Source organism: Thermobia domestica, chromosome 2, assembly GCF_964235325.1.
Source record: "Thermobia domestica chromosome 2, izTheDome1.hap1.1, whole genome shotgun sequence".
Lineage (NCBI taxonomy): Eukaryota > Metazoa > Arthropoda > Insecta > Zygentoma > Lepismatidae > Thermobia > Thermobia domestica.
In genome coordinates, this window is record NC_137455.1 from 134223372 (window position 1) to 134450562 (window position 227191).

General features: G+C 35.4%; 3 protein-coding genes and 1 pseudogene across 3 annotated transcripts; 3 read left to right on the forward strand and 1 right to left on the reverse strand.

Moving 5' to 3' along the window:
• The first annotated feature begins 9774 nt into the window (after positions 1-9774).
• On the forward strand, positions 9775-15191 carry LOC145679183 (uncharacterized; annotated as a pseudogene).
• A 238-nt stretch (positions 15192-15429) lies between these two features.
• LOC145675630 (chitinase-3-like protein 1) lies at positions 15430-37523 on the forward strand. The gene is made up of 10 exons (XM_081746180.1): positions 15430-15568; positions 18872-19063; positions 20049-20149; positions 20439-20570; positions 23272-23399; positions 23685-23808; positions 24220-24405; positions 33641-33763; positions 34521-34697; positions 37213-37523. The coding sequence occupies exons 1-10, from the start codon at positions 15505-15507 to the stop codon at positions 37408-37410; spliced, it is 1425 nt and encodes a 474-aa protein (XP_081602306.1). The 5' UTR covers positions 15430-15504; the 3' UTR covers positions 37411-37523.
• Positions 37524-47307: 9784 nt separating this feature from the next.
• Positions 47308-190901, forward strand: LOC145675638 (ras GTPase-activating-like protein IQGAP1). The gene is made up of 32 exons (XM_081746191.1): positions 47308-47531; positions 53180-53279; positions 60325-60559; positions 63306-63450; positions 82782-82939; positions 89333-89467; positions 96122-96206; positions 97886-97974; positions 102181-102337; positions 111481-111638; positions 118567-118701; positions 120190-120346; positions 122232-122371; positions 129585-129678; positions 131978-132135; positions 142008-142151; positions 145222-145386; positions 145740-145904; positions 150670-150783; positions 152121-152467; positions 153759-153888; positions 154514-154608; positions 156658-156883; positions 159416-159580; positions 164213-164392; positions 169758-169884; positions 170910-171024; positions 177539-177715; positions 182160-182316; positions 182929-183053; positions 186640-186880; positions 189025-190901. The coding sequence occupies exons 1-32, from the start codon at positions 47477-47479 to the stop codon at positions 189136-189138; spliced, it is 4788 nt and encodes a 1595-aa protein (XP_081602317.1). The 5' UTR covers positions 47308-47476; the 3' UTR covers positions 189139-190901.
• Positions 72470-81130, reverse strand: LOC145675612 (uncharacterized). The gene is made up of 4 exons (XM_081746153.1): positions 79575-81130; positions 76100-76758; positions 74552-74789; positions 72470-72607 (listed from the first exon to the last, which is right to left on the reverse strand). The coding sequence occupies exons 1-4, from the start codon at positions 79738-79740 to the stop codon at positions 72480-72482; spliced, it is 1191 nt and encodes a 396-aa protein (XP_081602279.1). The 5' UTR covers positions 79741-81130; the 3' UTR covers positions 72470-72479.
• Positions 190902-227191: the final 36290 nt, after the last annotated feature.

The following is a 227191-nucleotide window of genomic DNA, read 5'->3' on the forward strand; positions in this document are numbered from 1 at the left end:
TTCATTTCCTTTCCTTTTCCATTTCTTTCTGTCTACTTACCTGAGGTGAGTATATCTTACCAAGTTTAAAATGAACTTCAGGCACTTTTGGATATTGATATTTTCAATTGTAATAATAGCAATAGGACTTATACTACTACTTGGCTTTCGAGACCTGTCAGTCTTTAGAGGAGCTAACTACTGGAAAATATACATTTTTGAATCACTGTAATATATAAATTATTTATATAAAAAATTGAATGTAACTATGTGTGCCTGATCATCACTGTCAAATTGCGAAATCAAATGAAATTACTTTTGGTATATAGTTAGGCCTTAATCCAAACTGGGATGTTATATTGCTTTCATTATAATGCATAATATCCTAAGGAGGTAGTGAGGATCCGAATTTTTCAGAAAAAAATGAGTATTCAGTAAAAGAAATTCAGTATATTAACTATTTATTGAAAATAAACAGAATGTGTCCTAGCATTTTTTTTAAATTCTCCTTTACGGGGATGGGGCACTTTCTATATATAGAAAATTGGTAGTGAATTGGTTTGTAAAAATGATCGAAAACGATCGATGTTATTTAAGAAAAAAATCAGAAACAAAAAATACACTACTTTGCTTCATATATCCATTGCTTTCTACTATAATAATTGCTGAAGCTTATGTTTATTATATGGAGTGCTTACAGCACAGGGCAATCAACCCGTAAAGTTGTGAGAAAAATAGGCATAAAATTTGTACTGTAAGCTTAATTACACGGAAATTTGAAGTTTGGATTGTACGCATAATTATATGGATATTTTATATTTATTTCCCCTTTACGTTGGTACTTACCTTGATTTGGAACTTTCAAATTTCATCCTTTTTTCCACTGAAAAGTATCGATAATTCAACAAGGAAATAATTATACTATGATAATTTAATTGAAATTCATCGTAATTTGGCACATGGCAAACAGCAGTGTGGTAATTGAAGGGGAAGAAGGAGGGAAATTCCCATTCACCTCTGAACACTTTCCAGGAACCTCGTTCCCTTTCGCTTTCTAGACGGAGTAGGGAAGTTGGTAATGGCATCAAACCTTCATGTGTAAATAAATTTATAAACTAAATTTATAAACAAATAAGAAATCATCAGTTTATCAGGCTTTAATTGATAATTTATTTACAAGATTCCCTATCGAAGGCGTGGTAGATGAGGTTTCTGTTCTCCATGAGTCGACATTGCCAACTGACATGGTCGATATGGAAAAGATGTTGTATGGTGATAGAGAGATGATACTTCTTGCTGAGTATTTCAAAACCGGCCAAGAAAAATCGTTATCAGACTTAAGTCTAAGAAGCAGATTGTCGATGAGGTGTTACAGAATCGGGTAGACGTATTATCAATTTCCACGACAGAGTACGAACGGGCATTTCCCTTTATAAATTTACAGATGACTGATATAGAAATAGACTAAGTGCTCAAACATTGTCTAATTTGTTGTTCATCAATGTTAATGGCCCACCGCTAGACAAGCTCGAAATAGACGAGCTAGTTATTTTTTGGCTGAAGGATGGACATCATTCCGCTGCGGATATTTACGACGAAAAAGTTACTAACAGGAAATAAACCCGATTTCAGATTTGTTTTAAGGTTTAAAATTACTAGTTGCGGAAAATGTATACTTGTATTACTAATGGCTTATTTGTGTTATTCAACTTTGTGCCTAATTTTTAGTAAGTCTCTTCTTTGCTTTAGGTAAACTACTTTGAATAAATATTCCTAATAATTGCAATTATGCATATTTGTAACTTAAATTTAACGTGGTGTTTTAATGATTACACAAATTACAATTATGAGCATACCTTATGGAGATGCTCTCACATAAGGTACCCGAGCACCTTTATACACTATGAAAAACTGATTTTTCAAGTCTTTTGTGAGAAAAATACTGTGAACTGAGAAACCATAACCTTTTCCATATTGTACAGGGGTATTTTCCTGCGAATAGAAGTTTCTTTTGAAATGCGTTCAGAAATTAAAACTTGCAAGAATACTGTCTTAGTACAAGTATATTTTAGGCACACACTAATTCCCCCCCCCACCTCGAACTGTTTCAATTTCCTCACTGACAAACACTTTACCATTTTATATCGTAAATGTCAGAACCACTGTTATTGTAACAGAGTTGTGCTTGAGCGATTGGCTGGAAATTCAAACTCCCATTAGTGACAATTTCACAGTCTTGTTTTATTACAAGTGTAAAATCTTTAGCCAGTACAGAAGAGGCCGTGGATCGTGTTCAGAGTTGATGACGATGGATTTTAGTGAGTCAGAGTAGGTCACAGTGGATAAGAGTGGTTCATGGTGGGTGGTGGGTCAGAGTGGGTCACGGTTGTGGTGGGTCATGGTGAATCACAGTGGGTGGTGGGTCGTGGGTCAGAGTGGGTCATTGTGGGTGGTGGGTCAGTGGGTCGTGGGTCACGGTGGGTGGTGGGTCAGTGGGTCGTGGGTCAAGTTTTAATTGACCCACGCCAACTCTGCACTGGTCAATAAGGAGCAGTGTGCGAATTGTAAAATGAAGCCCAACAGGACAGATGTCTGAATGAAATCTTTGAAAATGGACGATGACACCTCTCCCCTTCCCAAACACACAAACACAAATATGATTATATGACAACAGTAAAACAAGAAATTTATAAAATCAACTTTAACGATAATAGATGAGATTCGTTTCAAATTGTGAAAAACTTCCAATCCAACAAAGAAACAGATCTCTAACTTCCAGTTGCAAACAAGGATATTGAGTGATGAAACATATTAAGTAGTAAATTGCTACCTCTTCCGGTCTTAGTAAAGAGATACAAGGGTAGATATAATTCTTTTTCTAAAGACGCTGAATCGATCGTTTGACGCTACATGTTCTCATTTTTGTTCTATGGCGGTAAGTCTTTGGCGTCCGGAAATGTATGATTTCTACAATTTTCCGTTTGGATAGGGGATTAAAGAAGATGGAACCAATTCTTTGGGTTTCCAATCTATTCCGAGAAACTACTCTCGATATCTGTTACAGTTTCTGCTTTGTGGAGATCAATCTTGACGGAAATACAAGTATACTTTTTTATTACTTCCGGTTTTAGTAGTGTGCTACGGATGAAGATAATAGGGCTTTGCAGACATTGAATTGATTCCAAGAAACCTCTTATTGCTGTCTATTTACTGTTTTTGTTGTATGTCAATCAACGTTGAAACTGGAAGTACTAAACGGCGTGATAAACATCTTGGCATTTGGAGGCGGCGCTCAAGTTCCCTTTAAATTCTGCTAGCAAATGAGAGCCAGCGGTATTGCCACGTTTATTTTGTACACATCCACGTCTATCTCCTGTCATCTGATCGCGTTGTAGTTTGTCTGCTTAGCCAAAGCCACACCCCTTTACCACTTGGCAACGTCGCGTCAAAGCTTGCGTTTTATTAGTTTAGCTGAAATGCAAGATGTTTGTCACTGTCTTTAGTAAATTTTTATTCAATTATAGTACAGGAATATGCGTGGAGATATTATCTTTTTGGGAGGCACTGAATCGATACCGAAAACCATTTATTGATACATCTTACTAATTTTGCTCTATGGAAATTAATATTGAAATCGGAAGTACTCCTATTTCTCTCATTTTCGATTTCAGTAGAATAATACGGGTTGCAAGTGGTATTCTTTCTTGAAATATTGAACCAATTGCTAAAAACGCTTGTCGCTGTTCATTATTGTCTGTAAAGTTATGAAAATTGAAATCAGAAGCAGATGATTTAAATTTTAATAGCTATACAAACAATAATGAGAAGCACGGATTGTATTCTTGGGACGCTGAATTGATTGCAAAAACCGCTTCTCGATATCTCTTACCATTTTTGCTCTGATACTTGTCGACGGATGAATGGATGGACGGATGGACGGACGGTGGAACTTCCGTCTTAACTTCTATAACACTTCTGAAACTTATCATAGTTTGGAAGTCTAACAACTAAATGAATCATATATTGACTGAGATATCTAACTTACACTAAAATACAAATGCTGAGCAAAGCAGCGTTTTATTATAAAATAATAAAATAATAAATGTAACAGTTTCGGATATCTAACATATCCTTCTTCAGACACTATTGAAAATAAATGAGATTGAGATTATATATATATATATATATATATATATATATATATATATATATATATATATATATATATATATATATAGTCATTTATTATTAATCACTGGTACAATATTCAGTATGTTTTTTTTTTTAACAATGCAAGACATTTTAACAATATATGTGTAGAAACATAGAGTATGAGAACAATAATATTGGAAACATTTTACAAGAACGCTTAAACTCTTCTCTGTCTCTTTACTTTCTTATTCGCCTGTTCTACGTGTTCGCTTTGCTGGCTTCAGAAAGCTTCCTAACATACGTGACTCCTCGAATTGCTACCCGTTCAGCATGATCGGAGCATTTTAAAATTCTTTTAACAGACATATATAACAGAAACACGGAAAATTCTGAACTCTGATTGGCTGATCAATAAAAATTATCCAATCATAATAGAAGTTGATCAATAATATATATGTAATCTCATTTATTTTCGATAGTGTCTGAAGAAGGATATGTTAGATATCCGAAACTGTCTCAATTATTATTTTAATATTTTATAATAAAACGTTGCTTTGCTCAGTATTTGTATTTTAGTGTAAGTTATTGAATAAAGGAAAGCTACTATGAATCAGTTAGTTATGGAGTATCTAAGTTTCCTTACATGTTTGAGTAGAGACTTGAAAGTATCTTACCTTGTATATGCACAACTTAAGACGTTTCCAAATCCATTACTTCGTCATCCAGATTGAGCTCCGACGATGAACTGAAGAATATGAGAATACGATTACAAGTAACAACTATAAGCAAATAAATAAATAAGTAAACTGGGAAGCTGCGAAAACACGGAGAAGAAATTTATATTGTGGAAACTATAAAATTAAAAGGTAAATGTGAATTTTTTTCGGAATACAGATATAATTAAAATTACATTAAAAAAAAAAAAACTAGTATAATTTGGCAGTACACTCAAACTATAACCACAAATTGCGGTTAGGAAAGGGAGAAGCACCTCCGGCAGTGATACTTCATTTGGTTTCTTTGGGAGGAGCATCAAAATGTGATGGAGGGTCAAAACTTCCGTCCCTTCCCTTCTAGGTAATTCGTATCTGGTACGTACAAGGGATAATGCAAACTTTTCAGTAATGTTTACATTACTAAACATAATGAATCTATGCATGTATGGATTTCGAACATAATGACTAATGAACACTTTAAATACCATGGTGGCATCTCCTTAAGAGCAACTTAAGATTTTATCTTAGTTCATGATGATCTGTTTACACACTATCGTGAATTTGTAGATTATAAAATTGCACCAGTTATCCTTATCTCTTGATCACTCTTTTTTCATGAAAGACGAAGGCAAAGGCTTACATAAATATCACAATTTTTACTTTAAAAAATCCTAATTTCTGTAATATAATGCTGTAATATAAAGAATTTATTATGTCTTATAGGCCTATATGTTACTAAAACACCTGTCAATGCATTGAAATACCCAAAATAAAACAAAATATTAAATTACACTATCCAGATGATTTTGGAATGGGGGTAACAATAAAACTTCTCTCATATCTACTATTCTCTTTTCAAATAAATACGAACTGTATAGTACCGCTATTATTCCATATTAGTTCTACTGATTACGCCAATAAGACTTTAAAATGCATTTTTATTAATCTCTATCAGTGGTTCTCAACCTAAATCCTATCACGACTCCCATTTTATCACATCCTCTTGCCAGCGACCCCCTTATATTTTCTGGTTTGTAATAAGCTTGTATGGGATTCTTAATATATCTATTGCGGAGATCTCACGATATTTCTATTACAGTAGAATTCATTTTTTTATATAAAAATGTCTAGCTATTTCTATTATAGTAGAATTGATTTTTTATATATAGTGCATGCAGTAACTTTCTTAAAAGGGAATGGATTAGAATCAAATTTACAGTTCATTCATATTGCAAATATCGAATTTGATCCGTCATTCTGTTTCAAAATGGAAGCTGTTTGAAAATTTTAAAACTTTTTATAACTCCCTTAATTTTGAGTCATATGATAAAAAATAATGTGGTTTCTATTTTTGATTAAATAAACTTGGACAGTTGTTTAAAAAAATTATTGAGTGACTTGATATTGTGCGTCGCGAAGATTGAACTGCAAATCGCCGCACTAGTGAAATCACACCATGCTCAGATATCTAATTTGCTTTCAATTTTAATTGTAGCTCTATGCAGGTTTTGTTGCATTTATATTTTTTTGGTATTTCAATATGCAGTTCTCATTAGTTTCATATCCTACCTTTTTCATTTAAATTGATCTTTAAACAACTCTGCAAGTGTTGAGAATGTTTAGTAGATATATTTTTTATCGTTCTTAACAGTATATATAAAAATAAAAATGTGCCTATCAGAACAAAATTCAAAATAATATTTAAAAACATTTTCCGGTATTAGATTCTAATTATATTTTATCTCTTCCGCTTATCTTCGCGACCTTCAGGCTTATGCGTTTGGCTATTTGAAATTAGGGAGAGAAAAAATTTCAAGGTAATTTTTCACTTCGTATATGTGCCATGATAAACTTCGTCCTCCATTCTATTGCTTATATTTGTTGCTGTCTAAAATACTTATTATTATATGTCTTGTGTTTATATATTTCATATTTGTGCTAGTAACACTATGAAAGTGACTTTCGGCAACTTTAAAAAAATTCTTTTGTAATACGTGTTCGAACATGTGCAACTGGGTCGTTAATTCACGTAGACTATAATGGCTGCTAATTGGACTGATGAAAAAGAAAAACTTTAGTAAAGTAAAATTTGAAATTGAACTACAGCAAAAGGAAAATACTTTATGAATATTCTTTATTTAACTTGTTGTTGTTTCATATATATTTTGTTAGTGGTTATAATAAAACGAGGACTAAAATTATAGTATTAATTTACAGCTATTTCCATGCTTTCCGTCATTCAACCACCACTATAGTTTGTATGGGTATATATATATATATATATTTTCCTTTTGAAGTATAAATTTCTAAAACCGCTACAAAAGCCTCTCGCGACTTCTAGGTCGAGAAACTCTGATCTATACAATAGGATACTAATTGAGTCAAAAGAGCTTTAATTGATTAATTCGTTTACAAGTTCCATACTAACATACTATGTTATTTCTTTACTATATACAGGTTAACCAAACCACTGAAGTCAAAAAATGAATGTCCTGTTTTATACAGCAAACTAATGTTAACAAATGTTCTTTCCCTGCATTTTGTGTTCTGTATAAGGTTCGTTGAAGTTTTTTGTTTGTTCTTTTATGTTGAAGTTTAGCGTCCTTTTTCTGCATCGAAGCTATATGTAAGGCTTACCAGATTTCTGAATACAAAAACGGACACTTTCGATTTTTTTTTTTTAAATATTTTATTGTTACTGAACATTGCTGAAGTCATTAAACTAAAGGAAAACTGACCACCACAGTATAGTTATACATAATAAGACTAACACTGCAATTGAAGCTCCCTGTCATAAAATTAATGTTCTGAAAGCTATACTAATCTGTTTGTTATTAAAACGCAGGTCATACTGAAGAACTTTTTTTTAGTAAACTTAATAATAGTTGCTTTATTACATGTAATGTTTTCAAATGTATTAAGCAATGGAACTTTCATTTAGCTAAGAGGCTATATCTGAGAATGACTATTCAAGGCGAAGCTTCTTGTCCGGGGTTCGAAATAGCGATTTCCAATTTAATTAAAAGACTTTTTTCTCCTCCGTCACAACTCTCTGCACCATATGTTAACTTGCTCTACAGGCCGCTGCAGTTCTTTCACATGTATGAGGAAAAGTCAATAAGTATCTGCAATCAATTTGTATGAATTATCACAAGAGTACAATGTTTTCATTCATATCATTTTCCAACATAGTCAACCTGCTTTTCAATGCACCTAGTCCACCGTAGCACAAGCTTTCCGATACCCTCTGCAAAAAACGTTTTTGGTTGCACAGCAAGGCAGGAATGCACCGCTTCCTTTAACTGTTGATCGGAGCTGAATCGAAGACCTCTAAGGAGATATTTCAGTGGACCAAACAAATAGTAATCCGCCGGGACGAAATCGAGACTGAATGCAGAATGCTTCAACACCTCGAAACGCAGCGTCTGAAGAGTTTGAGTTGTGTGGACGGCGGTATGTGGACGCGCATTTTCATGCAACACAAGAAACCCTTCCAACAATCGACCTGCGTTTCGAGGGCGTTTATTACGAATTACAAGCTCCAACTTGCTTACCAGCATAATCACTGTCTGTTTATTGTTGATCACTTTCCCAGGTAAAGGATTGGCCCTTGTGAGTCCCGAACACTGTGAGCATTACTTTCCCTGCAGAAGATTGGCTCTTGAATGTCTTCTTGACGGAAGGTGCAGGAGCTTCCATTCCAAATTCTGGCGTTTGTTCTCTGGTTCAAAAGTGATGAATCTACGTTTCATCTCCAGTGATTATTCGCCTGGAAAACGCTTCACCTTGGTTAGCATAATGATTCAGTAGGTAGGGTTACGCACGAGTCGAGACATGTCTCGAATCTCGACTCGAATTCCAGACGAGTCGAGATAAACGTATTTATCGACTCGAAAATTCGAGTCAAGACACGAGTCAAGTCGAGACTGCTCGTAAAAATCTCGACTCGACTCGAATGTCTCGAAAATCTTTCTATCATTTTTAATATTATTAAAGTATTCGCTCACAAGGAAAGTGCTTGGGCTCGAACGGGTGAATACGCATAAAATGGAAAGCATGCGTAATGTTAGCACACCGGAAACAGTGATGTCCGTTTTTCTGCAAGATGGTATAAACGTCTGCAAGAGCAGGGCAAAGTAGAATACCTTTTGTAACTTTAGGGGGTCTATAAAGTCTGACCCGGGCCATTTTTGCGGAAAAGGGTTATGTGAATGGAAAACTCGGCAAACACGTATCCCATTACTTTTAGGGACACACATTTTGAATGAAAAAGTTGTGTTCCAGAATTCCTGGAGGGTCCCAGACATGGACCACCTTACAATTTTCAAATGTTAAGGTGGTCAAGTAAAATATCGTTTCAAAGGTATTGTGGAAAGAAACAAAATGAAACGTGCCCCAAGTCTCTACGCTCACCCTGTATAAAATGATAGGTAGTCAAAATGTCAACACAGTGGTCATGAAAGAGTCTGTAACTACCATTTTGCATAGGGTGCTCATAAAGAAGTTTCCGAACGTGAGAGCGCAGTGGTGAAGATTGTGAAGAGAATAAAGAGGGAGAAGTGAGAACGTGTAACGACACTGGAAATCCTGCACAAGACAATGAAAGTAGCCAGAGTGAATACAAACCGTCGGCAAAAAGGTGTAATGTTAACATGTGATTACACAGTTTACTGGTGTCACACTAGAGAACACATTCGAGGATTATCATGTTCGCAGATTCAACTCATATAAAAGACTCCTGCAACGATACCCGAAACTGAAGACAAAAAACATTAGATGCATGTTACAATATGTAGCAAAGAAACGGCAAAACACGGCTGTGTTCAAGGGAACTAGTATACTACAGTTAAAGACAATCATGGCAAAGTTTGATGAAACGCGAGATATGGAAGCTAGTGTCCATCATTGACACTTGCAACTTCGAGCCATGGAAATAGCCAGAAATATTGAACTGTCGAATTCCACAGCTTCAGTAGGATTTATTACAAATTTGAAGCAGCAGTATGGAATAACATCTCGTCAAATCACTGTGTTACAATCACGGAAAGAACATGACGAGTCAGAAAAATTAACAAACATTGCGGAAGCATTCGTGACGGAAGTAAATGAGCATATCAGAACAAAAACATCTCAACGGAATTTGTGTGGAACTGTGATCAAAGCCAGTTCATTTACGCACTATTGTCAGACCGTACATTGTAGAAAAAGGAGAGAAAAGAGTATCTCGACATTGCAGTCAATGCATAGTACAATACACAGCTACACTATTGACGTTACAATCTTGTTGAATGGACGACTAACTGACAATCTGTATGTATGCTTTCAAGAATCCAGTGGTAAATTCGGTCCCCGTATTGCACGGAACATGGAAGAACGGTGCCCTCCTAATATAGTACCGGAACCAAGTGTGAGCAGGAAAATGACGATAGAACATTTTACCAAGTTTTCTGTATCTGTATTAAATCCACATTTTCCGCTCTCTCTTCTAAAACCGAAAATAGTATAATTCTGCTATCATTTCCGCTTTTGAATATTAATTGAAAAATAACGATTTCAAACCAAACTCTTTCACGTGGTGTATATATGACACTGCTACTTGTTTTTTAATGATTCACCGTCCCAAGAAAAAAGTTAAATAAAATTTTTGAGTTTTACGTCTCACGATTATGCCGGCTAGGCTAAAGGAGACGGTGATAATGAGAATGAAATGGTGGAATGAAAAAAGTGGGAGGAAACCCCGAAGAAACCCACGCACACAGTGCTTGTCCACCACAAAGTTCACTTGTCGGGAGCAGGGTTTGAACCAGAGATGAACGCTCTAGTATTGAGCCACCGCAGCCCTCACCGTCCCAAAAGTACGTTCCAGCTCCGCCTTTACCCTTCTATTGCAATCTATCACTTTCACTTTTAATATTGGATCCATTTCGTTTTAAAGTCTACCATAGCTTCACAATTTGAGTTGAAACTTATTCTTATCAAATAACTTGACCAAAATAATTACGTAACTATATAGTATCGTATCACATGTGACTCCTCACAGATTTTTTTTTTTAATTCTAAAAATTAATTCTAATACAGATGTTCCTTTCTCGTAGATTAGTTTATTTATTTTACCTTTTAAAGCACTCAACCGACATGTTTATCATGTGAATCAACATCTGGTAAAAAACACTAAATACTATATAAATTGAAATTGAAGCATTGATGATTCAGGCAGTGTTCTGTGGAGTTTTACCGTCTTCAGAAGACTTTCTTCTCTGTCTGGTGAGTACTTCTTCTTACACCTATAATTAGATTAATATTTCACGCAACACTGAGATAATATTATGCAGACAATTGCATCTGTAGGCCTATATGGTTGCATCATATACAGAATAAGAAGCATGAAATAGCCACAGACCTCCAGTATGGCTCATGGAGAAAGGGGTTTCAGTCCCGGTGGAAGTTCATATGTTGGGGATCTTATACTACTTTGATCTTCCCTTTTACTGAAGAAACAATTTAGAGGACAGCATCAGAGACACTATTCTGTTCACGCTCTGTTGTGAACATCAATGAATATCCAGTGTCTTCCTGCACTGTGGCAGCAAATGATAAATATGACTGGAGATTGCGTTGAAGGAATGCACGCTTTTGTACGTTCTACAATAAATGCTGTGTGCCATATAGATGCGTTTCTATGACTTCCTTTTCATCCCTTGCATATAGAATGACGATTTTAATAGACTGAAAATCATCAATGATGTTCTTCGATGTCCAAAACAAGTATTTTGGTTGTGAAATCAGTAGCACAGTTGAACTGTATAAAACCAAGAAATAACTTTTAAAAAAAACGATAGCTTAAATGATAAAAATAAAGAGCTTTTATCTTCTTTTTTCTTTATTTCTACTTTCTTTATTAATTGTCACATGAGTTACACCTCATTTATGATTTCTTAACGTACGTCTATATATATAGAGATGGTGATCAGAAAAATGGAAACACCTGTAGTTGGCAACACGTCAGATGTATGGGTTGGCAGTGGTGTCCTGGCGCCCGCAGCGCCGGACCGCTGGTGGTGGTGTGTTAGGTCGGTCTCCATACTACGTCAGGCGCAGTGGAACAGCAGTGTCCAGTGGCTGCAGCAGACGGAGCTAGTGTAAAATGGGAGACCTCTCAGATTTTCAAAGAGGGCAAATTGTTGGTGCGTGGTTATGTGAAGTGAGTGTGACGGCAGTGGCTACTGTGTTAGGTGTGTCGCGTGGGACAGTGTCGAAAGTGATGACGGCCTACACAACACACGGGAAAACCACATCGGGGAAGCGGAACAGTGGGCGGAAGAAAATCATGAGTGACAGGTCAGGCCGGGTATTAAAGCACATTGTCACGCAGAACTGTCGTGCCACTGCGGAGCAAGTGACGGAGGAACTCAATCAGCACCTCCCCCACCCTGTTTCGACAATCACAGCCCGCCGCGAATTACATGACATGAACTTACGTGGTCGTGTTGCACGAGCCAAACCGCTCATCAAGGACCATAACGCTTTCGCACGCCGCAAATGGTGCCGCGGCCTTGCAACTTGGACCGTTGAGGACTGGAAACGTGTGATATGGTCGGATGAGTTATCCTTCACCCTATTCCCAACCACGGGCCGTGTTTATGTGTGGAGAACGCCCAAAGAAGTTTATGATCTGCAGTGTCTCCGCCCAACTGTGAAACATGGCGGCGGCTCGGTGATGCTGTGGACCGCCATATCATGGTTTTCATTGGGTCCCGTGGTCACACTTAGCGGACGAATCACTGCCAATGATTATATCGCAATTTCAGGAGACCACTTGCATCCTATGGTCCGGATGTTGTTCCCGGACAATGACGCCATCTTCCAGGATGATAATGCACCCATTCACACAGCTGGCGTTGTTGCAGCGTGGTTTGAGGAACATCGGGATGAAGTTCAACACCTCCTCTGGCCCGCCCAATCCCCAGATCTCAACATAATTGAACATCTGTGGTCCGTCTTGGAAACACGACTCCGGCGACGATTTCCACCTCCATCCTCTCTCACAGAACTGGCCGATGCCCTGCACGAGGAATGGTGTCAAATTCCACTTGCTACCATCCACGACCTCTATGCCTCCATTCCACGTCACATCAAGGCTGTTCTGAAGGCGAAAGGTGGCCCGACACCATATTAATCTGGTAAGTTGTAATTTCGTTCAGGTGTTTCCATTTTTCTGATCACTTTTAAGAGAAACTCAACGCATAAATTGTTGATTTTACGCAAGCTAACTTGTTATTGAAGTCAAAATTTTGCTTCCTGTATGTGTGAATGTTTCTACTGTTGTTAGCCAATATTTTTTACAATCGGTTTGAAGTAGAATAGATATCTAAAATTCTGATTATCCATGAAGCTGCTTTACTTGTTTGAATAGTAAAACTTGAAGGACCACAATGGAAGGATTTCCCGGTAGCTAGTAGCGTCTAAACTTTTTGTGTTGTTCAAGTACTCTTCAGGAATTAAACAAAACCAATAATAACAATTCTATTGTGTATATCTTACCCAAACTAATAATAACTCAATTTCAGTGCTTCTTTCTGAAAACAAATGGGTCACTGATTTATATAACTAATTATTATTATTGTTGTTGTTTAAGACAGCATTCATACCTCCTTTGACAATTGGAAAACGAAATATCTTATCTTGAAATAATACTAAGTGAAATTTTAGACATATAGTGAATCTCATTAAAGAAATCTTGATTTTGAAACTTACTTCTCTTTGTTGATGCATCAGACATTATTTTATTTATTTTTAAGATGCAAAAAAAAAAAAAAAAAATACTGTACATTTCTGTATTTGTAGCTAAACATATAACACAAGTAAGTTTTCTAACAAGTTCCTAAGAAGTTTTCTAAGAAGTTCCTAATTTTCGTCGTTTAAATCTATCACAAGAAGTAAAACTGATTACTTCATTAAAAAGGCATTATTTAATATCGAACGATTATCATATTATGCTTGCAATTTAATTAAATCCTGTGCTCTACCTTATATTTTAAAGCTGTATGAAATTGTGTAATTCTTTTCCTATTGTAGGTGAATACATATACGTACATATACAGGGTTCATTATGAAAGTAGTGAGCATGATGCTACCCTGACTCAACAATCCACCACAGCGCGCGCTGCTGGCGCGGAAAAAGTGGTGGGTGGTCTGTCCTTCCAAACGCGCCCGGAGTCAGTCTGCTGCGAGCAGTGACAGCGTGTGGATGTCGATCCGCGTGAAGCACGTTTTACAAGTTGTAACACGGCGCGATGGCGGGTTCGCTCGAACAACGCTACGCCATAAAATTTTGCGTCAAGTTGGGTAAGAATGCTACGGAAACTTACCAGATGCTGAAAGAGGCCTACAAACAGGAGTGTTTGTCAAGATCCCAAGTCGGAAAATGGCACAAGTCGTTCAAGGAGGGTCGGGAGGAGGTCGCCGACGAGCCCCGTTCTGGACGCCCAACAACGGCCAGGACCGACGACAACGTTAACCGTGTGCATGAAGTGTTGCGCTCAGACCGGCGTGTGAGCATTCAACAAATCGCGGACACCCTAAACATGTAAACATTTGCGGTACATGGGATAGTGACCATGGACCTGCAAATGCGAAAGGTGTGTGCGAAGCTTGTGCCGAAGGTGTTGACGAACGAACAAAAAGAACTTCGAGTTTTGCGCTGCAAGGAGTTGTTGGCATTGTGTGAAAGTGATCCGGACTTTTTAGACTCGGTCGTAACTGGAGACGAATCCTGGATGTTCGAATACGATCCAGAATCTAAAAAGCAGAGTGCTGAGTGGCACACCTCATCCTCCCTTCGCCCCAAAAAGGCGTGCATGAGCAAATCTCGAATTAAAACCATGCTCATTGCCTTCTTCGACGTTCGAGGAATCATCCATTTCGAGTTTGTGCCACCAGGAGAACCTGTCAACGCAGGATTTTATCTAGAAGTGCTCAAGAGACTAAAACGCAGGGTCGCCAGCGTTCGAAGTGACATCAAAGACTCAGTGAAACTCCACCACGACAATGCCTTCACCGCCTTCACCGTCGTCGACTTCCTGGCGCGGAGCAGAACCCCAGTGGTCCCCCACCCTTCCTATAGCCCTGACCTGGCTCCTAGTGACTTCTTTTGTTTCCCCGTTTGAAGAGACACCTCAAAGGAAAACATTGGGACTTTGTGCAGAACATTCAAGCCCATGTTACAAGGTTTTTAAAAGCCATTCCAGCCGAGGACTTGAAAGATGCTTTCCAGGCGTGAAAAACGTCTCCAGAAGTGTATCGATGCAGAAGGAGCATATTTTGAGGAATTTTAAAGATTTGTAACAATCGGAACAATAAAACAGTTTTTCTAAAGCAATGCTCATTACTTTCATAATGAACCCTGTATATTTACCTACAATAGGAGAGGAAAAATTTCACAATTTCATACAGCTTTAAAATACAAGATAACGCAAAAGATTATATTTAATTGCAAGCATATTATGCTAATCCCTAATACTAATAAATAATACCTTTCAATGAAATAATCAGCGTTACTTATTGTTGAGAAATACTTTTAGAAATCAACTAAGTCATAACAAATTATATAAAATATGTATATAACATTTCCTGTTTATGTTTGTTTCTTTTAGAAAAGATGCGTGGTCAAGTAATTCTGTGTTTAAGCGTATTTGCTGCGTGTCTGATTCCATCATTTGCACGTAAGTATTTACTAAATTCGGAATGAAATATCAACAATGAATATACTATATCTATTTATTAATAATTGTAATAAAATGGTTAAAATAATTAGGATTTTTTTGAGATTTTGCAAGTTGAGAAATGTGTTCTAAAGAAATATATCTTAAATGTTTGCGAATTTTGTATAATATTATTTATTGATAGTTCACTAGAAAAGGTAAGAATTTTTGAAGGTGAATGTGTATTTTCTAATTCAGAACTCACTAGTATACTTTAGTGAAGAGCATGGGGCCATATACTGAAAGCCAACGTTGATTTTGTTAGTTACCATTGCGTTCCGTCTGACCTCCTAATATGATTGCAAATAATTTACTGCAATATTCAAGTATTATAATAATACTTATTATTATTATTATTAGACTCCCAAATTATCGTAAGCGTAAGTGTTGTAAATCTTATAGAACGGCTACTTTCGTCCGTCTGTCTGTCGACAGGTATCAAAGCAAAAACAAGTACGAGATCTTGAGAAGAGAATTTTCTGCAATCGATTCAGAGTACCAAGAATAGGATCCATCTGACCCGTTAACACTCTATTCAGACTGAAATTAGCTATTTCCGGTTTCAACATTTTTCCGCTTTAGAACAAAACAGTAATAGATAACGACAATATGTTTCTTGCAATTGATGCAGCGTATCGTTATCAATCGCAACATTCTACCAAAATCGTAAGTAATTGAAATTTACTATTACTTCCGGTTTCACTATTGATTTCTATAAATAAAATTGGTAAGTAATATCGAGCAGTTTTTTTTTTATTGCTTCAAAAAAATGAATCAGTGTCTCAACAACAGGTTCCATAATTCATTAACCCTCTATTCAAACCGAAAATAGTAAAAATCAACCATTTTCGATTTCAACATTTTTCGTCACAGAACAAAAGTGGAAATAGAAAGGGACAAGTAGTCTTCTACAATAGGTTCAGTTTATGAGAACATATAGATATTATACCCGCAACATTCTATGTAAACCGAAAGTGGCACTAATACTTCCTGTTTTAATATTAATTTCCATACAGCAAAAACTGTAAGAGATATCTAGAAGCTTTTTTTAAATGTATTCAGCGTCTCAAGAATAGCTTCCATCTCCTCCGTTAACCATTTGTTCAAACCCGAAATGGTAGAAATAAACCCTTTCTAGTTTTAACGTTGATCGTCATAGAAAAAACAGTAATAGATAGCGACAAGTGATTTTCAACAATCAATTCAGCATCTCAAAGAAACATACTATCAACGACACTCTGTCAAACCAGAAGTGGTTGGAATTTACTATTACTTAATGTATTAATTCATATTTGAATACAGCAAAAAGGATAAGAGTTATCCAAAAAACAGTTCTGACACAGATTCAGTTTGAAGAATCAGTTTGGTATTGATTTATATATAAGTTGAAATCAGAAGACGTGAAAATCTCTGATGTTTCGTTTACAACCGTGCTTGCATAATGGATAAAAGAGAAATAGTTTGGAAGAGCAGTTGATATATATATATAGATTCGCTACCAAGAATATGTTTCACCTCTGATTTTATTTCTGTCTACCAACTGCAAGAGATAGATGTTAACCTATATAGAACAAAAGCAGTAAGAGACAATGAGTAATAGGTTTCTGATATGAATTCAGCGTCCGAGGGACTGATTCTATCTTTGATGTTATTCCTGTATTGCAACCAGGAGTTACAGATGTACTACTTGAAGTTTGTGTATTGCATTCGAATAGTTTGGAAGTCTACCGTAGCAGTTTCACACTGTGAAACGAAACTCACTTTATTATTATTATTATTATTATTATTATTATTATTATTATTATTATTATTATTATTATTATTATTATTATTATTATTATTATTATTATTAAATTTGTGTGTTTTTTTTTTCATTTCCCTTATTAACGTTGTTTCGAAATCAACTTGGCAAATGGAACTCTTAAAGTGGTTCTGTACGTATGGTCTAGAACAGTCGTTCTCAAACTTTCCGATAACGCGGACCCCTGTTCATTCGGAAAGTGATCTGCGGACCCCTTTACAATGTTATGTGAAATTTCACATATTAAAAAATATACTAATTAGAATCACCCAGTACAAGAAAGAGAACAAGAAAAATAATACAAGAAGTAATTTATTCTGAAGATACATGATTGTTTCCTACTGAAAATTGAAAACATGATTGATACATGATTGTTTCAATTAAAAATACAGTAACTTTCAAGACTGAAAATCACTTTTTTTAAAAAGGAAATCCACTTGATAAACAGTTCTCAATTAGGGGTCACTAATGTGATGAATGAAATTCTTTGTGTTATCCATAATTGTATTGAAATCTGGAATAAGTTTTTTCTCCATCAATCTTAGTTCCGATTTCACATTAAGAAGATTTCGTTTTAAGGTTTTAATACTACAAAGAGCAGAAACGATCTGCTCACATAAATAATAGGTAGAGAAAGGTATCAAATATTGCAATGTCTTTTTAGACAACTCTTCATACTCACAGCGCACGTACAACCATAAGCTACAAAGTTCATTTTTTTCGAAAACGTTTTTCATGAAGTATCTCAGGATAGTTCCAATAGCTGTTCTCGTTCTGTGTTAGGGAGATTGATACCTTGTATGTCATGGATTTCTACATTAGTGAAAGGATTTTCAATCCAACCTTTACCAGGTTGTGGGACAGGAAAATATTCTCGAAAACTTGCAGCTAATGCTTTCAAATGTCCTACAAGTGTTTTGTACATTTCAGCAGAATTTTTTCACCTGAAGAATCAATACAATCCTTGAACACTGGAAATGATGAATAGTTATTGTTTTGTACTCGTACTGCCCACAGTTGCAGTTTCTTAATCTTAAAAATACTTCTTGCATTACAGTTGTGACTTCCATTTTATTATAACACATTTTAATTTTTATGCGTCGCGAACCCCACTTTGAGAGCCACTGGTCTAGAGCACAATATATAACCAATGGTATGCTGCAAAGTTTTCTTAAGTTCTATTTATTTATTTTTTATTTATAAGTGATCTTCTAGGCAAAAATAATACACCAAAACTTCTTTTGTATGACAACTAATTAATAAGATAATCACTATTGTTACCGCGTGACTTGGATATGGTAGGAACATTGTATATACATATAATGATTATACTTAGGCCTACTAAAAACGAAGAATGACTAAACAAAATTATTATCACGCGTCTACAGAACTCAATATTATGTTAGTAAATCAGAGGAAATGAACGTACGTTGAAGATATATATATAATTATTTGTTTTTCAGTTAAGAACGTGGTGTGTTACTATGGAAGTTGGGCTGTCTACCGACCTGTAGGTGGAAGGTTTGACGTTGGTAACATTGACCCAACACTATGCACACATTTCATCTATGGTTTTGCTGGACTTAGTACCAATGGATCGGGAATTTTAGTTTCGTTGGATCCTTGGAATGACACACCTGAAATGGACGGCAGAGGTAAAAAAGCTAGATATTTAAGGAGAAATGGGAAACTGTGTATTTCAGATCAAGTATATAAAAGTATAGATATAAATGTCTTTTATATATTTCGAGATAGTTGTCATCCGTACTTTCTCATGGCTTGAGATGTATCTTTAAAAATTATAAGATGAAAATAAACTATAATACGAGATAAAGGACATGTCTAATATCAGACAGTATGAACTATATTCCATACTATCTTTTCTCTCTCTTTAGAGTCAGAAGGATATTTTTCTTTTAACACATACTTTAAAAAAAATGAATACAGAGAATTGACGAGCAAGAAAGGCAGTAATAAAATCTCACTTAGATGTAATGATCACTAGAATTATAATTTTTCTACAGCTTGGAGCGAGTTTTGGCGTATGTCTGTTGGCGTTGTCACATCACTAGTTGAAATAAGTCGTATGGTTCCCCTTTGGAGAATGGGTCCTTGGTTCAATCCCAGCTCGCACCCAATGGGCTTTCTAGTGGGCAAATATCGTGCGCATGGATTTTCTCAGGGTTCTCATGTTTCATTCCACTTTCTTCATTCTGCCATTTACTCATCATCACTGTCTCCTTTAGCCTAAAAGGTGTAAGTGTGGGACGTAAAACTGAAAGATTTCATTTCATTTTAAATAAATCGCCAACTCGTTGGCACATACGATTTAACGTTATGTCATGAAGACAATGTAAGTATAGAGTACATTGAAGTCAATAGCATCAGGAAAGACGTACAGTATAAGTGGTGATTTGACCGGTAACACGTCCGCTACAAATGATAATGTGTACCCCATTGAAGAATACTTTTTCCTCTTTTCAGACCATTGAAGATACTTGGATAATTCAGTGTACTAATGTTTAGAGAATTATGAAGAGTATATAAAAAATAATTTATACAAAGACCGTAAAATTTGAATACATTTATACAATGATATACATTTTCCCACCTTCTTATTGAATACAACGTATATTGCAGACGCTTTCACCAGATTCACCAACATGCGATGGGCCAACCCTTCTCTGAAGATTCTTCTGGCTGTCGGTGGTTGGAATGAAGGTTCTCCCAAATATTCTGCAGTAAGTTCGGAATTTGAATATGTTTAGTTGATAAAAATGAAACATTTTTTTTACTGTATATTAGGAGGTCAATAATAATATCTAATCAAACTTCAACATTTATTTGATATTTTACTTTCGTTTGTGTTTAAGATAGAACAAGTATTATTTCATTAAAAAAAATCAAATATTAAATTTTGTTCAGTCATTTGCTTTCCCTTTTTTTCTTTATTCGTTGATGATGTGATTCTTCTATTGTTCTCGTATAATATATTTGATCTTTAATTTTCTTTCTTTCTCGTTAACCCAGATGGTATCCAGCCCTGAGACAAGAAAGAATTTCATCGATAGTGCATTACAAATGTTGAAAACATACAAATTTGACGGATTGGATCTAGATTGGGAATATCCCGTAGGAAGAGGAGGGCACCCCGAGGACAGAGTATGTAATGTGTATTATAGTATATTTTGACTTACATGCATCAAACTCGCGCAAATAATTAATATTTATGGTATCAAGTATGCTTAATTTCAGTACATTCATAAACGCAAATCTTGTCCAAAAATAATTAAATATTTCTAGTACAAGTGGGAAGATGCTGTAGTTTCATAAAGCTTGACGTTCTCTATTAATGTCTAACAACGTTTTCTATAATTAAAACGATTTCTTGAATAACGTTATATATTTCTAGAAATCAAATATCTTTCATGTTACATAGTGTGTAGTTGATACAAAATAGGTATACAATTCATAACATTTTTGTATATGTTGTGCGTGTGCGCGCATAGTTCTCCAACTACAGAATAAAGGGTGTCCCAAAGTTAACGCAAGATTTGAATTTTGCGCCATTTGTGCACTAAGGTGTTGCCAAAAAAAAAAAAAAAAAAAAAAAAAAGACAACGTGACAGCTGACAGTTCAGGGCTATTAAAAATGAAGCATTACACGAAATAACAACGCATTCTCATTTTTAAGCAATATTTTAAATATAATGAAGGTTTAGCAGCTATAGTTCGCAATTTTCGTACAAAACAATGTCGAAATAGTGATCAACTATGATGAGATTAATTAAAAATTTTAGGGAGATTGAATCAATTCTTGATCTTAAACACTCTGGCCGTCCTTCAACAAGTTGTTCAACATAAAATATCGAAGCAGTTTGTCAGAGTGTTGCCGAGAGGCCAAGAACATCAATTCGGCACCGTAGCCAAGAATTGGACATTCAGTTTCCTGATCGTCTAACATCCCATTTTGGTTATCAGAATTGGTCGCCTAGATCATGCAATGTAACGCAGTTGGATTTTTTCTTTGGATTTTTTAAAGCCAACAAGCCCATGACCATCCACGCCATTTGCGCTATATGAACGAAATTCAGCCACATTTATGCAAAACGGTCGTGGAAAATTTCAACAAAAGAGTGAGTACAGTGTCATGTGCCACCAAAGCCGTGAAGGCCATTTACCCAACATGCTATTTCATACATAACCTATGCTGTACACTTTATGAATCAATAAAAGAACATTGCAATGTTGAGTTATAAACATGTGTTTTCTATCAAAATCACTTCTTGCGTGAATTTTGGGACACTCGATATATAATAATAACGTTGATGTTAGGAAGTGTTCAAGAAAATAGTGAGGTTTCGTGGGGTAGCTTTAGGAAGGAGAAGTAATGCACTTGTGTGGTTCAATGATACACCGATTTGTTTATGAACTCAAATAGTTAATTCGGTTCAAAAACAAATGCAGTGCTACTAGAGTCCACTATATTATGACAAGAAACATGCTAAAGTGTGATTGTATGTCAGTATGTTTCTATATGTGCACCATTCATAGCGCCGTACACGTCCAGACGATAATCAGGTTCACATCAGAACCTGTTGAACATGTCTGGTGTAACAGTGTTACTTGCCTCACTTTCTAATAGTTCACATTATCGATTTTAACACAGTATACAATGTGTTTGACAGAAGCACACACCCAATCCATCGTTCCTGCACAATAGCCTCACAAAAAAAAAAAAAAATCCTCGAATAATATTGCAAGATTGTTCAAAGAAATTACAGTTAATCACTGACAAACTACAACTATTGCTATTTCGACTAATTAAAATCCACCGTTACACGAAGAGTACGGTTGATATCCACATGGGCAACTAGTGATCGTTATTTTTGTTAACTTTAATGTCAATGATTGAATACACTTGGATAATATTAACGTGTTCAAAATATTACGCCTTATTGTAATTTAATAATGATATTGCGACAGTATATTTATCGTTCATTCGTAACAGTTCTACTAAATACTTTTGTTAGAAGCTTGTATCAGACTCCTATTAGTAATCACGGGAGGTTCCAGGGGGGCGATCGCGTGTTTTGTAACACAGGAATAGTATACATATGTAGATACGATAGTTAACGTTAGACAATCTCCAAAACGCAATTTTAAACTATGAGTGAAAACCATATACGAAAAACCACAGGTTAAAAAATTGTGTACAGTGTATTTCTATCTTTAATATTTTGCAGTTACGTTTTTGCTCTTCTGTATTACTTAAGGCTCGCTGTACACAATAGATTAAAATCGTGCTCAATTAAAGGCTCTAATTATTTACATTTAGTTATAGAGTTATTTATTCATTTATTTATTTAATTTTAGAGTTAGCACAGCATCCACCCCAAACGCCATACCATTTATTTTTGCAACTATTCAAAAGATTCGTTATAGACAATTCCACATCCACCCACTGATAGTGACTAGCAACAACTATTAGGTAACTGTTTACTATTATGAATTAGCATACACAATGAAAGGTTTTATATTTGTTATAAAGAATTCTCATTGTGTTCATTGTCTTTCTGCAACAAATATTATAAATCTCTTAAGCAAAGTTGTTTAACATTCCAGGATAGTGTGAGTCACAAATTGATATATTTCCCTTTTCAACTTAGGATTATCTGAGATCTCATTAAATTTTATAACGAATAATATGAATTGATTTCTAAGACCATTATTACTTCTAAAATTACTTTAGTAGTGTTTGATCTTCCAATTTTCTTTCAATTGTTACACTTTAAAAAAAATGTACATTAGTTTGTTTCAACGTAAGTTTATTAAACAATAAATTGTTATCCATTTGTAACAGGAAAATTATGTAACCTTGTTGAAAGAGCTAAGAGCAGCGTTTGAACCTGAAGGACTGATCATAACAGCAGCGGTATCAGCAGGAAAGGGCACAGTTGATGTATCATATGATGTTCCAGCCCTTGGAACGTAAGGATCATCCTTTATTAAAATGATCACAACAACAATTACTACAACTATAAATAATAATAATGTGTAATTATAATCAAAAATTGTTTAAAACCTTAGTAATACAATGTTGTTTATTAGCTCGATGTTTCTATTGCAACTTCATGTGAATAATTTAGCATTCTGGGAAAAAATACAAACAACTAAGATAGATACTTGTATGAAGTTTAAATTAATATAAAATGAAACAAGTACTAAATTTTAATACGTGTTAGTATAGTTATCCAAAAACGTCCTATTTTCCAGTTATTTGGACTACATCAATTTGATGAGTTATGATTTTCACGGAGCATTTGATCAAGTGACTGGAATCAACTCCCCTTTGTATGGTCGCCCAGATGAGGAAGGAAATAACACCTATTATAACACGGTATTTTTTTTTACATAATTCTTTGAAATAATAACTAATGTGAAATAGGAATTTGCACTAAATTTAGGATATTGAGTGCAGATTTACAATCATCGTTTTACAAAAATCAGAAAACTTATTTCAACAATTTAAGAATTATTTTTAAAAAAACATAATTCTTCCTAACTGCTTATCAAGAAATCCTTTTGGTTAATTTATACGTTTGGTTAAACGTGTTAAAAAATTGTGGATTTAATTATACTTTCTAAAGAAATAAATCTTCTAGAAATTATTGAATAATCAATTAAAATTCTTTGAATAAAATATAACTCTTTCCTTCGGAAGGGCTTCTGAACTTAATTAAAAGCGTTTTAAATGATTCTGCATTAATCCCTCTATCCACTGTTAGTTCATCTTTTCATTTCTTTTAAGAATTTCAGTGTTAATTACTGGATTAGCCTAGGAGCTCCGAAAGAGAAGATAAATGTGGGAATGCCTTTATATGGACGTACTTTCACTTTGGACAATGCTAATAACAATGGACTTGGTGCGTCTGCCATAAGACCAGGCGTAGCAGGACAATACACCCGAGAAGCAGGATTTCTAGGTTACAACGAGGTACTTATATAAACAGAGGAATACATTTGGTCACTCGTATATCTTTATATTCTAAATATGTATAAGGATCATTGTTTACATGTATTTGAAATGAATACAACGAATACAATGAATACAACGATTCTTTAAAAAATATATTAGGTTGTTCAATACATTCCATTAACGAAACAAAAATTTTAAAATAACTATAATTAATAATAAATACAAAATCAATGTACTGGCAGATATAATTTAATATTTTAAATTATACTTCGATAAATTTGATAAAATATCGAGATATGTTACTAGAAAGTCGGCATCTTTAAAATATTTGTTAGCAAAAATAATTTTATCTTATATATTTGTTTTGTTTATGTATGTATTCGTGTCTACTGTTGTTCTCAGATGTTCGCTTTCTCGGGACCAAGGTGCGTTTGAGTATATCACCAGTTTAACCAGCTACAAGTCTATGTGGCCACCACAGAAGAATAGCTCGCAACCGGGGATACACTCACTCGCTCCATAGTCATGGGAGAAAGGATCGAACTCAGAAGACCTGCCCTACAAGTGTATTATCTAAATGAAGTTTGCGCAACGAAAAAAAAAATATAAATAAACTCGAAAATTTGGAAAAGTAAATAAAAAAAAATAAATCTCAGGATTCGTGACATTCACTGATGGGTTCCCCGTAACGTTTCACTCATATCATTTTCCCCTCGATGATTCATTATCGGATTGATAGGAAGACGCACTATTGATCTCGACTAAATCATGTTTTACTATACAAATTTCTACTCTACTGTATCTCTGTTATATGGAATAAAACATAATTGTTAACCTGAGGCTTTACTTGTTTCACCGAAGCTTTATACAGACTGTTTACATTGAGTTTAGGGGCACAACAATACATCGCCTCACACTTTACAGAATCATTTTACCGTGCGTGTCACAATTCGTGACCAACCATTTTACAATATCACATGCACACATACTCTCATGACTTTCAAATTTTATTTCACATATTCCCAATATTTATTACTTTTATTAAATAGTTACTCATTCTCGACTATCTTAAGGAAAGTGCCTCTCATTGGCATTCATATCTTTCATTAAAAAAAAAATCTTACGTTTTAGCTGTTCACAGCAGCTACAATTACTAGGCACCCTTTTCTATATTTATTCATTTCTTGCCTATACATTTTATTACAAATACACATGAAATCACTAAATCCTTAACCTACACTAACCTAAGACACATTCACACTACACACTCACACCAACAAATTTATTTTATAACGTAAAAACGCTTTGGTTGGCAGTCCAGGCCACATTTCTTTTAATGAAATTCTGTTACTTAAAAAAAAAAGTTATATGAATGTTCGCACGGTGTAGGAAACCAATTGCCCCTATCGGAAATTTATGACAAGACGACCCATCGTGCTTCTTTTATCAAAGTACAGCTTCGGTTTCTTTCTCATACTTCACGGATACGTTAAGGTTAAAAAAAAACTTTAAAAGAATAAAATATGTTGAATATATGTTCTATACTGGAGAACGTCATTCCTATCCTATTTGTTTAGCGTGGTTCTAATGTACAGCCAAATGATGCATAGCCAAATTAAAAAAAAAATCACAACAATAATAAAGAATACTGTATATAGCCTTTCACAAGATTTTTGCTTTCTTTGAATAACAGGAATTTTGATGGTCACTCTAAATGAAAATTTTACACTTGCATGTATATTCCGTCAGTATTTGCTCTACCTTTTATCCCCCCCCCCCTTTATAGATAAGCCTAAGCCGTCACATATTGTCTCAGTAATTGTGTAGATCCTACGGGAAAGGAATTTACGAAGACATAGTTATATTATTATGTTCCACTAAACACCATATTCCAACGGTATAACTTGGTGAATTTCGAGGTTAAAAGAAAATATCCATAAATCCAGGCTACCAAGTTACTTCGCTTGAAACCACTTTAGAAATAAAGAAAACTTACTTACAGTTCGGATGAGTTTGTATGCAAGCAGAATCCAATGTTGTCCTTACAGGTACCCGTTCCGGTTAACCATTCTTATTTATTTTGTGATGGATTTCACAGTTCCAGAATAAACAACTATCACTCACATCTTCCACAACATACAGTCCATTTTGAACCAGTTAAAAGGCCATTAACTATCACGGTTCTTCCAAAAAAATCAGGATCCTATTCTGCAGAAATCAGACCTCGTCCATAATGCATACAGACAACTTACAACATTGGGCTGCTTCGCTTCACTAATTCCCCTCGCTATTCGCTCCGTTCCGTTCAATAAATAGCGCAAAAATTATCGCAAATTTTGCAATCGAACCCTTTTAGATTTTTTAGTAGTAAAAATCCGTTCGGGAGCGGCTTTCTTTATCACTTTATGTCGATAATATCTGACGGGCGATAACAGAGGATTGCTTTCTTAGGCTGACGCCATTACAGTACGACAACAATGTGACGTAACAGTCTGAAGATTGAAGATGAGCTAATTATCATAGAGTTCAAAGGAAAGCGACCAATTATAAATAATTCAGTAAATCTGTGCTACTGACGTCACACAAGACAAGATTGAAGATGATGCACCAAAACCGAGTGAATCTTGACGATTTTCTATCAAAATGGCTGAAAGTCTAAAGAATTTTATGAAGAATAATTTTTGGATAAAATTTTAAAGAAATTTTTGACAGGGTTTTCAGAATGATTGGAGATAGGAAAAGCGTTCTACAGATGAAAATAAAAGAAATAAGCAGAATATTATTTAAAAAAATATAGGAAATTAAGATAGAAATAAACAAAACATAGACATTAAATACGAAATAATATCCTAAACCTATTTTAATGCACGTCCTAACTTAATCCTACCTTTTAATATTACAAGAAAATTAAATGACAACATTACATCCTTACATATCCTATATTATATATTATTTTACATTAGTATACAGGGCGTTCGAAAATTTTCAACATGATAACTCCATGTTGGGAGGTATCATCTTCCGCGGTCCTTGGGAAAAAAATTTTTTTTCTTACATCATGAATACACTAACAACATTTATCTACACTAAAAGAAAAATAAACGACATTTATACTAATCTAAATCTCTTAACCTAATTAAAATCCGAAAAATGTTTTATTTTCGCCTTTGAGCTTTTATGGATTCTCTGCCTCGCCAAGAAGTTGTCGTCGCTTGAGATCTGAACATCGAAAAAGTTTTAGGTTGTCGTAGCTTTGCACTCCAATATTCTCTCCTGATAATGTTTGAAGTTGAGCTGAATTCCTGAAAAGTTTAGTTACCAAATATGGTCCGAGATATGTTAACATGAATTTTGAGAATACCTTCTTTGGTACCGATGATAAGTAATGGGTCTTTAACATTACCAGAGAACCTTCTTTTATCTCATTTTTTCCTTTCTTTTCTTCTTCTTTCTTTTCTCTTTTCGGTTTTATCGCAGGTATGGAAATAACGAATTTCTTATCGTCAGGTACAGATTCAGATTCCTTTGGCCAATGGAAATTTCGTTTGACTTCCGACTGACGTTGGTGCGAACGTCGGGTGAGATGGGTACGATCCCGCCACAGTCGCCTTGTTCACCCCTGGGGAAGGTGTTGTATGGGGTACACTACCCCCTCCAGGTGGTGGTACACCCGATGCATATGGCGGACTGGCACGCATCCCACCAGAAGTTCCATTTCCATTTGGGAAAACCTGGGATCCACTTGGATAATTCCCGTATTCTCCACTATTTCCATAGCCATAGGCTACTCCTGGTCTCTCTCGGTATGGGTCATACCGCGGTCTTCCCGGGCCACGACCTCTCATGTTTCGGTTATAGGAATTTCCATTCCTCCATCGATTCCTGTAAGGATATCGTGATTTCCGCTCTTCCGTACTGGAGGAATCTCGTGAATTACTCATCAGAGTTTTTTCCTTAGTCTCTTCGGTTTGTGAGGACGACTCCTTGGTTTGTTTCCCTCCTTTTCCAAACTTCTTTTGGACCATTACTTGTCGTACGGAAGGTTTCCTCCATTTTCTCTCAGTCACGGCTCCAGTGTGTTCTGGGTAACCCTCTAATTCGGTTAATTTTAAAATTAACTGTTGTGTGGATTTGGGTTCCACAGCTCTTAATATCTTAGACTCATTCGGAGGCAAACAGTCAAGCAGGATTTCGATTAGTTCCCCTTCATCCGGATGATGCACGACCGCATAATATTCCGCTATCACCTTCCAGGCGAAGTCTCTCAAACGAGGGTATTTCGTTCGGTCATATCGCATGTTTTGTACGAATTTCTTCTGTAGGCGCTCCATCCGTAAAGAGAGAAAACTGTCCCTGAATAATCGAACAAAATCATCGTAGGTTCGTATCTGTTCTTCGACCGTTTTATACCAAGCTCTAGCCCCCTCTGTCAAACAACGTGGCAATAATAATAATTTTTCTCGGTCAGAAGCCTCTAATAATTGAAAAGTTTGTTCCAAGTTTTCGAGGAATAAACTAGCTTGTCCGAATTCCCCTGTAAACATGGGTAAGTTCCGAATTTCTGACAATCGGATGCTGATATGTTTGTTGCCGTTTGCTGTGTCCGCACGTCCATTGGTGTTCTGAGGAGTGCCACACTCTAATACGGGGCCCCTTTCCGTCGGTGAATTTTGTCCAAAAGTGACAAGGTTATTTAAATTTTGACCTAATGAAGATTTCTCGGAAATGGTAGTCCCCGCATGATTGTGCCCCTCCTCCAGAACTCCAACGCTCGTACGCACCCCACTCGGAATAACCTGAGCTGACATTAGTGGAACATGCGTGAGTTGGCAACACTGATGAGGCAGACAGGTCACACTTGTCAAAGGAACGCGCCTAATTACCCCTTCATTTCTCTTTCCATCTATTCTTTCATTCATCCGTCTCACCACCTCATTTGGCATGTGACTGGAAAGTTGGGTGACATTTCCACAAATTGCATCCCTGGCCGTTGACAGGCACCCTGACACCGTCACTGTAGTGATGGTTGCAGTTTCCCCAACCGAAGATACTGGAACCTCCACTAAAGCATCAGAATCTGAGCCATCTGAATCAACGGATCCAGTATACAAACGTTTCCTATTTCCCTTAGGTACTCTATTCATGACGCGGTTCGTAAGGGTCTGTACTTTGATCTCAAGTTGCCGATAGTCGTCTTTTTGTTGTGATTCGAGACGTGATATTTCCTTAGCTAGAGAGTCACATCTACGATTCACGGTGCATTCCGACAGACGCAACTCCTTTCCCACATCCGTTACGCGCTCATCCAATGTTTCGCGATAATTGGTGAAAGTGGACTGAAGGTCCTGGACGTCTTGACGTACCTCCTCCACGTCTTTACTTACACGTTCGAACTTCTCTGTGATAGTGGTATTTGTCTCTAACTTAAACTGTTCAAACCGGTTATTGAGATCTTGAATGCTATCACTTACTTTAGAAAATCTGTCATTTATCTGCCCTAACGCAAAGTTTACATTTTCAAATCTAGTGTTTACATTAGCATTAACTTGTTCTAACTGAGTGTTCATATTAGCATTAACTTGTTCTAACTGAGTACTAACATTACCAAATTTCTGATCAAATTTTAGACTTAATGTTTGAGTAAATTGCTGTAAAAGTTCAGCTAAGTTAGACGTGGACTGTGACTCTACCGATTCCTGCACTACAGTATCATTCTCTACCTCGGTCACCTGCGGAAGAACTACCAGTGAACCCCTCTCTGTGTCATTTTCTCCATTGGACGCCGGCAAGTCTACCTGTGCCGCACGTTTTACAGTACAATATTTGCAATACCACGGTTCCACACTTTGTTGCAGTTCGGTGACTTCCGTTTCCGACAATCCCTGGCATTGGGAATGAATCCACAATTGACAATCGTCACAAAAGACGCTTACTCCTTCTATTAGCTCGTCACAACAACTATACTTGTGCACAGACTGATTGGTCTCACTTAACTTTTTACACGACATATTTTCTCTTCCTTTTTACAAACTTTCATAAAATTCCCCGGATCTACCAATTACTCAGACAATATGCAACTATTCCTGCTCATCTATAAAGATTTACCACTTTCTTCAACTCGCTTTTTTTTTTTTTTTTTTTGTGACCATCCTTCCTTGAGAATGATATAATCGAAACATTACAAGTTCCATCACCGAATATCATCCTGGCTGGCGTAGCCAAATTTGTTAGTAAAAATAATTTATTTCTATATATTTGTTTTGTTTATGTATGTATTCGTGTCTACTGTTGTTCTCAGATGTTCGCTTTCTCGGGACCAAGGTGCGTTTGAGTATATCACCAGTTTAACCAGCTACAAGTCTATGTGGCCACCACAGAAGAATAGCTCGCAACCGGGGATACACTCACTCGCTCCATAGTCATGGGAGAAAGGATCGAACTCAGAAGACCTGTCCTACAAGTGTATTATCTAAATGAAGTTTGCGCAACGGAAAAAAAAATATAAATAAACTCGAAAATTTGGAAAAGTAAATAAAAAAAAATAAATCTCAGGATTCGTGACATTCACTGATGGGTTCCCCGTAACGTTTCACTCATATCATTTTCCCCTCGATGATTCATTATCGGATTGATAGGAAGACGCACTATTGATCTCGACTAAATCATGTTTTACTATACAAATTTCTACTCTACTGTATCTCTGTTATATGGAATAAAACATAATTGTTAACCTGAGGCTTTACTTGTTTCACCGAAGCTTTATACAGACTGTTTACATTGAGTTTAGGGGCACAACAATACATCGCCTCACACTTTACAGAATCATTTTACCGTGCGTGTCACAATTCGTGACCAACCATTTTACAATATCACATGCACACATACTCTCATGACTTTCAAATTTTATTTCACATATTCCCAATATTTATTACTTTTATTAAATAGTTACTCATTCTCGACTATCTTAAGGAAAGTGCCTCTCATTGGCATTCATATCTTTCATTTAAAAAAAAAAAATCTTACGTTTTAGCTGTTCACAGCAGCTACAATTACTAGGCACCCTTTTCTATATTTATTCATTTCTTGCCTATACATTTTATTACAAATACACATGAAATCACTAAATCCTTAACCTACACTAACCTAAGACACATTCACACTACACACTCACACCAACAAATTTATTTTATAACGTAAAAACGCTTTGGTTGGCAGTCCAGGCCACATTTCTTTTAATGAAATTCTGTTACTTAAAAAAAAAAAGTTATATGAATGTTCGCACGGTGTAGGAAACCAATTGCCCCTATCGGAAATTTATGACAAGACGACCCATCGTGCTTCTTTTATCAAAGTACAGCTTCGGTTTCTTTCTCATACTTCACGGATACGTTAAGGTTAAAAAAAAACTTTAAAAGAATAAAATATGTTGAATATATGTTCTATACTGGAGAACGTCATTCCTATCCTATTTGTTTAGCGTGGTTCTAATGTACAGCCAAATGATGCATAGCCAAATTAAAAAAAAAATCACAACAATAATAAAGAATACTGTATATAGCCTTTCACAAGATTTTTGCTTTCTTTGAATAACAGGAATTTTGATGGTCACTCTAAATGAAAATTTTACACTTGCATGTATATTCCGTCAGTATTTGCTCTACCTTTTATTCCCCCCCCCCCCCTTTATAGATAAGCCTAAGCCGTCACATATTGTCTCAGTAATTGTGTAGATCCTACGGGAAAGGAATTTACGAAGACATAGTTATATTATTATGTTCCACTAAACACCATATTCCAACGGTATAACTTGGTGAATTTCGAGGTTAAAAGAAAATATCCATAAATCCAGGCTACCAAGTTACTTCGCTTGAAACCACTTTAGAAATAAAGAAAACTTACTTACAGTTCGGATGAGTTTGTATGCAAGCAGAATCCAATGTTGTCCTTACAGGTACCCGTTCCGGTTAACCATTCTTATTTATTTTGTGATGGATTTCACAGTTCCAGAATAAACAACTATCACTCACATCTTCCACAACATACAGTCCATTTTGAACCAGTTAAAAGGCCATTAACTATCACGGTTCTTCCAAAAAAATCAGGATCCTATTCTGCAGAAATCAGACCTCGTCCATAATGCATACAGACAACTTACAACATTGGGCTGCTTCGCTTCACTAATTCCCCTCGCTATTCGCTCCGTTCCGTTCAATAAATAGCGCAAAAATTATCGCAAATTTTGCAATCGAACCCTTTTAGATTTTTTAGTAGTAAAAATCCGTTCGGGAGCGGCTTTCTTTATCACTTTATGTCGATAATATCTGACGGGCGATAACAGAGGATTGCTTTCTTAGGCTGACGCCATTACAGTACGACAACAATGTGACGTAACAGTCTGAAGATTGAAGATGAGCTAATTATCATAGAGTTCAAAGGAAAGCGACCAATTATAAATAATTCAGTAAATCTGTGCTACTGACGTCACACAAGACAAGATTGAAGATGATGCACCAAAACCGAGTGAATCTTGACGATTTTCTATCAAAATGGCTGAAAGTCTAAAGAATTTTATGAAGAATAATTTTTGGATAAAATTTTAAAGAAATTTTTGACAGGGTTTTCAGAATGATTGGAGATAGGAAAAGCGTTCTACAGATGAAAATAAAAGAAATAAGCAGAATATTATTTAAAAAAATATAGGAAATTAAGATAGAAATAAACAAAACATAGACATTAAATACGAAATAATATCCTAAACCTATTTTAATGCACGTCCTAACTTAATCCTACCTTTTAATATTACAAGAAAATTAAATGACAACATTACATCCTTACATATCCTATATTATATATTATTTTACATTAGTATACAGGGCGTTCGAAAATTTTCAACATGATAACTCCATGTTGGGAGGTATCATATTTAGCTATGTTACTTAATATTGTTCACATTTAAAAATGAAAAGAAACATAGAATTAAGGCAAATCAGAGTTGATCAGAACTCTTTCACGTGAATGAAAACACAAACAAATGAAACAAATAGAGAAGTAAATGATAAACCCATCACAACGCACAGAACATTAAACTAGTTTGACTAAACTGCATTCATAATAATCAATAGATTTATTTTTATACTACCTAGATAAAACAGTAAACAGTTATATTTGCATAACACATGAACACTTGTTCAACTTAATATTACATTATCTTATTATTGCTATGTTAGAAAATAATAATTTCATATTATTCTAGATATGTGTCATGTTAGAGCAAGGTGGATGGACCATAGTAAGGGATGAATATTATAAAACTCCTTATGCCTACAAAGGAAACCAGTGGATTAGTTATGACGATATTGAATCATTGAAACTTAAGGTAAGAATTCATCATTTTCCTCATACAATTCATTTGTATAAGAAATTCCTTGGCTTTAAAGTTTTAATTTATAAATTTGTATATAAGTTAATGTTAGTGTTGCTTAGAAAGAAAAGAGTGATAGACATATTCTCAAGTTAAATATATTTCAAACACTTTAAAAGAGCATTTGGTTTCCTTTACTGAAATTGAACAGCGTTTACACGATTCACGATCAAGTTTATATAATTGAATTTTTAAATAAAATTACATATATATATAATATATAATTAAGTACATTTACTTCATTGATTATCATAAATATTACTAAGTATTTAATAATTTTTCAAATAGAACTAAGCTTCAACATAAACTAAAAAATTAACCTGACTTTTATGACACTCAAATAATATTTTCTTGAAATTATTTTGAATATTAATCTTGAAGACAAATGTGTAAAAATATATTACTTAAAATAATTTCAATAAGTTGGTACACAGACCGAGTAAATTATATTTGACACGAAACATATTGTACATTAGTATGTAAAAGTTTGATACACAGATTAAGAAAATTATATTTTAGTATTAAAATAACTTATAGCAAGCTTTTGTACTGAATTCAATGTAGATTTTAACATGCTTCTGTAAAAGATGCTTATTCTTTTGTAAGATTCTTGTACAGATTTTTCATATTGATATATTGTAAGTTTGTTAAATCTTGTTGAGATTAGTATTTTAAAACAAATTAATACATGAACTATGTACAAATCTTGCAGGCCAACTATGTCTTAGATCAAGATCTTGCAGGGGCAATGATATGGTCAATAGAGACGGATGATTTCCATGGTAACTGCAAAGAGGGTGTAAATCCACTTCTCAATGCAATTTACAGAACTCTCAACGGAGACCCACCAGAGGCATTGCCCACTACAACAAGGGATCCTTCCATCACGGTACGTTAATATCTTTTATATATCCTATTATTTTACCTAAAACTACATCTTAAAAGAGCCAATTCCTATTATTCTATCCAAAACTACATCCTAAAAGAGCCAATTCCTAATATTTTACCAAAAACTACTTCCTAAAAGAGTCAATTCCTAATATTGTACCCAAAACTATTTCCTAAAAGAGTCAATTCCTATTATTCTACCGAAAAGAACAGCCTAAAAGAGCCAATTCATATTATTCTACCCAAAACTACATCCTAAAAGAGCCAATTCCTAATATTTTACCCAAAACTACTTCCTAAAAGAGTCAATTCCTAATATTGTACCCAAAACTACTTCCTAAAAGAGTCAATTCCTATCATTCTACCGAAAAGAACAGCCTAAAAGAGCCAATTCATATTATTCTACCCAAAACTACATCCTAAAAGAGCCAATTCCTAATATTTTACCCAAACCTACTTCCTAAAAGAGTAAATTCCTAATATTGTACCCAAAACTACTTCCTAAAAGAGTCAATTCCTATTATTCTACATAAAACTACATCCTAAAAGAGTCAATTCCTATTATTTTACACAGAACTGCATTTTAGAAGGATTAATTCCTTCCAAAAATATTTACGAAAGATAACTGAAGTGATGCATTCACTTTAGCTGACCACTGTACATGTAGACAGAAAACAACATGTACAGTACCATAAAAACTTTTAAGTTTTGATTCATTCAATAACAAGTTTATAGAACAATGAGATCATATGTATTTAATTTTTAAATATTTTTTTTAATGAAAAGTTAAAGTAACTATTGGATTGTTGCAAAATTAGTATGATTTATGGTACCTTCAATTTCACACATGACTGTGGTTATAAACCATTTTACCTGTGTCTTGCTATATTTAACCTAAAAGCTTGAGTTGAGTTGATTTTGAGTTTTACGTCCCGTTCAGCAGCGAGGCTATATGAGACGTAGACCTACTGATTAACGTGGAATCCGAACCACATGAGCTCCCGCCGGGAATCGAACCCGGGCCTCCCACGCCAAAGGCGCGTATGCTAACCGCTTAGCCACGGAGGAGCTCTAACCTAAAAGCTTATATTATGGTCTTGTTATTTATACACCATATGAAATATCATTTGTGTTGTTTCTCCTATTCTCATGCTTGAGAAAATAGGACACCAAAACACAATAAATTGTTTTGAATTTCAAATTATCCGTTTAAATATTATTCATTAGTTATAGTCTACTCCTACACCATATCTTCTGCTGTTTCTTAGAATTCAGTTTCTACTCAAATAACACCCTAACCAGTTCTGCAATAACGTTCGTTCACTGTCTCCTTTTCTAACATTTCTTATTGTTTTTGCGAGTGATTTACCTAACATTCTCCATTCTTCTCCATAGTCACATTTCGAAAATCACTAATCATTTTTAATAATGTCCAAGTTAATGTTCTGCTTGTGCAGTAGACGGTATTTCACATGAAACATTTATTGGGATTTATTCTTCCGCCATCCACCATTCCAATCCTTTTATAATCTGTTTATATATCCCATTTACATTAAAATGTCATGTAAGTATTGAAAACTAATCCCATCTTACTTCTTTTACTTTCTCTCCTTCAATTTTCGGTAGAAAACTTGAATTTTAAAGTTAATTGTAATGAATTAACACTAAATAATTAAAACAAGTAATAATTTTGATATATATTTTTAAAGATGTAATGTAGTACTAGTTTTAATTAAATGTGTTAATGAAATGAAATTATTACGTCTGTAAGATATAACACTTGTGAAAAATAGTTTACATTACAATATACAAGCTTAATGAGGTAATTGGTACAAAGAAAAATTCTATTTCTTGAAATCACTTTTTGTTTAGATCAAAAGAATTTTCATGTGCGCCTTATATTTGGAGAACTACATATAGTGTAGCCAAACCCAAATTATCACTTAATATGATGTGTTTATTCTATAGAAAATACGAAAACTTGATTTAGAGGCCGATCAAAAAATTTGTCCAAGATCCAAGATCCAATATATTTAAATCAAAAATTTTCTTGTAGGCTTTATATCTGGAGAACTACATATAGTGTACCCAAACTATCACTTAACTCAGTATGATGTGCTTATTCAGTAGAAAATTCGAAAACTCGATTTAGGGACTGTTCAAAAATTTAGTGACCCCTGATCCAAAAAATAATTTATTGACCAAGATCGCAATCTTTTGATCCATTTTTTTCCGGATCATTCCTAAAATTATTGTCTAAATCATACTAAAACTGAGAATTTGTCCTTGAGAGGGAGAAGGAGCAGATATAGTTGTAATGTGTTAAGAGGTTTCATTTAACATGGAACATAACATTATCCAATACTTATCTCTGAAATTCTTTTCTAAAATACAGACGGTAGGTACGCTAATGCAGCTATACCGATGAAAGCTTCATGGGAATATTCAAGTTGTAGTTTATTAATCGGAAACTCCATCGTCTTGCTTTATTTTAACAATCACTCTTTGTGTTTCAGCCTACTCCAGCTCCAACCGAACAATGTAAACACGAAGGAAATAATCCGGATCCAAACGACTGTACTAAATACTACTTGTGTATCAATATGGGAAATTACTGGCAATACATAGAAGAAACTTGTACAGCTGGAACGGTTTTCAATCCTGATGCAGGAATTTGTGATTGGCCGGAAAATGTACCAGGTTGTTCGGCTTAATTTAAAATGTAAATATTTTACATACATGAATTGCAGAACTTGGAATTTGCGTTCTAATTTGACCTATATGCATTGCTGTTGTATAAATGTTTAGAAAATACAATTGTGTTCACATGCAGATTAATAATATTTTAATTTATAAATTAAGTCCCCAGAAACCATATGATATCACAATAACTTTTATACGAATCGTGTCTTTTAAGTAAGTACCGTTTTGAAATTCAGCTGCTACAGAGCTACGGTCGGCATCCGGCGCATGCTGAAATGTCGGGCAACAATATAAGACTTTGAGGCAAAAACCCGTTAAGTCCAAAAAGTGAAAGTGTAAAGGAGGTAGCTTCACAAGGGTTTCTCGTTGTTCGATTTTCTTCAAACTTAGCACATATATACTAGACCGAAAATAAATCGACACGTATTTTTTAAAAATTTCTTTCGGAAAATAGGTTATGGGGGCAAAGGGTCCCTTTTCAAAAAAAGGTTCCCTTGACTAAAAGAGCCACATTAAAGAAACGAAACTCTCCCAATGCAAAGATGACTTCAAAGTAGGAAGTACGGGTTCTGTCGTTTTTGCGAGAAAAGAGTTTCAGGGGGCAATGGCTTCCTTCGAAATGACAAAGGACCCATCACAATCCTTACGGAAATTAGATTTCGGTGGAATTACTTGAAATCGTGATATGTTTTAGATATTGTGTACCGAGGAAAAGTCTCAAGGTTACTAGAGAACCTCTCTAGTAACCTTGGAAAAGTCTCAATGGTCACAACCAAAAATCACTGACCATTTGGCCACTACAGGGCCACTTTTTAGAAAACAGCCGAAGATATTCTGGGTTTCAGTAAAAATGGCTGAAACCGTGATATGTTGTAAATAGTTGGATCCTAACGGACATAACCACCAATCACTGACCGTTTGGCCATTACAGGGCCACTTTTTTGAAAGCAGCCGAAGATAGTGATATTCTGGATTTTGATGAAAATGACTGAAACTGTGATATGTTGTGGATATTATGATCCTGAGAAAAAGTCTCGATAGACACAACTACTACTCACTGACCGTTTCGCCACTACAGGGCCATATTTTTGAAAACAGAGAAGGTAACGGTATTCTGAATTTCGGTGGAATTGCTTGAAGCCATAATATGTTGTTAATATTGGATCCTGAGAAAAAGTTTCAATGGGCACAACCATCCATCACTGACCGTTTGACCACTTATGGACCATGTTTTTGACGACAGCATAAGGTATTTCTGGATTTCGATGGAATTGGTTGAAACCGTGATATATATATTGTAGATATTGTGATCCTGAGAAAACGTCTTAATGGAACACAACCACCAATCACTGACCATTTGGCAACTATGGGACCACATTTCTTAAAACAGCAGAAGGTAAGGATATTCTGGAATTTTGATGGAATTGCATGAAGTCACGAAAAGTCCTACCCAACAACCTGGAAAAGGGATGGGAAGAGTAGCGTCTAACATCATTTAAGCATAGACTACATTCCGATGTTCATCTTGAGGGACAAAGGAAAACCCTAGAAAGCACTAAACAATTTTTCTCAGAATCATGACATCAGTAACGTAGTTTCATTCATTTACACTATAATCAAAAATATCGTTATACCCGGCTGTTTCCGAAAATATGGACCTGTAGTGGCCATACGGTCAACAATTGATGGTTGTGTCGATTAAGACTTTCTCTCACGATAAGAAGATCTACAACATATCACAAATTCACTCATTCTTACAGAAATCCAGAACATTGTTAAACTTGGCTGTTTTCAAGAAAGTAACCCTGTTTTGACCAAACGATTAGTAACTTGTGGCTGTGTTCATTAAGACATTTTCTCAGGATGACAATATCTACAACATATCACGGTTTCTGTCATTTTGACCGAAATCCAGTACATCACTATCTTCGGCTCGGCTGCTTTCAAAAAAGTGGCCACGTACTGGCCAAACAGTCAGTAATTGGTGGTTTTGCCCATTAAGACGTTTTCTCAAGATCACAATGTCTACAATATATCGCAGTTTCAAGCAATTCTACCGAAATACAGAATATCATTACCTTCTGCTCTCTCTCTCTCTCTCTCTTTTTTTTTTTTTTTTGTTAAAAAAAAAAGAAAGCTCTGCAGTGGCCAAACGGTCAGTGATGGATGGTTGTACAAATTGAGACTTTTTCTCAGGATCACAATATCTACAACATATCACAGTTTCAGTCATTTTTTACTGAAATCCAGAATATCATTATCTTCGGCTGTTTTAAAAAAAGTGGCCCTGTAGTGGCCAAATGGTCAGTGATTTTTTGTTGTGATCATTGAGACTTTTTCTCAGGTACACAATATCTACAACATATCACGATTTCAAGTAATTCTACCGAAATCTAATTTCCGTAAGGATTGTGAGGGGTCCTTGGAAGCCATTGCCCCCTGAAACTCTTTTCTCGCAAAAGCGACAGAACCCGTATTTCCTACCTTGAAGTCATCTTTGCATTGGGAGAGTTTCGTTTCTTTAATGTGGCCCTTTTAGTCAAGGGGTCCTTTTTTGAAAAGGGGCCCTTTGCCCCTCTTAACCTGTTTTCCGAAATAAAAAAAATACGTGTCGATTTACTTTCGGTCCAGTATATATGTGCTAAGTTTGAAGAAAATCGGACGACGAGAAAGCCTTGTGAAGCTACCTCTTTTACACTTTCACTTTTTGGACTTAACGGGTTTTTGCCCCAAAGTCTTCAATTGGTTATTGCCTGAGTTGGCGTCAGAACACAGTCTGGATCTCATTCTGTCTGCCACGCTTTGGATGAATTGAACATTTAGTGCAATTATCTTCTTGTTGTGTTCCAGAATTACATCCTTGTTGTGTGTACCATCCTTTACAGCCTGCAAGGCTAAGTGCATATATTCACCTGGCTCATCTTTGAAAATTTCGATCACCCGTATGGTTCGTTTCACTAGATGATCAGCTCTTGGCAGTTTTATCTCTTGTGATTGTAAATCTTTTGACAGCATAGCTAACTCTTGCTAAACGTCATACATTAATCCTAAATCCAGAAGAAATTCTGGACTCGCAAGTCTTTTCTTCAAATCTCGAAATGTTGCTTTCATGTTTGGATCTATTGTGCTATCCTGTAATGAGTTAGTGAATTGGAGTGCTCGGAATGATGTCTACATAACCTTTACGGTCCTGAATATACTTGCTACCCATCGCATCCCAACAACTCGTCCTACTTTCAGAAACTCTGCACCGAGATCGTGGCACGCTACTTTCATAGCGCGATAATACTTAGAGAACTGACTGTATAAATTATACAATTTGTCCATGAAAGCTTTGAAGTGACCAGCACCCCGGACATTGTTGACAGCGTAAGACATTGATAGTTCAACTCAATGGTTTAACCACTTCCAGGTTTAACCCGAGTTATTTCGTTTTATTAAATAGGTCACTTCTGGTTGATTTTCTTCTCAAACGTGTCTAAGTTGTACACGAAATATCTCGCAATAATTCATGAATGAAGGTCGACGAAACAAAGTGCGAATTTACTCGTGCTGATCTAAATTGAAACAAGTGCGGAAAAGTTAATAGCTCGCATTAGCCCTAATGAGTTGGTTAATTTGGATAAATTGGACCGGGAAGTGGTAGTGCCATAAAAGCAGGGCATTTCTGTTTCAGTTTTGAGACAACTCCAGAACATTTTTCAAGCATGACTCTAGCAACATCAGTAGCAATCGCAATACAATTTTCTCGCAATCCTTTCCCAATCCAATGATTAAATTTTTTAAACAAAACTGTCAAAGGCGATGAAACATGAGTGGCTTACGTTACACAGGAATCGAGCAACAATCTATAGAATGGTAGCATTAAACATCACCCAAGAAAGTGAAGTTCAAGCAAACAATTCTAGACCGAAAAATCGTATGTACTGTGTTTTGGGACAGGAAGGGGGTGTTGCTTTCGTTTTTATTATTATTATTATTATTATTATTATTATTATTATTATTATTATTATTATTATTATTATTATTATTATTATTATTATTATTTTGCCTCGTGCTGACAATAAATTCTACGACGTAGTGTGAGACCTTACAAAAACAGCTCAGTGCAATCCAAAACAAAAGGTGTAGGATGCTGAGTAAGGAAATCGTTTTGCTTCATGACAATACCCATCCACGCACAGCAACTCAAACCCAAAATTTCATAGCATCTTTTGGCTGGGAACAAATTGATCACCCTCCATACAGTCCCGATCTAGCGCCCAGTGACAACTACATGTTCCTATATTTGAAGAAGCATCTGGGTGGTCAGCGCCACGATGACGATGATAAGATCAAAATGGCCGTTTTGCAGTGATTGTCAAATCAGGCGGCAGACTTCTATGAGGATGGTACTCAAAAACTTGTTGTATACGATACAATAATTTCCTTAATATTGGTGGAAACTATGTAGAAAAGTAGATTAAGATACAGGCTTTCATGTAACAATAACATCGTTACGAAAAGTATACGTTTTTTATTATTTCAAAATGGTATTTACTTTTAAAAAAACACACCTCGTATGTGATATGGTTCTGTATTATTTGAGAAAATATCCTTTTGTATTATGATAAGAAAGATAAAAAGAAGGTTAAGGAGTAAAGAAAGGAGGTATGAATAAGTGTAATCAGTGACGGATCTAGCCCGGGGTCGGGGGACTATCCCCCAGTTTTTTACGTGACAAAGATAATTTAAATTATTCTATATATTTTTGAAAATTTACACAGTAAACTTATGATATAGTTTGGCTTCTGGCTGGCCCACCGAGTTTTTATCTTCTAGATCAGCCCCTGAGTGCAATGCAGCTGATCGGTGATATTAGAAAGAGTAAATGTAGCATCAAATCAAATGAATTAGCGAGATCATAGTGCATTGGAGTTTCACGAATGCGACATTTGTGATTCCAGCTGATAGTTAATGGATGGTGTATGCACAGAAATCAAAATATCAGGGTTGGCAAAAGCCATGGTTTTTATTGAAAAACAAAACAGTTTTTTTTTTATATTTAAACTCTTTTTTTGTTTAAACCAGTTTTTTTTTTTTTTTTTTTTTGTTTAAACAATTTACTCTGTGTATTTGTATCGCATATCGACAAAAATAAGTTTGTTTCGCCTTGGTGTTATTATGCAACACCGGGTTATACTGGAAGGGGTCATATAAGCTTAAAGCGGAATCCAAACCACTTCTCAGTCTACATCCGAGAGAAATTGTCCTCTATTTGAACTCGAAACTGGGACTAATTGGCCACAAATACGATGAGTCTGCCGATTCACTCATGAAGGACTCCTGATAAAAATACGTTGTATTGGTCTTTACATACTTGTTAATATAATTGTCAAAAGTCATTTCAGAAGGACGAAAAGATAAACAGTTGAAACAAGTGAAACCATTATACAGAATTACATACGGACAATTTCAAAATACTGCAGAGTACAGAAGAACTAATTTAGTCCAAGTTAGTTCACTACGACTTTTATTAGTCCAAGTTAAAGAAGTACAACGACTTAATTTGCATATCAGTAAGAAAAAATAATAAAGATTCGAATTATTTGAGTCCACTTTGGCTCTGACCCATTTATACATAAATAGATACCAAAGATACTTCTGATTTCAATAAATGCTTCTCGTAAGGTTTGTATGACTCTCTCGCAAAAAAAAAAAAAAAAAAAAAAAAAACCGTCATTTCAATGTATTTTATCAACAGCAAACATTATTTAAACGAAACAATATTTAGATTTTTTTGATTGCAATTGCATAACAATAATAAACTACGAAACATTCATAAACTTATAAATAAACAATAGTTGCTTTCGTAGTATAATCTATTTGAGTAATGATTGGGGAATTTATATCTGAATATGATACGAATAATATACACGAGTGAAACGTTATAAGCCACAAATGTGTGTTCATCAAGATTTTACGAACACTTACACTTTTACGAACATTTTTCGTTTTTTTTTTTTTGGGGGGGGGTACACTATAATGTGTGCAAGGAAAGGTGTCTTCTGACAGTTGGGTAGAGCACGTGTAGTATTGGAGGCGCTGTTGCCAGAGGCACCGCAACAGAGACAGAAACTCTGACGACAAACTTAAGACGTTTAACAAGTCGTCTTAACTACCGGCAACAGCGCGGTCAGCGACCTTCGTACCCTAGAAACAGCGTGAAAGAATACTGCTGTGATTGGCGAACAATCCTCCTTCTCGTTGTGTTTCCAACATGTGCAGCTATCTATCAGAAGCCACATAGTCGTTGTTGCTAGCGTGCAGGCAATTTCCTGATTTTTTAACTAACGATTTAATTACATCTTAAACCTGTATTGTTTTAATTTAATTACTCTCTTTTTTTAAAAAAAAATGCGTAAATGTAACCAATCAGAACTTTTTTATTAAACACTGTTTTAACCTATAATGTATAGCGCAGGAATGCAAATAAGCAACACAATTTTACTCACCCAAGAGAAAATCTACTAGCCCACATCCCACAATAGAAATGATTTACTTACCTTCGGTATGATATCAAATACTCGCCCGCACCGATGAACCACTCGCTCCGGGCGAGTGCTCATTTTCATCTCTGGTATAGCGGGTTGAAAGTTTGGGAGGAACAACTAATGAATTATGAATAGTATCCTTTTTCACAACGGACAATTACTTTTCTCCAATATATTTTGTAGAACAAATGAGAAAGATATTTCAATGTTTTGTTTACAGAATAATTCTCTTTAAATCTAGTTTTCTATGTGAAGATGTTTTATTGAAGCGGATCTAATGCCTCTGTACCAATATTATTTCGAGAATTGAATAGCGCTTACCAGTAAAGACGAGTGTCGAAGGCTCCCAGATGTCCGGATTTAGCCTGAATAGTCCCAGATTTCCATAAGCTGTACCGGTATTCCCAAATTTGTTCAAAATTTCAAAATTGCTGGTTTTTCAACAAAATATGAATTAATATTATTCGTGATATTTTAAAAAATCCTGCTTTTGTTAGTCATTGATACTCAACTAATAGAAAACATTTACTCTACCATTCCCTTTTAGTATATGTGTTGACTTATTCTTGAATTAACTCTGATCTTTCAGCAAAAAGCAAAAGCTAAACTATAACTAAACTGTAAATTTTCGTAAGTTTTCCCGGTCCTTTAATCTGAAAACCTGGAAGCCCTAAATGAGTGTGAATTTAACTCCAAAAGAGGATAACAGAACTTGCGTGTAACATGCACTCAGAATATGCATGTTACATGATGAAAGCTTACTGCTATCGTTTTGTCTGTATTTACTTTCAGTTTGTTGTATTGGTAGCTACGGTGTTAAATTACTTCTTATATCCTTAATTTTAAAATTCATTTCCGTTATCGTTAGCGAAAAGAGTTGTTTTATTTACGGTAGCACTAGACTTTAATTATTAATAAATATGAAGAAAAGAACTGGTCCTAATATTGAACCTTCTGCTACTGCAGAAGATGTGCTGCCACAGTCCTATCTCTGGAGTGGGCTGAAAAATAATACCAAATTGAAACAAAAAGGACTGCATTCATTATTTTATACCAGTATAACACATGGCTCTATAACACGAAACTAAAAGAGGTGAAGTTCTAGAACACTTCCCCCCCCCCTCTTCCAAGATTGCAAACCAAGAAAGTACTCTTTTTAAAAACATCCAAATAGATGTAACCCGAACAACCATGGAAGTAGATGAAACTTTTATCACACGTAGGAAGTTTAACAGAGGACGCAAATTAACCGGTTAACGTACCAATTATTTCCAAAGGAGCGTTTCAATTTTTACCTATTTTTTTTATTGCTAAATTGTAACATGTAACATATTCTAACATTTTAGGAACAAAACGAATGGCAACAGTGTGATTATTTTTACTGAAGGCAACAATGATTTACGTAAGCCTAAAATGTGCTTTCAATAAAGCCTCGAATATACTCGAGCTTGTAAACTTTGTACCGTTCAATAGTGATCAATTGTAATAATGCCGTATGATGCCCGAATATTCTCGAGGTTTTAAAGTATTTGTAAAATTAAAATCTCGAATATACTCGAGCTTTTCAGTTAACCGGTTAAAAGGGAAAACAGTTATCATTTTCGGTATGTATTGTAAGGAAATCAAACGCGCCTTTATTTCAAAGTGACCAACAAACCAAATAAGTATTACGGCCATATACACTGAGAAAAGTCCATTCTCCGGACAGCGTTATATTGTAAAAAAATATACGGAATCCTCTCGCTTACTACATAAATCAGTATGGAGCATACGTTATCCATATGCTACATACGCACTGCCCTTAGATGTTACATCATGCCGTTGCACGATGCCTGATATCTAACAATTTTCCGTATATCACATGGATATACTTACCGTACGTTACATTCCTCAGCGATATAATATATACGTCCACTTGTATGTGAGATCTTGACCGCCTATTGTTTCGTATGGAAAGTACGTATAGATGGAACACTTATACGGAAAGTATTATAAAACATACGTTTTCAGTTACACGTCTGATGTGCGTTAAGTCTAAAACTACAGGAATTACGCATGTAATCTAGCTTTTGAAGTACGCCACCTACATTTTTTTTCTCAGCGTATGATAAAATATAAAACTAGAAACAAATCAATCATTGAGTTTGTGTGTAAATAGCACGTTATAATAAAATAATAAAATATAAATTATTGTTCCTTATTCTTGCTCATTTCACGACTGAAGGAGAATAATAGAATGTAAGAAGAATATAAGGTAAGTAAGCTGATATTTGAAAAAAAAAAAATGCAAAACCAGTCCATGCATGACGGATGGGAACGGTTGTCCGCGGTCCGTCGTACAGGGTTCTAGAACCTTCCCTGAAAGACGTCAAAAGAAAGAGATGTAGGGAAAGACTTACTGACACTTTTGAAAATGTGACAAGTATTTGTTAAATGGTGCTGAATTGGGTAGAATAGTACCAACTTTTCCACAAAAAGGGCTGAAAATGGCAGCGTGGTACCAACAGGCCTATGAATGACTAAAGGGGCGTTTGCACTTAGTCGATTTAGTCGCACGACTAAATCGACTCGCTGCATTTGACACTAAATCGAAGCAACTAGGCCGAATCAGATTGATGGATGTGTTCAATTATTTCAACCACAGAAAATAGAACGTCTTTTAATTCAATTGCCAGTCGATTAGTCGCCTTCGATCAACAAGCGATTAAGTTGAAGTCCCGTTTACACGGTCGATTAAGTTGAAAGTGACGCCAATTCAACTGAATCGAACGCAAATCGACTAAGTGTAAACGCCCCATAAAAGGGCTGAATTTGGTACAATTGTACCAAGTGTGGCAACGGTGATACATGTTCTTCCTATTCCATTTGAACCTTTAAATCATATATTTCAACTGCTTTTGAGCGATTAATCGAGAGATAAACAGGCACACTCCTTAATGGTTTCGTTAATTCCCCAACGCAAAACTTGTGATTTAGTTTACGATAATCTATATACCAGTTATAATAACTTTTTGCATTCCGTTGTTGTACGCAGAATTTTGCAAAGATTGCTATAGAATGACCCTCAAACCCTCAACGTGTATTTGCTTTTAATAAAGGATTTTAAAACTAGTATCTGCCAACACTGTGAGTGTGTTTGCAAGGGAACTAGTGTTACTAATGTGAGCATTATTACAGAATTTTTTAAAAAAGTAGAAAATAAATTGTGAAGAATTTAAATCATTCAATATAGTATTTTATAAAACAAAATTTTATTGTCTTCTATTGGAACCCATATCTGTAGTATAAAACTATGTATTTTGTGAAAAACATTAATGTAAGCGAGGAATGAGAGAAATAATTATTTCAATTCTTTATATATTTTTCATATTGTAGGATGGTAACACTTCCTGCAACAGGTCCCAGAAAATTCAAAAAGCGAGGGAGGTGTATCAATGAATATTGAATAATATAACAGATGATGGTTAGAATATTAAATAAGCGGCTCATGGGTTAAAGAGTGATCTACAGTGTTTTCAGTTCAGTGACTACAGAAAATCATATAATGGCGCAGAAGCAAGTGCATAACAATTCATCGATTCCATCAGGCAAATCCATAGGTAAGCAATATACTATAACATTTTGAAATTCACTTCTACACGTGATAATGAACATTAAATCAGTTCTTTGAAGTATTAAGAAAAATGCTTCTGTAATTCGAGTTTTCACGCTTTAATTGCAGAAAATAAAACAAGAAAATCTCTTCTATTTCCGCGCAATGTTTATGTGATTACACCGTAGGAAGTGAATGAGTGTATTGTATTAACTCTCTTGAGCGATTACTATTCTAACAGTGATCAAAATTCCGTACAAGTCAAGTTCAACACACCACTCGAAATAATTTTTGAAAACCTGCTGTTTTACCTTTGTCACTCTACTTGAAATAACTCTTGGTAAATTATGATTCTTTCACTGATTTCCTTCTTATTCTCTTCTAAATTATTTGCGCTGGGCAACATATATTTCACTTGGCATAGATAAAAGTCAAGGAGACCATTAGAGGTAATTGTTGAAAAGTTATAATTCTGTTACGATTTGTGTATACATACGGCGTCCGGTTGTGTGGCGTACAAACCTACCTGTGCTAGGTGGCCATTAGAAAGCACGAATGCTAACTTACCAATTCAGGACGGAGCGAAGTGGGTGGGTGGTGCGGTAGCGCGAAGGTGCATCCGAAAGGAACAGGTACGTAAGCGACGGTGGGTATACACGTAATCGAGAGTACTGAAAAGCAGTGAGTTTTGGAAATGATACCTGTTTCAACAGCACTTGGCATGGTTTATACTAGTGGCGCTTCACTTGTAAACATAAAATGCAGCTTCTGTACAGTGTGTAGTAATACACCGCCAGTGGAAAATAGTATCTAATAGAGCCATCTTTCATATGCATTCACTTATTTTATCCGTCATAAAGCACTTGTAATGTTTTTATACCTTGGTAACCCCCACTTGTAAGCCTAAAGTACAACTGTACTAGTTTGTTTTTCATTCTATTGCTTGCAAAAATTTGTTCTTTATAAATATGTCTTTTCATGCACAGTATTGAATTTTACCTGTAGATCTTTCAAAATGTGATGTGCCAAAAGTAAACCAATACTGTTGAAAAATTGTAATTCTTTCATTAATTTCCTTCTTCTTGTCTTCCAGAAGATTTGTACTGGGCAACATGACAATATCGGATTTAATATAGAAAAAGTTAAATAAAGGGTTCCACTGGAAGTAATTGTTGAAAAATTACAATTCTTTCACAATTTGCCTGTAAATACAGTGTCCAGATATTTGCCATAAGAACTGCAGTGCAAAGAACAAACAAACCTGTGCTAAGTGGGCGAAAAGACAACGAGTACTATCAAACCAAGTCAGTACAGGGCATAGATGATGGGCCCGTGTGAGGTGTGTCTGAAGGGAGCAGGTGCGTCAGCGACATTGGGTATACGACTCGTTGAGTACCAAGCAGTAGGAATAATGCTTAAGCCTTCCTAAAAACGCATTCTAAGATTTATTCCTCAAGAGAGGTGTGAAGTTGTTGGAGTTCATTGTTCCGTTTCAGTACCGAGGCAATATGAGATGTGCATCGACAGTTAACATGGGGTTGGACCCACTTGAACTACCACCAGGGGTTGAATCTCTGGTAACCATCTGGCTACGATTGAGCGCAAGGGGGAAAGAACGAATTCATTTACATATTCAGGATGTCCACATTCTGGAAAGTCAGGGAAGTAAAAATGTGTCAGGGAAATGGCGGATTGGTCAGGGAAATATCTATTTAGGTCCATTGTTCGAGTATTGAATTTATGAAATAGTAAGTGGGTCATTCCCTGTGAAATCAACTAAGCCCAAAACGTCAGATTTCGATGAAACTTCGTGTACATGTAGGCCTCTATAAGTGTGGACCATGCACCAAACTGTAGCTCTGTACCCCCTATAGTTTCAGAGTACAGTGTGGTAAAAAATGGACAAATTTGATTTTTTTTTTTTTTTTTTTTTGTGTGTGTGTGTGTGTGTGTGTAGAATCTTGTTAGCTTCGATTAACCATATCTCCCATAAATATTGAGCTAGAGAGAAAAATATATACAATTTTGATGAGAAAAGAATAGGCTACAGGGTAAGTCAGGAACATTTATTTGAAAATCCAGTATCATTTTCCGGGAAAAATTTGGATCAGTGATATCTCAGAAAGTGCGCATTTGATTTCTTTGAAATGGGTACCAATTTAGCCCCATATGTCCGGGATAAGTTTGCCAAATGTCACTTGGGCCAAGAATGGACGTGGAGTCTACAATGATTTTCGTGTGACCATGTCGGGAGAGATACCTGGGGTGCCAATGTTGAAACTTGCCAATTTGTCAATACTGGTGAAGTAAGGTGTAATAAATATTTAGCTATTACTGACCTGCTGGAAGTGATCAATTGTCTGTGGTGTCTGTGTTGAAGCAGTGGACTGGCTTCTTCCATCTCTGTTGCTGAGCTTGTATGTATGGCCAGTTGCAGTTATGAAATCAATAAGAGATAAGATGTCACAAGCAGGCATTGAGACCACATCTGGTATATCTGAATATACAAAGGAAGGTACTGTCCGAATCACCTATGCAGCAATGCAGCTTTTAAATGCACACAGTTACAGGTAATGCTACACCTGGATCACGGGACTATCCGCTACTGACACTCGGAAATAGCTGTATAGTCACTGTGATTTCACTAACTGTGCTTGAACACTATATAGACACTTACAGAGACTTGTACTGGCATGCAGTGTCAATGTCCTTTGCTTTTATAAGGGAACGAACCTTCCAGAATATTTACATATTTAGGTCAATGCATTGTACTACGATTGATAATGGAATGTTCCAAAGATCCCCACACAATTGCTGAACCACAGATTGCATCAGAAAAAGTTTACTGCTAGGTCAGTTACACTTTACTTCACCAGTAATGTCAAGTTGGCAAGTTGCCACATTGGCACCCAGATGCCTCTCCCGACATGTCCACACAAAAATCATTGTAGAGTCCAGGCCTATTCTTGGCCCAAATTGGCATTTGGCACACTTACGCCGAACATATGGGGCTACCTTGGTACCCAATTTCAAGAAAATCAAATGGGCACTTTCTAATATATCACTGATCCAAATATTTACGGGAGATATGACGAATTGAAGCTAACAAGGTTCTGCAAAAAGCATCAAATTTGTCAACTTTTTTACCACCCTGTACTGTGAAAATACAGGGGGTACAGGGCTAAAACTCAGTGCATAATCATCTCTCATAGGGGCCTACATGTACACCAAGATTCATCAAAATTCTGAGACGACGAGTTTTTTTTTTTCCCTGAAAATTTGGTTGATTTCACATGTAATGGCTCAAGTGTAATATCGGCCTAATGCACATGTTTACAAATTTGTATTCTTTTCGATTAAAGAACGTTTTAAAAAGAAAGAAACAAGTGGAGAGAGCACAAGTGCAGCTATGGGAAAGGTGGAGACTGGAGTTTCTTTCCATTTTTATTTTTTTTTTTTATTTTTAAATTATTCAATGGTCAGGGAAATCTGGAACTTTGGTCATGGGAAGAATTTTTTGAGCCAAATTTGCGTGGACACTCTGATATTTGTCGATTTGGAACGCGGAAAGATAAGAATGTTTTCTGGTAACCCTCGAAGAAAAAATTGCGTTTCATTCAAGTTTGGTAATTATTACGAAAGTTACCGTTGAAGAGTGCCTCCAAGTGGGGAGGTTCATGCCTCAAATACAAACTCTAGTAGTAGTTCTTGATTGCCTCTCTACTGTTAATTTCAAATCAATCAATTACTGTGGGTAGTCCTACATCATATTACGTACGATGGATAAACTATACCTAAATATTTGTTGAATTTACCTTTCTTTTATTCCTCACCGATTTCAACCCCAAACACGAGGCATAACTATTCCCGGCGGGAGCTCATGTGGTTCGGATTCCACGTTAATCAGTAGGTCCACGTCTCATATAGCCTCGCTGCTGAACGGGACGCTAAACTAAAATCACCTCACCTCACGAGGCATAACTAAGAAGCTTCAAGGAAGCTTAATCTTCATTGAGTCATGCCGCGGTGGCTCAGCGGTAGAGCGTTCACTTCTGGTGCATGGGGTTCCTTGTTCGATCCCAGCTCGGACCAAGTAGTGACAAACTTTGTGTGCATGGGTTTTCTCGGGGTTCTCCCGTTTCCTCTCACTTCCTTCATTCCACCATTTCCATTTATTTCTCATCATCACCGTCTTTAGCCTAGCTGGCATAATTGTGAGACGTAAAACTTAACGATTTCATTTTTTTTTTTTTTTCATTGGCTAATATTTATATACACATACAAGCGTGTTGTGTCGAATGATAGAACTTCACATCTAGATTAAGAGTGAAATTCAGATTGTTTCCACAGTGAAACTCGTGCAAACAGTATCCTCATGCTGTCTACCCTTTTGTTGATGCATGCAGATACCCTCATGGAACAGGTAAAATTGAAGAAACACATTCAGAAATACATGTTTAAAAGGTACAGTTATTTCACTGATTACCTCTTAATGTCTTGTAGTGTTTTTAGCTTATTGAGTGTGTACAGATTTATAATATGGCTGTAAGCTTATTTGTGAAGAAAACCAGTACTAGCCTATGCTAGGTGATTACTACAAGCAAAATTTTTCTATTCTGGTTCTGGATCAGGCGAAACCGATGACCCTGTCTGTATGGTTAGGGGGAGGGGGGATTGAGTCCAAAGGGAGCAGGCGTAAAGCGACGGTGTGTATACGCCTAAAAGAAATGTGAAAAGCATGTACCAACCTCATCTTGGTGGTCTGCGTAGTAAGGAACCACATTGTTTGTGTTCACTGATGACGTGCATGTTTTTGGCCTCCGTAAATGTATTCCTTTAACGTTACTCTTTCTTTCAGAGTTATCAGGTTTTATCTTTAAAGTTTAATAAAAATGGTCCCTTCTCTTAATCTGCACCGAAGCTCACTCTCATTTACTTCAGATGCAGTTAATTTTTGGCGCCAAGTCAAATATATAACTAATTCCCTTTGAGTGAAAGATATTGGCAAGGGTTATATTTCAAATACGATCATCCAGTTAACTATATTGAAAACATCACGCTGCATAGATAAATTACTGAAATTAACCTGACAGGTATGGATCTAAAGGCATAGCGTATAATAGATAAATTATGAATATTTGATCGAACTCCGTGGGTATATGGTTAGCATACGTGCTTTTGTTGCGACAGACCCAGGTTCGATTCCCGGTGGGAGTTCATATGGTTCGAATCCCACGTTAAGCTGTAGATCCACTTCTCATATCACCTTGCTGCTGAAAGGGACTCAATTCTCAACCAACCAACAAACAATTTATTATAATATATCGCCATTCGAGGAAATTTCTGAATGAAATGTCATTGTAATATTGTACAATATAAGAAGCAGAAGATAAAGAGAAATGTGTGACATTAATATATAGTGAATCTACATATTTTGCTGTATTCCTTTCCAAAATTATACAACTATATTAGAATTGAAGGATAAAATAACGGATCAGTTACTGTCGATTCACACCTAATTAAATACATTCCTTCATATATGCGCAATTTACTTTACTTTGTATAAAATGGGAAAACTGGAAAGTGTTTAGAACTAAACGTCTATGCCTATTTTTCCTTTCAGAAAATAAAACTACCTTTTCTGTTATTTTTTAGACATGGATGGAGAGTGCAGAATGTCGGCCGTGGAAATGGATGAAATCCGACAGAAGAATATTGCCTATGAATACCTGTGTCATTTAGAAGAAACCAAAAAGTAAGTGTTTTCTTAAGGTGCTAAATATGAATTTTATGAACAAATAAAAAATATATTTGCCAACTCGGTTTGCGAAGATTTCATATTATGAATTCGAATAATTCCATAAAAGTATAATAAAGATGTAATAGTAGAAAAGCTAAGTGATTCCTGTTAAGAACTCAGTAACTTTAAGAAGTATCCATGACACTGTCACAGTGCTACAATTTCAGTCATAGAATTTTCAAGACGTGACCTACTAATACTGAATTTCCATCGCAATAATTTTCTAATACTGAGTTACCAATGCTATTGTGGTTGGTTTATATCCTTTACGACCGATCAGTTACAGTATTTCATTGCTGATAATTTAATGAAGTATATAACTAGCAAAGAAAATTAATAACTTAGTTGATTATAGTGTACAGTACTTACAGTTCACTTAACACTATCAGATATTTTTCTCATGTTAATATACAAAATGTACGCATGATAAATCATCTTCACATTACCATAACTTCAGTGTTGAAACTTCAATTTAAAGGATTAATAATTAGATTTCTGGGCTTTCGGCATCTATGGTCATGTTAGGCCGTCACATATAAGGGATGGCGTCCTTTCGCAATCACCCTACCGGGAAAGTGGGGAGGAAGAAAGTAAGCGGCCATTATGTTAAGTACTATCCTGACATTTGCCTGGTGTGAATAAAGGAAATCTTACTCAGTACTGCTGGCCTAAAAAAGTTTTTACACATTTCGACCGAGTATCTTCACCGAGAATTGAACCCGAGACCACTCGCACCAAAGGCCAGAGCGCTAGTGACTGCGCTACATGGGGCCACAAAGGGGCGATAAACTTTAATCGATACTACCTTGTGGACGATTAATGGTTCCTGTGTGTTTTACCATTATGCATGTATAGAAATGACGAAGAAACATTAGGGAACTCAAATTAAGCGACAGCGATATTTTTTCTCTGGTAAGTTGTTAGAGTTATGATTTTATTATGTAGTTCTATTCAAACATACACCTTACTATAGGATTTCACGTACTATAATTTTGTGTTTTAGAGAGTGCTATTTAGTAAATTCTTTCTAGATGCTCTTCATTGTTGGGAGTATCTTGCCGCCTAATCATAATTGATTTTAAAGATGTGTTACTTGACAATGAGAACATGTCTAACTCCCTCGTGGCCATAAGCCTAGTGTGCGCGTATTCGATGCGGGATACCCGGGTTTGATTGCCAATGGGAGTTCATATGATTTTAATCCCACGTTAAGCTGTGGGTCCATGTCTCATATAGCCTCGGTGCTGAAAGAACGCTGAACTCCAATCTAATCAACAACTGGAAGTGTCTACAATACTGATTTTGTGAAATAAGAATTTTGTATACAACTAGATTTATTACTCTTATCTTTGTAGTATTTTTCAAAAGTACTTAAGAGGAGCCTAGTGAATTGCCTTAATATATTGATTCTTTGTGAAACAGGCAGAGAATCAATATGATATAATATTACTAGATACCTTTGTAAACTCCAGCTTCGAAAACTTGTTGTGGCTAAAATACTTTTATCTGCTTATCATTCAGAGTTGTTGATATCTTCCTCATTCCAGAATACCCACTGAGCTTTTTTGGATAAAAGAAAAATTTTAAAACATCCACCTCCAAAGATATACTTTTAAACTTGGGTTGAAATGATAATTTTATTGTTGTTATAATTACTTTTTCCAGCCATGTTTCGCAGTACATATCTAGTTTGAGAATTGGCTTAAAACATGTATTTATCAAAAAATCTTCAGAACAGAGTATCATTGAGAAAGAATATGTTTAGGAGTCATGCATAAGAATTTTGTTCACACTTGATCAAATTCGCTGTAAAGGTGTTCAACTGTAATCAGGAATAAGAAGCAACGCCACTACATTCCATTTGTTTCAATAGTACCTACTCGCGTATTAGTACAAATGTCAAGTAGTCTAAAAAAGTATTGAGCCTTTGGAGGTCAAAATTGAGAAGACATTTATTGTTATTTCAAAATAAAATTATGAAACATCGTGTGCACCATTTTGACCTTCTGCAATTTTCTCGCAATAACATAATCCCATCGCTATAGAGCTCCCGTGATTTCTGGTCAAAAAATTGTGACTTATGATTTTCACAGGGATCTTTTCACGGAGTTCTGCAGAGACCGGAATTAATTATATTGACGGTGCCAGGTTTGGGGTATACGGTGGATGTATGGAAATTTACCAGCCAAGTTCTTTTGATTTCTGGCGGGTCGTAACAGATGTATGCAGTCTGGCATCGACAGATTGCTTTACGACACACTTTCTGTTCACTAATTCCTGCCATTTCTTTTGATTTCTACGCGCACTCGCGCTAAATGTTTGCAGTACAGTTCTATTGTTATGCCCGGCGGCAGCAGCTCATGATGCACGATCCCTTTTCCTACCAAACGCACAACAGCTTAACTTCCCTAAGCGATAGTGTGATCTGTGTCACAGGCTGTGGAGCTTATCGCTTCGACAGTGATCTTTTTTGCACATTATTGTCGTAGGTTATACATACACTCTTCAGTCACTCATGATCAACCACTTCAGAAATGGCTGGAGTTCGTTTCAATAGAGATTCATAGATGGAAATTCCATCGAGTAAGTATTTTGATTCAGATTACGTGGCACCCAGGCTTCGAGCTGCTTCTTGTAACCAGTTTTCTCCAAATGGTTTACAACTGTTTGAGATATTGGATTTTAGGTTCTTGGAGATGTCATGATTGTTTATAAGCTGGCCTTGTCTGACTCTTGTCAGAGTTTTTTGCTGTGGTTACTCTTTCACAGCAAGGAGCGTTTTGGACATCGAAATTTCAAGAACCAAAGCAACTGAGCTATTTTTTGACTGTTCATTTTAATAGCGTATTTTGCCCATAAACAAAATTTTTTTTCTTTCATGGGCCTGCGCAAAATATGCGACTTTATCCAAATAAAATTGTAAAATGTAGCGCATTTTGCGGAGATTTCACTCACCTCACGATTGATTAAAAGAATTATACCACATTTCTTCACGTCTACTAGTTTCAACTGTCAGCAATGATACTCGGATGATTAGTACTGATAAAGCTGTTGCTACTTAACAGAAAGTCAATATTTTCCTCAAAAAAATGCAAGACTCTAAAAGAGTTAGCTTGGATATAAACATACAAGTAGTTTTCGGGGTGAGGGAGAACTGAAATCTTGGATTTTTTTTTTTCTAATCTCATTTTCAGTTGGCAATTTGCTTCCGTACAGTATATATTACGATCAAAGGACCTTTGTATCGTGCGATAATCATATTATACGTCATATATTCCACCAGATATGCAAGAATATGATTAGATTGGTTTTTATATATATAGTTAATCCAGATGTAGTGTTGGGGGCCGCGGTGGCTCAGTGGTAGAGCGTTCACCTGTGGTGCATGGGGTCCCGGGTTCGATTCCAGCCCCCGCCAAGTGAACTTTGTGGTGGACAAACACCGCGTGCGTGGGTTTTCTCGGGGTTCTCCCGTTTCCTCCCACTTTCTTCATTCCACCATTTCATTCATTACTCATCATCACCGTCTCCTTTAGCCTAACCGGCATAATCGTGGGACGTAAAACTCAAAGATTTCATTTCATTTCCAGATGTAGTGTTGAAAAACATAGAGATTCTTTAATAATTTCCTTTTTTAAGTGAACCGTTTCTAGTGTCTTTGATTCAAATTATGGTATTACACAAAATAAAAGTAGAATTTTGATTTGTGCATTTGTAATTATCATAAGAGAAGCGTTTGTTTCCTCTTTTTAATGCAACACTTTTTCGTTTGTATGTGTGTAATTATCTAGATGTAGTGTTGAGAAATTCTTTTTTAAATGAAGCATTTTCGATTTGTAATTGACTCGTGGGTAAAGGCCAGGGTTTGAAAAAACCCGGGGTTTTTTGTAAAAGCCCAAACCACCTGGGCCCATATGGGTTTTTTCGAAATATTTCAGTGTCTTTGGGGTAAAAGTGTTAAAATGTGATTTATTTTTCAAGATTGTCATTGTCAAACTTGCTACAATTTCCTACTCACTGCTGTTTTGAAAAAATGGCCACCATTTTGAAATTTTACATTCGATCGCTGAGAAAATCTATACAGCAAATTTAGCATATCTCGTGCTTCCACCGTCAAAATTTCAACTGAAAAGACTGAAAATTGCGCTTCGTAGCGTGTATGCTCGCTGTTTTAATAAATGGCCGCCATTTTGACATTTTACGTTGGTATGCCGCCAAAATCTATACAGGAAATTTAGACTGTCTCGCGCTTATATTCTGAAAATTTTAACTTAAAAGGCCGAAAGTTTTACCTTGTGTGTGTGTGGTAGAGGCAGACAAACGAGTTGAGTTGATTTTGTGTTTAACGTCCCTTTCAGCAGCGAGGCTATATGAGACGAGATCTATTGATTAACATGGAATCCGAACCACATGAGCTCCCACCGGGAAGCAAACCCGGGTCTCCCACGCCTAAGACGCGTACACTAACCGCTTAGTCATGAAAGAGCTTCGGAAGACAAACGAACAAATATAGATCAAGTCATCCAGAAACCTGACTGACGATCGCCAAATATGAATACCAAAATTATCTATTAATTTAAAACAAAGATACAATTCATGTTATATGAAATAAATGTTTCAAAATGTCTTATATGAAATTAACATCTTCCAGCCTAAATAAACCTTCCATATTTTCTCCATGAGAATACGGACACCTCAGATCCCCCCCTCAACTTTCCAACACAATGCAATGAACTGTAGTGTGGTTATGAACAAAAGTATAATAGGCCGTGATGGCTCAGTGGTAGAGCGTTCACCTCTGGGGCATGGGGTCCCTAGTTCGATCCCAGCTCGCGCCAAGTGAGCTTTGTGGTGTACAAACACCTTGTGCGTAGGTTTTCTCGGGATTCTTACGTTTCCTCCCACTTTCTTCAATCCGTCATTTCATTCATTTCTCATAATCGCCGTCACTTTGAGCATACCAGACACAACCGTGAGACTAAAACTAAGAGATTTCATTTTATTTAATTTTAATTTTTTTCAAGAATATAATAGGTGAAAATTAACTAAGCAGCAGCTGCTTTTCTCTCTTCGTACCCTGCAATTAATTGTACAGACTGAAGATGCCTAAAAAGTTAAAATGTGCTATAAAAATGCTTTACAGGAAACTAATATGCAAATTATTTAAATCAGTGGTACAATCTACCTTCAATATTCTTCGCGAGTTCAGCAATATTTATTTACATGGCTGTATTAGCCAAAATTACGTTCGTCAGTTTAATCTAATGAAAAGCTGATTTTTCTCGTTGTGTCGTGTGTAACTGTCAGGACCAGATTTACATTTTTCTAAGTCCTGGACCAAAGCACAATTCTGTGCCCTAGCCTCTGAAAAAGATTATGATTCTTGTTAACTTATCTAGTGTGTTGCTGGAGGAAAGGTCAGTCATCCCCCCTGTGTTTGTAAATGTAGAAACACTCAAAACCATCTTTTTATATATATATATGTTCCGGAGAGTATCCGAGTTTCCATCAAGTCCAATGGAAAAAGTAGCATTGCAAATTTTGCTCGCTATCAAGTCGAACAGAGTGGTTATAACTTCCTCGAATGTTCATTCACTAATTACAGGATTTCCAGCCAATGTCAGAATTTTTTTCACTTTTCAAACAAGTTGATATTGATAGCAGAAATGGAACGGAGTTAAAATACGGGACATTTCCCTGTCCCGACTACATTTACGGGGAAGCGGGATACTTGAACCCAAAAACGGGACGTATGGCAAGCTTAAGCGTAAAATAAATAGTTTTATTGTTGAAGTATTCATTTCCGATTCTTCTGCGTTTAATTTGCGAATTTCCCGAGCACTTCTTTCACGGCGTGTACATCAAAACTTCCACTAGTACGGAAATTTGAACTCAGCACTTGAAATAGTAAGCGTTACATAGTCTTCGGAACCCCGAGCATTAAGCTTCTTAAATTTGACAAGAATTTTTACGCTATTGCTGGTGTTGATTCTACAGAATACTTATTTGAAGGGTAGTAACAAATGACTGAACGAAACTGTTATTGTTGGAAAACCAAATTTTAGTTGAAGGAACTTGTGTTTTAAATCAAAGGTAAGAAATAATACTAATAGTTTTACTAATGCATTTACATATGTACTATTAGTACCGGCACCTATGACGTTAAACCCGTCAAACGTATGACTGATAACGTCCCCTGGTATCGCCGAGTCGACGAGCACACTATTCACGGAAAATATTTTCTAAAGTACAAAATTGCTTATTTTACTTCAAATAGGCTATAAGCATAATCCATACATTAATTTGTTCTATAACTATCTCAAGCTAAGGTAAGTTTTTTTTTATTTTTTATTTTTTAAATTCATTTAGTGCATTCAGAACTTTATAAAGGTCTTATATTGAACGTTGTTGTCTACCTTAACGTGAAAGCCTCTAATTCGTCCAAGGAAAGTCTAAAATCTGACGAAAATCACTTACAATGTGATCACCTTAGTTGTACCAATAATATACTAACAAATACGTCAAAAACCCAGGTGGGTTTTAAAGTGTTTTTTTTTCAGATGGGTCCAACCCTGGTAAAGGCATTTTATTATTGGTTTATAATGATACGCGAGTATAAACTACAAACATAGGAAATGTAGTCGCATTGCTTTTTGCCCCAGATTACAGCCGAACACCGTTACAATGAAGTTGATCGAGCGCGAGCAAAATTTGTTATACATGATTCCCAAACATATTTTTTTTCAATGGTATTCTGATCTGGAAATCTGACAAATACATTTTTGAAGCCAATTCTCATACTAAGTGTATACTGAGAAACATGATTGAAGAAACTAATTATGATCTATTAAGGTTATCATTTCAATCCAAGTTTTGAAGTATATTTTTTGAGATGGATTTTTTTTTTCTGCGGAAAATTTCCAACAGCCCTGTCTTGCACAGAAAATTGTATAATAATTGTTTTCACATCTCAACAAAAATTTAATTGTTCTTTATTTAGGTGGCTGGAAGCATGTCTAAAAGAGGAACTACCAGCGACAACTGAACTTGAAGATTATCTCAGAAATGGCGTTTACCTGGCGAAGCTTGGTCATTTTATTGCACCCGATGTAGTGCCACTAAATAAGATCTTTGATGTTAATCAGCAGAAATACAAAGCGGTTGGATTGCAATTCCGTCACACGGATAATGTCAATTATTGGTTGAAATCACTTCATGCAATTGGATTGCCTTTGGTGAGAAATTATTTTGTACATCCTTTCTTGTCTGTTTTAGAACTTTTTTAAATGCATTATATACCTCTGTAACATTAAATAGCTTCATGAAATATTCCGAATGCGCAAATTAGGTTACCACGATTTAACGGAATACTCCAAATTTTCGCGGGTTAATCAAGTTTCAGACAGTTCTATGAAATTTAAAGAATGATGTTCTCAATTTAATCAAGTGATCTATAATTTGTTTGGACAGCTGTTTCTGATCTATTTGGTCATCAAATGATACCTGGTTAAAGAAAAAGTCAGAACAGAACAACCACTAGCTGATTTCTAGTGTCATGTAATGCCGCCTATACTTCAACCCAATCCTCCACATATTTCTTCTTCTAACATCCATCTGTCTTTTCTCTGTGAGCTGAGCTGAGTTGAGTTGATTTTAACGTACCTTTCAGCAGCGAGGCTATATGAGACGGAACCTACTGATTAACGTGGAATCCGAACCATGTGATCTCCCACCGGGAATCGAACTCGTCTCCGACGCTGGGGGGTGCGGTGGCTCAGTGGTAGAGCGTTCACCTCCGGTGCTTGGGGTCCCTGATTCGATCCCAGCTCGCGCCATGTAGACTTTGTGGTGGACAAACACCGTGCTCGTGGGTTTTCTCGGAGTTCTCCCGTTTCCTCCCACTTTCTTCATTCGACCATATCACTCATTTCTCATTATCACCGTCTCCTTTAACCTAACAGGCATAACCGTGGGACGTAAAACTTAAAAGATTTCATTTCATTTCATTTTCGTCTTCGACGCCAAAGGCGCGTACGCTAACCACTTAGCCAAGAAGGAGCGCATCTTCTCTGCTCCTTCAGAGCGTCTTCTTCAGTAGACTAAAGATATAAAGTCTATCTGCGAATTATGGGTGAACCCAAGTGATTTAATTTCCCAGCGGTAAGCTTCAACGCATCCTCTTCTGCATATGCCGTGAGAATGCATACATTTTTTAGAGTGCGAATCACAGTTTAGATCAGCAACCCTGCTCACTTCAGTATTGCATGATGGAGGCTCAACCGGTTTTGGAGTATTCATCCGCATTAATTGTTATTGCATTCTTTCTTTCCTGATACGCGCTCTTCTGTGAAAATACTACTAAAGTCGGAGATAAGTTTGATTTATTTCTTTTATATATTTTTTAAAGACTGAAATAAGAGTGCAAGTAAGTGATAGTTGTATTATGCATCAAGAACGAACATCGTAACTAATGATTTTAGTCTTTAATTTATGGTTATATTTGATTGCTTTCTGTGGACGAAAGAAACGTTCCTCCCAATAATTTCAACAGAGTTCTGCAATAGTCATTATATAGGATAAAAATCATATCTCTGCAGTGCAATGAAGTAGATCACAGCTCGCGTATATGTATGATTTTGTGCACAAGCCTGCATTGAGGAATTTTGTTTTGTTTGTTATATCTTTCACTGTGCCTGTAATTTCATTATCATTCCCTTTGCATTTGTCATTTTTCTTTGCCTAAGGGCTTACAAAAAGTATTATATAAAAATTAGTATTATATAAAAACATTAGTGTGATATTGATACATAAATATCTTGTGTGTGTACTCCTGTATAACCTATCTATATATATAAAAGAGAACGCACAAAATCCTTTGTCCGCTCATCACGCTAATACGGCTGAACCGATTTCTTTCATTTTTGGGGGGTTGTTAGGATTTGGACCCTAGATGGTTTTTATCATATCACTTTAATTTTCAATTACCAGTGTCTTGAGATAATTGACCAATCAGGTGTCAATACGTACAAAAAATCCTTTGTCCGCTCATCACGCTAATACGGCTGAACCGATTTCTTTCATTTTTGGGGGGTTGTTAGGATGTGGACCCTAGATGGTTTTTATCATATCACTTTAATTTTCAATTACCAGTGTCTTGAGATAATTGACCATTCAGGTGTCCATACGTACAAATCCTTTGTTATTAGTTCATCATAGGTATAAAAATAAACGTATTTATATGCAACCCGCATGACCCTGTGACTCGGCGGGTTAACATAACTGACAGGCGCTATAAATCACTTGAAAGCGAAAAAGTAAAAATTATCTAAGTAACAAAGTTTATTGCGTTCCGGGATGACCGCAGCGAAGCGGGGCGGGTTGGGGTGACCGCAGCGAAGCGGGGCGGGTTAACATAAATGACAGGCGATATAATGTTAACATTAGTGCAATCTTCTATGGTTTTTATCATATCACTTGAAAGCGAAAAAGTAAAAATTATCTAAGTAACAAAGTTTATTGCGTTCCGGGGTGACCGCAGCGAAGCGGGGTGAACGCTGCTAGTATATCATAAGAAGCATAAAATTTTGATCTTTGATTATAAGTACTGTTCAGTTGTCAAGTTTGGTGGTGTTATAAAATTACAAAAATAGTAATATGTATTTTTCATATTTCCCAGTATATTTTCTCTGGCTAATGTGCCATTATTTCAAAACCTTATTTTGTAAATGATACATTTGGAAATATAAGAGGATCACAGGCCATAAGAATTCATGATGAACATCATGTTCATGGGTTCTCTCTGAGTTCTGTTCTCTTCCACTTGAACACAGTTTGCGTCCATTCTTCAATTATAAATCATTTGCAGTTATTATTCATTTTCTTTAGCTTAGAAGATGTAAACCTGAGATGCTAAACTGTAAATTTTATTTTCATGTCGAAATAAAATTGCTTTTCTTATACTTAGTGATTTTTTTTTTTCAGACGTTTCATCCGGAGACTACTGATGTGTATGACAAGAAAAATATGCCACGAACAATTTACTGTTTACATGCTCTAAGTACACACCTTTTTAAGTTAGGAAAAGCTCCTAAAATACAAGATCTGTACGGCAAAGTACAATTCACAGGTACAGTATTTGATTCATATTTATACATTAATAACTGAATACTTAATATAGTGATATCAAACTTAAATTGAAATCTATTACTTGCTAAGTTATTTTAAACTCCATTTCTTTCTAGTATACATTGTAAAATTAACTGTGTAAAGAATACTGAGAGAAAATCTGTTGATAAAATTATGTATGTATTGAAATCTATGTTGGCCACTGTCAGTTTTATTAAAATAGGACCAACTTATGTGCACTGCGAAGCAGAAATTATTATTTGTAAATATATATTTCAAATCCGACTCTAATTATTATCTAGGTAGTAGTTTGGACATTGCTGTTTATGAAAATTGCAAAACCGAGTGGATTGGAGTGCGTCCGAACTCACAATATTTTTACGGCATTGTGCAACGTACAAACGAGTGCAATTTCCCTCGGTTCTCTGCGCAGAATACCGTGAGAGGACGGTTTACATAGCAGTCAGGTAGTGGAATATGGAAAGACAAACAGGAAATGTGTGAGAAAACGTTACTATGTTTGGCCGACATCAAAGTAGAATACAAAGAAACGTCATCTGCATTTGAATGCGGCCGTATGGCTGGCATTTTAAATGTAGCTTCTCGTACCGCAAAATTGGTACTGCTGAGCATGCGAATAAGTGTGTGAACAGAGCAGAGCTATAAGCTGTGACAGTCGGCTAGTGGATCTTGTAGTGTGACCATACCACGGGATGACAGACGGATATTTGTCGTATTTCTATGACGGACTGTACAGCGTCGTCCTGTTAACTCAATATTGGAGCACAGTGACGTATGTGAACTTGTCTGCGTCTACTATTCGGCGTCGTCTGCTGAATGCTAAACTGGCACTCATACCTTTGCGTCGGCTTCTGTTAATCCTGAACCACAAATGTTTTAGGCTTCAATGGATACGTACACACCGCTGGGGTGCTGAGTGGAGAATGGTAGTGTTTTTGGATTAGAGCGCATCAAGCTGTCCTGTTGGCGTTGGACATTATCATTGCTTGCTTGCATGGTAGTCATACTCGAATCTCCCGCACCGAAGGCACGTACTGTAACCATAGAACTACGAAGAAACTCGACGTTATTGTGGTAAATACAATTTGCCAGCCTGTATTGTTAATGCATAGCGGCCGATTGGGATGTATAGTGGTGTGGAGGATCATTGGGTACAACATAGTCACATCTGCTATGTACTGAGAACATTCTTTACTTTCTTACTGCTCAGATAAACGCTTATTCCACATATTTTTGTTCTGAATAGGAACTAGAGAATTTTTTTTACGAAAATTTGACTAAGCCCCAAATCCCTTATTTTTATTTTTATATATATGTCCTTGTTATTTTATTTAAAAAATTAAATAAATGGTAAAAATACATAATGAACTTAATCGCGCGAAGGATGAATTCACTGCCTTATCATTGACCTGTTTTACCTCCCCATATGAAAAAAACAGGCACATGTACAGGCGCATGTAACACAGGCCCTTTATCCACCTGTGGGACAGGCACATGTGCAGGTGCCTGAAAATGACCCCAGTTTGAACGCCCTACACATGCATGTTGAGCAAACATGTACAGGGCATGAACAGGTATTACTGCACAGGTGTTTGTATGGTAGATACCCTAGTAGATCTACCATAAAAACGTATGTAAAGTGCCTGTCAGCGAAGAAGACGTGCAAGTACAGCCGCTGTACCAGTATAGAACATGTGATGTACATGTCATGTATAATGTCTGTAACATGCATGCTGAACACAAGTTATACGCGTGTATGATAAATAGCTTTTGCCTGGTACATGTGAAAAGTACTTACGAAACATGCATGTAATGTATGTATACATGTAAAAACCATACATGTGACATGCATGTTGCGGGTATGGAAAACATCTGCTGCTTGCATGTAACAGGTGGAGAACATGGAAAAACCATACATGTGAAATGCATGTTGCGGGTATGGAAAACATCTGCTGCTTGCATGTAACAGGTGGAGAACATGGAAAAATCATACATGTGAAATGCATGTTACAGGTGGAGAACATGGAAAAATCATACATGTGAAATGCATGTTACAGGTGGAGAATTTATAAAAATTGTACATGTGACAGGTACATGCCACATACATGTTACAGGTTTGGAAAGCCTCTGCTGCTTGCATGTAGCAGATGTAAAACATGTAAGAAACATGTGCTGTACATGTATTATACATGCGCGAAACAGGCCTGTTGCTTAGATGCTTCATTGCATGGAAATAGAATGTTAAGGTATGTAACATACATGTTACAGGTGCATGCCCCATGTATTGTACAAGTATATAAAACCTGTTGCCAGCAAGGAAACAGGTGAAGTACATGCGTTGTTACATGTACGAAACATGTTATGTACATGCATTGTCTCGGCATTATACAGGCATGCTATCAACACATGCACCGGAAGTGCACTTAACAAGCATTGTGTATATAGATTACATGCACGTTGTGTTAACTAAAGCAGATAAAATGATAGCCATGCATGTAAAAGTAGAAAAATAGATTTCTGAGAATTAATTTGCACAAGTACTGCATGTGATGTACACCCATGTCCAAAATTATTGTCGCATGTCTATAAATATGTTTTTGTAGAAATATAATTTTATAACGAATTCGCGCGGTATTTCTTATAATGTTAGTATGTGTATAATCAGCAGAGACACGTATGTGGCAAATTTAATGTCAAAAGAGCAGTAAATAAGAACAATAAAACGAAAATGAAACTTCTTTGTCCATTTAGCAATATTTTGTTTTACTCATTCTAATTTTCGTATGTATAATTCTTTTCCCATGTAATTTACCACAAATATACATTTCCCGATTATACACATAGTATCAGTATTAAAAGTACCCAGCAAAATCATTATCAAATTATATTCTTCCAAGAAGACAGTTATAGATATGCGACAATCATTTTGGACATGTGTACATGCAGGGTAACATATAATACTGAATAAGGAATAATTATGCAACAAATGACATTACGAAGAGTAATGGAACTAGCTTTTGAGGTCGAAACCTAGTTTACAAGTGTGCAAGGAGAAAAGAAAATATATACAAAGTTTTGGAACACGCATGTAAATTAGTTCTTACTTGTACTTCATGTACTTGCTAGTCTGTAATGTACAAAATCTGTTGAACATTTTCCTTTCCTCCTTGCACGCCTATAAATGAGTGAAAGTCAGTATTGTTACTTTTCGTAAGGTCATTTCTTAAATACTTATTCTTCGTCTATTATTTTTCTTCAAGTATATGTTACCCAGGATGTACATCCTATGCAACAGTGCTAATTAATTCTGATTTTTTCTACTTTTATATGCTTGAATACAGTTATTTTATCTACTTTAGTTATATGCCATGTGCATATAATCTATATACACAATGCTTGTTACGTGCACTTACAGCGTATATGTTGCTTACGACATGCCTGAATGGTACTAGGACAATGCATATACATCGCATGTTTCGCACATAAAACAATGCATGTTTTTCACCTGTTTCCTTGCTGGCAAGAGATTTTACATACCTGTACAGCATTTGACATGGGCCGGTAACATTTGTGTCACCTACATGAACATTTAGGCTAGCACTTACAACACTTTCGTTGCTTACAAGGAATATTTAGGTTTCCTGAGAGCGCAATACATTTACAAAACATTTTTCGTACATGCTACTATGCTATACGAAACAACGATGGAAGAACTGAGTAACGCGAATTTTCGACTAAAATGCCATTTCCAAGAAGCAAGTTTAACAGGAAATGCCAGAAAAACTATGATTAACGAAAGATATTTAGACGCAATCCTGTTGCCTTTCATAGTTGTTTCATATAAGTACGGTTGTTCCCCTTTATTTTTGCTTATACTTTATTATCTTTTCCTGTTTGGAAGCAAGGTTTGTGTAAATCAGTCACCACGTTTGGACCCGAAAAGAGACCTGGATAAATTTTATTTCATGTCTTACTGTCTGAATGGTAGTTTTATATTTTGAGTAACAAAGCAATTTACGATATACTCATTTTTCTTCCAAACAGGTTTGCTGTGTATCGCCAGCGAATTTTTTGCAACAAAGAAACAAATATGTTTAAGATTCGTTTTGTTCATTAAAGAAATAATAATCATGTTGCCTTTCATAGTTGTTTCATTGAAGTACGGTTGTTCCCCTTTATTTTTACTTATACTTTATTACCTTTTCCTGTTTGGAAACAATGTTTATGCCAATCAGTCACCACGTTTTGACCCGAAAAGAGACCTGGATAAATTTTATTTCATGTCTTACTGTCTGAATGGTAGTTTTATATTTTGAGTAACAAAGCAATTTACGATATACTGATGTACACAATTTGTTTTTCTTCCAAATAGGTTTGCTGTATGTCGCCAGCGTGAAATTCAAATGTATTTACAACAAAGAAACACACACGTTTAAGATTCGTTTTGTTTATTAAAGAAATAATGAAATGCTTTCATACAAATGTATATTATATAAAGACTGAAAATACATTTTTTTTAAATTCTTGCAAAGAAAACACAATATTTTCTTTGTTCCATCGTTTTATATAAATTATGAAAATCTTAGCAGTGAATATTAAACCAAAAGCAAGTTTACAATGTTAACCGTGCGTCTAAACAAGGGAAGTATCAATGAGCTCATATTGAAACCTACCGTAAAATTTCACTGAGGAAGGAAGTCCCACAGAAAAAACACACAATAAAACAACTGCGTTTTTGAAGTGGAGTTAACCTAAATGGCAGATTGAAATGTCGCGTATCCATGTCGACAATAGCACAATACGTTCAGTACCACCCCTTGTAAACTGCCTGTTAATAATAAAAAATCAATAACAACAATGTGGGTACATACTATACCTAAGGGGAAGTCGTACGGTAAGGTGAACCTTGACAGCAGCCATCTTGAATTTAGGTCAAGTTTTGTAAATAGGAATAGAGCCAAATGATACATGATTTTGGGTAAGAATTTAAGCAGAAAAACAATGGTAGCAATAGTTTTAAGATACATGCATTTGGTAAAAAGTTACAGTCATATTTATTGTGTATGTTTCCATGTACACAACTCCCGAATGAAGCAGCTGTCCAACAATTTGTAAAATACAAAAATATAGGAAACACCCTTTATATTTTCCCAATTTGTCCCAAATGTTGTTAAGCAAAGGTACACACTTGTAGGAGATTAGTCGGCAAATTTGGTCCAAATTGGTTGAATAGGGGTGGAGATACAAGCCGGAAAAACGAAAATTCCATTGGAAAAATACAAAATAGTTTAAACACCATGTAATTCTGATGATTTGTTTGAAATTACGGTGGTCACAACTCAATACTTTCGAAAGCGTACTCTGAAAATATGGTTCAAATCTGTTGAATAGGAGCGGAGATAGACTAGATAATACGAAAATTTAGCCAAAATCGTTGATAACAAAATTCTTATATTAAATGCTGTATGTGCAATTTTCCTCTGATCTGTCTCAAATTTTAGTAACATTTAGTTACAAATTTTAGTTATATTTCAATAGCGACAACTTACTTTTGGGCAGCTGCTTCATTCGGGAGTTGTGTGCATGGAAATATACACAACAAATATGCCTGTAACTTTTTACCAAATGTACGTATCTTAACACTATTGCTACCATTGTTTTACTACTTAAATTCTTGCCCAAAATCATGTATCATTTTGCCCTATTCCCATTTACAAAACTTGACCTGAATTCAAGATGGCTGCTGTCAAGGTTCACCTTACCGTACGACTTCCCCTTAAGTATAGTATGTACCCACATTGTTGTTATTGACTTTTTATTATTAACAGGCAGTTTACAAGATGTGGTACTGAACGATTGTGCAATTGTCGACATGGATACGCGACATTTCAATCTGCCATTTCGGTTAATTCCACTTCAAAAACGCAGTTGCTTTTTTGTGTGTGGTCTTTCTGTGGGACTTCCTTTCTCTGAGTGAAATTTTACGGTAGGTTTCTATATGAGCTCATTGATACTTCCCTTGCAAGACAAAAGATACAAGTTTTGTTCTATTAACTTAATAAACTCTACATTCCATAATAATTGCAAAGTACCTTACTGCTATTCTTAAATTCTTCATCTGCAGATGACTCAGGTGTAGTGTTCAATTGTATATCATCCAATTCAAGAAGGTTGAAAAGTACCTATCCTGTCCAACTTTTATGCATATGACTTTTGTATATAATAATTCCTTCGTAAGGATGACATAATCATGAGTAACAGACGAATCATTATTACAGTGAAAAACGTGTGTTATGGGCAGATTGTACCACTTTTCTGTGAAAGCAGTTTCAGCTTCCATCTTTTCAACATAAAAATATATATGTTCTTTGCAACAAGATTCGCATTCAATAACATATATTTCTATGATCCTACAAACATGTGCTGTGCTACAGTCATCAAGCAAAAAGTAACTGTCATCGTGCTTCCTGTTAGTGCAGTGTTTAGAAGTGCAGAAAAGCATTTTTCCTGTGTGTATATCACCTATTCGAGAACATTTATATATTTTTGCGCTTTCTTTACCAGAAAAACACGTTGCTGTAATAGGAATACCGGACACTTGTGTTAAAATATACTGTGTAGAGCAATCAGTTTTTGTGGTATTGGCAAACGAGACTGATTTTGAACTTAAAAGGAATTCTGTAATCTTAACTGTTGCAGATGTTCCGCTACACGCATTTTCTCGTGCAAAGCCATTAACAATCTGTGAACCTATCTCTTGTGTTCCATGCATGTAGTGTTTTAAATTTCCATTTAGTGACTCAAACGGGAAACATGAGAAAGAATACAAAGGTCCTGCATTTTTGACACAATCAGTGAGGTGCAATAAATCATGTACGTTAGAACTCATATGCTTCCTACCATATAAATGTTCAGTTTGGAAAACAAATGCATGCAAACATTTTTCCATTGCATCCAAATGTTGCACGGAAATTGTACTTGATAAGAAACACGCCACTGGTTTGATGATTTGCAAAGTGTGATTGAAATAATCAGTATTATTGAAAATATCAGAAAATATAGGAAAGTACAGTAAGAAAAGATTCTCAAACTCGATAGCTTTCCAATTTCGACGTTCTTTGATCGATCGTGGAGAACGAGTTAAACATGATGGCGTTTTTATTTCTGTCAAACGCTTGTTGAGTACATTAATCTTGCGGCCTAAGTACCACACTTCATCCTTGTTTTTGGAATCCAGCCAATTCATGACTAAAGAACGAAATATACCCAGACATATACAATGCATGTAATCTATCATTGTACTCTCAATAATCTGATAATTATTAAGGAATGCAAATACACTTATCCCCTTAGCACCAAACTCTTTATTCTCACTATGTCGAGAGTGGTCTGCGTCATTTCGCAGCGGACCTTTAGGATGTGCCACATTGTACGGATAAATACGTAGTCCATGTTGTAAGTACTGTCCTGGTTGAAGACATTTACTGCATCCAAACTTGCCGTTGAATTGTACTAGCTGCTGTACAGCACACTTTGCAGGTTTATCAAACGTGCCAAGAATGGCATGCAAGCGTACCTGAGTGATAACATTATTTTTCAAAGTATATTGTCCTTGTAGAAGAACACCACATTCAAACTTCTTCAATTGTGCAGCTACACATGAATAAAATACAGAATGCAATAAATCGTTCTTTTTAACGTGCAACTCTGGAAGTCCGATGAAAGTGAACAATCCAACTAGAAGAATGTTTTCTGGTTTCCATCGCATCGGTTCATCTATTTCTAATATGGAAATGTAGAATGGCCAGAAAGTGATATGAGAACTGTTAAAACAGGTAACGCCATCAACATTTATGATCCCTGTCAAAGATAAAATTCCATCTTCATCCACTAATAATGGGTGTTCTTCCCTGAATTTCCTATAAATTTTACCATCTCTAACACTACTCAAGTTACCCTGACGTGATTGCGATATTGACAGATTTGCCAGAAAATGTGGTCGGGAAAACATGTTCTCCAGTTGTTTACCAATATCTACAGTAAAAAAAGAGTGAGCTTTTTTGCACACGTGTTTAGTACAGTTATTGCATGAAAGGGAAGCACAGGCTGAATCGTGAATATATGCACACTGACAACAGAAGAAATGCCGCTGGACTTCTATGTTACGTAAAGCCATGAATTCTTGCAATAATAAATATTTCGTGCGTGGTACTTCTTTAATATTTACAGAATGCATTAACCTAAGAAGATCTGATGTTGCAGTTTTCGTGAGCTTGTGCTTATGAACAAACTGCATTATTTTTATAACAGATTTACTTTCAACGTTCTCCTGCAATGTAGAACTGTTTGGTCCCGAAACGTTATGAACTACATTTAATTGCAATTCAGGAACAGAAATATCTTTTAACTCAGAATTGCACTCTGAACTATCAGGCGAAAAGTCGAACGTTGATTTAAAAGGATGCTGTGAATATGTGCCGTGAAGTATTTCGTTTTGTTCCTCAAGAGGAAACGCCGGAAACGAACATTGTTCATCGATACAGCCCGATGAACCAACGCTTACACTGCCTGTCAACTTATTTTCCCCGATTTTTAAGCCCGCGTAATTGGGAAAAGGGTCAATTTGTGGTTTATCGGATTGTATCGAAGAATAATGGTTGTTTTCGTCCTTTTCTCGTGAAGAACAAGACGATGTACTAAGGCTATTACATAATGTACCTTCTCGTTGAGTGCCAGGAATTTCAGTGTTTACTCTCTTAACATGTAAACGCTTATTCCACCTATATCGTGTTTTTCTTGGTACCTGAAGCACCGAGGGAGTGGGACTGTTGCATGCAACATATTGTTTGTAGTTTCGTTTCATTGTAGTTTATAAGTTAACGTAACTATATTTTAAACACGTATAATGAACATACAAAAAGTAACTACAAATAACTCAAAAGAATATATATACACTGTATCTACAAATTACTATTATACTGTTGGTATGAAGCAAAATTAACACAAACTCTACTGATCATCTTGATCCTTCTGCTTGTCTCCGTGCCTATTCTTCCGAGCCGCCTGTACACATTTGTCCGTCATAGCTGCGTGAACTGCAGACGTCTTGGTATTAGGAAATTTGAGGAGAACATAATCTGTGATCAAAGAAAGGTCTTATCAACAAGGATCTTTTACACATATACTAAGCTGAAAATATAACGAAAGAAACAAACTCCAAGTTAAAAAAAAGTCATATATTGAACAATGAACACTGATTGTAGGAGGTGACTGGGTGGACAGTAGAGAAACTAACAACTACAGATATAGTTATTGTTAAGAAAGAAATAGTTACATTCTGTTTAAAGAGTATTTTAGAAGTGTATTTATAGTTTTTACGGCTATAAGATTGGTTTGACTTAGTTTAACGTCCCACGGTTATGTCTGCTAGACTAAAGGAGAATGACCTGCTGATTATAGTGGAATCGAAACTACTTCGATCGTTCAACTGTACTTCCACCGGGAATCGAACCCGGGACCACGCGAACAGAAGTCAAGCGTGCTAGCCACTAGACCAAGCGAGGGTTCTTTACAGCTATGAGTCAAGTAGCGATAGGATTGGGTAAAGAAGTGGCAAATTAATTGGCCATAACGTACCATTCAATCCTGGACTGATTTCTTCTCATTTCAGGTCATGTCGGTGACCAAGAGAAGGGTTCAGGTGGATCAGTCGGAATCATGCTAAGTGTAAAAGTTAAACAAGTACAAAACTTGGAAAATTCGCCACAGAAACTTACAATTTGTTCACATACGTTAATGGAGATCAGTATCTATCTATCACGCGTATTCGAGTGGTTCAAGAATGTTAAAGGAAGGAGGGACAATCCAAAAACCCACTGTGACAGAGAATGTGTGTAGAAAATCGGTACAATTGTTCGAAACCGCTACATGAAAATTCGAGCAATTACTCAATAAAGAAACAGTAAATAGAGTTTTACACGTGAAAAAGAAGTGTCATAAATCCTCTCGCACCAACACAGATTGAATTGCAGTACTGACATTGTTTAAAACAAAAAAAAATTATATTCGAGGTCAAATTAGAGGGAATTCGGGTATTGGCGAACCCGTCATCTAAAGCAGACCCTCCTTTTTTTATTTTGTCGATTTTCTTGAAGTGAGTTGGCAACATTATCAGAGAACGCAAATTGCTTACTCTTATGTCAAAGCTTTCACTGAAGATGTCATTGAATGCAAATAAGAATACGCAAATTTATGTCTGTAGCAGACTTCAAAACTTTCGAACGGTTAAAAAGTCTTTCCTTATGTATTTAGTTTCATTTAGATTCATGTTATATTAAGAACAAATAGGTGACATTGTCTTGACTAGACCTTACAAGAACATCAAAACCATCATGTAAAAATATTTAATTACTGGTGGCGGATAAAGTGGACCCCGGCATGGTAGCTAAAGTGAAGCAGAGTCCAATTTGCTCAACCTTTCCAGCAGTGCTCCTTTAAAGGTTCTTTTACTGAATTAATGACTGGCATAACTTAAAATGTGTAAACTTAATGCAGATATAACTGTTGGATACACAAATGCACACATGTACGAGTTTCTCAAGTCATTGCAGTATTGTTATAGCCATTGGACAAGTCGGTCATTGGAGTTCTGAAACGTTTCTACAATGGAGAAATCATAATGTACCTCAGACCTACAGGTCATCCTATCACTCACTGTAATTTGACAAAACTTTGATAGGACAATTAAGGTTACAGACCGGCGTCTTTAATTTCTCGTTCAGCACCTTTTGTGCTACAGGATTCTAGCCCATTAACAGAAGACCCCAGGGATCCACTTTATCGGAGCAGTTTCAAAATCAGCAAATTTTCACACTTCCAGTAAGGAAGAATTAAAAAATGAATACAGCATAAGCTAAATTATTGTGCTTAAACATGATACAAATAAATAAAGAATTGTTTTGTTATTGATTTATAGAAGTATCAATTTGTATTTAAAAATATAGCCCACTTCCTCCATGATGTACTATGCAAGAAATGCGAAACAAAAATTATAAGTAAAAGGCATATGAAACCTAACATACCTTTGATAGCACTAATAATATCTGGAGACAGTGTTTTCTTTATTTTGCCACGACCAGTTATTGAACTTGTACTAAGCTCATCATCATCAAAAAAGCACGACATAAGATTTCTCGTGAGCTTTGTAGCAGAATGGCCTGCACTGGCTACGCAGCGAATTAATCGGGAATGCTTTATTGTAATGTCAGGGTAATCAGGACTGAGAACCACATCATCTCCATGTACGGATCTCGAGTATTCCTGTAAGTAAAAGTTTAACACAATAATTAATCTTAACACATTCTACCATTTACTTTTACATATATGATGTACAGTAGAAATAAAATTACCCGAATTGCTTTGGAAACAAACGATCTTACCACGAACAATCTTTTGCGCTTGATTTTGGTTCTTGAACCCCCCCAACACAAAACAAGGGTAGAGATAACGAAAGCCGAAACGATGCGAGACTTAGCTGGATCGAAACTAGTAGTGTGAGCTGATTGACTGATTTTAACACACTGTACATGCAAAATTTAAACTACTTTGTTTTTATAAGTCTTTAATTTGTCATTTAAGCAAATTTAGATTTTTGTATAAAAATACTATTTTCGTAAGTTATCAGGATCGAGTGTAGTCCAATTAATCCGGATAATTGTAACTCTACCGTATATAAGCACAATAACTGCCCAACATATGAACAGTATGTATCAAACACTACTACAACAGCGAAATTGAGCGTGTTTTTAAAATTGCATTGTCTAGGGAATACATATAATTTTATACGCCTCCAGCTAGCAAAAAGGAAACAAAAAGAAACATATGTAAGAACAGTGCCGTCAAATCTAATTAAAACAAGCAAACCGCAAATGATGGCTTTCCGAAAATAGTGACCCAATCACATTTGAAAGGGACGAGAATGGATACATTATACGCAAGAATTTTCGAGGTGCAATCTTCCTATAAGCACAGATGAAATGCAAATATATACACACAAAGAAAGAGAAAATGAAATGACTTTCGAGTCTTCCGTTCTGCGGTTATGTGGAGTAAGCTAAAGGAGACAGTGATGATGAGAACCAATGAAATGATGGAATGAACAGAGGTGAACGCTGTAACCCTCTCCACTGGTCTAGTGGCTAGAATGCGCGCCTTTGGCGTAAAAGATCCCGGTTCGATTCCCGGTGGTAGAGCATTGAAAGAGAGGTTCGGATTCCACTTTAAACTATATGTCCACGTCTCATATAGCCTCCCTCCTGAAAAAAAAGACGTAAGCGATAATCAAATCAAATAATCAAAAGTAAACGCTCTACCATTGAGCCACTGCGACCCCACACAAAGAAAAGAGACAAAATACTTAATGCAGACTTTGTCTGTCTTATAGAGACTATGCCGTTACCTTAAATTACTCATAGTTTGAAATAAGCAAGCAGAAAGAGAAATTTGGACCGCCACTTACATATTTGTATGACCCTAAGAATTTGAACAATTGTACGCCCGCACCCCTTCCCTACAAAACGGCGATAAATTGATCTAAAACCTTAGTCTTAAAATCTAGAAAAGAAACTTACGTTACTACTTTGACTGGATGGTGACACCTCATGGTTGGATTCTTCAAGATCTTCGGCATCTAGCAATGTGAACAAGAATGTCTTGACACTTCTCGGTACTTTGAGCTTCCGCTGTTTATCTCTGGAAGCGCATTCCTTCTTTAGAGCATCTACTAAGCATTTTTCTTCGTCTAATTTGGTGCGCAAATCATTAACTTCTTCTTTCAGTACGCTGCAGTTTTGACATTTGTCGATCTTTCGTACTTTTGGTTTCGAGCCTGATGGACTGTTCTGAGCTGATAAGTATGCGTTGCTTGGATGCTTGTCTATCTGTTCTTGACAAACGTTACTGGCGGATGCTGACTGTAAACTTCCGTTGCAAGAAGTTCTGTTTATTTGCTCTTGCCAGACGTTACTGCCGGGTGTAGTTTCTGTAGCCGACTCAGATGGAAAATTATCCGTACATAGTGTGGGGTCCTTCACAATAGTTTCAAAGTTCCTTTCAAATATTTCTTTCAAACTGCCTGGATTTCTACGATTTTCATCCTCTTCATCTGTTGGAATCGGATCTGTTGAACTTAGGTCATCAGAATTATTACTGCTGCCAGAATCATATCTTATTACCCGTTCCGTCTTCCCGACAAACTTCCTTTGTTCCACCTCACATTCGGTTTTAGTACCTGAAAAAAAAATCCATCATGATGTCATCTGCATCTGAAGTTTTCGGTGGTACATCATAATCACTTCATAAAATATAAGCAATACAAGAAAAGGGCCACCCGTTAAAGGGATCTACTACAGATTACATGCACCAGCTTCCAAGGAAAAGTAGTAGGTTCAGTAGTTAAATAATCGTGGCAGATACTGACCGATTGAAAGTAGTGCCATTGCGGGAGATGTGAGAAGGCTATCTAATTGACCCGGGTGGTAAAGTTTGAGATAAAGTGTCCCTTATACAGCTAGCAAACTACAGAAACTGCATACCTCAATCTAGCCGATGCTTCTAAATCACTCGTTCGCAGTAGGAGTACAAATATATAATAAATAATTTCGTAGAGAACAGTGTATACTGATAGTTAATATATAGGGACGCAGATTTTTTAAAAATATGTGGACATAAAAATGATAACTTTGCGGTTAAACGAGTGACTGCATATGAAAGAGGACTGTGTTCGATATTAATTCCGACTATCGGAGTGCCCTGCATTCTCCATGCCTCCTGCAGGACAAACACCAGTTCTCGCATTAGTTAGTCCATTTGCGATGTCGCTGTCGCAAGACTATTAGAATAGATCGTGGCTAAGCTGTTAGCGCACGCGCCTTTGACGTGAGAAACTTGGGTTTGATTCCCAGTGGAAGCTCATGTGGTTCGGATTTCCTGTTAATCAGTATGTCTACGTTTCATATGGCCTCGTTGCTGAAAGGGACGTTGAACTCAAAATCAACTCAACTATTAGAACGGGAAACTCCAAAACTTAAAGTCAGTGGGTGCGCTTTTAGAATAAGCATAAACCTCGTTTATTCCCCAGTAGTGCAATTCCTAAAGTTTACTGATGAAAGAAGTAAATGTTTTATGAATGTCTGTAAACCGAAGACAAAACTTTTATAAATTGGTTTACACACACACACATTATTACTCGGTAGTAGTACATTGTTACTTGGGCCTGTACAGTAAGAGTTTAAGAATGCCTTATGGAATCATTTGAAGCAAGAAAAGTTAAGACAAATGATTTTTATTTTGCCGACGTATGTAAATATTCACGAATCTAGGCACAGTAGTAATGTTTGCATGGTGTAGCTATTCTTCATAATCTCATTCGAGACTTACAAAACCTACACGCAAACTACAACGTATGATGTTGCAGTTCATTTCCTACATCCCAAGAAATGGCATTTGTGCTGGCTGTATCGCCAGACCACATGAAAATCGAAAAAGAAGTACCAACATGAACTACATTTGGTTAGAGTACATTACTTTACGTTAGGTTATGTTACATTAGGCAGGTTAGGTTCAGTTACAAGTCAATTACCTTCAAAACAAAGGCATGTAAATTTTTACAATTTGCAATAGAACATTACTATTTGCGTATAAATAAGACGTCCGAATGTATATGATATGAAAACTACAGTACAAGACATTAACCAACCTGTGCTAGGTGCTCACTAAAAGCAGAGCGCGTTAGTTAGGGCGGGTAAAGGAACAGGCGCATGAGCGAGGGTAGTGAAAACAGGTGGGTGTTGGCAATGATAAGAGTTTGAATAGCACTTGTCGTTGTTTCATACTAGTAACACTCCACTTGTAAATAGTACACCGTGTCTTTCACACAATTTCAACAGCTGACGTTCGTTATTTTCGTGTACGTAATTCTATAAAACTCACACGATATGTCATAATATTGATATATATGCGCCATTTCCACACTTCATTTCTCGCCACTAAATCATAACAAGTGTACCTCTATGTGAAATAGTCTCTTCCGCCTCCACATACAATGACGCTTAGAACACCAAAACCAGCCTACCAAACCCCTTTCTTAACTTCAGCTATTCCCCTAATCTGCTTTTCATTCAAGCTCCTTCACAAACCAAAATAGGAGTATGTTTAGTACAAGAGGTCCAAAAGCACGTAAAAAACAGAAAATTTACAGAAGAAACGAATGATGCAAGTACTTAGACGTAACAGAACGTAACCAAATCTAACCTAACCTAAACCAACCTACTATTAGTAGAAATAAGCGAAATTCTATCATTCTTTGGAAAAGTATGCTGGACCCATACACTAATATAACATAAACTAACCTAAGCTTACCTAAATTAACATAACCTACCCTAAACTAGCCTAATGTGAACAGAAATTACCAAAATTGTAACATTTTTTAGAGAAAAGTGCTGGACCCCTTCTGCTAAACATAGGCCCCAAAATAAATTATCCAATTCACCCAGTAGATTTCCAAAATATTGGAGGCGGTACAGCACTTAAACCCCAAGAACCAACATGGTTCACACTGTTTTACGTTAATCACTAAAAATCTACTATTCTACTCTGATACCTACAAAAGTGTTATTTAAACTCAGATATCTAGATTCAGGTCGACTGCCAACAGTTAAAGTGTACTAAATAGTTTATTTTGGCGCCAACTGTTGTTGATCTAGCCACACAATAAATAAATTTAAAAAAAAACAACTTAGGATTATAAATAGTAAATACTTCTAAAATATAACAGAGTGACAGTGAATTAAAAGTGAGCACAATACTCTGTTACTTAGCCAGAAGACATTTTCTCCAATGTACTTCGCTGAGTCATTAACATCCGTAGATTCATGCGATTTGTATTTCCATCGTTCGGTAGTTACTACAAATTCGCGGTAATTTTCTGTTTCGACAGTTCACTGCAAAACACACGGTAATGAATCACACATTAAATATATGTCATTATCTTAAATTAATTACATCTATAGCTGTTAAAGTATTGTTAGAGCCAAATACATTACTCACCTACATAAAGAATTCTACCATCGTAGCACGTGCTTCCTTTCCATTGTACAGGGTACACTTTTCCAAGTGTAAGTTTACCTGTACATTTACATTTCTTGCGGTGTAGAATGGAATAAGTATTATTATCCCATTCAACTACAACATACGCATTATTTGCCGTTGACATCTTGAAAGCCACTGTAATCTTGTGGAAACTTACAATTCATCCGCTACCATCGAGCACACAACCATAGAAAAACCACTGATCACAAACCCTAACGTCAACAACCAGCAGACGATTGACAACGAACAAACGAACGCTGTGGCGCCAAGCGTCTTTCCTGTGCGTAAACATATAGGTTCTGATCACGTTATAATTATGTTGTTTTCGATATTGTCTCCCAAGTTTACAATATACATATAAGAATAACTTATATGTGTATGACGATAATTGTGTATTGTTCACATATCGCAATTCTTAAGGAAAGGAAACTTATTATTCAGACTCAGGGGTGTCATTTGAGAAAGTCAAGGGGGCAATCGCCCCATGAGTTTCAGAATCTCTTAATTAATTGTGCAGTAATATAATATAAATAAAATGTTAGTGTGTTTGTGCGTATGCTTCTTTGGGTGCCAGACGAATGGACCGAGAGTTATCAAATTTTGGTCACGGGTATGCTGGTCCACGGCCAAGACCAAGACGAAGCATTTTTTCCAAACTTCGAACTAGGGGTCGCAAGGGAGGATTTACTACGACATGAAAATATAGTCGAAAATGACTTATATTAATGTTAACTTCATAGTTTTCGGAATCGCTGAGATCATAGTGAAACTCCCGATTGCGTTCACTTGCCCACCCCCCTTGGGGGCCAAGAGTCAACAGCAGGTCACCGAGACATGTACAAATAATCGAAAATAACCAATATTAGTGTCAAGTCTATAATTTACAGGCTCGCTGAGATTAACGCTGAAGCTATGGATCCCGTATATAATTCCAAATACAGCCCCATCGCCTAGGGGCCGAGTCAGGGACATACGCAGGGGGTGGTCCTGGGGGTCCGGACCCTCCCCGAAATTTCGACTTTTATGTAAATTTAGCCTAATTTTAGGGGCAACTTTAGAAATTTTAATATAAAATACTCTCATATTGAGTTTGGACTCCTCCCGAAATAAATTCCTGCGTACGCTACTGCCGAGAGTCACCAAGCGGGTCACCGAGACACGTAGAAATAAGCGAAAATTACCGATGTTAGTGTCAAATACATTATCGTATCCTTTTATCCATCTGCATGTACTTTCCAGGTGTTTTACATGTACATGGTAAGTACCTGGGCATACTGGGGAAATAATGCATTTCCCATGCATGTGGCATGTAGTTTCCGATACATAGTGATTTACCTGTCTTATATTCCCTGTACATGTACGCTTTATCTACGTCTGCCAGGTACAATACATGCACCTGTGACATTCATTTTCCGTGGATGCATGTTCCTTACCTGTTTTCATTTATATGTACAGGAATTGTACATTCCATGTTTTTCACTCCTAACTTACGCATGTAAACATGTAATTTACATTGCATTTTTTCTATCGTTCTGCAGGTATTTTGCATGTGTTTTACATGTACATGGTAAGTACCTGGGCATACTGGTGAAATAATGCATTTCCCATGCATGTGGCATGTAGTTTCCGATACATAGTGATTTACCTGTCTTATATTCCCTGTACATGTACGCTTTATCTACGTCTGCCAGGTACAATACATGCACCTGTGACATTCATTTTCCGTGGATGCATGTTCCTTACCTGTTTTCATTTATATGTACAGGAATTGTACATTCCATGTTTTTCACTCCTAACTTACGCATGTAAACATGTAATTTACATTGCATTTTTTCTATCGTTCTGCAGGTATTTTGCATGTGTTTTACATGTACATGGTAAGTACCTGGGCATACTGGTGAAATAATGCATTTCCCATGCATGTGGCATGTAGTTTCCGATACATAGTGATTTACCTGTCTTATATTCCCTGTACATGTACGCTTTATCTACGTCTGCCAGGTACAATACATGCACCTGTGACATTCATTTTCCGTGGATGCATGTCCCTTACCTGTTTTCATTTATATGTACACGTATTGTACATTCCATGTTTTTCACTCCTAACTTACGCATGTAAACATGTAATTTACATTGCATTTTTTCTATCGTTCTGCAGGTACTTTGCATGTGTTTTACATGTACATGTTAAGTACATGGGCTTAAGAGGAAAAACTAGCATTTCCCATGCATGTGACTGATAGATTACAGGCACATGCCATCAATTTGAATCATGTTTTTTGAACATACCTATTGCTCTTGTATGTCCCAGGTATATTACATGGACCTGTACTATGCATGTACCTTGGTGTATGTACATTACATGTCTCCTTTATATGTACAGATACTTTTCATTGCATGTTTGAGAACTTCTAACATTGAACACCATCTACACATGTATCACATGTTTATAGCCACAGGTAGATTCACCTGTCAGTGAAAAACTAACATGCTTTTTACAGCTACAGGCGCCTGTATAGTACCTGTTAAAGTCACATGTACCTGTACATGCACAGAACATTGCCTGGAATTTGTCACATTTTCATATGGGTCCGAACGACAAGATTAATACTTGAACGTTAGCGAAAATTCATACAATGTTTCCTGCAAATAGGAAGATTTTTATGAGTTAACTTTGAGTTTAAAGGTTGGGCAGGGGTGAATTTTATATTGTGTCCGTGAACAATTTCAGTTAGGGATAAAATGTAACGCATATTCATGTGCAGACAATTTGGGCTTTTAAAAAGTATGTAGCACGGAATTAGAACAAATAATATGTTAGAACTTAGTGCATTGATGAACTTTTTGAGCTCAACGTGTTATTTACCTGTTGCAAATGTTACTGATTAGTGTAATTTATTATGAATTAACGTTTCATGTTTGTTCACCAATAAAACTTGTCGTCTGGAAACATTTTTACTTTTACCTTCTAATTTTCTAACGGCATATCAACTAACACCTAATGCATGAATAATTACTAGCAGCATGTTTCAAAATTGGCACTGAGTTTCCGCGAATTATATCATACGGATTGTTGGAATTGATATAAATTATTCTTAAAGACTTCTAAACGTAAGTTCAAGTGAATAGAGCTGTCAACTAAACTAAGTATTTCTATTTTTATAGATGAAGAGATTGACAACATGAGTAAAGAATTGAAAAAGTATGGGATCCAGATGCCGTCGTTCCAGAAGATTGGAGGAATTCTTACGAAAGAAGTACCTGGGGATGAAGCTGCTCTCCATGCCGCTATTATTGCTATAAATGAAGCAATTGATAAGCAGGTATGAGAGTATGAATTTGTTCAAGTTAGGTTGGTAGTTTCAGTAGTTGACACTGTTTGTCGACTATATAAATGCTTACATATTTATTTATTTAAATTAAAATCATTCTTGTCCGGGAAGGACCTGTTAATTCAGTGTGTAGAATCTTAGGTTAAATCATGTCAGAGTGTATTTATGCATGAATGCGCCGTGCGTGTATTTTAAATGCTATCATGAAGTCTCGTAACGTAGAGATAAAAAGTGTCTTGCTGAAGCAGCCTAAAATGTAAGGTCATCAGATTACTGAATTCGTCTCCAAATTTCGTACATTAATTTACTGTTTCTAAGGATACAGAAATATTTACCAATATAAGTGAGAACAGATAATAATAATAATAATAATAATAATAATAATAATAATAATAATAATAATAATAATAATAATAATAATAATAATTATTATTATTATTATTATTATTATTATTATTATTATTATTATTATTATTATTATTATTATTATTATTATTATTATTATTATTATAGGGTTCCTACGATCTGGAAAATCAGGAAATTGTTTTGGAAATAAATAAATAAATAAAGTGGAATAATACTTCTTGCTTGATTGTTCTAGTATTTTCTTTTAAATCATAGAAGTGTATTTGATAAGGATTTTTTATTTTATTTTTATTTGTTTGTTTGTTTGTTTGTTTGTTTAATTTAAAGAAAAATGTACACTTCTATATTTGAATTCTCAGTTGATACCAGCGTTCAAATGTGATGAAATTGTATTTTTTTGTGAAGGTTGGGCACTCACGATTTTCTTGTGAGCCTTCGTTCTTTAGAGCATTGCGGGTGGTTGGTGGTTACTTAAGCTTTCGAGGTACGATTGAAAGCCCTTCTATGTATGTTCTATTCTTTCTGTATCTAGAGGGTGGGGGGCTGGTGGCTTAGTGGTAGTGTTCACCTCCGGTGCTTGGGGTCCCTGGTTCGATCCCAGCTCGCCGTGTGGAGTTTGTGGTGGACAAACACCGTGCTCGTGGGTTTTCTCGGGGTTCTCCCGTTTCCTCCCACTTCCTTCATTCCACCATTTCATTCATTTCTCACCATCGCCGTCTCCTTTAGCCTAACCGGCATAACCGTGCGACGTAAAACTCAAAGATTTCGTTTCTTTCTGTATCTATTGCTTTCTTTATTTAGTCTAGTAGTACACACATGTAGATTCCTTTAAAAAAATCGTATTGATCAACAATTACTCAAACATGTTCTATAAATGTTTTTGCTAATGGTAAGAAATACAGTTCATCTTAGCGAAGTATTTGCAGTCATTCTTTATATATGAGTGTGTCTAAACTTTTTAAAAATACGAACTTATTATATGTTTTTGATTATATGTGTCTGAATTGTTCTCATATTCTCTTAACGATGGGCGTGATAATGATGCTTATTTAAAGTGTGTAGGAAAACACTGAAGTTGAGCAACATGGGGAAGCAGGCCTTAACGTCGTATGTAAAAGGACCAACTCATGTAAAAATTGTAAAAAAAATTCAGTGACCCATTTGTAGAAAAACGTTCAACAGTAACCTCCTGTACCTCCTGTAAGAATTCTTTCAAAAAGTGCGTCCATGAATAAATCTGTCACACCAAGATGAAATATGCCTACTGCTGATACTTCAAGACCTGTTGGAATTCAGAAGAGCTGTTTGGACAGTTTCATTCTGAAAGATGAGGTGCAGAAAACAGAGATTATGTGGGCTTTTCAAATTATGCACAATAAGTAGTCTTTCAACTCCTGCCAGGATTTGAAAACAGTATTTAACGTAATGTTTCCAGACAGTACATTGCCCATGCGTTTTCCCTAGGACCAGATAAGACCTCATATATAGTTTATTACGGTCCAACAGCAATTAATTTAACTTCTTTGTCATCTGGTTTGATAAAGCTCTGAACAAAGTTGTCCAAAGAGCCCAAATGGACTTGGTAGTAAGGTTTTGGGATAATAAACTGGTGAAAGTCGTGACATATTGTTTGAATAGCATCTTCCGTAAGAAAAGCACAGCCAGTGACTGGTTTTTCTTGAATGTGTTTTTCCTCTGCCGTTTTGAACCATATACAAGTATCCATGGATGGCCCTAATTAATTTCAAGTCTTTATTTCAAGATCATATTAGCTCTGTGCACGGTGATTGACACTGTAGGTTGGTCAACCTAGGTACGTCTAATTTACACATTGTGTATGGTGCAGTGAAGATTGGTATTGATTCTGTTGGCTGTTGCATATTGTGATCCCTCTGGTACCTATTCAATGGCTCACCAGCCCGTAGAAGATTGTTGGTTGAAATAATAGTGTGTTCTTTGTTTCCACACACATTTCGTGGTGTGAGATTACTAGAAAATGTATATTGACTTTAAATGTAGCGAAGTTTCTAAATGAAGAAAGCTACCAAAATCGAAAACTGTTACATCATTGAAAAAGATTGTCAGTGATTCATTTGACACGTGTAAGCTGCTCTCCGGAGGGTGCCACCTTTTTCTCCAAAAGTTCCGAACACCAAAGCCAATGACTCCTTATCTTATGATCCGCTGTATCAAATCAGATGTAATGAAAAGTGAGGGCACATCACTCCATTGTATTGATAGCAGCAAATCGGACAACCTGATAGCAAGCAAGAATATTGATATAGGATTTGCAGCAAATGGTCTCTTGCAGGCCTATACACTGAACTAGGAGAAACTTGAATTTTTGCATGAATGTCGCAGTGTATTATGCTCATTGATAAGAAAACTGCAAGAAAGAAGTCCTCTACAGCACAACGCCATAAGAGCTCTGTCATCTTTGAGTCTTGACATTATTCAGAGATCTTCTGTGACTGAACAGAAAAGATTTTACCTACTTCTTCAAGTGATGCACATTGTCAAAATTCTTGATGTAGTAACTGAAAATCACAAGAAACAGTACTCCTCATTCTGTAATCTGTGAGTAAAGAAGCTTGAGGAAATCTTTTACTTTAGTGGTGAGGAAGGGCTGGATATATTTCCTTCAAGAACCTTCTCATGGAGAAGGAGGATTTCAAACAGTTGTGGCGTGTTGTAAAGATCTGTATGATTTTCTCTCACGGCAACGCAATTATTGAAGGTAGTTTTTCCATAAATAAGTCTTACACGGGATGTACTTGAACCTGAACCCACAAAGTGGGGGTGTTGTATATATTTCCTGAAAGTTTGGGTCAAGGTAAGATCAAAACCGGTTACCAAAATTGGGGAGGTCTCAAGCATTTCGCTTGTGGGCAGCACGTTACTCATTTTTATTAAACCTTTAAGCGTGTCTTAAAGTTCGTTGCAGCCCCGGAAAAACTGAAACAGTGGGACAGATATGAAAACAGAAAAGCATGTCTTTCATCATTTCAAAAGTATAACGTATCAAAGTAAAATAAATTGTCCCAGACGGGGTCCAATTCAAAAGTTTCAAGTGCCAAGAGGGGAAAATAAGCACATCATGTGAAAGCTCGTGTTAAATGATACAGAATTGGACATTGGACAAGTCTCGACTGTCGATAAGCGTTGCAAAATGACACGAGTCATTTCCTTTGATACTTTCTAGTTTTTGTTTTCCCTTCTTTCATTAACATAAGCTTTCATATGATACTCAACTTGAACCCCCTTTCCATTTCAACATTTTGAGTTGGACCCCGTCTGGGACCCTGCGAGGGACCCTGGAACATTTCTTTTTACTTTGAATCATTATACTTTTGAAATAATGACATATCCGTGTTTTTGTTTCTACACCTATTCCACCGTTTCAGATTCATACGAGTGGCCGTAGAGTTTGCAATAAAGATTGTGTTGATATTTTGACCCACCGCTATTTTGCACAGGCTTATCGTAGGGAGTCGCGACTTGATTTATCTTATTTTATTTAACACCAACTTTCATACAATATGCAAGTTGACCTCCCCTTTCCATTTAAAAATTTTGAGTGGGACCCTGGGACAATTTATTTTACTTTGATACGTTATACTTTTGAAATAATGAAAGACATGTTTTTCTGTTTTCATATTTGTCCCACCGTTTCAGATTTTTCGGGGTTGCAACGGACTTTGGCACGCTTAAAGGTGTTAATAAAAATGAGTAACGTGCTGCCCTCAAGCGGAATGCTTGAGACCTCCCCAATTTTGGTAACCGGTTTTGATCCTACCTTGACCCAAGCTTTCAGGAAATATATACATCACCCCCATTTTGTGGGTTCAGGTTCAAGTACATTCCAGTAGAAAACATGCTATTTAAAAAAAAAAAAAAAAAAAAAAAAAAAACCTTGGTGCACAGCGTCAACTGTATGACAGTATGTTAGAAGCAGATGGAGTCCAAAATGTAGAGATTTTAAAGATGCTGAGTTATGTTTGAAATGCACGGAGATGCTATGGAGTCCAAAATGTAGAGATTTTAAAGATGCTGAGTTACGTTTGAAATGCACGGAGATGCTATCAAGAAAATTTGGACTAGAGAAAGGTAGAGGGGAATGAACAAGAGCAGAAGAAAGGTACGAAAAGTGCATTGGATGCAAGGCTCAAAGAATTAGAGGAAGAAAGTAAACATGTATGTTAAGAGAATGAAGAAAACCTATATAATTGATGCAGAAATTAAATAGCTGAAGAAGAAAAAAGCTTCATTGTATTGAAAATAATGGTGCTGACAGGGCTCATAGCGAGTCACTTTTTTTTAACTGAAAGTTACTTTTTTGGGAGGTAAAGTGACTTTTTCGTGTGATTTATGTTTTGCATTGGCAGTTTTTTTTAAGAAAAATATTATTAAAATAAATGGAAAAAGGCAGGAACTTGTTATTCATTATTCTTCTGAAGTACTTGCTGCCACATGTGAAACAGTCAGCTTTATTCTCACTTCAGCTTTTATTCTTTCTAAAGCACAGTGGATGGTTGGTGGATGCTTAAGCTCTCAAGGTGGGGTTGAGAACCCTTCTGTGTCTATTCTTCTATCATAATACTCTTTTAGTTTTCTCTCGTAATAGTTAACGCTCCGCTCAACGTTGTGTGTGTGTGTGTGTGTTTATGTGGTTCATCATGTTCGTCTTGTGTTATGCTTCTTGTATGTTCTTAAGAGTAGGTGATGAATTTGAATATTTCATGGCTTTGAGAACTCTCAATGCTGTTAAATATAATGTCTGGGATGAAGAAATTCGGAAATAGGCCAGAACTGGTTCCACTTACTCACAAGCTTCTTACATCTGCTAAGTCTGCTTACCGTACCTACAAAGCATACTTAGAAAGCCTAAGAAAGGAAGAAGCTCAAAAAGAAGAAAAGATTAAACAAAACAACAAACAGAGAGGTGATGGAGAAATTGACAAAGAAAAAAAGGGGCATGATGAGATTTTGGTCACTTTTCAACTATTTACAAGAGACCAGACCACTATGAGCCCTGTGCTGATTAAAATTTTTTCAAGATGCTAAACACGATCGTGTTAAACATTTATTTTTTCTTGCATAGTTATGGTATAGTGATATTTGTTGCCGTCCTTATTATAATCAAAATTAATTAATATGGAATATATAATGAATATGTATAGCAATAATAATCAATCATCATACCAAAGGAAAATTACCACGTTGGTAAGAAACGATTGACTGTAGGGAGAGGAGGACGACAATTCCATAGAAATTTCCTCTAGGCAGAGAATTTCTGTGGAGTCATGAAAAGTCAGAAAATCTTTTTGCTCAGAACCTGTAGAAACCGTGTATTATTACATACAAAAGCAATATATTTAACATTAGAAGTGTGGATAACATTGTAGCGGAAGATACATGTATATTAATAACACATGCACTCGAATGAACAACACGGGCTCTACACAGTTTATATGCATGAAAACAAAACAAAACGAGTTTAGTATTATGCGTAATCGTGCATTTATTAACTAGGTAATCGTGCATTTTGATACTACTTGGTCCATTCAAATTCGGTTATGTCCGTCCTGCAATTTGAAGGATAAATGAAGCCAGTGCCTCCAAGACTTATAACAGGCTAATAGGAACGAAAATTTTCTAGTAAATATAAAACTGCCACTTTTAATACACAAAGTTCACTGTTGCATATTCCGTACGATACTTTAAAATAAATAAATATAAAAACTTAAGTGCTGATACACACGAAGGGCTCTAAGGAACCAGGGGACAACACACTTCAAATGACTTTAGCTAGTGAATACATATGATAATAATCCTGTAAAATTGTTCAATAAAATAAAAGACTTGTTCGACCCATACCAATATCATTATCTCTGACTTCCTTGACTCACACTCCGCTACTTCATTCTGATAACTTCTATCCGGACACTAAGCTATTTCAGTGTATTTGGTGGTTTTATTTCGTTTACCTCATAAAGTACTTTTTTCTTTCTTTTTAAGAGTGCAGAAACTACATTACAGTCACTTCAGAATCCTGTTGCCAAATTGGAAAAGGTTAACCCAGAGCTAGCTGGGATTTATCAAGAAACTTTATATGAAGCCAAATGTAACAAAGTTCAAACTTCCGTGAATAAGGTACAATGACAATTCTTTTGGTTTAAGCTTGGTTACTTTTGTTAATTCAATAAATTAGATGAATATGAACTCTATGTAATTTAAGCAAAGGTGGAGTAAAATGTTCTAAAAATAATTCAAATGCACTAAAATAATTTTACTGATTTTTGCGAAAATACTAATGATTTCAAAGTTTGATCTTAATTCCTGTTAATCCATACGGTGATGGTTACAGCAGGAACATGAATAATCATGGTAATTCTGTTAAATGAGTAAGATACTGTTTAAACATAATACTTAAATTTAATTTGCATGAAGAATGAAGAAAAAAAAAGTGATATCAAAATTTCAATTTAAACTTGAGTGATAAGCAGTATATTATTATTTAGGTAGTTCCTCATTATGGATTCCTGTATTAACTTTTGACCTATTTATCATAGATCCATTCCCTATTTTGCATGTGAAATGATAATTTTGTCAAGCACACAAAATAGAAGTGTTTACGTTTAAAATAATACAGCTATTGTCAAGCTTAATTTACACTACAACGCAGGTAAGTATAATAGGCCAAAAGTTTCTAGAATCGGCATTGTAAAATAATATATCAAGTTAAACGTTGACGTTTCTGTCCTATCCGAACGAATCTATGCATACTTGAACAAGTCATTGGATACAAAGAATGATACGTCAGAATTCAGTTGCGTAGTCACCATTGATCTGAGAATAGTCGTGCGATGGTTGGCCTATGGTTGTTAAGAGCTTTTGTACCAGGAACTTCAAAAATTCACACCTTCGAAAGCAATAGTTTATAGTGCAGTCAAAATAAGGTTTGAGGTTAGACATTTAGAATAAAAAGATGGGACTTTCTGGAATTTGTTCGTGATCTCTTCCTTATTAACCTCCAGAAAATCCTAAAAAAAATCCAGTTGCTGGTTTTCCGCCATTTTGAATAAGTGGCCCTAGTCCAGTACAATTACGACAAAAATCGATCAAACTGAAAGATTTTTTAAGATTATACCTGTTAGAATATATTACATGTATTGATATTATACGAAAACAGTCCCAAAACTTTAGTTGCTGGTTTCCCGCCATTTTAAATAAGCAGTATGCCATCTTGAAATTTTCCGTAGTACTTAGTTTTTGCCTTATGGCTCCTAAGCCATTAAACGTAAATGTATCATGATTTCTTTATGATACTTCTAATATTATAGATTATATAATAAGTGATTACTTTCTCCGCGTTAGCGTTACAAAATTTCAGTGTATTTTAGTTTTATCTATTAGTGCTTGAAAATATAAATTTAGGAAAAAATAAAAATGGTGATTTAAACAAGGGATTAATTATTAAAAATGAAGGAAAATATACTTACCGGAATTATTTGAGGTGCGTTTGTATCCTATTTACAGCAAATACCATCATATCCTGTTTCATGATTTTTACTATACGTACTAGCTTTTATAATTGTGCTTAGATTCTTCTGGCATCTATTAAACTGCTAAACTTAAAAGTATTATAGTTGTAAAAAGGAAGACAATATGCACAGATCACCAGTTGAATTATAGACACCTACCTAATAGCGTGTAACATTACCTTTCGCTTTGATAACGGAGGCTACCGCCACGACACTCCACGAGGCGCCTGAAGTGTTGTTGTGGAATCTCAATCCATATCAGCTGCAAAGTCTCCCACAGAGCTTGCAGGTTAGTTGGAAGAGGGTCCAGAGCCGATGGCGTCCCAGATGTATTAGATCGGATTAAGGTCCGATGACGGTGTTGCCAGATGAGAGGAGTGCTCATCAAACCAGTTTGCTGCAATCTTAGAGCGGTGGGCCGGCGCATTGTCCTACTGCAAGATGAGGTCACCATCTTTGAGTGGCACCCGAGCAAATGACATAACATGGTCGTCCAGAATATTGCGATAGCGTTTATCTGTGAGGGATTGTGTTACACGTGTTAGAAGACCCATTTCACTCCACGTAAACATGCCCCAGATGAGAATACCACCACCACCGGCCTGCACAGTTCCCTGCTGTCACGATGGATCCCTTTCCTCTTGCGGTTGACGACACACCCTTACCAGTTCATCAATATATATCAATGTGAAACTGTCCAGGAAACCTTTTCCCACATTTCCACAGTCCACAGGCAGTGTTCCTTTGCCCATGCTAAACGTTGTTTCCTGTGTTGTGCTGTTAGAAGGGATACTCGCGTGGGTCGATGGCTTCTGTATCCCATGGTGAGCAGGTGGTTGCTAATTGTGTGCTAATTGACACGGAGTTGTCTTACATTGAACCTCTCCGCGATTTGACGCACTGTGGTCCGTCTATCGCCTGTTACGATGCGGGCCACTCAGCGTCTACCCCTGTCGTCGACACGGTCCTGACCGCGGCAGTTTGCCCGTGTGTGTGCGGTTTTACCGGAAGCCATGTACTCACAGCCTTTGAATATCCGAGTACCGCAGCTACTTCCAAAATCGAGCCACCCAGTCGACTGACCCCTACGATTTGACCACGGTCAAGTGCACTCAGATCCTTCGTCTTGCCCATCACACACTGCACTGACATGTATACTTGAGAGAGGAAATACACGGCAGCAGTACCCTCGCGATGCATTTCATTCATATGCACTGGTGGAGCATCTGCATTGCGGTTTCTGCAACTTTCCTGCTGTCTCTAATTCAACTGCTGATCAGTGTATATGGCAAAATAAAAAGCCTTGCGACGATAAATTAACTTCTAAATATACCAGTGTACTGTGAGACTTACTTTTCTCGATGGCGTTTTGCAATTGAATGTTCACAGTTTTCGTAAACTTCCTCGTCAAAGAAGTTAGTTTTGGTGACAGCTTCATCATCACTTCCTTCATCTGAATCTTCAATTAAAGTAGTGCCATTACCACATCCGTGTTCACTACTCTGCCCACAAAATAATGTACAATTTAGCTCTCTTCTTTTGCACCCACAATTGTTTCCGCAGTTTGTCTGGAAGTTGCATGCTATAAACTTTAACAAATCTTCTGGAACAGGTTGTTCAAATGTTGTTACAGAAAGAAGGCAATCACCCCAAATTCTCCAGCCCATTCAATTGGAGTTATCTCTTGATTTTTCCACTGCTGAACTTAATAGAACACATGGAGGGAGACTATGGTGATTTGCAGCAGCTGTTGTTGGAGATAGTACCGCTAAGTTGAAAGTGTCACTAATGCGTTGTTTCGATACAATCTTTCTGTACATGCAGAGTCTTCTACAATCCAGATTTTCTTTCTCTGCACATCTATATAACGCTAAGAACATTTTTTCTCCAGCAGCTGCCACATCATCAGCAGATGATGTTGGGTTATTGAAAACATCCATTTCTCGACGCAGTTCTTCATTTTTTCCCAGTATTTTGTACGCAACTTTCTTTCCTTTACTCTGTGGAGCAGAAGTTGTATCACAACCAGTGAAGGCATGCAGAAATAAAAATGCAGTTCACCACATCGCCCAATGCTCTCTGAAGTTTGGCACTGCTGTATATCTTATGTAGTGGCTTCGAGCCAGGAATAAACATGTAAGTCTAAGCTGTTGCGAGTGCTACCTTCAGAACCAAAATATTTGAATCTTCTCCTCTATTACGGACGAGCCAGATTTTACAAGGTTTGTTGCGATTAACACAACTAATGTGTGTGCATCATCAGGTGATTGATGTACGGTACAACCAGATTTTTCGAGATATTTTGTCAGAAGTGATATAAATTCGGATTTTTTCTTTGTGTTAGAAAGATATTCCTGTTGAGATAAACGAACAACGTGATGTTACCCTCAACGATTACGCGTATTCATGGTTTCTTTGTTCATGTCCACTGTTTTGTATCCTTTACGGTGGGTCGACCATCATAACCATCAAATACGATAATTTATTTACCATACTGACAATATATACAAGGGTCGGCTGATAAGTTCTCGGCCCGACCCCATTCCGAATGTACTACCCTAATGTAATTGATGTCATGTGAAATGTTGATCTTTTATATGTTTAAGTACCAAATTTCACGATTCTACCATGAACAGTTTTTATTTTACAGGTAATTGAATGAACCATGACAGAGCCAGATGTCAAATTCACCAAAGAGGAGTTGCGAGGTGTAATAAAGTTCTTCCTGCAACAGAAGTCGCCCAAGGAAATCCATGGTTGCATGCTGGACACATTGGATGGACAATGCCCTTCATACTCCACTGTGAAGAAGTGGTGTGCGAACTTCAAGCGTGGTGAATTTTCAACAGAAGATGGTGACAGGTGTGGCAGGCCAGTGTCAGTGTCAACTCCGGAAAAAGTGGACCAGATTCATGACCTGATTTTGAGCAACAGACGGATTTCGCTTCAGGAGATAGCTGACAAAGTGCACATATCCAAAGAACGTGTTGGGTCAATAATCCATGATCAGTTGGACATGCACAAGCTTTCTGCGAAATGGATTCCGAAATGTTTGAACGCGGATCAGAAACGCGAACGTGTAAGATCATCGCAGGTGATTTTATGGCATTTTGCGAACTCCAAGGACGATTTTTTGAATCGGCTTGTTACTCAGGGTGAAATGTGGTTGCAGTACTTTGATCCGGAAATCAAACAGCAGTGATGCGAGTAGCGCCACTCAGGATCTCCAAGGCCCAAAAAATTCAAAGCACAAAAGTCCGCAGGGAAGGTACTTGCCTCGATATTCTGGGATAAGGATGGTGTTTTGCTCTCAGACTACCTTCCAAAGGGCCAAACCATAACTGCAGAGTATTACTGCAGTCTGCTGGCTAAGGTAAAGGTCGCTATTAAAGAAAAGCGCCGGGGAAAGTTGACACGAGGTGTCTCGTTCATGCAGGACAATGCTCCCGTCCACAAGGCTGGCAGAACAATGGATTTTCTGAGGGACCTAGCGTTTCAGTGCATTGACCTTACTCGCCAGATCTTGTCCCTTCTGATTATTATTTGTTTCCAAAACTCAAAACAGCACTGAAAGGACAGAAATTTCATTGATGAAGAGGTGATAGCAGCTGCGGAACTGTTTTTTTTGCAGACCTTGAGTTTTTTAAGGGGTCGGAGAAGTTGCAGCATTGAAGTGCCAAGTGTGTTGACCTTCGAGGGGACTATGTTGAATAGCTTCACACTTTTATGCTTGCAGCTCAAGTCCTTCTGGGTTGGGCCGAGAACTTATCAGCCCACCCTCGTACATCGTTTTAAAGCTTAAATGAAATTTCCAACAACTTTTATTCGTTGTTGGAGCACTTTTTTTCATATTTCTACTGTGTTAAGTTTTATGAGACCATGAAAAGAATATGTCCCCTACTACAGATCCCAATTTGTCACTTTATCCTAAAGTTGTGCAAAGCTGGTTACTCGGAGAAAAGTGATGATAACTTGTTACATTGCCTATAATATTAGAAGTATAATAAAGGAAGAATGATCCTTCGACGTTAATTAGCTTAAAAGTTATGTGACATAAATTAAGTGCATGTGAGAAATCCAAGATGGCAAACTATTTATTCAAAATGGCGGAAAACCCGCAACTGGATTTTTGGGATTTTCTGGAGGTTAATGAGGAAGAGATCACGAACAAATTCCAGAAGGTTCCATCTTTTTATTCTAAATGTGTAGGTTTGGCCCGTTCTTGATGTAATTTGACTGGACTATTTATAACTATTTTCGAGAATTCCAAACATTAAGCAAAGTCCGTGAGATAAATTTAGTAGTGAACTGCTTGTAACTCCAGTAACTTCAGAAAACATTACTGATGTGACTCTAGAGACTCCGCTGTGGGAAAACTAATCAGAGAAAATCAAGTTCATGTTATCAGTAGTTAAAGGATAAACTGAAGAGTAGGTTGGCAGCACTGAAAATTATATATCATGTAACATTTAAAGAAGAGAGAAAAAATGGATTAGTGCAAGTACATTCTTTACAGGTTTGACGACTGAAAATCAAAGCTTGGTGTGAATGTCATATGCAACGAAACATTAAACGGACGATTTTAATTATGAAAGTAAGCACCAATAGATATCCAAAATCCATGAAGGAAGTCCTAGATCGCGAAAGGACCAACATCTACGGCGTGTATGGGATATGTAGTTAATTATTTTTATCAAGGTGATTCGTGTACTTTAGTACAAAGCAGCATGCCTTTCCCAATTTTCGAGCCATTGTGCAAAGAGCGACCAAAGATAGGGCTTCATGGAATCCTGATTTACCAGAACAATGCTGGTGCACATGTCTCCTTGTGGACATTTGACTTCTTGGCTGAAAATAGAATAACTATTCCCATATCCTTCCTCTTTGCCGAGCATGACACTGTATTACTGTTCCCGAAGTTAAGGAAAGATTCAACTCGGTAAAGATTGGCGACAAAGAGAGATTAAAAACTCTCAGACAGAAATTGAAGGAGGATACGTTTCCATGGACTGGAGAAAGTGCTTTTAATTTTTACTGATGGATAACGGAGTCGCTGATAGAACTACTTAAGAATATATTTAAGTTTCGTGAGAGTTGGACTGTTGTATTGTTTTAAAAAAAATCTGCTTGAAAAATCAGAAGAATTTTTTTTTCATTCGTATCTTTAAAAATCTAACGACTTGCCATGTACATTTATTCGTAACATTGTTTCCACCAAATATATTTGTCCACAGGTTGCTTATAATAGCGTTTTCTTTTTCAGTCCATGAATGGAAGCTACGTTGCTGATGTTTATGATGAATTACTTACACAAGGAGAAATACAGGGATTCGTTTTGCTGGCAAATGGTAATGATCTTTTGTAGTATTTATTATAAATCTTTGGTAATTGTGTAATAGTACTTAACGTTCAGAAACCTCATTTTAATAGCTTTTTACTTGTAAATGGAAGGAGAATATCACACTATTGCGAGCGGTGATTATATTATATTCAATGAGAAAAAGCGGAAAGGCTATTACTCACCGCAAAAAATATAGCAATTGAGAAGAAAATTCTGCTATTTTTTTTTTTAAGGGTTAAGCCGGTCAAAGGGTTACGCCCTTTCTTCGGAATATTTTTTGCGGTGAGTAATAGCCTTTCCGCTTTTTCTCATTGAATATGGAAGGAGAATATTTTGGTAAATTAAGCGAAAGAGACAATCATGTACTGTTTTATACAATATAATTTATAAGTATGTTGCCAAAATGAAACAACAAGAATACCCTATTAAGAATTTTGAGATAGGCATCTTAAGGTCTGCGAAGCCAGAATAAGAATATATACAGTGTTCCTAATGTCTGGATCCAGTCATTTAATTGAAAAACTGGAAGCGTTAGGTGTGATTCGAGCATATCATCGAGTTAAATGGAAGAAGTGTTTCATTTAACATCTGAGCTCCATCATTTTGAAATCACTTTGAATTTTTCAGAAGACTGAACATTATAGGGCTAGACATTAGTGAAGTCACTTTGGACATGTTATATATATATATATATTTAAACCTAATAACAAATTATTAATTCCTGAAAATATTTTAAGTTGATCCAAGATGGCGGATAACGTTCAGTGTGCATCCCTATCACTTACTTCTACTGGACAAGGGGGGCGCGGTGACTCAGTGGTAGAGCGTTCGCCTCCGGTGCTTGGGGTCCCTGGTCCGATCCTAGTTTGCGCCATGTGAACTTTGTGGTGGACAAACACCGTGCTCGTGGGTTTTCTCGGGATTCTCCCGTTTCCTCCCACTTCCATCATTTCACTCATCTCTCATCATCACTGTCTCCTTTAGCCTAACCGGCATAACCGTGGCACGTAAAACTTAGATTTCATTTTTTCATCTACTGGACAACCATCAATCCTGCTTACGGTTTTCTAGTTAAATAGTCCAGAGTTCCGAAAGTCTGCTTAGTTCTAAACACAACATGTATGAACAGTGAACTTAAGATAGGATAGAGCAGGAGCTTCCTAAGTGAGATTATTTATGTATCTTTCGTTCCTTTTTGCTTTCCAAACGTTGCAATACGCTGTGAAAACTTTTATCTCCGTACCTACTAACCGTATTTCAGTTACACTTGGCTTCAGAAAATACTTCGGAACGTAAGGTATGTAGAATATTTTCGAGGTGTGTTTCGTGCAGGCACCTGAATTTGGGGCCCCAATAGGGTATCAAGTGTGAAAACGTGACTTTTTTACATCTGTTCTTTCTCTTAGGTACATCTGTTCTTTCTTGGGACGCCATAGGAAAAATCTTGGTAAACTAAAGTGCTATGAACTGAAAGTGTGGGAAGTGCTGAGCTAGTTCAATGTTTGTACGTAAGATTTAGTTGGCATAAGAACTGAAATAGAAATATTTGGATTTGTTAATCATTTAATTCAAGTGAAATGACAATGCCTGAAAGAAGGTAGAAATAACCAGATCTTTTATGTATACTTATTTAACCATATCTGTTTTCAAAGTTACTATTGATAATATATTTTCTCTTTTTAACAGTGATGGCAGCTTGGAACGAGGTGCTTCAAGCAGTGGAAACTCAAGATATTCCTCAACTCGTAAAAGCTTTGATTTCAGCGAATGTGAAGGTATATTTTTGTGTTTATTTGCTGCACTTCTGTAACAACAAATTTCGCGTTTATAAATGCTCAAAAGTTCCTAGCTGTAATGCTAATTATATTTCTATAGTTTTTTTTTCGCGCGAATAACTTTTTAGAAAATTATTTCGTTCCTTACCTATTGCGTATAAAATTTATCAATTCACGGTCAGTTTTTTAGAATATTGGTTGTTTTTCATCTGCAGCTTCAATTATTGCTTACGTATACATATTATAATCCCTCTTTTTATTACACGATTCAAATGTTTTAGAATATTGAAGAACATGAGCAAAAGTTATCTTGTAAGAACCCACATATCAAAATGTATTAACACAAGTGTCTCGAAATTTCGATGCTTTCTTAGAATAGCGATTGGTGTTGATTGTATTTGTGTTGCTTCAAAATGTTTTTTGAGCAAACTAAATAGCTTCTTATCAACTCTGGTACTGTAAATTTGAAGATTATCGATTATCAATATCAATCACCTATATAGTTTAATATTATTGAAATTCCTTCATATTACAATGATGGAAGTATTTTCACAATCGGTCAATGTTACAGCAATTGAAATTTTTCCTTTACTTTGAACAGGGAAACGAGGGGATGCCACCTATTATAAAGCGATGGCTTCATATTTCCATAATTTTAACTAAAATCCACCGTTTAGAGAGAGAGTTCTCTTAAAAAGAGTAATTTCAAATCAAGCTTGTAAAGCTCAAATACAGAGGTTAATGAATAATAGGACCTGTCATGCTTGTATTCTAGAATAAATTTTTATTTTGAGAGCAGTGAAATGTTAAGGAATATTTGAAGAAACTGTAATACTCAAGTGGTGACATAGGTTCACTGATTGGAGGATCTTTTGCCTGAGTTCGCTTAAACCACTCGAATACTGTATTGTTGATTTCCTTGTGAAGTTGCCAGCATCTTTTCTTCGCAACAGTCCGTTCCCACTTTTTCACATAACGTTCACGGTTAACAAGTACATATTGTATTTGACTCTTGCTGTATTTAAATTGTTTAATTGCTAAGTCTCGTTGCGATTTCTCCTTTTCGTTCTCTTGTATCATCCAGGTCTTATCCTTTACTGAAGGGATATCAATTTCCTGTTGCTGTTAACAATAAACATGATAGACATACAATTTTGTACATTAAAAGAAAGAAAAAAAAACATAAGCAATTGCTTTTATATTCTGATATACATAGAATACTTTACTAACTCGATCACAATTACAGTAATAACTAAAATAAACAAAGAAAACTTTCCTCCTTCCCGCAAAGTTGGTTCCACTTTTGGAGTGTGTCAATCAGTTTTTCTGAGAGTTCTTTGAATTTTAAATTTGCACATGAATGTACTTCTATTGTCACAAAATAATTTGCTGGTGAAGATAAGCATCATTATGCAACATCATCTACAGCAGCGTTTCCCAACCTTTTTCAACTTGCGGCACACTACGGGTCTAACTTGAATTCTCGCGGCACACTCATAGGATAATTATTATTATTATTATTTGTAAATAGAAAATACCGTCGTATTTGTTTTGTTTCATTACTGACCTCCTTCTCACAAAGAATAAAGCTCGATCACTGATTTTCCTCCATCGTAAATTATACTTACTTTTCATTCAAATTAAAAAATAGAAAACAATTCCAATGAAATATAGAACTCAGTCTTTTAAAAAAATACACTTTCTTCTCCGAAGAATGTATCCAACCTTTCACAAGGAAGATCACTAAATTACGAACTAACAAACAAATCTCTTGTACTTTTAAAAGAGAATTGCGGTAATTTGTATGAGTGTTTGCTTTGTCGAAAGGTTAGAATGAGATTTTAAAATTTCAAGTTACGAAATAATCTGTAACAATGAAGAAACAATAATGGTCATAACAATTATAATTAATACTTTTTTCAACATTAAAAATGAACAGATAAGTAACACAGTGTGAAACTTATAATTTATTAACATGGTTAGTATACGTCACAATTTTAAATATTAATAAAATTCTGTTTTCGAAATACAATCTATGTAGTAGTAATGTATGTACAATAATATATTACAATTACAATATTTTTTCATTGTAGAGGTTCATAGTAATGTGAAATTTAAATACATATATTTCCTGTCTTGCAATTAGGTTTCTATATAATTAATAATTTTGTTTTCATTTCCCCGCGGCACACCAGCGACCCATTCGCGGCACACCAGTGTGCCGCGGCACACCGGTTGGGAAACGCTGATCTACCATTATTGGCACCGTTATGTTCACGTAATATCCTGCTTCTTTTCCCACACTGAGGGGATATCAAGTATTTTATGGCTCTTCCGAGTTCGTAACTACTATCTCCTTTAGTTACGGTCATTAACATTACTTCATTCAGCATGTAAAATCACGAATACAACGTATATATTTGTTGTAAAGTGGTCTTCTGAAATAGGCTAATATACTTTTTCAGGCAAAAATAGGGTGTCACCGGCAGGAGGCGTTGTGGTTGGCATAAAGCGGACTAATACATTACTTTAAAGAGAATATGATTCCGTTCCAAATGAAGTGAAATTTCTACTTTTGTAGGTCAAAGAAGATTAATGATTATCGGTCACGAATGTCACGAAAAAGTCACGAAATTTAGCTTTTGGGTCACGATTTTTTTTAACTGTACAAATGTAAGCACAGATTGGAAAACTTCGTTCTATAAAACGTCAAAATTCACCACCAAAAAAATGTCTATGGTCGGCTTTAGATGCTACCAAATAGCAAGCAAAGTACGTTTCTATCGCAGGGATGAAAGTTCGGCCTAATTCGCACTCAAATTTGCTCTTGAAAATGTTAGGAAATTTTATGATTTGGTGAAGAGAAGATCACGAAAAAGCCACGAAATTTCATTTTGGAATTTTAGTAGACACCCTGTTAATGAAAGTAAATGACCGAGAAAACCCACGAAAATGATGTTTTCCATCACAAACTTACCCTGAGATCGAACCAGGGAGCCCTAGCACCACAAAGGATCTGTTACATTGAACTGCTGTATCTCCCTAATTCAGTTCCAGTGAAAATCGATCATGATGGGAGATGGTTGTCAAGAGAGGTTTCTCTATACTTTGCATTTTTGTAGATTAATAATAATCGAAGTTTATTTCAATATCCTTGCGGTAAATGTTTCGACTGCTAAGAACCAGCAGTTCGCTTCTGATCCAACTAGAGCAATAACGAGTAAACTAAAATAAGTGAGAGAGGTAAAATATTTTAATATCTGGCAAATCCGTATGTAGGAATTGTTTTATAGCTTCTTCGTGATGTTTTATAGCTTGATCCTGGGTACACAGTCATTGTTGGGAGGCATCATATTAGAATTCAATAAATAGCATTCTAACGTTGGACCTACGTGAACGATTCACAACGTCTTCTCTGTATTTTAATTTTCCTTTCCTCCGTGCTCCTTTCCTTCTCTATTTCATGAAGCTTTTAAAAAAAAGAATCTTCGAATGTCACCCACATGAACTTTTCACACCTGCTTTTCTTTTCTTTAATTTTTCTTTTCTTCCCGTCCAATCTGGTAAAACGTTTAGCAAATGAACGTTTTTCTTTTCGAAAGAGTCCTCACTTTTTTGATAAGTAATTATTTACCATACCTAGTTTGGGATTGTTTAGTTCCAAATAGTATATGTGTACTCTTATTGTTTTTTCATCAAGTTGTGATTCTCTATATTTTCACGTAAGTAATTCATACATATACATGTAATGAGTTATCAGAAAATAGAGATAAAATAATAAACTAAGTGCGTTGTAAACCGTTTCACTAAACAGGTTATCAGATAGGGGAGAGCGTGCTAAGAATAAAGGAGAAAGGAAAACAAAAATTAAAGAATTATGTAACTGTGAAGCAGCCAAGTGGACGCCGTGGATATGCATATATACCCAATAAATCGCAATATGGAGACATTGTTATCCGAAATTCAATAGCTACTTCTTTGCAAATGGTACCTGTTTTTAGAATATGTTTCACTTTAGAGTATTACAGGCAAGTTAGTAGCGCCCTTTTCTTCTAGTTAATGCAAGATAATGGGGTCAGCCTTAGATTTATGTAATTTGTTATTAATTTCGTAATCAGTATCCCTTCCCCTGATTTAAAAATAAATAATATATAAAAATACGATTTTTAGAATATAGTGACCTAATTATTAACATTTTATTTACAGAATGTGAGACCAACAAATGGACTACATTATGCAAAGCAACTAATTACCTTAGCAAAGGATGAGAATTGGGGTAGTAATATGGATGCCTATGAATGGAGCAGCACTCTTCAGCAAATTGTTACTGATGGAAATTTAGCAGCAGACAGGCAGCTTTCTTGTAAGTGTCTTTCCCAACTACAGCTTGAATTATCAATACTAATTTCCATTCATATTCTATATATATGATACATTTTTTAAACCCATTTTGCGTGGTTAAAGGTGAGAGTAATGAAAAATGTTTGAACCTTTTACAAATACAAATTCACTAGAATTTTGAATAGTTGCTTCTTTCCCTTCCACAAGTCGCTCCTAAGTTATTTAAGAATAGAAATGCGTGTCTTAAAGATAAAACCTTTCATCTTGTGATGTGTTCACCGTAATATTACCTGTATATTGCATATAATTGTTTCAACCCTCTGACACCTAACGCAATTATATTTAACTTGACTTTACAAGTCATTCCACACTAGTATAACAAGAAATATGATCACAATGTAACTGTTGATACAAGTCTTAGTAAACCCATTGCTAATATTGCCCATCTAGACTGGATTTATATAAAGTTAAAGATTCTTGGACTTGATTGTTAATATTCGTCTAGCAAGATCTCTCTCAGCTTTTTCAAAGGGTAGTAAAACTGGCCCATATTTTGTATTCTTGTGTATTTACCATCTGATTAGATTTTTGTTTACCGAGAATTATTTAATCCCATCAAATATGAGGCTACACCCTTTCTTTGACACAGCTGCAACAGGTCTTTCTGCTTTTTCATGAATGATCTCAAGTAGATTACTATAAGCAATAGATACAACAGAGGTACCTAAACTTTTAGATACACATAAACAAAAAGATGGATATTGACATTATTTAAATAAATTTACAATTAAATATAGCAAGTGCTATAAAACTAGTTAACTTTTATGTATTAAAACATGTAAGGAAATATTGGTGAAATGAATCCTTGGTTACCTTAGTGGCTCATACTCCAAGTTGATAAATCAAAGTGAGAGTTTGTCAAGTTTCATATTCAATGTATAAATATTCTATAAATAAGATTAACTAACACTCACTTTTGTGTGTCCTGGAAATCTTAATCAGATGAATATATTCCTGGTGATTTCGGCAACCAATCCTGTTGCCTTCGACAGCGAGACCTTAAGTGAAGAGCTTCGGTTGAACAAATACTTATACGCAGTCGCAGAAAACATTAACATCCACAATAACTTTTAAAGTTGTTTTGATAGTTACTATACACATTAACTCACAACTTAACGGGACTAACATGAAAACTATCGTAAGACGTAACTACACATGAAGTTAAAATATTCTATCCAATTCAAAGTATTACTTTTCTTTAGTTCAGTTGCTTTTCTCTTCTGTAACCCACAAACTGCTTCAACTTAAATCCAATGAACAAATATGAAAAATTGTTACCTATACAGTTCCAAATCTTAGGGATTTGCGTTTTGGAATGAAGCTGTTTATAATTAAATCCCAACTCTTTTTTTTTTTTTTTTTTGGAAAATTCTGAAGACTCAGTAGTATGTTCAGACGTTTGACAATGATTTTATATATATATATATATATATATATATATATATATATATATATATATATATATATATATATATATATATAAAATATTAGATACGGGAAGTAAATTCACTTCTCAGTAAGGGGAAATTAAATGCTCACTCTTGACTAATTTTGAAGCCAATTAGTGGAGATTCTGGAAAAGCCTAAAGTAAAATATTAATATAAAATTGTATACATTTTACGAGAACATATCCGAGATTCATTAAAATGGAATATTTTCTATGACTTATTGCGAAACAGATCCACATGTATATGTCGGACGAATCGAATGGTAGAGGTTTGTTTCACTAATTGTATTGGTTAGGGTGACATGTTCTTTTTAAGAGTATTGTACTCTTTTAGAGATCCAAATATTCTACTTAGGTACACGCTTTTTTCTTGCCCAGATCGTTTTGCTACGAATTATTTTGCTGGTATTATTTTGTCTTTTCTCTCGGATTTAACAGTTTCTGTAGTTATGAAAATGGCTTTGTTTCTATTTCCTGTTGATTTGCGACATCCTGTTTTCAATCAAAATATTTCTGATCGCCTTAGCAATGATCTTTACGACTGAAACTGATAGTGTTTTGTCGAGGGCATCTTTGCATTTATGAAAATCCTGAACAACAGAAAAATAAATCTCATTCAAAGGATTCTCATCTTTGGGGATACTCTAACTGTATTCTGGGAAGGACACGAAGATAACGTAAAGCCCCACCTTTCTTTGCAAAGATTATTCTTCCTTGTCTCTCTTGCTCTTCAGGTATGCACTTTTGTGTAAGCCTCCCGATTTTCTTCACAGTTTCGAAGTAACCACTACAAACTATCCTTTATTCTCACCAGAGGCGCTCTTGATGGCAAGAATATTGGAAAAAATAGTATCTGGTAGCCAAAACGCGTATTACATTCACCAAGAGTGGGGGTGGGAGGAAGAAGCATCCAGAATAACGTTTATATGTACCTTCCACAAATGACATCTAGTGAACATTATTGAACACATTTGAACTTCATATTTTTCATTCTTCTCATCCCACTAGTCATGCTACAAAATATACGCTTTTATTTACAAATTTGGAATTTATTGCACTGGAAATTATTTACGAATTTCATAGCTTACGTGGGAAATACATGATATCTTTATAGTTTTTTGTTTTAAACCAAAGAAGGTAGATGAAAATTTACAAATACATAGAGGAACAATAAAATGAAAAATATTCGCCTACAAAAATAAATAAATAAATAAAAATAAAAAAAAAATAAAATAAAATAAAAACGAACTTTTCGAGAGTTGATCACACTGTTACAGAGCCATGGAGAAATATCACGTAGATATGTGTATATATTATTAAATCCTGTTCGACGTAAGCTCTAAACTGCGATAAGCAAAGTCACGTGAAACTAAATCTCGCTGATTTGCTGTTGGCCTATCGACGCTAGTACTCCTCCGCAAAGTAGTTCATGCGATTTGATTATCACTTTTACTATGAAGCTCCATATAAAACTGCTACATTATAAATGACAAAAGTATAATACGGATTTTCTTATAATACTGCACTCGAGTGTGGTTAATGAAACAATAGAAATAAACGCTAAGCATGCGCAGTAATTATGGCGCTAATTGAACTGTGAAGGCGTATTCTGCTTTTAAGTCTGAAAGATGGCTGACATGAATCCCGGTTCAGCGAGCGTTGTGGTGAAACATCAACAAGGTAAACCTTTACTCACTAAGCAACAATCATTTACCAGCGAAATTCAAATATATATATATATTTTAATTTTTCGACTTTTCTCTTTCTTTTCTGCTGCTGCTGTAAGTATCTAAACAACACGAGACAGTATTGTCAAAATGCACGTGTATAATTTGCTCCTCCCCGTGGGGAGTGGGAGTGATATATCACTAGCCAATCGTATTTGTGACAAGCGGAAGGATACAAATATTTTGTTTATCGGAGTTTAGAGCTTACGCTGAACAGGGAATAGGAGGCAGACGTTCATGACCGAAAAAAATATAGATATATGATCCTTAAATTGTCTCTTAAAAACATGGAAAAATAGCCTAAAAATTGTGAAAATGACGATTAAATATGTAACTGTAGCTTTACAAGATTACAACAAATGTATCAAATGAGGCACATCATGTCCGCGATGTCAGAATAAAGGTAGCTTCTTCATTTGAGATACATATGTAAGTTTGATTTTAAATTAAAATAATTAAATAAAATCTAAATTTAAACAATTTAGTGATTAAGAAGAGTACAGCAAATTATTCAGTGTAAAATGCACTTATTTCCCGCATCTCTGCTTACTATGTACCCTCGTTTCCATGTTATGCGTTGGGGCCGCGGTGGCTCAGTGGTAGAGCGTTCACCTCTGGTGCATGGGGTCTCGGGTTCAAACCCTGCTCCCGCCAAGTGAACTTTGTGGTGGACAAACACCGTGTGCGTGGGTTTTCTCGGGGTTCTCCCGTTTCCTCCCACTTTCTTCATTCCACCATTTCATTCATTTCTCATAATCACCGTCTCCTTTAGCCTAGCCGGCATAACCGTGGGACGTAAAACTCAAAGATTTCATTTCATTTCCATGTTATGCGTTACTGCAAACATAAATGAATAATGCCTCCGTGTAAATCGTGTAATTAATGTTTAGAATTAACAAATTGTATATGAAAATTGGAAACTAAAAATCAGGGACACATTCGGGGCAGGAGGGACTTCTGCCAAAGTACAAAAATATTTGATGAAAATGAAAACTCCAAATTTTTACACTTACTTTACATATGGTTGCAGTACATTACAATTGCCTTTAGGGGTGTTCGGAATTCGATTTCGTATTCCGGAATTCGGAATTCATGTAATTCCGGAATTTCGGAATTCCGGAACGTTTCGAAATTCCGGAATGTTCCGAAATTCCGAAACGTTTCGAAATTCCGGAATGTTTCGAAATTCCGGAACGTTTCAAAATTCCGGAATGTTCCGAAATTCCGGAATGTTCCGAAATTCCGGAACGTTTCAAAATTCCGGAACGTTTCGAAATTCCGGAATGTTCCGAAATTCCGAAACGTTTCGAAATTCCGGAACGTTTCGAAATTCCGGAATGTTCCAAAAGTTTGGAATTGTGGAATGCTCAAAAGTATGAATTTCGGAACTGTTTTCAAGACTGAAATTTTGAAGCTCACTGTTGATTCTGGAATCGTAATATTAATATTAGTTCGAAGTTTGAATATAAAAATTCGAAACAGTCCTGAGGCAATGGTTCTCAAACATTATTACAAGGCTTTAATCCCACAAATTTATCGCAAATATTTTCTCGTTTTCACTTTGGTATATATGGAATATAGTAGCAACATGTCTTAAACAGTTATGCATTCTCGTATTTACAATTATTGGAATAAAGTACAGCATTTTATCTTTATCTTTTACATTTTTTTCAATCATTGCCATTTTGTATTTTGAAGTACCAACAAGGAAACAATTTACATGTTTGGCATTTTAATTCCAAAATATTTGTTTTACTATTAAGCAAACAATACAAGAGCACACGAAACATTTGTAGTCATGTCATTTGGAATTATATTAATGAACTTTTAATCTAAAGTACAAGGAGTACACATGAGTAATACATAATTGTGAAAATTTTGACAACTGAAACCCTGAAATGGTATAACTGATGCTACCTGAGACGTCATCAAATAATGCAACAAAAATTTAAATGTAAATTACTATTGAAAGAAAAAGCAAAATTTCTGTGCTACAAAATAATACTGTTAGAGAACAATGATGTGGATAAAATATTATGAGAGCATGTATTAAATGTCAATTTTCATATAAATGCCCAGATGATTTTTTTTAAAAAAATTAGGGGAAAGTAGACTTTAGACGATATTAGACAAGGCAATTATGTATGCAAAATTAGGAGACATGCATTCAAATTATTTCCTGTAATAAAAATTAGAATTCAACTTTCCATGGTAGATTGCACATGTTCTATCTCCGAACAAGGTAAAATACGTGCAATTTACTATGGAAAGTTGAATGTTTATTATTACACGAAATAATTTGAACGCATGACTCTTAGCATGCAAGATTGCATAGAAAATTGCATCGCATAAAATGGGCTTTAGGGACTTTTAGCTTAACAAACTTCTTTTATCTCATTGATCTTTTTTATCTGATTTATTTGAGAAATCAGGAGAAAGAAAGTTTTCGCCAGCTTTTCTACTCAAGAAAAGTAAGACATCAATTTTTGTAAAGATCAATTTACGATAAGTACGAATAGTTTTTGATAGAAATTAATTATTTCGTAAGAGCGAAATATGAATATTAGGCTAATACTTTTAATGTGAAGATTAACATTTACGAAATGATTTCTTTCATTTTTAACTTTTACCATCGCTACTCACAATTTCGGGTATACTAATTGAACGGTGTCTTCCCGTTGTGCCTACTTCCCGTTATGCCTACAGGCCCTCCAGCACTTTGTAGAAAATATTTTTAATGATCTTATCTGTAGGCAGAACGGTAATTCCCGTTGTGCCTACTTCCCGTTCTGCCTACTCTTTCGAGACGGGGAATTCTGTGCAGGGAGGGATCTTTTCTAGGGATGAAATACTGATTCAAGTTTCCAAAAAGTTCATGTAACATTAATAATGCATATTTTTACATAACACGGGCAGCAGCATAATAATTGTACATTTATATATCTGAAGATAAAAGAATATTAAACACTATTTTGTAACAAATTATGTAAGATACTAAACGGTACCACAATAATATCTGCCTACCAGCTATAACATCATAGTATTAAACTGTCATTACAAATTACTAGAATTTTGTGGTGTTATGAAAAAACTTTATTGAATTTTGACTGGTTGAGTTTAAACTTGAATGACTAAATTTGAATTTAGTTTTATTTTTAGGCAACTAAGGCTAAAAATAAAAATAAAACTGTCGCGCGAGAGGCGTAGGTGTAAAGATGTAGAAAGACAGAGTCCTGGCCGTACAGCTTTATATGTAACTTTTGAATAGTTCGTTATAGTTAGTCCTGATGAGACGATCCATGACCTCAGTGCTTTCTTTTCTCATATTAATAAAAGTTAAGGATATTTTTCTCTTATTTTGATTTTTCGCCATGCCATTTTGATTTTTCTTTTTCCGTAATTAAAATATATTTTTACTATCTATATTTGCAAGTAAGAAGGTAGTAATATTATGCATTTTGTAACTGAATTTTTTTTTAAAAAAATATGCTAATTAATTACTAATTTATTTTTTTACTTTTCAGCTCAACGACGGAAATTCAAAAGTTATTCTTCCTCTATGGCTTAAAAAATGCAAAGCCTCATTTACAAATACTCGTCTAATATTATTTTTTTTTTAAATTACGTGATCCTTGATTAATTCAATTAAATATTAGACGAGTGTTTGTACACAAAGCCTTCCAAATCACTTTAAGTCATAGAGGAAGGTAGACTTAATCAATTTCTGTAGGGTTGGTTGTTTTAATTTCCTTTGCTGAGCTGAAAAGTAATAAGTTAAATTTACAATTAGTTAGCAATCATCTTGTAATTCAGAAGCGTACGCAGGGGGTGGGTCCTGGGGTCCGTACCCCTCCTTCCGAAATCCCGACTTTTTTGTAAATGTAATCTACTTTTAGGGACAATTTTAGAAATGTTTATAAATACTAGCCTCAAATTTTATTTGGACTCTCCGAAACGCTTTAGACCCCTCCCGAAATAAATTCCTGCGTACGTCCCTGTTGTAATTGCTTAATATATATATATATATATATATATATATATATATATATATATATATATATTTGCAAAATTTCAATTACAAAGTTCATAATTATGTACTTTCTTACAATTGTAAACGATAGAAAATATGTTTTAATTACGGGAAAAGAAAAAAATTACAATGGTGGCAAATATTCCCTTAAAGCATAAAAAAAACCAACTATTACGATAATTTAAATCCTTTACTTTAAGTTAATTTCATGAATCGTTGTTAAAAGTAACATAGGCGTACCAAGCTTTGCCATAACACCACAGAATTATTACATCCTATGAAGATTCTCAAATGTTGATTAAAGAATGCGTTTTAACTTAACATACTTAAAGAGCTTTTGGAACAATGGATTTGTTCATGGACAAAAATATCAACTGCTCGGCATGTTCAGGTGTAAGAGAGTGTCTGTGGTCTGTCACTACATTACCTCCACAACTAAATAGTCTTTCACTAGGTACACTTGTGGCAGGAATGCTCAAATGCTCAAATGGCCGGAAATACTGGTCAATTTTTTTTTTCAAATATTTCAGACTATCCTATCCCTTTAATTACTAAAAATCGTATTTTCTTTTAAATGATTCTCTGCCCCTCCTTCAGGTACTTACACTTAACAATGGCCATACATCAAAAGATATGCAGTTAAATTTCTTGTTAGGGTTGCCTCGTATAAATGGAAAAGGTACAGTCGGTATTCATTAAAAAAAGAATATACAAAGTGGTTTATAAAAAAGGTGTTTCTTGGAAGATAAACCAAACTAAAGGGAAGAACTAGCTCGAATTTCTATGTTCCGATTTCTGCAACAAAATCACGGAATTTACACTGAATCACTTATGATTGAGACTATGGATAACCAGACAAAGTTCCAAATCTTATGCGCAATTGTTCACAGTGAACGGATCTAGAGAATGAAACAAACCAGTTGCCGTGGACCAAAACTCCTTCCTTCAGCACAGCGGAATCAGTATCCAGTTTCAAAGCTAAGCTTTGCGCACACCCCTCAGTTCGGGGTAACAGCAAAAATTATTTTTTCAATAAGAAGTTCCGGAATGTTTCGAAATTCCGGAATGTTCCGAAATTCCGGAATGTTTCGAAATTCCGGAGTGTTCCGAAATTCCGGAACGTCTCGAAATTCCGGAATGTTCCGAAATTCCGGAACGTTTCGAAATTCCGGAATTCCGGAACGTCTTGAAACTGTGTTCCGATTCCGGAATTGGAATTTCCGTTCCGAAAAATTCCGGAATTCCGGAATTAGGAACAGCCCTAATTGCCTTGACAACATAGGAACAAAGAGTAATGTCTGTGGTTCAGATCCTCTTTCTTTCACTTATAAATTGTCATTTCATGAGAAATTGTGTTTACCTCGGTACAAAGTCTCAAGCGTAATGCCAAAATTAAAATAAATAATAATAATAATAATAATAAATCACCGAAAGTTGGGAAAAATGCCCTAAAAGCTTCAGAATGAAGTGTAATATTATGTGTATTTGATGGGCATTGTGTCCGCGATACCAGAAAAAAAAAGACATTTCATCAATTTCTGCCCCCTGTATATTATACAGGGTGGCCCAAAAGTAAATATACAGAGCAGCATCGATCAAGTATGACATTTTAATTTATTAAGATTTATTTGCTTTGGTTTGTTTCGAGTTTAAGGTATAAGTGAAAATAAATTAAAAAACACATAAGGAAGAAACTAAGTCAATACCTGTATGGATAACAATAAGTAAATGATATAAAATGTCATGACCGATCAGTACGGGACTATAGACTTACTTTTGGGCCACTCTGTATATCTACGTGAAACCATGTAAATATAGTTCGAGAATTGGGTTTCTTTCAAACTTCTGTAGTTAACTTTAATCTTAATAGATGTGCTAATGACTGATTAATATTTATTAGTAACAGGAGCTGTTGAAAGAGTAAACGAGGCTCTGCTGAAAATTTCGTACGAAGATACTTTCCAAGCCCTGAAAAATCCTTTATTGAAGCTCAACGTTGATGAATTTGCAGCACCTTTATATCATGAAGAAATGAAGAGCTATATAACAGAATTAGGTGTAAGTATGTATAGCTTTGCAAATCCAATGCAAAATATTTGATTGCAATATTTCGATTTATAAAATTAAACGTATTTTATTACAGGATGGCGACAAACCTGGAAAAGTCAGGGAATTTGAGAGAACCTGGAAAGTCAGGGAATTCTGTTAAGAGTCAAAAAATTTCGATTTGCGAAAAATGAAATTTTCAAAACATTTAAAAATAAAAATTTTAACATTATTTCAGATGTGGTTGAGTGCTTGGTTTTTAATTGTTAACTTTAAATTTAGATATCTAAATGTATTTCCCACTAATGATATGTAAAACAAACGTATGTTCTATAGTTATGTGCATTATCTTTTACATTTGCTTGTGCAGTAGAATATCGTATTGGTGAATCATCCAGAAAATGTAGTTGGATCAACGATCGAATGGTAAATTCATTTTCGACGCACATAATTCCAATTGTTGTTTTTTATTTTCGTTTCCAGTAATTTCGATTTTGTCGGAGTTTCTTGTCCTGCATTAAGTGAAGGTAGCTAATCACGCACATGAAAGGATTTTGGAATGCAGTTCTCGTATTTTAGCATGCATGTTTTCGTTACAATGTATTTTAATTACCAAAGATATTTATTTAGGAAGTCGTTATGATTTATGAAAATTGCTGTAAAGTAGGACATCGTTGTTTGCTCTGGGTCAATGCTTAGTGTATAGCCGGACTATTTCTTTGAACTTTCGACTCTTAAACATAGGATGCATCTAGAGATTTAAAGAGTACTTTCTACTTTGTTCTTATAATGCAGTAATTATTAATTGTTATACATGTGTAGAATATTTAATTATTTTTCAATAGTTACATATTTATAATGATATATTAATTATGATACCTCTCATAAGTTTTAAAAAATATTGTTATAAAAATATTCCCATTTAAAAATTATTACGTGTAAATTTTTCTCCAGTGTCTGAGGGAGCAGGAGGTAAGGAGACTAACATTTGTATCTAAAACACGAGTGAGTGTTTGCAATAGATCGATTTACTGCACTTGGAAACTATAAATACATAACCTACAGGCTTGAGTGCTCAATTTAATACTTATTTATTTAAACTCTTATGACTCTCTAAACTTTAGATCAGCGTTTCCCAACCGGTGTGCCGCGGCACAGTGGTGTGCCGCGAATGGGTCGCTGGTGTGCCGCGAGGAAATCGGAACAAAATTAGTAATTCTATAGCAATCAAATTGCAAGACATACAGAAAAAGGTATATTTGTATTTCAAATTACTACTATGAATCTAAAATTTAAAGTTTCATACTGTGTTACTTTTCTGTAGAACATTTTTCTGTACATTTCTAATTTTGAAAAAAAAGTATTTGTTATCATTGTTATGACCATTATTGCTTCTTTATTGTTGCAGACTATTTCGTAACTTGAAATTTTAAAATATTATTCAATCCTTCCGGCAAAGTAAACATGCATACGAATTACCTATATTTGTGTTTTAAAAGTAAAAGAGATTCGTTTGTTCGTTCGTTATGTAGTGATCCTCCTTCTTAATGAAAGGTTGGACACAGTTTTCGAAAAAAAAAGTGTATTTTTAACAACTTGAGCCCTATATCTGATTGTAATTGTTTTCTATTTTTAAATTAAAATGAAAAATAAGCATAATGATTTACCACGGGGAAAACAGTGGTCTAGCTTTCTTCTCTGTGAGAAGGATGTCAGTAATCAGAAAAAAAAATACTACAGTATTTTATATTTTCAAATAATAATAATAATAATAATAATAATAATAATAATAATAATAATATGTGTGCCGCGAGAATTCAAGTTACCCTGAAGTGTGCCGCAAGTTGAAAAAGGTTGGGAAACGCTGCTTTAGATGCATACTTCATGGGTTGGTGGAGCTGAGATGGGACTCAAACTACAAATCAGCTAATCATATTGTTTACGTAATTATTTGTTAGTACATATAGATTATGAAATTGGAACGTACATAAAATTCATAACAAATTGCGACACTGATTATAAGATTCATTTACTTCTTTGATTTATATTTTTAAATTTTTAAATAATTGCTTTGAATATAAGTTGAATTAAAGAAAAAAAATCACTAACCATTCGAAAATGTAAGTTTCAATTTCATAGTTTCAACCAATCAGGTGAAAGGATTAAACGAAGTTAAAATATTGATAATATATGAGATACTTAGCTCGCTAATTTAAAATTCTTCTATAGACAAATATTACATCCTCCGTGCACACGTGTTTTTTTTTCTTTCTTTTCTTTCTTTCTTATTTATTGTGTCAAGAAGTAGTAGTTAAAGTGCACAGGTGAACTTAGAACGTAATATGGCTATGATGCAGGTCTTTCTATAGATTTTTAAATTAGTGAACTAAATGTGACATACGGTATATGTAAACCTTTCTTTTAACCTTTTCAACTGGTGACCGAATCTGAATAGTTCTGGAATGTTGTAAAATTGGAACTTTCGTTTTTGTGTTTAATTCTTGTATATTCTTGAAACGTTTTACTTATCTCTTGAACGTCAAAGAATGAGGAAAACAGAGAAATTTCTTGTAGTCGTGGGAGCTGATGAACACGTAGCCACGCAGAAAGTGTTAGCCATGCAAAAAATAAATAAATAAATAAAAATTAAAAAAATAAAAGTGTGTTTATGTTAATTTTTAAGCAAGGGTCTAAAAATGAGGAAAGTGTGTGGTTGTTTCCTTGCATTTTTGACAAAAAAGAAAGCAATAGGAAATAGTGGGATAGCTTAGCGAAAAAATATTTCACTTCCGGATACCAGTCTGTCCTTTTCAGCGCAGTAAGTATAGGCCATAAGAAATCGAAAAAGACCGGGACACAGATTTTCCCTGGTCTAGGGTGGTCGTGGCTGCCATTTTCCATTCGCTGAGTCGATTGGGATAGTTTCTTAATATGTAAAATACATAATGAATTACAAAGCCGCCATTTTTAAAGATGGCGGACCTATAATGCTATTTATGGAAGTAAATCAGGGAGTAAAAGTCATAGAAGTGTGAATTTGGTGTCCATTTATAGGTTTTCTAGGTCGCTGAGTTGATTGGAACAATTTTTGGAATGGTGAGACATTTGCTTGATTGCCGGAAGCCGCAATTTTCAAAAATGGCCGACGTATAAGGCTCAAGTTGAGCATAAATCAGGAAGAAAAAGCGCTACATGTGTAAAATTCATGTCTATTTATAGGTTTCAGAGGTGACTCAGTTTATTAGAGTATTTTTAAGTTGTTTAATACTGAAATAAATACATTTTCATTTATTAAGTGCATTTACAATAGTTAATAAAGGAAAAAGTTGTGAACAATTTGAACTTAATTTTACGAAAAATCAGCTGTGGAGCAGTGTCCTTCGCATATGCACAGTTGAAAGCATGGTAAGCTCTTTTTCACACACTTGCATGTAGAGCAGCGCTTTTTGCAAGAACATGCAACGAGTTGCTTACAACTTTTGGATGTCTGGAATTGTTGCCCTAATAGGTGTATACTGATCTCCACTTCGTTCCCATCCATAGCTGTCTGGATCTGGTGTCATATATTCATGATTTGTACAATTGTGCCATAGTTTTGCTAGCAAATCAGCAAACTTTATATGCTGAATAAATGCATTCTTCGTAGGTGGTGTTTTCTATTGCGCGATTTTTCTTCGTATACAGTCTCCGTCTACACTCGTTCACATCATTCAAGTGAGACGTTCTATCATATAAGAGGACGACATACCGCAAGCACCTCTTCCTCTACCTCAAAACCCATTTCGTACATATGTTGAAATGCTGAATCCATTTCTCTGTACTGCATCCATGCTTTCCACGCCATTCGTTTGTCTATTCCACAGAATGCTGACACAGTGTCACACCCACTAAAAGCATGAAATGCAGGTAGATTTTTCTAGATCTGGGGACATAGGCGGGAGCAGATATCATGAACGGCGATATAGTGTCTGAACTTTCCACATCCATAATCAATCCATAGTTCATCAAGGTGCTATATCTTGCTAAACACACCGATCGCAATTACTACAATATCTGTGTCTACTGTTAGAATACATACTTTCCTGTGACCATGCTTAGCTGCATGTTTGACGTGTAACATAAGTCGTCCATCTTCTTCCTCATGCCATAATGGTGAAATACCACTCACATCTAGCACTAAGGATGAAGTCACAACATTCTCGCCAACGGTACACACAACTTCTTTACCATCATATATTTCTTGGATGAGCAACTCCGCCAGAAGCGTAAATAACTGTTCTTTGTTACTGCCTTCTTTCAGAAAGTCACTAAAATTTCTAGGAACTTGAGTAGGTGGCCGAACACGTACACTCATGTCCAAAATTATTGTCGCATATCCATAACTGTCTTCTTGTAAAAATACAATTTGATAATGATTTTGCAGGGTACTTTTAATACTGACACTGTGTATAATCCAGAAATGTATATTTGTGGTAAATTTCATAGGAAAAGAATTATAAATACGAAAATTAGCATGAGTAAAACAAAATGTTGCTAAATGGATAAGAAAATTTTATTTTTGTTTTATTGTTCTTATTTACTGCTCTTTTGACATGAAATTTGCCACACACATGTCTTTGCCGATTATACAGATACTAACATTATAAGAAATACCAGGCGAATTCGTTATCAAATTACATTCCTACAATAACATATTTATAGACATGCGACAATAATTTTGGACATGAGTGTACGTAAACGCCTCTATTGCATTTTCTTCTCTGCCTGGTATCGCTCTTAAGAGAAGTGGACTTGTACGTATCAAAGACGACATCTATTCGAGTTACGGTCTTCAACACATAATTTATATATGGTTTAAAAACTTGGTGGAAGTAGTCTTGAAACGTCTTAGATTTACCGACCTTAAGAATGTGCACTATAGCCGCACCATCTGGAACAGTAGCACTGAAGTCAGGTGCGTCAAATCTCTCCTTCTCTTCGATGTTAATACACTCCAGTACATCTTGTTTGTTAGAGAAGGGAAACATGGTTGGTTCTCGTGAGCAAAGAATTGATAAATATCACTTTCACGTGATTGCGATGCGATGAACAATTTACAAAAGAGATTTGAATATCTAAGCAAATTCACTATCTTCTCGTTTGTGGCACATTTCTTCTTCACGGGTGTGTTGAATATTGAAATATTGTTTTTCGGAATGACATCGTGTATCGAGAGTTTAACATAATCGAGACGATTTGTTACGTATTCCTCATACTGCTGAAGTACCTTCTCATGAAATTCTTTAATTCTCTGTCTCATTTCATCTTTTGGCATTATGTGCCGAATGTCAATTGATACCAACACATCACCTTCAAATGGATTTCTATGTTCATTTAGAGCCGCAATAAAATTTCTCACGTGTTTCCGAAATCTTTCATTATGAACATTAGTATCTTCGTGATGATCCAGTGGTCGCGATGATGTTGATTGCGCTTGGAAAAATATACTCTCCTTAGATTTGGATAATATTGCAGAAAGTGTAGGATCTGCCAACATCCACTGCAATAAAGCGTCTTTGTTATCCAGAATTCCTATGGCACCTCCATTTCCTTTCACAAGCTTATTGTTTTGTTCGTGGTATTGGTCATCGGGGATAGATGAAAACAATGCTCCAGTTCTAGAACTAGTAAAATGGCCGTTGCAGAATTCCGCGTAAATATCTCGATGTCTGGTTGGTAACTCCTTCAGAGTGGGAACAAATACAGGCAACCACCGAGAATAATGAACAGCATCCAAGGCAAATGTCCATGGGCATATAAGTTCCAATGTCTCCAAAAACATGTGGTAATTAGATGTTCGGATGCTAAAAATGAAGCATAGAAGCAAACTTTCCAGCTCCATGACTTGATTCCAGAAATTTTAACTGAGAAATGTCATTGTCATTGTATATATTTGGGAGGGAGCAATGTGCAGTTATAATTTTTTTTTTTGAAAAACCCTAATAAATAATAAAGATACGCCAGGGAAATACGGTCATCCCATACGATATTGATTTCCTTGACATTTTACTACCAAAAATAGATGCGAAGCAATTTTACTAATGAGACTATATTAATAAATGACATTGTAAGAAATTATCTGACCATTTCAAAAACTGTTCCAATCAACTCAGTGACCTCGAAAATCTATAAATGGACACCAAATTTACACTTCTAGGACTTTTACTCCCTGATTTACTTCCATAAATAGCATTATAGGTCCGCCATCTTTAAAAATGGCGGCTGTCATTCATTATGTATTTTACATGTTAAGAAACTATTCCAATTGACTCAGCGTCATCAAAAACCAATAAATAGACACCGATATTGTTCATTGGAGATACTTGCACCTGACTTACACCTACAAATTGTGGTACAGGGCGGCCATTTTGGAAAATGGCAGCCACGACCACCCTAGACCAGGGAAAACCTGTGTCCCGGTCTTTTTCGATTTCTCATGGCCTATACTTACTGCGCTGAAAAGGACAGACTGGTATCCGGAAGTGAAATATTTTCACGACTTCGGAGGTTTAGCTATCCCACTAAAAGAGTACTGAGAGGATTTGGTGGTTACTGCAGTACGGGACAACAGCTTCCTAAAATGCATCGTGGCAGGAAATGAAACGTGGTGTTCAACAGTTTTTCGTATGACGACGATTTCATACCACATGCATTTGTCGCACCCTTATCTAGACACAGATTCATAAAAGAGGTTTAAACAGGCACCAATAGGAAGCTTAGACAAAGATCTTTCCAGTATTATTATACTGCGGTAACATTGTGAAGGAGGAGAGTTGGCTATTGTGTAAAAGTTCGGTTACTTTATGGAGCACCCTGTATTCGAATTTAAAATTAGGTATTTATAAATATAAATTCGAGAGAACAAATTATATATTTTATTCATGTTTGACATTGCTTACAGGATAAGTTAACATATAATGACATCAGTTCGAGTGTAAAAGTACTAACAAAAATAGCTGCTGTAACCAAAGCTGCTATTGCAAAAAATCCCAAGAAAACAATGGAGGCCCTACAGAATCCTGAAGCTCATTTCACAGTAAGTAGATTATTCAGTTTTCTTTCTTCCTCATGGAAAGTTTCAATGTATTTTTTATATTATGTTTAAATGAAGTGAAATATTCTTCCCTCATTTCAACTCTAGTTAATTATTGAGTGCATATATGCACTGTGTATTAAGTAAGTGAATGAAAATATGGGAAAAGAACACTGTGGGAAGTAAAAGATGATGATTTAACACTAAAAAAAATCTTATATTGAAAATGTGTTGACATTTCTTTGTAATAGTTCATGATTTTCCGTCAAATAATCGCTGTATTTCCAACAAATTTTCGTTTAGTTTAAATTCTATGTATCCTGTTCATATTAACTTCTGTTGTTACCCCTATCTTGCTGCCCCAGCGAAGGCAACGAATCTCAATATTTGATCGTTTAATGAATACGAAACTCTGCAAATACAAGGAAATTAAGTATTTGTTCTATCTAGATATATGTAACACAACTTTATACTAATAAAAATATCTGGATGTTTTTGTATCTTAGTTTTATTCCTCACATATTATTATTATTATTTTCGTTTTGACAACACTTTTAGATTTACTGTGAATATTTCATGAAAAATCATAACATTTTATACCAGGGAGCATCAACAAATGTTTTGTCTGACGTTAACTTGAAATACTTGTACTTGGTTAGATGAAGTACTAAAACAAAATCATATATAATGTATCTGTAATAACAATTTTTTTTTTTTTTAATTTAAAAGGTAAATTTGTTTATGAATATTAAATGGCTCAGCACAATAAGATGCCAACTCTGACTTTTGTCATAATTTAGAATTATGAATGGAGAAGATTACACACAGCTCCATATAGCAAAAAATAGAATTTGTCATTACTCAAGTCCGTACACTCTAGAGTTCATGCATATTCATCTTCGATGTGGGTTCAATTCTCTGTGAGATCTCATGTGATTCGGATCCCACCTTAAGCTATACGTCCGTCTCATATAGCCAACTAACTTTATGGAACCTGGAGGTCCAGTGCCGCGTTCACAAAATCTCTTCATTGACTTCTGTCCTTAGTCTACTGAATCCAGTTTCTACTTCGCATTCCTACTTCTGCAAGTTCCATCTTAATATTGCCCTCCCATCTGCGCCTAGGTCTTCCTAATTGTCGTTTTTCGATGGGACTTCCAGCTGAAACATCGAAAGCGTTCCTACTTTCTTCCACTGTGGCTACATGACCTGCCCAGCTGAGCCTTCTAGACTGATGACCCTAGCAGTGTTTGGTAAACGATATAAATTATGCAGTTCCTCGTTATGAAGTCTCTGCCATTCACCATTCCCGTTCGTCTTGGGTGTGAGTATTCCTCTCAGGATCTTGTTCTCACTTTCAGTCTACGTTCTTCCCTCAGAGTAAGTGACCATGCTATATGGCTTGTATACAAGATGTCTACTCGAGGTTCCGAGATATATATATATATATTGTGTTTTTAGGTTTTTAATGTTCTTTCTTTTTGTTTTCAGTCTGTAGAAGAAGCTCATATGGACAAATATTGGCAGGGCTTGTATGATCGCTACAATACTAAGAAACAAAGTAACTTCAGATGTCCACTGCTAACATATGCTGATATTCAAGATTGTATAGATGCGGTGAACCTTCAGTGCAAAAATGATCTGAATGGTAAATAGATCATATTTAACGAATACACTTTTCTGAAACTATTTTCGTGAGTGTATTTCAAACTTCGTTGGTAATTAATGTCAATTGTAGATTAGTATATATATATATATATCTTTAGCATTTTGTATCAATTCCACATATCCATATATAGAACAAAGGTTTATTTATTTACGAGTTGTAGTTGGGACTGTTTTTATTAATCAGAATGTTCAACGGATTACCCTACTCTTATCCCCTTCGAAAGCGAATTTGTGTGTATATGTATGTTTTGAACAATTACCAGAGTACTTATATTTCTAAAACAGTATCAGTTAAAATTCACATAAATTGATAATGGTATTAGTTGAAGAAAATACATATTACTTTTTAATATGATAATTGAAGGTTATCAATAATATTTTATATGATAACATTTATAAAAGCTATTAGAATTTGTATAATCTTCATCTAATTAAAATATATAATCTACACCTGTTTGTACATATAACCATAGGTGTGATGTACAGTTTACTTAAATTTTATTTTTTCTATCTTCAAACTAATGATTTTCTGGAACGATTACGTAAACCACAGTTTGAAAAACGCTGTATTAGAATATCAGTACGGTGATGTTCTTTATGTTGCTTATATTTGTTCCGTCGTATTTGTATAATGTCTGCTGTTAAGCGTCTTTCATAGATCTTAAATTTTTTGCATATATTCAAAGTGAGGTCAAACGAACCACTCGCGTTTTTAAGTTTTATTTCTAACAGTGAAATTTAACAAAGAGTGAGAAAATAGAAAAGGTTATTGGATTGGTAGAATAACCACCAAACAGGAAATGATTTTTATTTTTTGAGTCGAGTGACCAGATCTGTCTGTTATTTCGTTGTTGCTTCTACTTTTATTGATAATGTTTCTAAAACATACGAATATATTAAATAATTCTGAATTTGTTATACTAGTTCTTTAGTATTACTATATATATGCAGGTGCGGATGGACATAATGGCTCAGAGTTCTACCCTCTGTTTCGAAGAATTGTTCGATATAAGAGCAAAAAAATTAAATTTCTTTCAATAACAATTCACTAAATGATTTGATCTCATAGACAATATCGTGTCTTCAATTCAGTCTAAATACAGTAGAATTCTTTTCGCATGAAGTCAACCTACTAATTTACACACATGAGTCTAGCAGACTGGAGTCTGTCATTAGAAACATATATTTAGTTATTCCGCAAAATACCGAATCACTGCAACTAATACCAAACTGTTGGTAACTGTTGATAATTAAAAATGTAGCCTTAAAATTGATCACTCTCTTGAATAACCCCCTTAAAATAAAACCACCCAGGGTTTAATTCTGTACAACGCGAAACTTAAGGAAATTGCCCCAACCAATTAATAAGCATATACACACAAAAATGTTTTAATAGATGACTTAACATAGATAATAGAGCCTTTTAACAATAAGTTCACGCCTGAGCAAACGAAAGAGCACTAAAACCAAATACTTTTTCCCGTACGTTGTGTCCTAGTGAAAGATTCGTATTTATTGTTCCAAACCATCACAAATAATCTTGTAACTTAGCAGACAGTATTCAAACCTCCAAGAAAATCACATGGCATAAAAGCAGTTCTTGTTAAATTATTTTCAAATCAGGTACAGTTCATAACTACACATTTCAATTCCTAAAAATAAAAATGATTAGAAAGAAATCGAATAAGCAAGTCGTTAAGTAGTAGGTGAAGCGATTTCAAGTAAAGAGCCTGATCTTGAGAGTAGGTCGCTTCATATATGATAGTATGTCTGGTAATAAGACTTTAAATTCACATTAATGTTATAATTATAAGTTATGTTTTGATTTTTTTTTCTTATCATCTGTGATATATTTTCCATTGAAGTGTTGGCAGCAGTAAAGTGGATAAATGAGGCAATTCGTTCCAAAGATAAAGTAGCCCTTATGGATGCATTAGCGAGTCCTGCTCTCAAATTACCACGACTTTCACCAAAGGATTCAAGTTTGTGTTTAAAACTTCTACAGGTAAATTTATAAAAGCTTTTTCTTTTTTCTTTTTTGGATGGGATGAGCTTTTATGAAATTCTGAAAATGTAAAGTACTATTTTACCGGTGTTGCATTTATGAATAAAACCAATAATTTAGAAACTTCAGTATGTACATGTTGTAGTCGAAGTGGTAGGCTTCATAAAATCTCAGAGTTTTATGGATTTGTGAACTTCTTTCCATACAAATACATAAATAGGAAATTGTGAGTACAAATATGAATCTTAATTTTTTCTTCTTTCTTTTGTAGTTTGCGTACGGTATTTTACTTCTTAATTTTCTAAAGAGAAACTTTATGAAAAAATAATGTTTAATGTAATACTATTAGGCTGTGTGTCACCACGCAAAGGGTAACAAGTTATGAAAAATTAAGTTCATTAAAAAAAATCCCTTGATGTAAATAGAGGAAATAACTTATTGGTTTTAATGTTTAATTCTCTATGTGTAAGATAAAATGAAATTCATACTCAGGGGATGAAAATGTGCGATTAAGCTGAGGATCTAACCTAACCCAAGTTTCCATCTTATGGCGAAGATGCATTTAAACTACTACAATATCGAGTCCTAGGCTCTTGGGCTCTTGAATTCTAGGAATCATAAAAGTTAATGCATCAGTGCGATAAGCAAAACATCTGGGTTCGATCCCCAGCTCTCCGAATTTAAGTGTATCTTTACCTGTAGAGAAATGAAATTACATGTAATTTTCGTGTTAACTTTGCCTCGTTATGTCATATAATTTAAAGAAGACTGATGATAGCTATGAATGAATGAAAACGGAAGAGTGGGTAAAATGAAGAAAGTAGGAGGAAGTGGGAGAACTCCGAGCAAGTTCTTTTGTTCCGTACTTTATATCTATCTATCTACATATATATAGATAGATAGATAGATACGTACTCACGTCTTTCCGTCGTAGGTGTTTATTGACATACGGTCATCACTGCTGAACATAAAATAAATAGTGTAGTCACGTGGCCTGAGTACTTGATTGAACACTGACTTGAAAAATGTGCTGCTAATCTGGAGAAGGACTTGATCTGCATAGTCAGCTGCTCAAGTCTACGTTTCCCTTTTGAATTTCATCTGAAAAGATTGTTTACAAATGCTGTTTCACCTTAGTGAAATACTCAAACCATGAAGATTACTTATGAGATACACGGCTAATAGTTTAATGTAATTTGGTACCATCATAATTTAGCTTTTATTGTATAAATGTTCGTCAAACACGGACACACAAAATGTGTTAACAAATAGTAATCAGAACTGTATATGGTGTCTGAGAAGCCCCGTATCCTGGGTATAAGTATGACAGAGAACAATGTCAGTGGATTTTAGGTGTAGTGTTGCTAACATAGTTTTAATGGTCACAGATCCTACGTTCAGTCTCATGAAGTATAAAGTGAAGCCGTGCTTGATGTGAGTGTTTGCAGTTATACAGTTGAGGAATGGTTAGAATATATGTGTGGGTGCACGGGAGACCACACATAGAGTAAACAATGGTACAGGTGTGTAGGGACAGGGATAGGGATAGGTTATTCCTGGTCCAAAAAACGGAAAATTTTGATAAAATTTTTAAAAAATGACGATGACAAACTCCTAAACCTCCCAATCTTGTCTGTGATAACTAACACTTTTTCCTCACTGCTTGAAGACTGAAAGTTGAAGTATCCAAATTTAGTCCAAATCAATTCCACTCATCCTTCATGGTGACTGAATTCCTTCAAAATCGTTAATTTCTTTGCAAAAATAAAAATTTCGGATTCCAAATATTATTCACTGATTGCTGAAATATGTTATGTTAAACTAATGAAGTCTAGGATCGCAACTGTTCCTGAACTATAAAGTATAATACCGAAATAGACACACCAAATTTTATAACGTCACTGCGTCGGAAATCAGATGTTGATCATTCGACGACTGATGATAAAAGACACGATCCTACCTCTCGACCGAGATGAGCTGAGATCTCCCAGCCAATCACAGCCAAGGAAAACACCCTCGTGACTAACGCTATAACGCTGCAAAAACATCTGGCAGAATTTCTGATTTTGGGAATCTCAGAAGGGCGAAGGGTTCTAATTTATTTTATTAATTTTATGATTGGAGGATTCTTTAAGAAACACTTGTGTGTCTGTTCTGACAGATGGTTTGGAAGAAAAAATTTATAAACCAGATTTTTACCCATTGTTGTTGACCAAATAAGGAAATAAACATAGAGAAAATTTAATTACTATTTAAGAAAAGAGAAATATTACCAAAAATATAAATTTGGTCTATTTCTTTTAATTATTATTGAATTATATAAAGAAAAATTAATTTTTAACGTAAAATGAATAAATTTAACAAATAAATCGAAATTTTTACTATTAAGAGCCATTATTATATAGGATGTCCCATTTCTAATTTCACCATAAAAAAAATATTATACCTAACTGTAATAGATATATTACACAGGTAATGACTACACTTAGGGTTTGCTTTGGCAAGAATCCACCTCATAAAGAAATCCTGCTTGATTGGGGAGAACCTGCGTTTGTTTCAGGATATGTGCGTAGTGTGTAACGTCATTTCTTCTGCTACATTACATTCCCTGATTCCAAATGTATATATTGAATATTTATACAGATCACGAGATTATCATGAATTACACAACACAGTTATGCACTTTTATATATATATATATATATATAATATATTCACTTTCAACATATATTTGTCACATTAAAATATTATACATTCAGTCTTTTCAAGATGGCTCTTCGTTCTATCTATTTTTCTTAGCGTAACAACGATATCAAACAGATAAACAAGTTGTCATAGCAACGAAATTAAGAAATATTTCAATATGATACAAATATTTAAATTATTTCTTTGTATTTTTCTTCTTCTTAATTGCGTGTGCCTTTAAAATAGCACTTTTGCCCGTAAATATAAACAATACTTAGTACATACAAAAAAAAATATATATATATATATACATTATCGTTGTAAGTGGACGTAAGAAGACGCGTGAGGAAACATATGCTGCCATCGTTTTGTCAATTGAATGTCTGCGAATGTGTCATGTTCTCAAATGTAGCAACTGAACTGAATATAATGCGTTCAGCAGTGCATGCCTATATTAAAAAATAAATAAATAAAAAAATAAAATTAATGTGAACCCATTTAAATCGATGTTGGTGAACGATTACCTGACAACGTCATAGAACAACATGTTGTAGTCTTGTGTGCTTTGTTGATGCATTCTCCAAATACTGTGTCGCGTTTGCGATTGTTTTCAGACGAATGTGCAATATATCGCAGTTTACACAAGAGGAGTGTGATCTAGTGTAAGAGAAAATCCTCATTATAGCAAAAGTTGGAACGAAACCCGCTCATGTTATGATAGGACCGAAATTCCATGACGATACTTGTTGGGACCGTATTTTTTTGACGAATATATGAATGGACATCCTTATTTGAGGATGTTAAAAACGTTGTTAATATCTCAGCTGCAAGAGAAGGGAACCATGGATCGTGTATGGGTACAGCAGGACGGGGCTTCAGCCCATTTTTCTCTTTAGGTGCGTCGTACGATATTATTGAACAATTTCCAGCGTAGGCATGGTTTTTACACATGGTCTTCCACGAAACTCGGACCTTACAATCCAGACAACTCATTGTAAGGAATAATCAACTCCTCTGTCTCTCATTGTCATATGAAGAATTGGACGTAAAAGTGGAGGAAGCCTTTCAAATGATAACACCTCAGATCCTGCGCAACATGTCAAGAACACGAAGACTCGTACATCTGTGTGTACAATACATCTGTGGAGCACATACAAATCCACTGGATACATAGGTCATATGTATAAGTACTTAGCTGTAGTATGTACTAAATAACTAACTCACTCACTTTATGGCCTATTGAGCCCGGAGGTTCAATGCCGCGTTCACAAAAGCTCTCACTGACTTCTATATTTAGCCAACTGGATCCAGTTTCTACTTTGTATTCCTATCTCTGCGAGATCCATCTTAATATTGTCCTCCCATCTGCGCCTAGGATTCCTAATGGTCATTTTCCGATTGGTTTTCCAGTCAAGACTTTGAAAGCGTTTCTACTTTCTTCCATCCTAGCTACATGACCTGCCCATCTAAGCGTCCTAGACTTGATGACCCTAACAATGTTTGATAAACCGTATAAATTATGTAGTTCCTCGTTATGAAGTTTCCGCATTCCCGTTCCTCTTGGGTCCGAATATTCGTCTTAGGATCTTGTTCTCAAATACTTTCAGTCTATGTTCTTCCCTCAGAGTAAGCGACCATGTTTCGCAACCATACAGAACAACAGGAATGATTATCGTTTTAAATATTTTAAGCTTCAAATTCCTCGACAGAATTCGTGACGACAAAAGATTTTGAACCGAATAGTAACACGAATTCCCTGCTTTTAGTCGACATTTAATTTCTTCGTGGATATGATTTTCCTCTGTTAATATTGATCCTAGATATTTGAAACTATCCACTTTACCAAAAGTATTATTTAATATTTTAACGCATCCATCATTTGCCGTATTACGGTCCCAACGCACTTCCATATATTTACTTTTCTCTGCATTTACTTCTAAACCCATGTCCCTGCAAGCGTTTAATAAGATTTCTGCATTTCTTTCTATTGTTCTTCTATCATCCCCTATTAAATTTACATCATCAGCATATGCCATAACCCGGTGAATACCGTTCAACTCTAGGCCCTGGTTGCTATCTTTGATTTTCCTTATAGCGTATTCCAGAACGAAGTTGAATAATAATGGCGACAACTCATCTTCTTGTTTCAGGCCATTTTCGACGTGAAAGCTCGTGGACAAAAATTTCCCTACCCGGACTTTACTTTGGGATTTATTTAAACATATCTTAATCTGATTAGCTTTCTCGGTATTCCAAGTTCTGTAAGAACGTTGTATAATGTTTCTCTCCTAACCGAGTCGTAAGCCTTTCTAAAATCAATAAATAGTTGATGTACCGTGGTATTGTATTCCCACTTCTTTTCGAGTATTAGTCGAATGGTAAATATTTGGTCGATAGTTGACCGATTTCGTCTAAATCCGCACTGATAATCTCCAATAATTTCATCTGCGTATGGGGTCAATCTTGCTAATAGAACATTTGAAATTATTTTATAGGATGTTGACAGAAAAGAAATGCCTCGATAATTGTTAGTCAGTTTTGTCGCCTTTCTTGTGAATTGGAACAATGATTGATTCTTTCCATTCTTGTGGCAACTCTTCCTTGTTCCAGATGAGGAGGATGAGTTTGTGTATCTTGCTCCACAATATTTCGCCTCCAGATAAAATTAACTCAACCGAAATCTCGTCTACACCTGGAGATTTGTGTTCCTTTAATTTCTTTATAGCGGTTTCTATTTCTATTCGGTTGGGTTTTGAAATATACGGTTCTGCGGGGTGTATATTCTTTTCTCCACGCACATTAGTTTTTGGCTGTGTGTTCAGCAAATCGTCAAAGAAATCTTTCCATCTATTTAAGATGCTATCCGTATCAGTGAGAACTGTTCCTCAGCTTTCTTTAATATATAAGCACGAAGTTGATAGCCTTTCTTAAATTCGCTGATCCCCTTTATACATGTCCCGGATGTTTTTATTTTTAGTATTATCTTCAAGTTCCTTAATTTTAGCTTTCAAAAATTCGCGTTTCTTTGTTCTAAAAGTTTTGGAAGTTTCCCGCCTGATGTCTACGAAATTTTGTTCTATTCGGATTTTGAAGCCAATGTAATTTTGCTTGTTTTCTCTTCTCTGCTAGTTTAATGCATTTCTGGTTGAACCATGGTTTGTTCCTACGTATTTCCGCGTGTCCCAATTTTTCTTTTGCTGAAATTATAATGCTATCTCTAATTTCAATTCAAGTATCCTCAACACTAGTGCACTCCGAATCTTCTAAAACCGAGAATCTATTCGAAACTTCAATCTGGTATTCTTCTCTTACCTGGCTCTCTTCTAATTTCTTTAAATAAAATCTCTCCGTTTTCAGACATTGAATATTTCCTTTATTCAACGATAATCTCTCTTATTATCGCTGCTACCAGGTAGTGATCAGTGTCACAATTAGCCCCTCTAAACGACCGAACTAAATAAATAAAATAGAATTGCGCTGACATTTATCGTACTCTGTGATACTCAAGCTAGGAGTACTGAAGCCTCTCAGAGCTATATAAGAAACCTTCCAAATTCTCTTAGGGAAAGGGAGCTCCCTCGTGGCTAAGCGATTAGCGTACGCGCCTTTAGCGTGGGAGACCCTGGTTCGATTCCCGGCGGTAACTCTTCGGATTCCACGATAATCAGTAGGTCCACGTCTGATATAGCCTCGCTGCTGAAAGGGATGCTAAACTAAAATCATATCAACTCAACTCTCTTAGAGAAAATTTAAATCAGTTTGCGTCAAATAATATTAGAAACTTAAAATATTAATAAGATAAAACAACAATTAAATTAAAAGAATAAAACTAGAAACATGAAATAAATGACGTAATAATCTTCATTCAGAGGAGATAATGTAATTAGAAAGCTTCAAATACACTCTTATCGTAAAATAAGATTAAAATGTAGTATAAATAAGAATATTACCTAGAAATTATGAGGGGTACGCTCGTTCCTTCAGCCCACTTCAGTTCTTCAGTTTTTGCTCCTATAGTCCAAGGAGCAACTCTCGAAGCCAAAGCATGATAGAAAACTTTAAACGTTGCAACTTCAGTTACATAAGTGTTAAAAAGTTCGCGAAGAACTATAATAATTTCCATTTATCGAGGTTAGTTTGTTCTTTATAAAAATGGAAGAAAATAATAATAAAAAGAACTTTTCTGCCGTGGGAGATCTTTGCTCCTCTCGTTGACAGTAAAAAATTAAAGGACATCAACTACAATATAAGAAAGATAAGGAAATAATATTGTCACATTCTTCATTTGGAACACTAGATCAAATATTCTACCACTTTCCACACTAAAATGGGAAATGTAGAGTTCTTAAGATATTTTTAAGATCTCTTGTGATATTGCGCAAAACTAGTTTTTGAAAAATATTGCGCAAAACTAGTTTTTGAAAAACGTATGTTCATAAGATATTGTTGTAGACCTTAAGGACATTAACTTTTCTTTTTATCCAAATTCCTTATTATAGACAGATGACTTACGCCTTTTTCTTCCTAGGACCAGCAAAGTGATGAAAGCAGAGAACTGTTTTTACAAGAAATAGAATCTTGTATCAAAAGAGCCACTGGTGAAGCAAAGGCGATACAGAAAGGTAAATAAATCTTGTAATTATGAAAACAACCATTTCTGTATGTTGACTACCATTTCACTTGGTTTCCAAGTCATGTTCTAATAGACAGCTTACTTATTTGTAAATTTTGTGTCAATGGATTGATTTTGTAAATGTATTTGCCTATTTTTATCATTATAATTGTCAATAATTTCTAAAATCTTAGTCTGGCTTCGAAGTGCTATAATTTGAAAACGGCTAGGAAAACTAGTGTTATTGAGTTTTTATGTGACAAAATAAGACAAAATCAGTTGCAAATTAGTGTTAGGAGTCCATGTAGTGTGACTGACTGAGCACCGACTTCAAGTGTGACAGAATTGTGGTCTGTTCTCGATCCAGTCGTGCATTTTTCTTCTCTCTCTGTGTATTATAAAACCTGAAACTTTACGTGATCAAATACTAAGAGACTATTTTAAAATACGTATGTTTTATCCGCAGTATAGATTGTTTGGTTTTCTTTTCTTTGTCCATCTTCTTCTCTTTATTTTCTATATGTAACTAAAACTTACTCGCGTTGTCTGAGACTATACAGAAATGTCGACTTTGGATTTGACTACTTCTTGCAAACTTTCAACAGAAAAGTTCATAAATACGGTGCTCGTTTTCATTCATGCAAACATATCTTGTAAGCTAGGTATAACAACATACAGAAATTATCTATAAAATGTCAAATTGGGAAAAAGTGTGGCTCAGCTGAGGAATGAACTCAGATCTCCGACTTAACGTAAAGAGCGTTAATCACTACGCCAGCTAATTCTTCCGTAGGTTAGCTACGAGAGAGAGAGGCTGAATCTGGTCTTCGGTTCAATCTCACGTTTTTCACCCTTTCAAATTGATTAAACTTCATACCTATGGAGGCTTATAATTACGCAATTGCGTTTTACTCTTGTATCAGCTAAAATGCCCGTTCGGATCAGAACTGGAGAATGAATGCAACAGGCGTCGTTGGTTTGTAAATTTTCGTGCGGGTGACGTAAAACTAATCCCCGCGGCTACCGTCAATTGCATGTTCTGAGCGCCTTAGGAACAGCTGGATGTAAACACTCGGAAAAATGTTCCTCTAATTGCTGACAAGTTAAGGATACACCATATCACAATCGTTCTGTAGCTTCACGCAGTCGGTTGGCTAAACAAGTTGTACTCATAGGTGTCACAAAATTGATAAAAGTCTAATGAATGTGCTTAGTTGTAAACTGTTTAGCTATTTGATGTTTGCAGTGAGATCTGTGCTAGTGAATATATAATATGTAAATACAAAATAGAGTATTAAAAAAAAGTTATGAAATTCGTAATAAATTCGGCTATAGAGAAGCAAATGTAATTTCTAGGAAATTCTGTGGAAACTTAGTGAATTTTGAAGTTAGAACCTGTAACAATCTTGGTTAATTTGTTTTAACCTAGAGGACATACTCGTCGGAGTGCTACATGTACAGTTTCATAATACAGAACTTTTTTTCCCATTTCAAACCGAGAGCGCGGTACGTAAGAATAGGCAAATGGAGATCAGTCAGTTCAGTCTATATGTAGTACAACTGAAAATTAGTTTCCGTTTAGCAATCCTATTTTCATTTATCTAATGTTTCTTTAGGAAATATATGGATTGTGAAATCAAAGTAATTCTGAATGTAAATGTTTTAACTGTTTATCAAACGGTTTCAAGAACGTTATATTTATATGGTAAATGGAGGAAGCAGACATTTTCTGTTTTTTTACACCAAATCCTCTATAGATGCGAATTTAATAGCCTCTCGCTAAATTATACAAGAACTTTAGTCTTTGATTGTGTCAAGAAAGTTACTATTGTTCGACTGTAGCAAATGCTCATTCGTGGACAAGTGGCTAACGTGCATGCTATCTGCGCGTAGTCCCGGAATCGATTTTCGGCAAGGGTTCTTGCCTCCGATTCAAACCCGAGTAGTGGATACTACTTTAAGCAGTAAGTTCTGCCTCATATAGCATTGATGCTGAAAAGGAACATTCAACTCCAAGGAACCAATCATTGACGGTAGCAAGGAAAATTGAAATAGTTTCATAGAAGCATTAGATATGTGACAATAACAGAATTGTAATTAATTTCTAAGATTCTTTAAAAATTATCTTTACATTTAGGTAACAATTTATTATTAATATTACATATTTGCTATCTAAAATAGTAATGTAAGCATAATGTAAATAATTTCATATTTATTTTCAGGGAAAGCATTATACTATAATCATTAGTATTTGAGTGTTTTCCTCGAAACTGTGCATTAACTGTGCATTATTCTTTATTTGCTTTTAGTTTGTGGTGCTTTAAATCAGCTGAACATGGCCCTAGAACAGAGAAATACGAGGCTTACCGTGGAGACATTAATGTCACCTGAATTGATGTTAACGCAAGCAATTCCAGGTTGCCAAAATAAGTATATTGAAGAACTCATCAGTTTGAAGAACCGAAAGGTATGTTCATCAGATACACACAACCAATTGAGCAAACATTGACAAAAACGCAACCATATCTATATTATCTCGTGGCGTGTGGTGCTGTTTCCGGTCGGGGAACAGGTCAGGAATGCAAACACACCTTTTCCGTTGACAAAATGCGTATACTAGTAACATGAGACAGCCAATGCTCTAGCTGTACTGGAAAAATAACTCCTCTCGTGAGATCAGCGAAGTCAAACAGTGCCAGGTCTGGTCAGAGAAAAAATAGATGACCTTTCGTATTCATTAGACGATGATAACATTGCGGTGTCTACCCAGCGTGTTAGGATAATGGGGAGCTATTTGAAAAAAAAAAAAGTAATAGTGAACTAGAAATCCAGCATCAGCGGCATTAGAAGTCGATATGCTGACCATGCACCACCCCAAAGTCATGAATGCCATAAGCCGGCTAGTAGGCCCTGGCTCCCTAAGAGTTTATCCGCTAGGAATTCGGTTTTTACTAACATAAACAGCATGTATTGTGTCCGTAGGTTTTCTCACTGTGTGCCCATTTTCTCTGACATTATCATTCCATCATTCTTTCGTTATCATTCACTTTCATTAGTCATCCGTCTGTGTTAGCTTAAAGGATATAAGCGTCAGATTTTAAATTAAAGATTTAATTTTATTTTTACACGTGCTTGGCCAATGCTACAACTGATCAACATCAGTAATATTTGAACATCATAGGAATCTTTTTTTCATATTACCACCCTTTGTTAGGATATGTAGCAGTGTTGAAAGTTGCGCCGTGTTTGCTATATCTGTAATTTTGTCAAGTAATATTGCAACGAAGAGTTCCCTCGTTGCTATTTATATAGTCTACGTGCCTTTGGCGCGGTAGATGCGGGTTTAATTCACGACTTGAGCTCATGTGGTTCGAATCCTACGTTAAGTTGTAGGTCCACGTCTTACGTAGCATTGCTGCTAAACGGGACGCTGAACTTAAACCCAACCCAATATTGCAACGAAGGAGGAACTGAGAATCTCACGCTTGATTCCATCAACATTACCTCTACTACAGAGCTACTAGGTCATTCTGAATTCTATTGGACTTGTAGCAAAAGTAGTTGTGTTCGACAAATGGTTCGCAAGTTTTTAAACAATATTCTGCAATCAAATTCAGCAGTCATATCTTCTAAATGCCAACTCCTGCTTTCGTAATGAAAACCTTTGAGACGAACGTTCTGATATTTTTACTTTACATTGTTGTAATGGTACAATCATATATTGCGATGTCACTTGAGTGTCGATCTTCGAATGTCTTTAACAAAGTAATGGGTGGAAATGGCTCTCGGACTATAAATAAAGCCCATCATCTACATTTATATCACTGAATTCTGAAACATTCCTAAGTCCTTTCTCAATAGCAAACTAAGCATTGTGAATGTTAAAATTTATCACTTAACATTGTAAGGTTCCGCATGTCTTCACACCAGGCTGTAGCCATCACGTGTTTGCAGAAATAAATACAGCGCAGACGACAGTACCGAAGAGGAGTCGCCGACCATCGCCAACAGTCGGCAAGACGGAGATCAACGAAGGTAGCCGACATTTTAGGATAAAAAACAGCAGTACACCTCAAGAATCAATCTCTCCAGGTTGATCAAACCACCAAAGCCCTAAGGCGCCTGGCCATTGGGAAGACCTTACCCTCTCACGACGCTTGGTCAATTGAGAGGTACCTTTCCTAAAAGCCCTACGACGCTTGGTCATTGGATTCCCTTTCTCACGACGCCCGGTCACCGAGAGACCCCTAATCACACAAATTCATTCCCTCTCACAACGCCTGATCAAAGAGAGTAACCTCACCTACAAAAGCGCTAAGACACTTGGTCATTGGGTTCCTTCCTCTTTCTTACCTAAAAATAGTAGAGGAAACTACTTATTGTAATATATTTCTGTATTCAGGAGGATCTTTTATAATAAAAGGTGATGGGAAAGTCCAATCTCCCGTGTACGATAAGTGCTCTACCCTACATAAATAGAGAGAATTTTACAATATACACATCTGATTAGCCATTTCGTAGAATTATAATAACTACTTTGAAAATAAACTGTATAAAATTTTGTTTTGGTTTTAAGCTCTATGAGATAAGGATAAAGTTGTCATATAAAATACCTTGCATTATAAAATTCAGTGAACTAAAAAGATATGATTTCATCTAGCCGACTACGCATTCGCTGGTTCACTTCTGTGCCAGACTAAATTTCTGATCCGCGAACTTGGAACAGGCAATGAATACATGTTCCTGTGCCGTCTTATTTGCACAGATTTAACTAGGAGTATCGAAACCTAAGTCTTCCCGATTTTCAGAAAGTGTTACAATATCATATACAATTGTATAGCAGAGAATGAACGAACTGTTTTATTGCTTAACAAAATAAAATTACATAAACGAGCTGTACTGAATGAAACGCTAAATTTGTACTATGTCCAGTGCACTGAAGGGAAGATCTCAGCGACACCTTAATCAGCAACTTCATCTTCGCGAGGTATATGCTCGGTTATACTCGGAAGAAAGCATTCCTTTTTCCACCGATCAGCAATTGGATGTTGAATGGCATTGCAGTGCAAACGACAAAAGAGCCCGATTTCAATAAGCCAGCGTATAAACTTCCCTAAAAAATATAATTTCTTTTTAATTTTTAGAATAACACAAACCTTACTAAGGGACCAAGAAGGAAAGGAACAGACTATTCCCTCTTTCTACGGAACAATCGCCACTGATATTATTTTTGTGCTTTTCCCTCCACCTGCAGCGAAGTTAAAGAAGGATGCTGTGTTTCATGTATACGTATATATGTATATATTTGTAAATATTTGTTCGTAAAAACTGAACGGCGTGATAGAATCTGACAGTTGAGATCTCGATAGATGGGAAAGTGCAACAAATCTTCCAACTTTTTTCTCTTTCCTGAAAAAGAATGACTAACTCCTGTAGAACTTTTTACGCTGATTACAGTGATGTAACTGGAATTCCTGTATCAGCCTCCAATTCTAAGAAATAGTCGATTAAAGTTTTAATATATAATATGATTAATATGCTAGGTTAAACATTACAGAGCCTGTAAAGACCGTCTAAATTCTGAAGGAACCATATGCAATTTAAAGAACACCTTGCAGATAAAAATTCCTGCTAATACCTGACCGTGATTACCTAGAAGAGGCATTTGCCCCCTGGATTGTCATTCAGAAAAACTGCTTTTATGCAATTGTATCTCAGTTTGAACGATTTTGTGACAAAATTACCTATTTTCAGGGGTTTGTTCCCTTGTGAAGATTTCTTTGATGGACAATTGGGGGGAGTAGATTCATCCACACAACTCATAGTTACATTACAATGAGTCAAAGACCTAAACGTAAATATAAATATAACCTAAAATGGATATAAAATGTGCATTGAAACAAAATTAGTGAAACACAACATACAAAAGTGAAATAAAATAAGACTACCGTACTGCTGCACAAAATGTTCTTATTGCTATTACCTGTTGTACGTACTTTCATGTTATCTGTTACTAAAACAAAATAAGAAAACTGTTCTTACCGCGTTTCCTTTTGTACGCACCCTTATGTTCTCTTTGCACGGTCCAATACTAGTCAGCTACCATAGAGACCCCCCTCACATTTCCCCGAGTATCTTCCAACACACGAATTGTTTGATGAAATCTTTCACCATGTTCATCTGATACTGCACCTAAGTGCTCGGTAAAAAAGTCCAAGTGTAGGAAATGAAGTTTCAAAGACATATTGCAAGCCATTTCTTTAAAACTCAGTATCAGTTCAACAATTTGGGCATATTGTTCAGATTTTCTGTTTCCCAGAAAAGAATTTACCACATTCTTCAGCGCAGCCCACGCTCTTCTCTCGTTTTCGCTCAGGGTTTCGTCGAATTGAGGATATTTCATCACTTTTCTTATTTCTGGTCCAACGAATATCCGTTCCATAAGTTTCGCATCTGTGATGCGGGGAAATAGTGCCTTCAGGTAACGAAAGCCACCATCCTCTTTATCCAGAGCCTTGACGAAAATCTTCATTAATCCTAACTTTATGTGTAATGGCCGTAAGTGCACATTCTGTGGTTCGACAAGAGGTTCGTAACTAACTCTTTTCTCTTCGGGAGTCAAAATCTTCCTTGCAGGCCGTTGTTTTACGTTGTTGTGTTGATCTTTTGCCCTGCTGTTCCATTCGCACAACAAACAACAATATTTCGTATATCCCGATTGCATCCTCAAAAGCAGGTCAAGAACTTTAAAATCTTAAAATCACCATAAATGTGCCATGGATGTTCCGCATACTCAGGTTTTTCAAGTAAAAGCTTCATATTTCCTTTTAACAAAAGAGACACTGACCAAAGCTTAAAACTTTACTTTATTTTAAATTATAATTTGTAACTGTTTCGGATATCTAGCATATCCTTCTTCAGACACGATCGAAATTAATGAAAATACAGACATATATATAAATGTTGTTATAACAGAGTTTAAATTCTTTCTGTTATAACCCTAAAAGATTCTGTTACATGTGGGAGAGTGACTTTTAAGTCCAATATTACACAGATAACAACGCTTGTGAAAAAAGCTTATGAATTGTACTTTGAGTGCAAAGTCGGGGACTAGGATAAAAAATGGGCTCTATATGTGAATTGTAAATCTTGTGCAGTGAATCTCGGAGTGGTTGAAAGGAACATTTATATATATGTCTGTATTTTCATTAATTTCGATCGTGTCTGAAGAAGGATATGCTAGATATCCGAAACAGTTACAAATTATAATTTAAAATAAAGTAAAGTTTTAAGCTTTGGTCAGTGTCTCTTTTGTTAAAACAATTAATCCAAAGCCATGAATAGTCTTACTTTCATATTTCCGTATGTTTCTTTCATATCTACAGCATAAGCAAGCAAATAGCAGGGTGGCTATTTCCATTGTGTAATAACATGGCTTTTAGATTGAATTTGGAACAGTCAATAAATAACCACCAATCATCCATATCGTAATCAACGTTCAGTCTAGACATGAGTCCAAAAACATATGTACAGAACACCAAACCTTCGTGAGAATCGAAAAACTTCACTAGACCACATCCGCGAAGGCGATACGTTGTTACATTTGTTTTCTCTAAAAAGTTCCACTCTTGTACTTTTGAAGCTAGTCCAGCTTGGGACTTGGACAAGTGCAAATCCCTAACAAGATCATTTAATTTAAGATCATTTAGCTTACTTGGAGATATTAATTGCGGTTCCTACGATTTTAAGTATAGATAGGATCTTCCTCTTCTTCAATTTCGGAATCACGATCTACGAAACTAGAACATTCATCAGAATAATCCAACGACCATTTTCTTGGTGAAATAGGCACAGGTAACTCTTTGCTGTGTGGGAGAGGTCGAACAGCGGAAGGTAAATTTCTGTATATGATGATTGACTTATTGGTTTGTGAGGTTATTCCACTTACGTTTGTTAAACAAAAATAACAATCTGACGTGTTGTCTTTCGTCTCACGCCACACCATTGAAATGGCAAATGGCATTGCTTTGTATGTTCCTTTCAACCACTCTGAGATTCACTGCACAAGATTTACAATTCACATATAGAGCCCATTTTTTATCCTAGTCCCCGACTTTGCACTCAAAGTACAATTCATAAGCTTTTTTCACAAGCGTTGTTATCTGTGTAATATTGGACTTAAAAGTCACTCTCCCACATGTAACAGAATCTTTTAGGGTTATTCAATCAATTTCTCGGCATGACTCACTGCACCCAACACTCACACAAGTAATTTTTAGAAGAAAAACTCTAAGAGTAATGTCCAGCAACACAGTTTTATCTTGTCTAACAAGTTCAGCTGTCAACAAGAGCTGTATATTTCCAGTGCATACCCTTCTAGTTCTTCCACCTGCACCAAAATCACAAGTAAGGAAGTCAAAACAATGAACCACAATTCCAATGATAAAATTTTTTACAGTGTTGCAACTACACAACAGAAAGTATTGCCAACTCTAGAAGGGAAAATTTATTGTTAAAAATTCCCTTTTCCCCCAATTCTGGGAAAATGTAGGCTGATACAAATGAACGACTTATGGTTTTAAGATCAGGGCATGAAATACGACTACGATCGGTGAACAACTTCCAGGAAAGAAAACTGCTGTAATACAGCGTTATTCATAATCTCAGGAGTAGCATTTAATATTGGCATTTTATAAAATTCAACATGTTTTAGCGCTAGACGCCACATTATATACCACGAGACAACATATAAATTTTACTTCACGTATAACTGACGAAATATTGCAGTCAACAACTTACAAGTTTCCATACGATTACTCACAGTAATACGAATGAATAGTTGTTTTAGTTTTACACATAACGATGTTAATATTTCAAGTATGTCAACTTTGAATGAAATGTATATATTACCAAAGATTTGCCTGCTCCTATTGGTCCACACCTCCTAGAAATATAGACAATATTTCCTGCTTAAGTTTCCTGTTTTTTCCTGTTTCCTGTTTTTTCAGTGAATAGAGAGTAGTATGGAATTAACCCACATTTCACTTGTTTCTCTTCTCCCTTCTATCAGTTCCAAAGAAGAAAAACGAAAATAAATATTGAGCAGGCATTTTAACTATACATTAAGACAATTTCGTGTTTTTATATACTATGAAGACAAAGGCCAGACAGAACTTTGATATTAAGGGAATTATAGTAGACAAATTCGATAGTTTAGGTCGTTGGTATGGATTTTTTTCCTTTAAAATTTAACTTTCCCCAGAAATACGTAAAATGTGAATTTATTGAAACAGCTACATAAAACTATGGATTCACTATCATTGTTTTATTTTATATTTTTTACTTTATTTATTTATTTTTTATATGTGCAAGGTAAGCCAGAAAGTATGGCTCCCATCTCAGATTTATTGTCGATACTAGATATTCTAAACATGTAGAATAGATGCATCCACTATTTTTCAACACAGTCTTCTCTGTTGAGACATTTGTCCACGCGGAAAATCCATTTATCAAAACTATGGTAATTGAAATTGGGATCCTGACCACGAAGCCATGTGTGGACGCACGCTTGACTTCACCATGCGATGTAAATAGTTTGCCACTCAGATGTTCTTTCACTGTGGAGAAAAGATGGACATCAGACGAGGCAAGATCCGGGTTGTACAGTCTGCAGCTAAAAACCTGCAACATGAGCATGTAAGTTTATTGTGAAACTACACCTAAGAGTCCAGGGAATCAACATAACGTCTAAGCAGGGTTGAATTCAGGGGGTAGCCCGGAGGGAATCTCCCCCCCCCCTCGAAGAAAATTCATTCCCCCCCGGAGAAACTCAAAGAATTTCAGTCACAAAATGTAGAAATTACTTCACATAATTATTTGCTTTCTTTCCGTGCACGTGCAGACGAAATCCAATCTCTCAATATACACATAAATGACGCAGACCCATTCTATATAAATATTAAACATGTAACATCTAAGATAGAATACCAAATAGCCAATAAAACTTGTATTTCTTAACGCTATGACCGAGTTTGGCAGAACATGAAATTGTCAACTGTTGAAGAAAGGTTTGTATCTTAGTAGGTACTATACTCTCGCCCTATATTGTATATTTGTAGGTAGCACTAGCACAGGTTGAGATAGGAAAGGAAAGATAGGAAGATCTTTCGATCATTCCATATGATCTCTGATGTCAACAGATTTCAGTTCTTGAAAATGTACAGTTCTTGCATTATTTGAAATAGGGCACCTAAATCCCATTTCTCGCATCGGAAGTAACAGACGTAAATGTGTTTTACGATTGTTAAAGTAAACACACCTTTCTTTAATTAAAAATAATTAAGTTAAAGGGAGAGATTCAGAGGACGTCATTTAGAGGGATCAGGGAGGAACAGTTATCCCTCCTGGATTAGAGACATATAGAATTTATCAATATGATAGTAGTATATAAGTGAAAGATCGCTATTGAAGGTGTTGAAGATCCTGCTCAGAGCCGTGCCATGGGGGAGGGGCAAGCGGGGCGACGGCCCCGGGCGCCGAAGTAAGGGGTGCAAAATTCGGGAGGGAAAAAGAAAAGAAAAGAGGGAAAGAAAAACAGAGGAATAAAACACACGTGCACATATTATATAAAATAAAAGAAAAAAAGTAATGAAAAGTGCTCAAAATCAAGGAAAAGCATGGTTTACTTTTTAAAATTTTCTCACCTTTGCGGCTGGTCTGTCGACCTCACTCATATATACGGGGGTGCCGTCGTATACTCTCGCGCCAAGCGCTGATTTTCCACGACACGGCACTAATTCTACTGAAGATTTCGTAAACTAAACTACTGATGTGTATGCAGTGAAGAAACCAAGGCTAATATGCTTGATTTAGAATCAGAAGTGTGAGAAAGAATGATAACTTTTTGTTAAGATATTTCTGTGTGTGTTTGTTTTAGGACAAAAAATATTTGAGTTAATTTAAATCTTTTTAAAAACTTCTACATTAGTAACAAACAATAACTACTGAATATAGGAAATAATAACAAAAATAGCTACTGTAAGTAGCAGTTAAAGTTTAGTCTAAAATATTTTTGCCAGTCTTTATTTAATGCTTTAGATGAAATCAAACGTTTAGATGCATTAGATTTTTTTTTTTTTTTTTAATTATAATTTCACATTGAATATTTATCAACAATTAGTCTCAATATTAGGTAAGATGTGTATGTGAATGGAATTGTTAAATAAGCTGCTGCTTTCTTGCAAAAATACAGAAAAACAACCGTCCCCCCCGAGGAGTTGACATTTTTCCGGGGTGAAAATGTCTGAGTTCAACACTGCGTCTAAGTGGCACGAATCACGCCAGAAGAAACTTCGGCGTCCTACCCTGCACACTTATTTTGGAGCAAAAGTCTTCGTCATTTCACAATAAACTTACATGCTCATGTTACAGGTTTTTTGCTGCCGACTGTACAATTGGTGCGAAAGAATGTTCCAGCCCCACCGTTGCAAAAGCTTCACTGTCGCATGAGCTGTCTGCGTTGAACAGATCTCCTAGTTACCGGAGTGTTGTGTGATACATCTTAGCTTTTGTTGCGTGACTAGGGACACAAAAATTCACCAGGAGCACACTAAGGATATCCGAAAAGACTGTTTCCATCAGTGTGCCGGTGCTGGACAATGTCTTGAATTTTTGAATGTTGGAAATACTGGATGTTTTCCGTGCCATTGATTGCGCTTTTGATTCCGGGCGATACTGATACACCCACGTTTCGTACCAAGTAATGATTTGGCTAAAGAAATCCTCTTTATGCTCATTAAAGCGCTAAAGATATGAAAGGAATGCACGCATGCGGGTTTTCTTGTGGTTGTCTGTTAGTTGTTGCAGAGTCCATCTGCTGCATACTTTTCTGTATCCTAAACGTTCTTGAACAATGTCTCACATTAGATTAACTATACTTCCAGCTCCGTACATACTCTTCAGCTACAAGGAGGATCTGCTGTTGTACGAGGGCGTCCGCTCCTTTGTTCATCATATACACTCACGCACCCAACACTGAATTCCCGGCACTATTTACACACGTGTTGCACTATCATCACATTCGCGCCATACACTTGTTGCAATTCCTTTCAGTTTCCTTGATCAAAACCAAAACACTTGTTATGCGCACGTGAATACTGGCACCTTGAACCTTAACATTGCGATAAATGTCAGTATATATCATGGGTGTCTAATTAAATAATTGAGTAATTCTGCAGGGAATTGCGACTCAGTTGATTTCAATAACAGTATTATTGTATTGTGTGTGTATTTATGATTAATTGCTATCATTTGTTTTTCTTATATACATACTCATTTCAGAGTGGAGGAAATTGCTCCTGGATAACTCATCGTACTCGTGATGGTTACACTGTGTACTTGAACATGAAAACGTTGGATTATTCATGGGATATGCCTTCTGGATTCCAGAACCGTTCACAATATCTTTCGAGAGAAGAGGTGGAAGTACGTAAATATAAAAATATATATATTAATTATTTTGTATTCTATTGTGTATTCAGAAATGTGTCCATATATATATATATATATATATATATATATATATATATATATATATATGTCTAGTTACTTCCCATAGTCTGTTAAATGTGTTTCCTTTTTTTAATAAAATAGAATTCCTTAAATATTAATAAAGAAAGAGAACGAACTGCAAATAATTATTTTCTTGCTAAATAATCTTCCTCGTAATCAGCTAGAGAAAATTATTACTTGTGGATTATCCGAAATTGTATTTAATACGATATTCATAAATACCCTATTTGTGATCTTAGGAGTGTGACAATTATATAGAAATATACGAGCAAGACGAAGAAAAATAATCTTGCATTTCTAAAGATGATTTTAAGATAGTGTGTGTTGTCACAGACAAATATCGAAATAACTTATTTTCTTCTTTCTTTAGAAAACAATTGTATACGTTTCTCTTTCTTGTGCAAGTAATAATTGTTCTCCTAATTTTCCTAGACAAAGTCAGTTCGAGTTATTTTAATCAAATACTTCCCTTTTATGTACCGTTTTCAATAATCGTTTAATGTAAAGTACGTTTTATATTTCTCTATTTTACCGCATACCCCATATGCAAAGTAAAATATTGGGCTCCAAAGCGAATAGAAAAATAATATCGATAATAATGTGCCAACAGATTCCATTTACAGCATTAATCTTCTAGAGATAAATTGGAGCTCCAAAACAGTAAAACACATAGATATAAGACAGTACACTAATCTTCTCACTAGAAGCTAAATTTGTTTTCGCTATTTTCGATTCTTAGCTCTTAACCTCAATACTACATGAACTACTTTTGTTCTTTTATCGATTTTCGCTGAAAAATCAGTGACAAGGACAGTGTATATATAATACAAGTTCAACAGAACTCATATGATCTGAATCAAACTTGGCTTAGTTGGTAGACCTTGACCTCCAATGCAAGCTTGTGAAATATCACATTGTGCAGACCTTTGGTTCCGTAGATATATGTAAAACAAAAATCAAATCACGAATGATTTTTTACGACTAGTATACTAAGTTTTGTATAGGCAGATTATTTTCGGAACAGCTATGACTTTTGGCGCGAAGCTAGTCAGAGCCGGAACATGGAAGGGAAAATTGTCACGTGATGAGTTGCGCACAGTGAAACTGCTGCAATCAGTATGTGTCTGAGAAGAGTGAGGTGAAGATTGCGTAAGCGGGTAAAAGCGTGTATATTTTTTTGTGTAAATACAAATTGAAAGAATACTGTTATTTTGAAGTGAGCTTTTTTTCTTTTTAGAACATGCCTCCTATTCACTTCAAAGTATATCGGAGAACGCTTCCTGGTTGAACGCGTGAGGTTATTGCTAATGTGCTTCAATTCATGCACAAATAAGCTGAAAAAAAGAGATTTATTCTTCCAGTATGGAAAGTGTTAGGTCGTGTGTCTGCTGCAACAGGAATTTCCCTAAACTCATTGAAGTCTAATAAGAAAGAAACATTGAAAGTGGAAGCTGGAACATCATCATCTTACGGCACGCTGCAGAGAAATAAAAATCGTCCACGTCCTTGCACTAACCTAGACGATTTCGATATGTGTGTAATTCGGAAAACAATTCACAATTCTACATAGAGTAGAGGAACAAAAGAGTGCCGACAGTGAAGTATGTGCTAGTAAAATTGCGGAAAAAAAAAACAAATACAAGGGTCATGAGTCCTTTTTTTTAAACTCGGGTTTCGGTGGAAAAAAGCACAACTTCTTATTGAAAGGACTGATATCCGCAATGCACGAATTGCTTATTTGCGAGCCATCACCCGATTCCGTCACGAAGGTCGTTTCATTGTTTACAGTGATATATATATATATATATATATATATATATATACACAACTCTCACACAACTTCTAAAGCATGGTGTGAGAACAGCACTGAGGGTTGGTTTCAAAGCACCAACATCCAAGAAACAGCGCTTTACTATTGTGCATGCAAGCAGAATCAAACAACCGGCGACTATCACAGAGACATGAATGCCACAAATTATATGCGGTGGATCAAAGAACAGCTTCTCCCAAATTTGCCCCCTAACTTTGTCTTAGTGATTGACAACGCTTCATACCACAACGTGCAGGATGAAAAATGCCCTTCATCCAATGCTAGGAAATATATATATGCAAGATTGGCTTCTCAAAAATAAAATACCTTTCACTGACGACATGTATAAGACTGAACTCGACAATCTTAGAGCAAAGCAAAGAACTTCATTCTCGATAAAATAATAGATGAACATAGCCATGCAGTTCTTCGCTTGCCTGCATACCATCCGGATTTGAAGAGCATAGAAAATTAAACAGTGAGTTGCGCAACGAAACTAACATTTAAGTTGAATGACGTGTGGAAATTGTGTGAACAAAAGTTTTCTGAAATTCGTGCAATGGAGTGGAGAAATTTGTCGCAGCGTGGAAAAAACTGAGAAAGAATACATTTAGATAGAAGGGTTGTGTTAGGCCAGAAATAGAACGACTGTGTTTCAGTGTTGATGACAGTGATAGCGCAGATGTTCTTTCTCTAGCAGTGAATCAATGTTATATCAGACTCGATTCTGATCTCGATGGCATTGAGCAGCTTGCGTGAACAAATTTTAATATTGTGACATCTGTAGCACACACACAGAAAATTTGAAAACACAAGTTAAGTTTATTTAGTCTGTTTTCGTTTCGCATACTATTTCCTGACAGCTTTGTAGCACTTGCTTATTTCTTGGTGAATTTGCAACACTGCTAATCCGAGTAAGAAACGTGAGCTGTTAGCCACTTTTTTCGCGCTGTTATAGAAAGTCATGCTGTGCTACTGGATTCAGAGGTGCACGTACGAATGCTCACAGCTGTTCCGAAATTAATATACCTTGTAGAGTTACTATACTATCGACTAGAGATTATGACTAAGAGTACATAATAATTTTCTACATACCTAGTTTTTGTTTTACATCTCTGGTAAAACCTTGAGTCAGTACTGTTGAATTCACATGTATGTTATGTTTCATTATAGGACGCAATGGTGAGAGTATCGCGAAATTGCAGTAAACAAGAGACAGAAAAGGAATTAACAAGAACAATTACTCTTCTTCAGGCACATTGCAGAGGATTTTTACTAAGAAAAGTATTGAAGGAAAGATTGGACGTACATCGTAGAGAAACAAGCTATAAAGATATGGTAAAGTTCATTTCAGTTTTAAAAAAAGAGAGGAAATAGAAAGCTAAAAGAAAATGGTTTTGATAGGGATTTTGTGAACCATTTAAGAACTTTTTTGTTTACTGATGTTCAGATAATAATATGGCCGGAAAATTAATAATTGGTGTATTTTGATTAATAATAGGCGTTTTCCCTATATACAGTGTTTAACAATATTACAGTGAAAACTTGTTCATTTTCTTATTTCATATATTTTTGAATTAAATTTCACTGAGTTGAAATTTCTCTTGTGTTAAAATGTGTTGCTGTTCTTCTTGTATTATACAGGATTTTCATGTTTCCATTGTGTGCAGCTGTTTTCTTTTTTTGAGCAGGAACGAAAAATAGTGAGAATTCAAGCATTATGGCGAGGTTACAGAATACGAAAAGCTTTCAAATCTCTCGTTCACAGTGAAAATCCTCCGTTAAAAGTAGTCAAACATTTTGTTCATCTCCTGGATGTTGATATTGGTGATTACCAGAAGGAGTTACAAATACAGGTATGTATTAGTTCCTTCATCCACATAACTTGCCTGTCTCATTTTGTAATTTTTAATGTTTTTTTGAGATCTGTTTGCCAGTTTTGAATGAAGTAATATCCATATTATTAGTGTGATCGTAGATAAATACGAGAGTGTATCTTAATAGCGAAAATGTGTGTGTCTATTCCTCACATACATTTAACAAAATAAATAAATGAACTCTTCAAAATCACGTGGAATTGGTGTTCAAAGGACTCTGCGTCATGAGGTTATTAAGCGGCTAATCATAAACTTAAGTTTCAAGATGAGGGTTTCTTATAAAAGATACAATAACACTACAGTATCGCAGTTTTGTAACACATATTCAGAAATATTTGTAAATCGATGTTGCAGCAGTAGATCTGTAACTGAGTATGTACAGGAAGTAAATTTTGTTTGTTTACTTGGACGTGTTCGCCTCATTATTGTAATATATAATTTGGATATAAGGTTTTACTGCAAATAGTTTTTTACATTTCTTCATATTGAGTATTTAAATTATGGAATAACCACCGAGACTGTTCTGATTTTATGAGTTTCAAAGTTGTCATAGGACCAGTAGATTCAGGAATTGCTGTCTTGTCTCGGATGTCGAATTTAGCTGTGCTTACTGGTGTGGAGATTCGGAGTTCTCTTTGCTGTTGAGCTCCTGCGGTTCCAACTACTCGCTTAATTCTTTGCCTATATTTCATATATCGTAATTTCTGAATGGAGTGTTCAATTTTAAGGAGAAAAAAATAGACTTCAGATGTAAATAGTGTTCTAAATTCAAATACAAACGGGAACAGGGTGAACTGCGTTTGTTCATACTTTTCTCCTTTATTATTTTAAACATTATTTTATATATATCATATATATTAAAGCTGACAATCCGGCTAAAGCGTCTTTGCTCTTTATTTTCTTTTTCTCTATTTCTGTTAAACACACACACAAGCATCACTTCCTCTTATCCATAAAAAAACAGGCTTTTCATTAAAGAAGATAATTATAGCGGACACTGAGCGGAGTAGTCACGAAATGGAAGCAGGGTAATATCTGTTCCTGCAAAATGTCAATTCGTTTCTTACAAGTAGTATGTATCTGTCACCGTCAGGAGAAGACAAGAACACTCTACTAGTTAACATTGCATATTGCTACATAAATAAATAACAATTTTTCCAGCAAAATAAAAACTGTTTATTATTTGCAACGAACAACATACTTTTGCATCACACAAGTTTTTGTTTTTGGAAACTACACATGATAATACACAAACACGTTATCTTCTTCATCTCGATGTGATCTATCAACTGATCTATGTCTCGTATATGGACAATATTTTAGTTAAACGGAAATTTAAATTTAAAGAGTTAATGACTATTTTAGGGTATATATATCATTAATGACACTAATTACTATCGTTTTGCTAGTGCCATTGTCATAATGAAGAAATAATGAGGGTAATTTTCAGTATCTGTTTCACCTCAACAAATACTGTTTTATATATGCATATTATTTTGTTAAGCTCATTAAGATCTGTCAATTGGTATACGTCTCACCTTGGGACTTTTTTTCGTTAATCGCTAATAATGTAGAATTTTGCTCCGGGTATAATTAATAATCCCAGTCTCTGTGATTTTTGAATCATCAATATTTCATAAAAATTTATCTGTAGAAAAGGTATAAATGAGGGACCACTGCAGCTCCAAAGCAGAACGTTTTTCAATTTTCTGCGACGACTTACGGAAAATTTAAAAACTTTCTGCAAGCATTTTAGTAATGGCGTAATAAAATTATAGCATAAAATTTTCAAGTGCATAAAATTAATAGTTTTTACAATTCTATTTTTCTAAACTTTTACTTATAGGCTTTTTATTTATGGCGAGATATACAGGGAGCTTATAGGGCTGTGTAATAATTTAATAAGTAACCAATCAAAAATCCCCACATATACTTACTCAAAAAAAAAAAAAAAAAAAAAAAAAGATACTTTTTTTTTTCATCTTTGAACAGGGTGATGGATCATTTAAGTCTCCTTGAATCCTTCTTACAAATTTGAATGTCACCTTTTTAGACATTAATTTGTCTCCAGAAATAGGTTTTAAATTATTATGGTATTGACTACTATATTTCTGACATAAAGCCATTTTCAAAAATTCCCTGTTTTCCTTCTAACCAGCAGGTGGTCTGTTTATCTGGCTGCAAACCAAAATATCGGATAAGCCAATATCTTCAAACGAAAAATCATTGGCTGAAGGGCGGTTTCCATAAGACCTCTAGCTTTCATAAATCGTCCTGAGGCAGCCATTTTCTACGTATCACAATCAAGTTATAACCATGACGGCAGCGCTACCAAGGAATGCGCAATGACTCAGCAAGCATCCCGTCACCGAACAATTGTCTGCTAGGGTCTCGACCCTGCTGCATCCACTGTAGCGCTAGTATTGGCGACTGTAGGTATCAACGTATCGCTTAGTCTTCCCTTTCACGCTTCTCAAGTTTATCGGTATATTATTATATTAAACGTTGAATTGTTCTGTATCGTGCCTTATTTACGGAGAAGAAACTTTCTGCAACCGTAATTTTTATTTATAGAGTTGACATTCGTTCTGAGGCAGTAATTTTCGTCTAGAGGTTAGCCTACTTTTCTGCAGCCCGCATTTTCTTTCTGCGATATTGTCGCACCATCGCCTGTTGTACTGCTTTGGGGCACTGCAGTGAGCAAACACAATGGAGCTAACTCGGCTTGATTTTAATTGCAGAACTCCAGGCTGTATAGTCAGCATACACGCCTTTGACGTGGTAAACTCGGTTTGATTCTCAACAGAAACTACTTTTAGATCTCACAATAGACTTTGGGTCCTACTCTCAGCCCTCCAACTAAGCTAATTATGTATATTCCGGAGTGTTGACTTAGTTTATATTTAGCAACTAGAGTATAACGATAGGACCTTCAGTATGTTCCAAACCATTTATGTACTCCGACCTATTGCAAACAGATCCCAAGAAGCTTGTAACGACTGCCTTATGTCCCTTTTCAAGTTCGTCAAAGATTATGTTTATTATTTGAACATTTTTATATCATTTTCGTATTCACTTGGTGGTGTTCGTGTACATATATTTTACTTGCATAACAATATTAAATTTCGATTATATACCTTTGTTTGTTTGTTTGTTTTTGTTAGACTAATACATATTTTTACAATTAATCATTTTACATTCCCTTTCGATTTTACTTTTGTTTTCTTCATACGTTTGAAAAGGTCTAAAATATTTAGGTATTTTCACGTATCTGCCGTATGGAAGTAGATAATTCTAGTTCTACTACCTACCGAATTAAATCATATAATCATTGCAGTTAACGTTTGCATCATTACGCATAATGACGTAATTCGTATTTTTTCCCCCTCAGTAATTCGATTACGAAAGTTCTGTAAACTTTAGCTCTTTCTACAAGGTTTAAATATTCTAAGAATTAAGATCTACCTTAACTCATTCATTGATGATCCACCAAAACGGCATATTTTATATAGATCAAGTTAAGAATCTCGTCGCTGATCTAGTGGCTAGAGCGCGCATGCCTTTGGTGCATGGAATCCCGGCTACGATTCCCGGTGGAAGAGCCTTGAAATTCAACCACATTATTGGTGGTTCGTGTTCCACCATAAACTGTGGGTCCATGTCTTATATATAACCTCAGTGATGAAAAATGATACTTAACTCCTACCAATCAAAAGATCGAGTCAACAAGACATAAAACAAGATAGAATAAGGGAGTATTCATCAAACCTTGTAGAAAGAGCCAGAAGAAGCCTACAGGACTTTCATAAACAAAATATTGTTCGGGGAAAAGTACGAATAACGCCATCCAGGTAACAAAATTCCATTTTTACTTATACAAGGATGAGTCATAAATCTTGCAATATTTTGGTACTCAATATACCTGTATCTGTTACAGTACATGGAAAGCAGGTTAACATTTAAAGTATAGCCCCTGTTGCTGGATTGTCTATAGGCACCTTCTTGCCAGTTCCTCGATTCCACGTCTTTACTTTTCACTCTTCCCTGGGCCTAAGCCGAGGTCTACTTAGGTGGCACAATGCGGCAACTCCTGATGAAGGTAACGCACTACAGTGGACTGGGACATTCTCGTGCTGATGGATGGGTTTTCCTCCATAGCGTGTCATATTACCTCAGAATCTGTTACTCTGGGGCGGCCGGACCCTGGCTGATCTTCATTTTTACAACTTGCACGAAATTTCAGGAATCAACAAGGTGCTGTGCTGTACTGTGTTGTGAGTCACAACATTTTTCTCTTTTCGGATGACAATTGTTTGGGTTGCTGCCACAGCGTTAGGCCCGAGTTCGAACAGTAAAATTCACGTATCAGACCTTGAACACTTATCCTTACTATCACTAAAAATTGACTGAAGATACTGACGGAATGGCAGCCTTCGTGTTAAATAATCCGCTTGCCGTACCACCTCTTGAGCCAGATTGACCTTGTGCTTACGGTTGCTTACGGTATACACACGTTTGCTGTTTGGGTTGTTGCAAGACTTACGACTTATACTTGTATTACGTATATTTAATAATTTACTCTAGCCTCTGTCTGTTTTCTCCCCCTTCCTGTTGTATTCCCTTGATCATGTATGCTATAGCATTCTGTTTTCTATTGTCTCTTGTAATAGAAAGCGTATACAAGACTATTCATTACTGTATTTTCCATCATTTTTGATTCTCTTATACTTTTTAATGTACATAGAGTCTCAAGGGAGAAGTTGTACAAGCCATAAAACACAATCAAGCACTTGCTCAGCAGTTGGATAATATGGATGTTAAAATTGGCCTCCTTGTCCAGAATCGGATTACATTACAGGTAAACAGTATACTTGTAAGTTTTTCTTGATATGATCAATTTGTTTTGTGTTCAATATTGTCTCATGTTAAACCAGAAAATTATTATTTGGATTTGTCGAAAAGAATCTTAAGCTAATAAGGAGAGCATTATTAACCCTCGAGAAGTCGCGCTGCCCAAGTAACGTGAGTAGTCGCACGCGGTCAAAATGACTGCATGAACATAATGTGTTGCAATTATCGTTTTAAACGTTTTTCTTGTATTGGAAAGGTAATTTTGTACGTTTTTGATTAGGAGAGGATAAAATATGTAATGTTTTACAGTAATAACTACTAGAGAAACCTACAATTAGACATCTACTGTTTTTTTTAGTTACTTGTAATAAAAATTTTTTCTTTGTTACATATCTCTCTAGATAGATAACTACACACTGATTTTATTGAAAATTTGAATTCTGATGATTTTCTTTTGTTTTTGTAACAAAATACAATATTCCTTTCTTCATAATAATACATTTTTAAGTCAACTCTTCGGATCGTCTAAAATTAGAAATACAATAGTAAATTAATAAAATAAATACTATATAAACATAACAATAAAGAACGTTGATGTACTAATATTGGATGCAGTAAAAGATTTTGAATGCTTTTATCAGAAATATTGTTTGCATTTTCTAATTCCTTAATAGCGTGTTGCATTCCTTGATTAATAAAGTAAATGTGCGTGTTTTAAATCTCAAATAAGTGATCAATTTAAGGAGTGGAAGAGGTAGATTTTTTCCTGTTTTTGGCGGGAACTCTATTTTTCATATGATAAGAAAGTCAAGGAAACTCAGCATTACTAGTGATATGATAGTTTGTAAGGTGGATGATGATTGGAATTCTATTTAGGGTCATCCTTTAAGTTGATATGTTTGCCGAATACAATGCGTGCCATGACATAATCCTTCATACGGGACCGGCTGTATCTTATAATTTTCCAAGTGTAAAGTAAATAAATTTGCCATAGAGAGAAGTTAATGTAGTGTTTCATTCGAAATCTCATTCTAGCGTATCGTAATATAGAAGCGAAAGCTCAAAATCCTGAATAGTTCGTACATTCCATTGTAGATAAATATTTAATATGGAAAACAATACTTCAACACAATGAAAATAAGCCGTATTTTCTTTTATCATATTTAGAAATCCTTAGAAAAAAAAGACATATTGCAAGTTCTGTAAGTTAGTAAAGAGGGTTTCAAGCTGAGATTTTTAAAATTTATTTGTGATTTTGAAATCAATGTCAATTAACTTTACATAAATTTCGTTGCAATAATTTCTTAGTTTTTTTTTTTTCTTTCTTTCTTTCTTTCTTTCTAGGACGTCGTAGCCCAGGGCAGAAGCTTGAATTCGCTAGCGAAGGAAAGAAAGAAATCTGTTGATCATTCTGTTGTACATAATACAACGACTGTCAACACTTCAAGTGGGAAAGGATTGAGAGCTCTTACGAAGCAGAGCAGAAAATTGTTGGAATCGTACCAACATTTATTCTATTTGCTACAAACAAGGCCGGAGTACTTATCGAAACTCATATTTTCTCTACCTCAAAGCAAGGCCTCGAAACTTCTTGAGACTGTTATATTGACTCTTCATAGTTACGCCTCAGATTCTAGAGCAGAATACTTACTGTTAAATCTTCTAAGAACTGCACTGGAAGAGGAAATCAAGTAAGCCTTTAATTCTAAGGTTAAATGAACGAAACTTAAATTTCGATTAAATTACAGGATTTTCAGGTAGGAATATAAGATGAAACCTGGTAATTAGCTGTCACTGGATATACAGTATATATATATATATCATTGAAAACAGACGATTAAAAATCTTAGTAATATGAGTGGATGTTCCTTCTTTAAATTTGCTGGGTAGAGAAATGCAAAATATTCTGTTATTACAATTTTGTATGTCATGATGATTGAATAAGTCTTTCGATAACATAGTATTGAAGTTTATTTTTCTTGTAAGAATTTCTATGGTTTATACGTAAGTTTTGTGTCTTTAGCATCAACATTAACGAACTAACTAGCATATTTCTGTAATGGAGGCTCGATTTTTGTATTTTCTAATCATTTCAATCCGTATGCTGAGACCTTCATTAGAGAAGACAGATGAGGTTTTGAAGAAAAAGTGTCTTACATATTTTAGAAATTTAAGGGTCCTCTTTCGCGTAAATCACTGAGATTTGAATTAGTTGTCAAAATTAATATGCATAAAATAACCAGTAATATACATAAATTAACTATACTCAAATAAAACAACGTTAACACTCTCTCACTTGGAAAAAGGTCGTTGTCATTCAAAGCCACCGCTCTTCAGTGTTATCCAGCTCAAAGTGAAAGCGCTGGTGCAGATATACAGTTTATCTAAATAACTGGTGCAATTGTGAAAATACATAAATTACCAATATTTGTAATTAAGGGCGAACGAGTTATTTATCAAAATGTCTTATCAAAAAATGACAATCTGTGCCTACTCTTTATTTGTATTTAACACTTTTTTTTCTGTAATAAAATGGTTCAAATATATTCCATTTTTAAAAACGCTTTATGTGATGTTTATATTCCTTAACGCTTATTGATTTTAGTGAGCAAGTTGATTGCTTCTATCGGAGTTTAGTGTTCCTTTCGGTACCGGGATTATAGAGACATGGACCTACAGTTTAACATAAGATCCGGACGCATGAGCTTTTAATCGGAAATTTTTGATGAAAAAGAGCCTTTAAATTTTAAGAATATGTTAAAAAAAAAAAAAAAAAAAAAAAAAAAAAAAAAAAAAAAAAAAACTCATCTGCCTTCCCCGTCGTTCATAAAACAGTGATTGAAATTATTGAAAGATAAGAGAATGTAAGTCTGCATATTACAGGAACACGCTAATTAGGTAAGTAATTGCCTAATAAAGTGTGTTCCTAGCGTTTAATCCGAATATGATTAGAAGTGTCTAAACATAAAAACAACTTTACAGGTTGAAATACGAGAAACCAAGTGAAGTAGTGGCCGGCAATCCATTAGCCTTAAGAATGGCTGTAAGTTATAGTAGAAAAGGAACTGGAAGGAACAGTTTGAGAGCATTAGTGGGTCCTCTTGTTGAACAGGTAACAGGGGAATATTTTTCTTATATATGTGTAATTAGTAGTATGTAAATCAACTTATTCCGTATGAAGTAATTAGACATTGTGAATGTGTGATAAAAACAATATCCAAGTTCAGGAAAACCTACTTGCACTATATACGTTACTGCAGCAATAAATATGTTAGAAGTTTTCACATAAGTATTCTAGTTGAATGAATTTGATTAGATTTTAATTGAGTATCCAACTTATGCGTGTAAGACATAAGCCTGGACTAATAAAACTGCTTCTCAACGGCAAATTGTATTTGTAGGTAACTGAAAAGTAAAAGTTCCAACAGTATAAATATTGTAGTAACTGCAAATTCTTGATACGTAATTACAGCCATTTTAGAAGGAGGGAATAAAAAATGTGATATTTGACGAGTCAAGTTATTTCCATTTCTAGCATTTAAACAAGTTAAGTAGGAGAAAAAGCGTGAAGAAACAAATTGGTGAAATACAAAGTGGCAAAGTATAAATATGAAAATTAAAACAATAATAATTATAAGGCTTATTTTCCCTTGTTTACTTCCATTTACTTATTTTCAGTAATTTTGATTGGTTTATGCAAAATGGGCGATCAATTAAATTGCACTTTCTATTTGTAGGTACTGCAGGCGAAAGATCTGTATATGAATACAAATCCAGTTGAAATATATACGCAGTGGATTAATGAAATGGAATCACAAAGTGGGAAAAAGAGGTAAGTATTAATCATGTATTTGTTCTACCGAATAAAGTATATGTTGCGTTGTCGCTGAGGCATGAAGAACGAGTTTTTCATTAAATGAAAGAAAAACTGATACAAGGGAAAACAAAAGTAGACCATTTATATTTCAGTATATTTGCGATTGATTGTACGTCACCCGTTCTCTGTGGTCTTTAGCAAATCTTTTCATTTTGACGTAGCAGCTAATTCCGGTTCTTCTCTCCACCCCATTCTGAAAGCCTCTTAATACTTTCCATCGTTTGTGCATATTATTCATGTTTATACTATGTAGATACAATACACGAAACAGAGAAATCCCGTTATTTTATTGAAGCTGAAAATATAAGCTTTTCGCCATTCTTATTTTTACTTTTCGGTCATTTCCGTGTGAAAAAGACAAGACAGAAAGCTACGACTTTTCAAAACTAGCAAATATTTAAAATATTCTAGCATGTTATTTCATGATTCCTCCTCCACTCACGTACAATATTAGAATCTTACTGTCCATACTTAAAAACATTTGGGGAAAAAAAAAGTTGGTAAAAAACTACTATTCTTTTAAAAAAAAGTAAATTTATTAATGTGTCATTAAATAGGGGATATGAAGTTAATTTTCCATTGAATATTAATTTTATATATCATTTTGATCTTTGTGGCAAGCAAATATTAACTTAACAGAGCGTTATAACTTCAAGGTTAAGTTATCCTTTAGATATCTGCAAAACATTGCCATAAAACACTATTTGTTGGAACTTTACAACTTTTATGATAGAATCTTAAAAGAATAAAAGTTGTAAATTAATGCACTGGAGCAAGAAAGTACAGTAAACAATCCCATGTTAACCATAATTATCTCTCCTGTTGCAGTAGATGTGCAACTGAGGGACCGACTGTGTGTCAAATGACTGCGTCGGACGTCACAACAGCTATCAACATTTATTAAAACTACTTAACCAATAGGACTGAAATTATAATTCAACTGTGAACGTTTAGGGAAAACTGTAATGCTATCTTGTGCACAGATCCTTTTAAGTTCCGTTATTTTTCTTCGACCAGTTGGGTTTACTAATGAAGTAAACTGCAACCCGTGTGAATCCAGTGCGACCTCAAAACACCAGTCGCTAGTTATATATGATACCGGTTAGTGGATAAAAAGAAGAGTATATAGCATATAGGCGTAAGGGAAATTTTATTGAGAAACTACAGGAATTGCACGAGTTACGATATACAGAAGAAGATAATCAGTGAAATGTAGTTTCATAAGCAACGGTAGTTTTCTAAAAGTCTCTGTACTGTGGATTGACCTATTTATGCCTATGAATATGAATCATATTAAATCAAGTAGCTTATAACTTTCATCGTTTACAGATTCACTGCAATAGAAACTTTGTAAATTCTCTTTCAATATTAAAGATTAAAACAAAATGAGAATACAATGACTTCATTTTACGTATTATGTGGTTATTTTCTTTTCAAAATCGTAATTTGAAATTAAGTTAGTTCAGAAGTTAGAAAAGAAATCAATAATACCTTCAAGAGTTAACTGTGTGTCATTGAGAAAGTAAAGTGTAATGTGAAAAGAAGATATGTAGAGAGCCTTCATTCTTGAAATAGTTTAGAGTCATTCGATGACCAAATTCTGTCTTTTATTCTGATATGGTGCTAGCGTGTAAGAATAGAGCGCACTTTAAGATAAGTCGATAGTAATATAAAGAAAGTTATGATGGCGAGTGAAAGTGCAAAATTTTTCAGACGCAATTTATCTTTAGACTCCTGCTCATGGGGCTTTTAAGCAGTGTAAAAACACAGACTACCACAAGTACTGTTGTCTCGGATAAAATTCATTTTGCTAGACTCTGTGATAGTATTAGCATTTAAGGTTAAGCATTTCCATACTTTAGAAACTTTACTCTTAGCTAAATTTCTCGAAGTAGGCTACGATACAGCATATTTCAGTTGTAAACACTGAAATATCTTATAATTTTGTAGTATCATTGATGTAACTAGCAGTATATTTAATGTATATTTTTCAATGGTTTGTAGCGAACTCCCATATTCCGTTACCCAGGAGCAAGCTTTATCCCATTTAGAAGTTAGGAAACGTTTACGACAAGGATTGAAGAACTTGGAGGAAGCCACAATAAAGTTTTTGTCCGTAATCACGGAATCGCGAGATCAAATACCGTACGGAATTCTCTTTATGGCTAAAGTTTTAAGAAGAGCATTAAAAGAGAAGTTCCCGAGAGCTCCAAATAAGGATATTATCAAGGTACGTGTGTCAAATAAATCATCAATATATTCAAAGTAACTTTCAAAGAAGCAGAAGTATTTTACATTTTCTGATCCACTTTACCTATGTATTTTATTTAATACTTAAATATGTATAAAGATAGCTACGATTATTGTTACAGTAAAGTAGGTAAATAAAAATCAAATAATAATAATAATAATAAAATGTACTTACATGATAGTTATGAACAGAAATACATTGAAGAAATTAAACATACACTTGTTAAGCTTTCAAGACAGTATCCCAGGATACAGCGTAAGGGGAAGAACAGATACGTTATAAGTTGTGTCTGAAGTAAATGCTCAGATGCAACAGGAAAATGTGTGGACAGCGGACACTATTTCAAATACAGCTGACCTCTACTTATATTCGAACATTCTTTTTTCTTGTTTCTTTACTTTAATGATGAGAAACTGTCCTAAGCATTTAGAACGTTTGTATTTAATTTCTTCAGGATACTACTCATAACTATCATGTAAGTTTTATACAGTAGAGCAAAGAAATCCAAACCTGGAGTGAAAATTAATCCTTGCCAAAATGCAGAGAAATAATCACATACTGGAAAAGAAAGAAACAAACTTAGTTCCAAAGTTCTACACACAAACACAGTTCTCTTCCTACTTGGCTCCTCCCCATCTGATTAACCTGTGAGCACAGGATTTATACGTGTGTCAAGATTAGTAATGATTTCTGATTTCTCTCGGAGAGGAAATTCAATATATGGGGAGTGAACGTAGTACTGTAAAAATACTGGAAAGCCACGTGAGCGCGATCGAGGATATGCCTCCCTAGGGAAAGTATTTGTAACTGAGGGAAAAATTTTCCTCTGGCACTCCTGAAATCATCACTGGGCAGGAAATTAACAAAGGTACGAGATAGGTTACATACTTGTTAAAGAAAAGTTCAGAGCTGTGAATTTAGTTAAAAATAGATGTGGACATTTGGCCACAAGCTAGTCATAGTTTTAATGAACTGAAATAAAAATGAGAGATGAAAACCTTGATCTGGAAAGTTGGAGAACAAAGAAATCCAAGAAATTAATCAGAATAATCACACATAAAATCTAGTCTACTTACCTTGATACTAAGATGCAAAAATAAAATAACAAGAAAAAATGAATCACCAAAATACTTGTGGAACTCCTGGAAAAGAGAAGATACTTTAAGAAGTCAGTAGCTAAGACGTAGTAAAAAATAATTGTAAGCAAAATTCCCAATATATATATATATATACAGAAAAGTGCTGGACACACTGGACAAATTCCTGTAAAGTGCTATCCGTAATTATGTTTTTAATGTAGAGCGTATTTCGATTTAGATGCTTTACATTACTGTGGTTTCAGTAATATTAGCATTGGATATTAATCAGGAAATATAATTTCGATTTTGTGACAGATATACCCAATGAAGAACTACCATATTTCTGAATAAAAATTCCATTATGCGTATTTTGTGAAAATAGGTGTTTATGAATTAAACGCACTTACTGATAGCATAGGAGGAAAGGGGATAGATATAGTTTGTGCTGATGTAAAGCATGGTAATTATTCATCACACCGTGGACAGCAGGTCAATATAATTTTGCCGCCACAGTTCGCAGTATATTGAAACCAAACCAATTATTACTGTCCAAAATCAACTTCGTCATGGGTTTCAGTATATCGGAATATTACATTTCCATGTTCATCTTTTCACGGCAAATCATATTGTACGTATTGGGCATCAACAACAACGAGCTGTGCTTTTCTGGTAGAGTAGGGCTGCACATCGCACATCGGAAGTTGCAAAGAACGTTGTAAGAAAAAATTTCAGTACGCTTAATTTGACATAATGATGATACCGTTTGATCATAATGCTCTCCAAGCATCGTTGCAGTCAATTTCCTTTGTGAAATTGTTTAACATCCAAAGTAGGTGCAGATCCACTTTCTGTAGATGCTGGAAAAGAATTTCGATTCCCAGCAAATAAAATCTAGGTGTTCCATATGAATATCATCCGTTCCAGACATTGAAAAACAACAGAAAAGAATGAATCAATAAATTGATCTGTCTCGCTGTACAGTGGATGTAAACGTATCATTTAATACGTTTATGAAGAGAAAAGATCATTTCAGTAAAATGAACACCATATGGATTATTTTCACATTGACAGCCTTAAATCATAGAAATAAAATTACATCAAAATCTACAATCTGATGCACCCTGTAAACACTATATCTCTACAGTATCAAAGCTTCAGCGTTTATATGCGAGTATATCATGTTACAAGAATCGAAATTTAAACTCTGTCAGCACTGTACGTTGATATTGTATTATAATTTGTATATTGTAAGGTTCTGCATGTCTTCACATCATGCGATATTGTATTGTGTCTTGATTTTTCTCCTTAAATCTTTTGCCTGTTTCAGCTCAAAAACCCAATGAAAATTAATCTCTTAGTTGTTGTTTATAAATTACATGTATACCGAAACGTATAATAAATACGTATTTTTTCTTTCTTTTTAAACTTTCAGGTTGTCGGGAATTTCATTTATTATAATTTCATAAATTCTGCAATTGTGGCACCTGATGCCTTCGATGTAATTTCTTTAACAGCAGATGTAAGGTTATCGAGTGAACAGCGGAAAAATCTTGCTAGTATAGCGAAGATTTTACAATTTGCAGCATCGAAACGAGGCGTAAGTACTCTACAAAAATAAATTACGACTTTTGTTTTGAATATTCGATATCTTGAGATTTACCTGGATACTTTTTAAAGAGGAAACCACTGCTCAGTTTTGTTAAATTTTAATTGTCTTACAGATATGATTATCTAACCCTGGAGAATAGGCCTATGTAGCTAAAGGTTATTTTGCAAACCATGTATTGTCTGTTCACTCTAGGATGGAAGATTGTTTACAAACAACTATTGTAGTGCGAGCGTCAAAACCTTGCTTCTCACCCCTACATGGTTAATTCATGGTTGCCAGGCACATGAATCTCCGAACCGAATGTACCTACTTCTGCACAGCCATGGACCAAGTGCTATTACTACATAAATTGCTGCTTTTGAGATGACTGAGATATTAATGTTATGAAAAATTGAGTTAGTTATTATGTAATACAATTTTACATATAATGCACACTCAATTTTGTACAAGTGTTCTTGTTCGAAAGTGTGCGAAAACCTTGTACGCCTGGCAATATTGGAATATGGCAGTTTGTGTTGTAAACAATAAACAGAGGTAGCGAAGACCGTTAGGTTCGCTGGACAGCGTTGTTTTCATGATAAGGCGACAGAAACATATTGTACTGATTGTAAACAAGGGCTGGGAATTTCGATGCGAGTATAGGTGGAAATATTCTTCCCACATATTGCCTGTTGGTGAAGGTTTGCAATGTTGCAAACTGCTAAGTGTAGAATTTCATACTAATTAAACGAGCTTTGAGAAGGATTAGTATGATGCAATAATTATAAATACTAACAACCATAGACTTAAAGTATTAGGAAATAAACCATGCTGCAGTAAGAAGAATATAATACACATTGAATTAAGTGTTCAAAGTACAATATAAAGCGAATTTTAACATTTAAACATTTTAAAGCTGTACACATTTGCCCTGTTTGGGTGCCCTTAACAGACACTGTGCAACACGAAAAAAGGCATTAAAATAGGTAGATCGAGCGTGGGCATGAACGCGGCTCTGGCCGGTATTCCTTATTAAGGTTTTCCTCAGTCCCACGAGGTGAATGACTAGATAGTAGCTTCTGTAAGGCAGGGGCGGATCCAGGACAGACTTCTTGAGGGCGGTGAGTTTTAATACTGCTACTTAGAGCTATTTTTAAGAGCTCCAAACTCTGGGATTGGGTTTTATTTAAGTATATAAAATGAGAAAGGTTCCTTTCCTGGGGGCAATCGCCATGATCGCCCCCCTGGATCCGCCACTGCTGCAAGGCCAGAATTGGGCCAAACACCGAGGCCCCAGAATTGGCGGGAAATATATTACTTCAGAATATTATGTTGTCAACACTTCCACAAATATTATGGTGGTGGGTTCCGACATCCCTTTTTCGTTTATGTGTGTTTAAATTCATTATGAAGTAAATGTAGAATTGTTTCTTTCATTCTCTTTCTTTCTTTCTTCTCATCTTTCTCATCCTTGGTCTCCTTTCCCCACCTTCTTAAAATATGAATACTATCCTCCTGTAATATTGTTTCTCTCCACGGCCCAACCGGTTTAAAGAGACCAACCTGATATAGTTAACTATTAGCAGAAGTGTACCAATAAATTCACATTAGAGACAGCGCCGTAACTTATATTTTTTTTCTGGGGGGCAAGCATTAATATGTGTATTTGGGCCTCCTAGAAAAAGTTTTTCTCATTCTTGCCCCCCCCCTCTTTCTAACTTTTTCTTACTATTTATGCCCCCCGGAGCCTGTCGGCCCTCCCTCACGGCAAGGTCTGCGGGGCCGCTACTTACGCCCTTGGGCCCATTCCATACATGACAAATTAATTAAGGGGACAACATTGACAAATCTCAAAGCCATACGAATAAATGTTATTTCTAGGGCCCCTAATAATAGACGTTTCTTACTGAAGTGGGCACAAGGCTCACTTTTGTTTTATTTACCTTTTGTGCGCTGCTTTATGTAATGTAGTGAAACTGTTTAATGCTTCATTTATAATTTCATGTTCGTATTGTATATGGATTAAGAAAATTTCGTCTCCAAATGGGCCCCTTCGAACAGCGGGGAACATCCCTGGGGGGAAGTTGCCCCTCCCCTGTCCCACACAAGTTACGGTCCTGATTTGAGAAGAAGTAAACTCTTTCGAAATTTACGCAACTTGCAAATACCAAACCCTACTAGTGCTAAAATTGATGAGTTAGTTCCACTGTTACAACTGCTATAAGGGGAAAGTAGGGGAAGGACTGCTAAGATTCGCTGGCCAGGTTTTGTGTCAAAACACAGCGCCAAGCTACAGTGAACGGACAATATTAGAAACGCAAAGTCATTACCGTTTTATTAAAATGAAATTATTTTCTCACACTTACGTAATTCATGATGTGCGTACCAAAGTACATTAATTTCTTTCAATAAATTCGTAGTTCGGTAAATTTAATTTTAATGTTTTTAACTCTATAAACATATTTTAAATTTGTACTGTACATGACAATTTAGTTAGTAACTCCTAAATTTCTGACAGTAACTGAGAACCACAGGGAAGAAAGACAAAATGTTGCTTTTTGATCAAAATTGAGTTATAGATATCAGTGTGTACACCTTGATGAGTGGAATCCCCTACCTTAATATTATAGTGTAGACGTTATTTAGTCAGTACTTTTTTTTTCCTGCTATACACTAAGTAGGTTGTGGTTCAAACTTTAAAATTCAATTCTCAGAATGAAGAGAAGTTGACTTTTCGCCTATCTTTTCTGTGGTTTTAAATAGTGTGTGTAGAACAATAGTTTTGGGGAAAATACAAAATATTTGAAAGGCTACTAAACATTTCATTGTTATAATCCGTCTTCATTACGAAATAAGACTTGGAAAACACCCCTCTGTACCCAGCGTCAGCACCTTTGTGCGATAAGCACTTTTGGTTGATGACATTTATTAGCTTTAAAACAGAGATTGTTTATTTATGACGTAACCTATCCTAGAGTACTTTGGTATGTGGAAAGCTGTCTTTTGTGCTGTATATTTCTGTCCGTTGCTTAGCGCGGGAAATAAAATATGAATTTGCATATGTCTCGCCGAAGACTTGAAAAGATAATTAGGGAGCGACAAAAAAGAACGTATTGTGCAATATGTAAAAAAACAAATTTCGATTAGACATAGGCGATAGTACAAGACCTTTACCTAATATACTGAGAATGCGCCTTTTTCTTATGTGCTATGAACGCTGGAATAAGTCATAGCACTAAAAGAGCATTTGTTTTTAAATGTGCAGATCGATGAGTCTGTTATTAATTATTCTTATTGATTAGTCACTTTTTTTTTCTAGGGTAAGGCACTGAAATCCCTCAACCAAAAAAAAAAAAAAAAAAAAAAAAAAAAAAAAAAAAAATCCACTCGCTTCTACATTTCAAAACACCACCAGTAATATAGCTTATTTAGGTATGTTGCTAACCTTTATCCACTATGTACAGAAGGAAAGCTAGTTTATACTGGACAGAAGTTCCGGTTCCGGTTCTTAGGAGTAATACCAAGATTTGAATGAATCAAAACTATCTTCAGCAGTCGAGAAAAAGGCATATCAAGAACGTTACGATATAATTGTTGTTAAAAATGAGACGCAGAAAGTAGGAATCTTCTATCTGTTATAAATTTAATCAAAGGATATTTTTCTTTTTCTCGGGAAGTCCAATTCTACAATATTATTAGCGTTTAACGAAAGAAAAAGTGTCCAAGGACGAGAGAAATACCAATCACTGGATATCATTGAGCTGAACAAAGTTATATATGTCAGTATCATAGCTCATGAGTAATTTTCGAGGAGAGCTTTTTTTTAGCTAAAAATTCATGTACAAGAGCCACGTGAAGCTGATGACTGAAGTACACTCTCATTAACCTCTTCATTACTGTGCTAGCGAAACAACGATATGTAGTATGGTTAATGAAGTCCAAAATTACCGTCAACTCTTAAATTTAATTTCTGTTGAAATAAAATACTGTCTAAACAATATATATATATATATATCAGTAGGTAGATCACATCAGTAGGTAGATCACATCACAGTAGGTAGAACAAAATGGCATGCTTGAAGATGGACTCTCATGCGTAGTTTTCGAGAAATAGGAAATTTTTGTGCGCTGTCATTGCAAGTTTGATACAGTTGATAATTGTTGAAATAGATTATTTATTTATTTGTGTACTATGTATGAAAAATATACACTATTAAATATCATATTTTACTTAGTATTACTCGATCTATTCTCACAGTGGAGTTCATACTACTTGTAATTAGGTTTTTTACATAATTGGGACTTTGAATTAGGTACTAATTATTTCAATTTTTGATTCAAAATTTTTAAATCTCGCATAATCATGCAATTTAACCTCGTGTACATGAGTAGAAGTCCTAATGATGGTAGATATTTCTGCAATGTGCTATATTATTATATGTACTTCGTGTAGCTCATTTCTATATTAGATGTATTTTATTAATTTGAATATATCTTGTAACGGGAAATATGAGTGTTTTCCTTACTCCAGATGAGCGACTTAAGTCTTCGGAAAGGTTTAGTAAGGAAGAAGACTAAATTTTGTATGTATGCATTGTGAACATTAATATTGCACTAACATTGCGTCTTCTTAATTTGTAGTTTGGAGAAGAATCGAAACATCTGACTAAATTGAATCCGTTCATTATCGACTGTCATGAAAAGTTCAAGATGTTCTTTCAATACTGCTGTGAAGTGGAAGATCTGGAAGATCATTTCAATATTAATCAGTATTCGGAGGCAACCCTAATCTCCAAGCCTATGATCTACATAACATTAGAGGTAATGTTAATAGTTTTTTTTTTTTTTTTTTTCTGATTAGAAAAGAAAATGTGTTCAATTATTTATTCGTTTGCCATAACTGTTTTGACAGAAATTTTGCAGATTAACTTGAAAGAGAGAAAACGTCAAAAGATATTATAAGAAAACTATGTTGTAAGAAGCAAGTTTAAAAAGCTGAATATGAAGAGAGATCAGTAGGAGTAGGCCAACACAACGAACGTGTTGGTTGGTAAAAATATTAGGAGTGAGAGAAGAAAATAGTTATTCGGTAGAGAAAAAATAAAAGAATAATTAAATAATAAATATAAATCAAGAATACAATTTAGGATAGTACAAATTGGATAGTCAGGAAATGTCACGGAAACCAATTGAAAGTCAGGAGAAAATTTGAAGTTTCTTCTAACGTTTTTGTTTTGATAAATGGAGAACATTTAAAAATTACAAAAATATCGTTAGCCTAAAACCATTATCAGAGTTCCTACTCGTCTTGAAAATCCTGAAAAACATGGAAGTGTCTTAGAATTGATTTTGTCCTGGAAACATCCTAGAAGTGTCCTTGAAAATGCATTTCTGTCCTTGAAATTTACAGAAATACTGAATGTCATATTTTTTATAAATATAATGAATTATTTTAATTGATTGCTATTTTTGTTCGCTGTTCCTGTTTTTGTGCTGAATAATAATTCGTCATGATCCTGTATGTGTGGGTGGTTGGTGAGCTTTCTTTCTCCCAACAGGGTGGTTGGTGGGCTTTCATTCTCCCAACAGGGTGGTTGGCTGGGAGAACTTCTCTCTTCTTTCATCCACTAGCTGTCAATCCGTTCTTGGATGCTGTCTTCACTAGCACTATCCTCCAGAAACTGTGCTTGTACAGTCCGCAGCAAAAAACCTGCAACATGAGCCTCTAAGTTTGTGAAACGACGAAGTCTTTTGCTCCAAAGTAAGTGTGCAGGGGAGAACGCCGAGGTTTCTCCTGGCGTACCACGTAGTCGTTATTTGATTCCCTGCGCTGTTAGGCGTAGTTTCACAATAAACTTACATGCTCATGTTGCAGGTTTTTTGCTACGAACTGTACCAGTATCAATCCTCCATGATCAGTCTACTTTCGCAACAGTACATATTCTTCAGTAAAATTCCATATAAGAGTATATCCATAGATGAGAAAATCACACAACTCATACTCAGTTTCTTTTTCTTTCTTTCTTTTTTTTTTTTTTTTCTAATTATGTGTATCGCACTGTCACGCAATGAAGATGCCATGTACGAAAAATAGATTTTTGTTGTTTGTAAATTTGTTCGGTGCACAATTAAAATGCCATGTAGAAAGAATGAAAATACATGTGCTGGGTGTGGGTGGATCGGGTGGTCATAAGGGGAGTTGGAAGGCCACCCCCCACCCCCACCCCAAAAAAAGTACATTACGCTCCGCTTTGTGTATTTAATTATTGTGTAATACTGTACTTGCATTAATAGTCGCTGCATAAGCTACTGTACTCTCATCTCCTTTGTGAATTTTGAACCTACAGTTGCAATCCTGTTATACCTCCCTGTATCGAAGTCCTGTAAAAATGGTGATTTGTACGTTCTGGAAATTTTTTGGGGAAAAAGAGTGAGAACCCTTCATTATGTATCATTGATGGTCTGATGAATCGGTGGAATATATGTAACCTACTACGTTACTTTTCCTACTTATTCAGCTACTCTCCAACTCGTTGAAGAAAGTTTACTGAGATCAGGGGATGCATTGGAAGTTCCGCGGCGTCCGCTGGTTGTTTTCAGAGGGCCTGAAAATTTGGGGCTATGTAATTAAATTTCTAAAATAGCAAAGCTGCTAAACATGAAATCTATAGAAACCTTGAAGATGACAGCAAGCGACCCGTTTATTAAGTACAGGCTTGTTTTTTTTTTTTTTTTTTTTTTTTTTTTTTTTTTTTTTTTTTTTTTTTTTTCCTCAAGATTGTAGCCATTGAATGCCAGCCCTTGCGTAGATTTCATACTTAAGACTAGTGACCCATCTTTGATATTGTAGGAAAACTTTTACAAGATCTCGCGATTCGATGTGTGAAACCAGAACTACTGAAATGTATATACACAAGGCTGCTAGTAATTGTTGATGTGACAGAAGCAGAAAACCTTGTGAGCAAAAGTGTCGATTTAGATTTGCTGCCTGACGTTTTCTCACACAAATAGGAACAGAGACCAGGGAATAACAGAAACTGGAATTTTCACTTCCGCTGGATCCTAATTTCTACGATTACCAAACTTTAATAGAGCAGTCATTTGAAGCACAAGACAAAGAAAAGTCCAGTCTTCGTTAGATCCTAAGGTAATTCCACATTCACCCCAAGTAGATCAAAAAGATATTTTCGTCTTCTAGACGAACTTCATATGTCTGACATCATAGACGATGTGCTTAGTGAAAACTCGGGAAAACAGTACGTCCTTTCTCCAGTCTAAACTCAGCAGAATTTCAAGTAGTCTTCCAGAGTTGTAACAAATTAAGACTTGACGTGCTTACAGCAAGGATTTTGACTGCACTGAAGAATACAAACTTTTGTGGAAGATAGTAAAAATTGGGCTTGTCGTTCTTGCATGGAAACGCAACGGTCGAAACTGGGTTTTCCGTCAATAAGTCACTTAAGGAAAATGTGCATGAAATGACTATTGTAGCTGAAAGACATATTCATAACGAGGTACAAGCTGCAGGAGATATTGAACACGTGCAAATCACCAAAAGATGCTGCTTTACGTGAAAGACTACGATGAGTATATGCACCAGCAGAAGGAAGAGATAAGTGAGCACAGTAAAAAGGAAGCTGAGAAGAGAATGTTGGATGCACAACTAAGAGACCTAGAGCAACAAAAGATCGTATGAAATGAGATGATGATGACAAAGAGATTGATACAATTGATACCAAACTGAACGAGATCAAGAAGAAAAGAGCTGCTTTGACGTAAATTTGAGTAACTCTCTAGCGTGAGATCGGTGTTTGGCCACGATTTGACAATCTTTTTAGTTCAATAGTTTTGGTTCAAATAAACTGCTGTTTTTCTTCTTCTATTTGGAAATTTTGACCATATTTTATAGAGAGATACGTAATCTTGTTTGTAAACAATTGTAGAGTCTTTTTAAGAAACGAAAAAAAAAATGAAAATACAAGCAGTCAGTAAAAAAAAAAAAATATGAAGAAAAATTGTCAAATTAGTAAGGGAGAGTCTTTGTAGCGGAGGAGACCAACTTCATGAGACTTTCATGTAGTCATGAAATTCCTATGAAGAATCGTGCTAAGTCAGGGATTTTTTTTTTTAAATCAGAACATGTAGGGACCATGTAATTAATATTTAAAAAATAAGCATTATGTGATTCGAAAGGAATGGAAAGATTATATACAGGGTGTCTATTGGTCATGAAAGTCAAGAAATTTAGCTTTTGGGTCACGTTTTTAATCTGTACAAATATAAGTATAGACTGGAGAATTTTGTTTTATAAAGCTTCAAAATTCACCACCAAAAATGTCGATTTTCGGCTTTAGACGCTACCAAATCGCAAGCAAAGCATGCATGAAAATTCAGTCCAATCCCCATCGAAATTCACTCTTGGGAATGTTACTAAATTTTATGGTTTGAGAAAGAAAAGGTCACGAAATTTCATTTAGAAATTTTAGTAGACACCCTGATATACTACTCAATCCAGGAGAGAGGTTTGTGCATAGGATGGCAATATAAGTGTGTTTCGATCTTTTTCTGAGGGATGATGTGGTCGAATGTGCTGTTGTGAGGTAGTGTTTGCCCAGGAGTGAGTTATTGGGGGATGAATTTGGCAGAAATATCAATGGCTGTTGATACGAATTAAAAGTTTCACTTACTTAGAAAGCTGGACAGTAAGTGTATTTGTGTGTGTGACAAAAATTTACTAATATACTATATTTTTCCTACCTATTTCTTTCAGTAGTATTCTTACTGATCAACCCCTTCTTATAAATGTTAATCCAATCCACTAATTTCTCCCAACTTTCAAAGTGGTAACTGACGAAATAGTCGTGACGCCAGGTCTGACGTTACTCAGCAACACTTGTTTCCTTAATGTTTCGCCTTCCTCTGATGATGTGTCAGCAGATAATAAAAAAACTGCGGCTGAAATGAGTAGATTACAAAGTAGAATGCTGTATGATTAAAATTTAACCAAATTTCTTGTATAAGATCGTGTTGTAGAACTTACTTTTATATTTAAGAAAGCAGAAATGTTTCAGTAAACTTTCAGGATGACTGAACTTAAGGGAACTGAAAATTTTGTATGTTACTGAGCGGGCGGTTGCATTATTATTTTTTTAAATGCTAAATAGGTATCGTTGTAAACATTATCTATATATTCGTGCCATTCTTTGTTTTATCATGTAGTTTCGGGACTTATTCTAATCACAATATGTCATATACAGTAGATACTTTTTAATACTACAGGTAAACAATTTGATATTGAACTTGCAGAACTCCCTCGTAGCTATATGATTAGCATGTGCGTCTTCCCTGCGGGAGACTGAGGTTCAAATCCCGATGGGAGCTCATGTTCGGATCTTACGTTAAGCTGCAGTTACACGTCTAATGTAGCCTCGGTAATTGAACGGAACGCTGAACTCCAAATTAACCAATCCTGAACTTGGATGTGCAAGAAGGATAAATAGCCTGCAACCAATAGAATTGAAAATCCAGAAAATATGTAAACTAAAATCAGGTTGCATTTCTTTCTTTTTAGGGGTCCCAGGTTCGATCCCAGCCCCCGCCAAGTGAACTTTGTGGTGGACAAACACCGTGTGCGTGGGTTTTCTCGGGGTTCTCCCGTTTCCTCCCACTTTCTTCATTCCACCATTTGCTTCATTACTCATCATCACCGGCATAACCGTGGGACGTAAAACTCACAGATTTCATTTCATTTCTTTCTTTTTATCCTTGTGTAAACCCCCATCCCCACCTTCAGATTTGAAATAATTCTTTAGCAACATCCGACTCATGCCTGTCCTTATTCTTCGAACAAGTGAAGGGTGTTGTGATATGATATGGATGATTTGCAGAATATGGAACCAGGACATCCAAATTCCACATTTTAAGAATGTGTAATATTAAATCAACTTATTAGCAGAATTCAGATCTTGATGATCTCAAGGTGAAGCTAGAACAAATTGAAGCGCTTAGAGGAGAAAGGTGTTAGCTGAATAATATGTGCAGATCAAATTAAATTTTCAAAACTTCATTTTTTTTCTTTCTTCATATTCTTAGTTCAATTCGTTGACTATCATTTTAAATGGAGGTGCTATCTTGTACTATTTGCACGTAAGCTATATTTCTTTTTAATCATATTGTTATTTTCCAGGAAATATGTGACACACACCAACTTTTGCTTGAGTACCAAGAAAAAATTGCTCCAAATCCGTTAGATCCTCTTCGCGAGATTTTAAGGGAACTAGGAAATAAACCCTCAGTTGCCTTTTTGCTTGGTTGTAAGTATCTATTTAAACATTACTTCGTCTAGATTAATACATTTTTATAGTTGTTAAATTTCTTCAGTGATAATTTGCATTGTTTAAAATTTTGAGCAAGCAATGAAAAATTTTCTTTGAGCACTTTTTATTTGTTGTTTGTGCAAACGATGCTTTTATTCAAAACAATCGCTAGATTACCTTCTTAATTTAAATCTTTGATTTCTTTCCTATTGATATATTTTTGATTATTTTTAAATATGATTGCCTCATTTATCTCATGAAAATATTCTGTAAACTTGGTTCAACAAGGTTTAGAGTAAAACACTGTACGTAAGTAATTTTGCCAAAGTCCCAAGATTATGGTTATCTCTTAGTTTCTGTATGAATGAAAACAAATTAATAAAAAGAAGCATTCAGTTACGGAATTTAAGTTAAAGAAAATCTCATTTGCTAAAGCTTTGTTAATTTGTGAAAGTAAATTTGGTAATGGAAGTTTGTCCCTGATTTCATGTCAAGGAGCAAAAAGTTTTAACTTTTCACAATTTACGCGCTGTGTTTAAAACATAAACCAACTTAGTTCGTAGTTGCAGTATCCCGTGTGATTTATTTATTTCTGGAGAAAACTTATTACTGGATTATTTATTCCTGGAGAAAACTTACTGCTGAATGTTATCAAGAGTTTTCAAGTATGCCTTCTGAAAAATGCAGCAGACAGTCGAGTATGTTGTACGAAGCGATATCATGTTGCTGATGATACCACAGCAAAGTTGTTGAGATTTGCTTGTGATATGTCTCGAATTATTGAAGACCCACGGTTACAGTTGGTATTTAAGAGCATATATAAAGCTTTTTAATTCATTTAGAAACTCGAGTGTTAGTAAACCGTATTTATTCAGTATATCTCGAATCTTATCTAATTTACTCCTTCATAGTAGCACCAGAATAACATCTAGGTTGTGCGTGTACGTACCTCAAATGAAGCTATCGCCTGTATCCAGAATTCGTAAATCTTGCAGTTGACAAGTCTTTTTTTTCATCTACAGTGACGGACGAGGAAGCTGCTAGTCGTTTGGCTAAGACTGAAGTATGTTTGACTTTGGTTAATAAATATGAAGTACCTGAAAATGAAGAATTAGCATTAAGGAAACTCTTTATAAAGTAAGTAATATTGCTCTTCCTGTATTATTACAGTTTCAGTTTGTAAGAGTAAGTAAAATAGTACTTCTTTGGCTTAAGCAATTGAAAGACTTGTAAAAATTTAAAAAAAAAAAAAAAAAAAAAAAGGAAAAAAAACACTGTCTTGTACATTCTGTTTCAAAGATATAATTTTCAGAATTTTCTGCGTGTTCTTTTATATAGTAGTTAATTTACTGTAGTCGATTTAAAAGCATCAATGAATTTTTAATTCAGTACCTTACGAATATGCAATAAACCCTCGATATATCGGATTAATTGGGGCAGAAGTATGTTCATAAAATCGGGAATCCTTTAAATCGTGAATAGTTTTTACACTTAAAATTGTACACTTGATGTAAATATAAAATATAAATATACGATATGTACCATGTTAGCAAAAAAGAGTCATTATAACTGCGGATTATAAGAATGAAAAAAAAAAAAAGGCCTCAAGCTTAAGTTTGTTTTCCGTTGAATGTTGCTTTCTAATAATGAGTGATCTAAAAAGCTGATCGAAGTTTCGCCTCAATAATTCCTTTTCCTCAAGTGCACTACATTAGTCAAAATCTGACTGTTAAATCCGAATTCTGTTGATTCGAGATTAGTTAAATCGTGGGTTTATTGTATTTATCATAAACGAAGTCCTAGAAATGATTGTGAAGCCACTTTTAAACTTGATATAATTAACAATAAAATTATTATTATTATTATTAGTAGTAGTAGTAGTTGTTGTAGTTGTTGTAGTTGTTGTTGTTGGTGGTGGTGGTGGTGGTGCCGCCGCCGCCTGTCCTGGGAATAATGAGATGGTTTTTAAATTGTAGGCCTGGAAATGTTTTTCCACTTTACGCGATTTTCAGCACCCTCTTTTAATTTCAGGTTGTTTTTTAAATCATCGGTTAGTTGTATTCTTCTTTCTATTCCTCGCTTTCCTTCTGTGATGGTATGAGGGAGACAATTTCTTCGCAAGATGTGTTAAATCTAATTGGCCTTCATACGAAAAATACTAGCTGAAAGCGTTCTCTTCTCTGCTATCCGTTTTGAAACATCCTCGTTTGTTACACTCTCTGTCCATTTTATCTTTGCCATCTTCATTCAACACCAGATCTCGAGGCTCTTTAAATATTTCTTTTCTAACTTCTATAATATCCCGGTCTCTGAATCATACAGTCCAATACTCCATATATAGCACTTGACCAACTTCATCCTTAGTCCAATATTAAGCATGCTAGTTAAGAGAATCTTTTCTTATTGAGTTCTTTGGCTATGGCAATTCTTGACCTGACCTCTTTGGTGCAGTAAGCTCTTTCGTTAAAATATTGCCCAGATACTTGAAATTATTGATTTCTTTGTTCTCTTTGTTCTACTTTGACCGTAAGGGCGCGTTTCCTCAGGACATTCTCATGACTTTCGATTTTCAATGTTGATTTTCATTCCATATACCGTAGTTTCCCAGTATCAACTATTTTGTCAATCATTTCTTATAGTCCTTCTTCGGTTCTAGCTGTAATAACTGTATCAGCTGCATACCTGATCTTGTTAATGATCTGCCCTCCAATTTTGAAATCACCAGTTCCCAATAATATCTCCTTCATTAAACATTCACTGTAAATGTTGAATAATTGTGGCGACATACTACGCCTGTGTCTGACTCCTTCCAATCTCCGCACTTGGTTTCTCCTTCATTCAAGAGCAACTTTACTCGTTGTCCTATGTACATATTGCAAATGAGTCTTCTGTCTCTCCAATTGACCCCTATTTGTTTAAGTATTTTCAGAAGTTTGATCCAATTGACTCGGTCGAAAGCTTTTTGCCAGTCAATGAAGGACAAACATAACTTCTCCTTTACGTCAAGAACTCGTTCTGAGATAATTCTCATCATGCGAATGACATTTCTGGTGTCTTTTCCTTTCCGGAATCCGAACTGATCTTCCTCCAACATCTCTTCTATCTTATTTTCCACTCGTCTCGTCTCGTCTCTTCAGTATGCGCGCAATAATCTTTCCAGTGTGGGAAATAAGGCTAATGGTTCTATGATCGCTGCACTTCTTTGCTTGCATTTCCTTGTGTAATGCAACCATTGTAACATCACGAAAATCCTCTGGCCATTCTCCACTCAAATAGACCTTGTTAATATGTAAAGACAGTACTTTCGTTGCACTGTCTTCTGATCCCTTGAGCAAATCTGCTGGTATGTCATCATCCCCAGTGGCTTCCTGCTCATGTGTTTGATGGTTTGTACTACTTCACTTGCTAATATACGGGTCCCTTTTTCATCATCATGAACCTTTTCCTCTGTTTCGATCGCTTATCTTTGGGTTCTTCTGATCATACAGATCTTTAATGTATTCCTCCCAAATTCTAAGGATTCTTTGATGATCAGTGACTGCATGACATTGTTGATCTTCGATTCCAAACATTCATATACTTTTGTTAGCTTTCCCTCCTAATTCTGGTGCTTTCTGATACATCCGATCATATCTGCCACGCCACTGAAGTTCCATTATTTCTTCACATATCTGTTCCATGTACTTCTCCTTGATTTTATTCTCTCTTCTCAGTTCATAATTCAGCCTTCTATATTCTTTGATGTCCGTGATTTTTGTCCATCTGCGTTCCTCAATTTTCTTAAGCATTGCTTCAGTTATCTATAGTTTTCTCGGTGCTCTTTCCATCCTGCCAATGTTATTGTGGAGTGCGCCTAATAGAATATGTTTAACTTTTCCCCAACTATTTTCTACATTGCCTACCATATCGCCCATTGCACAGAATTTTTCTTCAATATCTTTTCTCTTTCCCATCACTGTCCATCTTAGTCGCTCTAAGTTCCATTTTCGATTTTTTTGTTCCCGTTTTTCTTGATTGACTTTAAGACTTTAGATTTGCACTTCCGCCACTAGAAAATAGTGATCGGAATCAATGTCCGCTCCTGGTAGTGTTTTCATGTCTCGTACATTATTCCTGAAACGTTGCCTGAGAAGAATATAATCGATTTGGTAGCATTTCTTATTTTCTGGAGGGGCCCGCGGTGATAGAGCGTTCACCTCTGGTGCTTGGGGTCCCTGGTTCGATCCCAACTCGCGCCAAGTAGACTTTGTGGTGGACAAACACTATGTGCGTGGGATTCCTTGGGGTTCTCGCGTTTCCTCCCACTTCCTTCATTCCACCATTTCATTCATTTCTCCTCATCACCGCCTCCTTTAGCCTAACAGGCATAAACGTGGGACGTAAAACTCAAAGATTTCATTTCATTTTTCTTATTTTCTGAACTTCTCCACTTGTATTTTTTTTTTTTTTTTCTGTTCTCAAACCAGGTATTCGTCACGACCATATCATGTTGCCCACAGAACTTGATAAGCATTTGGCCCCGTTCCTTTCCTCTGCTGAGTCCAAATGTCCCCACCCATTCCCAGCTTCTTCTGTTACTTCGCTATTGAAATTTCCCATTACTATGACCTTACCTCTTCCTTCCTGATGCAATATGTCCCTAGTCTCATCATATATTACTCCTACTTCATTGTTATTGTGCTCGGCTGTTGGCAGATATACTTGAATTATGATAATATCCACTGATTTTGCACTTACTTTTAAAAACATCAAGTGGTCATTGCAGCATTCCACTTTGGTTACGCTTGTTGCTGCTTCGTTCTTCATTGTTATCGCACACCATTCTCGGCCTTAACGCCACCCGAATAGAATATTGTACAATTTTCCGGTACTATCTCACAATTTCCTGACCATCTCACTTCACTCAAGTCCATTATGTTCACTTTACGTTTATCCATTTCCACTTCTGAATTTCCATTTTACACGCACGTCGTAAAGTTCGTATGTTCCAGTTTTCCATGCTGAACTAAAAGATACTATTTATTTTTTTCTCTGATGATTCTTGCCAAAGTAATCCCCACTCGGAGATCTGAAATGTTTTACCTCAGGAAGAACCATCATTATATTTATTCTCCTCCGTCCTTCCTGGGAAAAAGATATTCCCATTTTCCTTCTACACCTTCATGCCGTTAACTACCTTGTGGTTCATCCGCCTCCGCCTTTTAGGACGGTTTCTCCTCCTAAGGACCAGAAGGTGTCCTGATCTCCACCCGCTCATCAGCCCTCCGAGGAGGCCGTTGACACCTGATTGAGGTTGACTCGTTATTCCGGGAGTCAGTCGGTCCCCATCAACGTTAGGCATCTAAGACGTTGTCTGCTTTCTCCCACGAGGAGATGTAGGTTGAGATTTTTTCCTTCGTTTAGGATGGGACCTGAAGGCATTCCTCAAATCTCTCCAGTATTTTCGAGAGCAACAATGAAAAATATAGGGGGGAATTTTGACGGGAATTGTTCAGGGGCTATGTTTAAGGTACCATTCCAGTATTCACCTAGGAAACAACCTGTAATAAACCTATCAGTATGGACGACCACGAGATTCGAACCCAGACCTGCCAACTGGGAAGTGATAACTAACTGTACACTTGGCGCCTGCTTGCTAATATATACAATATCTTGTGATGTTCCAATATATTGATATTGTAACTTGTAGATTCTGTAGGATGCATATTTATCATAGAAAAGATTCAGCTTGCATCTCGTGCTATTTAATCTCTGTTAAAACCTCATTCTGTTGTTCGGTATTTCGGTCCGCCCTGGACCAATAGACGCAAGCACTCCTACCGCAAACTGGAAGAACTTACTGAGATATTATATAGTTTTTTTCTTCCTGCACCGTGCTCGTGGGTTTTCTCGGGGTTCTCCCGTTTCCTCCCACTTTATTTCATTCCACCATTTCACTCATCTCTCATCAACACCGTCTCCTTTAGCCTAACCGGCATAACCGTGGGACGTAAAACTTAAAGATTTCATTTTTCTTCCTGCAATAAGGAAACACTCTTTGAGTATTCAAAAATCACTAAATTTATTTAATACTTGAAGGTTTGAATATGTCCATTCACTTTTAAAGTGTGAAAATAGTGTAGGATTTTGTCTTATTATGAGATACTTTCACTTCTCACTAACATCTTTCACTGCTTGCACTTTTTCCTGTAGAATAATCCAATTTTGTTTGTTCGTATATATACAAAACTTGCTTATGGATATTAGAATGATATTCATGTATTTCCGTTACAGAAATGTCACTGTAAACTGCGAAATGTTTACTGTGTGCAGATCACAGTTGCCAGAAGATGGTAATGTAAGACTGGTTACAAATTAAACACTATTTACATATGTACAAATGAAGAATAAAATTATATTTTATTCTAAATTGATCTTTTAGTTCTTTACTATGCAATTCATTGGTGATCTAGATTTCTGCCGTCTATATTAAATTTTGGATTCTTTGTTCTAATGAAAAACTATTGAAATACGTTCCTTTCAATATTGTTGGAGAAAGAAATAGCACATCAATTCTTTTGATGCCATGTCCTAATTCATGTCTGCCTGTCTTGAAAAGCCTGCCATGGGGAGTTCCTCTTCTCTAATACCCCTGATTTGCCCTTCACCCTCGTCGAGATTTTTTAAAATCCTATATAGACTTCTCTGCGTCAACAAGGCGCGGAATAAATTTTAGGTAATGATAATTTTTCTCTGTAATGCTTTTTGTATTTCACAAGTGAATGTTTAGTGAAACATACTTTGTGAATAAAATTTTCAGTGAAAACTGGAACAAGTTCTGAAAATCGGGGATGTTAGAGGAGAATCTCCCCCCGTGTCAGGCCTTTCAAGGCACTTGCAAGAATCGGGACATTACATCAGTGAAATTTATGTGCAAGATTCGTACTCCAGCAGCAATGAAAGGAATGTACTGAAATAATTTTTCATTAAGACAAAGAATCCAAAACTTAGTATAGATGTCGAAAATGTATATCACTGGTAGAATTGCATAATAAAGATCTAAACGAAAGATCAATTTAAAACAAAGTGTAATTTTATTCTTTATTTATGAATAGTGTTTTATTTAATTGTACTATGTAAATTTTAAAAATTTAAATTTAAAAAGTTTTACATCACAGGCTTCTGACAACATTAAACATTTGCAATTTACAGTGAGAAATCTGTAACGGAATTACCTGAATATCATTCTAACATTCATAAACAAGATTTGTGTATATAACATAAACAAACAAAACTGGATTATTCTAAGGGAAAAAGTGCACACAGTGAAAGATGTTCGTGAGAAGTGGAAGTATCTTATAAAAGGCAAAAATCCCTACAAATACTATTTTCATACCTTAAAATGAATTAACTTAATTCAAACCTTCAAGTGTTAAAAATAATTTTAGTGTTCTTTGAATACTCGAAGTTAAGTTCTTCCAGTTTGCGGTAGAAGTGTTTGCATCTATGGGCTCAGTGCGGACCGAAATATCGAGGAATAGTATGAGGTTTTAACAGAGATACAGTAGCACCAGATGCAAGGTGAGTCTTTTCTGTATCACTGTTCTCTTGTTATACTTTCTGTGGATGTATACTTATTAGTTACTTATTGCATTTTATTGCCTATAAACAGAACCAAAGAAATGACTGTTGCTGTTTTACCATTCCTTCGTGGGAACACACTTCTCGATGGCTTATTACACGAAGCAACTTCACAACAGGAGGAAGAGTTCTCTAGTAGACAAAAGCATAAAGACCAACAGAAGGATCAGAGTATGATAGGGGATATCTCTGGCAACACTGAAAGATGGTAAGCAATTGTATGTAGTCACTTGTTAGAAATAATTTCACCTATTGTTTTATTCAATATAATTTTGTGTTATTAAACTGCTGCTTTCGAACTTTATTAAAGTATACCATGATTGCTTACTTTCACATACTTGTATTCTTTCAATACTAAGAATGGTGTACAATTATTTTATTAATTAAAAGAACACTATTACAGATAATATAATTTTAAAAATCCAAATTTAGAAATTTATGGAAATTTACGTCTTGTATGATATACGAGTAATTGTTTGTTCCTGATTATCGTTTGACTATTTTCTTTCTACATTAGTACTCTTAAAAATTCATGTATATGTATGATCTGTGCGCGAAGAAAAGCTTATCATGAAGAAGATTTACGCATGTTAAGGACAAATAGATTTTTTCTCGATAGTAGAAATGTCGATTGACTTACAGCATTGGCATTGCTTTCACGAAACAACAAGAGACTTCAGTACAACATTGCTCCTCAGAGGTGTGCTAATACATACATTTCTAAGAGTATGATGTTTAACATAACCCTGAGGATGCTAGTAGCAAATTAGTCGTTATCATCGGAAACACAATTAATAAATTATACATGACTTTAATTCGTAGAATAACTTATTTATTTTTAATATTATTTTACATAATTATCATGTCATAAAATATTTAACAATTCTGGATTTCAACTTAGTTTTTAATCATCCAGGTTACATGAGATAGAACCATTAAACTTAGACGTTATACCTGATCTTATAGCCTAATCATGTAATTCAGATCTCTTGGAGACAAAATAGTGTCGTGGGAAAAGGTCTATCTGTTCGATTGCCTATGCAACACAAATTGGGCTGGATCCAAGCTTGGTGTGGTTCTGAATCCGGTAAATTGTAAGTCTCGTGTTGCATAAGAATATCACAAAATCATTCAATCTATTCTTATTGTGTCGAACCTGGAATTAAATGTACTATTCATTATAGTACATTTAAGTCCCTATAGAAAAATCGGAAAATTTCTGTTCTGTTACTGCTATATCTGAAATTGAAACTACATCATTTCTTTATCCGTTCATTATACCATCTTGTCATATTATTTCTTTGAGTTCGTGTTTTCTGAATCTGAAGTGGTTATTTATTTATTTATTTATTTATTTTCAGATTTAAATACCAGATAAATTTATTCGTGAATATATTTCTGTTTTATGTGATATTTTTTTAAAGGCATGAAGATTTAAAAGCAGATTCATTCTTTATTAACATTATAGAGGAGATCAAAGGTTAGGTTATATAAGGATTTATGGTATATATTCAGTATGTCACTTTCAACATCAGTGCACGTAAGTAAGCGATGTTTCCAGTTTTTCAGAACCTTTAATAGAACGCCTGGCATAATAATATTACGCATTGTACTATGGCTTCCTTCAGATGCTGGATACTCTATATCTTAACTTTGTAGACTCTCGCCTTTAAATGATCTCAAAGATAAAAATCCATCAGTGTTATGACTGGAGACCGCAGTGGCTACCCAGCGGGACCACGGTGACTTGTCCATGCTTGTGAAAATTGGACATCTAACTTTCACGGACAATTAACCCATAAAGGGAAGAGGCGGAAAAATCACCAGCTTCATTTAACAGTTATCCTTCAAGAAGGTATTTATAATTCTCCGTGGTAAAAGCACCTTTGATGAGAAACGAGCTAATTACTATGTCTTCGAATCTGGTACCACTTCATGGTCTTATTCCTTACTGTGTTTTCGTAAGATTTATCGAATGAGGACTTGTTTCAATCTAATAACTAGTTTTGTTTGTTGATTTTCCCATTAACGTAAAACAGCGCCTCATCATTCAACTAAACAGTTGATGGAAAGTCTGTTATCTTATTGATGCTGTGGCGTTCCTACTCACAGAATTGTAGGTTACTGTCCGAGTCACCCTTACTAAGGTGTTAGAATATTTGGATTTTGTATGGATGCCCTTCTTGTGAAAAATGCGACACACACTCGAGTGCTCTTCGTTGGTTTATTATACACAGCAACACACTAGTTGATGTACTTTCATTTGTGACAACCCTCGGTCTCTCACCGCAAAGTTCGTCGTGCACACTACCCCCCTGTTAACAGTTTTGCCAAATTGTTATGCATGATTGACGCCCTGTCTTGGTATCTGGTTAGATCCCTCTGCTTGCTTATATAATTTAGATTCTCCGCTGTGAAAATCACTTCCAGGCGTTCATGACGATATCCTAGTACAGATAACACCAATTTGTAACATAAGATCCGCAATTTGTATATTTATATAACCAAGGTTACTGATTTATGAAAATTCACCTAAACACTGCATTATGATATTACCTTTTTATTGTAGTACGTAACAGTTAAACATTTACACACCTTTTAAAAATTGCACATACAATTGCCACGAGATGGATCCTTCGTTTTTATATATTATTTATTTTCGTTGCTATGACAACTAAACTCACATCGTCAAAACACTATCATAACAAAATATTATCGCATAACAACAGAAAAGAAATTACTTCTATTTCTCTTTTTATATTCTTCTTCTTCTTCCTTTCTTGAACAGGTTGTGCATATTTTAAAAGTACATTTTGCCCATAAATACAAATAAAGATGTTAAAAAAAAAAATACAAGTATCGTTACATGTTCGTCGTGTGCCTCAGCTGTACACAGTGATCTGAAACGAGGAAAATAGACTCGTGTGTAACGTGACTTTTGATACTTCCTGTAATATGATGTCATTTTCATAGTGAATGTCTTTACTTCAAATGATGTAATATGAATTTTATTTTATCTCCCTATAACTGAATGATTAGCACCCTCGTTCTCAATTCGATTCCCAATAGGAGCACATATGTAATGGTGGTCAAAATATGGGTATGAACAAGAATTGTGATTAAGAAAGAAAAAAAAAGCATAAGGTAGTATTAGGAAAAATTGTTAGGACATTAGAAACAAATAGCATCATGAAGGATGTGAAAGAAAGTATGCTGAAAAAAAAGAGGGAGGAGAAAATGAATTTTTTTCAGTTTAACGTTCTTTGATTATGCCCGTTATGCAAAGGAAGACAATGATAAAGCTAGTGAATGATGATGGAAGAATTGATGGGATGAGAATGTGGGAGGAAATGGAAGTACCCCGTGAAAACTCATGGAAGGGGGAGGGGAGAAACACTGCGATTGGTAAATTGTACTAAATTAATAATTGCTAAGTCACTGTTAGATGAAGATGATAGATAAAGACTAATCCACGGAAGGTCTAAATTTGCAGCAAGTGTCCTGCGAGAGATGGCGAAATAGTTTATGTTGATGATTCAGCATTGTAAAGGGATTGGTGAACCTCAAATCTGGTCTAGAAAGCCAAGAAATAAGCATTCGTTGCATTGACCACTTTTCACCTGTTTGAAACTGATGCATTTAGTCACCCTAGCTCTTTGTGAGCTCTAAGATTGATAAATTGATTTTTATTCTACGCTAGCAATCTGCAGGGTTAAAAAGTTTGATAATACGTAAGTATTGCTTCCTAATTGGTAGCAACATTTTACAATGTTAAAACGTTAAAGAATTCATAGTAACGCCTTCTAAATTAGAATTAATAAAATAATTTGCCTTAGTAGCGTTGAATCGTATTTTTTCACTACTGTATTCCATTTCCTCGCTGCAAATTAGACATTTTCTTTACAGGTTACAAACATTACTTTATGGAGTGTATGTACGAATTGAAATGTTTATGAAGTGGTTTGTGACTAAACATTCTTATATGAGAATCACAAAAGGAAACATCGGTATCAATATTAAGGAGTATATCAGGGATTTTGGAAGTAAAAATTTGGTTGTTTCAGGATTATTTAAGAACTTAGGTGAAACCAAACACTATAAAAACCGTAAAAATTTTATATAGAGCTTCATTTTCTTCAAAGTAGTTTTCGAACCTTATTTTATTAGGACCAAGCAACCAAAAATTAATCTACAGCAGCGAGCTTGTTAAACAATACAATTATATTATATACAGAAATAGACATTCTACCATTAATTTTAATCGCTCATAAATGGATAACAAAACTTCGAAGAACTAGTTAATTTTCTGCTTTTTAGTGGTTCTAATTTCAGTTACTACATTTCGCTCTCTCAAGTTTCCTCACATTTTAGTTCCTTCGTTAAACGCTACTGAAGTGAACAACGAATCCTTTTAGTTTTCTGTGGTATAGAAAAGACTTACAGGATGCAATTACAAGTAATCAACTGATTATTCTGAATACAGTTACTAGATGACGTTTACAGTGAAGAAATGAAATATCCACATCTAGAGTAAGGAAAACCTATGCAATAATTCAGCACTTCCAAAGTAAATTGGTTGATTAATGCTACAATGTTATTAATACCCTTTCTTTCTTTCTTTTACAAATGCTTCTTGTATATTTCCTTTTCAGTTATTCCTTGCGAGAGTATAAGCGAGAGATATCAGAGAATCTGAAGAAATTAGCTACAGCAGGCTACGTTACGTGTAGAGATGGCTATCAAACGTTATTAACAGCAATTGCAAAGGACATTCGAAACCAAGGAAAATATCGAGTGTTCAGATCGAAGGTATAATTTTATGATATTCAAATTATCGAAAATTATTACAGGATGCGGCAGAAACAACAAACATATTTGAATTAGAATACATTTTAAATACTACGAGTTAGTATAATATGTTCATGTGATCGTAAAATAGACACTATAAAGATCATCACACTTGCATGTGACGGCTTGTAGAGCTCTTTTTAAAAACACATCATGTAGATGTTCACCATCATTTCAAACGAACTATTTGAGCATTGGTAGTGTGAGGTCTGGCATTGTATTCCGTTGTGCCTCGCGGATGCATTAAGTTCTTCCACTGTTACTGGTTTGGTTTGGAATATCTGCTTCCTCCAATAATCCTAGAGGAAGATATCGGGCAACGATCATTGGCCATGGAACGATACTACATCTCCCCGCCAGGGATCAACCTACAACATTAGGAAAGACATTATGTTTTAACGTTTTCCTTGTTTCTGCCGCTTCTTGTATTATAGAATTCAAAATTCTTCCATTAATATTCTGTAAATACATTCATAATTGTAAAAGTTAATTCAGGTAGATGTAAATGCGATTCTTAAATATTTCGATATATTCGATGCTAAACATTTTTCTTTTCAACTGTTTTTTCATTAGGAACTGGAAACTTTGAAATCAACTAAGATTGCATTGAAAGGGAAGACTGCATTTTATGAAGAGCAAGTGGAATTTTATAATCAATACATAAAGAAGTGTTTGGAAAACCTTAATGCTGGGAAAAGGTAAGTGTATTGATGTTTTATGAGTAAGGGAGCTACTCGTAAGAATGAAATTGTTCCTGCTGTGCTTCTACTATATTGTGATGTGATTCAGCAGGGTTTTAAAAAAACCAACCCACCTGGGCCTATATGGGTTTTTCAGGTATTTTCGGGTTTTATTGGGGTTTTCGGGTTTATTTTTTTTATTTTATTTATTTATTTTTTTTAATATTTCAATGTCTTAGGGGTAAAAGTGTTAAAATATGATTTATATATTAAGATTGTTATTGTCACAATTTGCAACAATTTTTCTTTTCACTGCGTTTTGAAAAAAATGGCCAACATTTTGAAATTTTACATAGAATTGCCAAGAAAATTTAGAATGTCTCGTGTTTCTACCCTCAAAATTTCATCTTAAAACTCCGAAAACTGCACCCAGCAGCGTGGATACGCTATTTAGTAAAATGGCTGCCATTTTGAAATTTTAAGTTGGATCGCCGCCAAAATATATACAGCTAATTTAGAGTGTCTCGTGCTTCTACTTTGAAAATTTCAACTTAAAAGACCGAAAATTGCGCTTTGTAGCGTGGATACCCGCTATTTAAAAAAAAAAAAAAAAAAATGGCCGCCATTTTGTAATTTTACTTAGTATGCCGCCAAAATCTATACAGGAAATTTAGTGTGTCTTGTGCTTGTACCTGAAAATTTAAACTTAAAAGACTAGAAAGTTGTACACTGTAGTGTGTGTAGTACAGGCAGACAAACAAACAAATGTAGATCGAGTCATCCCAGGAGCCTCAGTGACATTCGCCAAATATGAACACCAACGGTATAATTCATGATTTATAAAATGAATGTTTCAAAATGTCTTATATGATCGAGATAAGACGAAAGGGCTTAATGCATGAAATCAGTCGTTACTTTATAATGCCAAAAGGAACAGTATAAATCCTCTTTAATTAGAACAGAAGGTAAATACTGAACAGGGTTGTTAAAATAAAAATTTAATTCGGGTCTACAAAGAAGACAGTATCTGCCAATATTTAATTAAAAATCTTCGCTACTGGTAGGTATATTTTTTATTGTTTGAACAAGCCTTCTAGTACCAGTTTGTTATATTTAATATACCGTGCTGAATTCCCTTAAGATTTTCGCTAGGGAAACAATGGTCTAGTTGTTCTATTGTGTGAGAAACTATATACAAGCTATTGCAGCACATCAATTGTGTAAACAGTTCAGGTGCTGAAGTGTCATTATCAACTACTTTCACTCGCAATGGAGACATTTAATAAAATAATAGAAACACTGGTGTACAACAACACGTAATCTTTGTGAGCTGTTAACAGTTTGGGTTAGTGCTGTATTGCGTGATGGTGAGTAGTACGCGATTCAATATAGTATCGATTTGTGTATGAAATAGGTCAAACATTGTCGGTGCAAAATGATGAGATCTTGGAAGAGGGATAAATTATGGGTGCGTAGTTAGTTGAAGCAAGTGTCACTATCTTACGTGTATCCGAGAGGAAGTGTGTCCAAGGTAATGATAGCATATAGAATGTGACATAAGAGAACCAGAATAGTAGATGGAAACGAAGCCTATACAAGAAATTGCTGAACATTCAAGGGAATTGTAACAAAAAGTCCTAGAGCTAATGCGGTACAATTTACTGCTGAACTCAGAGTATCTGAAACGACTTGTTTCTACATAGTCCGACGAGAGCAGCATAACCTCAACATCTGCGGTCAGATTGCGTTTCGAAACCTCTGATCACCGCTCCGCCAACATCGCTCCGCCAACATAATAATGCGGAAAAAAAAATGTGTAGAAATAAAACGTAGATCGCCGATGACTAACAGAGTAATATGATCCAACAAGTAATTTTAGGTCGGGTTTATGTATAGCTAACTCCGAAAGGGAGCATGCTTCGCACTGCCTACTTCCTATATTGATGTTGTCTGCAACTTCATGGATATGTAATTACTCTTAAAGGACCAATTAGTACTAGTGATCTTGTAGACATTTTAGGTGATCAGTTTTTTTCTGTGGCACGAATTGTGCGCCCCAGTTCCGCGACGAGTGAAATGTGTACTACAGGCTGAAGGTGGTCCAACACCGTATTAATAAGATAAATTTCGTTATGTTAAGGTGTTTCCATTACTTTGATATTATCTGTATATCAAATATGATGTTAATGTTACTGATGATATCCTATATATTACGATTCCTCTTGTATGATGATATATTGTTACCTAAGAATGCTTCCTTACCTCTTGTTTTGCGGATAGAAAACCCAGATGTGTATTGAAAATAAAAATTTACAACTGTCCATGACAGAACCATTAATGAGTGTGCAGCTTATCAGTGCTATATTGTAGTAGAGACCAGTAGCGATATTCAATATAATCGCTAAACTATATAGATCGAATTGAAAAAATAAGTTGCTACGTAGAAAAATAAATCACTACTCCATTGTCCAGATCCGACTTTGCAAATGCTAACCCTGCTCTCGATTGGTCGTACTATGACGGTTAGTAGAAAACTGAAATTCATCTGCGCGAATTCCTAATTTAGAATCTAGATTATATGGGATTGTGCTTAATTCCGTAAGTTTTCTCGAGGTTTTCTCCCAATCTCCATTTCACGTTTTTTGTAATCGTTCGTTCTCACGATTTAAAATTGATATACTTATGTTATTAATTAACTAATTTTTCCATTAGATGTATTCCTTTACTGTTTTTGGTGTAAGAGACCCGCCCGTCTCCTTCAGCTTACAGGACATAGCCGTAATACGTTAAAGTCAGTTAACCCACAGGAGTAAAGAGAAATTTTGTCTATTGAAAATAACTTCAAAAATATTGGAGGTAATGTTTTGCTCCTTACGTCTATTGTGGGCAAATGAATGAACAAATCTCAACACCATTAAGTCTCTTAATTTATATTCTACTTGGACAGTATAGTTGTAGTCTAGTCCCGATGGATTTATTGAACTATGCATGGATGCTCTTTTTTTCGTCACATGTTCAAAAAGTTTCCTTCTGAAGACCTCTGCAGGAAATATTCACAAATGATGATCGGATTCATGTTGCAAAGTTAAAAAAAAAAAGGGGGGGGAACCTACTGTTTGATAGTTAATACCTATTAGGAGTGTAAATGTAGCTGTTTGTAAATCCAGAATTAAGGACTGGGTTTTGATACTTCATTACTTACAGGGTGAGAAAGCACGGATAAACCGAATATCCGTGGAGTTGACGATCTTACCTGCATCTCTCGCCATAGGTGGAAGTGAGAAAGGAATAATAATATGCTTAGCGGTTTGTAGTATAGTTATTAGCATGTATAATTACATTATTTAAATCATAGTGTGCGGATGGAAAAATAACACAGTATTACATACAAGTTTTTACATTGCAGAAGAAGTTTCACCGTGTATTATTTATAACGTATGTAGGTAATAATTAGTTACTACATTAGAGCTGTGTATGTTACGAACTATAATAGTTTTTACTTCAAAATACACTTATTTTCTAAAAGTTGGCTACTTTTCAATGAATCCGATAAAGGTGTCTTTTTTAGCATCGTAAATGTAGTAATTGTTTTCTTTCCTTTTAGTAACATACATGGACTAAAAGTTTCTGGGAAAGATTCAAGGAAAGTGAAGTCCAAAATAACACACAAATATAGTGCAACTTGGTTATGTGAGAAAGGTATTCTTCTAGAGGTCGAAGGTTTAACAACTGCAGATCTGAAGCATGTGCAATTTGAAATAACTGCTACGGATGAAAATGGAGTATTTGAAGTTGTTGGCAAGTTCATGGGAGTGGAAATGGAAAAAGTAAATGTAGATATCCAGGTAAGTATATAGTTCACATCTAACTAAACCGTTCCGTTTTATTCCATTTCCTTCACTACACGCCTGCCGACGAACAAACAAATCTTGTGTGTATCATTTTCTCTTCCGAAGTTCATGGTGGTGATGCCATGTTTATCTCGAGATGTGCGGTTCATTTCATTCTTCTTAAGAGAAAAAAGAAGGGAAATACTCTGTAACTACATATAAGCTATCACATAGAATATTAATTTATGCGTAGTCTATATATATATGATCATGTGACAGGCTCGTATTTAGGGAGTGCCTCATCTGAAATTTTCAGTTGCTGTTTAGGTAAATTTACGTATGTTCAGGTTACCGCCCCGTCCCTTCCTCTCGCACCTGCCCCTATCTTCTGATTAGGGTTTGTCATGTGAACGTAATGCCTAGAGATGATCAGAACCATATCCTGAAATATCTAGGTCTAGGTATCCAAGTCTTGGTTCTGAAACCGGGTATCTGAACATCGGTTCTGGAATCGGGTGACCTGGATCTGAAATTTTCTGGCCATCCCTAGTAAAGTGTCGCTTTACACAGTACATTTCAATGGAATAATTCAAGTTGCCCTCGTTCAAACTCACGAAGTACATACAAAAATTGGGAATAACACTAAGTAATTAGAACTTACTAGATTTTCAAGGTTTGATAACGGAACTCGTGGCTTATTCCGAATTTTTTCAAGGTATAAGGCTTATTCATGGATTCACGGTTGGGCGGGCACTCTGAAGCTTAAATTGTGTTACGTAGCTGGTTTAGGTATGATATTTCAATGGTGATAAACCAATTCTAAGAATTATAAACCAATTATGGATAGTCATTAAACAAGTAATAGAAAACTTTCAGTAGTTCCGCCAGTGCTTCGGTTCCTCACCAGGCAGTTTTTATTGTCGTGGTGTGGTCAGTAGTTATTTTTATAAACTTCCCGTTCATGAAAAATTTTGGACTGTTGAAAAGCCGTGAATTCGATTATTTAGCTTGAGTGAGAACCTTGTTAAACTATCCTGAAGAAAAGCACTCGATAAATTTGTTTGAAATATCGATCAAATTTTGAAGAATTTTTGATCTTCACAGGAATACTCCCTATTTAGAATTATGTTAATACAAAAAAAAAAAAATCATTTGACTGTGTGATATGCATATAAACATGTGCGATATGTTTGTTAAATGCGATGAAAAGATCCTTTTTGAAGAGACTGATAATTAGGGATGCGAAGTGGATTGTTCACAACAATGGTGTGCGAATGATATGGATCTCTGCATGATGAAAAGAGACATTCATCAGATTATTGTTATGCTCTTAAGTGGTTGAATTTTAAAGTTGGTGATTTTTCGACCTCCTATCAAAGAATCCAGCAAATCAGTTTGAGTGTATACTGTCGGCAATTGACAGTTCGAAGAAATTAAGAAACATTCAGAGCTTGTTAATTATAAAGGAATTCCAGTTGTTTCGCTCTCCAAACTTCGTGGCTTGGTATAACGTTCCATTCAAATAAGAGTGTGAATCAGCACCTTGTTCAGTTTTTTGACAATAAAGACAGGTTATTCTATGAACGAGGAATTATAAAGCTTGCTAAAAGATAGCAAAAGATGATCTAACAAAACATGCAGTATATGATCTTTGTTCTTTATACAAATAAATGATCATTGTAAAACAAAAAATACGTCATGTCTTTGTCGATAATCGCATAGAATATAATGTAATAAACTTGGCAAAAATAACATTAGGTGTCTAGGGAAGTGAGTGTAGTAAAATGGACTATTGAAGTCGATTAAAACTAGGCCGGCGGTTCGGGCAACAAATGTATTCTGCATTTCAAAATAGACCCTACTACAACGCTTTATAGCCCGTTCTTTCAATTTCTCTTCTCCCAACTTTTCCTTACATGATAGTGCGTTTAGTGAAAGTGTTTATAGTGTACTTTTTTTTCAGTGTTGTCAATAGTTTATTTACGTAAACAAGTGAATTAGTAATTTGATTTTATACGTATATTTAGATAATCTTGTAATCTGGTAGCGAAGAAACCTTTACTTGGCTGTAGATTATCTTGAGCTGTTATCTTTTCATAATTGTATAATATTAACAGTAATATTAGTGGAAAATAACAGTTCCGTTTTCTGTATTTCAGGAACTTCTTCAGTTACAGTTTGAAGGTGTTGCTGTAATGAAAATGTTTGGAAGAGCTAAAGTCAATGTGAATCTCTTGTTGTTCCTCATTAATACAAAATTCTATGGGAAGTAAAATTGTATATCTTCCTGATGTACACCTATTGTGTATCTATTCTAGAATGAGTGGTATCCTATCCATTCCTTTACATTCCTATTGTTTAGAAGTTATAGTATTATTTAATACTTGTAAATAATTTTACTTTAAAACTAATAGTTTTTTATAGATATATAGTGTATACTACCTACTTGCGTATGTTAAATCATGCTATTTTTTCTAATGAATTTTATTTTTGTCCTCTATCATTTTTATATACTTAAAGTTAACTGATTTTATATTTTTTGATTACAAGAAAACGTTAACTATAATGATCCATAAAATGAAAAAGAATATTGGTAACAGTGTCAGATAGATAAATTAAGCTATAGTAGGGTTGATCCCTGTAATAATAATAATAATAATAGTCATATTATTAATGAATTAATGAAATCTACTACTTCAAATGTATACTTTAGCAATTCTCATGAGCGTTTTCTAAGTTTATTTAAAATAATACAACTTTATGTGATAACATTGAAGTTCACAAAGGGTATAATAGTATTACAGGGTGTCTATCGGTCACGAAAGTCATGAAAAAGTCACGAAATCAGAAAATGGTCATGAAAGTCAAGAAATTTAGCTTTTGGGTCACGATTTTTTAAAAATCAGTACAAATATAAGTACAGACTGGAAAATTTTGTTCTATAAATCGTCAAAATTCACCACCAAAAATGTCTATGGTAGGCTTTAGACACTACCAAATCGCAAGCAAAACGCGCTTCTATCGCATGCATGAAAATTCAACCCAATTCCCTCCGAAATTCACTCTTGAGAATGTAACTAAATTTTATGGTTTGAGAAAGAAAAGGTCACGAAATTTCATTTAAAAAATTTAGTAGACACCCTGTATTAATTCTTGTGTTTTCGAAGTTATTTTGTATCGTGATGGAAAATCGCCTAATATGATGAAGCGCTATTCAATTAGTATGAAATTGGCTTATTTGGTTTAAGTTAAAATGTACGAATGTACTTATACCATTCAGATAATTTTTTAACTGTATATAAAACTGTAAAAAAAAATCTTTATAACATTCAGATTCATATTTGGATCTTCAGTGTATTGTTCTTAAAATATAACTTAATATTTGATTGCATGCATAAGAATATTTATTAAAAGTACATAAGTGATGGATGTTTTGTAAATATATTGACAATTTAATGTGAGATTTGAATGACATCTTTATTATTAGTTTGTAATGGGTATGATGAATGAAATTAGTAATGAACACTAACACTAATAAATCATAATGAAGTTCGGTTCTAAGATTATTATTTATACTACTATGTTATTAATCAAAGTATTAGTATATATAGCTTAACCATGTTTAACTAAAATTATTTAAAACTTCCTTGCTACGAAAACTTACAATTCCTAAAAGTTTTCGTGTAAACTTTCCAATACGAAATGTTCTTTGTTATTATTCTTCATGCTTCTCATTTCTTTATTTTTTCAAAAAAGGCTATATTTTTAATGTAACTGCTAATAGAGCATAGTGTGTAATGTAATGACTAAAATGTAAAAGCATAATGATGGAACAAACATTAATATGTACTTCAAGTGAGAATGAACTCGTGTTATTTCTGTAGCGCCAAGCGTATAAGATTTAAAAAAAAAATGAAATAGGTTTCTTTTGTATAATTCTAGTCAATGGACCATAGATACTATCTTTTTTTATATATTTTATATTGGATAACTATATGGATTACTAGTTCTTAATAAACATTTTTATTAACATGTATTAATGTTTTATTACTGAACAAATATGGCTCTTTTGCATTTTTTATGTTTTAGGAGTAATAGACAGAACTCAAAAGCAGTAGATTTAACTTGGTTAAGTGATATAACCTTAAGTTTGAAGAACCATTAATATTTTTGTCTTTTCGTAAAATTCATTCTATCGTATAGGATATTTGTACTAAGTCAGCATTGGTTGTCAATCAAAACGAATGAAATTAAAAGTCGTGGCTTTCTTCTTTAATGATATGTAAAATAAGATTTTATTTCATGTAACATAACTTGTATCCATTTTGTTACGTTCATGATACTTATCACTTTGCTACAATAATAATTATCATCATATATTAGTTTTATTAGTATGATTATAGTAAACCAGATACTTAATTTCTCTGCATGAAGTGAGTGATTCCAACAATGAACGGAATGTATCAGAACATCTAAACTTACGTTCTAATATTGAGCGCGCAATTTCAAAGCCCTGTACTAGGGTAACGTTATAAGTTTAAACAAAAATAAAACCAAAAACATTTTCGCAAATTATAACTTCAAAGTATTATTGTTATTACTTAATCGTTCAAATCAGTTTAAGAAAATATGGATCCAGGCATTTCCTGAGCTTATTGTTGGAAGGCATGCATTATCTTCTCTAAGAGTATGATGTGATGACCAGAATCTTTATTCGAAGAAGAAAACATCATGAAAAATGAAATGAAACTTTTAAGTTTTACGTCCCACGGTTATGTCGGCTAGGCGAAAGGAGACGGTGATGAGAAATGGATGTAGTAGTGGAATGAAGAAAGTGGGAGGAAATGGGAGAAAACCCACGCACACGGTGTTTGTCCACCACAAAGTCTACGTGGTGGAAAACATTGAGTTAATAGGTTATGTATAAGGATATGAGATATAATCTTTAACGATACATTTAACTACACTCTCAATGCTGCCGTCTTATTTCAAACACTACTGTCATGAATGATGATTCGACTTCTAGTCCGTTTTCATCTGAATCAGGAATTTCGAATTGATTCAAAAATAAAATTTATGTACGAATTAGAAGATAATAACTCTCTCAACTTCTTGGTTCTTATTTTCTGTTGATGTTTTAATAACTTCCAAAGGTTTATAGGAAACTCACTGCTAGTAATAGTTTTGTACATAAAATATCCGGATCAGCATGTTAATTAGAGCCTATAGATTAGTGACTTCGTTAGTAGATCTAAATGAAGAGCATTAAGCACATCAATGATATTGGTCTTGTTAACAGTTATGCGAGCAGTCTCTGATTCGATTCTCGGTGGGACACTTGGTCGGAAAAGTTGAAAGCTTTTTCAGACCAGCCATTCTGAGTGAACCTTCCCTTGGTTTTCCTCATTCACACCAGGAAAATCGTGGGATGATATCTAATATAATGGTCCCAGGCCGCTTCCCAATTCTCCCGGTAGTGTGATCGTCGAGGGACGTCATCCGTTATATGTGATAGGGTAACATGGCCATAGATACCTAAAGCCCATAACTCTAATAAATTCCTAATCCTAATCTTCGCTAACACTTACGGTTGGATTACCTAAGAAGGTTGGAAACAAAACATGCTTACAACATTTCAGAAGCTCAAAAATTGAAGAAAAGAAAAACTGGACAATAAAAATAATAAAACATCTTAATATGTTTCCTTCCCCTCATTTCCAGTTTATCGTGTAGAACGTAAAATTGCAAAAATAAATAATAATAATAATAAAAGATAGCCTTAAATCACCTAGAAATTGGGAAAAAATTCTTTAGTCAGTACAAAAGTTATTTCGTGAAGAAAAATGTGTAGAAATTATCAATTATCTTGCGTCTGTGGGGATACATATATAAGAATGACTAAAAGGAATATTAGCACTAGATTGAAGGAACATTTAAGGGAGTCCCGAAAGGATAATAATAATAATGTCTGGATTATTTAGGCACCTTCAATTAACCAAATATATAAAGACAGGATATTACCGTTTGGCACCTTGCATTTTTAATTCAAAGAAATGTTTCGAGGCATTTATATTAAGTTTAGATTGATGGGTGGGACCGATCGAAGTTTCTGACGCGCGCAGCGACTAACTCCTCTCGCCACTCTCAATCTTCGTGAACTGGCTTCATCCCGCCTAGATTTTGTTACCCTGGTAGCCAGGTGATTGAGAGTAGTGAGAGGATCGAGCCGTCTGCTCGTGAGGCTTTATCAGCTTTGTTTTCCTCAGTATATACATATTCAACTCTATATTTGTACAGTTGAAAAATAGTTTGCGATAGGTAACATACCAGACGTGGCAAATGCGTCTTCGAAAACAATACATTACAGCTTGAATATCACAGTATATCAACACATTATGCAGATATGCCAATACACTAGCAAAAGACACAGCGAGAAGTTCTGTTACAAAAATAGGCAATTGTTGAACATTAGTCCATTGAAATAAAATCTTTTGATCAGATGTTACCGCTAACGAGATGGGTGTACCAAACACAATAATCTTCAAATGAGCGCCAAATAGGCAGGGGAGTAAACATAATATGGTATATACAATGTAGAACATATGAAAACAATTTACAATGCAGAATAGCAAAGGCTATAGGGAAAGAAAGAGAAATGACAGGTGCGGCCCATATCACGTAACCGGCAAGGAGCTGCCTAACACGTTTTAATTATAAAAGTAGTTGCCAAAGGGAAGTACGAATGATATCAAGATATCTGTTATTAATGGAGACAGTATTTTGTGACAAATCATCCATCAGTTTTGTCTTCTATCCTCGCTTTGGACTCCCATTTGTTCAATCCTATCCTCTAGTCTCGTATTGTACTGAGCCATTTTATTATCCATCTGTTTTAATTGTACTTCAATTGGGCTAGTAACGGTTTGCAACATCATCTGAAATTGACTTGCCATAGACTGTAAACACAGGAGTACAGTATTCCGAAAATCACAGTGGATCGCATTGTTACATACAGTAAGATTTAGCCATGAGAAAGGTGTGTGCTAAGATGGTCCCCGAGGTAGTCAGAACATCAGAAGGCTACTTGTGTGACAATCTCGCGTGAACTGCTGGATCGCTATAAAGTGATGTGCAGTTTTTAGGTAACTGGTTATTCGTGATGGGTCTTTGAGTACGACCCCAAGTCAAAAAAAGCAAGGATGAGCAAGTCCCGGGCAAAGGTGATATTCACTGTCGTTTCCGACTCTAAAAGGTTATCTACAAAGAATGTATACCTCAGGGACAGACAGTGAACAGTAAGTTTTGCGTGGAAGTCCCCGAAAGGCTGCGGAAAAGAATGCAGCTCGTCAGGAAGGAGATCTTTGCCAACTGGAGGCTGCACAACACGCCGTGACACACCGCCTTCCTCATGGCAGAGTACCTGGCCAAGCACAAGGTGACAGCGCTGCCCCAGCCGCCCTATACCCCGATTTGCCACCACTGGACTTATTTTCGTTTCCAAGAATAAAAAGGGAGCTTGAAAGGGAACCATTTCAGAACGCTGGATAATGTCAAAAAGGCAATGAGGTACCTGAACGAGATCCCCGTCGATGTACAAGGGAGCTATTTCAAAGAATTTTAGTAATTTATACTTTGATCTGCAATAAATTTCTTTTCCCTGATTATTTCTAATTATTTCTGGGACATATCTTGTATAATGTGGATGGAAACTTAAAAGCCTTGAGAAAACACACGGGCATGATATGATGCACCACAAATTCACATAGCCCGGGATTGAACAAGGAATACCTTGCACCAGAGATAAGTGTACGACCATTATTTTTTTTAATTCGACCCAGCCGGAACATTTGTCTTCAGGTCTACTTAGTATCTATCCAACTTAATCCAATGAGACACGAATATGAACACAAAAACTTTGAGGACAGTTAAATATTCGCGCATGCTCCAAATGAGTTTTCCCTCACAATTGTTGGTCTTGACGTGGCGCTCTATATGGTATTTCGTGAGAATGAAGTACTTCAAGAAAAGATATCGTAACATATTTTCATAAGTGGCATAAATTCGCTCTCTTCCATCTTACTTCAACCCCAAACAATAGGAGTACCGTAAGACGGGGTTACTTTGCACATCAGGGGTTACTTTACACAAAATATGAAAAGAGTTTCAGAGTCTTCTGTCGGTAAAACCATGAACAGTAAAGAGTAAGTTTCAACTGCCTCCGTAAGATAGAACATCTAACTGTATTTTGGCTATAATGTTGGCGGTTAACATCAGTTCTATTTATCGGGAGGGTTCGTTGTAGAGGTATGGAAAGCAGTCACTGTAAAGGCCGCCAAAATTTGAAAGATATCACGTACAAGAATTTCCGTCAAAGTTAAGTCAGTTTCGTAGAATACTACTGTGTATAATGGGACTTTGATGCAATAGTTGAAATTGAAATGTGAAACGTTTTAAAGTTATAAAAAAAAACTGGACAAGGCTGTTTCAGCCTCTACTCGGAGTTACTTTGCATCGGTCAAAAAAAAATTACCACTTAGATAGGAAATTATTACTATTGGAACCTCCTGCATTCTAAATTTAGGTAAATTTCCTATTTAGATAGATGCCGGAATGAATTTCTTGTTGGAAAATAAATTATGAACAGTGGCGGATCCAGAAAAGTAGTTTTCACTCACAAAGGCTTCGTTTTTATTATTATTATTAGAAATCACTTTTTTTCATTTTTGGGAGGAAGTGGGGGCTTGCAGCTTATATGCATAAGAATGACTAACAGTAGATTTTTTTAAAAAAGAAATCATCCAGTTTGGGTGGGCTTCAGCTTGAAAGTCCAAACCCCCTAAATCTTCCACTGATTACGGTTGGGATGATATTCTTAGACATAAGGGACAACCAAGGCAAATTAATTCACGGGATTTTTTTTTTTTTTTTCTGTTTCTGAGTTGGTATTTTTGTGGGACATATGCTAAACTATTAGAATGTGGTTCCTGTGCCGGTACCAGAAAATACATAATTTTCTTTACAAGTATCGATAATTCAAACTAAGTACTGATACCGGTACCATCATTCTAATATCAATATTCGTAGACTGCATGTAGTTCTGTGTAGAAAGTAAAATGTATAAATACTGAAAGGAAAACTGCACAGAAATGTTATATTCGTACGTTGAACATACTTTTTCGTATGTTGTGCAAAGTAACCCTGCCTATGGGGTTACTTTGCACCAAAGTTTATATTTCAATAACTATGGCCATACTGAATGTTTACTAATGAACTTGCACTAATGTTTTCCTTATATATCTAGCTATTATATGTTTAAAATACAGTATTCTAAATCATCATGTTTGTAAGTTACATGCGATTTTCTTTAAAATTGCTTAAATCTTGTGCAAAGTAAGCTCGTTTTACTGTATGTTTGTAATTTCAAACAAAAACACAACCTGTTTCATAAAATCCTGAGTTTTTTTTCTTTTTTATGTATTTTACAAAATTTTCGAAAAATATATTTTTCTATGTAGGGGGAGAAAAAATACACTTCCTCATAATTGACCGAGTACTACTCCAAGCAGTGGAGATGATTGCGAAGCCTCAGATGTGTATATGCTATATTGCATCAACCATATGAAACCATACATTACGATATAATGAAACATAATATTTGAATCGACAGACGGAGGAGCAAGGTTCATATCCTCATTTTTTTGTTGATTTTAAACTCAAACAGTGTTGATGATTGCGAAGCCCCAGAAATAATATATATACGCCATACTGCACCAGAATCGAATGATTTTGCGGATTATCAACATCGAAAAATGATCGAGGATCATTCTTTTTAATCGGGAGGGGTTTTCACTCGTCATTCTTGATTGATTTTAACCACAACAATAAATATGGTGGATAAGCTGCAAATATCATCCTATATGCACCACATTGTTTAAAAATCGATCAATGTCTACAGAAATTATCGCATAACATTTTGGAATATCAGAGCGGGGGGAATCCAACCTTTTATTATTGACTAATTTAATCTCCATGCAGTGGGGATGATTGGGAACCCTCAATGAAAATATACGCCACATTACATCATAATTGAGTCATTTTGGTCAAAGTTAACGGCAAAAATTTTTCTTGTATTATTTAAATAAGGAAGTTCGGGGGAAATTGTTATCTTTTAGGCTCTTCTCGTTTAATTTTAAACGCAGCTAATGAGAATGATCCCGACAAGAGAAAATATACATTGTTTTGTCAAAATCGAATAATCGCGTAGCTTATACTGGAAAATTATGATATTTTGCATGTATACAGGGTAGTCCATTTATAATGATAGTAGTAAATATCTCAGAAATCGTAAAAGGCGGAGAAGCGAAATTTTGCACCAAGAAACAATAAGGAGGGGGATATCTTTGCATGTATTAAACAGAAACATCCAACAAACAGTGTTACCAACCCAGTATAAAGTTATATTTTTTTCAAATTGCACTACTACAAATGATTACATATTTCAAATCAAAATGTCAAACGAAAACTTAAATACCATGTTTATTATTCAGTGTAGGAAGCTAAGGATATTATAGTATCACAAACATCCAAAGTTCGGAAGCCCTTAAGGGACAACAGCACAACAGAGATACACAAGATAATCCACATTGAAAGTACTTTAGCGTTGGATACCATGGTCATGGTATGACTTGTTTCGAAAGAACCAATTAGCTGGGCCTGAAAATTTGAAGTTTTTTGAAATGCTTCATTTCGAAAAAAAATATGGGGCCGCGGTGGCTCAGTGGTAGAGCGTTCACCTCTGGTGCTTGGGGTCCCGGGTGCAAACCCTGCTCCCGCCAAGTAAACTTTGTGGTGGACAAACACCGTGTGCGTGGGTTTCCTCGGGGATCTCCCGTTTCCTCCCACTTTCTTCATTCCACAATTTCATTCATTACTCATCATCATCGTCTCGTTTAGCCTAGCCGGCATAACCGTGGGCCGTAAAACTCAAAAAATTTCATTTCATTTTCATTTTTTTCGAAAAAAATATTTAGATAAGTATCATATCTAGTTACCTGTATGATTTGTAAGGGATGTGTAAATTATTTTGCCGTTTACAGCACTTCGATATCTCAAACTGTTTCGGAGATATGACAAACATTTCTCAAGTTTGCAACACTGATTAAATCATGCAATTGCGATAACTTGTAATAACAGCTACAAAAATTGTTGCTGTAATGCTATAAAAGAGAAGGAAAACAATAATCATTTTAAATATTTTTCACAAATACTCCATTTTCAGCAGTGTTGGGAATTATAAATGTTTATCATATCTCCGGAACGGTTTGAGATATCGAAGTGCAGTAGAGGGTAAAACTGTGCGTCGATTGCAAACTACACAAATAACTAGATATGATACTTATCTAAGCATTTTTAAGAAATAAAGCATTTTAAAAATCAAATTTTCAAACCCTGGTAACTTGATTCCTATTTATTCGAAACAAGTCATACCATGACCATGGTATCCAACGCTAATGTACTTTCGATGTGTGTTATTCTGTCTATTTGCATTGTGCTGTATGTACCTAGGTATGTTCGAGGCTTCCAAACTTTGGATGTTTGTGATAGTATGACATCTTTTGTTTGCAACACTGAATAATAAACTTGGTATTTTAAGGTTTCGTTTGACAAGTTGATTTGAAATGCGTAATAATCTGACGTATTGCCATTTGAAAATATAACTTTATATTCGGTTGGCAACACTGTTCATCCGGTGGTCTTACAAAATACCTAGGACTTTGTCCCCCCTCTATAGTTTCTTGGTGCAAAATTTCTCTGCCTTTTATGATTTCTGAGATGTTTATTACTATCATTATAATTGGACCACCCTGTATATGCTGACTTGCAACTCTTTTCCGTCTTACTCTTGATGTAGTTCAAACCCAAACAACATGATTATTTCGAAGGGGTGTGGAAAGACACAAACAAACCTTCATTAAAGTCAGATAAATCGTACGAGAGTCCACAGAAAAGATAGACGAAGATATAGATACACAAATGCCAGTTGAGTCGAATGATGGAAGGTTACTACGCTCACTGCAACTAAAACTAGTGATGTTATGCATTGCAAAATAAAGAGAAAGCCTTTCTTTTCGTTTTTGTTGAATTGCATATTTCCATTGCCTTTTGCTTTACCAATTTCACTATGTTTTATAAAAGCCTGAGATTCTTTTAGAAAATTTTGCGGAACATAGTTTCTGTGGTTGGAGGAAAGTTACTTTCTCCTCTTATTATTGACTGATTCTATCCCCAAATAATGACACCATATTCTATCTTTTTTTTTTTTTTTTTTTTTAACGAAACCTATCGCGGTAAATATTTTCTAAATCATGAAGAGGATGTTAAGTCTATTCCCGTATTCTTGTCTGATTCTAAACCCAAGCATAGGGGATAACCAGAATACCTCAGAAACATATATCCCAAAATTTCCACCAAAAAATCAGTATTTGTTTACTAAAGTTATCGTGATACATTTTTTAAACTGTGAATTTCTCCCCTTATTCTTTGCTAATTTTAACTGCATCCAGGGAGAATCATTGGCCACGAATAAAATACACGCCATGTTGCAACAAAATATATACGTATTTTAATTGGGAGAGACACCCTTATATTATTGGCGTACCTTAACCTCACGCAGAACGGCTGGCAAAAAAAAAAAAAAAATTATACGCCATATTGCATCAAGATCAAATCGTTTTTGTGAACGTTAACCAAGAAATTGTTTTCTTTATTTAAGAAACTTCAAAATTTAGGGAAAAAATTAGAGTACGTGAGGTCCTTGGTTCGATCCAAGTTCCCGCTTTTCATATGTGATTGCATAACATTAGCATGAATATAAAACAAAGAAAAATAATTTAGAAAACAAAATCTTTAGTTCATGTCTGGCCAAGTGCCCAAAATACTTAAAAGAAGTAAATAAGTGCTATACGGTGTACTGCAAACAGTGTAGATAATGTTTGATTGTCAGAAGTTGTTTCTAAATGTATACTTATTAGACACGGATACAGTTTGATAAGCTTCATTACACTTTTTGGCATGTTAAACAATTATCAAAAGTCTATTCTAAAAAGTGCCCAAAGTTTTTTTTTTTTCCTAAGTGCACATGCTGTATTGTAGCATTATTACTCATAAGCGTCGACGCGAGGAAAAGATTGGGTGGGGCTCCAAGTTGTCCAAGAGACGAGACGAGACGAGACAAAGCACTTCCAATAGAAACAGATGCACTTTCCAAAACGAGAAATAAATCATATCCATGACCTTTTCTTGAGACGACATACCCTCAACTTGTGTCCCGTAGCTGTTTAGAGAATTACGAGCGCATCAAAGCGCATATCCAAGGGGAGGGCTATAGACCCCCCTGACGCTCAAGTATACACTGGATAAAGCGGCAAACTATGGTTTAGCCATTCCCTTGATCATATCCTGGATCCGCGGCTCTCTCTCTCTCTCTCTCTCTCTCTCTCTCTCTATATATATATATATATATATATATATATATATATATATATATATATATATATATATATATATATATATATATATATATATATATATATATATATATATATATATATATAAGGGTTGCCATATTTCAAAAGTGAAAATCCGAGACGCTACTAAATTACATCTTTAGTCAGTTATTTTCCCCTTCCCTAGTAAGTAGTTTTTTTTTATTTATTTATTTATTTATCAGGATCTGTTATGTTTCGTGGCTTTCAAAGTCTGTTCTAGGCTTAAACAGCCATTTTTCTTCTTAAATGGTCAGCGGAACATTACCAAAAATATCGGTCAGGGATTATTGATTAAAATACTTCAGAAGTAAGATTCAGATTGAAACAGAAAACTAAAGATCATTTTTGACCATTTATATATATATATATATATGGGCGGCGATTAGGGGGGGCAAAGGGGGGCAGTTGCTCCCCCACTTTTTTGAAATGACCCATTAATGTATATAGTTTCATTTGGAAATATTAAATTTTTATATGCGTTAGTGGTTCATAGAATAACAATTGTGCCATAAAATATTTGCCGTCCCGTGAGTATGTATTGGTTGTCTTCCGGTTCAGTTAAGAAAGCAACAGGAATTGCGTTTTAATTACCACGAAAAATGGCCCAAAAATTAACCTATTGGAGCGCCATAATTCGAGTGTATTTTCATTCTTCTTACAAGGGCTCAATATGTTAGTCAGCCGCTTTGGTACAAATTGAGATAACATTTCGTACAAAAAAGAAGTCCTTCACAACTTGTGAATCACAAGTTATTCTTTAATTGCACAAAAATCGAAAGTTCCAAAAATGTCTTTTCATCTTTCTAATACTAAGGAACATTTTGATTTGATTTTTTTTTAAGTTTAACATCCCGTTCAGCAGTGAGGCTATATGAGACAAGGACCTACTGATTAACGTGGAATACGAACCACATGAGCTCCCGCCACGAATCGAACCCGGGTTTCCCACGTCAAAGGCGCGGCAATGTTTGCAGTGTAATATACGAGTTTAGGGGTGTATATATACAATTTTGTATATACAATTAAATTTAGTGAATTCAACATAATTCTATGGTTTAGATTTATTTTGTATAACTGGAGTGATTCTAAGTATTGTTGAGTTTTGATGTACGTATTCCAAGAAAGTGAAAATTGTACATGCAACGAACATGCTTCGGGAAGCTGCAAAAGTACTTCTTTAAATGTAGCAGCATATGCTTCTAGTATTTACTATCTTTCTAAGAGTAATAACATACATTTAATAACATGTGTGGAATTAAAAATATAAGTTGTTCATTAATCCCCGGGTTCAATGTAACTTTTGCAAAACAAGCCTCATTTTTCATTACTATTCGATTAATATTATTTTTTCTGTTTATTTGTTTTGCAAATTTATCATTAAATAGGCCCCTAATCTGATCACACAATTTTCCAGACAGCATTTTAAAATGTTCTTGAGCAAGGAATCAAATCTTTTCTTACACCTTCGTTGTTTAAGAGTAAAAAGGGCTAGCATCTACTTGCGTTGCTCTTGCCAATTTACTTAAAAAAATATGAAACACGATATATGATATTTTAACTGGAAAAGAGAGTATCCTAATAGTTATACAAACTTTCGTCAAACAAAATATTAGAAGAAACCAGGAAAACTAACATTGATATACAAATATTGAGATCATGTCTTGCCCCCCCACTTTTAACGTCCAACCGCCGCCACTGTATATATATATATATATATATATATATATATATATATATATAGTGAAACTTGTATAAAGCGGAAAGTGACGGGTCCAAATTTTGTTTCCGTTTTGGACAGATTTCCGTTTTATACAAATCTGAAAATAAAAAGCTACAAAAATAAGACAGATGGAAATGGTTTTATAGTTTACCTTTATATTTGTTCTTGAACTCCAAAATGCAGTCTTTCATACTCTGCACACACACACACATACACGCGCAGAATATTCTGTCCAACCACCCCGATGATGCTTTAAAATCAACTTTTCCCAAAGATTTGGCAGTCGAAAGAGCTTGAGCTTGTAAGATAGGACTAGAAATTGACAAGTTTTTCGATCTGGCACTTACAAACCACTCCCATACCAGTCCGTTTATTTTCTCGTTGCCTGTTACTTTTCCTACCCGCTTCGCGTTGCCATTCCCTTCCATCCAGCACTTCAGAATTTTGTCCTTGTTTTTAAGTGTATCATAAATTTGTGTTTTTCCGCACTTAAAACGGCACATGATTTCTTTAACCGAAATTTTGTCCCTTTCCTTGGATTCAATGATTTGTACTTTTTCATCCAAAGTGAGACACGTGTTTTTTAGCCATTGTGTTTACGGCTAAAATAAAAACACTATAAAAAAAACAGCTTGTTTTAACCACAGAAGAAAAAAAAAACACGATACTGAACACAAACTCAGAACACTGTAGAAATGTACTTGTCTCTCACTCCACTTCCCCTCTAGTTCTGTTTTTGATGACAACTTTCTGTCATTATGCTCGAAATGCATTTGCTTAGGGCAAATTTAGTGAACCGTGAACAAGCACCAGCTGAAAATGAAGATTCTCAGATTTTGGAGAGCCACCAACACAAAGACTTGTGGACTCCAGCATTATTTTAATACCAAGTGAAGTTCACAGGTGGAGGATTGAAAGCAAATGCAGGTAGAAAAAATGGTACATGAACAATAACCTGTCAATCATCTGCTTCAGTGCTTCCGAACAGCAAAAGATCGTCATAGGAAAACGAGGTCAAATCTCTAGCGGTATTCTGTGATGCATTATTTAAAGGCAAGAACTAATGCAGGAGGGTTCACTTGTTCTATTAAGTGGCATTCCATATTGATCTCTTCACCTCTAAATAAGACACGCACAAGAGAGATGAAAGGTAACCTGTTGCAGCCTTCCACTGGAAAAAGAGATTCCGTTTTATGCAAGCTTCCAAGGTTCCCTGGGACTATTTTTGCTTTCCGTTTCCGCGTTACGGAAGATTCCGTTTTACAGAAACTATTTGTAAAGGAATTCCCATAAGAGCTGCCGGGACTTTGAAAAATGTCCGCTATAGACAGATTTCCGTCTTATTCAAGTTCCGGTTTAAGCAAGTTTCACTGTATATATATATATATATATATATATATTTCCCCTACCCCCATGTTACGGGCCATGGCATCGGAAGTGTCACCGTTCATCTCAGCGACCTCAAAAAAATGTGGATTCAGCACTAATATTGGTTATTTTCGATGATTTTTAAATATTTCTTCCTCCCCCTCCCCCATGTTGTGGGTTTGAATTTGGATTTAAACGGGATCGAAAGTACCACTGTTCATCTAAGGGATCCAGAAAACTATAAATTCGACACTGATAGTGGCCATTTTCGATCATTTTTATATATATCTCTTTCTTCCCCTCCCCCAAGTGGCGGGGCTGATTTTAGATTTAAACCGGATCGGAAAAGTCACTGTTCATCTGAATGATCCCGAAAACTATGGATTAGACACTAATATTGGTCATTTTTGATCATTATTATATATAGCTCCCCCTCCCCTCCTTGCTGCGACAAACGGCATCAGAATTGTCACTTTAATCTCAACTACTCCTGAAACTATAGATTCGACACTAATATTAGTCATTTTCGATCATTTTTAAATGTTTATCCCTCTTCCCCCTCCCCAACTATCAGGGCTGAACTTGGATTCAAAACAGCATCAGAAGTGTCACTGTTTCTCTCATCGACCCCGAAAACTATGGATTAAACACTAATATCGATCATTTTTGATCATTTTGAAATTTCTCTCCCTCCTCCTCCTCCCCTACGTTGCATCGTCAAATTGAATAGCCTAAAGCAATCCCTGCCCCTAAACTCATGTATGTTGAAAATTTGATTGAGATCGGTCGAGTGGTTCAAGAGTGATGAAGTCACAAAGGCAGTCATTTTTTTTTTACATATATCTCCCCTCCCCCTCCACTGGGTTAGCTCGTCAAAGTGAAACGATAAAAAAAAAAAAAACTCCCAAGGTCCGAGCCTCATATATGTTGAAAATTTGATCGAGATTGGTTGGGTGGTTCAAAAGTTATTAGGTTTTATTAGTTTTTATTTATACGTCCCCCTCTCCTTCCCCTCCCCTAGGATCTACCGTTAAAGTGAAATTGCAAATATGTTTTCAGATCCGAACCTCATGTATCTTGAAAATTTGATTGAGGTCGGTCGGATAGTTCAAGAGTTATTAAGTTACAAAAATAGTCACTTTCAGTCTTATATAAATGAATTTTTATATATCCTCCTCCTTCCCCTCCTCTGGGTTGCACCATAAAAGTGAAATAACGAAAACATCCCAGACCCGAACCCTATCTATGTTGAAAGTTTGATCAAGATCGGTCTGGTGGTTCAAGAGTTAAGTTTATTTTTATAAATTTCTCCCCTCTCCTTCCCCTCCTCTAAGTTCTACCGTTAAAGTGATATGATAAAAACCACCTCAGGTCCGAACCTCATGTAGATTTTTTTAAAGATCGGTCGAGTGGTTTAAGCGTGATGAAGTCATAAAGACAGTCACTTTTATTTTTGCTTTTTTTTTTTTTTTTTTTTTTTTTTTTTTTTACATATATCTTCCCTCTCCCTCTTTCCTTCGTTGCACTGTGAAAGTGAAATAAGGAAACATCCCACGCCCAAACTTTATCTATGTTGAAAGTTTGATTGAGATTGGTCGGGTGGTTCGAGTTATTAAGTTTTATTTATTTTTCTAGATTTCTCCTATTCCCTTATTTACTCGTATTTTGTAATAGCTTATGTAAGTTATTACAAAATAAATACAAATATTATTTAAAAAGTAGTTAACAATGAACACAGACAGCATTATAAGTCATCAATTACCGTTGAGTTCATTTTCCTGGTCGTTGCCTTAACCTAGATTTTTGGGTAATTCAAATTCTGGTCACACTGTAATTTCTATGGATGGCAACAATGAAAATTCTTCCGATTCGTATTTTCGGTTGTAGAATAACATTATCTATTATTGTGATAAGTTACATTGTATTTTCTCTTTTCACTTACGAGAAACGGGCAAAAGAAAAATTGTTAGCTTTTGAAGAATATTTTGTAGTCTGCCACTTAACGTAAATCAAAAGAAAGAAAGGGAAATGGAGTAGAAACTCGTAGATTAATTCTAAAGAGGTTGATAGATATTATTGTGTTTATTGGTAGGCAAGGATTAGCATACAGGGCTGATAAAAACGAAGGAGCATATTCCCTTGATTCTGACAACTATGGAGCTTTCCTACAGTTAGTATTATTATTGTCAGAATATGATGCCATTTTAAAATCTCATGTTGATAAATGCACTGCGGAAAGCAAAAAGAAGCTGTTGTTTTCTTTGAATAAACATGAAATGCGCGGCAAATCAGGAAGACGTCGGGTGGGAAGAAGGTCTCTTCTAACATTTTTGTCCAAAACATTTATTTATAAAATGGTTAAAATTGTAGCGTTACAGGGGAGTAACCTTATTTTGAGAGATCTTAATGAGAGTTGGTTTTGTTTGATGGTAGACAGTATTCAAGACATTTTAGTAATAGGCTAAAGCAGTTAGTTATTTGTGTTAGGTACGTTTTCAAGGGAAAACCTATGAAAAGCTCCTGGAATTGTGTGCCATACAGGATTCAAGTGGAGAAGGCATTTACAATGAAGTCGTAAGTAAACTGGAAAAACATGAAATTTCAACATCAAATCTTATTGCTTGCTCTCTCGACGGTGCAGGAAATATGAAAGGATGCTACAAGGGTCTGAAAGCTAACAATCCTAATATCATTTACACCCATTGTATGGGAAAAGTTTTAAATTTAGTAGTAGCTGAGTCAACTATCAATTGTCGTGAAGTAAAAAATTGGTTTGGCCTTGTAGAAGAATCTGCAATTGTCTTGAACCATTCATACAAGAAGATATTTGTATGGAAAAAAGAGACAAAGAAGCGTAAAGCAGGGCCAGAAAAATTGTACAGATTATAGAAGATAGGTGGAGCAAACATAAGGCTCTTCAAGCCATTGTTGATTTACAATAAGACGAATTCCAGTCAAGTAAGCTTGCAAACTTCTTTTCAGTTTTATTAGAACTGATAAATGGAAATTTTGATTGAAAAACTAAATTTACAGCCCAAAATTTGATTTGGCAATGGAGCAAATTTGAAAATTTGTTTGCAGCATTTGTTTTGTTGGATCTTCTTCTGTGACGTCATCTGTGTCAGTGTTTCTGCAAAGCAAAACACTAGACTACTCAAAAAGCATGACATTTGGTAAATATGTTGTTGAGCCATGTAAGCAAAAAAAAGAACGGATGACAATTTTGAAAACTTGCTAAAGAAATTGGGAAAGTACACCTTGTCTCAAAAAGGTTGAGCGCATTCTTTATTGGTGTTTTGAGGCAAAAATTTTCTAAGTTCAGCTTCGGGTATCTTCGGGAAAAGTAAGCCAGGTTCGAACCTCCAAGCCAGCCTTTGCAATCGGGAAAAAGTTTGCAGATTTGTTTTTCTTCTTTTAAATATAATAAGACTTGTTACCAAGTGTTTAAAAAAGCAACATTGATTGAAATACTCAATGATACAATATTTCGAAACCTTTTTTATTTTAATGTCAGCACATGCTTGTTTGTCATTTAGCTCTCCATACGCAATGGAACATTTAAATACGTTAAAGAATCTTTCCATGTGTAAAAGAATGCTCAAAGTTAAGAAATAGAACATAATTATCGCCTGAGTACTAAAATAAAAGTCAAAGTAGAACAGAAACAGCGTTTGTAATGGATATGAATGTCATAATTATCTTGAGATCCGTTATACATCGCTAGAAGCATAATTCTAGAAGTCCTTGCGTTAGCTCATTAGTAAGCTGTCGGATTTCAAATCTTAAGGTTGAGAGTTCGACTCCCGTCTAGGTTAGTCCTTTTTTTAAAACTATATTTTCCGCAATGCATGAAAAATTATATAAAATAATTACATTAGAATACATAAGTTGTGTATATATAACATAATCATTGCAGAACATAGTAATTATTATGTTTAAAATATAACATCTGAGATAATTTTCACAGTAGGTCGGTATTATATATGAGGATGTAAATACAACTTAAGAAACTCGTTCAATAGCAATAAATAAGTTATGTAGTGTATTTATTTGCATCTATTTGTCATACAGATGTAACTTCTCAATATTCTCATTACAGCATGTCATTTACATTCGTGAAATACAATATATTCCTACGGATATAGAAAGTGTATAAACAGAGTATCCAAAGTCATATCCTGCTTCAAGACACATAACTTTTCCCGATCCCCTTAACGTCACGGGAAGAAACACAAACTCTCTTTAGAACGGAATGTCGTTACTTAGAGTCTCATTCGAATACGTTGAATATGCTTTTGTATATTCATCTCTCTCTCTCTCTCTCTTTCGCTTTGTTTATGTGTGTGTGTTGCGGAATATCCCAAGTTGAATACAACATTTGCCAAGTATATGAGCATCATTGTCATCGAATACCAGAAATTGAAAGTCGTGTTTCTTCAGGTTGGGTTTGCGTGTTCATGTTAGCTCACTGGTAGAGTACGGACTTGCCAATAAAGAGGTCTTGAGTTCAAAGCCTACAGCTAATAATCATTCTTTTGTTAGTAGGATTGCACAGAAATCGGATACAAGGAGTGGTTTACTTCTAGATATATTTTCAGAAGCGTTTAGGTAGCCCTGAAAAGGGCTGTTTTCGGGAGTTAAGGCGGGGACATTAATATTGTGTCCAAGACCCTTCTGAATTTATTACACGCTCCATTCTTCTGGGCATGGAATCTATTACATGGGTGACAAATCTATCTCCTTCCCCTACCTCCAGCCATGCTTCGGAAACAAGATGCCACAGTTCATCCTGAGTTCTTGGTGGATCTGCCTCAGGCCAACTTTCCCTTAGAGTACGCTTCACTTCTGCCCACATATTTTCCATGAGATTGAGGTCTGCTCCACGAGCGGCCAGTCGATTAAATCAATCTCAGGATGCCCTGCGAACCATTCCTGAATCACACGGGAAGTATGTATTGGCGACTGGTATTGCTGGAACTGAATTACACCATCAGGCTGAAATACTCGTACAGATAGCACCATGATATTACTGATAATGTCTAAGTACTGAGCATTGTCCAGATGTCCTTCAATTCTATGAAGCTATCCTGCTCCGCGACTGGAAATCCAACCCCAACATAAAATAGATACATGGCCACTGCGATTGCAAGCAGCCACATATCCATGGTCATATCGGGTGCCTCTGGGACGATACACAAAACGGCGTCCCTCCTTTGATGTTGTGAATATGGATTCATCTGAGAAAACTACGTTTTCCCAATTGAGACCCACATTCGCCTGTGCAAACGCGAGACGGTAAATTTTGTGGTCGTCTGAGAGTTTTTCCTTCACGGCAGCAACACGGCCACGTAACCCAGCATGACGAAGCCTTCGCAGAGCTGTATGCTTTTTACCAGGAAAGAGAGAAACTTCCCTTAGCTGTCTAGACGTCCTTAGTGGGTCTAACCGGGCTTCGTTTACTAATCTCGCATCTTGGGCTTCGGTTGACACATGCGGACGACCAGGAGATCGTAAATTATCAGTCTGACCTGTAGCACCATATTTCCGAATCCATCGCCTTCCTGTAGAGGCCGGGACACCTACTCGCCTGCTAGCTGCAGTTGCAGAATAACCTTCCAACTCCCATAAAGTAATTACTGCTGTACGTCTATCCATAGTTACCAATGTTCTGAGCTGTGAGAAGGAAGCAATAGGTAAAAGATAGTACCTGACGTGTGATTGGTTACTTGCACGACACGCCTATTGTGGGGAACAGCGTTGCCAGATCTAGCATAATGATGCTAGATCTAGCATAATTTGCATGTCTCTAGCATCTAGCATCTTGCTTTTAGCATCCTGCCCAAATCTAGCACAATTTCAGCAAGTTTATCAAAAAGCCGTAAAACCTGGAGATGAGAAAGAAGTTGGTCGTGGGAAGAAAAAGAACGGCAGAAATGTATCCTCTTCCATTGATTCACACAGTCGGTAAACCATACAGGCAGTCTTATTTTCCGAAGTCAGTTCGAAACGTCTTTGGGATTTTTTGTGGCAGGGTTTTCTAATCCTTTAACTCCGAGGCATGGGCGGAGCTATGGGGGCCATTCTCCCCCCAACTTTGTGACAACTTCACCATCATTATTTCTGACTTCATGATCATATTTATTCCTGAAATGACAGCTCCGAGACCGACCAAAAATCTGCCGCCCCCCCCCCCTAGCAGACGATTCCCAACTCCCCTTATGCTGCGAAGTAATTTTCTTTCAAAATATGTAAACAAAAACTTTGCATTCATTTATACGATATATACGCCATTGAGTCTGGCAACGACTGCATTAATTTAGCTGAGTTAAAATTTTGGTGCGTGAAGTATTGCATTCTTGCTCTGTGTATTTTAAGTTACGTTATCGTATCTCAACTTCGTTTTTTAAACTCCTGAATTAGTAATTATGAGGATCTAGCATAATTTGACCGAATCTAGCATAAGTTCGATCAGGTTTTGGAATAATTCCGAGCTGTGAGTCTGGCAACGCTGGTGGGGAACGACTTGGTCAACGACTCGCGAAAGAAATCTGAAAATGGTGTGCCGTAATAATAATATCAAAAACAGTTTTTATAAAGGAATATTAATACATACGAAAAGCTGTTTAAAGAATGAATTGTTATACTGACTTTACACGTATAAAAACATATACCATATACCAAACAGATTGAGCGATATCATGATAGCTGTTTTGAGACAAACTCTTTCGAAGTCCAACTTCGGGTATCTTCGGAAAACAGTAAACTAAAGCTGCTGGTTCGAACCTCCAAAGCCAACCTTAGTAATCGGGAAACGATGTACAGGTATGTTTTTCCTTCTGTTAAATATAATAAGACATGTTGAAATGGTATTAAGTGTAGAAAAAAGTAACATTGAAATACTTAATGATACAATATTTCGAGACTATGTATTCACACTCTCGTTTCGTCATTGTGATTTCCATACGGAAAAGAGCATTTACGTATGAGCTCAGTTATATTTCAGAAGCAGCTTCCGAAAAGCGGTCATGTTAGCTCAGTGGTACACCACCGAGCGTTTAAATCGTGAGTTCGATACCCGTTCAGGTGAAATTCTTTTATGATATTCTACTTTCCTCAATGCATGAAAATTATGTAAAATAGTTACATTACAATTCATCAGTTGTATATATCAGTTGAATATATATATTCATATCATTTCACGACATAAGTAATTCTTATCTTTAAAATATAACATCTGAGGTATTGACAGAACGTCGGTGTGTTATGTGTGAATATTGAATACAAATTTAAAAAATCGTGTAATAGCAATAAATAAGTTATGTAATGTATTTATTTGCAGCTACTTTCATCGCAGATAACTTCTCAATATCCGCATTACAGCATTTAGGTAGAGTATATCGAAAATCGGATCGTGGTCCAAGACAAAAAACTAGCTAGCCCCAAACTGTCACGTAAGAAATTCGCGAATCGCAAAAGTAAAGTGAAGAGATTGACAGCGGTAATACCTTAATCGCTCTCTCTCAACTCTCTCTTATCTGCATTTATACACATAAAAGTGTATGTATGTATGTTCCAACATAACTCATGTATGTCTAGGGCAGGGTTTCTCAACCTGGGAGTCGCGGCCCCTAGGGGATCGCGAAGATAGGCGGAAGAGATAAATATAGTTAGAATCTAATACCAGAAATTATTTTTAAATATTATTTTTAATTTTGTTCTGATAGGCATACTTTTGTTTTTTATACACGCTGTAAAGAACAATAAAAAATAAGTCTACTGAACATTTTCAAAGGGTGTAGAATTCGTGTTACTATTCGGTTCAGTCTCGTTGTCGCGAATTCTGTCGAGAAATTTGAAGCTTAAAATATACAAAACGATAATCATGCCTGTTGTTCTGTATGGTTGCGAAACATGGTCGCTTACTTTGAGGGAAGAACATAGACTGAAAGTATTTGAGAACAAGATCCTTAGACGAATATTCGGACCCAAGAGGAACGGGAATGGGGAATGGCGGAAACTTCATAACGAGGAACTACATAATTTATACGGTTTACCCAACATTGTTAGGGTCGTCAAGTCTAGAAGGCTTAGGTGGACAGGTCATGTAGCTAGAATGGAAGAAAGTAGAAACGCTTTCAAAATCTTGCCTGGAAGACCAATCGGAAAACGACCATTAGGAAGACCTAGGCGCAGATGGGAGGACAATATTAAGATGGATTTCGCTGAGATACGAATACAAAGTAGAAACTGGATCCAATTGGCTAAGGATAGAAGTCAGTGTAGAGCTTTTGTGAACGCGGCATTGAATCTCCGGGTTCCATAGGCCATAGAGTTAGTTAGTTAGTAGAGTTGTTTAAAAATGAATTTAAATCAAAGAGGTATGATATAAAACTAATGAGAACTGTATATAGAAATACTAGAAAAATACACATGCAACAAAACCTGCACATTGAAATACAATTAAAATTAAAACCTAATGAGACACATAAGCATGGTGTAATTTCACTAGTTCAGCAATGTCCGGTTCAATCTTCATGACGAAAATTATCTAGCCATTTTCAACTGATAAGCGATTTCTTATCTTTGTTTTAATGTTTACCATAAAAAACACACTTTCGCACAAGTACGATATAGCAAATGGAATTATTACTTTTAAAGCAGCAATCCCCAGACCAGGATATTCTTCTCTCCTCATCAGGCAGAACTTGTCCAAGTCTTCGTTACAAAAAACCAGTTGCAAAGACTTGTCGCATGATCATTCTATTATTTAGTCAAGAAGTTGTGGGCTTAGATCGGATACGTTAATGGCCTCTTCAATGAAGGAGTTTAACATCCATCTTGAACCAGCACCTTCGTCGTTGGGAATATAGATATTACAGTTACTGTATCCACTGTCAGTGCCGGGCGCCGAAAAAAGGGGCCACACATTTCGGAGGAAGTGTGTTACTCATGTTAGGAAAGTGCATGTGCACATGTGTAAAATAGAAGGAAAAACGTAATAAAATGTGCTCAAAATTAAGGAAAGGTAGGGTTTATTTTGAAAATGTTATTGAGCTTCGTGCCAACCATGGTGGCGCTTCGTAGCTAGTCTGTCGACGTCACTCATATATACGGTGACATCGTACTATACTCTCGCCCCGGGCGCTGCTTTTCCATGGCACTGTTCACTATAAACATAAAAATGGATTCTACTATTATAGAAATAGGTATGTTAAAATCCCACACAAGCTTATTATAAAACAAATTATAAAAGGGTCGCTGGCAAGAGCGTGTGATAAAAGGGGATCGTGATAGGAATTAGATTGAGAACCACTGGCCTAGAGTAATTTTAACCACATTTCTTATAGTCTCGAAAAGAGTGCTGTCGGGTTACCTATGGTGAATGGGAGGGGGATACATATAAAAGATTGGTAGAAAATGATCGATATTAGATTCATAGTTTTCGGGGTCGCTTAGATAAATAGTGAGACTTTCAATTTCGCTTAACTCCGATTAAGCTCTCATTAGTAGGGATGGGCACGAACGACTTTTCTTTGAAACTCGACTCGACTCGAAACAGACATCTTTGAGGTCTACTCTTGGACTCGGCGCGAAAAATATCTTCCAACTCGACTCGGATTAGAGTCAAGTCGAACCAAAACGAGCAAAATCCTGTGTGTAGTCCTACCTGGACAATACATAGACAATAATTATTCTATCATCAATTATACTACTATTACTACAAATAATAATAATAATAATAATAATAATAATAATAATAATAATAATAATAATAATAATAATTATTATTATTATTATTATTATTATTATTATTATTATTATTATTATTATTATTATTATTATTATTATTATTATTATTATTATTATTATTATTATTATTATTATTATGACAACACCGTGTACAAACATGAACAATAGATGGTTAGTAAAGGAATACTAAAAGCTAGTTGACTGCCGACGTCGGTAGTCATGAACTCTACAAGGCAAAGACATCGTTCATTACTCTAAGCTGTAAGCGTCGGTGGACTACAGATGGTCAACTATTGACCTCTCGCCAGAAATTGGTGGCCCCGCAGCGACGATCCGTGGTGGCCCAAGTTCCATTTTGAAAACTTTACTACCAGCAGCAGAGACGCGATGAAACGCCAACGAACCACAAAATTACTCTCCCAAAATATGTCAAAATGCCTATATGTGTGATTTGTTTATATTTAGGTGAATCAAAAAACACAAAACAAATACCTGGGGTGGACGCAAACTATCAATATTACGATTACTAGGCACGTGTTCTTCTGACTTCCCCACGGAAACGATCATAAAAAGCTTGGTTGTTGAAGGATAAATCATTGACGTCTTAATTTAGCCAATCAGACAAACCCCTACATCTCGAGTTCTAGAAGGTGATACCGTGAACCGTTTCAGATTTATTGCTTCCTGGTGGAGTACTATCCATGAGCAAAATTTGAGCATAATAGCCGACATGCATCTTCGGTGCCTCTTATCTTTAGTACAATTTTAACCAGAGATGGTGTGGGTCAATGAAAATTTGATCCACGACCCACCATGACCCACTATCACCCACCACCCAAATGCCCCATTGGCCCACTCTGATCCATCAACCATCGTGATCCACTCTGACCCACCACCAACTATGAACCACTCTGAACCATTGTGACCAACTCCGACCCACCAAAACCCATCGACATCAACTCTGACCGTCGGCCCACGTCCTCCTCTCCATTGGCTAAAGAGGTTACACTTGTAATAAAACAAGACTGTGAAATTATCACTTATCGGAGTTTGAATTTCTACCGTTAATGGCTCAAGCACCTCTCTGTTACAATACTGGTGGGTCTGACCTTTACGATATATAATGGCAAAGTGTTTCTCATCTTCCAAATTAAAATGAATTTAAATTTATCATATATAATTATTTCTTTGTTGCCTTACAGACACATTTCAGTAGAAAATAGGGTGAAATTTGAAAGTTTCAAATCAAGGAAAAGTAGACCAACGTAAAAAAAAAAGAGAGAGAGAGAGAGAGAGAGAGAGAGAGAAACTAATTTTCTATATAATTAAGCATGCCGTACTAATTGAAAATGCCCATGTAATTAAGTTTAGAATACAAATTTTATGGCCATTTTTCTCTAACTTTATGGCTTGATTGCCTTATGCTCGGAACGCTCCATATATTAAACACCAGCTTCAGCAATTATAAATAGAAAGCAGTGGGTATAAAATTCAAAAAGACCTTTAATTTGCATTACTCAATTTGTTTCTCAACTAATATCAATCGTTTTCGATTATTTTTACAAATCAACCCACTACCAATTTCCAATATATAGAAAATGCACCCCCGTCCCAACGCTCATAAAAGATAATTTTAAAAAATGCCAGGACATGTTCTCTTTATTTTTAATAAAGAGTTATATGCTGAATTTCAGCTCTCAGTTGAACGGCTTGTGAGATACTCAATTTTTCGCTCATGTGGTTCGGATTCCACGTTAATTAGTAGGTCCACGTCTCATATAGCCTCGCTGCTGAAAGGGACGCTAAACTAAACTCAACTCAACTCAATTTTTCGCAAAAATTCGGACTTCTACTCCCCCTAAGGATATGTATTATAATGAAAGTGACACGCGTATGATAACTTCCCAGTTGGGATTGGAGCCTGATTATATACCAAACGTCAATTTATTTGACTTTGCAATTTGACCGTGATGATTACGCAGACATAGTTACTTTCAATTTTTTATGATACATATCCTTATTTCATATGTTACAGATGATTCAAAAATACTTTTTCAAGCAGTTAGCTCCTCTAGAATCTCACAGGCTGCATCCCAAAATCCAACTCCTACTATCCTATGACAATCCAAAAGTGACTGAACTGTTTTTATTAGGAACAAATGACAAAAGAAAAATGGAGATCTTGAAAGTAAAATGTAGAAAAGCTCGGTGCCCCCAATAACTACATATTTCTCCGCCCCTTCATCCCGAACTTAAAAATAAAACTTAATTCGAATATGGTTAATTAGTGAATTTATTACAGTTAAATTCCACTCACTACATGCTACAGCTACAACTATGTAACAAAAAATAACAACTGTGAAACATGTTCTGAATTACTATTAGATTTCTTACGCTATTATTAAACATATTAGAATAGTAAACGAGGATTGTTCGTGAAATAGTATATTTGCTCTTGATTTATAACTTTTTCATACGGAAAAAAATAAAATATTATTCAAGTTTTAAACTTTGCACTCTGCAAATATGTTGCCCTCTAGGCAATGGGACTAATGTGAAATGTGGACTATTGTGGACTAATGGGAAATGCTGCACTGTTAGCGGCGCTGAAAACTTACGATTCGATTCTAATATCGAATGATTTCGATAACTTTATGTCGCTACGTAACCACCCTGGGTGCTAATGGGAGCTTAGTTGGACTTGAATTGAAAGTAGAACCATTCACCTAAGCGACCACGAAACTATGGATTCGATACTAATATCGACCCGTTTCTAGCATTTTTGATATGTATCCCGACAGTACTCTTTTTCCAGACTGTAAGAAATATAGTTAAAATTGCTCTAGATATATCAGAATTATGTTGAAATACACACATAAATCCACTTTTATATTCTGTATAAATAGAGAGTGAGCGAGCGAGCGAGCGAGAGAGGGCGACTGAAGGCATCACCACTTCCACATTGCAAAAGCATATATCAGGAATTGAATTGAAAATCTATGTAAAGACTTTCTGCTGTGGCATGCTTCATAAGGACAATTCCAGTCTGCTCACGTGACCTTTGGGGTTCATGAATTTTTTTGTGAGCGTTCCGACTTTGGATTCTCTGTTTATACCTTCTGTTTATGCATCGAATAACTTTTCAAGAACATAAATGACATTCTGTATTATGAATGTTGAGAATTACCCTCTATATGACAAATAGCTGCAAATAAATACACTACATGATTTATTTATTGCTATTGAACGAGTTTCTTAAGTTGTATTTACATCCTCATATATAATACCGACCTACTGTGAAAATTATCTCAGATGTTATATTTTAAACATAATAATTACTATGTTCTGCAATGATTATGTTATATATACACAACTTATGTATTCTAATGTAATTATTTTATATAATTTTTCATACATTGCGGAAAATATAATTTAAAAAAAAAGGATTAACCTAAACGGGATTCGAACTCAAAACCTTATGATTTGAAATCCGACAGCTTACCAATGAGCTAGCACAAGGACTTCTAGAATTATGCTTCTAGCGATGTATAACGGATCTCAAGATAATTATGACATTCATATCCATTACAAACGCTGTTTCTGTTCTACTTTGACTTTTATTTTAGTACTCAGGCGATAATTATGTTCTATTTCTTAACTTTGAGCATTCTTTTACATATGGAAAGATTCTTTAACGTATTTAAATGTTCCATTACGTATGGAGAGCTAAATGACAAACAAGCATGTGCTGACATTAAAATAAAAAAGGTTTCGAAATATTGTATCATTAAGTATTTCAATCAATGTTGCTTTTTTAAACACTTGGTAACAAGTCTTTTTATATTTAAAAGAAGAAAAACACATCTGCAAACTTTTTCCCGATTGCAAAGGCTGGCTTGGAGGTTCGAACCTGGCTTACTTTTTCCCGAAGATACCCGAAGCTGGACTTAGAAAATTATTGCCTCAAAACACCAGTAAAGAATGCGCTCAACCTTTTTGAGACAAGGTGTATATTACGTTAATTCAAAGCTTTTTTAAAAAAAAAAAACGATGACGTCAAAATGGAAACAGAAACTTCTCTTCGAGAAAAAAAGAATCCCGCAAAGGAAAAAACTGAGTGGTGAACTCTCTGAAGATAGTAGGCGGATTTCTCCGATTTTAAAATTGAAAATAATATATTTCAATATTTTAGTTTCGGCTATAAACAGCGTTTCTGACAGATTTGCCCCAAACAGGTTTTGATTGACTGTTAGTTCATGATTCTAGTTCTAGTTAGTTCATGGTTGACGGTTAGTTCATGGTTCATTCTTAGTTCATGGTTTCATTACATTACCTCACCAACTGGAAAAAAATCCCGAACAGTACCTTTAGTCTATGTCTTTTTTTAAAAATTCTTAGTTCGTATAAACACTGAATAAACTGACAAACACTGTACTGCCCTCTTCTTGATATGTACTCGGGACCGTGGTGAAGGATGATGAACAGCTACGCATTTGGTGTGGCATCTGGGCGTCACCTTTTGCTGCGAGCTGCGAATTAACGATGTCCTGGCCACACCAAGGACCCTTGATGACGGATGAAAAGCAGCTTGGCGTCTCGGTGTCCGTCGTGTGGACTGGAGGCGAGCTAAAGCTGCGGTGATTGGTTTTCCAAGTTCTGAATTGAACCCTGGATCTTCATGATGATGGGACAGCGGTGGCACTGGAACATTTCAACAACAACTGGAGCCGAGGGTTGTCAGACTTTGGAGCAACCTGTGCTGCTGAATGATGAAAGTGATTATGTATCCTTAGGGAAACAGGAACGGGAGAAGATGCTGGCTGTTGTGATGGTGATTCTGGAACAGCTGACGTAGAAGCTCGGCATAACTGCAAGGACTAGTTGACCATTAGGTGTTCTGGCTCTGGAGAAAGATGGCTGGCTCTGCATGTGAGAGGTGCTGGAGAAACAGAAGTGAGTAGGCTAATGCTGGTATAGGAACGTCTGGAAGATGACCCTTGTAGAGGCTGGACGTAGCATCTGGAACTGGACCATCTCGAAGAAGGATGTGCCCATGCTGGTGGACTACATTTTGCTGGAGAAGGAACTGACTTCCTGAAGTGACATCTCGTTGCAGTTGCATGACAAAAGAAATTGGATTAGTTTTTTTTAAATATTTTTTTAACTTTTAGTTCTTTGTCGTATTGCAATGTATGGTAAAGTCAAATAATATCGAAAATTTTGCTGGAAATATGTGTATAACATTTATAATAGTATTATTATTAAAAATATTTTCTTTCTGCAAATATTATATAATAGGAAAAAGAAATTTTCATAGCAACTGTGTTTGTTTACTTGTGGTTAATGACCCAGAAATTAAAGAATGACACTCCACCCGTTATTAGATGGAATGTTATGATAAGAATTGTAGCGGAAGAAAGTTTGTTTTCTGAAAAGTGAAAAGTATCCTGTGATGTTATGTCCTCGTGAGACTGCGATTGACTGTGGGTAAATGCTATTGTTATTGATGTAACGTGCTGATGTAGTGGTTTCTCGTGTTGTTGTTTTGTGCCTATAATGTTATGATTGTGATGTCTCAGGTAAGTCCTAGAATAATGAAATTTGGATATCTACTGGCTATAGCATCTGAGCATAGGAATTGAATATTAGCCTTCCCTCCACAAAGAAGACTAATATAGGGCGGTAAAATATTCCTGCACACCCCAATTCCAGGGATATTTTACCTCGATCTATTATAGAAGCACGATTCCCATTGACAAAGAGGAAATTCAAATACAAACCCCCATGACGCGACCCCCCAAAACGCCACGTTTAGTGAGTATGTTTCAACTCAATTTTGTCAGTACTATTTATGGTTTGCAACGGAATGAAATATTCAAGCAAAATATACCTGTACAACGATAACGTTGTATGTATCATTGGCAATCTGTGCCTATTTTCAGAAAGGGATCAGAGGCGAATTATGTGAACATTATAATGTATAAAAGAGAAAGAAAGATATATAGAGATTTCGGGATTATTATTTTGTAAACGGTAACTAAAATAAGAGTTGTTGTTACTATAGCAACGATATAAATAATTGTGCATATAGGTAGACATATTGACGAGAAAGGAAGTGTGTGTATGAAGGAACAAATATTTTTATTGTATATGTAGAAAAGTCGATTATGTACACTTACACGTGATCAAATATTAAACGACAGTTAAGAAAGTGATACAACGTGTGTAAATTATTATAAAGATTAACTTTTAAGGTAAAACGAACCAGTGACCTCTTACAAAAATTGGTGCCATATACCCAGGATATAGTTGTCTCGTTTTGAAGAAAAGTAGAAGCGAGCGACATGAATTCTTCAAATAATATAATGGACTTAGTGATAGATTTGTCCCGAGAAATCAAGAAGCAGGTTCAGGACCAAGTACGATGTATGAATGAACATTTTGCAAATTTTATCCAACGTATTGATGAACATTTTGCAAAGATTAACCAAAGTATCGATGAACATCATGCGAAGCTGATCCAGAAACTGGAAAACTGGGACCAGAAGCAAGATCAATTGCTGCAAAGCGTTGATAAGAAGCGAGATCAACTTCAGCAGTGCAATGATGGTAAGCAGGATCAAATGCAGGAACTTGGGATAAGATTAGCCGAAGGTTCATATAAGCATACTGCTGTATTGGTTAGATCGGATTATCCCAACTTTTCTCTTAGTTTGAATGTTTTTGACTGCTTTACTGATATTGTTTGTAGCGAAGACTCTGGTATGTATCAGTATGTGAAAAGTTATGATTATCCTTATCTAGAAAACGCTATTAACTGTTTGCGCTACCCGCTAGCAAGAAATAAGTTGATTCCGATATTCATGAGATGTAGAAAGAAGACGTGTGTTTTCAACAGTGCTTGTATGGAGTCGTCGAATGAAGTAAATCTGTTGAATTGTGCATTCAACGAAAAGACCGGTATGGTGTCAGTGAACAATCCGATGATGCTTTCACAGCATGTGATGCAGTATGTTGGTTTCCAGCATTCAAATATGATGCTGCGAAGTCTAGAAAATACATCAAAGTTCCAACACGGTAATAGATTACATCAAACTAATCTTCGTAACCAAGTTCGAAGTGACCATGGGAGACTAAAGTGTGATCCCAATGTAAAAGGTGACGTTAGATCCATGTATGCCGATAATGTTACCAAGGCTGGCTACAGAAGAAAAGGAAACCGTGGTAGGAAAGACCACCGTGGATGTCACGTAAAGGACGAATACCGATCTATTAGAAGACATGATATTTCACCTTCAGGGAAACGAAAGAGAATTAAACCTAGTGTTATCGATGATGATGAATGTGATACCGGTAACATAACCGAAGCTAACATTAGTAGTGACGGTAAATGTGATTGTGTGACTCGACTTAACTCTAGTGAAGTACGGTTACGTTTGCCTGGGAAGCATGTAAGTACAAGGTCTAATATCGTTCAACGGAGATTACGTAGATATACCGGAGATGACGACAATCCTCAAAATAAGAAGCAAAGAACTATAGATGCAACTAACGTGACATATTGTATTCATGTTTGTGACTCTCAATGCAACTCAAACAAATGCATTGGTCAAGTAACTTGAATTGACAAAAAGGCGTCCGACGGATTTGTATTAAAACAACCTTTGCTTACGTCTATGGTTAATGTGTTCTTCATCCAATCTATTATTAAAATGTACGTTAAAAACATATGTAATTATGAAATATTTTGATTATGGGTAAAACTCATTATTTACGGAATATTGAGGAAGTTAATTTATGGCAGTTAATTGAAAATATTATTGAATTAATTCCTTATTGTTTTATTACAATTTCCTTTTTATAGCATTAACTGAAAAGATGTTAATTTGTGTTTCATGATAAGAAATTATCTAAGAGCTTTATTGTAAGAAGCTATTATTGTTTTCGTGTTCTTATTTCATTCGGATTTCATTTGAATATTATGAATATTTAAAAGATCACAATTTTAATGTAAACTTATGAAAGTAATGACAGATATATATGAAGTAGATGCAATTTATTATATGGAAAGAATAAGAATAATGAATATCAAATCTCTTGATTTTTCAAAGTTTATTAATGTGTGTATGATATCAATGCGTTTATATGTTCCAACTTTGTTGACTTCTGATCTTATCAATATTTAATATTATGAAGATCTTTATTTGTAAATAGTGTTGTTTGTATATGAAGGAATAATTAATTTGTACCCTAGAAGGAAACTATCAGTTAGGTTAAATTTTTGGATAGCCTTAATTATAATAATTGTAATTCGCCGTTATTAATGTCGAGATATTTTGACAAATATAAAAAAAATGTCTTATGTTATAGTATATTATATATAAATGGAAAAGTTAATTATGTATGTATATTAAAGGTGATATTATATATATATATATATATATATATATATATATATATATATATATATATATATATATATATATATATATATATATATATATATATATATGAGGGCTATTCAAAAGATAAATGTTTCATGATATCTAACCCAGGGTTCTTTCCTTCATAGTAAAACTATTATGGAAGTCCCGTTCGAGGCGACATCTACAACGATAACGTTGTATGTATCATTGGCAATCTGTGCCTATTTTCAGAAAGGGATCAGAGGCGAATTATGTGAACATTATAATGTATAAAAGAGAAAGAAAGATATATAGAGATTTCGGGATTATTATTTTGTAAACGGTAACTAAAATAAGAGTTGTTATTACTATAGCAACGATATAAATAATTGTACATATAGGTAGACATATTGACGAGAAAGGAAATGTGTGTATGAAGGAACAAATATTTTTATTGTATATGTAGAAAAGTCGATTATGTACACTTACAAGTGATCAAATATTAAACGACAGTTAAGAAAGTGATACAACGCGTGTAAATTATTATGAAGATTAACTTTTAAGGTAAAACGAACCAGTGACCTTACACCTGTTATGAAAATGAATAGGATTGACCTGAGAATGATTCGGTTTTTTTTTTTTTTTTTTTTTGAGTACAAGAAACAAATGTTGAGAGTACTCAAGATTAATTATGTTAGTACTAGATGAATGAAAACTAGAGACGCAGGCGATAGTTTGAGATAAGTAATTAAGTCTATAGTTATGTTAGTATTATATGATTGAGAACGAGACACAGGCGGTAGTTTGAGATGAATAAAACATATATACTAGCAAACAAACGCAATGCCAAACTTAAACCAAAATTATTACAAAACATTTAAAATACCTCGATATTGTTTCTATGACACAGAGGAAAATAAACATATCTATTTAACATGTCACATGATACTTTATGTTTGCCTTCAAAGAGTATTGAGTTCATAACCAGACATACTATGTTAGCTTAACTGTATAACAAGTAATTTTTAGATTCGCACAATGCTAAGCCAATTATAACAGAAATAAGCTGAGTACTTAAACATTCAGATTTTTTTGCCTGTCACTTTCAGAGACCTCCTAATATCATGTTACATGCAAAATAGACAGTTAAAGTTCTCTGTAGTCATATTTTACCTTAGTGTATATTTCGCTTGGTTTTGACCAAACAATGGTCTCTCTTGCGGTATTTGTAATTTCATATGGATCTTTCCATTCTCGATGCTGGATGCAGGATCCAGAATGCAGAATGTGGAATCATTTTTTTAGTTGCAAACTTGGTCATTTTATATGGATTATTGTCCTTGTTTGCCTTAATTGTTTTTTCCTTTTTACTTTGCCAAAAGCCATAAAAATTTACAAAATCTTAGGAAAGTCCTAATTACATTTTCTGACAAAATATTGTTGTTATCTAATGATGTAAAAATAAGTCTTTTTGAACTTTAATTTACCTTGAGGTTTGCTTTCATTTTTTCATGATTTTATCCAAATGTTAATTACTATCGAAAAACATTGTTATTTGACTACAGGTGATTCTTGACTATTTTGCTTCTGCTTCCAACGATTTCTTGATTACGAATACTGTCCTTGTGATTTTTAAAAATAATGTTATGCACGTATCCAACAGTTAAGATATTACAAAAAAAAAAAAAAAAAAAAAAAACTTCGTTCCTTTTTCACCTACCAAATTGCCATTTTTATGAATAAAAATGATGATTTTTTAATTCATGGTTTCAGTACAATATACCTCTGCTGCATATTTATTTTATCTATTCTATGCAACGTTGTTCTCGTTCTTCGCTATCTTCTTTGTTTACAAGGGGTGAAGATCGGATTCAGTGTTGAATTCAGGCATGTTCAAGAGGGGTTGAGCCCCCTAGAATAGGCCTATCTATAATTACATTGAAATATTTGCTATAATTGAATTATTTGCTTTTTCTGTTTATTTTTTTTAGAAATAAAATCCTTAAAAGCAAAGATTTCTGTTTTTTTAAAGAAAATTAGTTTCTTCTTTTACCCAACCTAATTGTTTTAGTTAACAAACCACGCTCTCGTATAAAGTCGAAGTTAAATAAAAAGTTGGAAATTAGATATCAACGCACACAAATGGTTTACAACGTTGCTTAGGGGGGGGGGGGAAATGGGAATATGTTGGTTATTGCAACCGACCAGACAATAAGTCACAAGTTTTGTTGTCATAGATTCCTGCTGCTCTATTGCAATCTACAACAGAGCTTCCCTTGTACACAAGGCTGAATTCAACACGGAGTGGATTACTGGCGACAATGTGTTTAGAAATTATACCTTCTGCTAATTATCTGTTCATATTTTAATTATTCTATCAGGAAATTGTGCTTCAATTATACATTACAATAGTAGACACTTGTATCTACAATATGACACCAAACAATTGGTAGTTTGATTATAAATAAGTTATTAAAACCAACAAAAAGTTCAGTACACTCCACCTAGATGTTCAACCAGCGGAAATCCATCGAGTTGCTGGGTGGAGACCCTGATGTCAAAGTCTTTAGACTAAATATAAAGAATCATCTAGCTGACATTACTGTACTCAGTGGAGAGACAGTTCATTTTTAGAATTTACCACACATAGAAATCATAGTGATACTAATTACACATGATATACATAAAATTTACATTACTAAGAATATATTTACCAGTAACTAAATCTGTCATATAATATATGACAGAAAATACACTGCTTTCTCATAGTTCCTTTTGCACTTGGAGGGACCATCAACTAGCATCAAAATATGGCTGTTCTGAACACCAAGCTGGTACCCTCCCAGTGCAGCACGAGCGATGTGAATATATTTGAAACAAGCTTTTATTTTATTCATATAAATCCTGAAAATTTACGCTAAAGAAAAAGAAATACGACTCTAGTTTTCTATATTTTCAAGGAAACATGCTTATACTAGAAAATGGCTGTTTTTCTGATATAGTAAGGGACCTAAGTTGAAACGGCAGAATATACGAAGTTTAGAACGATACAAAGAAGCTAGCCAGGTTAGGATCAGTTACCACAGACGCACTTTTTATTTTTAAAAAAATGTAAACAAAAAAAAAAAGCTGGAAAAGGCACAGAATTCACACGTATTGTTCTCAGTATTTTAGCGTTTCGGCAGTAAGAAAACAATGAGCTCTCATGTAGCTTAGCTGCTGAAAGGGACATTAAATTCAAATTAAACTCAAAACAATGAGCTTTTCCGTCTCTCTGCCTCCAGCAAACATTCAGCAGACATAGACAACATGCACCATATACTTGTAGGCTGTTAGACTACTTCTTAGGCAACGGAAAAATTGTAAAATTCTGAAATCCGAGGGTATAGCCCCGAAAACACCGGACCGTTCCTAGGCGTAGTAGAGAGTTCTTCCGCTAGGAAAGTCTAGTAGAGATTTCAAATCAGTTGCCCAAGCGGCGTAGGAGGTTGATGTTTGAATGTAGTGTTGTTTTTCTCAATTGTTCTCGTTTGCCGTCTGCGAAATCGTTGTGAGAGATTTAAATGTAAAAAAAAAACAGAAAATTTGCTTCTTGCTTGCAACGGAAGATTACCGAATAATTTAACAGGCTTTCAAGAAGGATGCCATGAGCGCACACAAGTTTTCGAGCGGTTTGAGCGGTTTAAACATGATGAGCTCAATGTTGAAGAGCATGCTCGTTCTGGGCGCTCTTCATGATCTCAAAATGGCGAAAACATTGAAAAAATCCACCAAAAAGATCAACAAGGATCATTATTTTACGATCGACGAAATTTCAGAACAGACAGGAGTGAGTTGGAGCTCGTGTCAGCGGATTTTCAATGAGAACTTGCAAAAGAGACGCGTTGCCGCTAAGTTTGTTCCTCATCTGCTCACACAGGATCTGGATCAGAGATGGAGTGGGTCGGTGGGTCAGTGGGTCAAGATTTTCGAGTGGGTCGTGGGTCAACAGCATTTTACCCACTGTGACCCACCACCCACTGCGACCCACCACCCACCATGACCTACTGCGACCCACCGACTCAGTATGATCTACCGAAACACTCTGCTCACTGCATTGTAGACAGTATCTTCTGAAGACTGGTAAATTTGTCTTCGTTTTACTTTCAAGACCTTCCATATCTAACCAAGTGAAAAAAAAAAAAAAAAGAACTTCAGGCACTTTTGGATATTGATATTTTTAATTGTAATAATAGTAATAGGACTTATACTACTACTTGGCTTTCGAGACCTGTGAGTTTTTACAGGAGCTAACTACTGGAAAAAATACATTTTTGAACCACTATAATATATAAATTATTATATAAAAAAATTGAATGTAACTATGTGTGCCTGATCATCACGGTCAAATTGCAAAGTCAAATGAAATTACTTTTGGTATATAGTTAGGCCTTAATCCATACTGGGATGTTATATTGCTTTCATTATAATGCATAATATCCTAAAGAGGTAGTGAGGATCCGAATTTTTGCGAAAAAAAAAAATTAGTATCTCGCACGCCGTTAAACTTACGGAGCTGAAATTCAGTGTATTGAAAATAAACAGAACGTGTCCTAGCATTTTTTTAAATTCTCCTTTATGGGGGGGGGAGGCACTTTCTATATATGGAAAATTGGTAGTGTGTTGGTTTGTAAAAATGATCGAAAACGATCGATGTTATTTAAGAAAAAAATCAGGAACAAAAAATGCAGTGCTTGGCTTCATATATACACATTGCTTTCTACTATAATAATTGCTGAAGCTTATGTTTATTATATGGAGCGCTTACAGCACAGGACAATCAACCCATAAAGTAGTGAGAAAAATAGACATAAAATTTGTACTATAAGCTTAATTACACGGAAATTTTAAGTTTGGATTGTACGCATAATTATATGGAAAATTTTACACTTTTTTCCCCTTTACGTTGGTTTACTTACCTTGATTTGCAACTTTCAAATTTCATCCTTTTTTCCACTGAAAAGTATCAATAATTCAACAAGGAAATAATTATACTATGATAATTTAATTGAAATTCCTCGTAATTTGGCACATGGCAAACAGCAGTGTGGTAATTGAAGGGGAAGAAGGAGGGAAATTCCCATTCACCTCTGAACACTTTCCAGGAACCTTTCGCTTTCTAGACGGCGGAGGGAACTTGGTAATGGCATCAAACCTTCATGTGTAATTACAAAAATTAAATTTATAAACAAATAAGAAATCATCAGTTTATCAGGCTTTAATTGATAATTTATTCACAACATTCCCTATCCAAGGCGTGGTAGATAAAGTTTCTGTTCTCCATGAGTCGACATTGCCAACTGACATGGTCGATATGGAAAAGATGTTGTATGGTAATAGAGAGATGATACTTCTTGCTGAGTATTTCAAAACTGACCAAGAAAACTCGTTATCAGACTTCAGTCTAACAAGCAGATTGTCGATGAGGAGTTCCAGAAATCGGGTAGAAGTATTATCAATTTCCACGACAGAGTGCTAACGGGGATTTCCCCTTATG

Excerpts from the sequence above, each read along its gene's own strand:
- LOC145675612 (XM_081746153.1), bottom strand. The coding sequence starts at position 79,740 with ATGTCAACGGCAAATAATGCGTATGTTGTAGTTGAATGGGATAATAAT. Across the intron at positions 76,759-79,574 it reads TGGTAGAATTCTTTATGTAG|GTACTAAAACCGAATGTGAG; the intron begins GTGAGTAATGTA and ends TTTTTTTTTCAG. Across the intron at positions 74,790-76,099 it reads CATCCAGTCAAAGTAGTAAC|GAATACTCGAGATCCGTACA; the intron begins GTAAGTTTCTTT and ends TTTTACTTACAG.
- LOC145675638 (XM_081746191.1), top strand. The coding sequence starts at position 47,477 with ATGGCGCAGAAGCAAGTGCATAACAATTCATCGATTCCATCAGGCAAA. Across the intron at positions 89,468-96,121 it reads TTCAAACTTCCGTGAATAAG|TCCATGAATGGAAGCTACGT; the intron begins GTACAATGACAA and ends TTTCTTTTTCAG. Across the intron at positions 145,387-145,739 it reads AAACAAGCTATAAAGATATG|GAACGAAAAATAGTGAGAAT; the intron begins GTAAAGTTCATT and ends TTTTTTGAGCAG.
- LOC145675630 (XM_081746180.1), top strand. The coding sequence starts at position 15,505 with ATGCGTGGTCAAGTAATTCTGTGTTTAAGCGTATTTGCTGCGTGTCTG. Across the intron at positions 23,400-23,684 it reads GATGTTCCAGCCCTTGGAAC|TTATTTGGACTACATCAATT; the intron begins GTAAGGATCATC and ends CCTATTTTCCAG. Across the intron at positions 24,406-33,640 it reads GATTTCTAGGTTACAACGAG|ATATGTGTCATGTTAGAGCA; the intron begins GTACTTATATAA and ends ATATTATTCTAG.